Consider the following 288358-nt stretch of genomic DNA (forward strand, 5'->3'; position numbering starts at 1 on the left):
AGGATGGGCAGAAGGTTTGAGAAACACCACAAGCACTGGCTAGCCCAGCCAATGCTGCTGCATGGCATTGTAATTGTGGTTGGCATGGCATTCCTGCAAGTCCAGGAGTCTGCCCAGACATTTCCAGCCCACAGATGGAGAAATGCATCTCAGAGGAACAGCAAGGGAACTGAGCACAAATGTGGTAGCTCAGTTATGCGGCATAAAGGAAAGCTGTCAGTGTGCACACAGCAGGGGAAACTGTGCCATGGGTACAACTGTTAACACTTTAAACTTGTTTTATAAGCATCAGACAAATTTGAAACAGCTGCTCTATATGCTCTTCATTTCCAGTTGCAATGTATTTTTTTTTACTTGATGTAAAAGAAATTGGTGCTGCTGCTGTTTACAAAATTACCAGAGCTGCACTTATGACTTCTAACTTCTGATCTTGCTGTGATCACATGGATCCCATAAACGGCAGGATCAGGGCTTGCTCTGCTAACGTTGGTGCCACAGCCCTGAAAAAGCTAAATGTTGGATACATTATGGAGGGGAGCAGGCAGGGGCAGCAAGGGAGAACTGTTGGCTCTCATTTCAGGTTCTCTAAGACCTTTTGTCATTGAACTACCAAACACTTTCTCATGACGCCAAGCAATTAAGCCTCCCTGACACTGGAGTGTTTATGAGGGAATTATTGCTCATCTCAGCCGTGCTCAGAAACACCAGGTCAGAGGTCAGAGAATTAATAAACCTATTGAGGTGCCAATAAATATGTTCAGTTCCATGTCCCTGGGGCTGACATCTTCAGAGCAGCGGAGGAAAGAGCAGAAATAGCTTATATTCAAACAGATTACCAGGGGCAGGCACCTTCCAATCTAATGAAGGGTGAACTTTTTCATATTTATACAAGATGAGAGTTTTATAATGCTTCTTTATCTGTGTTGCAGTAGGACCCAGAAGACCTTGGTGCAGACAAGATCCTTTTGCACAAGGCATTATGTCCTGAAGACACGTAAAGAAAACAGAAGAAATATATAAATATTAATAATATTCTACCTTTCCATTTAACCATATTATTTCGGCCAAAGCTGCTTTTTCAAATAGAAAGACATGCATAGCACTTTATTAATTTTTATGCATGCAAATTATAAACCAAGTAGCTGTACAAAGATGATTTTGGGATACCACTGTTAAGCAAACCTGGACACTGTGACAGAGGAAACAGGTCCTGGGAAGTGCTTATAGGAGCACCCAAGGCATGAGTTCTGCAAGACAGCACAGACTCTGCATTGGTTGCTATATTGGGAGTTGAGCAATGTGGATGCTGTTACTAGATCTGCAGGTGCCTTCTTGTGTGACCCGAGGCAGCTTGTTTCACTTTCCAAAGCTGCTTTCCTCCTGGTAAAATTGCTGTCACAATGCTTACCTTTTTTTGTTGTTTTGTTTTGTTTTGAAGAAGTACTGGAGATCATTTGCTGAAAAGAGTATTCAAAGGCTAAGAATGGGCTTTGCTGAGTTTGCCATCCAGCACCAGGAAATGCCTAGCACAAATTCAGCATCATTACAGATTCATAACTCGCATGGTTTCTAATAAAAATGAAAGTCTCACTTATATAGAACAATTGTATCATTTAGGTTGGAAAAGACCTTTAAGATTGTTAATCCAGCACTGCTGCTAAGCCATGTCCTATGGTGCCACATCTACTTGTCTTTTAACATCTGCAGGTTTATTTTTGTGTGAATGATTTCAGTATTAGTCGCTGTCATCCCATTGTGTGAGGTCACTACTCACTTTTGTTTTCTAGGCATCCTCACTCCTTTTACTATATCATGTCTAATATTCTGATTCTTTATTTGAAATATATTATCTGGGATTTTTAGACTAGCCTAGAAAGTTTGTTTAATTCCACTCCAATTTTTCCATCTGTGCTTTTTTCAAAGTGCCCTGGATTACATAAGGGGCAGGAAGGGGAAGAAATACATGCGTGAAAAAAAGAGAAGTATTATTAATTGCCTCTGGGTTAGTCATAATAATGCAAATTGCAACTGGTTAAGAATTTTCTCTTTGACCTTGGACCCTCCATGCAGCCATTAATTGCAAAGAAATGGCAGTCTCTTAGTCACAGCAATAGCAACAACAGAAGTTTTTCATTTCTAAAAACTCCATCCAATAAAGACTCCTTTACTAGAGTGCCCATGAGATTATTGTTTCCATTTGAAAAAATGAAACTGAGGCACAGATAGACCTAAAATAACCAGAAGAATCTGAAGTCCGAACTCCAAATTCTGTGTTGTAACTATTTAAACTTGTCCTTTAGTTTTCAAGCTTATGTTTTAAAAAGACACAGCTACAAAAACCTTCTAACCTGCATGACTCATAAATTAATAATTCATGGCTTTTTTTTTTTTTTTTTTTTTTGCTTTGTCAACACAAGCAACGTTGAGAGCCAAGATGAGCTCAGTTTGCTTTCTTTAATCTGGAGGTTTCCATTGAGCAGCAAAGAAAACTGAGTTGGATTCATCGAGGCCAAGCCAGAGGCTAAGGTGCGGACACTTCTCTCTTCAGACAGCTTGCACTGACACCTCACTTAAACTAAATGAATAAGCAAATGCTGAGGCATTCAGCTGGATCACACCCTGCCAGGCCAGGTGCATACAAAACCCAAGGTATGTGTTTCAAATAGAAATTGAGGTGAGCTATCCAGTGAAGAGCAGGCACTTGCAAGCCTGGCAGCCTCAGTCCTGTCCCGATTCAGCCAGCCTTTGGCACAGTTCAGTCACCTTTTCCAGGGTCAGATCTATGTTGCTGACTCGCTGCAGGTTAATGCCTTCATGGTCTGCAGTCCGTGCCCTGGGCTCTAGTGAATCATCATAAGTGTTCACTTTTATTATTTACTATGGCTGGAGCTCAGACATGTCCTCTCCACTGCCCTTTCCCACACGCTCATTTTATTTCACAGCCTCGGTACAGGTTTTAACAAGAATGATCTTCCAAAAGAAAAGATTTCACTAAGAATATCTGCCTACTGGAGAGGAATTAAAAAGTGATTATTTCAATCAGTTCAAGAGTCTCTCAAACAGACTGGCATCACGAGTCACTTTTATAATTTCATGGTAATTTAGATCTCAAGATGGGAAGGAAGATGTACAATACTTGTGACATTCTCCACCTGCTCCACTTTATGGTTGTGCACATGTATTTCAGTCAGGCAATCATGTTTATACTAAAATAAACCACCCCCAAATGTTCTGATTATATACAGGTACAACCTTTTCTAGCATAGTGAGAAAAAAAAAAAGGCAGCTCTTGAGAAACAATGGTACTTAATGGATGTTTCTAAATTTGGTGGAGTTTTGCCTCCTGATTCTGTGAAGTTTATTACCTCATCTAATCCTGCAATGAGGTCCTGCTGAGAATGATCTAGAAGTGAATGTGAGTGAAAGGTTAAAATCAGACTTTACCATGAAAACACTTTCTGCATATGTCCTAAGCATTTATCTCCTTAGAGACATCTGTTTGTATTTTTTACTAAATTCTGTGTGTCCTGCTAGCAAATACATTCTATTTTTGGTGACAATTTTAAATAAGAAAGTATGGTTATAATCTCTCCCCAAGAAGCCAGACAGTAAACAATCGATTTTTCAAGTATTTCAGCATTTGCAGCCTGTATTTTGGCTGCTTTTCTCTGTATTTTCTGAATTGTCTGAAAAAATATGCCTGGAGAACAGCTGCAGGGTCACTCATTAAAAAGGATTAGCACCTTCCCCGTCTCTTTCATGCATTCAGATACACAGAACTAAAATTGCATGAGCTGTTTCTCTTGTTATGTACTTAAACTGTTGCTCACTATTCCAGGCATCACTCTTCTCCAAATTACCTTCCCATCACTCAGGTTCCCTCCCCACCAATGCATGTTTACAATTATATTTGTTTCCAAAGGCTGAAATATGCTTTGCTGTATCTGGGTCATTTAATAACTTTCTGCATATGAATCCTCCCAGCCCTGTCCAACTAATATGCTACCTATCCCTCCACATGTTTCCTAAGTGCTGTTTATCCATTTGCTGTGGATGCTTGTACATTGTTGAGAAAACATCCAGGGCCTGGACTCTGGATCAAAAAAGCCAGAGAAAATGTCAGTTAGCACTGAAACTCCTCAGGGGCCAGAGGCCTGGCTCAGGAGGAGATCTGTTGGAGGGAGAGCCTGCAGACTGAATGGAGGCTGCAATGCCCTGTTCATGACAGCATTAATTTTAGATCAGCTGAACCAGTTTTCTCCTGCCAGCCTCTTAAGAAGCGTCGCTCAGCTGTACTTCTTGCTGCCACATTTCAACACAAAAACAGATGTTCTGGTGGTTGCAAATGGATGGATGTGATTAGCAGACACATGACACAAATCAAAACATTAAAGGGTTTAGAAAAGCAGGTTCAGATTAACATACTGAATTTTCAAGAAATGCTGAACTGATACATCAGTAATTTTCTGTTGTCTAAACAAGTGGGAAATATGACAAATATACAAAACCAGTATTGCAAAGGTCATATCTAAAAAAAAAAGGCCAAATACATTTTTACAAACATGGCATGAAATCAAAGCACATTCTCCCCTCTTCTAGGTCCTACAGTATTCAACTGCACTATAATCCTGAACTCCATCACGTGTGTGTTCCTAAGATTACTCTTCACTAGGGTATTAGTAGTGGGCAGAGTTAGTTGTTCATGTATCTTCACTGGCAGCATGCTTAAATAAGTGTTTGCTTTGTGTAACAGCATTGTCCCTAAATTCATCCTTTTCTTGTGTTTTACTTTGGGGTGAAGCACCTGGCAGGGTTTATAAAAATCTGAACGACTTGCAAAACTGGAATTTTGACATTATCCCAACATCACTTTACAAAATTATAGAATGGCCTGGTTTGGAAGGGACTTAAAGAGAGGTCATCTAATTCCAACCCCTCTGCCACGGGCAGGGACACATTCCAGTAGACCAAATTGCTCAGATGCTCAGCCATCCAGGCCAGCCTCAAATACTCTCAGGGATGGAGCATCCACAGCTTCTCTAAGCAACCTGTTCCAGTGCCTCACCACTCTCAAATTTTTTTCCTATAATCTAATACAAACCTACTCTCTGTCAGTTTAAAGACATCCCCCCCTTGTCCTTGTATGCCCATGTAAGTAGACTCTCTCCATCTTTCTTCTAGACTCCCTCCAGGTGCTGAAAGCAGATTGACTGCTTCTCCACAGCACTTGTAACAGTTGAAAGCTAACTCAGTATGAGCTTACCTTAACAGCAATTATAGACATAAAGACTATTAAATCATCTTTAAGAAGGCACTCCTTATCCGAGGGGAGTTTACAGCCTCTGGTAGTAGTGAGGTAACCAGAACAAGAGACCATTTCAGTTTCCAGCTGACTTAGTGGCTTAAAGGGTTGAGTTAACAAGGCCAAGGCTATTTTTTTGCACTTACCCACTTCTCTTGCTACACTCAGCAGTGCTGCCTCAGCAGCTCAGCTTTGTCCTCAGAGAGCTTTTCCAGGGAACATCTTGGTGCTTCAGAGGGTGCTCTGCAGCCACAGACACTTCAGAGTTGCATCAGCTGGGAGTCAGGCAACCCCAGACTAGAACGGTTTGTTAAAATCACCACTATCAGTAACTGTCACAAACCTGCCCTTTCACAAGAAGTCTGTTTATATTATTTCAAATAATTTCCAACTTCTTATTAAACAGTTTTAAGCGTGTGTGTATATGTACTCTGTTACTGCTTTCTTTCTATAATAACTTGATAGTGGATCCTTCAGGAAGCTTAATCCTAAAGCCATAACATCTTTGTCAGAATTAGTTAGTTCACAAAAATTCACATACTCTCAACTTTTTTTAAAGAATTTTTATTATTTTCAAAGTTCAGTAACTTTGGTTTTAAGTGCAAAGCAAAAATCAAAGTATAAGACAGGCAACAACAGTCAGGAATAGATCAAAATTCCACGTTCATTAATGCCACACCAGTATCTTTTCCACACATTTTCCATTAAGATCTGAAATTTCTAGCGGGGAGCGTCAGCAGTATTTCCATTTCACAGACAAAACCAAAGTACAGGGAGTGCAAGGCTGTAACTTGCTCAATACTATTGGCTAAACCAGTGCCAGAAGTACAATCCCCATGACTCAGCCCTCAAGTCCAGGAGCTGGAAATTCCCCTCTGCTTTCCTGTCTGTCCAAGGGCGGCAGGCAGCAATGCCCGTGCCCGCTGTGCTCTTCCCTCTGTGCCATCCCTTACCTCCTGCACTGCCAGCAATGGGGCCGGCGCAGCCAGCCCACAGCTCCGTGTCCTCACGCAGCCACAGGGCTGCTTACCACAGGCCAGGAGAACCCCGACTACGTCAAACACCTACACGGCCTCATTTCGGTCTGAGGGAACCGAGGACCACCATCTACAGGATAAGAAGGCAATCAGAAGGCCAGACGTCGCCCTCGGGCCTCTCCGGACCTCCCTCCAAGCGGAGCCCAAAGGGACCAAGTCCCTGTCCTCACCCTGCACCGCACCGGAGAACCCCAGAGCCGCCCAGCCTCCGGGGAGAGCTCCCGAGCGCGCACAGCCGGCCCGGCTCGGGACACTGCGCTGGCAGCGCGAAGGACAAGTGACAGATAGTCAGAATCCCTGCCGGCACACCGGGAGCGGCAGCCCCGGGACGGGCCCGGCCCGGCCCCCCGGGACCCGCTCCCTCCAACAGACTTCCGCGTCGGGGGCCCGTCCGCGCATGTGCACGCGGCACCGGCACCCCCCCACTCCACCGGCCGTCCCTGGCCGTACCACTGTGCGCCCAACGGATGGGTAGAGGCGAAGGACGGCAACGGCTCCAGGCAGCTCCGCGCGCCTGAGCCCGCCCGAGACCCGTCATCGAGAATCCTGTTCTCTCCTCGAGCCTACGGGTGCCCTCCAAACTCGCTTCTCGCCCAGTAACCGCGCGCGATCTACCCCAACTTCCCCCGGGGATGTACCGTGGTACATGCCGCTCCCAGCTGATTCGGTGGCTTGACGAAACCATCGCGCTCAGGACGGGGGGAGCCGCGGTGCCGGAGGGGGGCACGCATTGTTGCGCGAGGGGCCGAGCGGTGCTCCGGGGAGGGCGGGCGCGCATCGCTGCAGCACCGGGGCGGTCACCGGCACCGGCGGGCGGGCGCCGCCGCCGCACGGAGCTCCGCGTCCCCGTGCCACAGCCCCTCCGCTCCCCTGCCCGCCCCATCGGCAGGGTGCGGCCGGGCCCCCCCGCGCCCTCCCCTCCGCCGCCTCCCCAGTGGTGCCGCCCGGCTCCAGCTGACCGGCCTGGAATCCCGGCCGGGAGCCGCGCGCCCCCCGCCCGCCGCCGCCCCGCGCCCCGGCCCCACCATGGGAGACGCCGGCAGCGAGCGCAGCAAGGCGCCCAGCCTGCCCCCGCGCTGCCCCTGCGGCTTCTGGGGGTGAGCCGGGCCCGGGGCTGGGCTGGGGCGGAGAGGGACGGAGGGGGGCGGGCGGGAGGCGAAGGGCGAGGCGGCGGGGGGCCGCGGCCGCTCGGGGGGGAAATAGACCAGGTCGTAACACCGGGCGCTGGCCTGTCGCGGGGGCCGAGCCCGCAGCTCGCCGCGGGGAGGGGGCGGCCTCGGGCCCCTGCCGGGCGGGCCGCGGCGTTCCCCCCCTCGGCAGAGGGATGTCTCCCTGCCGGTGGGTGCCGGGTCCCGGGGGTGCCCGGCCCGGTGTCGGCTCCTGGCTCGGAGGCAGCGGGTGCCCCGGGGGAAGGTGGCTGCGCTGCCCCCGGGCGCGGAGGGGGAGGGGGTGCCCGCGGCCCCCCCGCCCGGACACCGCGGCCTTCCCGGCAGCGCGGCGGGGGAGGCCCGGCCGCTTCCCCCGGCACGCAGGTTCCGAGAGAGAGAGGCCGCCCCTCCTCTGGGGCTGCGGGCTCGCTGCGGGGCCTGCCTCCAGCTCCTCATGGGCGCGGGTGAGCAATGCGGGCCCCTGGGTGCCCTGACGGGTGTCCTGACACATCCCTGCCCCGCGCCCGGGAACGGCGAGCTGTCGCTGCAATTGACGCTGGGCAGCATAACTAATGAGGCGAAAAGGCTAAGGACAAAAACATACTTCTTTCTCCGCCTTATGGAAGCGAAGTGGTTCATAATAGATAAGGCCCTTGCTAGCTGCTTGCTGATACCCTTTTAGGAAGAAGGAAGTAGGGGTCATTCCTGTTTGTCGAAGGTGAAAAGGAAAAGTAAATCTGTTCCTTCCTAAACTAACACCTCTAGGGTCATGTCTGTTGAAGATATTTCCGTTAGTGATTTTTTTTTTTTTAAATCAGATGTGCCAGAGGAGATGGTATTCTAGCAGAGACCCATCGTGATAAAATGTCTTTAGTGTCTGTTGCAGCAACATTAGTCCCTAATGTTCTTATTTATGGAAAATTCAAAGAATATGTGACTAAATAGACTTTTGAAGGCCCACCTGAGATTTACACTTGTCGGTGATTGTACCTTTGTGGGATTTATGTAATGCAATTTAAGGTACTCTGGGGAAGTGGAGGCTGAGAGAAAAGAGATGCAATAAGAGTGATTTAGTGATGTCACTGTACATTTGGTTGGTTTATTGAAGTGGCAGGATTTTAAAATGAAATCCCATTTTTGAGTTATGACAGAAGCCTGAATTGCAACAAATGCCATGGCCCTGTTGGGAGTCATCTTGCAGGACAGATTATAAATACATAGTAAATTATTTTGTTTATTTTTTTCTTGTTAGGCTTCCATATTTGGGTCTGATATTTTTTGTAAAGTAGTGGAGAACAAGTTTTTGCTATCTCTAATGCAGTGCACTGACTTCTGTAACGTGATACTTATGGGAGAATTGTCTAAAGTTGAAAGTGAACTTTTTCTTTGGGCTCAACTTCTTGGCTGGTTCAGCATGTTTTGATAATGAGAAGAAAATCTGGTGCTTTGTGTTCAAGGATCTGCTTAATGGTTACAGGAGGCTCTCAAGAAAACCCATTGCCTTTAAAACTGATTTTTTTTAAACATTCTTCCCTTACACAAGCAGATACCAATTGGTGTTTTTTTGCTCTCTCCTTTTCTTTCCCCTTCAGAGTGCCATCCGTGCAGGGGTGTTTTTGTATGATAATTTTGAAAGACAGCAGTGTGGAACAAAACCCTCACTTTTTCCACTGATACAGTGAATGAATTGGCCTGTTTTTCAGTCTCTTTAAGTGTCTGCCAGGTGCATTTCAATACACAGTGGCAAGCTAAATATCTATTTTTCCACTTTAAAAAAAGTCTGTACTGTCAGTTTCCAGAGTTGATTACTATACTTTTCAGTCCTGAAAAAGCTGAAGTGACCTTATTTGCCTAGGCCTTGCTAGTGGTTGGACAGGTTGTCTGGTAAATCAGTGCAGATGTGCCTTTCTATTGAAGTTGCATTGTCAGGAGTTCATAAGGGGTTACAGTTTTATGACAGCTTTCTGAAGAAAGTAAGTCATGATATTCTTCTGAAGTGGAAATTCTGCTGCTCTAGATGTCAGCTAGGGTTATGACCAGCAACATGTAAACATCTTACATTTAAGCATCTCTAACTTTCATGTCATCTTAATGTCTGTCAAGTCACGTTTTGGAACAGCAGGGCCAGGACATTTAAAGTCATGAAAAGTTCTGAAACTTGTAATTTGATGTGTTGGTTTCCATTGAATTTGTAAATAAGGTAGTGTAGAGGACCAGTACAGCTTTCAGTTTTCTAGTCTCTGTGAGTGCAGTGGCTGAGAACCCTTTCACAGTTCTTGAGTGAGCCCAAGCCAGGTAAGCAGCAGAGCAGTTCTTGTGTCTGGAGGTCAAACGGTAAGGTCTAGACTTTACCAAGTATAAAAGATGCCTTTTTTTTTTTTTTTTTTTTTTAATTGATTTTATGTAATGCTTATGGGACTGTTTGTAGTAAGGTGTATGCTGTCTGCAGTAAGCCACAATGACAGGAAACATTAAGGGAAGGACTGAAAGAAGTATTAAAATTGAAGTAGGCTGTGGGTTGCTGTGCTTGCCCATTGATTGAACAGGGGTAGAAGTAGCTCCAGAAACACGTGTTGATAGTGATGGCATGCAAAGAGATTACAGGAGCAGACTAGTATGTACTATTGCATTGAAGTTGGAGGGGTTCTTCTTTTAAAAGACTTGGGCTTATGTTAGAAATTCAGATCCTCTAGGTTTCAGGAATCTCTAGAGACTGGAAAACTACTAAACTCTTGATGTTTCAAGATCTAAGAGACTGAAAAATGAACAGCTGAAAGAAGATACTTTTGAGTGAGGCTGTTAAGAACTTCTGATACATCTGCTTAAGGTCAATAACTAACTTTTGCTTGCCTTTTGTTAAAGATTACGGAATCCATCCTTAAATCTGCAGACTTGCCCTTCTATTTAGAATCCCCAGTCTGCCATTTCTGCTCAAGTAAAGTTTAAATGAAGCACTGAGATGATCTTTATATTTTAAAAAATCATTTCACTTACCCAGATAATCTCAATTGGGAAACCTCATCAGTATTAATGTTTATGAAAAATTCATGCAACTTAGTGTTTGAAAATATTCTGCTCCCCTTTCTCCCTATTTTTATATCTTCAGCTTCGGTCATTAGCAGCTATCTCACAATTTATTGGAATGGTCTTAGTGTACAAAGATTGGAAAGGGTTCAGTATGCAAGTTTTTATTTTAGATTACTTCATCTAAAGTATGCTGTACTTAGCTTCTGATTCCTATGACCTGGAAAAATGCTTTCTTGTTTTCCTGGTTAACAGACCAAAGAATCATAGAATCATGTAATGTTTATTTGTTCTTGTTGGAAGCGTTTCCCTTATGGTGTGTATGAGCTCAAGGTTGAAGATTTTATAAATACATGAAAATATTACTGGGTGTATTATATTCCAATTGAGCCTTTTTGCTTATTAGAGATGAGGCTGATTATTTAATGACCTACATGTTGTCAATTTCCCTTTGGCTTTTAAAGATCTCCATGAAGGTTTCACTTGAGTGGAACCATCAGAGGGTTGGGGATATTACTGTTAAATGGTTATATGCATAGAAGGGACTTGTGAGCTGGTGGTAGCATATATTGTGAAAAGAGCATGTCACAGAGGGTTATGCTTTTACAATTCTATTTGTACTGTAGTGACTGCTGCTTATCTTTTTTACTGTCCAGACTGATACCATACCACTGCATTTAGTGCCTTAGAACCTGAAAAGAAGGAAATATGTTAATAGACATAAACCAAATGAATTCCATTCTTGAAATGGTGGTAACCAGCAGGAAGCTGATTGAAAACACAGTATGATTAGTTTCATCTCATCTTAGTTCTGGCAACTATAAGGTACTGTAGTCAGCTAAAACTGATAGCAATATTATTTGAGAACATGCCAGCAGGGCTTTTGCAGGATGTTGCCATTTGCTCTGCCTTTCTGTGACACTGCATGCATCATATGTGTGATGAGACACTGTGCCCCAAGCATTCTGTGCAGGCCCAATTCAGAGTTTTATTTCTGAGTCTGGATTTTCCAGTCACTTGTGTATCATCAGATCCTTTCCATGCCAATCTGGCTCTTTCCTCGGTTTTTGTTTGCTAAAATTAAACATTTGATCAAACGGTGAATCATTTAACATAAGCATAATGAGTTTGTCAGTGTATATCACCAAAGCATGCTTTTAGCTTCTAAACAAACAATGGTTATATGTATGTGCCATTTAGAAGCCTCTTTTCTGACTAGTCTTTTCTTCACTTTTTTGGGTGATTACAGCTGTTCATTCCGTAGGAACTCTGAGTGTTCCTTTTTAATAAACACTGCCTTTTTAATAAATGCTCACAGGCAGTGTAGGTCATTGTGAATGCATAATGCCTCCCTAAACCTAATTTTTCTTTAATCGTTGTTGCAACCTTACATAGATGTTCCTAAATGAGGCTTGAGTAAATGTTGATATATGTTTCCCCCTGAGAATCTATTTTCACTGGGCTTGGATCATGCAGTTCCTTAGCCAGGCTTTCACTGGCTGGCACTTTGGATCAGATGCTGGAGTAAGCAGTGAATTTGTCAGTTTGTGCGAGACAGTGCTATTTTAGGTTGAGACTAAAAATACTTTAATATTGTAATTTTTCAATATTATGCATGAACTTATACTCTGTTAAATTCTTAAGCAAAGGAACTTGAAGCAGTTTATATTTAAATCCAGCATTAATTGCTGTAATAATATATCTATTGATGTGTTGCACAAACAAGTGACAGATTATTTAACTGAAAAACAAAGAATCTGATGAGATACTAATTTATTTACAACTTTTGTATAAAGTGCTACAGGGATGTTGGAGAGACACTGAAATTATTTGCTTAGATCCTAATTTTAGACGATATTGAGAATTATGAGGTAGAGAAGCTTCTGTCTGATGAGAGAGTGGTGGTGAGGAATTGAGCTTTGTCATGTTAATTGTTTGAATAAAAATATGCAGGATAAAGAATGATGAATTGTGATTTCCCTCAATCATAATACAACTAGAAGAACATATCAAATAAAGTCAAAAGATAAAAAATTTATCCACTTTTTTGTACAGTGAGTACTTGCCTCTTGCAACTGCAGTTGCAAGGTACTACATTTTTGCTAAGTTTTCCATTTGCTGTAGAAGCTTACCTTGTGAAATGGGGTTTATTGGCATTTGAAGTAAAAGCAGATGAACTGGATTTAATTCTTTAACTGTAATAAGCTCTTTTCTAGGAATGTGAAAACAATGCTTTCTTTTGCAGTACTTAATAGAATAGACAAAACAGAAAGGAGATTTTGTTGTTTAATGAAAACCAGCTGTTCTGGATCAGACCAAAGATACATCCAGCCCTATTTCTGATTTGGGTGATAAGTGATGCTGAGGGAATAGGCATAAGGACAGAGCAAGCATGCAGTGATGCTTATCTTGGTATACCTCCTTTGCTTCTGGCAGTCTGACATAAGGTTGTCCTCTGTTTTATAGATTTACAGCTTAGTAGGTCTTACCTATTTTTCAATAAATTTGCATAATGAATTGGTGAGGCCATATGTACTCTTGACCCTTGCAATGTCCTCCAGGAATACATTCCACAATTTGACCATTCTCTCTGTGGGGGAAAAAAAATTGATTTTGTTTCCTTTAAACTTGCTGTGTGATAATTCTAAGGAGTGAATAAATTCAAACAGCTGGTATGAGGGTGTTTTATTTAAGGAGATCCAAAAATAGGCCTACTTGATTAAAAATGTCTGTTAACTTAGTGCAGCCAGAATTTGGGGAAAAAGCCCTCTTGCATAAACCATAAATTTATTCAAAATCTGTATAGAAAATGCTTTATATATATTTTCTAATTTTAAATGAGTGCTGTGTTAATTATAGACGGGCATATCCAGCACCTTTTAATCTAATTGTAACTTCCTCATCAGTGAGAATGAAATTCACTGTCGTAGCTGCTGTTCTTAGAAGTAGAACAAACAAGGAAGAAGTAGATTGTCCTCCTTTTTTAAGCTTGGAGGAGTTAAAAGTTACAATGTCTAGGTCACCTTCCTGGTTTCTGTCTTTCTTGTGCGACAGAACCTTCTTCTTGTCTTCTGTGAACTGTGGGTAGTCAAATATGCTACTGTTTGGGCAGTACTGACAATTATTCCACAGTTAAAGCTAGGAAATATCTGTCTTAATGCTAGTTAATAAAACATCCAAATGTTGTATGGTACCACAGATGAGCTTTGTATAATGCTTCATTTTGGTGAAGATGCTTTTGGTTCTCAAAAGTTTCTGATAATAAGCCTAGTCAGTCAGAGGGTTATAATATAGGTATCAGTTTTGGGGAAATACTGCTGCTGATTTTAATTCCATAAATTTCGAACAATTTACCACTTCTGTTGAAATTTGATGTTAATATTGTTGCTGCAAGTTGGACAGCTGTCGAAGGCTCAAATTGGTGGAAGCCTCACGACTCAGTATTTCTTTTTAGGTGTTGAAATCAGTGATGCAAAACATTAACTATCAGGAATGAGCCTTGATTGATGTATTTATTGTAGATGTCTAGTTTTGACTTGAGTGTTTTCAGTAATTTGCTATGCCATTACTGGATTTTAATTTCTTTTTAAATTAGAAGTTAGTGCAGATAAATAGACACAGGCTTTCTTTAGAGCCAGTGGGTAAAAATTATGAATGTGATATACTTTCTCAGCCAATTACTGCTTATATTCTTTGAAGTTAAATATGTAATTGTGTTCATGTAGCTCCTCACATATTCAGCCTTGACTGATATAGTTGACATTGTACTTCAGAAGTTAAGACAAATGTCTTGTGAGTGTTGTTGGACAGTATTTGGTCTTCATTATGTTGAAACCCTTATTTGGGTTAAGATAAAATTCATATTCACTTTAGGCTGGTAAATTCCATAATTATTTTCTCCCTTTTTTCCCCCTCCTTTTTAAACTGAAGTGTCAGAAGTATTTCCTGTCTATTTTAAATAGGCAGGGCTCACTAGGATGGAGTCCCTTCTTTGCTTTTGGAAGAATTGAAAATCAGGCAGTAGCTGCATCATGAATCAACTCCTCTCGATGATAGATCTGTGAAGAAACTTAGGACAGGTGTCTCTAGATATTAAAATGGCATCTCCCCTGGACACTGAGAAGGCCACATAACAAAATATTGTTGAGGACACCGTATGCATTGAATAAAAAATGTTTCTGACAACTGAAACATTTTTGTGAATGGCCACAGTGGTTTCAGGCTGTAGAGATGACATTAATGTACAGAAGTAGCAGGTTGGTATTTTTAGGTTCTGCAAAAATGCCCAGTCGTTATCTTCTAATTTCAGATTTTGATGTAAAGCTATTTTTGTAATAAAGATGAGTCTTTTGTTTGAAATGGTGGAAAATTTATATACTTAAAGAGTATGGGGTTAAACTTCTATTTTTGACACTTTTTTGAAATTTTGAATGTCAAACAGTGTATTGTAATGCATAGCTCTGTTAACTCTAAGTTATTCCTTACGTATACTCAGGAAAACATAGTAGTTGAGGAGTTGCAGTATCCCATGAGGATAAGGAAGATGTTTGCAGTTGTCTGTTCAGTTTCTGTTTATAGCATCTGAATAGTAGCATTGTGGTAAGTGCAGTACTTGCCTATACAGAAGAGTTGTATTTGAAATTTGCTGATGGGTTTTTAAACTTAATGTTTCATCTGGCATCTTCTATGCAGCAGGGAATGCTGCTCCATGTTATGTGTGAAAGACTTCTAGGTGTCCTGTTTGATTCCATCTGTTTAATCTGGCCACCATTTGCATGCTCTGAACTTGCACTATATAAGTCAATGCAAGGAAGATAAATTTCAGTTTCTAAATATGGTAATATTTTTATTAGTGTTTTAAGGAAATCTATTTCTAATATTACTTTTATCAGTGTTATGTCCTTTAATAAATGTACTTTGGCTAGTGTTGGATTTCCAATGTTTGCGTGTTGTAAATTAGAGACTAACTGGAAGTAATGAAAAATTTTGAGTGGAGATAAAAATCAGTTTTCCTGAAATAATTTTAATAAGCGGTCAGACAAACAGAGAAAAAGAGTTTGGTTGATGATTTCTGTCTAGTTTTTGGCTTTTTAGATCTAATGTTGGGTGAATTGTTTATTTGAAGGCCTGTCTTAGTAAAGTATATATTTAACTTCTGCTTGGTTGAATGGATGATTTAAGTTGAAAGTCCTATTTTAAGTCCTAAGCATCTAAGGAAAAGAGAGGAGGAAGGGGCACAATACTCGATTTGAATCAGTGTTCAAAAGAACAAAAACCAGAAAAAACAAGCTGGTTTCATGATAATCACCTAGTTGTACCCCTGGAAAAGCAGAATCCAAAGTCATGTCATCATTGACTTAATTGCTAAAACACAACTGTCTTTCACAATATAACTGTTACCAACATCAACTCTGTTGCCATAACTGCAGCATTTTTATCTCTAATTATTATATTCAGAAGTGTCTCAGAGGAAGCTGCATACATAAAATAGGTAAAATGCTGTCATTTAGCCAGAGTCCCTCAGAATTGGAAATTGTATTGTCCTCTAACTATTGATTAGATGTTATTTTGGTCCAAGATAATGTCAATAGTAAGGAGCCTGGCTTTCTGATAAATCAATTGAGTGTCTTTGAAACTTTTCTTTAACAAGTATCCACTATTACTGAGTGAAATGCATTTTTTACCTGAAGCATGAAGAGTTCTAGGTTGGGTATTACTGGTGCCAGTTTGCAGGATGAGGTGTTAGTAATGCTTGTTCATTGCTTAATGCCCTACCTTTTCCTTAGTAATCTCCTTCAATGAACTAATGGACAGTAATGGTTTCCAAAATTGTCTGGGTGTTAACAAATGCTTGCTTATTCACGCAAATAGGTTTCAAATGTTCCTCTGAATTGTTAACATCTTTATCAATTTAAAATCTATTCATTTCTATTTTTAGAATATACTTTTGACTGTGTATTTCCATGAAGAAATTAAAGCAATTCTCATGTAGCATGTTTCCATAATGAAGATTCTCTCCAATTTGAATTTGCATGCATGTTAGTATAATTACTCTGTTTTTAGTAGGAATAAAGCATTGTAATTTAAGTTTTTTAAATTCACAAAATTTTACAAAATTTAAGATACATTTCAAATTCCTTGAAGAAGCTGAAGTTTTGTTGTTTTTTTGTTTTTTATGTAGATGTGTGGATGACCATCTTTTTTGCTGTAACTTATAAAGGGCTTTTAGTATTAGTCCTTATATACTCAGTACCTTCCCTAGATGCTGACTCATTTTTGAACTTTTGAAAGAAAGCAATTAACAATAATATTTGTACACTTCAAATATATTTTTCTTGGCATTGACACTTTGTGATTAGTACTTCTTGGCAAAATAATTGAAATTAAACTTGCTTTGGAAATAATAATTAAGATGGAGCAGGTTGACTCCTTTTATTTAGGAAAGTAGACTAACTGCTGTTTGTTAACTCCTGGCATTGTCAAATACATGTAGTGTTTGTGATACTCCTAGCATATCTGTTTTGGAGTATAATTCTTTTTCAAATCTAACATCAAGCTAAATGTTAGAATGCCTTTGCATATAGTGTTGAATATCACTATGCATTCTTCTCTTACTTTGACTGTAGTTTATTAGAAGTTATTTTATTTTGGACAACTGGATGTGTTCCTGTTTAACTTTCTCTTGGGTACTGCTTTAGATGTTGAGCTCTAATGCTGATTTTTTTAAAGATATCTGTTTATTAAAATACTTTAGAGACAACCCAGAAAGATATGAGTAGTGGGATGTTCCATTTTTAATAAAAGTACCCTTCCTGACATTTAAGTTTTGAAAGGATTTATTGCTATTTCTGCTGCTGATACACTGTCTGACAGTCAGTCCATGTTGTTTTCTGCATGGACTCTGTTTTCATCTGTGAATCATATGCCCTTCTTCATTCAATTCCACAGTATTTTAGGAGTCCTGAATAAGAGATGTTGTAGCAAGGAGTATTTAGGAAGAAGGACTATTTTAATTTAGAAGCAGGTGTTTGTTTTAAATCAGAACTTGCTGTAGGACAGTATTGACCCGTTGACATGTTGTTTCCCAGGTGGTTCATCTGGAAGGAAGTGTTTGTGGTGGGTGGAGGAAATCTCTTTCAATCAGAAGAGTTGCTATGCAATTAGAAGAGCAAGAACTGCCTGCATTACACATCTGTGAGTCTCAGGTGGTTTTGCAGCACTCTCTTGATGAAGATAGGACCCCATTATTATCCATTATTCTGTGATGCAGTCTCTCCTTTGACTATTAAAGTTCTTGTGTGACTAATTCAGGAAAGACCAGAAATCTTTCTGGTGAATGATTAACACTTCCTGTTCTGCTCAAGTGACTTGCAGAGAGAGATTCAAAACCACAGTGATGTATATTATTATATAGCAAATTGATGCATTATATTATACTGAAAATGCCATCACTCAGTGGTATAACAAGAACTCCAGCATTACATTACAGTTTAAATTTTAGTTGCCTGAGCTGAAGCACAGCTGAAATTCAGATAACAGAAAGTACTGGTTGGTGTTGAAACTGCTGTAATTGCAATCCCAAAGTAAACAGAACTAGACCAGTGCTTTGAGAAACTTAAGTCTGCAGCTTTCAGAAATCTTCGTCTTTTTTTTTTTTTTTTTTTTTTTTTTTTTTTTTTTTTTTTTTTTTTTTTTTTTGTTACTTTCTGTGGTTTTTCCCCCCCCCCCTTTCAGTTCAAGTTTCCATCACATTCATAGGTGCCATTGAGACAGAAAGTGATTTAGCTGCTTTCTTATTAGCATTCTTTTTGACCTTATTATTTTAGTTTGCTGATTTAGAGTGGCTTTCTGACTTCTCCTAGCAAGGTGTTTTTTGCAAACTTGTATAAAGAAGAGATGTTATTTTTTTTAAATTATTATTTTTGAGGACTGTTTAAGGCCACTAAACAGCCAATGAGTATTTTAATGAGTTGATGGTCCAAATGCATTTATACTTCTAAGATTACCTAGTAAAATTCTGACACAAATGGAAACTTCAAGAACTTGTGTTCTTTGGGTGTCCATGAAGGCAGTTAGAGGAGAGGGCATGGAAAATGGTGAGCATGATCTTCATCTTAGAATTATTACCTTGTTAATCAGTGGTGCTTTCTGTGGCTTAGTTTTCTTGTCCCTCATCATTCTGCAGGACAAATTCTGAAGGTAAGTGTTACATTTTTAGTAGCACAGCTGACTACTTAATTTGGAGAAAGTAGACCAGTTTTTGGAGGCACAGGCATTTCTTCAGTGTATGGGAAAGTTAATCTACTTTTTCTAAGTATATACCTAGATATTACCTCTGTCCCCAAAATCATACCCTTAGGTCATCGTGGTTGCAGCAATGACATGAAAGACAAGTGTGTTCTACCAGCCAGGACAGGTGGCCTGATTTAACGTTTCTGTATTTTTTTCAGCTGTTTTCATGTATATGTTGTTCAGAAACCCCTGTTTCTGGCATGAAATGTGCAAACACTAAATGTGGTATTCTCCTTACCACAAAAGATTGAACTCTTCAATTTGTACCATCTAGAAAAAGCTAGAGATGTGTTGAAATGACTTGGAGTCTAGTTGAATTAGGCAAGTGTAAACATTTTCTTTGAGTGGGTATAGGAAGTATTTTGCTTTCTGAAAACAGAGCAAAATCATCTACGTGAATTGACTGGAGAAAAATGGTGCTTAGGTGAAAATCTGTCATCTGCCTGTACTGTTTGCACAGGGTCAGATGTTGAGTTAAAATTTTGGGAAGTAAGAGGTCAAGAAAACAATGCACATTAAATTAGTAATTTCATTAGTAATTTGCACGTTTGCTATTCATTAGTTTAACAGCTGAAGACACTTTTTTAAAAAATTTTTTTTTAGTTCTGTTACATGTCACTAAATTTCCCAGACTTCTGTCATGTGTTAGTGTAAAAAAGATTCTGTGAGCCCCTTTCATCAGAGGCCTTCCCTGTGTAAAGGATGCAGCTGAAGAAGGTGCACAGCTTTATGATTATAAACCTAAAGTCAGGCAGAATCATGGAAATGCCAGGTTTTCTTTTTTTATTTTACTTGAAGACTAGAGATGATTGAGGAATTATGGGCTGATAGACTGCTTGCTTAATTTTTAAAACTCATTTTAACTCCTGCTTCTGTTTAGGATTCAGCATTGATTTGACGTAGTTAATGAAGCAGTAGAGTTGCAGTTTGCAGCTGCAGCCTGGCACAGTGGCTAGGTGGTTCAAACTTGCTTGTTCTTGTGTACTGAGAAGGTTACACACAGCTTGGATGAGAGTTCAGGATGAGGTAAGGCTTTGGGGCTCATTTGTATTACTTGCTGTTAATGATCACTCTGCTTGCCTTTGCCTGAGATTGCCTTCTGAGATGCATAAAAAGCTGCTCTAACGAAAGAGCCTTTGCTGTTTGCACGCATGAGAATAAAATATTTAACTTGGCTCTGATTTCCCACTGTCAGAATTGGATGAAGTAAATGTACTGATTGTGATTTATTCCCTCAGTCCCCATTATTAGAGGAAAATAAGAAGTGAGGCTTGTTCCCACACTTTCTCCATGTTATTCTCAAATAGGAAAATGGTGAAACTAATAATGGTTTCTCTGAGTGATGTGATGCCCTTGTTTTCGTTCATGTAAATAATTCTAGGCTGTCTACTTTGAACACTTAGAAAATAGTAGGAACTACCTTGTGAAAATGACAGCTGTGAAGATTACAGTTTACATTAATCTGGATCACTGAAGATGGAAAAGCCAAAATATCACCCTGTGTAAAGTTTCCTTCTCCTGTCATGGGATGAAGGATGTAGGATGAAGGATTTTTTTTTTTCACTAGATGTTTAAAACCCTTGAACTTTAAAGCAAAATATGTATTCTGACTTCTTTTTACCTTGGTAATTGAAATGCAGTTGCCTGAGACCTTGGAAGTGTGCTGTGTGAAATAGGAGAAAGGCACAATACATTACATAGGGGGTCTCATCCCATCTTCACATCTGACTGAGTCCCTTTCTAGAAAAAGTGCTGTTCCCTGACCTGCCAGCCACTGAAGGGCACTTGGAGCAGCTCATTTCCTCCACTTCCTATGGAGAGATGACCAGTGCAAACCTTGTGGAGGAGACTTAGCTGCCCCTACAGCTGGTCCACTCTGTAGTAGCCTTCTGTAGTAGCTGTGGTCTATCTTAGGGGGCTTTTACCTGAACAGCACTGGAATAAGAGCTCCTGACTCAGCTTCCTAGGCACCGTGTGAGAAACAATGTCCACAAACATCTACACTCAAGAATAAATTTAGGCTGGCAAAACTTTAAAGGTGATAGGAAGGGGGAAGGGTAAAGCATGTTCACATTTTCATTATGCCTTTAGTTCCCTTGTTGCCTTTTCTTCTGAGTTCTCCAAGTACAAAAGAAAAACCTAGGTATTTTTATTTTTGTCAACAAAATAATATAATAGTTTTGGGTGACCTTGTTCTGTCTGTCCTCCAGCCATTAAATTTTAGTTCTGCTGCACTTGCATAAAGGCTTTAGTTGTAAATTTATAAGGAAAATGTCAAGTGACTAGTCAAAAAGTGTGATCTGTCTTATTATGTAGACACTGCAAACTTCTCCACATACTGCTTAAAACTCTTTAGAAAAACCTCACTGCTTATGTGCAATTGAATTATGACAGCAAGAAACACATTACAGAATGGTAAGCACCAATGCATTTTACAGTTTTGCTTTAGATCTTGATGGAGTCAGTAGGACATTGGAGGGTAAGGTTTAAGATGTTTGAGAGATCCCAATTATTTACTTAAAAGAGGCTGTTGATGGGTTTTATGTAGTTTTGAAATATACTTCAATTAATTGTATGAATTGACAGAACTTATACGTTTAAAATGCAAAAGCAGCCTGATGGAGATCCATCTATTTAAATTTGGGAGTTTAGATTTGTGGGTCACTGATTAGCTCAACAGATTAGGTGGTGTCAAAGTTGTTTCCAAACAAGACTTACTGCTGTTGATGGCACATTTGATGATTGACCTAAACACTTAACTAACCCCCTGTGATTTAGCATGCATAGTGTTTACTTAGTTGCATTTCTCATTAGCTAGATGCTGAGAGGAAATGAGATTAGCGGGTTTTGTTTATGGTTTGGCAGATTCTTGTATAACACTTTCATGTACTGCTGCATTGCTAAGATGATAAATAGGAAATGCTGGGCTTTTCAAAGTAGAAAAGCTTCTACTTGGTTTTTTTTGAGCTTTATGTGGTTGGTTACAATTTGGAAGTGATAGCCATGTACATCCCGCTTTTCAGAGCTGCCACAGAGAGACTGAAATGTAAGATAAATACATTTTTCATTAATACTTCGATTCTACTAAACCTAAACTTGGAACACCAATCACATGAAAATATTTATTTGTACTTTAGGGACACAGAGAGTTCTCTAAACTGGAAAAATAATTTGTCAAGTTGACATTATGCAGAATTGTCAAATGTTAATAAATCAGTGTGTTCTGCACTAGAGGAGTTCAAAATCCTAAAATGGAATTGCTTCCCAAAGCACGTAAAAGAAGTGTGATACAACATAGACTGGGAAATACCTGTGTCTAGTACAGATACAAATGAGCTCAGCTACAAAAGTATAATGTTGGGAAAAATGCAGAGGAGATTGAAAATGAAATTATTTGTTCTCCAACTTCAACAGAAAGGGAGATCTGTAAATCTGTGGAGATATGTATGAGGAATGCTGAATGATCTCTACAGGGTATATAATTTGCTACTTACAGGAACAAAATTTGAATGGTGATGAGGTAAGAGCAGAGGGCAGAGTTGCTTGCACACTGTACAACCTGTGAGGAATCATTTGAGCTCAATTTCAGAGGAAGCACAGTACAACTTTATGCTGCAGTTGGTGGGTATTACCAAACTCCATCTTTGGGAGACAAACAGTAAGAAAGAACTCGAGCTTTATTTTCCCTCTCTTATGTCATTAGGAGGAGTGAGAATAATTCTGAAAGGCATAAGGTTGAAAGATGTTTGTGAGAAAAACAGCTACAGTTTCTCACTACACCTTGGAGCATGAAAATGGAAAAATATTACTTTACATTGGTAGAAATCATGAATCAATGGGTATTTTCATTCTAGAGAATATTGCAGTCTCATCTTCTGTGTTTCTCTTGCTGAGCTTGTTTTTGTACGCTTTCAAATATTGAAAAGCTTACACTGATGTAAACACAACTGAATTCTGATATAGAATCATAGAGTCTGTTATATTTTTTTTTCATGCAACTTTATTTTTGAATGATTCCTGGAAGGGCCTTTTAGTTAGAGATGCCCTGAAAATAACATGATTGGGTTAAAACCAAAAGACCTCATTATCTTTCATGAGTAACAAAGCAAACACAGTTCTTGTAACTGAGTGTCCTTCACTGAAAATCTAAATATAATAAATGATTTCAAAGCATTTAAGTGACTTGTGCATTAAACCCTCTTGATGCTCAGGAGCCTTTGAAAATGTTGCATTATCATCCCTACTTGCATAATGTGATCAAACAGTGGTTGTAGGTTTGTAGGACTGAATCCAGAGCCAGAACTGTACTGAATATCTTAGTGGAGTGATTTACTTCAGTGGCAGAGTCAGCATTGGATAGTCTAATATATGACTTGACCTAAGTGCCTTTAAAATTTAGTTTGTCGTCCATTTCTTTTAGAAAACATGTATATGTTTAATATTGAACCAGCTTTTAACAATCCTGAAAGGAGTTGCATGTTAGAATAAATAATAGTTTTGCATCTGTTCCCCAACTGGCAATACAACAGAGTAAAAACTGTTGTATATGCAATCTGTAGTTCACATTCATTCTTGTACTAAAAATTCAGAACATTTTAAAGGAATATAATTAAATAAGATAACTAAGTGTGGTTCTAGTTTGCACATCTGAAAATAAGTAATAAATATATGGTGACATTAGTATTTTTGAATATCCATATTAAATGTTTTTCTCTGGAGTGCAGTTGCTTTCACTGTAGTTTCAGAATAATTATTTAACGATTTCATAAAGCAGGTTTTGGTTTTTTTTCTTCTTACTGGTTACTCTTTTATGTGTTTAATTGCTGGTAGAGATCATCCTGTGTGTGTACAAAAATGTAAATGTTTTCCCCATTAATAAGATGCATCACTCCATAGTAATCACTCCTACTATTGTTTCTGATCATAAACTGTTTTGGAAGAAATACTTTATCAGCATTATGGTCACATTTTATTTATGATTATTTTTTTGACAGACCCTTGTAGCAATATACCAAATTTTTGCATCATTTGCCTTATTTTCAGTTTCGAGTTGGGAATTCCTTCAGGTATTTGTTGTACTTCAAAAAGACACAGTAATTTTTCTTCACAAAACGTTGTGGATTTGTCATGTATGTTTACAGCTTGCAAAATGGTCTACAAGTTTGAGGGAAAAATTTGGAAATCCCAAATGTAGTGGGTCCATTCTGTCGCATTTTAACTCCTGTGTGAGTTTTGCTGCAGCCTCATTGTGCAGTATGTTTAAGTATCTCATGGAATCTGGCAGTGCTCGTAGTAGTAGGATTTTTCCTGAACAGAGCAATCAAATAAATTGTTTGAAGTAGGGGACAAGACAGGATTACTGAACACTGACTAATGTGAGGGGAGTAATTTAGATGATGGTAATGGGGAAAAAACGGTGTTTCAAATATACTTAATTTTGGGTATCCTGAATCAGCACGTTTTCAAGTTCCCATACTTCTTAAATTCAGGGGAGAGATGCAAAGGGGCAGGGACAAGAGGTGTCATTAGTATGCATGTTTAACATTCAATCCTCTGAACTTAAAAGGTGTTTGCAGTATTTTTGCCTTTACCAACAGTGCTTGCCATAATAAATGCACCCAAAAAGGCTCCTCTAGTTTCAATGAGATGTGGATAGCTATGCTGGGTAAGAAATATTCCATGAGGCCAGACAAGCTGTAAGCTCTGACGTTCCAGGGTGTGATGTTTGATTCAGTACAGTTTTAAAAGCCTCAGTAACTTGGGAGCTGAGTTAGTAGTGAAAAAACCGCATTACTCCATCCACACAAATTCTGCTTTTGTGATTATGTATGGTATCAACAGAAAGTAGAGCTTTTGTACAACACAGCTTTTATGGAGAAGTCTACTGTTTTTGGAGGTGTTCTTCCTTTCCCTAAGCAGCCTTTAGATTATTTGAGACACTTCTATAAAATCATACAACTTTTTTTTTTCTAGCTATACTATAAATGCCAGAAGGACAGCTGCAATCACTGACCTTCAGCTGTATGATAAGAGAAAAAATATCAAAACCTTTGAGCCTGATGTGTAAGTGCATTGCTTTGTACATCAGGGAAACATCACTGAAGAGTGAAGACCAGATTATTCAACTGAGTATTCCAATTCACAGGTTTTTTTTTATTTTTTTTTAAACCATAAATGTACTACTTCTGTTCAATATGAAAGTGATGATTCAAAATAAGACACTTTCCTTTAGGGAGCAAAAACCAGAAGAAGGAGAGACAGATATGGCAGTCTGTCCCATTGGCAGCTGCGAGGTAAGAAGCAGGTAGTTCAGAAACTTGTTCATTTTTTTTTTTTTTTAACTTTGGACCATTTTGTCACTGTTATTGAGGAGGCTTCTGGACCTTGTGCTCAGGGATGGAATGTTCACACTGTATTACAGGGAACAGATCTTGCCCACATTGTGTGACCTCTTTTAGTATAGGTGTTATAAAGAAAAAATGAAACTTGCAGTGTAGTTACGGTCTCTTGTACAGTACCAAAAACCACAAATCTGAATATAACTTTTATTCCTCTAAAACTACTTAGAGTTATGGTTCCTGTAGCTGATGGGTAAACTAGGAAAGGTGATTTAAATCACCTTTAATGCAAGCTTAAATGCAAGTTAAATGCAAGCTAGAATCCTTACTTGCATCTTGAAGATGCACTTTAGGAAAGTGTTGGTCACTGATTCACAAATAGTAAGAAAATTTAGCTTTAATAGCAAAAATAGTGTAAGATAACTGGGGAAATGGGAGGATTTGTGAGTTTTGTTGAGGTTTTTTTGGGTGGTTTTTTTCCCTTGTTTTTTTCCCCCTATAATGAGTATCGTAACAGGGAAGAACATAGTTTCATAATTTTAAAGGCATTTTATTTCAAGTCTGAGTATTGAATGTGTGTTTAGAAAGTTATCTAGAGAAAATGACTTCTAAGCATTATATCTTGATATTGCTTTGTACTCTTACATTAGGAAAGCCAAGAACTGACTGCTTGATCTTACAATTTCTAGTCAATTTCAGGTTTCCAGGCAGCACAGTTCACAAGCTATAAACTGTCTACATTAACAGTATACTAAAACAAATATACATATTTGTATCTATCTATAGATGTGTATTTCTGTCTTGGTTGGAGCATGTGTTAATAATTCCGAGCTGTTCACTTTAAGAGTTGAACTTGGTCATCCTTGTGGTCTCTTCCAATTCAGACTATTCTGTGATGTGTGTATATATATTTCTCAATATCTGTATATCTCACTTACATTGAAGCCATTGACCTTAGTGCTGTCATACTAAATTGAACATTTTGTCTGTTGCAGCTGACTTCAGCAAAGAAGCTGTGTTACCTTCTTTTAAACTTTAAGACGTAGGGATACAAAATTTCTTATGTGATGCATGGAAAAGCAAAAGCTTTATCAATGTTTAGTAAGTCCAGTAATTAGGATTCTCAGATGGCAGGGAATAAAAATCTGGAGTCTGAAGCTCCAGCCATTTGAAAATACTAAGTCATGTACCTTTTTAAAAAGCTACTACTGAAAGAAAGTGTCTCACTTACTTTTATTCTGTTGTTGTTTTAACCTTTATAGAGACACTTAAAACTGAAATTTTTCAGTAGACTAGTAGGCCTGTCAAACTACTTCTTTGCTTCTGTTGAAGTTACAAAAATCTCCAGAGCAGAAGTGGGAGTTCCTGCAAACCTTTACTGAGGGAGCAAGAAGTGAGTTGAAATTATGATTTTATTCACTTTGGCATTGCTCAAGCATTTTGTGAATGACTCTCAGTCTATTTAAATATAATAAATATTCATATTTTTATATAGATTCTTTCCTTGGTAGTAATACCTTCCAGTGTGTTCATTCTGATTTGCTAGTTTTATTGTGCTGAAAAGAAATGCAGGAAAAAATAGACCAGGATTCTTGTAATACAGTGTAAAAAGGAGGCAAACAGATACATGCTTGTGTAATTGCTCATGTTTTCTTTCCTATACTGGCTAAGTGTTCTGGGTCATTTTGTTTAAGTGATACTGAATCCTATAATATGCTAAGTTGTAATATTTGTCCCATTTCATTTAATACAGTATTCAGCATTAACCCTTCTAATAACACGAAAGACTACCACAACAATAAATGAATTTGATTCCTGAATGCTGGTTTTGGTGAGTGGTATTTCTTCCCTGTAGATTTACTTGCAGACATGAGCAAATAACATTTACAGTCTAAATTATCCTAAGTAGTGCCCACTGCAGAAGGCATTCACTGCAGCCTTGTAATGCAAGTGTAAGCAGGTTATGATTTAACTTGGATTTTGTGGAGCTGAGGGAAGATCTTCTGAACTTCCTGTAAGTGCTGTTGTGACTCACCCATTGGTACTGGAGTGTGGTAGCCTGCTTCTGTAATGCATTTCCTTTATACATTAAATTTTTTTTAGTGTTTCTAGTAGTTTAACTGATTCAGTGTTTACAACAGCGGAAACCCATGTGTGCTGATAGTTTGAGTTGTAAAATGTTTCACAGATGTTAGAGTACCTAGAGAATTTTAAATGTTCAGTGCAAACTAGCAGAGACCCAGATTACAGGTTTCATTAACACAGCAGACAGGCACTGTGTTAGTTCCTGCTTGTGTGGGTACTTTTCTGTGATGCCACATGATTTTAAGGGTGCTGGGTACACCTATGGATGTTAGACCAGTGGTATATTTGAAAGTATATTGAGTCATTAATAAATAAATAAAATAAGAATTTTCTGACCTTGGTTATGTGAAAGCTAAGGGGAAGTGACCACCATCTAATAAAGATGAGCAGTCTCTCCCCAACTTCCTTTGCTGATTTTGTATTGCCATATCTGATATTTTAAATATTTTTTAAAGTTCTCCAGACTTTTTAAGCCAAGAACTAAACTGAGGTTTGGAGTCCAGTCTACTTTCCCTTAGTAGGTCAGTTAGATACACTGGAACAATTTGCCAGTTCTTCACAGGATGTGCTTAAGAAAAAACAGGTGGAATATTTACTATTAAATATTCTCACTGGATTAGTACACTGTGGGACGCAACTGGTCTTTCTTAGAAGCACTTTTGATTTAATGCATACTGAGCTCATACCATAAACATCTCTCAGGAAAATAAGTGATTTTAAGAATTATATTTGCAAGGTATTTTCAAAGTTGGCTGTAGTTGCATACATATCATAACACCTGCATTATTTGTTTTGTGTCCAATTCACCCAAATACCTTCAAGAAAATAAAGATTAAACTTCTGATTATAAAGTATTGTTGTTGTAGATCTGTCTTCTCAGGTAGTAATCAAGTAAATAACAGAGTTTGATGTTCATGCCGGTGGTTCCAATTTAACAAATTGTAGGAGTTCCCAGGTATGATAGGTGGTAGCTGGAAGTTAGCCCATGTGTAAGTGATTAGAATATGCTTGTAGTAGATTGTGAGCAGTGTTGGTTGACAACATGATTTATTCTGTGTCAGGGATAACAGCAGCAGCATTTACAGTGGTGAATGTTAGTTAAAATTTCAAGCAGAGTCCTTTAAGCCTGAGATGACAGGCTGTATGGAGAAAGATACTTTAAATGTATCTGTGAATCTGTTCTCTACTTCTGTGGATACAGATGCTCATAGTAGAATATCAGGGATTGATTTTAAGGCGTGCTGCAGTTGAACATGCAGAGAGAACAGTTCTTGGTCACAGTCAGAAACAAAACAATTGATGACTCTGACAAGATCCCCAGCACTTGGATATTTTAAATAATTGTGTTTTGTTGGGATAGCTGTATTAACTACCAAATCTGAATATGTGGAAACAAATTGCTGTTGCTTCCTTTTAGAATTTTGAGAAAGGTAGTTTTAGGTCATATTTTGAAAAGGTATAGTGAGTTGAAAGATGCAGAAATAAGAAATGCAGAATAATGTAGCATAAAAATGCCAGTGTTCCATTAGGACATTGTGGTTCTTGTCTGATAGATTCAATTCAGCACTGCTGTCTGGGTTGTTTTCTGTGCACTGTGCTCATTCTATATCAGTTCTTGTGGAAGATACTTTATGCTGTTGAGTTCCTCATCAATGCCATGACAGTAGTAATGACCATTTGGCTCCAAAAGAGAATGGAAAGATATTTGTTTATTAAAAAAAGAAAAAAAAAGAAAAGCATATGTATAATTATTAACATTTACTTATTAAGACTCAAAATATTTTTATTTAATTGTATCATTTTGTTTCATTATTGACAGAGAAAGTTAAACATACAAACATTTATGCAGTAACCTTTCCCGTAAGGGAGAGTTCTTTTATCAGGTGTTTGTTTCAAGAGTTACATTTTTCTCTGTAGAAGAAATTAATAAACAGAGACTACTAATATCTTTGTTTTATTCAGTGAATCATGTGTGTGTTAGCTTGAATTAACCTGTGATAAAAGAAAATAGCAAAGACTGGAATACTGTCTACAAAAAGAATGCATAGGGTGTTCTTCATCAGTGTTTTGAAAAAGCTTTGCTACAGTAACTTAATGGACTTAGTTCTTCTGTAGTAGAACCAAATTATATGGCTACAATTACAGAAAGTTTATAGGTCTGGCTGCTAGTCTCACTGTAGCTAATGAGAAAATTTAATATAATAATAATTTAGTATTTGCTGTTATATCATTGATAGGCAGGTTTAAAATCTTCATTTAGCAAATAACTTTTTTTTCTCCCTCTAGAATTGTAGTAGGGTATTTAAAATACTTTTTCTTTCTGAATAAACTTGGGATGGTATTTCTGTTGTAATTACTCTTGGAGATCATGCATTTGCATTCAGAATGCTGGAAAGTGCAAAACATTGACACTGGTGCATTATTTATTTTAAAGTTTTTCCTATTTTTTCAACCACAAATTCTGGACATTATGGCTCAGAACATTTGGACTCAGGATGTTTATTGCAATCTATTTTTTAATGTGTAGTTCTTTAGCCCAGTTAAATTTATTGTAAGCATTTTTCTATTCAAAGGAAAATTGAGAAGCATTTTTAAATAACATAGCTGGATAAAGTAGAGTTGAGGCAGCTGTTCCTCCTGGGCACATGAATCATTAGGATTTGAGCAAAAGAGCACGTTTACTTGCAGTTCACTTACTGAACTCTACCACATTGTTTACTCATTAACTTGCCAAAATCCCTGGAAAAAAAGAATGGCATTGAGCAGCATTTCCTGGGTCAAGCTCAGGTCTTGGAAATTGTGTTGAAGATACAGGGAGGAGCTGAGATTTTCAGATATTAAAATATCTTTCATGTTTAATGTTTTAATCACAGCTTAAGAAAACCTCAAAACCACCCAAACAAAAAACCCAAAATAATGTTTCCCTCCCCCCTAAAAGAACTACTCGAGTCTTTCAAGCACTTCCATTTTGTTTTGGATTTCTTAATTGTGCAGATTTCCTACACCCCCCCCACTTTGGGATTTGTTTTTAGGCAGACTGATTTGGGATGTTTCATAGAGAATACCCCTTCAGTAGGTGAGGGATCTTGGGGCTGAAGACACTTGCCATGTCCAGCATCCACTGGGTTTTAGAAGCTCCTGGGAAAGCAACTTTGTACTGAGCAGTGCTGATAAGAGGATGGTGCTTTATATGAGCTATTACTGGAGCTGGAGGTCCCTGCCTCTCAAGTGTGGTGTTTCACTGAACTAATGGTGGTTAGTGTATAGCTGCTCTTGTATTTCTTTACCTGTGTTTGTGCTTGGTGCACATGTGGGAAAGAAAAAATTGCACCTTTTTCTGTGTTCTGATTCATGTCTTTCTTTTTATAAGCCTTTGTTATTATCAGCCTAATTCCTGCTTATAGTGTTTTGGGGGTTTTTTAAGGGCCTGTTTGCTTTTTGAAGTGGTGTTACCAAACATGATTGTCTTGATTTGTTCCTTAACTCTTTGTTCTAAATTTTACCTGTTTTATTTATTCTTTTTCAGATTCTTTAGAAGTTGAATGTTTAACACAGAAACATTGTGAAGAAATTATTTATAAACAGTTTTATGCTGGTTACAAATTCTGTGTTGGTTGGAATTATGCTCAACTGTTAGAGAACTTCAAAGTTACTTATGAGAAGATATCTCTTCTCAAGGTTAAACATTCAAAATTTTGTTCTGAGCCAAGATTTTGTGCAATGTGTTTGTGAAAACATTAATTCGTAACATTTCTGCAATATAGTAAGATAGTTACACTCTTTCTTTGTTGTGGGATGGTTCTTTAGAGGGTGAGAGCCTCTGTTCATTACCTGATTGATACAAAATCAGGGACAGGCATCCACCTGAGAGCTATTAGGAAATAGACCACAATTTTGGGTTGACCAAGATGAACATGTAAACCTGCTTTTGCTAAGAGTAAGGTAGTCTTGGGTAGTTTATTCCAGTTTTAAAAGTGACTTTTTATGTGGGTTTTTCCCCCTACTTTCTTTGTCTTATTTTTTTGCTGTTGTAACAGCAGGGGGGAGTTGTTTTCTGACAGTGTAGGTAGATCTGCTTCCAGGAATGTTTTGTTTAGTTAACTGGCAAATTGCTCCTAGTGTAGGCATAATCTTAATACAATTCAAATTCCTGAGGAGGAGCTGAAGTACTCTTGTTTTCTAGAATAGGATCATGAGACATAGCTGCATTTTCACACCTGAGAACTGGACATGTCTGTGTGTAGTCAGTCAGGTGTAGATGCACCAGTGACTAGAATAAGAGCCCCATTGCTTCTTGACTGTGCAATTGGGTGTAAGGCAGACTGGGATGGAAGAAAGTGAATTTCCCATGGTGAAACTTCCCATCCAGCTAAAGTTTTGGGGACTACTGAAACCTCTTTGAATGAGGAGGAGGAAGAATGCCTGCTGACTTCATACTAGTACTTTCTTTCAGTTGTGTTTATTAACAATGCAATAAGGTAGGATTGTCAAAATTCTTCAGCTGCTTTTCAAGAAGTGCCACAGTTCTACTGTGGTGTGCAGTTACAGAAAGACTTGATAACCAAGGAGTGCAGAAAACCTTAAAAGGGCGTTTTTCTCTCCTTCATTAAATGTCTCTCTTTGCTGCTTTTTGGGGTTGTCTAGGCAGGTGAGAGATCCTGCTGGACAACTTGCTCATTACTAAATAGGACATAGGTCCTTATCCATCTCAGAGTAGTAATGCTTTCTTGCTTTGTCCAAGGTCTACTCTTTCCTTTTGGTTTTGGCTGCTTTATTTCTGAGCCTGTGCTTTTTAACTCATAGAATAGCTAGGATTCTAACTCATCCTCTCAGATCTTTTGCATATAGTGCACCTTCAAGTGCTTTCTCTCTCCGTGTTGGGATGGTCAACACTTGAAACTCCTTTTTGTTCAATTAATGTTTGACTTGTTAGACACAAAATGCAGGGCTCTGCAACAAAGTATTTGTTCTATAATTTTGGGGTTCTGCTAGCTTTTGAGAGAATATACATGGCACAGTATTTTTTAGTATAATTTGTTAATACTAATGCAGCAACAGCATTTTAAAACCAGTTTACATACCTTGTCCTTTTAAACATTACTTGGCATAAACCCTGCAGTCTTGGAAATACTGTGCAAAGCTGTTCCCTTCTCCCCCCACCAAGAATTCAAATGTTCTAGCCACTCTAAGCCATCATAATGGCAGGCATTTTTAAGTATACTTGTGCCATACAAAAATAACTTCGATTAAAAAAATTAAATACTTCTCTATGCATTTGCATTGAGAAGAAACACATTTGGCCTAAAATCAGCAAGAATCAAACATTTTGCTACTTTCTATGTCAAACCTGGCAGTTCAGGTAAGGAAGTATTTTAGGAAGATTTCCTGGCAAAGTTTGATATACCTTTAAGTCTGAGGACAAAATGGTTTCTTTCTTGAGGTTTCTCCTAGCTGCCTTTTTTTTTTTTTTTTTTTTTTCTAAGAATGTTTTACTATTTAGTATCTATTTACTGATCCTGTGGTTAAAGGAATAACTGAAATGGAATAGATTTTTGAGTGGTGCTTATCAGCAGAGCATTTATTGGAGTATCTGATCTGAAGAAAAAGATAAAGTTAATATCTCATATTCTAAATCTCAGGAGGGTGATTGTGTTGTCATAGGGCAATGTTAGTTATTACCTGCAATACACAGCAAAATAATATCCTTGAGGAATTGGTGGAAGGTGGGTAGATCACAACTGTAAAATTTTATTCCTACTTCACTAAAGGCCTCTTCAGCTCCTAGAATTCCAACCTTTTAATTGTCCTTTGAATAGTAGACTACACACCTTCTTGAAAAAGATTTTGAAGAGTTATCAGAGGAATGTTTGTTGTATGATTTTTCTGCTGAGATTTTTTTTTTAAAGTGTAGAGTTGTGTATTCATGGGAATATGAACCATTTAGCTTTGACTGGAGGGCAACGACATTGTAAGTTCAGCTAGAAACCAGATGAATCAGATTGAGGTACTCACAACCTGTCTCAGCTAGTTTAAATGCACTGGATTCTTTTTGCAGTTTAAGAATTGTTGGAGAAGGTTTTCGGTGAAAACTCTCAGTGTTTTTATGTGTTTTGTAAGATTCAGCTACTTCACTGTGTATTTTGCACATTCTCCCCTCTTTCCACTGTGTTTGTGCTCTTTTCTGGACTAATTGCCAACTGAGCACTTCAGTGTCTTTATGTATTTAAAACGTAAAAAGTCTTTCAGTCATAGAGTTTTAAAAGGATGCTTCAGTGTACCCATTGGAAAAAACCATAAATTATGATCCAGCTACTTCATTGGGCTACATCAGCGTGTCTTTTGAGCATGGAAAGCTGCCAGAAGGGCTTTGCATTAGTACACTGTTCATAAAGTTTGCCCTCCATTTCATTTCAAATTCAGGTAAGAACATGTGGCTTCACTGACTGAAGCATCATTTTCAGCAGTGTACCAAAAATCTGTAGATGATAAGCAACATTAAAATTGTTTATGGTGAAAATGAGAAGTCCAGTGTCAGAATACTGATGCTTTTAAAGCACAACCCCCTATAATAGCTGTAATTATAAAAAAATGTTACTGGTAACGCTTTTCTAATTGAACTAGAGTTTTTAACCCTGAACATATAGGTATAGAACAGATTTTGAATGCATTTGTGGGATACTTAATTTCAGATCTCAGTTCACTTAAAAATCTGTTTCTGAATGCCTGTGACTTTCTTGTTGCCAAATTCTCTGTAGGTCCACCTGCATTTACCATGCTCCATTTCTGCTCTTTTATTTGAAAGGAATTTGGCATGCATCATTTATGAAGAATAATTGAACTACCTCAGTTAAAAATATGAATAATTGTTTAAACTGCTGCAAAGAACTTGCTTATATTCCCTTAACAAGATAATAAATTGCCTATAAATATCAAATATGCAGCATATATGAAATCAGTGAGGTGACTTCTGATTTAGAAAAGTAAAATTTTTCAGAAGGTAGTGTACAGAATATATAGAACTTTCAAAGGACAACTGAGGATCTTGTTAACAGCCTAATTAACCTCCTTCCTGTACAAGGTGAAGCATTAGATGCTCTGAATGAATGATGAAAAGTGTCAGGTAAATACAGAATTCAATCGATTTTCTTTTAATAATAAATAATCCTTCTAATTTATTTGGATGAAAGTAAATGTGTCTGCTATGGTTTTGCTTTTGCTGTGTGCCAGGATTCAGCTCAGAGTGAATTCTTAGCAGAGGTCTAAGGCTTTGAAAATTGCTTTCTAATGGAAATGGTGACAGATCATTAACTACAGTAGTATAAATGCATTGATTTAACATGTGTATAGTTGTCCTAAGTTACCAAATGCATGACATAGTGTGTGCTGAGCATATAGGAAGTGTCTTTGTGGTTTTAACTAATTAATGACATGATTCATACTATGTTAATCTTTCTCAAACATAGGGCTCCTGACAATGTTGGACAGGTATCATTCAGGGGCTGAGATACATTTGTACTGTAGTGACATTGTGATCCCACTGTAATTGCTGTGCTGGAAGGGGACCAAGAAGCATTTAATGTGCTGCATTTAATCACCAATGCAATTACTGGGACACTGAAGTAGGTATGTTTTCCTGCTACCAAATCACAGCAACTTCTGAATCATAACAAACCGTTACTAGACGTGCTGGAAGGCTTTGTTTCCAATAAAAAGGCAGAACCTGGGATTTTATAGTCATACTTAATTAGCATCTGTGGTTTTAATATCTTTAAAATTAAATGTGTAATGCACATATGCTACATGGAAGCATTTTTTATCCAAAATATTTTTCTTCTATCATCAAAAAGCAGGAGAACAAAAATTCAAGAATTGTGATTATTCTGGTGTTGTTTTTCAAGCATGGAGAATACATACCTGTATGTATTAGACTTTTTACTGTGAGGCAGCTGCACAATTCTTGTCATTGGTAAGCATCTGCACTAATACTTGTTTACCATTACCTTAAAAAGCCTAGGTGACATGCTAATACAGGTGAAAGTGAGCATTTTGTATTGCCCTTAGGTACTTGGGTAGAGTAAAGCTAGTATTAGTTTTTAGTGTTTCTGGTCTTCTTTTGTTTTTTTGTATTAAAGATGGGATGGGCAAGTTCTGAAGTGCCTGACCATCTGCTGCAAGATGGAGGATTCTGTTACCAAACCTTCACTATTTATTTGGTGTGCCTATCTAAGTTTCTTGGCAGAAGTTTGTTTTTGGAAACTGAGTATCTTGAGATCAGTCAAATTTTGGTATACTTCTTAGCTTTCTTCAACTGCACAAAATTTCCACATATAACTTGTTCTTGAATCTTCAGAATAATACTGTCTTTTGATTCTGTTCATTCCGATTAGCTGCTGTGCATCTAACAGTTGTGTCTTTGAGTTTTAAGGTTAGAATTCAATTGCATTTTCTAAATGTGGTTTTGTATTGGTGGTCATTTCCTGGAAGAGGGGGAAAGAAAACCAAACATCCAGTGAAGACAGAGTAGAGTGTGCATTGATTTGGATGGTACCTTGCAATGATATACTGTAAAATGGGAGGGATAAAAGGAATAATTGATAGTATAGAGCATAAAATTAAGTTTATAAGATCAAGAGCTCTTCTTGGAGCAGATAAGGCCACTTCACACCTTCATAAGAATGTAAGGGAAGTACCATAAGAAAATGGAATCAGAGAAGCAGTCTCTTCAGTTTTCATAATTAGTTACATATCAATTGAGGCACATGTTATGAGCATGAATAGGATTTGAACTATGTGATTTTAGCTATTTAATGCCTGTTGCTGTCTCTCAGTTTGCATTATGCATCTTTAACTGAAGGTGCTGATGTGCATCTCTCTGAGGTTGGGACCTCAGGTCTATCTGAATGCTCAAATAATTGCTTTGCTGTGACAAGTTGTAGGCACAACAGCACAAGTAATGGATGATGCTTTGGAGAGCCTCAAATAGGCATTTTATTTTTACCCTTGCATGCAATTTATTTCCTGCTTAAAGTATAAGCATGTTAGAAATTCCAGGATTTCCCATTTCTTTGAATTTCTTCCTCTTTCAAAGTCGCTTTGTCAGTGCTACTGCTTTTATGGCCATGTTGAGGGAGTGGGTTTTTTCTTTTGGCAGCAGAGGCAATTTTAATACTTCTTTCAGACCAAGCCCTGAAAACTGTTGCATGCAATCATTCTGTAGCCTCTGGGCTTGAAGTATCCTCTGCGTTTAACTTAGACTGCCACTTGACCTTCTGAGTTTGCTTCACCTTGTGGCTTCCAATCTACATAATAATTTTGTGTCACACTTGAGTTAAATGGTTTCTTTTTGACAGATGAAGTATCTTCAAAGAGATTTTAACAATATATTCTGCCTCAGTGATAAGGCCATTCTATTTGACTTGATTTATCTATAAATATGAATGTCTTTCTGAATACCAGCTTAAATTATGTAAAAGTGGAGATTATAAATTATCTGTATAAAAATTACTTTCTAGGGATATTGTACATATAAAATGTATACTGTGAGTAATTCTGGATTAGGTGCTGTTCAGCATGAAGCTGATGTTTTGTGAAGGAAATCCAGAAATTACTATAATATGTCCAGTTAAAAACCATGGTGATTTGATATCAGATTCAGAAGCATATCCTAAGCCAGCTGCATCAGAAGAGTGTAGAAGTATTGGGTGTCAGCCTAAAGACTTGCAGGCTAAAACACACAATTCTCACTGCCAGGACTTAGAATTCTAGCTTCGCCGTGCCTTATACACCACTACAGTCATGATTTTGCTATGTGTTCCTAGAAACAGAAATTGTATTGCCTTCCCTAAAAGTCATCCAGGATCATTTTTTTTTCCTATGAAGTGGAAACAGGAGGTTGTGTCATGATCAAGATTTTTGGTATTTCAGAACTTCAAGTGTTTCACATAAAATTGTCTTGAGAAGTAACAGATATTGAAGATGTATGATTTTTGAGAAGGTTGTTGGAAACAAAGAAATTTGACATTTTTGTGTTCCTCCCTGGCACTGTAAGCTTCTGGTGAATTCTGGAGTCACAGAGAAATAATTAAACTAGAGATGTGGTTAACATGTGATTTGCGAGAGTACAGCAATGTGCAGGTTTGCTCAGTTTTAATTCTGATGAGTGAATCCTTGCCTGCTGAAAAGAGCAGATCCTAGCAATGAGAGGAGGGATTTGCAGTGTAGTAAAAAGCTGTCAAACATTTTACTTGACAAACAGTAACCTACTAATTTTGATGTATATAAATTGCATAATGCATTTTCTTCGTAAAACCTTTGCTCTAATTGAATACTTCATTTTTACAAAGAAGCTGATTGATTGTTGATCAATTCCATTACTCTGTCTTTGCTGTTTTCTTAGTTCTAGTGTAGTGTTTCTTTCTGCTTTCACAGAAGTGACTGTGTAAAAGAATCTAATAGCAAAACCACTCAAGGTTCAGGTTCTCGTCATAGTAGTAGCTTCAGACTGACTTGGATGCCTTGAAAAGTCATGTACAAGGATCGAAGAGAAAGTGATCCTTGAAACTGTGTTACTTGGCTTACAAGGTCACTTGTCCAGTAGTGCTGTCCTTTCAGAAAATTTCAGGGGGTTTGGTGGGTTAGAAGAATGTGGCAGCCTTTTTTCTCTTTTTCACAGAGCTCTGTGTTATGTTTGCATCTGTGTTTTTCACTGTGGGTGTACTGATAAGTAAATATTATATGAGGCTTTGGATTGATATTTAACAGCTGAGATGGTTGATTATACCACTGAAAACATTTGTCATTGCCCATTCCAATGTCATCAGTATGAACCAGCTGAACTCTGCCTTTCTTTTTCTTTGCTGCCCCTGGGGTTTAATGGCTTTGCAGAGAAGGTCCTGCCTGGCATATTGAGCTGCTCCAGGAGGTCTAACCCATAAGCAGTGAGTACTGACCTGCAGCACACTAATGCTGCAGGTGTTGACTCACCATGCTGTTTTTAATTGCAGTTCTCTTGAAGGTAGATAATCTGTGCATACCCTGAACACATTAAATCTTTGGGTATCTACCAATCTGATGATAAATTTGTATGGCTGCAAATGCTGATCTGCTTTTCTTTTCTTGGGAATTAACTTTTCTTTTGTGCACATACCGTTTGCATTTAAAACTAGATTTCATGTGTCTGTGGCTCTTTCTATACCTGGCAAATGGTTGTCTCAAATCTCTGGTGACTGTTCTTACAGTATTTTTGAGCCTGATGTAAACCAGCTTTCAGATGTGCATGAACTGAAAAGCATCTGTAATGTTTTGATGTGAATGATACCAAGATATGATTGACCAAGACTGAAATTACTTTATGACTAGAAAGTCATTCCAAATAACCATCTGCAAATTTGGGCAGGGGGAGTCTATAATTCTGATATGTGTTTATTTTGTGATATAATTGCTTTGAAAAAATTGTCAATTTTTTTTTTTTTGTGTCAAGGTAACAAGCAGTTTTTTATAATTTATGTGTTACTAGACACAGATCTCCTCTCAAAATTCCATTCCTGTTTGGTTGGAGACTGGAAACAACTGTTTTGGTAATCTCAGTTGTTTCTTTGCATTCATTTTTCTGGAGGAAAAGATGCAGCTAATTTGGCTAAATGATATGTTCCAGCTGGAGTCTGCCCTGGGGAGGAAAAATGGTCTTATGAGCATGGACAGTTTTGGTACAACCTTGCCTGTTAATAGGTACTTTCAGACTTTCCCAGGATGGCATTAATGCCTGTAAATAGTGGCAGAGTTGATTCAGGAATGCTGAACAAATCAAATATTGGGCAGTGTGCACAGAAACCAGTTTGTTCTTACCTAAGGATACTCCAACACAGAGAGAACTTTTGAGAATATTCTCTGGGTCACTTTGTAAAGGAGATGTGATGTTAGAAGAGAACATTTTGTAAACTGGGGGAAATGTGGTGTATTGCTTTGGATATTTGCATGGGAGCCCTAGAGAGGTCTTATAACCTTAATTTTTTGGGGGGTTTTTTTGTTTGTTTTTTTTTTTTGTTTCATTTTTATTTTTTGTGCGGCTACTGACTTTGAGGTTTGACCACCTGTGTCATAATTGCAAATGCACTTTGTAGACATCTGGGAGGCTTAAGATATTGCTGTTCTCCTGCTGTTTTTCTCTTAGCTGAAAGTTTCTGTCCTCAAAGCTCAGCCACCCTAGTGGATCGTATGAACTATCCTAGTCCATGTCAGTGCAAAGTCAGCCAGGTTATTTTAAATTACTGCTGAATTCAGCTGAAGGTAGTAATGAACAGCTTGATATAATAACTACTTCAGCCATTCCAGCTAGACTTCCAAGAGCACATCTGTCTGTGTCCTTATAAGTACAATACTTTAATCTCTCCCATACTGTATTGTATTCAGGATTTGTCAGGACTGCAGAGCAGCTGCCAAGGGGAGTCTAATATTCAAGTGGAATGTATTGGTGCTTCCTGTCTATCATTATCATTACATTGCAATACGAAGATTAGAATGATGTATGTCCGACATATACATTTAATGGTAAAATAAGTTTGTTTTCATTTAAGAGGTAAATGTGTAGAAGTCATATTTTGGAAATCCCTTGGAAAGAAATTACCATCCAAAGTCTCTTTCCATACCCTAGTTTCTAGTTCAGCACTTCTAGCCACTCTCCTTTGATTCCTAGCCATTTAAGATTTTACCTTCTCTGTACCCTTGCTTCATTACCCCCAACACTTCCCTGTATTCATTAGAAATATAATGAATTTTTTAGCTCTATTTTTTTTTATTTTTTTGCCCCAGGTCCAGCAAGACTATGAATCTCTGTTCCAAATGCTTTGCTGGTAAGTGCAGTAAAAGGTTTTGTGTTTCCCTTAGATTATTGAAACCACATTCTTGGCATCTCCCTTAGGATTTGTGCATGGGTTTCTCTTCCTTCAGTGTGTATATGTAATCAGATTTTTCTCACTTTGGTGCTTCCTTTATTTGCTAATCAAAAACCCCTTGTGTAAATGTACCCATCAAACCTTGTTCTTGAACTTTAGGGAATTTAGGTACATCCTTGAAGCTCTGTTGCCAGCACAGCTCCTGTACCGATGGTGTGGTTTCCACAACACAAGTCTGAATTGTAATTTGGAACTTTGTAGGATTTATTTTGTAATAACCTCTGATATACAGAATGGTTAAAAAACTTAAAAGAAAAAGCTGGTATAGGACACCTCGTTCCATTTCCTTTAACCAGCAGCTTTTGAACATTAAATCATCAGTAAGTCGTTGGTAGGCTGTTCTAATTGCTTCATAATATTTTCTTATTGTAAGGTCATTGCTATTCTGTAAAATCTTAAGAATTGTTATTAACCTTTTCCTATTAACAGCTTCTAGCTTTGCCCTTCTGAATTAATTTTTTTATTATTTAGTATTGTAACCTTCCTTTTAATTGTAATTAAGATCCTCTCATAGCTCATGGTTTTTAACTGTCTTGGGCCAACTGATAAACTTTTAAAAGGTTCAGCTTTTTTTTTTTTTTAACTTTAAAGCTTTTTTAGCATTTTTTAAACAAAAAAAAGAATTTTGACTTACATTTCAGATCTTGGGTTCAGCATCACTTCACTAAAAAAACACATGGGAAATAAAGGTTGTTAAAAGGTTGTTCAGCAAAATGTATTTCTCTGGCTGTTTTCCAAAGGCATGGGTCTCTGGAAAGGGTATATTGAAGAAAGTAAGTAATTTCTTGTACTCTTTGCCTACTGACCACAGTCACAAACAAGTCTTTGATTTGACTCAGTAGGATTGTTATGTTTCATATTGGCACTGTAAATAACTTGTGTTTGTGTACTCAGCAGTGCAGGTGTTCTGATTGTGAGACATCAAAACAGCCCATCCCTCATTTGCTGAGTTTAGCAGAGTACCCAACACTTCACAGCCAGCAGACCAGGCATTAGGCAGAGCATTTCTTCTTTTGTTTTTTACCAATTTGGTTTTGTTTCTTTGTTTGTAATTTTGTTTCTTTTTAATAAGAAAAAAAGTTCTTGGCTTCTATTATGCAATTTTTTTTGAAATGCCATTACCTCTGATACAGTTCATTTTTCTCTGCTGTAAAATTGTAAGATGAGACCTTGTGTGATTGGCAGGGTGGGGGTGGGAGAGCTTATGTTTTTAAAATTTCAAGATGTTCCCTAGAGCCTGTTTATTTTAATGATATAAGTCTTTGGGAGAGTTTTAAGAATATAAAGAGCTACTAGTGGTTGGAATAAAGGTACTGTAGAAGATACTGTGGAAAAAAGACAAATTTACTTTATCTTATTTAGGTCTTTAATATAGTTCCTTCAGCAAGTAGTATTGAAATAACCATTTCTGTTGGAGTCATAACTCAGAACCTCTGAGTGTCATCATGCCAACATAAAAGTGGTTTTCTGTTTTTTTCTTTTTTTCACAGATGTTGCTAAAATATTTTTAGCATATTTTTATACTGGGTTTTTAGCCACATATTGATATAGAAAGATATGTACTCCTGTTTCTGTTTAACCACCACAGGTAGCAAGATTTTAGGCAATTAAGGTGTTGAAATATGTTTTTCAGTTTCAGGCACTCCTAAGAGAAAGAATGTGGAAAATAGTTCCTCTTTTTTTTTCTTTTAATATGGCAGATTATGTTGAAGCAGAGGGAATATTTCAAAATATTATTTCTCTTGACCATCATTTCCTTTTCCTTTTATTTCAGAAAAAAGAAATCCACACAACGAAAAAGGTTAGTAACTCTTTAATTTACTTTTTTTGTTAATTTATTTTTTTAGGCGAAAGAATCCAGTCTTCCTTTAAAAAAAAAATAATTTGAGACATAGCAGGAAAGACCCTTACATTTGTGTAAGCATTCCTTTTCTTATATGTATCAGGGGAGAAGAGCAGCAAGTCCTTCTAGGGATGAAACGTTCTGTTTACAGTGCAGTATGATTTATTTGTGCAACCTCCTTATCTTAGCAGGTTTTTCAGACTTTCTGAACTATCAACAAGTTTGTAAATACGTGATCACAAAGTCCTCTTTGCTTCTGCATTTCCTGGCTTCCCTGTTCTGGTTCTGCCAGGGCAGGGTTGATTTCTACAGTAGCCAGGAGGAAGCATGGCTAGGACAGGAGGTTATTCTGTACCACCTCCCCTCATTGCCAGGGGTGGGGGAAAGAGACATTACTCCAGGGAGAAGGTGCTGCATTCCAGTCAATAAAGTCTGGCAGAGGGAGTGGTTGGGTAATGCCAGTTCTGAGCATTTTGCATGTGAACCACTCTCCTCTCTCTGGTACATTTTTGTTAGTAATATTGTCACCATTAATGTTTGTTTTCTTATCTCATTGCTGTTTCCAGTAAATTGTTATCTCAGACTGCAGTCTTTACCTTTGTGCCTCCAATTCTCCTCTCCAGCCTGACATGAGGGAAGAGGGAAGTGAGGGAGCAGCTTGTGGTTTGGAGTTTCAGTGGGACACTAAATTTGGGAATGTCAGTCCTAAAACATGACACCCATCCCTTAGGGAAAAATGGTCAAGCTTGACATCCATCAGAGTAATTAGCCCAGAACTGGAGCAGAGGCTAATGTCAATTCGCCTTATTGTTTGACCAAATAGTTCTGTTTTCTAAATTTATTGTCAAAACGAATTCACTGAATTTTCAGTCACATTTCTCTGAAGATGAGACAAACTGCAAAAACAACCAGATGATATAACAGGGAGACTGGCATTCCTTGTTTTGGTTGTCTTTTGTACTTTTTCTTGCATTAAGTGGGGGAATACTGCTCACAAGTTATTACAGATATTGTTTTTCTGTTTTGTATGTCAAGAATGAGCTCCATATTGCACAGATAACTTGCAGCCCCTTGCCTGTAACTGTCCAGTGTTTTCATCTAGTTCAGAAAGTTCACTAAGCTCTTCTGTACAACCACAAAATTGCTGTTCATTTGCCACAGACCAGTTCTTAGATTTTATATAAGGATTGATAAATACTGCAGAAGAGCTTGAAGTTAGCTACCCTCTTCAGTTGTCTTTGCCTCCTCTTCACACCATCTGCCTGTTCCAGTAAAGAAAACCTGACTTGTTTTACTTAAACCCTGTAGAAGCAACAAACTCTGAAATGTTCAAGAGCTTCTCTAAAATAATTTCAAGTTAATTGTACTTCTGCAAAGTACTTCACAACATTCTGTCTCCAATTCAGTGCTGACCGTGTGTTATCAATGCCTCAGAGTCTCCAGATACAGAACAAGTGTAACCCTACATATTGAAGTGCTTCAAATAAATGCACTCTTTAGATGGTGAAGACAAAGTGGCTTCAGACTTCCCATGCATCTAGAATACAAATGCAGTAAAGTGGTGTCGGTTTCAGAAGTTTTTTTTTTGGTGGGGTTTTCTTGAGAGAATATAGACCGGTGAGAAAAAAAGAAGTTAATTATGGCCAGAGTATCTCTCTTCGTGACACTGCATTTTTCAAGAATGCTGCAACCTTTCTTCTTTCAATATGGTAAACTGTGTGTTCTGAGTGATTACATACAGGACAGTGATGAGTTAAAATTATGAAAAGTACTCTTTATTAACCTATCTTTGCTCCCATTAGGTTTATGGAAGTACTAGTATCAACTTCAGTTAGGGACATTGTTTGAGTACTTTTTGACATGCCACTTGATATAAAGTAAAATCTTTCAAGCAGGAATTCTGCATTTGTGGAAACAGCACCTGGTACCTCAAGAATTCAATTTTAATTGGAACCTCTGGGAACAGTCACAGAATGAACTATTACAGAGTACAAACAAAAACTTAAATAGAGAAAATGATAAAACTACACTTTCTACTTACATCACTCCCAAAAAATGCAGTCTATCTTTAATCCTTTTGATTGTGAGCCAAAAAGGCTTAATTTGTGTTATGTTCTATCAGCAATGGAAAGAGAGGTACAGGAAGTGGATTTCAGCTTGTTCAGTATTGTGCAAAGCTAAAGGTAAGTGCAGCAAAGGATGATGCAGTTGCAAAACTGGAAGAAGATAAAATATGATTTAGAGTATTCTTGGATTTGTGAATTAAAATCATAGGCATTCTATCTGAACATGTAATTGAAACTTCTGGAGGTGGGTATCCATACCTTTATCCAGCTGTGCAATATTTATATTAATGTATGTAAAGTGTCACTGAAATTGAAAGATAACACAGCCATATAACTCAAGAATTGTCTGAATTTTAGGGGCTTCAACTCATAGTTCAGTCTTAATTGTAGGTTGAAATAAAACACATATTTTTAATTACTGGATTCTTGTTGAGTAAAAAAACTAGAAATTTTTAATCTTGATTATACTAGCAGAAAGTATTGCTAGAACCAGATCTGTATTTTCAGTACATATGCTTAACTCTTTGCTAGGTTATGATGAAAATTTCAAACTTGGATAGTATTTTTTATGATCCTGAATTGAAAAGATCTAATAAGGAGTGAAAAAGAAAAATAGACATTAATATGTACTATATATTGTCTGAGTCTAGAAGTGTCAGATTGTTCATGTATTGCTTGAACTCAGATGTCTGACTATAGAGTTACTTCATATTTTTGAATATTTTAGCCTTCTTCCTTTGTTGAACAGATCTTTATTTTGTCGTGCTTAAATCACGCACAGTGTTTGGAGCTTACAAAATTGGCAGTTTTTTGTGTCTCAGACTTACTGAATAGTGCAATTTCCTTTTCTCTCAGTTTTTGTAAATCTTGGGAGCTCTTTAGAACTTGTCTGTTATTCCTGCCACGTCTGGCAGTAATGACTCCTATTGTAAGCATGAGCTGGCAAAAATCAGTGTTCCTGCCTAAATAGATTTTGCTGTTAATTAACTGCTGATTTGATTCTTAGTCAAGCTTACAGCTTGCTTACTGGAAACCTTTTCAGCAGATGCATCTTGCATGTTGCTAGTTCAAATTATGCTTTTTTTGATGTACCCTATTGTATGGTAATCACTAAATTATGCTTCATTCAGCATTGTGTTCATAAAGTTTTCAGTCCTAAATGAATGATACAAATCTGTTATGTTTGTATTTTTCACATGCTTGTAATTTCTGATGTGAATCCACTAGTTTTAGTACTTTGTTAGAAAAGCAGCAAGAAGTGTTTCCAGAAATTTGAAAACATCACTAAGAACTAGTTTTCTTTACCAGTACACATTTCTTTCTTCAGTATGGCATTCCCTTTGTTGGCTCCTAATAGAAGCCAGTGCTTCAATATGTTGCTTCATTAGACTAGAATTTGCTGCTGTATTCACATCTGTCTTTGTACATTGAAGTACATGGGCTGCCTGCTACAAAAAATGGCCTCACTGGCTAGAGTTTGAAAGTAGTCAAATTTCATCTTTAACTTCTATTAAGCAGTCAAGCTTGCAGCTAAATATTTCTTTGGAAAACTGTATAGCTGTTACAATGGCAACAAAAATGTTTCTTATTTCTCCAGTGCCTTCTAGTAAAGAATATAACATTTCAGATATAACCATAGATATTGTTTGGCATACACTCAATTTCCTTTACTCTGTACCCAAAGAACTTCTAAATGGGTAAACCTGGTAGGAAAAAGATGTTTTAGCATAATTAGTAAGCTTGAAATATGAGATGTGTGCTAAGCTTGAAAAAGGGAGTCACCATGAAATGGAATTAAGAAAAAGATTGGATAAACTGCTTCAGTTATTTATATGCTTGATTTGCACTGCTGACCCCAATCATTCATTTTACTCTGTTAGTATGTATTATCCTTTGGCAAAAAATGTAAAAAATCTGAGTAGTAGCTCTGTTTGGACTGCTAAAACAGAGCAATATTTTGTGGAAAGTTTGGGAAGGGATTTTTAGTTGACTCCTTTAACCCTAAGCTCTCTTTAAGGTTTGGAGGGGAAATACAAATCAGGAGAAAATTAATTTATTCAAATACAGTTGTATGATCTAAACTTATGGACTAATCATTTTGCATTTGTCAAAAGTAAACATAAACCAAATCATCATATTTATTTATACAGTAGTTTCCTAGGTCTCAGATTATAACTGGAGAATTGGAAATTCTGGAGAGATGGATACCTGACGTTTTCTGTCCTTGTTAAATACAGAGCACATGCTGAGTGACGTTAGTAAAACATTACTTTAGGGGTCCATATCTACATTGTCATGGCATGGAAGCTGCAGATTGCAGTGCTCCTGTGTTGCTTTGTTTCAATACTGATCTGATTTGGCTGTGCATTGTATAAAAAGATGGGGAGGATGCTGTGTGGAAGACACGACCCTTGCTGGCCTGGGACCAGGCTGTGTGAAGGCATCGTGTGCACAGCAGTGCAGTGAAGGGTGTCAATAGGGCCAGTGGCCAATGGCTCAGCTGCTGGTTTGGTGTGCTCACTTATTTTGTCCTTTTTCATCCTCCTTTAATTTCCCCTGGATGAAGTAGTAGGAAGGGCCATGCACTGATGGAGTTTCTGTGCAATTGTTAGTGGAAGAAAGAATTTCTTTCACAGCTGTCACTCAAACGTTGTGTATTGGGGTAAGATAGATTTTTCTTTTTCTCTTTTTTCTGGCTGATTTAAGTTAGTGGGGCATTATCCTGTCACATAAGTGTCTTTTCACCAACAGAGTCTAGAAGAATTGAATGCCTTTTAATTAATAAGTATTATAATTTTACAGTCAATCAATCCTATCAGCAAACTGTGCTTTAGGACATTAGTGGCTGTTGGATTGTGTTTTGCAAAATTCAATGTAGTGGACTGGGGCTAATTTATTAAAAAATAAATTACACTCCAGCAAAAATATGATCTTTTCTCAGTACTGGCTACTTGAAAAGACTACCAAAGACTACCAATTAAATCTTAATTTAATTTTTTGCTCTGTCTTGACAAGACATCACTGATGTTTTCCATGTGTTTTCTTCTCTCACGGTATTGCCAGTCCCATTGTACAGATAGATCTACAAGCCAAGAAAAGTGCTCAAGCCCTTCTTTTCCTCAGACTTAAATTATTTTTAGTTTTTCATAGCTTTGTTTTCTAGTATGTTTTTTTTTTATGGGAAATCCAGTTTCTTCATCTTTTCTTAATATCTTGTTCCCCTTCTAACTCATAACCTTTCCAAATGACTCGTTGAAGCACCAGCTGTAATTTAGTCTCTTGTGTATAGGTTCTGTGTTGATGTAAAAAAAAAATATTTAGAAACATGGCTTAATTGCCATGATGTTTGTACTTTGCCAGCATGAAAGTGGAGTTACCTATTGAGGATGTGCAACCCACGGTTTTAATTTATTTAACTTTTTTATGACTCCATTCTCTTATAAATGTGTGCATAAGATAGAAGGAGGAATGCTATTATTTTTTTTTCTAATATAGCAATTTGTTTGATTTATGGAAAGATCTGTGCTCTTTTTTGTGTATTTGCTCATTTGGAACCCTTCTATAGTTTATAGAGACACCAGTGATTTGTTCCTTAGCCTCCCTGTGGAGTTTGTTCCATATTACAATCTAATTCCATGTCCGTGTCGTGCACTCCTGAGCTGTTAATTTGTACATTTCGATGCAGTTTGTTTCATCGTGTTTTTGTAATCCAAACTGAATCTAACGAGCTATGTGCATTAGGGACCCAGCCTTGCCTTGCCAATTAGAAGAAGTGGTTACTGAGAGAGAGCATGTTTTAAATAAAACATGGCACCTCTGTGTGGGACCAGCAGCCTTCTGGGAATAAAAAGAAGATATTTAACCCTTTCTGCCTGAGAAGAGAGGGCATCAGAGTGCACATTTTAGAAACATTCTACTCGTTCCTTTAAAAAGTATTATGCAGATTCATAGTTTGTCTTTTAAATAAGATGTGGTTTGCCATTGGAAATGTGTTAGGCACTACTGCCTGCGGAGTCTTTAGGAATTCATAAGGATATCTGTCGAGCTGACTGCATGTTTTCTAGGATTCTGATTGCTAATGCCATATCATAATTGTACAGGACTAGCAGCTGCCTTTTTCTTTCCCCTTTTACTGCTACATAGGAGACTGAGAGAGAACAGGAGGAGTGACAGATGGTGAAAGAGCTGATTTCAGAAGGTATTTTAGAAGGGAAGATGTTTAGAAATGTCATTTGTTTATTTGGAGTGCTAAGGTTATGTGCTAAGTGACCAAGAGGAAGTTACCATTTTGAGGTAACTGGGAAGATGTGTGTTTATCCAGTGCTCTACTGATCTTCAAACTAACTAAACTTCCTGGTGAATTCAAGCAAGACAATAATGATTTAGGAAGTTAACTCCACTTTGCAGTTTTCTTGCATTCCACCCCCAGCATTTCCTTCCCTTTTTCATTTAATTACTATTAACTTGTACTTCTACACGCTTGAGCATCTCCAAATGGGGATAGTTAGGAATAGTTATTGTCCAACAAGTCTTAGCTAAGAGCAGTGAGAAAGAATTTAGGTGAACAGTCATGGCAGTTAGACAACATTTCAACAGTCCTTGGATACACAAGGCAGGCAAGACCAAGAAAGACCTCCCTTGTGAAAACCTTTTTTGTTGAGCAGCTAGCTGTGAGGGAAGTACAGCTGTTAGCTAAGGGGATTTAAGCTGTTGGGGAAAGCAGGTGTATGGGACAAATGTGATCTGGACAATAGAATGAAATGTAACTGATGACTTTTCCTTTCAGTACTTTAGCTGTTTCATATGAAAGAAATGTGATCTAGCAGCTAGACAGCTAGCTAGGATCCTGACTTGATTTCCTTTTCTTAGTCAAGGACGATTTTTTTGTGATACTGGACAAATTGCGGGTTTTTTTTCTTGCACTTCTGTTCCTCATCAGTTACTGAGAGATGGTACTATTTCCCAACTGATTTTGGACAACCTGGTTTTGGATTTGCCTTTCATACCCTTGAGGAATGTATGCAGTTAGGGACTTTTTGTTCCTTTATTTAGTCTTAGGCTTCAGAAATCTTAGGCAAAATTTTGGAATTTCAGTTCTTTTCTGTATGTATCTTTTCTGGAGTTGAATTTCTGTTCTTCATCTTGGCACTTCAGTCCAGTTTGTTTCTCCTCTTAATTTAGAGGAAATCATACTGCACTGCTACAATTAATGCATATCATTTCTTTTAAAACTTTTTATGCTTTTTCTTATGGAGCCTGCAAATACGCCAGTCATTGTTTATTCATGCCAGTCTTCTTAAATGTATTGCAAAACGTTCTCACAAAGTTAGTCACCAGAGGGCAAACTGCTCATGCAGATTTACTCAATACAGCTATAACTTCCTGCTTTTTTTAAAAAAGCCCAACAATCTATGAGTGAGTTTCCATGAAGTAATAATTAAACACTAAGTTTAATGACTGTTGTATTCAGAGATTAAGAAGTTACAATTTTACGCTGAATGAGATGGAATTTTTAAAAGATAAAATTTTAATTGTTGGACTAATTCATAAGCATTGGGTGGAAAATACCCCTTTAGATAATCTTTTTCCTTGTTATCACAATAAACAGCCCTTACTAAATAAGTGATTAAATATCACTTGACTATTAGTCAGGGAGAAAAAAGTAGCCTAAAACAGTTTTCAGTAGGAATGTCTTTATCCTTAGTTTTAAGTAGATGACTCTCTATTATGGGGGCAGGTGTGTGTGTGCATGTAATCCTATGCTGGAGATACAGATACGGCCTTTCTTGAAAACTCACCTGAAATAACTGCATCTCTAGTAGTTGAACCTGTTAGATTTTGTTCCTTTCCTTTGCAGAAAGCGTAGGCTGTTGATTGAATCTGGCAATGGAGATTTAGGAAATGATGAGACAGGTTATAGTGCTGTAATAATTAATCCAGTCTGTGTGTATGCATTGTAACTGTCTTTTAATTATGATAAAAGGATCAGAGTACAGGAAAGCACAAGATTACTGCCCTAATCTCCTGGATTAAATCACAAGTCATTAAATATCATCTAGGTAAGATCTGTTTGTTGAAAAATTCTCCTTTAAACAGCTACTCTGTCTTGATGTGAGGGTGCTGGGGATTCTAAATGCACCATGGTTGGTAGTATTTCTAATTAATAGGCCCCCTCACTATTAAGTAATATTAAGTTATGCCTTCTTAATTGCAACATTGTAGGGATGACATTTGCACATTGAGCTGAATAAAGAATAATTATTTTCTTTAGAGAATTTCTTTAAAGAACTCATTGGCCCCCTAGTGCTTCAAGAAAACAAGTAATTTACCATCTTGACATTTGTGTGAGTCAGAGGTGGTGATATTCTTGTTCACTATATAGACATAAATAAGAATCTAAAGCACAAATGTGAAACATCTACAGATATTGGTATCAAAGTATCAAGGTATTGGTCAAAGTATCAACTTTGAGAAGCCTTGGAACTGCAGTCCTTTCTTCATCTCTCTCCCCCAAGACATAAATTTTTTTGATGCTTTATGCATTAAAAGTACACCTCTCCCTAACTCTATGAACCTGCAAAGGTATTTAATGCTTCTGTTGCTGAACCTAAGAAGAACTTTGAACATCCTGAAAATAAATACTATAAATACATTACAAAAGTCTTGTCAAAATTCTGTAGCAGAGAAAGTTGGTAGAATTTGGTTCTCTTTAATTTTTCTTTGGAATCTTCCTTGGGGTTGAAATAAAGTCAAGGACAGAAGGGAGCTTTGCTTTGCCTTTGTTTTGCTTTTCTTTACTTTCTGTAAGATTCCAGTTGCATGTTCTGAATGTCTTTCATTCTATCCAGTAAGGAAGTTAAGGGTCCTCTAAAAGAGAAGTTCTGTGACTTGCATGCATTATGAAGTAATTTAAAATTAAATAAAGAGGTCAGATCACAAGTGTAAAAAATTGATTAGATCAGGCACTTCTTTATTTCAGACTGCTTGACTTTTCAGGCTCAGTGGAGGATTTTGCTATCCTGTAGTGGCACCCCCAATCTCCTGGTATAAATAAATGCAGTCATGTGGAACTGTTAACTGTTACTGGGCCAAAGCATTTAGAGTCCATGGATCAGGAGTGTTGATTCTGAGCTGTTGGGTTGCAGTGAGGTTGGACCCAAACACTCTGTCATGGATGATCAGAAGTGCTGAAGCTGAACAAGCAATCTGATTTGGGTCTTCTATAGAGTCCATCTTCTGAAATTGCTCTTTTCTTGCTGCGACACAAACAGCTCTAGTAATAGTCTTCAGAACATAATGTAGGGTTTTTTCTCTCTCTTATGTACTAAGGCTTCTGATCAGACAAATATTGAAGGAGGCTCTGGTTTGTATATTTTGTATATATTTTGCATATTTTAAGTATTAACCATATTGTAGCTGTTTATTACTTGAATAAGTGAACAGATGAATGTCATGATGTGCTAGGTTAATGATCCCATGTATAAGGAAGAACCTTGGAGCTTTCTAAACATTTATTTGGTATTTATGTAAATTTATTTACATGAATAGTTTGGCAGCATTGCTAGCATTTTCATTAGGTTTCAGCTTCTAAATAACTGGAGCTTTTATATTTTGGGTTTGGGACATTTCTGTCCAGCTCTGTGGAAAAGATCCCATGTAAGTGGAGAACAGATTATGTGCAGATAATAGATGTCTTGGGGGGTTAGTAAGCATTAGAAATGACCAAAAGTACACTTGTACATCTCAAATGCTTTAGGATTCTTGAAGTAGACATGGTGTTTACTGGAAGCTCAATCAGCAATAGAAGATTCATTTATTTTTTGGTAATTCTGTAAGTTATAGGCTTTGCTCTTTTAACAGAAGATGCTGGAGTTTTGCCTTCCATCTTGTTTTTTGCTTCAGAATAGGAAAAAAACCCAAAAAAACCAACAAAACTTTCAACGCTTTAGAGGGTGTTTGTGGAGGTAAATACCAGTCTGGCTCATTCCCAGGCTGAGAAGGAAATACACTGTGCTATTTACCTTTGTGTTCTAGCAATGTTTAGTATAGAATTACTGCTCTTCATAGACAAGCTTTCGTTCTCCTCTGTTGACATGTCTTGCCCTGCAATATGTGAAGAAATAGAAAGTTGATCCCAGTGTAGGTGAATGCAGTCTTTCACCATGACATTTATTGTGCCTCAGCAAAGTCAGTGCTTAGCTTCAAGTTGACAGCAGAACTGGCATCTGCCAAAACACTTTGAACAGCAATTTGAAAACTAGTTTGACAGTGCTGGTAATTTTTTTTTCTTCTTGAGATTCAATAATATTCAGAGAAAATTGTGATAGGCGTAAATAATCCCAAAAAATGCAAACACATATAATGAATGTTGACATCTACTAATTGACATAGATAAGTTAATGTTTAGAAATTGCTCAGGCATTATTCTTCATTCTGCACTGCTTCTGTTAGTGTCCATAATTATTATTTCAAAAGAGCTAAAATTGCTGTATAACTGAAAACTTTGGACCCTAAAGGTTTCATTTAAGATAGGCATAGCAGTGACTTGTTTTGCTACTCAGCACATGAAAATCATAGCTGATATGTGACTGCAGCTAGTTGGAGGTAATTGGGTGTGTTCCAATATGAATATTTTCTTTTTTTTTTTTTTTTTCTAAATTAGCTCTTAAATATATGCTCAACTGAATTGTAAAAAAAAAAAAAAAAAGTAACTCTGAATCCAAAAGCAAGACGGTTGGCAATATTCTCCAAATCAATGTATCTGTTAGCTGTGGGTAGCAGTAGGTCTCCAGTGCATTTCAGTGCTTTTTTTTTTTTCCCCTCTCTTTTTTTTCTTTCTCTTTCTTTGAAAGGGTCCTGGTGTGCTTTAGTTGAAGGAAAAATATGTAGGAATATTCATTTAATAGATTTAGAAATGCAGAGTGCTGAAAGCTTTTGTAACAGAACCAGTTTTTCTTGGTAGTAACTAAATGAGCTTTTCTTCATGTAAAGGTCAGATTTCATGTATTTGTTCCCATTTGAGTTCTTTTTTGACAGAAGGAAAGCTATTTTGCACTTGATTTATAAGATATTTATTGGGAGTTAGTACTGCATAAACATCTGACATTGTGAACAGCTGACACTGTGTACTGCTGACTATGCCTTGATGAAAGGAATTTTAAGATATTTATTCTGGTCTTTTCTGCAGGTACTGTAACAAAGTAGAGAATGTCCATTTACATGAAAGCAGGAGTAATTATTTTAGCTTGAAGCTGTTTTCTCTTTCATACTGCTAGCTGCAGTAACTCCCTTCAGATTGGATGGTCAGTTGTGACTCCATCCATGCACCTGGGCCTGAGAAATCAATTCTGACTTAACTTACAAGGAAGGGAAACTTAACAGCTCATTCACTTAAGACTTCTGAAGGTGATACTGTCAGTAGGACTTGAGAGTGTCTTCACTTAGGAGACTTCAGAAAATAATTAAAGTACTAAATCTTGTATTCTCTTATGGCAGCTTGTTCTTTACTTAGACTTAGCAAGGTGTTCAAATTAGAGTTTGGCTGCTTTATATTAAAAAAAAGCTAAGCAGATAATTGTGTTGATGTGATGACCTGTAATTTATAAAAAATCAAGTTGAAGATGATTTCTGTGAAATTTTTACTAACATTTTATTATCATAAAAGCACAAAGCGTTTGAGAAAACTTCTTATTCAACTAAATAATGCATTTTAATTTCCTATATTTGTCAATCTTCAGTGAAATTCCAGTTTGTTGTGTTCCTAAACCATGAATAGCCAAATGAACTAGAAGACAGTAAGTGTCCAACAAACAGGACAAACACTAAACTTCATTATTTTGTAAATGTGTGCAGGTAGTCCTCAGGGTTTTTTTTAGTTAACAAAAAGAAGTTCTAAATTTTGTTATTAAATGTGAACAGTCACTAAGAATCAGTCTTTAAACATGTTCACCAAATAATAAAACATTTTGGTTAAAATGAGTCCTTGTGAGCCAGAATTAGAATAACATTTTCTAAGTCTAAAATCTGAAAACTCTAGAGCTGCCAGGTTAGAACCTATTTCTTTGATTCCTCTTTTCTTAGCAAAACTCAAAGGAATTCAGGCCCTGAAAATTGAAGAAAATCCTAAGGTACTGTGAGGTTGTATTCTTGAGCAGGTGGAGAAATCACATGTTCTGTTGTGTGTTCTCCATCAGGTTTGAGGCTGTAGAACCTGTGTAAGCAACTAACTGCAAGGGTTGAGAGGTTTTCTGGTTTCTACCCAGCCTTCTTTTTTGCTTTGTCAGAAGGAGCTTTGGCTTCTAGACTCTCAGTGGAAGCCCTTTAGCTTGGCATATGTCTGGCCCACCTTCTTCCCTCTCGTTCCTCAGTCTCTGAATGACTCAGGGTTGGGTAGGTGGAGAAGTTAAAGTGACATGGCATTTACTGTGTCCAAATGAGACATTTTTCTCCCCTTCCTTGTGTTAGAAAACTCTTCTTTTCTTTTGTATTGTGTTTTATATTGCATTCAGCAGGGTAGTGTATTATAGTAAGGACAGGAGCACCTTTACAAGACACTCATGTAAAAATGAATTATTGAAGAGAAAGTTTCCTGAGTTTTGAGTGTACATGCAGGTTCCAGTTGGTTGGATGAAACTAGTAACAAATTATCATTATGGCTATTCTGTGCTGTTCTGACTCTCCAGGTGCACAGCTTTCTCCACTAGAACATGTCTATAGTAGTATTTAGTATCACTTCTTAAATAGAGGCTTAATATGAAGTTGCATTTCATGGTTAAGTGCAGCTCATTTTCTGCCCTTTGCTCAAGGGAAAGCAAGTGGGAGGCTTCCTACTTCTTTCCCCACTTTTACTGCTGATCAGGGAAACAGAGACTATAAAAGTTAGCTTCTCTTTCCATTATGTGAATTGTGCAACAAGGTATTAACAATTTTTCAGTTGTGCCTATTAGCAGGAATATACAGTGGTACAAGAATGAATTTGTTGAAAATTTTATTCCTTCATGACCTATTGAAGAGTGGTATTCTTCTGCAGTGTTATTAAGTCATTTTTCTTCTCCTCTTAAATTAATGTTGACATTCTGTTACTGGATTTATTCTTGTCTTCCAATTGGAACATAACAGAAAAAAATTTATTGCCGGTACATTAAAATCATTTGTTTAAATACTTTCCTTGAAGTAGAATTCAACTAGAAAGATTATAATGTAAATCAGTGTATGATTTAGTTTTGGTTTTGTGTATGAAGAAGTGCTTGTGGAGCAAGCATCAAAGCATCAGGAGAATGCAGAAGATAAGGATGAGTGGAAATCACAGCGAGAAAAGGGCAAGCTCCTGAGGAAGAGGAGATACTCTTGTCCATCTGTGTCACCAGAAAACAACTCTTCAGAGTTCTGCCTTCAGTGAGCATTATAATGCCTTTTCAATTACTGCCTTGTGACACTGGTGATGTGAATTTTGTACAATGTGGGGAAAAGTGGGAAAGCTGTTTGATATTAAAGTGTCAATCCTGGTGGTTTGGTTTTATTTGGTTTGAACAGAGCGTTTTTACAAAACTGGGTGCAGTTTTGGAGCTGGCATTTTGCAAATGCTTTAGCTATAGATTTTTGGTCCGATTCAGCTCAGGTCAGCCTTTAACTAGAAGTTATTGATAAGGGATTTCTGTTTGCCTATGGAAGATAAACAGGCTTTATAATCCTGTTTCTATTGAATACTTTGTAAAAATTTCAGAATACTCCAAATGAAGCATTTGTTTTGAACTTTAGCAAAGAGATAAATCCATATAGATGGAACTGGAGTGCTCAGCATAACCAATAAGCTGTTTATGATGTGGAAAGAAGTTACTTGTTTTGCTTATAAGATAATTGAATCATCCTACTCGAAGGCTTATAGCCTTGAGACAGAGCTGAGGTATAAGCGTAGGTGAGCTAGTTTTTAACAAGGGGTGGAGCACAGACTTGTGCCAAGAGGGGATATTGTGTACAAGAAAACCACTCAACAATTTTACAGCAACAAAAAAGGTGAACAGAAAATAATTCACCAGTTAATAGCCCTAGACAGAAACACTCAGTTTTTTGATAGTAAGTTGGGCATTTCAGAATGTGCTGCATTCCTTAGGCAGGTGGGCATTTACTCTTACAGTTTTGTATTTGTTGTGGCTCTTTTCTCCTAGTGGGATGGCACACAGCAGCTGATGAAAAAGAAAGTAGTCACCAGTTTGTTCTCTGGGACAATTGTGGTTTTCCAGGAGTTTTTCTAGTGTCCTCTAATCTGCTTGCACTCTTGTAGAGTGACAGCAGAATCATATAGGGTGTATTCTTTTAATGCACTTGGTTAATATCTTCAAATGATACTCAACTGGCTTAGTTATAAAATGAAATTTGCTTTACATTGGTTTTAGTAGTGTTGTGCCGAGACTTTTATAACAGGCACAAACCACTGGTTTTAACCAGGAATTAAAAGTGGAGTCATGCACTGGATGGATGAGGTGGGAAAGTTAGGATTAGAGTTAGTTTCTTTACATGGCTGATAGTGCTCAAATGTAAATCACAGAAGCAGTAGTTGGAAACGTTTTTCTGAAAGTTCAAGTTGTATACTCAGATGGTGGGACTGACTCTTGCTGTAAAGACATGAAGAGAGCTTCTAGAATAACCTAGTGGAGTAAAACCAGTTTGATCACCTAGTCCACCTGCAGATTATACGGGATTTCTGATACTCTTTTTTTGCATCTGTTGTGGGCTACAGAAATTGTTTTGAGAATCAAAGGCAAATAAATTCAAGGAATTGCTTCATCTTTTCAAAGAACTAAGGGAAAACTCTCATTTCACCGATGTCTACCAGATGAGATACTAAAAGGAGTGGAAATACATATGTTTGAAACCTGACAATTGCACTGCAAATACAAATAAAAAAATTAATGTTATCAAACACTGTTTTTGCTGCTGAGCTAGATTTGCTCCTAGAAGATTCTGTAGAGGTTTTAAAATAATAACATAAGTTTTGTCAATGTTGGCTTACCAATAAAGCACAAAACATAAGTGTGAGTTTTCTAGGGTTAAACTAAGTTATAGGTAGCACTGATATTAATTTTTTATATTTTTCCTTTTAATCATTCTCCTTCCTTCTGAGAAGTGAGACTTGTATTCACAGACTATCAAGTATAGCTTGGTGCCCAATAGGCATGAAGGATCTGAGACACTTACCTTACCTTGGACTTGTCTTCTTTCAAGAATTCTTATAATGCTATTAGTCTAACTTAGCCTCATAGGCTATGGCTTCTGCCTTAGGAAAGTACTCATGATTGATCTCAACTCAGAATGGATCATTATCTTTTTTTTTTTTTATAAAGGTTTGTATGAAAATATGTATTATTCAATTTGATCTACAGAAATGCACAAAAGAAAATGGGGAATCTGTTTGAACAGAAAAGCCTTCATCTAATGAGGGACTGAGCTTGGGATCTCTGTGTTACAGATGGCAATAGTTTGTGCTACTATGTCTGCAGGTGTCTGCTGGAAACAGTTCCCTTGTAGTAGACAGTTCTTTGTAATGCCCCTATCCCTCTACCTTTTTTGTTTCCTGGTTTAATTCAGAAGATGACACATCTGTCAGTGTGGAAATACCTTGCAGAGTGCAGTACAAAGTGGTTAAAAGAAAGCATCTGTATCTCTGATAGATTTCTGAGAAGCAGTTTTAATCCCTAGGATACAATACATTGCCTGTCTTGTATGATCAGTGGAAAGTATTCCTTTCAAATCAGCTGTTCTCTGGTAACCTTTTTAAATTCTTGAAATTGAACCCACAGTGTTCAAGAATTGTAAAAACGATATTAGGAAGGTTCTCTGAGAGGCAGATGTGCATTAACATGTTGAGCAGCGCACTCCTACTGTTTTTTCACTGAGAGACCTTAACAATTTTTATACTTTGTTCTTGTGGAAAGTAATTTCCTGTCATTTTTTTCCATGTAGATATAAATGGTAAATGTGAACTGCATTTTTGAAGGATTTTTCTGCATCTATGCTGTCTGGTGTTAAAATTGATTGGGCCTTTTCTTTAACTGTTATAATGAGATTTCAAAAATGTTTTCATTTCTGACTGAAGCTTTCAGATATGTTCACGCTTGAAATGTACTGGGCTATGAGTAGAGTAACTATTTTTTCCCTGTATGTATGCTTATTACTTTTCCAAAGAAACTGAAAATTAATCTTAACTCTAACCTGGCAATAGTGTATGTGATATGGGACTGCTCCATGATTAAAAATTCAGGGTACGGTTAATTTTCCAGTTACTGACAGACAAATTGTGAAAGATGTAGGAGCTAACTGGAACAGAATCTGTAGAGGAACTGTGCTCCCTTTTGAAAATCGTTAATATTTAATTTTAATTTTAGTTCAGTAGCTTGAATCTGTCTCCCCTGGACATTCCAGGGGAATTGCAGCTGTAGCTTGTCTTCTACCAGTATCCAGTGAAGTGAATATTCAAAGCTCTATCCACAGGGCTAAAAAGATGAGAGAATTGTGTAAAATAAAAATAAAAGTTTGAGAATTTATATTGAATCTTAGGATTCAGTTTAAACATATTGCCAGAAATTTGAGTTGCTGTTTATTTTCAACAGGCCAGTATTTCACGTCATTCATGTCAAATTTCTTGAAAACATTAAACAATGGTGCTGTATCCACTTATGTAGGCTAGGCATCTGGGTTGGAAAAATCACACTACTCTCTTGGAGCACAGCAAAGCTATTCAGTAATCAGTAAATTTAAAAACAGTTTAGTCTGCATAAATTGGTGATAGCATGATACCACTGGTGATGAAAAGTTATTAGGCAGCCTGCAAAAATTCTTTACTCCCTAGTGCTCTAGTCACCATAATAAATCTAGGCCATCTTCATTAAAACTGAAACAAACTGGTTGCTAATTTCAGTTTTGTTTTACCATGGCAATAGTGTTTATGGAATTTCATTGTGTGGATTTTCCACTATTTAGGCAGTAGGCAATGTAATTTCTGTGTGCTTCAGTCAAAGACAGAGCTGTGTACTGCACGAATAAAAGTGAGGCACAGAGTAACTTCCTTAAAATGAAAGGAGGAGAGGAGGACAGGTGCTTCATCCAGTTCTATCTAAGGAGTCACCCTGCTTGCACATTATGAACTATGTTCACACACTATGAACTATGCCTTTTATTGACATAGTTCAATGTACATTGATCTTGTCCAAGATTGTGATCCTGAGCAGGTAGCATGGGAAAAGGAAATACATAGCTGAATAGATTGTATGGAAAAAGGTGAAGATACCTTTGTGAAAGGATGAGTGCTGGTTCCTCTTCTCATTGTGGAGCTCATGTGGGCTTTTAAGGGGAGTTTCTTGCTTGTTGCAGGAGAGCGAGACATGTTTTGATGGCAAATGTATGTCCAGTCTGAAATACTGCCTTGCAGAGAACTGCCTCTTTATACCTGGATGTTGAATTTTCTCTCTTCCTTTTTAACTTCTGGTGTCATAGAGAGGAAGATTTTATGAAAAAATGTGAGTGCAAGTTAAAGCAGGATGCACAGAACTCATTGAAGTTTCTGGATGGATGCAGGCTTTTTACTCACAAGGTAAAATCTGGAATGTGGTGAAAAAAAGTGTTCAGGTAATGCTCCTGAAGTATGTAAGCATGTACACATCAGTTTTTTTTCTTGATCAGATGGCCCCATATATAACATATTTTGGATTAGTTGAGAGTGAGCTGCTTTAGGAAGAACTGTTCCTCTATTTTCTTTCTGAACAGAAGCTTCTCTAGTAAAAATTCAGATGTTCTTGCATTCACCAAAGTGAAGCAAGGAACTACCAGAGAGCTGGAAGTGCAGAACTCAGTCTAAGTGGCAGTGGGGAAGGGTTTTTTTTGCCTGAGGTTGTAAAAGGAATGCTTGTCCTGTAAAACCATGTAGGATGTAATAGCTTCTGGAAATACTGATGTTGGCAAAACATTGAAACTGTTGTTTTTTGTTTTGTTTTGTTTTGTTTTGTTTTTCTTAGAGCAAAATATATTAGTTTTTAACTCTGAGAGCAACTTCTTTCCAAAGATTGTTCATTTGTCATAATTTGATGGAATAGATTTTTTCTGGTTTCCAGATTCTGTTGTATGATTGTGGCTTTCTTAGGAGAAAGAGGAAGACTTGTGTATGTGCACAGCCCTTTATTTGTATTAGTTTCCCCTATAGTTATAGAAGTCTCTCAGATGCTGAGAGCCTTCTCTTTGGGCAGTTTCCATAGAAGTAAGTGACAACTATCCCAATCTCAGTAGAAGGAGGATGTATTCTCATTTCAAGTTTTATTCCTGGACTGAAGACACTCTCCTTTCTCAGAGTAACTATCTGGAGCATTTTATTCTTGTTACCAGATATTGTATGTAATGAGAATGTTTAATCAGTAAAATACCACTTCATCTACTTTCAAACTTATTTCTAACAAAATATATGAAACACTTGACAGCAAAACAAATGTGTTCTTCTCTAACTGGAGTTCTGGATGAACCTTTGCAAGAGGACATTCTCTACTTTATGCATATTCTGTCCATAATTTATTTTCTTCCCCTGGTAAAAGGCTCATTAAACATGTAAGGACATCATGCATCTGTTTAAAAAGGGAAGGGAAACATGTTCAGTGTGGCCTGAAGTGTGCCCTCTACTACCTCAAAAGTTCTAATTAGAAAATATCTCCTTTGCTAATAGTGAGATAAGACTTTATCAGTTGCATTGTTTTTGACAAAGAATGAATAGGAGGTTGAGAGGTGAAAACAAAAGAGGGAAGATGGGAGCAGCATAATACTGGAGACATTACTAAAATGTTGGATCTTCTGATGCACTATCCAGTGTCAGGGCCATAGTGGAAGCTATTGACTCTTGCAGAGATTCCTTTAACCAGTTTTTTCTCAACTTAGGAGGCTTCTTGGTAGAAATTAATTTTGTTAACCTGACACAGATCTTTTCTTTTCCTCTGTTGCATTGGTGTAGAAAAAATAATTTTTATCAGATGCTTTATTCTAAGTTTTAGTTCAAGTTCTTAAAAATAAATCTCTATTTCCGTAGTTCTAGGCAAATCAAACTAGAAATTTCATCAGTGATTTCTGTTTGGTGCTGTCTCTAGTATGCAGGTATTCTGCTGTGTGTGAATTAACAGCTGCCAACAGGTTTTCCCTTTTGGAAGGTGCAATTCAGATGTTGAATATAGAAAATGGACATCACAAAAGTGGTTAGTTAAACAGTAAAGGGAAGAAAAAAAACAACTCCCACTTGCATAAGAACATCAACATACAGTATTAAGTTGGACTTTCATTCTCTGTAAGAAAACCTCCCTTCTGAAGACATAAAAAGGCAGCTTTAAGTTTAAAGAAGTTTTTCCATTGATAATAGTAGTAAAAGTAAAACTTTACATTTTACTGTTTGCTTTTCAGCAGCAGATTACAATACATATTGCACTACTTTGGTAGCTTTTAAACTCATTTCCTAGTATTTAAATATTTACATATACATAGTGTCTATGTGGTTTTTTTGCATTCTGCTGTGAATTTCTCATTTAAATTACCAATAATTTTTTTCTTCATTTCATATATGGTACTTGTCTTTGTTGCATTGATCGCCCAATACAAAAATTTTAGCAGATCAGAATTTTTATGAGAAGTTAAGAATTGCCAGAACTATATGGTTATAAAATTCTGTTTCAAAAGCAAAATTTTCATTAGCTGAAAGATGAGAATAGTGATGGAAAAGAGAACATCAGTCACTGTCATCACAAATGCAATAAATCTCAAAGCTCTGGAGAATAATAATGGAGCTATACCTAACATTTACTGAACTAAACAAAATTAATATTTGGTTAATACTGATTATCCATTATTTTCTGTGTGAGAAGAAAGAAATGTTTTATAAATACACTTCTTTTAATTCATCAATTGCCATACCCTAGTTTTGAGTGTAGAATGTGGACTAGAATACATTTTGTCCCAAAGTGTAATCATGCACAAATATTTGCATTGGAGAAAAGCTTCAATCTTACATTTATACTCCATGTACTTTTAGTGCTTGTGATTATTACAAACAAACACAAGAGTTAGTTTTCAGTGTAATGGATATGAAACAAAAATCCCCATAAAAATAGTTTTAAAAGGAGAATGTTTGTAAACAAGAGAGGAACATGTTGAAATTCATGAGAGAAATATTGCATGGTGTCTTTTAGAAAAATCCAGAGATATTCTCCTTTAATAGTAAAGTCATCTTTATTGTGCAATGTTGTAAGGATTGCAAAAACCTATGCCCAGTGTGTTTGAAGTGTGTCTATTTGCATTTAAATATCTACAGAAGAAGGCTTCCAAGCTGTTGGTAGTCCTTCATGGTAATGTTTTACTCAGCAAGAGCACAGGCATTCTCTCAATTCTCCATGTTATGATGTAATCTTCTAGTGGGATTGTGTTCTAGCCTAGCTGCTCATCTGCCCTAAATACAGTGTTTTCACAGTGTCCTTGAATGCTGATTGTATTGGCTCAATTGTGACATTTTTAATGAATTTACCTTAGTGTGGGTTATTATTTCATACACAGTTCTCCTTATTGTAATGCCTGAAATCAAGCAAGCAATCTGATTAGCATCTGCTATGGGTGGTTTGTTCTTTCTTTCCCCAAGGTAAGTCCTGTAGGGTTGTTACTAAACACATTTCTTTATCCTCTGTTCTGTATTTATTAGTGAAAGCTACATCACCAGAGTATTCCTTGCCTTTAGAGAAGATACCTGTAATATTTGCAGTGGGTTTAGTTTCTGTAGGAATCCATCACAGAGACTTGAATTGACTGTGGGGAAATCTGTGCTATGCATGTGAGCTTCACCCTTGCTTTAGGCATTTTGTGGTGTGTTCTGCATGGTTCTCTTCAGATGCCTTCTAGTACCAAGTTGGCAGATAACGCTTATCATGAAGATAAGATCTGACATCTCACCTGGAATTTCTTTCCAAGAAGCCAGGATAAAGGTTTGGACAGGTTCCATGTGCTACTGGCAATATAATGATGGCTGCTATATTCAGCAGTAGCTGTAGTTCCCTGAGGGTTTGGATGATCAGCATTGCATTGTGGAGCATCCTGAGCATGACAAAGTTGAATGTAGTTCAGGCCAGATCATCACCATCAGCTGGGCTGCAGCCTCCCTTACAGTGGCCATTTCTTGGAGATCATATTTACCTGTAGGTTGTGAGTACTTATAGGTTGTTGTCTCCTGTGGTTTTCACATTAATTTGATGTTCCGTATGCTGTCCAAAGAGGTTTTTTTTTTGTTCCTGTTCTCAAACAGTAGCATCAGGAATACAGTTTCAGTACTGCAGGTAACTCTAACTGCAATTAATGAGAACTGCTTTATGTTGGAGAGGGATTCTTGTCATTGGCCAGACTGCTGCATATTTTACAGAATCATAGACTGCTTGAGGTCAGAAGGGACCTTTGGAGGTCATCTGATCCAAGCCCCCTGCTTAGGCAGAGCCACCTACAGCTGATTGCTCAGGACCATATTCAGATGCTTTTGAATAGATCCAAGGACTGCAACCTGCCTGGGCAACCTGTGTCAGTGCTCAGTTGCTCTCATAGTGAAAGGTATTCACAGGATCACAGAATATATGGATTTGGAAGAGACCTACAGGGATCATTGAGTCCAAGGATCATCCTCCTGGTTCTGCACAAGACCATCCCTGGCAATCACCTGTGCCCAAGAGCATTGTCCAAACGCTTTTTTGCAAACTGTTGGGGTGCTGCTGTGGCCACTTCCTGGGAAGCCTGTTCCAGTGCCCAGCCACACTCTGGGAGAAGAACCTTTTCCTGATACCAAACCTAACCCTCCCCTTACACAACTTCAGGCTGTTCCCTTGAGTCCTGTGTTTCTTCATATTTGGATAAAGGCTCACATGTTTCAGTTTGTGCCCATTGCCTGTATTTGAAGGAATGTGGTTGTCAGGGAAGGAGCAAGATGAGCGAGTAGTCTAAGTGCATACTCTTGGCATTCCAAAGTAAACATTTGTGAAGAAGGAAAGAAAATAGAATTAGATTTTTTATAATTCACATTGCTTCAAGGAATATTCATTGCTTCCTTGGGCTGTTGTGTGTTGAAGTCATTACATGGAAAGAATATTGTTTCGAAGTTCTGTTTGCTTTGACGCAGTCATTTGTCTAAATGCATAATGGTGTCACTAGCCAAATATATCTTTGAATTTCCATTCTATGCTGCATAGCAGTGTTCCATTTTCCTTAACTTTTGTGTCTTAGAAGTCAGTCAAGCACAAGTGTACTTCCTGAAAAGGATGAAAAGTTGTTTTTTCTTTACAGTCCAGGTGTCAGAGGTCACATGGCACGAAACAACAGGAGAATTTTTGCTTCATACCTGCCAAAATTTGAAGCAGGAATAGATTTACTTGAGGTTTTAATGGTAACAAACAACTATTCATCCTCTATGCTGTTTACAAGAATTGTAATACATTAAATAATTAGGTTAGCTATAATGAAGGATTTCAGAAAACAATTTACATACAATTACTGTGCTACACAAAGTAAAGAGTTTGTAGCTTGTCACATGACAAGCAGTTACTTTGGGTAAAATCAGTATTTGGCCAAGTTGTCACTATCTCAGTTTTTCCTGGCAGAGAATTAAAAGCAGTGTCCCAGTGTTATGTCTTGTCATTTCCAGGAGCTATTGAAGCAATTTTATAAGAACGGGCAAAAGTTGTTGTATAATTTGTTGTATAAGAGATGCCAGCCATGTGAAAGAGTACTTTTGTCTACTTGTCTCCCTCAAGGACTGACCAGGATTCTCAGTTCTGGGTGTTTCTCATAAAGGAGCAATAAGGTAGATGACTGACACTCTCTAGATTACCTACAAAAGATGTAACTCTAAACTGTGACACTGGAAAACAGCTAAGATAATTTTAGGTTTGTATTTAACTGACTTTGAGCAGCAATGTGTCATGCCCTAGAGAAAGGTCAGGTTAAGACTTTAGCATCATGCATACAAAGTACCGTGTTTCCAGTAGAAAAGAGTTTAATGAACTTTTAGGTAGTGTTTGGTAATGGAGAATGTAGGTTAAATTGACCAGCTGTTACTCATCTTTGCATTTGCTGCTGTGGCATGTGGGATCCTGGAGAAATTTCACACTCATTTTGTTTCAGATTGTTCTAATTGTTTCTTTTTCATGCAAAGCATGAGAAGGCTCTCACAATTAAGAGAATGCCCTCTCTAAATTAAATGTAAACCCAGAGATTTAATCAAACTAAGTCCCAAAATGCATTCACTAGTTTTCATTGGGGTGCCTTGAAGGGTTAGCATATTATTTCATAACTGAGTTGAAACAGGACTTCATTGCAAGTGGTACCTACTGAGTTGTCTTTGTCTCTTTCCTTGACTGATTTGCATTTGTTAGAAGTTTGCAGTTTGTCCTGGGTTGCCTGTCTTGGGATAGTTGAATAATAAGCTGCTTAAAAATCCGTTTAAAAATCTGGTAATTTGCCTTTACATATGAGGTGTTTGAGGTCACAAGGCTAACTAGAGATTCTCAGGAAGAAATTACAGCAAATAGTATTCAGAAAAAATTTGTCCATGTACAGGATACGGGGATGAAGGTGTTAATTTGAGAGGCTCTGTATAATTATGAAGTGGTACAGTCCCTTGGCAACTCTTATATTCTTCGATGGACAGCAGAAAGGCTGCACCATATGCTAACAGAATAAATAGCACTTCCTCATTATGGGAAGCTGTAGCATCTTGGTGTCAGCTAATTTGAAAAATGTCCAGAATGAAGTCATGCACCATAAATGAGAGCCCTCTTGAGAAGCCAATTGCTATCTCTTACACAAAAACACTTTCTAAAATCAAAGTTGCTTCAGGGATCAACGTGTTAGTTGAAAAATGCCCTGAAGCTGACATATATTGGAGGGAAAATCAATGTTTTAGCTACAAAGTCTCTTTGGAAGTGTTATAAGGAAAATACTGTTCACTTCTTCCCTGTACCTAGAATTAAAAGGAAACTTATCCTTAGAGGTGTGTGTTTGTGCAAGTGAACCATGTAAGGGACTGATAAATATAAAATCTAGCCTTGGCATAAATTTGTATTTAATTTTCAGTAGTTTTTTTTAAATTGTGTATGTAGTTTTAAGTGCTTTGTAATTGAGAAAGTAATTTTTATTAGGAACTGTTTATTTTCTGTTGTTCTGTATCAAGTAATTAAGACCAAGTAAAATAGCAGCAAAAACAGAGCCTATATTCTTGATAAGGTATTAAATAATTATTGAGAACTATTTTAAACTAGCGATTTTGATCAGGCTGTGTGAGATAGCAAACTAATCCTAAATTAATGAAATACTGTCTGTGTTTAGTTCAGAAACACTGAAGTTGCTACATGGAAAAGCATGTTACTGGTTTTGGGTGAAAAAAATAATACTGTCTTTCATTTAAAGATGTTAATTACTACATGTGTTTATCTAAACATATTTTTGTTGCTGTAGTCTCTTCCCTGACCCCCACAACGACATATCCACATGATCCATATGTGACTTGATACATAGCCTTAGAAATACTAAATTCTGGCCACTGTGCATTAGGTGTGGGAATGTACTCCAGCAGTGTGGGGTAGCTGTGCCACTTGGTAACCACTGTTCACGAAGTGTCACCCTTGTCTGATGCTAAAGGAGAGCTGGCATCACCCTGGCTCTTTTCCAGATGAGCTGATTGTTGTATTAGGCATCATTAAAGTATCTCCTTCCTGAAGGAGGAAGTGTTTCTGTGGGTTCAAGGTAATTGCAAGTTCTGTAGCTGGGGAAGACTGCATTTCTTAAGCTGGACCCTAATGGTGTAATTGTTCAATTACGTATTTCATCTTTTCACTGAACAGAATTTTAGTGCAAAAATATCTTGGATTTATTTGGCTTAAAAATTTAAAGAATAAAACTGCTTATCAAGAGCCTCAGATATGTCTGCCAGTCCTTTATTTTGAATTCTCTTTTGGTAGTCAGTGATAGAAACAAATTCTCAGGTATGTCTGCATTTTTTGTTCCCTGATAGAAGACATTTAAGTGCTTCAAGGTCTGCTTTCTAGGTGTTTCTGTAAGAATTAAGCATTCCTTACACTGCTTGTCAACCCATTAAGGCAAATTGCCATTGATTGTTTCTCACTTGTTATTCAAAGTTTCCTTTACTGTACATTACTGTAATAGAAATGAGGGGGAAAGCAGCTGCACCATGTGCCTTCCAACACAATGAAGAAACATCATGTGTTTATTTAATGTCTTTTTTGTCATGCAATGGGGGAAGTATTTGCTTATGTCCAGTGTGCAAATGACAGAAACAATGTCCTATATAATCATTATTGCACACACTAGTATTTGTTAGTTATAGATGCTATTTCACAATTGGTCTCTGTGGCGTGGTATCTCTTCCAAAACACAGCCATATATCTGCTGAGAACAGAACTTGTCTCCCAGCTCATCAAATGTAGTTGCTGATAACAGGTAAAACAGTATAACATTTTTAAATCTCTCTTTAACCTCTGTTGGTTTTGCAGCAGCCTGCCAAAGCAGGTTTCTGTGCTTTGATACCTGTGTTGAGGTCCTCTAAGTTCTTTATTCCACATAGGGAATGTCAGCTTCCTCATTACTAATGGCTTCCTATTACTAATGTGATAAATATTTGGATTAACAAAAGTTCGTATTGCTCTAATTACTTGAATTTTTAATTTTCAGTAATACTGGTTGCCAGTACATTTCACCAACTATGAAGAATAACAACTTCTAAAATTTCCGTCACTGGTAAAGAGAACTTCTATCCCAAAGTTTTTTTCCCAGGAGACAGAATTCCTAAATTGAGTGGCAGCCAGCACTGGACTTAGGGCTAGTGCAATAATGAATATGCATAGAGCTTATTCTGTTTTCACTACTGGATGCTAATTCTGTTGTTTTCTGTGTGTTTCCATTCTGTGTGTTTCCATGGCTTGGACAATGCAGGAGATTTTGGAGAGCAGAAATTACAGTTAAGGAACTGAGATGTTTATCTTAGGTTATGCTGTAAACTTCACAGCGTTGCCTCTCTAAATTTCCATCTCTTAATGGTTTGAAAATACCTTTTGTTGACTGTATCTGCTAGATTTTGCATTGATAGCTGGGACACACATTTTGGATCTTTACATTCTGACTTCCATCAGTGAACATAGGAATGTGTGTTGACCTCAGGTAAGTAAAATAGTTGTAGAAACTTAAGTACTGCATCATACCCAGTGAGAACATGCTTGGGTATCCCAGCCTGACAATTAAATGGGGATATATGTGGTTTATAACTCCTGTAGACATGGAAAAAAATAATAGGGAAGTCATTCTCACTGTTCTGGATATAAGGAGAGTAAAAGGCAAGTGCTCCTAAACCTAAAAAAATGTTTTATCCAGATTCATAATAGTTAAATAAGTCTGGCTTTATTTTCACAGTGAGTAACACTTTCTAACTCAGTCAAAACAACAGGGTACTTCTGAGATGTAAAACTCAAGCCATGAGTCTTGTACACAGAATAGTTCTGAAGTTCACTTACACAAGTCTGTGTATATTAGTTTTCAATATGTAAAATAAGTAGAGTGATAGACTCTATTTATTTTACTTATTAGTAAATATATAGTGAAGACTTACATTATGGGGTTTGTGGACAAGCAAGTAGGAGTAATGGAAAAAATAAGCTGGTTTTCCTGCTTGGCTTTTATTTGGTTTGGCTGTCTTTTCATTATAGAGCTCCTTCAGCTGGTGTTTGAAGTTCTTTATTAGTGTGCCCAGCCAGCCATGTATTCAGTGTTTTAAAAATACACTCTGAAAGCTTCATCTGCTTAGTTCCACTATATCAATGTTCCTGTTTCTGAAAGCACTTTACTGCCTCTCTTCGTTTCGTGCATACAGGGATTCAAGATAAATTCTAAAATGTGTATTTTTTTTCTTGAAGCTTTTTCTACTGTCTCCTGACAATGCAGAAGCAATAGGAGGAAAACAAAATTCCACATCTTTGTAAGAATTGCCTAACCTGAAAGCAAGGGCAGAAAATCATATAACCTCTCAGAAGCTGTGGAACTCACTGCTGAAATTTCTCCTAGTATTGTTCTTGTGGTTGAACAGATGACAGGATACAGGTTTCTCAGCAGACAGTGAAGTGACACTATGATGTGTTCAGTTTTTTTATATTGAAGATAAAACCATCCTCTGGAGACATCATGCCATGTTACAGGTTACTACTTTTTCTGTAAATCCCTTTTAGAAGACTTGTACTGTCTGCTGATTTAATAGCTGCTTTTATCTAGTATCTTTTGCACTCTAAACTGATTTTTTTCTGATTTTGTTTTGGACATCATAGGTCATACAGAATTATGTGGTGGTATAGGTTGCTTTATTAGACTTTATGTATTGCTTTCCTTCTTCTTGCCTCTCAAACGATAACCATGCCTCAAAGTGCTTCAGTTACTGAGTTGTCCAATTTGCTCTGTAGGTTTCTCAGCCATGTTTTCATTTTGTTAAGTTTGTTTATATTTGGACCAGTGTTACACCCCTCTCAGTGTCTGGTTCCTGGCTCACTGTTTGAAAGTTTCATCTGAAGCTGTAGTTGATCAAGCTTTCTATGTTTAGATTATTGAAGTCAAGTTAGCTCAAATGTAACTCACTATAGAGCTTCACTATCAATGTGGACTGGTTTAGGTAAACTGAATTGGAAAGCCTCATTTGATATTTCCCTCCGTGGGTGTGGTGGTTTTGGCCACACAACAGACTGAACTAGGGACAAGATATCCCATCAGAATGCAAACATCTGGATGAGTTCTGTATTTCAGTGGATTTCGCCACCTCACAAATAACTTTGAGACCACAAGGAGAAAGCAATTATACATGGGTTAGCATAGATGGGTACTGGAACTTAATCCACTAATTTCAAACTAAGGATATATTGTTAAACTGTCTGACAGTCAATTTAGGAATAAATAGAGATGTCTTGATTTTGTCATCTGCATCTTAGAATAAAGGAATCAGTACTAATGGTATGTTCCTACATATTTTTGACAGGGCAGTTCCTTCCAACCAGAGTAATACAGTAGTGAAAGCTGAAAGATAAAAATAAATTTATTAATTCCCTTCATTATTGCCAAGAGAGGTTCAGAATATCATGGAAATGACTCTTGAGTTGTATTACATTTAAAATCTTGTCTGGAGTGGGAGGTATCCAGGACTTTTACTAAGAAAAGTAGCAAAAAACTTACCTAGAACACAAAATACACAACTGTCTAGAAACTGATAACAAAGGAAGATTTATTTTTGACCCTTGTTGGCAACTGATTTGCCCTGAGTGGGAGGATTTAATTTACAATTAGTTTATTCTTTCAGATAAAAGCATTGTCTATCTTCCCTCTTCTAAATCTGTTTAAAATGTTGTCTCCCAAGATAGGTCTAGTAAATATTTGGCTGCAAAGAGGAAGAATTCTGTCCTTTAGCTGAAAAAAAAATGGAAGAAAGGGAAGTTGTGAAAGATGTGTGGTTGCATTTAGTATGTTTATTATAAATACTTGTGTCAGACAGACAGTAGTACTTGCATATGGTTTAGAGAGTTACTTCCAAAGGGGAATATATTGAGAATCTTATTTGAGATTGTAATACCAAAACATAAAAGGTATTTTAAAGGTTTGCTGTTAAGAAGTTGATGGAGCTGCATGGAGGGGAGGGGGAAAGGTCTAGGTTGTTGACATACTATCTCCAAGTGTGGAACCATTCATTGATATTAAAATATATATGCCTCTTTAGGTAGAGGGTATAATTTAAAGAATTTCCCACAAAGCTGCTGAAGTAACTACATTAGTTGATTTTGCAGCCAGTTTTCAGATACTGAGAACACAAGTGCTCTGAAAATTTATCACTGCTTACTCTAGAGATACATAAACTGCAGTCAGAGTTTCAAGTACGTTTCTTCTGCAATGGATACAGTTTCAAGGACTCTCTGTTGTTTGTTTCCTCATACACCCCCAGTTTTTGGTGTGGTTTGTCACACTGGTGTAGTACAGTTGCCTGAGGAGCACGCAGGGAAAGCTGCTTAAACTGGTGCAGCTGTTGGAAGAAATGCTTTCTGAACTTTGGCATGTTTATCTCTTCAAGATGAAATTTTTTAATGATGCAGTCATTTTGTTTTGGATACAGTTTGAGTGGAAAGTACTTAGGTTATTTTTGCATTGGACAGAATCTCAGACTTCTGGCTCATGCAGATAATAGGGTGGGATAGGTGTAGGACTTTTTTCCTGTTTGAGGGATAAAATCATCCTCAACTAGAGATTGGATGAACTGTATTAGAAAAATTACCTTTTAGAAGTGAATGAAGTTATGTTTTAGCTAAGGGGAAAACTTTTAAAATTTTTACATAGGAAGAGTGAGGATGGCAATGCTTACCATTAACCACATAATTGTAAAATGTAGGGAAATGCTGCCTAATTATCCTGTTATAATATTTGGGGATTTTGTTCTAGCTTTTGGTGTACAGATGGTTCAGAAAGAAGGTCTGGAGAAAGAAAGTAGTGGATATACAGGTCACTTCAGGGTTGTGCTGGGAAATGTCAGATGCTAGAAAACAAGACAGCCTGATATTTTCCTTATTTTTGTTATTGCAAGGGATTCATGCACTTGAAATTTCATTGTTCTGCAATAAGAAGTGCCACAGAATATTGCTTGAAAATATTAATGAAGAGGATGATTGCCCTTTATACTAGATCATAAAGTAGTTTCGTTTGATCTTTTAGTCACCAGAATGACAGAATCCCACAGAAATTTTACAGAAGACTGAATTTATGATTTCATTATGTTATTTGAAGTCCTCTGTAATATCACAGATACACTTCTCTGCAGTCTTGCCTTTGCCTGTTCTCTTTTGTTTACAGCTCACCTTGTGCAGTGGAATAGCAGCCCTGACTTGTTTGGGCAGCTGGTTACTACTCAGTATGGATAGATAAAGAATTGGCCCTTTTTTCTTATTTACCCATGTAGAAAGGTTTTGTGGTGTTTGGGAGTTTTTTATTTGTGTTTTGGGATTTTTGCAAATCATTTGTTTGTATGTTTCTGTTTTTATTTCCTAATGCCAGTAGTTGGTATAATTCAATATACTGGTTTGCTTTTCTTTCAGTAATTGCAAAAGGTCTGACAGTGGCTGAGGTTTGCATTTTGAAATGGTCACAGTGTGAGAGAGAGACCATGATTTCTATTACAGCCACGTTCTGAAGTGTCTGAAGAAAACATGATATGGTGGCAGTATTATTAGCATGAAAATCTCCTTTTAACTCGAGCAGTTCTGTGACATGCTCTGTCCAGAGAACTTAGATTTCTACAAAAGCATTTGCTTTGCAAAGCAGAGGCAGTGGTTTCTGCACTGAAGCAACAAGGCTAAATAAAATGACTTGTGAAATTAAAGACTGCCATCTCCTTGAAGAAATGCATCTAGTTTTCCTTCTTCCAACCTTTATACAGCCTTATTTTGTCCAGATTGCTTTGGGTCTCTTTGTTAAATGCGCTTTGCATCTCTCAGTTAATTTTGTGCCAGTATCACTTTAGAATGACGACTGTGGGTGTTTGTGGCTCCATTAAGCACACTGCCAGGACATGTCCACCACTTGCCACCTCTCCCATTAAATGGCTGTCAGCAGGTTTACAAAGCTGCTTTCTTGCTTTGCATTAATTTCTGCAACTCAGTAGATGCAGTGGAAAACACCTATAAACAGAGAGCACAGTTTGTCTTGAAATTTCTAAAGGTAAATAGAAATGCCATGAGCAGTTAAGTCATATTTCATATATAGTCATATCAATATGATTAGCAGGAAAGAAGTGTCACTTCTTTTTAAATTTTCTTTTTTCAACTAACCTTTCTCCTTGAGCTTTGACCTCCAAAAGGAAAAATACTGCAAATCTAAACAAGTGTATGTCAGCAGATTCTTGCATGACACTGTCATGTTGAAGTTGTATATAGTCCCATGCTCACATTTACAGTTAGTTCTGAAATGAAAATCTGTTAGGATTAGATCAAACATTACCCTACCTGAGATAGGCAGTGTGGGGAAGTTTAGTGATTTGTCCATGAAAGTCAGTATATAGATGAGTTGTTAGTATAAAACTTTACAATAAATGTACTAAAATGCAGCAGATGTGCTATCTTAATTTGATGGGCTACAGCTAGTTTGCTGCATATTAATGTGGTGTACTTTTTTTTTTTTTTCACTAGAAAAAAGCACTAAAAGCAATAGTAAATAATTAAGGAGTGAAGCACTGATTTTGTATATCCAAGCACTTATTTTAATAATACTTTGGAAATCTACTGCTGAATGTGTGTGGGAGGCCAGTGCAAGACATGAGAAAACTGAAATGTATGGACTGGAGGTGTGAAGTTGAATCTTAAACTTATTTCAGAGAAATTTATGTAAGACTTCATATTTCTCAGCCCTGTGCTCCGACTTTAATTCATTTTAATTTAACATTCTGGAGCATCCTCTGTAGATGAATTTTGAGAACAAATCATTGTGTTGATGAGTTTACGAGCTAATTTGACATGACCAGCATATGGAAAAAGCTGAAAGAAGTTGGTGACATCACCCAGAACAGCAGTGTTGGAGAGCTGGATAGCTCCCAAGTGCTGTGATGCAAGTAAGTATCCTCTGTGCTGGGTGGCCCAATCTTCTAAAAATTGCCAAGAGTTCTTCTACTCATTCAGCTTTCTGTGTCTTCTTAGACTGTGCAGGACTGAACTTTTCACCCAGTGATGTTCTCTTCAGAATCTTTGTGCTTTATACATTTGGCTAAATATGTTGAATTGGTCTTTTGAGGGTTGTTCAGTGCTGCTTTTCAGGCAGCCAGTGGTTCATCACACTCATTCTCCTACCAAACCTGCTAGTGGTAAGCTACCCACTTCCATTGGTCACAGCATATGGGTGAAATAAACATTTTTTAACAATGATCAGGATCTTCACTACATTCTCTCATAGAAATTTGTGTTCTCTCTTCTATCCCTATGTGGTATTTCTTTTTACCCAACATCTCTATGCTCTCTACAAATAGAGTTAGATAAACCTATTCCTGATACAGGAATAAAATCAAATTTATCACTAGATATGTTCTAATCCAAGTAGTTTCTAGGCCACTTGAAGATAGCACTATAAAATAATGGTCAACATCTGATTTAAATACTTTGAATTCCTTTCTGCTCTTTAGTAATCATTGTGTTGTTGCTGCTAAAATATTGATGGTTATGAAAATGTGAAAAACAAACCAACATCCAAAACAAAATACAAAAATATCCCTTCTAGAAATGTTTATATTCAACTGTCCTGTTTTGTGCTTCATATTTTCTTGTAAACCATAAACTTTTCTGTGATTTTTTTAATTGCCTCTCAAAATCTTTGGAGTGCCTACTGCTCCATCTTGCCCAGCATTAGTTAAAATTAAATCAGCTCTAAGGCATATCTGTTTAACATTTTACGCAGGATTCTTTACCACGTGTCAGTGTATGTTTTGATCATTTTCTGACAGTGCTGAAAACATATGATATGTTCATGCTGACAGTTCCCTTGTTCTTTTGCCAGGGGTAAAATCCTGCACAGGCAATGTAAGTGGGTTTTTTTTTCTTTTTAAAGATTTTGGGCAAGGGTTGGGACTGGGCAGGTAGATGTGTGTATAAGTATGTTACATGCTAGGAGGAATATATATATAGAAAAAACATACTTTGCATATGTAGTGAAATGAATTGAGCTGTTTGTGGTTCATTGTCCTGAGGGAGCTCATTGCAGGTTTTGTTGAATAGTTGTCCTCGTCCATTTCACCTATTTGGTTTCTTAATTAAAAAAATACTCTCTTACTCCAGGGATCTGTCAGCCACTATGTCAGTGCCATCTCTAGCAGGCCACCTTTAAGCCTGACCTTTTTGAATATGATTCCAACAGTTTTGGTAGCCATATCAAAAGTAAAGATCTGTTTAATCCTACAACACCCTCTGGGTTTTGAGCAGATATGCCTGTGTGTATCCACAGCTGTGTTTCAGTGTACACTTAGAAAACATACTCAAAATCAAAACCAGGATTATCTGCCACTGAGATGGGAAAAATTCCTGTAGCCAGAAGAAAATATCAGTAACTCTTTCTTTCCCATTAATGGAGTTCATTGGAAGTGAAAGCAGAGCTCTTTTAAGTGCAAATTGTCCGTTAGGAATCAAAAAATCACAATTTCAAAAGCGACTTTTAGGCAACTTCACATGGAAGATGTAGAACACAGCTTTTGAGGTCTATTAGGCATGTAGTCAGTTAGGGTCTCATATTTTTTATTGACTTATAATGTGGTGATAGATACAGATATATCTGTGCACCCACTAATTATCTAGGAAACTAAATCTATAAAGTAATGTTAAAAAGTAATAAGTTAAACTAGAAAAGAAAAGGATCTGAAGATGTGGGATAAGTTTGGAATTTCCCAGAAGTTACTTTTCTACCCTAAACAAAATTATTTAATTTTTTTTGCGATGTCTAATTTGTCAAATGTGTATTTATGAGGAATCAGTAGCATTTAAATATCTGAGATGAAAATTCAGGTCAGAGTATCATGTAAACAAAAACAGTGGTCCTTGCAATAAAAAATAAATCATCTCAGCAACCAGGAAAAAATAATTTTAATATTTTTCTTTATTCTAGACTTTTATCTCCACCCTGTAAACTGAGGCTTGATATATATTTAGGGCTATGTGGTGATTAGATTATAAGTTCAGAATTTCACTGGGGCTTGAGGGAAAAATTGAATTCTGGAAGATTTGAGCAAGAGAAATTTAGACTTTAACACTTAACATAGAAATAGCAAACCATAAAAATCACAAGTATGGTAATCAAAGATCTTTGAGACTTGTTCTGGAAAGCAAACTATTCATGAGTACAAGGATTTGTTCCATATTGAAAAGGTACTAATTCAGGTTAAGCCTTTCTTTGCTTAGATACTTGTAACTGAAATCTGATGAATGTTTAACTGATGTCTGACACAGATCCATTTATTTACTGCTTGCAACTTGAAAATTGGTTGTCAGATCTTAAAGTATGGACATCAAATGTCAGACATGTTCAGTAAGTTGTTTGCATGAAGAATTTTATCAGTAGAATCAAAATCCATGTGTCTTTTCCAGACTGCTTTCCTTCCCCTTTCCTCCTTTTTCATCAGAAAATAACTCAGCAAGTGCTGTGGACATGTTAGGGCTGTGTTAAATGTAAATGTCAAAAGAAGTTCTGAAGAGTTACACTGCTCTCAAATTCCAGAAATCTGCAGGTGAATTGTGTAAGTCATGAAACAGTGAATGACAGCTGGGATGTTCATTCTTTTGAGTCTGGTGCAGTAAAGAGAATAGAAATAAAATGCAATTTGGAGGCTTTGTTTTCATCAACATCTTAAAGTTCCATTGCAGAGTTCTTTGCCACACAATCTCCTAAAGCACACTTTTTGTATATAAAACACTTTGAAAGTATATATGTTAAAAATTCTTTTCATCAAATATATAAAATATTAATGGATATAAAAAGGATTAAAATAATGTTGGAATTCTGTAACTAACTCAATTTATATAATAATAGGTGAAGTCACAGAAAATCAATATGAAGTTTTGAAGAAAATGTTTCACAGCTTTCTGCCTTTGTAATATTTATATAAAAGACTGATGTTAGTGGAGACTATGCAACCAATAATAGATACTGAAGGGGAAGGTTTCTTAATCAGTAAAAATGATTTTTGCTGACTTCATGACATCTTATTAGAGTAGTATTAAAGTAGTGCATCAGGTTTCTGAAGCCTAATGCAGGTTGCTTCTCTTGCACATATTTGCTCTTCTTTTCATTTCTGAGAAAATTCAGGTTTTGCATTTGAGTATGGATTTGTATTTTAAAAAGGGCAGAGTAGCATCTCTTGTAATTCTAGCTCATGTATTTGTTAAGAATGTGGTTTGACAGTATGGTATGTATCAGAGTCTCTGATAATAACTGCCTGTCATGGTACTCGATTAAAATAACTTGATGTTTTTTGGTTTGCAGGATTTTTTTTGTCATTTTCTTTGTCTTGTCTTTTTACAACATGTTGATTAGAAGCAGCAGTGTTGTGCTGGCTAGAGAACACAGTAATTGTTACCTTCTTGCTCAGTAAAGTCCTAATTAGTGTGAATGAGCATGAAAAATGGATACTAAAATACAGTAGATAAAGGTAATACTGTGCCACAGGAGAAAAGCCTTCTTCATTGTGACCAAATTCTGGCATATTTAAAGTATTAAGAGGATTAAATGGGTGAATTAAATAGTTGTGCTCTCACATACCATTTGCATTTGAAAGGAGAGACTATGTGGTAGAGTTTAGAGGAGGAAATGGGTCCCAGCCTGCTTGAAGTCTCTACAGGGGCAGCAGAAATGATAATGGAACTACTGGGTCTCCTCACAAAAGTTTTTCTTACCAAATCATTTTTAGGAGAGCAGCCGAAATGCATAAATATCTTTAGATTTAAGGTAGATTTTCTTTTTAGTTGTATTTTGTTTGTAGATATTTGTGTTACAAAATTTTATTGCTAAATTACTTTTTAAAATAATTTAGTGAGTGCTTGGTGTATATGCCTGTATTTATTTGTCTAATGGTTTTGAATCTTGATTAACCTAGGTCTATTGAATGCTTTCTTAAAGATGAAAACTGTATTTTTAAAAAGCAGTGTACAAATGCTGTTATTGAAATATCTCTTGTTGGTTTTTATTTTCTGATCAAATTGCTTTCAGGTTCGTGATAGCTAAAGAGCATATTTTCTCTTGTGGTATAGCTAATCACTCTATTTATTCCCTTTTCTCTCATTATATTTAGTTGCTGAATAGAATCTCAAATAAATATATTATTTTGTTGCACTTACAGTTTAGTTGGAAAAAGTATATGAGGTTTTTATCATCTTGGCTGTTTTTTCATTTGCATCTACAGATTTCTAATCACTTCGTAATTCAAATATTCTTCAGTCTGGTGTATTTTCAAACAAACCTCATAAGTTGTTGTGATATACTCTGAACATCTGCAAGAAATAGCAATTGTTCTTATTTGGGTACATCTATAGCCTAGTTTTCTCTACTTTTTCTGATGTGAGTTCTATTTCTTTAGCTTAGATAGTATTTCAGAAATTGATAGTTGTGGACTTTCCACACCTGACTTCTTCTGAAAAACTGAGCAAGTGTTGTAGGTCCCAGGGAAATTCTAGGCATCAATGATAGATCCATGACATAACACATAAAATAGAGAGTTTGTCTCCTTATGAAAAAATGGTTAAACTTTGTAAGCAAGACAAAAAAGTTTGCAGAGTAGTTTTAGCTTGGCACTTCTGGCACTTTGATTTGAACTTCAATTAGACAGCAATTTTGTATTAACGTGGAGAAGCTGTGCTACCAACCTCTATTTTTAAAAGCAAATGTCTCTGAAGATATTTTAGTACTAATCAGGCATCCAGGTGGAAAGTTGCAGCTTTCTGTTCTTTACCACATGAGATTTGATGAAAGCCTTTCATTGTGCTGTCATTGAACAGGTAAAGAAGAGAACCGAAACTCTCCTTTCTCAGCATCAGAATAGCAGGTCAAGATATGTTTCCCTGAAGAAACTATGAAAACCAGTTAAGAATAGCAGAAGGACAGCTCTGTACCTTTACTGAATTTTCATGTCTTCTTAAATGTGATACTTCTGGCATGCTCTGCTTTGATGGGATTCAGCTGCCCTACGCCTACAATGCCTTTTCCTGGTGTTAGTGTGTTTTGCTCTCTCAGCAGGTTAAGAATAAAGTTGATCTAACCATGGTCTAGCCATGGTTGGTTTTTTTCCCCCTTGTTCTCGATAACAGAAGTAAGAGAAGGACCTAAAGAAAAAGAAAGTAGAATTATGCTCACGTGAGAAGACAATGCAAATACAATCTACAATGGTCTTTATTTCCCTTTTGTATAATGTCTTTTAAGATACCATTTGATTGAGGATGTTATCAAAAGGGAGGGGAAAGAAGTGTCCAGCAGTGTAACATCTGATACTGCTCCCTAAAAAGATAAGTGTTGAAAAGAAAAAGTGTATCACTAAGATAAAATACTTTTTACAGCACTGAGAGAAAGCTAGAAGACAGCTAATGCAGAAAATCACAAACACAAGTCTTGAATTTAGAAGCCAATGACAACATCATTTCTGGGCATGTACAATTACCACTCCCGACTGGCCAGTGTCTGCCTCGGTCTTTAGCATAAATAAAACAGAAAGGTTGAGAATCCAGCATGGCAATGATTTGATGGACAAGCCTGGTCCTAGCTGTCTTTGGGACTGTAATGCTTTTTAAAAAGTCATTGCTTTTCTGCTATCTAATTTTGATGTGAAAACTAGTCTGAAAATACTTAAGGTGAGTACCTTGTCTTCAACATGAGGGACTGCTGCACAGTTTCAGACTGATGCAGTTTTTTCTTGGCATTGCAAATCAATACGACTTGTAAAGCAAGTTTGATGGGAAATACTGACTGTGTAAATCATCTTTAAATTGATATGGGAGCATAAGTTCCACATTTCTAAAACTACTTTTTTGAAGGAGCATGGAGAAGGAAAGAGATTTCAGGTTTGATAAAGCAAGAATAAGAGAAAGTCACTCAACAATCAGACAGTGGTAATTTTCCCATACATTATAATGAGCTACTTCAGGGCTCTCTGGAAAAGGAGAGCAAAAGTCAGGGACTGAAAAGCTCTTTATGTCAGCTGTGCCATTACTTTGTTTCAAGTTTTGCTAGTCCCTTTGCTGTTAGCAAAATAACAACCTACTTAAGTATTGTGTAATGTTTATAAAGATGTTACAAGTAGTGTTTCTTTTCAGAAGGGCTGGGTGATCTCCTTTTCAAAAATAATTTTTAAAAACAGGTTTGTTTGTCTAGAAGGATTAATATAATTAAGCAAGATAAAAGTGGCAAGCCTACAATTTGCAAGCAAAATGGCTATTTTCAGAATTTTCAGATTAATTGATCTGTGACAATGAGTTCTTCACACAGTATACAGTTAAGTATTGTATTTTTTCTTTTCTGTTCTTTCCTCAACTCCATTTTTGCTACAAGACTGCTTGCTCTCTTCAAACTGTTTCCTGTGTACATGTGAGCAATTCCTAAATAATTCATTAATTTGAATAAAATAGTGTTTGTATAAGGCCAGCCAAAGCTATGACTCGTCAGCACCCTTTCATCAGTTGTGACCAAGGTGCCAGACTAAGCAAATAGGGCAAACTGCTCTCAAAATTTCTAAAAATACTCAACAAAGAAACCCTTCCTAAATTGGAAATGAATGTTAGCTTCCTGACTTTGTCATGCATCTCCAGTATGAAATTGGGCTAGCAGCTTAATTTTCCTTATGCATAGCTTTTCTCTTCCTCTAAAGACAGTGGGATACCTGTGGAAAATGGTTATGAAAATATAGCTAACTGAAAGTGTATTTAATAAAGATCACTCAGCAGTAAATACAACCTTCAGTCATATAGCTGGGGCATTTTTCACTCTAAATGGTGTGCAGTTCAATGTAAAGCAGCTTGAAATAATCCAGTTGAACGTACTACAAGCTTGGGTTTTGTCTGTCACCTCTGCCACCATGGTCTCTTCTGGGCTACTAATTTATTTGTCTCTGTTTTCAAAGAAATCTTTTAAATGTGCAAATTTGAGTCTGCTAATTTAAGTAGCATCATAACCAGAACTTGGTTTGTTGGTAATTTAATAGAGCAAAATTCAACTGACAGACCAGGCAAAACAGAAGTAGCACAGCTGTTACTGTAAATGTCTACCAAACATAAAAATGAGTGTTCTTGCTTAAATTAAATATGAGGTCTTGAAATCTTGTAATTGAAAGTTCAGCTTCTGTAATCATACTGTTTATCTCAGATGCAGCTGACACATTCTAGTATAGCCTGGGGATCTTGGAAATGAAGGAAGCAGGAAGCCAGACCAGTGTTGCAGTCAAGATTGAGTTATGTTCTGAACTGGAAACGGGAGGAGATTATAAATTGAAGTCCCAGAGTGAATTGTAGAGGTCACAAATTAATTAGCAGGGGAGTATGTTGATGGCATTGAATATATGGGTTTCATATCAGAGGGTTTGTAGTGCTAATGTGTTCTTAGTCATTGCTGAATTTGGCAGGAAAAAGATTAGGGCATAACCAGCAATTCTCTTGAGTCTGTGAAATCGAGTGTAGGAGATTTGCAGATGATTTGCCTTTATGAAACAAGATTTAAGATTCAGACTTTGAGTTCCTGTGGAGTATCAGTGTAGTTAGCATGCAGGTCTACAAATTAATTTCTTAATTAAAAGTCTTGGAGAAAGCATGCATCAACTCGGAATTTAGTTCTAGGAAAAGAAAAATGCAAATGTTGGGCTGTGGATTGATTTAATTACCTGAAATCCCTTCATTTTACTTCTGCTTTCAGTTGAGCTGCCAGTGTTATTTGCTGTGAATCTTAATGTGCTAGTGTTTACAGAAACCTTGGACAGCTAATAGAAGGACAGATGTTTCCTGATGTTGTGTTCCAGAATATCTAGTGCAGCTTATTTTTTTATTTGAATGAACATATAAGACATCTATTTGTGTGTGTAACCAGTGTTTCTAGAGATAACCCAAGTCTATATTATGAATAAAATTAATGGTTCCATTGCTCCTGTCCCATGTAGAAAAAAAAAAATCTTTCATTTTTACCTTTGCTAAATACATTTTTTTTTTTTGTTGAAGCTTATTTTATATATAGGCATTAAAATATATCTGGTCTTACATATGTCACTATGGTCCTAGTAGATGATTATGACAATAAAATCTCTACTTAAGATCAGTAACTTCAGAAGTTGTCTCAAATATTTTAATGTACAGACAATTAGTTAGGATTGAAATGTTACCTTACAGCATTAAATGAGGACAAACACTGGAACATCAGTCACAGAGCATTAGATTTACAGGTTAGATTTACTGTTTCCAAGCAAAATCCATTTAATGGGTAAAACTTTGCTCCCCTTTTTTTCTTAGATGTATTTCTGTTTCTCCAGCAAGATCAGATTTAACATTGGAGATTGTCCTGATAAAAGTTGCCATCTACTGTTAATATACTGAAGAACTTGCAGACTTTAATTAGAAATAGTCAGTGCAATGGATGGCAGATTTCTTCTCCTGAAGACTGGCATTTGGTGTATCCTGTATTTGAAGTGATACAGGAAATCCTTGTTCTCTGTTTTACTTCTGCATTTCTGTTTGCTGGTTTGAGTGTTGTAGTTCAGCTCTGTAGGAAACATACAACTCTTGTCTTTTTTTTTTTTTTCCCCAAGCAGGGGATTTGTTTTTATTACTTAGGCAGAACAGGAGAAATCATTGTAAAGCAAGATGGCAGGGTTGTGAGATAATTTTTTTTTTCCCCCCATGCATAGCTGAGTCGTTCACTGTAGTCAGTACAAGTGGGTATTTCAAGAGAGCCATTTAGACACTGTATCTTGTAGTACTTTTTTTGCTAGTTGTAGGAACTCTGAATATTTTTTGTTCTTCCAAAGGTGTCTGCCTCAGTCCTCTCGAACTTCTACCAGAGTTAAATTCTTGCAGTTAGGCATGTTGGTACCATTCCTTTGTTTCTTGGAAAACTATATTACTTATTTGTTACTACAGATTTATACAGCAGAATTTACCAAAGGTGAAATTACATCAGTCTTGCTTCTTCAACTCTCTCTCTTTTTCTCCTATTTTAAAATTTATTTTATTCTCCTAGCTTAATTTTTTTTTCAAGTTTGATAGTGTGCTGCACAGCAAGATGGTGTGACTCCAGTTTTTTTTTCTTTTTTTTTTTCCCCTCCCTCCTCATTGAATAAATAATTTCTGTTTTGGAAAAAAAATCTGTAATGGTCCCCAGTCATACAGAAGATGAGCATTTCTGCTGTCTTTGTTTTATGTGTCAGAAAGAGGATCAAGAGCAAGGTTTTTGTTGATTGGTTGAGATGGAAGGGATGAAGTTACCAAGTTGTTTCTGTTATTTATTATTTCTGTTATTGATTATTTATCAAATTTGCCATAGCAGTATTTATTCTAAAATTGATATACATAAAAAGAGACTCTGATTCAAAGTGTCTTTACAGAAACAAGAAGTTTTTTCTCTGCTGAAGATGATTAGAATAGAAATCAATGTGTCGGGAAGGAAGGTTTTGGAAAACGCAGCCTAATGGAACACCTCCCTCTGGTGGTCGCTATTGCAGTTCAGTCTGCTCTGTCACGCCGTGAACTGGAACTTCATGGCAGGGAATGCCACTGCTGCTGAAGAGCAAGGGGAACTTTTTAAAAAGATAATTGAATTGCATATATAGCTTCCTGCCCCTGTAGCAGGGGAGGTTAGGCTGCTTGACCCCCTTTACTCCTGAGTTTGTCAGGTAACCCATGCTTTTTTCCCCCTCCTCTCTTGCTGCTGGGATCAGTTGCATTTCACCATTTTTGCTGGGCTGTAGGAATAGGCTCTATGGATGTTGGTGCTTTAAGCAGGTAATCAGAACAGTATGCAAGAAACAGCTCATTGCTTCTAGCAGTCATTTGGCTTGTTCTGAAAATTTAATTAATCTCTAGTTTATTCATATTTGGCTGCTTGGTCTGAATTTCATGTGCCAGTCCTCAGTTAGTTTCCGAAGTAATGTCTGTAATTACTTGTACTTGAAACACAATTACCCACCCTAACTGGATGAGAAGGGTTGCTGTTAACAGGTTATCTTGTAGGGTGTTAATGCCAAGAAACAGATTATTTCAAAGATTTTATTTTTTTATAGGCTGTTCAGGAATGGGTTCAATCTATCAATCAGGCATGTGAGCTCCCAAAGAGGCTGTAAAGTTGTTATTTCTAGCTCTGTTTAGGCATAACAAGAATGCTTTAAAGTACTTCTTGAGGGCATATTTTAATTCCTTGCTTTTCATGCCCATTACACTTCAGAAATGTAGCAAACTAGCAGAATGTATGAGAATGACATTTTTGATCCTTGTTTTCCTTTTCCTGTTTTTCTTTCACAGCATAGTGAAAACTGCTCTTCCCCCCCCCCACCCCCCCATCCAGGCTGAACACTCAAAACTCTTTTAGCTTTGTTTTTTATATCATTAATAGAAGAACCAATGAAACCTTGAAAATCTTCTCCAAAGCTCCTGTTGAAAAACAAAAAATTTGGGATGTTTCCATGAGTAGGAGTCCTAATTCCATGACTGTGACACTGGTAAACTCAGAAAAATTAAAATTTGGGCATGGAGGACTAGCTACAGAAGCATGTTTTTATGTGCAGGATCCCAGTGTTGCCAGCATTTAATTAATGCATTGGTCAAGGTCAGCCTGTCAGTGCTCTGGTTTGCAGGTTTATGCTTTGCTACTGAAGACTTCCTTTTAAGAGATTCCACACCTGTTGTGCCAGATAACCATTTGCAAGCCAGAGCTCTGGAAATACCACTGGTGTAAGGCTACCTTTCCATTAATCTGCATTAACGTGGGAGTGACAGCACAGGAAGTCAGATCACACCAAATGACAAATCATGGCCATGAGAAGCAAAAGGATTGTTTTTTTTCTTGTACCTATTTTTATTGCATTTTGTTTTAATATGGACATATACACATAGACAAGAAATGTGTGTTTTAGGCAATCTCAGCAATGATCCTCCAGCACTGACGGGTAGAAGGATCACTTAATCTTCATAAAAGGTGCCTTAAGTTCTCATGTCTGTTAAGTAAAAATAAGGTGAATTGAGAAGTGTGTTTATCTGTGTTTTCTTTTGGGGGGACAGGAATGCAACATTCTGAGGAGAGCAGTTTTTCCATTCCTTTTTCTTTTCTACACTTCTCTGGTTTCTTTGCATTAAAAGAAGCATCAATATCAAAATAGTCAGCAATTGTAAGGGGAAAAAAAACACTGAAAAATCCATGAACTTCAGATATTAACTCAATAGGTGACTTTTTTGCAGCCATTTTATGCCAATTTCAAATGTTGAGACGTGTTCCAGCTTTTTTCTTTGGGAACAATTGGCTAATAATGAAAATGGATGTCTTTGACTTAGATTCAACACTTCAAATTCATTATTCTAAATTTTGATTAAAAATAAACTTTAATTAATTCAAAACTTTATCATGTTTTGTTGCTCACAGAGAGGCCTAAGCAATGTTTATTTTATGTAGGTGTTCAATGGCTGTGTCTGATATTTTTTTCCCTAAAGAACTGGAAAAGAAATACGTATATTTAAACTTCATTGAGAATAAGCATGGTGTGCTGAAGTACAGGTTTAGTTTCTGAGCCATAATGTTCCATAGTCAAAACTTAATGTAATGCCTTGGTTTGTGGCAAATGCAGCTAGGGAGAGTTCTCAGTGTTCGAGCTTTGGGATTTATTAACCTAAACCAACTTTTCTTTGTCCTTGAGCTCTTGCTTCTTTTGTTTGTTAGTTGGTTGGTTTTGTTGGTTTTGTTGATTTTGTTGGTTTTGTTGTTGCTGGCAGATGAACACTACTCTCCAGCATTTCTATGGGATTATAGAATGTGATGGAGGGATGGTAAGTGGGAGACTACAGCTGCTCCCTTAAGCTTCTGGATTCCTTCCATAGTTAATAAGCTCTGGAGCTTGAGGCTAAGGCAGGAAGGTGTCAGAGGAGACTTCAAAGAGTGTTCTCACTTGTATGATTAAAACATTACTTCAGTTCTCCTCATATTATTGTGTATTGCTGAAGTCACAGGTTGTTCATATAAACTCCTATAAAACCATTGCAGAGTTGTTGCCCCAACAGCTAAGGGCTGTCAGACTGGGAATTTCCTCTCTAGATTTCCTGTAGCTACTTCCTGTGAAAGGCAGATGTGTATTAGAAGAAGCATCAGGTTGCAGTAAGGTTGAGAAGAGTGGGAAGATTGCCCCTTATACTTGACCATGTATTGCTTTGGTGGTAAAACCAAAATAGTGAGAAAATACTGAACCTTCCTTACAGAAATACATTTCAAAGTGTTTGGTTGGCTCTGGGAAGTGAGGCCAGGAAATGAGACATGCTCTCCATTTTCTTCCAGAACAGCCTCTGGGCTGTTCAAAGGAAAATAATCTGACAAACAAGTGATGCTGGGAGATATTTTAAGAGTTTTGGTGTTGGTAGTTATTAAGGTGCCTTAACTGAAGATAAGGGGCAGGGAACTGACAGGGGCCTTTTGTCCCTTGTGAAAATCCTGTTAATTTATGGCATAGTGAAACATTTGGGAGTTCTTGAACCATAAATGTGACTATTATTGACAGAAAATGAGGCAAATATGCACGTTAATTGGAATCACATAAATTAGACTGGAGGAATTAATTAAAAACTAATAGACACGTGTCCTGAAATTGGAAGGTTCTTTCTAGATGTTGGAAAGGGCATGGTAAGATGATGAAAGATAGCTCCAGTATAAGGAAAGCTAATTGAAACATTTATTTTATTAAAATAATATTTCCTATATGTCCAGACTAAATAGGAGTTGTAATTAAATTGTCAGTTAACAATCCCATTTTCAAGATCTCTCATTTATTATAAACACACCTTGAGAAGTTCACTTCATTAGTTTGTTTCATAGGACTTGCTGCTGTTGCAAAGTTCTTGGTTTATGGGTTCATGGGTCAGTTTCCTCAGTCAGAATGAATGTTTCTCCCCCTTTAGGAGCATAAATTTTGATGTCTCATCACTCTGAATTTAGTTCAAACTTGTACATTTACTAGTCTGTTCAGTTGCATATAGGGATACTAATACTGAAAGAATTCTAGTGATAAACATACCAAAATTTAGGGGAATAATAGGAGGTGCATTTTTATGGGTTGTGTGCTGCTCCTAGCCAGTTTTATGCTTATACTTTTGAGCATTTTCTAGAATTGTCTCATCTGTTGTCATGTCACATGTTTTCCAAGTTGTCTTCAGAAGAAATTCTACAGATCACAGCTGCTTAGATGTTTTCCTCAGGTACTTTTAAAAATTTTCCCATATTTAATTGTTACATCTCCACTGTATTACCCTCAGATCATAAATGTTTGTTCTTCTTAAGTGCCAGATGTATCTTCAAATGGCTGCAGGATTTTACTTTTCCTGGCTGTTCCTTGTCTTGTGTCTTAGAGTTGGTAAAATTATTGTGATTCCCATCTTTAGCAGAGGAGCATGTAAGAGTCCTTGGCAGGCTGCCCACTCAGTGTCTTACTATTAGTCAACTCTGGTATACTCTCTTCCTAATGAATACCCACTCCACATACCATTGAAAAATAAATTATTTATTGCAGTCATGATGGAGTGGTCGCTTTGTCTTCCTCAGTTACCTTAAATGTCATGCTTTACACTTTCATTGGTCTATTACCAATATCTTTTGATACAACTCCAAGAATCCATAAAATGTCAATTAGTTGGTTATTAAATTGTCTTTATGTTCTAGTTTTACCAGATGTAGGAGCTGTATAAGCCAGCCCCTCACTGCTTTTAGGGTTTGCAGTGTAAACAGTACCTTCAAGTAGAGCTTTCTCACTGTGTGTGCTCCATAATAAATTAAAATATGTATGCTAACTGTGGACCTTAGGGATTCTCTGACAGGAAATTTAAAGTGGATTGTTAAAATAGGAGTTTGCTCTTCATGGCTTCAGCACTTTGGATCCTGTAACAGTCAATAATATTTATTCTTTTTTACGTTGGTGAGTTTTCTGGAATAGTGAAATTTTAGTTGAAATAATTGTAAGCCTGCTACTTTACATAAGAATGGGAAATGTGACACCAGGGTACAGAACTTTTCAGTGACCTTGTTCCTGGTCTGTACTGAAATAGCTACAGTAAGCAAACTGTCATTATCAGGCAGAGCAAGGAGTATTTGTTCTGTGGGGAAGCCACTCTCAGGGGATACTTTCTCGATTATAATGGAATTCCTATTTCATCAATTTAGGATTTCATAACTGCTTTTGAAATGGTGGGATCATATGCTGTAAAAATGGCCATTTTTTTCATATCTGTCATGCAGTGTGTTATAAGCCTGGTTAATACAGTTGCTGTAGACTCTCTTGTACAAACTTGCATTTTCCTTCCTTAAAAATAAGTCTTGCATATATAATAATGACCTAGATCTTAAGGTCATCTGTAACAATGTTATGCTTGTTGTCTTGGTAGTCTTTGCTTATTAGCTATTCATGAATTTCCTTGCTAAATAATAGGCAAAATCTGGTAGTCAAATCTAGAACTTTCTGTGTAGCTTTGGGGAAGAATCACTTTATTGAGCCAAGGGAAATAAGGTTTATTATGGAATGTCATCTTCAAGAAAGGAGTGTCTTTTTGGAGAGAAAACTCAGCTCAAAACACATCATCATCAGACTTCCTGGGGAGAGCCCTCCAACCTCCAACCCCTCAAAAACCCAACAATGAAAACAAACAAAAAACTCTACAGCACGACCCCCAGCGAGCTAAATCCCCCAAAAATATTGATGCATTGCATAAGCTTTACAAATAAGGCGGGGTTATATAACTTGATCCTTTTTCCTGAGTGATAAATACATAATTGTAGCTGTGTTGTCTCACTGTTTGCTGCCCTTGCAGATGTGTCTTTTTTATTTTGCCTTTGTAATACTTCTCTGCTTATTTGAAAAGACAATTAAATGCTTATGAAATCTCAATATATGCAACATGCAAAGCTCAGTGTTATTTGAAACTTATTAATAATGTGTTGTAATTTTAAAAAGTATAGCAATCATAAAGGATAACTTAGCATAAAGAACTCATTTCAGTTTTTCTTCATGAAGAAGAAAAGCTGAAAAAAAGAGAAAATGTTGTATTTATTAATAAAACCCTTAAGAGCTGAATACCTTTCCCGTATCATATGTGCTCATAACTCTAAGTAAAATTGTTTTACAGAAAATCACCTTTCTAGTATTTTTACTATTTAGTTCTTTCAGTACTTTGTACTGTGAAAGCAATGAGATCTGTTCATATAAGATATACTGTAATTGTAATTTTGTGCTTTCCAATCTAATATATTTTATTTATATATTTATAAATATCATTTACTATAATTAATACATACCTTTGATTCCTTTTTATGACTTTGTTTGTCACCTCTTAATGCAAATGCTTGTGCATATTCTATGGTGCATTCCCCTAATAGCTTGATATTTGTGTTTATTCTCCAAGTAAGCTAATGCATCTTTCTGTCTGCATGTTATTTAAAAAGAAAAAAGCTAAAACCTCTCTTTCCAAGTGTAGTTTTATTGCCCCACCATTACTGGAGCTCTAGATTGCATTCAAGTATGCACTGAAAGTGAAGTTTTTATCCATCTCACCTTAATTTATTAGTCAAAAAGTAGTTATATATGAATAATACTTGAAATGCCTAAGTCAGTGAAGAGTTCCCAATTAGTAAATAAAATCTTTAGGACTTTCAGTACTATTCCCTAGCTTTATGTGCGAACAGTTTCTCTGTTCTCAGTTCTGTGAACAAACACATGAAAAAAAAAAAAAAAGGCCACAACTTAAAGATTTCACAGTAACAGTTCTAATGTCATGACATTTGTGTTACTGCCCATAGAGTACTCTATGAAAGCAGTTTCCTTTAATTGTGGAACTGTTTTCTGAGTAGACTGCAGTAAGTCTCTTGTGTACTTTGGGATGCTAATGTACTGGAGACATTTGATGCTATACCAGCACATTAATTTATGCTCTGTAAAAGAACAAGTTGCTTTGGGAATAAAAAACCATGCAGATTATGCATTTAATGCAGTGTAAGAAGCTAACACTCTCCAAATCACCTTTTTGCTAGTTCACATTGCTATGTTATGGGAACTGTAAGATTGAAGAGTAAGGAAGTGTAATATTTCCTATCAGTTAAAATAATTACTTGAAAGACTCTGATTTTTCTCCTCTTAGCATGTTGATTACTCTGATACCTCTTCCATAATATATTTGAATAAACTGATTACTTTTTAATGAAAGATCTGTTGTAGGTCAGATAATAGGAATTGCTTGTAACTTAGACTCTTAACCCAAAAGGAGATTTTGGGAGATGGCATGATTTCTTACACCATAGCAGGAGTGGAAATGAGGAAGTAGCCTGGCTTAGTATTAAATAATTTCTTGTAATACTTTGGCATTTTGCCTGTCTTTTTCAGAAGAAATGCTTTGTGATATGCTGATAATGTTCATACTTACCTTTACCTTAAGTTTTAAGTAATTGTAATCACAGAAGTTGCCAGAAGCTGTGAAGGGTTATTTCCTGCTGAGTCACAGAGCCCTTTGTTAAGCAAAAGTTGAGAGCTCAAGATTTTCTTCAGATATTTTGTTGGATACTGATGGCTAAAGAAGGCTAGGTACTAGAATTGAGACTGATTTATTCTGTCAGAGAATCAGCTATTTTAGGTGGTGGAAGGGGTTTGATGCCCTAAATATTCTTGAGGCAGTGGGTGAAATGAACATGCTGGGAAGATGGGCTTTTGCAGGTTGCTTCACCTGGTAACAATAACTGGACAACTGAGCTTGAAAGTTTGTGGGCTGTGCAGAGGGTGTGATTTTGTATAGCAAAAGATTGTCCTGCTAAAGAACTTCTTACCTGAAGTCTGGAAGCAAATGCAGCTTCTTGCCTTCCTTTAGTCTAAGCTAATTCTTTGTATATATAGAATATGAAATGTTTGTATCATGTTGGTCTATTCACATAGTGGATGTTTTGTTTATAAAGAAACAAAAAACCCACTCTTAGTATTAATATTCAGTGTATGAGAGCTCTGTGATATTCTGTTCTTGCTCAACTATTTGAGATACTAGGTGTGTAACCCTTGAATTTAACAAAGCAAAAGGATTTTGGAGCTTGAAGACTGACAGCTGCTTATTCCTAACAGCTTCTCTACCATGCAGCAATAGTTTATTGAATGCATTTCATGCATATTTATTGATCTTTCCATCTACTATTTCCCCATATTTGCAGGAAAGAGCAAATTTGCATGTTTTATTTTGATTCTGACTCCACCATATAGTTAATAATGACATACTTTGCAATTTAACAAAAAAAAAAACAAAAACAAAAACCCACACTCACAGCCACCCCAAAAAGCCCCGAAAATCAAAACTACCAAACCCAAAGGCAGTGGAGAAAGGGAGAGAATGTCAAGAGGAAAAAGAAAACATCTTTTCTGACAAATAAGGAAGGTTTGTGTTAAAAATTACAGACACATTTCATTAACTAGGAAAGGGGTGTGCAGTTTTCATGGACTTTTGATCACCCTTGTGCATTTTGGCACAGATTTTACTAGTATAGTGAAAGTCTCAGAAAAAATTTAAGAAAAGTTAGTGTTTCTCATGCCTTTCCAATTAGATAGGAACTTCTGCAAATGGTGACTAATGTCTTGCCAACTCTTGTTCTGGTTTTTCCTTGTTGAGATTATTAGGCGAGGTCATTGTTCTGTCAACAGAATTGCATTCTGATTTTAATCAGAATAAAGCTTACCTTTCAAAACTTGCCAGGGTCTTGCCTGTTTCATGTGTGTATTTTTGTTTTATTTGTTAAGCAGTTAAGGCTTAACTGGATTTATTCAGGCTCAGCTCTCCTGGAAATACTGCCAGCTTTTATGGTGCTTGCAGGGAGAGCAGGGTGATCTGCAAGTTGTGTTAATGAGGGTCCTGGTTGGCAGAAGCCAAATGCCCCCCCCCCAATACATGGACAAAATACAAGGCAGCTTTAGCTACAGTTCTTGTGTTTTGAGTGCTTGGGATCATCAGTCTTAAGGCTTTTCTCAAGTACTCTTGTCTGTAATGAAGAAGGGGTTAGAACAGGGCCGGGAGATGTTCTTGGGTTCCACTCAACTGAGCAGGCTAAAACTTTTTTGAAAGTTAATTGATTTGCAGTCTGAGTAAAAGTTAGTTCTGAGCAGGAGATCAGGAGTTCAGGGAGGCAAAGAGCATTTCACTGCCATGGTGGATTTTGCTGCTGCGGCAGCTCTGAACTGTCACAATTGCCGCAGCTGCCTGATTGTAGCTGGTGCAAAAAAGTGTCTGAAGCCTTCTTGATTGGACAAACACACAAATCAAATTGAGAAGCCCAGTTTGGGTTAAACTTGTTGATAACTAGTGAGGCCTGAGTATAACATGTGCCTGAGTCCTGTAACTCAGGCCCAGACAAAAAGCTTCCCACTGGTGTTTCAGAGCTGTATTTTGGAGGTGGATGATTTCCTGTCTGCCACCTTCTCCCTTGTCCCCCTCCTCCTCCCTGGCTTTGAGCTTGCTCCTCTCCTATCTGGACTTCTGGCTGACTCTTCCATAGCAGAAGTTGAGGCTTAATTTTTCTGGCATATCTCTTAAATCCTAAATCAGCGTTTAGGGACTGTTTGACTGTAGTGCTTCTTAATCCCAGTGACTCATGTTGGCAACCTGCATTTGTAACACATCATCATCTGCAAATATTTGTAGATTGCTCTGTTTTCTTCTCTGTCATGACATAATAATGAGCAAACAAATATTGATTTATCTATGTATTTTTGTATTGAATAAATTCTACCCTTGTATGCAATTTAGAAAAAATGTACTTAGATACCAAGTGATGGTGCACTTCAGCTTTACAAGGAAGAGGTGAGAGACCTAGATGCTAAGCAAACCAAAATTCACTTGGTTGGCAGGTGTTCTTCCCAGAGGCAGAGTGTGCCAGACTGAAATGCAGTAGTGTAGCTGGTAGACTAATGCTATAATCAATCGTATATCAGGACTGCAGATTTGGGAAGAAGCTTTCAGTAGGGGATTTGCACTTCAAAATATTTCCCCTCAAGCCTGGATTTGGTTTGGAGGCAAGGTAAGCCAGAGGGTGACATTTGTCAAACACATGGGATTTGGACTATGGGAACAGTTTGGAGACAAGTGTTACTTGGCATTTGCTGATAAATAAAAGTTTGAAGCCACATCATTTGTATGCATCTTTAATGTATTTTAGTGATTTACCTTCCATACCTAACTCTCTGTTCTTAGATCAGTGCACAAATTTTAGTACCAGTGTTGGAGTAAGTGAAGGAAGGAGGAAACACCCCAACGTTCCCCCCTCCTTTTCCCACACATTCCCCCCTAAATACCCATTAAACCAATGATGCAGAGGGAATCCCTGACCAGCTCCCCATGCTAACCTGGCACCGTAGCTGTCCACACTGGCTTTGCCAAAACTGTTACTGATGGAATTTTATATAGTGGCAGTGAAAAGTGTAACTTTCCCGTAGTGCTGCATTACATGCCTTGGTTCTTCCCTCACAAGGTGTTTGCTCCCTTAATGTTTCTGTACATGCTTTGTGTAAACCCTTTTAAAAACAATACCATGTGCTGTGGTAAGCTTTAAGTGTTCTTGGATGGCTGGAGAAACAAGACCTTTGTGTAAATCTGAGAATATTTTTTCTGCAACAAATAACTTCTAAGATACTTTAAATCTGAAATAAAAATTGGAAGGTCACTGTTTGTGTTTATCAAAGTGATGATACCTCTGGCAGTGTTTTGGGCTTATTTTTGTTACATGGGGGTTTTGCATAAAATTAGACTGAGCAAGCGTGATGACATATGAAATCTTGGTTTTGACAGATTTCCAGAAGAAACAGCCAGACGATGACTCTACTCCCAGCACAAGCAACAGCCAGTCAGATTTGTTCTCTGGGGAAACGGACAGTGACAACAGCAATACCTCTCTAACCACGCAGGCCGCTAACTCCAACCAGCAACTTTTGACAGAACTGAATGTAACTTCACCGAGCAAAGAGGAATGTAAGTGCATGAGTCCTAAGTGACAGCAAAGCAAGCATAAACAGTTTGCTTTGTTCTCAGGTTTATGTTTCACTGACTCCCTCTGGGAGTTAATGGCTTGGCTTTTGGGGTGAAGGGAAGGAGTAGAAGCTATTCACAAAATAGACATTGATGGTTTTAACCATAGAACAAATAGGAGTTTTTAACTAACTTTACATTTGATGTATTGTATCTCATGCATATGTAAGCCATTTGATATGTGGGAAAGAATTTAGTTGTGAGAAACTCCTCCTCACATTAGTGGTAAATTTGTATGTATATTCTAGCATCAGCACCCTTATCTTGTGAAATTTGACTTTTAAACATGTTGGTTTTTAATTACTGTAGTTGCACATAATGCTGGCTGTAATGCGTGTTTGTCTAGACTGCTACTTGCATATGACTTGTTTCATGTGGTAATTTATCTATTCTTTCATGACCTATCTTTTGTCTTTGTTGAACTGTCAAGCAAAAATTCTCCCTGAAGGTAAGTTAGAATGCTTAGCAAACACAGTGAGATAAAATAGACTTTTAAATTATTCTAAATTATTCTCTGTATAAAGTTTATCTTGCATCTAATATATTGAGTTTTAAAATCTGCAATTTACAACCTAAGCACCAATGTGTAATTTGTAGCTTCATTTTTCCAGTTGTAGATTTATTTTAGAAGGTGCTCTATGGAGAGAAACCGCCTTGGGCTGAGATTACTTTAGTTGTGGCCAGTGAGTAGATCTACACATTGCAAGAAAATGCTTGTTTTTCAGTAGGAAATTTGCAAGAGCTACTCTTGTTTTTAAACATTTAGGCCACTGCTGGAAATAACAATGTTGACAAAGTACTAGGACTAAAATGTCTTCCTGTCAGTTGTGTTAACTATTTGCATAGAATGGTTTTGCTGAGTTGTCCAAGTATTTATTTTGGACAAAGCATAAAATATCAGCTTGGGATTGTGGTGGTTTATTAGACTAACTAAAGTAAAACTCTGATGTTGTTATCTAACTGTATTTGAGAATATTGTCAGAAATACAAGTGTTAAATGTGAATGTTCTGTGACGAGTTCTTGTCATAAGACTAAACTTGCCATGTAACTCTTGTCTCTGCTTGGTGTACATAGTTGCTGCTGACCACCTTTCCATCTCTTCCTTCTGTTCAGTGCTTCTTCAGTGGAAACCTGTAGCCTGCTGTAAAAACAAGGCCTTAAAACAAGTTTCCTGGAGAATTCAGGAAAACACATTATGCTTCAGCCACACAATTGGGCCTTCATAGTGCAGGGGACTTCAGCACCCTGCTTGCTTATTAACCAGTGTCCCAGGGTGCTTCTGTAGTGCTTACTGGGTCAGCTTTCCTGAAAATTTGTTCAGGTAGAAATGAAATTGTGTTACAACAAAGTGTTTCTGTTGTGACTGAGTAAGATTTGGTAAGTGGAAAGGCGATTACAGGTATGGGAAAGAAATGAAATAGTGTCCTTCATCCTGAATTGCTGTGAGCTTATGACCATACACTGAACGTAATGGATATCAGGCAGCACAGCCTGCAGAGGATTTGAAAATATTGCCTATTAAAAAAACTCTCTTCCTGCTGAGATGTTTTTAAGTGAAATACAGTGAAGAGATTTATTTACAGCTCTGCCTTGTCTTTCATCCCCACTATCTCTTTAATGAAGCTTAATATCATTTATCAGAAATAATTATATACAGATGGAGATTTTCTGATGGATAATGACCTCATTATGTAAAGTTCTTTCCTTTAATGAAGAATGCCCAGACTTAAATGTCTTTTTTATTTTATTTTGAGGGTGTCTTTTTTCTGTGCAATATTTATTTATTTTGCAGCATATTCTGTAAAGTATGCCCTGCTCTTAATACAGCTGTGTTCTTCAAAGACTGATAATTTTCACTGCCATGTGATGATGTACAGCTATGTTCTGTTCTGAATAGAATTGTGGTAATTCACCAGAAATCAATTGTATGGGATCACTGTGGTAATCCCTATCCAAGTGTGGGAAAATTGATCTGATTAATCAAGAAGAATCCTCATGTTTCATTCCACTCGCCTCTCTTTCCTTTCAAGATTTTGAGGAGAGTCTTGCATCAAGGCATTTGCTACAGTACTTGAGTCCACAGGGTAAATAGAGGGGACAAAATTACAGCAAGTCATGTAGGCAATTAAAGTCATTCATGCTGCAACATTTGGAGAAAACCATAGTGGTAAGATTCATACTCTCTATCAGAAAATTGAAAGGGTTTTTGTTTTAAAATAGCTATTTCCTTTCCTATCACAGATTGAATGATATATGAGAAAAGTTCCTTGAACTATATTTTGCAGGAGTTCAGTTTGACAATGTGCAAGTATTTATGTGGTTTTTGTTATGGTTTTTATTTTGTGTGGGAGTTGCATTTGCATTCCTGAGTGTCTTAAATATACAGCCAGGTTATATTGACTTTCCATCTCCCACGAGCTCAGTTCTGAAGAGTTACCTACCACAGTGGCTGCTGTACCTTCTAATATCTCTCCCCTTTATAGGTGAAAGGTAGTTCTCAATATTATATTTACAGTCAACAAAAATGTATTTAAAATTTATATCCAGAGACAGTAACATAACTTCAGTAATTTTTCCCCTCCTTTACATGTGTTTAAACTTTTATGAAATATTGCTAATCGTTGATATTTTTTAAATGCTGTTGAAATTGGTGAGGGGGTGTTCTATGGAATTTTTTCTTCCCCCTCCACATATACTTCTTGAGTTGCCTGTTTTTATCCAAAACCTGCAGGTCTCACCAGTTGCAGTAAATTTTCTGAACTAAACTTGCAGTCAAAGAGTAATATTGATATTAGTATAGCTCTAGTTAGTCTAGAGCTGCATGGATTTTACTGATCCATTTCTTAACTGGTAGTTAAATCAGTCTAACTTTAGTTCTGCTGCTGCTTTATGTGCAGATAAGTTTCATCTATTCTCATTTTTCCTTCCATCTCTTCCTTTCATTTAGGAGATAATAATGGTAGCTATTTCAGCATCAGTCACTATATCAGCCAGTTGCTTTGTCAAAGATTTCCTTTTCATATTGAGTGGGCAAGATTTTTGATTATTTTTAGCAGACAGGAAAAAATAGATTTGACAGTGGCCCTCACTTCCCTATGTCCTTACCTTCAGCCACCAACATTCTATTTTTTTTTTTAAGGCAGCTTATTAAGCAAGGTTCTATGTATTTTGGTAGAGAAAAGGTCACACTGCACATGGAATAATTTTGCTTTGTTTCAGGCCTTCAGTGCTTTCTTTGGGGCTGTCACATCATTTTTCTGTCACTGTGTGAGCAGAGCTAAAGCTGGTTCTGTGCAGGTTTGAAATTAACTGTGTTGTTATGTGACAGGAGAAATGTCAATGTGAAGAACACTGACTCTGGCAGCCTGATCAGATTTGGTATTTCAGTAGATTTTAGCTTCGGCTGACAGGATTTTATTTTAATTGTGTGCTTAACTTTTCTTGGCCTTCTTGAATAGCAAGAACAGTAATTGAACAAGAACAAAGGAATATCTGCTGTTTTAAAAACAGTTAAATGCTCTTCTTTCCTATGTTGAAGAATTTATAAGAAGATAAACAAAGATCTGAGCTACTGCTGTGAATGTCAGAAAATGCACTGGAGATCTCAGCCCAGAAAGATCATGATGATCACTGACCACCTCTCTGCGGGCTGAATTTTAGATGTCCAAATACAAAGACATTTCATGACTGTAAATTTTGGCTAGTTTGTGTGTGCCCTTCAGAATTTAGACCATTGAACATCAAAACTAAAACACCTTTGTCTTGAACATTTAAATTTGCAAGATAAGGTTAAAAAATGCTTTATAGCATCATTTATTTTATTAAGCATTTATGTTCAGTGGAAGCACTGAAATACCCCCAATTGTGGAGTAATTTTAGTGAAGTTGACGTACATTAAGTTTACCAGTCCTGAGACAAAGATGCAACAGGCTTGTATAAATGATATCTGGTAGAAAGGTGAGAGATTATTTTTTCTACTGCCCCTATTGGATGTTTATACTCTGAATTTTATTGCTTGTTGAAGCATGACTGTGTAAAAAGCCACATAGGCTATAGCACTCAAAAAGTAATGGTATTTTTTCTCTTTGGAATAAAATAAAAATATATGTCCTTTTTTCAACATAACTTTGTGAAAAATGGATAAACAAGTGAATTCTTTCTTTGCTTCTTTCTTGCTGAATGGCCTTTTCTCTGACACTATGCAAAAGGTTTCTGCCAATTTATAACAACTTCATGGTTTTTGTATTTTGCTTGGGTTTATGAGTAGAGTCCTAGATGACAACTTTTCTATGCATGCTCTGAAAATGCTTCATATTTTGAGTTATTATGATGACATCCTAACTTTAATTTGTGCTTTTTAAGGAGAGTGATTTTTAAAATGACAGTTGTTCTTGGATGTGATTCATTGTATACTTTTGTAAATGCCCTTGAGAATTCTGCTGCTTATTGCAGTAGGAGTCAGTTTTGTACATCCTGTCTTGATTTGTTTTGGGTTTTTTCACGTTTTTTTTTCCTGGGAAGTGGGGGTTTGTGTTTTGGGTTTGGTTTGGTTTGGTTTGATTTTTTCCTAATTCAGTCAATGGGGAACTTTGTTTCCTGGCTCATCTCCGACTGAAAGTTATGTGCATATCCACTTCTGTAAGTAGTAAATGTATAAACAGACCAAACTAGTTTTTGTGTTGCTTGTCACAAATGGTTGTAGAAAGCAATTTGTTTTGTTGCTAACCTGATTTATTCTCATACCAATTTCTATGCTTTTCTCTGATTCAAAAGAATGCAGTAACTGGTGAAAGTGTACTGGGCTACAGTGATGCCTACATGACCCACGTGACCCAGTATTAAATTAAACTTGTACCCAAATATAACTAAGAAACCTGTTGCTGGATGATGGTGGATATTTCCAATTTACTTTATCAACTCACAAGATTATAATGTGTTCTTTCTCACTGTAGTCAATTTTGTGTCTTGTATTAAAGCAAGAGGGGACACACCTCTAATACAGGATATTAACTGTACCTACCTGTTTTTTTGATGTTATAGGCATCTTTGGCATCTATGCTGCAGAACAATAACTAGCGATTTTCTCAGCCTTTTGCTTTTATTAAATTAGGTAATAGTAAAAGTTGTTTTACATTATCTGGGATTTTTTATTTTTAGCCTTGTTTTCATTGGAAGCTATTTACAAATAATCCTTTGGTACTGTTTGTCATGTTAAAATTAACTAACTCAATTTTTTAGTTTGATTATAATTCAGTCTGATTTTTTTAAATATTTATCACAAGATACATATATTTTAATATCAATGCAAGCACTTTTTCTCTGGGAATTTGTAAGAATGCTTTCAAATGTAAAACCATGTTGAGTTGTGGGCTATTTGAGTTGTCTTTTGAGAACTGCCACCAGTTTTAGGTGCCAATACAGGACACAAAGACAGAAATCTGAATGAGCAATGTCACCATCTTTTCTTGAGTGGTGATCTTTCTGTAAATTTCTATCTATTTCATACAGTCTCAGTTTCATATAAAGAACATATGTATTTTCTGACGAGCAAGGATCTGGCACAGAGATTCATGAAATGAGCACTTCTTTCCACGTCTGTGGCATGATAATATTGAAACATAATGAGGACCAGGGATGTTATACCACATTGCAGGGTAGACAGTGTATCCTAGGGTCCCATTTATTAGAGTGAAAGGATCACATGGAACACAAAACAGAAACACAGTTACATTGGAAAAATGTGGGTTAGAGCTGCACAGCTATTGAGGTTAAATAAAATTGTTTATAAAAATATTACTTAACTGCTGGTTTCAAAAGCATGTTTTACAGTTCAACTTACACCTACAAAGTAGGAGAATATAGCATCTATTACTGAGGAAAAATAGGTAATAAAGTGAGACAGTAGTAGGGAAGAAGGTGGAATCTGAATCCTGTCTCCCTTTACTTTGTTATAGTTGTTAAATTTACCATCCATTCAGCAAGAAGGAAGTCCAGATTTCATTTCCTTCTCCAAAAGCTTCATGCAGACAAAAATCCACAAAAGTACCTAAAGGCTGATTTGTAAAACTAGATTTTTAAAAGTAAGTATTTTTATGTGATGTAATCCTCTTATTTGTGTAGTAATGGCATCACTTAGATGATCATGCATCTTGCCCATTCTGCAGCAAATAAGCAGTTCTTAAGTGCCTTTTTTCCTTAAAGATAACATAATCTGTCTGTGCAGACTGAATTTAGAGATTTATGTTGCCGTTTGTTTATGTATTGGTGTTCGTAATCAATGACTGTCTTCAGGCTCAATTGTGTAGATTAATTAGATTATGTCTCTCCCAATTCAGGAAATGCACAGCTAGGTTTGGACAGGTTTCCCAAGGTGGGTGGGTATTGCAAATAGCCAGGAAATTGTTCCTGTCCTAGCTAGAATGCTGCTGTCCTAGGAAATTCTTACTTATTGCCCTCTTCCAGCCTGCTGCATTCAAGGGGTCAGTGTGGCTTATCTGGGAAGGAACCATCACAGTACCAAAAGCTCAAGTAGGAGTTCCTCTATCCTTATGTTACTGTGATCAAATGTTACTGAGCTTCAGGCTCCTTCACTTATTTTTCATGTTTGTTCATTATCTGGCTTGCAGTTTTTGTGGCACCTGAAATTGTTTCAATGAATTACAGTAACGTGAACTTTTTACTCATGTGCTTAGTTTTGCTCCATTCTGCATCTCTCTCTGCTCAATATGTGCTTCTGAGTGCTGTTCAAATCCCCCTGATATGTGTACTCTAGGCTCAAACTTAGTGCTTCTTCAAACAGCAAAAAGAGTGGGTTAAACACCCTAGTATTGAACTTTTTTCTTGGATAGGAGGCTCTGACTGAGTGGAGTCACTTCACTTTACAACTTCAGGAAGGGGAAACATCGAGTTGCCCTGACTCAGGGATGTCCTCAGGACAAATACTGCTTGGCAGTAGTTACCAGTTCAGGAAGAGAATGGAATGATGCAGAAGGGCATTCTAAAAGACAATTTAAACTTACAGAATTTAGAATAGTCTATAATAGTAAATAATAGCAATATTACTGTATCTATAGAAATATAAGCAATATATGAAATTTTACTACTTTGGCTAATTAAAGAAATTTGGTTTGAATCTGTTTCTCCAATCAATATATTTTGAGTACAGCTAACACTAAGTTACAGAAAGCTGTGGATATCAGAAGCCAAAAACATAACAACATTAACAAGACCCATTGTATTAATATATGATAAAGTTCGAGTTATCTTGCTTTGTTCTTTATTAATTCTATGTTTGAATTTGCAAACTTGAGGATTCTCAAAATTCACAAAATACTTCTGATTTCTTCAGTGGCTTTTAGTATTTTTTGCATTTATAATCATCTTCTCTTGGGAATACATTATCCCTGAGTAGTGGCTGCATTCGTTTGAAAGAGAAGTTGCAAATGTCAGAAACCATACACTGGAAAAAATAGGAGCAGAAGCTGTTGTATTATCTATTAATTGGATATAGAGTAGAAAGATATTTTGTTCTTTCATTTTAATGTCTTATTTGTGCTGAGCAAAAAGAGCTCTACAGCCTTGTGGGTTATGTTAGAAGTTAGACATGTGCAGCCTTTCACTGTACACTGAAGTGTTCTATGTAGCACAGTTAAATAACCTTGAAAAATTACTTTTTTTGCACTGAAGATGCAGATATGTCCTGAATCTTGCTAACTTATAAGTCTACCTTTGTGAATACCCAAGATGGACTGGTGTTCTATTGTTATGACTTTCCTTTTCTTTCTCACACACAGAATTTTTATCAAAGCTGTGAGAAATATACTGTCTTATTTCAAACAATACAAAGATGCCTGAATTAGAAGTTTTGTATACCAAAAGATTCCATATAGTGACTTCCACATAGAACTGCACAGTCAAGCCCACAGTACTGAATTATGCATGACATTGTTAATGGTGGAACAAAAGCAGTAGCAGAAGGAAATGCTGCAAAGTACGTGCTGCCTGCACTGGTTATTAGGCAATAGTGTACATGCATGCAAATCCCCAGATACTCTTTATTGAAACTCTGGTGCTGTGCTATACAAATCAAAGCTGTATGAAAGCCATACCTAATGAGGGAAGAATAAATAACAGGAAAACTCTGACAAAGGGAAGTGCAGCTTGCATGCCAACTTATTGTACTTTAGAGAGTGAGAAATAAAGTTTGTATATTTGGCTGGATACTGAAAGTATCAGCTAGTGTAAATATTTACTTTACAATAATTGAAAAGATTAGTCTTATTTGTTAGTCCACAGTGATGATGCCTCTCACTGTCTATTCAGTGAAAACTGGGAGAATGTAACTAAAATTATTTACAGAAAGGCTGCTGCATTTTAAGAGGCAGCTGCATCTGAAGTCAGTTCATTGAAATTCCGTACCCTTTTGAATTTATTGCTTACACATATTCTATATTAAAACCAAACACTTGGTGTCTAAAAGTAGAGACTGACTTAACAGGCTTGCTCTGTAGGTTTTTGAATATGTAGAAGGTTTCACTAGAAAACTTAGTAAAGATTCTGTTTGAGTATTTTCTTCCCAAATGCACCAAACCCTACATTAAGCCTTTTTTGAGCCTGTTGCAACAATAGTACTAACATAGATCAAGATAACTTTTTCTAGGCCAGAATATAAAAAAATCGAAAATACTATATTGTAAAAAATCATTTCTGCTTACTTGACCATTTCTGGTTGTTGAGAAGAGGTTGTTGGTTGCCAGTGCAGTCAGGCTTGAAGCCAACACTGCTTCAGTGATACCCAGATGCTTCATCCATCCATCTAGGATGCTGTATTCCCATGTCCTGATGCTGTGCTTAACCTCAGGCCAGGCCCTGATGAGTGCTCTCAGTGTTGGCCTGCAGGAAAACTGAGGGTGTAAAACTGTTCCCAAGTGAATTTCATTAAATTAAATGCACCAAAGTAAGTTCCTCACATCTTTCCCTCTCAATTGCAGAATTTTTTTTAAGTGTTACAATGCTATGAGTGTTTCAGGGTACACAAAGTTGCCTGAGACCTGAAACTTAGTGTAAAGGAGAAATGAAGGAAAGATTCAAGGGGAGCATCCCTGAGAGAAGCACAAAGAAACAGTTTACTCATAGGCCAGGCTTGAAAATACTTAAAAAGGTAAAAATATTGGCATAGTCACAGTGCTGCTTTCCAGATATGCAAAGACTGGGAAAAAAGGGGGGAAAAGTATTTTTTGGTAGTTTTCAGTGCATGAAGACCTAATGTTAAAGGTTATCCTGATATACTAAGCTGTGTTGTATTGCCAGCAAGCATTACTTTATCACCATCAGCTTAGTGCAGACTTAATTATTGGTATTTTGATAGCCAAACTCTAGTAGGTCTAACTCAATTTCAGGCTCTCTAGCATCTTCCCATTTATAATATCCAATTTTCAAAGCTATGATATGTTATTACCATTGGTAATGCTACTGTCAATTTGTCTTGGCTTCCCTGCATGGAGTTGATTTTTATTTATTTATTTTTACTGCAAGTCACTGTGTACACTCAATTGGTTGGTATTTTAACAAGATCTCTGGAGAACTCCTCAACGATGATGCATATTACAAAAAAAGGCAGAGAGCAATTTGCTACCAAGCAGATACCCGATGAGTGGGCAGGAGTCCAGAGCCAAAACACCTTAAACATGGAAAGAGCTTGTTAGCATATGCCTGTGCCACACTTAGAACACATAATGAGAACAAGATAAGAGGCAAAGTCATTATCTCACTGGAGTTGGTAGCAAGGTTTGATATCAGAGAAGTGATCACTTTGTCCCTTGTGTTACTTGTGGGTTACTTAAATACATTTCTAGCATTGCAATTATGGTGTATATTTCCTAAAAATGTCTCTTGAAATATTTATAAAGTATATTTTAAAAGTGTAACTTTGTCCCAACTTTTCATCTATTTTTTTTTGCCACATGACATTCAGATTCATGTGGGAGAGTACTGAGAGTAGAGCTACTTCCATATGCACTCTCCAAAAACAAGTGCTCCTTCTTCTTAAGTATAATCTTGATGTCGTTGTAAATGTTAAATGTAGGTGGTGTTTTGAGACATATAATCTTCTCTATTTCCAGGTGGGCCATGCACAGGTACAGCTCATGCCTCGTTAACCACACCAACCAAAAGATCTTGTGACTCAGGTATGTGTTTTGTGGGATCAAGGAATTAAGTTTTGCATTTTATTTAGCAGTTATAGTTTAATAGTAAAGGGTAATAACCATACCTGGCAAATGCCAAATGAAAATAAATGTTGTTGCTTTGCTGACAGAAATGTACATATAAAAGGATTAGTATGGCAGATAGTTCATCTGAGAATGCTGTTAAACATAATTCTGTAAGTACACTCTGTTTTCAGTTAATCTTTGTAAAAACAAGACATACAGGAGTAATCAGTTTAAGTCTAATGATTGTGACAGTGTTCTGGAAAACTTGCCCTTGAAATGCAAAGTATTGAGTTGAACACTGTTTGAGTACATTGACTTTCCCTGACTGAAGATGCAGTATAGACAACTGATCTTGACATTGAGACTAAATTTTACCTGCTTTGGGTCCTTTCGATGCCTTTATTTCTGTATTTAGGATGCACATGGATAATGTCCCACAGAGCTGGTATTAATAGTGACATGTTAGGCCAGGCTGAAGTCACTACTTCTGCATAAGATCTCTCCTGAGGAACTATGCATGCACTTATTCAGGCACCCAAGTTACCTGTGTGGGCTCAGGCCTTCTCCAGGCTTTGGTTTTGTGTGGATTAAGGAGAACTCATGTGCTCCTTTTCACCAGGACCGCTGCTGGGAGCCATAATCTCCTGGGGAGTGGTGGGTGTGTAGGTAATGGTCATGTTCTTGCAGTCTGTGTTTCCAAAATAATTTTTGCCTATATTTGCATTTCTGTGCAGAAAGGAAGGGTATTCCCATTTGAGTAAGGGGCCTTTCTCTTTAAGGAGTTCAAGGGAAATTTTCTCTGAAGTAATTCTTTCAAAAAATGTTTCAAGTTATTGTTTGTTGAGCTGAGCTGCAGTTATTCCGTAAGTGTTAACTTTCAGCAGATGTGTGATCATACAGGTTGGTTTGTTCTGCAGTGAAGGAAGGTTACAGAGAAGCTGCATTACCTTGCTTTTGGTGCAGGTGCAGACTTCTCAAGTAACACATGATAATCTGTGACAGTGAGTGTTGTTTGCCAAAGAACTGAGTTTGGAACTGGAAGCTACTTCTTCAGAACAGGGAGACTGGATTTTCTTTTCTGTGTAGCCATGGAGGTGTATCTAAACAAGAGGGAATGTTTGGCACTATATCCCTTGCAAAACTAATCTGCTTTGCTCATGCTATTACTAAACTGTATTTTCTTTATATAGTAGCTGTTGTAACGTTTAGCTGGTTTTTGTGGCAGAGTAATTTAAAAGCTTGCTGTGGTGCCGCAGAGACAGTAAACTTGAGAGTACTATTAGAAATTTTTTGTTTCTTTTGCTTAGCAAAAAGAAATGTAAGTTCATTATTTGGAATGTCAAATGGCACCAGTGAAAGCTCCTTGGAGTAAAGCAGGTGAAACCATGAGACGTATTGAAAAATGCCTTGGGTAACTTTGCTCAGTAGTTCTCTTATTTTCAGTTTATGCTATTGTTTGGTCTGTACATACTTGTATGTTTTTCATTTAGTGTGTTTTGCAAGAAAATGAGGAGATGACCCTAATTTGATACCACAATTTAATCTTCAGTCAACTAAATCTACTGTTTTTGTATTACATCAATTTCCCCTGAGGTTCTTACATTATTTACTCAGTAATGTAAATATTACCATTATAGTGTCTTACATGAATAAACCTGGTACTAGGAGTTAGTTTTCTTCTCGAGATCCTGAATTGTCAGCAAACTTTCATTTTTAAAATAAATTACTATGTTGCCATGGGAATTGACAAGAAAACACTGGCTACAAAATATTACCCAGAAGTGCTGTGACATCTTCAGGAATGAGCAGCATAGCATGTAGGTGAACATTTGTCAGGGTTTAACCACAAGGCCAAAACATAGCACCTCTATCTAATGTGAAAAAAATTAACTCTATCTCAGCCACACTAGAATCACTTCAGCTTCTTAGGAAGCTACTTAAATGATGCAAGCAGCATTTGTCAACACTGCACATTGTTTATAAGCCTATTTTCTGTAAGTATCCTATGCTGCTTCTATTTGGAAGAGCTTTGAAGAAAAAATGTTGTGTTGGATTTTATCTGTGTAATTCTGTTCACCCTTCAAGCATAGTTTTTCCCCAAAGTTTCCTAAATCAGCATTTGAGGCAGAAAATTAGAAATTTGACCTACTTATCTTATATCTAAGTTTCCATCAGAATATTAACGAAGGAGACAAACCTTTCATATTTTATCAGCATGAGTGTAACAATTGAAGAAAGATCAAAACAATAAATCTGCCAAGGTACAGGAAAATTTCTCATTGAGAAAAAAAGAGGTTTTACCTAATGCACTTGTCAACTTGCATGCTGTAGGAGCTTGTCTGATAAAAAATAGTACTATGACACCAGATACTAGAGTTTTTCCTTCTGTTCGCCAGAATCATCACTGTGGTAAAAGTATTTCTATTCCAGTGTACCCACAGGACAAGGATTATAATGAAAAGAATGAATAAAGCCTTGCAATCATTAGTGTGGATGATGCCTCAAAGGCTTCTGAGCACTAGCAGTCTGAAGATTTTGTAGGAAGAAACATGGGACTGTGTGGCCCAGTGTAGAGCTTCTTATGTATTTTGATTTGTTTCTTAATGGCTGGGTAATGTGATGATTGATGGCAGGTGCTAGGAGGCTTGCTCTAGTCTGTAGGGCATCCACATCCCATTTGTATCAGGTGCCTGTGTTGGGAAAGTGCAGTACCAACTAGCATATTACTCTTGTTTTCCTGCTGTACAATTTTAATGATGATTTACTACACACCTCTAACCAGACAGATTTTATAAGATTTTCATGCAGCTTAAAGAAACCTGGGAAAAAAAATTGATGGAACTGTGTGACTGTGCTCAGTTAATTTTTAATTGTGCAGTAGAGAAGGCAGTAGAAACAGGCAGATAAAATGTGGTAATGATACAATCAATTCATACATTATATCCATAAAGTTGGTGAGGTTTTAAGTATTTTATTTCTAAGTAGCAGTTTATGAAAAATGTGCATCTGTAATATTTTGTATAGGTATGTGTGTAGGTAGCTCACATTTTATGAGAATATCTGTTGTAGATTGATGTGGTGGTATTTATATTGTACAAGATGAGTATCTGTCTCTTTTCTCTGTGTGTTTTCTAGTTTAAAATTTGAGTCTAGAAGATGGGAATAATTATTTCACTGCTTGAGTAAAATGGTTAAACAGGGCAGTGGTCCTTTTTGAAGTTTTGAATTTATTGATGTTCTTGTACTAAGATATGTGCTTGCTTGTAATAGTGCCAGAAATCCAAATGCTTTGAGGTTGAACCTGAACAATTGAGAGAACAGCCTTTGAGGAGTTATAGGAAAGTCAAGTTGTAGAAATAAAAGTACACAGATTTTGAGCCTGAGCCAAAATCATGAAATCATTACATTGATATGATCATTTTTTAATCAATGTTTATGTGTTGAGTAAGGACAAAAGGACCTCATACACCACTAATTAGATTTTCTTTTTTAATTCCTATAAAGTGTTAAGCTCCTGAGCAAAAAATACACAAAAGATTACTGAAGGGGGCTTTATAGCACTAAACCAACTTTGAGGTCTGTTTTTCATTGGTGTTTCAAGGGACTATTAAGGTGTTCTTTAGTGTTTGATTTCTGGAGGGCATTGTGTTGAAATCCAGCCTTCTTGGAGCTCTCCCACCGACAGGAAAGTGATGCTAGAACAGCCTTTGAGCAGCATAGTAAATCACCCAGCCCTAGCAATGATAGTGCCCATTAGGGACGCACTTCCCCCTCCCTCTGCTCAGTTTCCAGCTGTACTAATAGAGCAGCACATCAAGCAAGGCTGTAAATAAAAGTTACAACCTAATAGGTGTGTGCTGAAGTGGAACGGAGGGGAGCTGAGGCATGGGGGCCTTATTGCTGCTCATCAGCAATTACAAACAGGATGAAGTGCCTGGGACTGGCACTGATGCACAGGAGCTGATAGAGGCTGGGAGATGACACCCTACCATGATCAGATGATGTATGGTGATGGCTTTTACTGCCTCAGCTTATTGCCTGGTTCTGTGGCATGCTGGATTATTTGTTCAGTGCTCCCATATCTGTCTGGATGGACAGATTGGTTTCCTCTCCTCCTGGTTGTCTAAGAGCCTTCTCAAAGTGTTATGATTATTGTAGATTAAAATTCTGCTAGTGATAAGGATTATAATAGTCATAGCAGTAAACAAAATTAAGGACTTGCTCTAATTGTATGATTTATTTCTACTATTACCTTTCTCACAAAGCTACCGTTTTTCACTAAAAATAGTGGGTATGGTTCACCTGAGCTTTCATTTACAGTGAGGTCATCTCATGACTGGTGAAGGCATCTCAATTGACTAATTGAGTTAGTTGGGGAATCCAAAGTGATAGGTTTGGGGTCAATACATCAAAAAGTTCAGAAGTCAGTTATAACTGTGATGATCCTTGCCTCTGAGTTTAAAAACTTCAGCTGTTCCTGGGAAGGTTTATAAGAACTTCCTAGCACAAAATAATTGGGAATATTTTTTTGTAAAATGTCCTTCTTGATTTTATCTACCACAGTCTAGCACATTTTTATGCTAGACATCTAAATCATTGCTTTGCTAAACTGCAGTGAAAAAACGTCTTGATTTTTAGTTCATGTTTGCTTTGATATAAAGAGAAGTTTTGCAAGCATCTTCATAGTTCATACATTAATCTCTCATGCTGTTTACTTTTGAAGAGAATTTCCTTTAAGTAGTGGAGAAAACACAGCATTCAGAAATGAAAAGGTGTGCAGCAGCACAACAGCATATGAAAACAGTGACTCCTGTCCCTGTCTATTCAGTACAGGCAGGATAAAATAAATAGATTATTTTTCTATCATCTTATGGTATTAGGACAGGAATACTTTTATCTGCATGTGTCAAAAGTACACAAAAATAAGATGAATGGAAACTTTTCCCGGTATTACTTTGAAATTAATTTTCACACTTAGTGGCTCCTAGGCGTACCTTTTCTTTGGATTGATCATCAGGTGAGGATGCTGGATAGTTGAGATGGCCAAAGGGATGAAAAATACCTCGTGGCTGTGACAGCCCTCTTTCACATGCTCTAAATTACAAATACAAAAGAAACATGTCAGTAATTTTTATTTAGGATTAACTTCTTTTTCTTACCAGTCTGTTGAAGTCATTTTTGAAAGGACTGTTGGCCTTAGGAAATAAAATTACTGTTGTGGAATAGGATAAATAGAGGAACACAATAACTTATATGCTTAATAATGTTTCCCATTTTATAAAATTATATTCCCCAAAACCACATTGACTCAGATCGATTCTCTTAAGAGCGTGTAAGGCAGCCGACCATGATCTCCAAGAAAGAAAACTCCTGGCTATAAGAACAGTTTAATGATTAAAATAATAATAACTTGTAAAAAAAAAAAAAGGAAAATAGCAAAAAGGAGAGAGAAATAATCAACTTTTGCCAGCCAGTTCCTGAGCAGCAGTCCCTGGCTAGCTTTTCCCCCAGTCTATATGCTGATCATGACACCATAAGGTATGGAATGTCCCTTTGGACAGTGGGGTCAGCTGTCCTGGGTGTGTCCCCTCCCAGCCTGTTGTGCCCACCAGCCCCACTCACTGGGGTGAGGTGAGAAGCTCAAAAGCCCTTTACTCTGTGCAAACACTGCTTAGCAACATCTAAAACATCAGTGTGCTATCAACGTTTCTCTCATCCCAAATCCAAAGCACAGCACTGTACCAGCTACTAGGAAGAAAATTCCAGGAAACCAGGACACTATATCATGCAGAAAGTGGGATTTGGTGTATGCTGGTGTGAGTGGAAGAAATATGCAGTGATTCAGGTGCATTTTGGTTATGCAGATGTTCATAGGTTATCAGCTATTTTTTCCCTTGTGGGTAGGGAAAACCCCAACCCAGTAAAACAGAAGTAAAAAGCAATAATCAAAATCTCTCTGTGGATGGCCTGTGTGACCTCCCAGCAGCTGCTGACACACACACCTCTCTGTACCTCATAGTACTCCCAGCTGTCTGAGGTCAGTTCAAGTTCAGCATCCTAACAGAAAATGTCCTCCAAGTACTTTAAACTGTTATTCCCACTATCTTTATTTATCCTCTCAAATCACCCAAATTCATCTTCTTTTATCCTTTGTGCAGTTCAGATAAGCTGTTTAAACTTTTTCATTCTACTCCAAATAACCCCTTTAAGACTTTCTGGTTTTGTGTAAGTCCATTGCTCAGCTTTCACTTGTCTTTAGCTCTTTTTGCTGCTTTTGTTTCCAGTTTTTCATCTGGTTTCATTTCCATATTCTGAATCACAAAAAAAAGGAACAACTTGGAAGAAAATGTACTTGGGTCAATAGGACAGGATGATCTCTTGAGAGGAGTTCACGTTGAATTGTCAGCCAATAAGAAAATTACTTTGAATGTCAAACTAGAAGTACCAGATGATAGGAATAAGCACTGTCTGGATTAACTGTGTTAGGAACAGCATAGCTGGCTGATTAAGGGCAGAGATTTTCCCCTCTTGTTGGCAGTGGAACAGGTACCCACAGAGGCTGTGAAGTCTTTGAAAATTTTTTTTAAATGGACCAGGCCAGAGCAACCTGATCCAGTTTCTTTGATGTTGTACTCTGCATCAAGCAGAAGACAGTAATGCAGAAATCCTTTCTAAAAAAAAACCTAAAAAAAAATCCTTTCTAAAAAAACCTAATTTTTGCAGTGACACTAATGGAAAACAAATACGATATGAGTATTCAGAGATACTTAGTCTAACTTCAGTAACATTCATAGCACTTAATGAGAACTGAGGTCTGGAAGTACAGGCAAGCATTTAGTGCCTCAAGCACTGTGGAGAAGAGCCAGGAGAGAGACTCTTGGAAAGGTGGGAGAGTTGGGATGGTCAATGCAAAGCAAAGAGCTGGGAGAGCAGTCCATGCAGCAGGTTCTGTTGGGCCATGAGCAGGATAAATGAGCTGTGCTTTCATAAATGACACTCTTCCTGTCCTGAAAACGTGTGCTGCTGCCCTCAACATTTTACCACCACCTTTTCTCTATGGGCTGATGTTTTTCAGTCTGGTTGGTGAAATTGTTGCCAAATATGAAACTATGCAATTAATATTATGACCTCTTTTTACCAAAGTCTTTGGAATTTAGGATGATGGATTTGTCTTCAGTTTATTGAAACTGAAGAACAAATACTTTGTTCTTCATGTATATTTTGGTTAAAATGAAACAGCTTTACCTTGATTATTTTTTAGTGACTTAATGCTTTGTTTAGTTTTCAGAGCTCTCAAGATCTCTATGGTCAATTAATTAAATGATCTCTAACAGTAGGTATATACTATGAAAGAATATGCATCTATTACCCTTACTTAATACTGTTCTCCCAACAGCTCTGAACTCTGTTTTATAACCAGAGACTGCTGGAAAAATTGCATCTCATAACTTTAAACAAAGCTCATCTCCATTAATTTCAAGGATAAAGAAATCAGGGTTGTACATCTTGCATTTTTCACCTGTACCCTGCACTGTACTGGAAGAGGATTTGGGGAGCCTCGGGTTTGCTTTAATTTTGACAATATGGAGAATGTCACAAAGAGTAGTTGAGATCATTAACTTAAAAGACCTGGCTCCTGTCAGGCTGAAGAATTGAATTGATTTTACCTCAGCAGTCAGCACCCTGATCTGATCTGTTCAGATCAGACACTTTCCTTACAGGTATGCTTTAGCAAATGAGACACATAATTTTAAATTTATAATTTTAAAATTGCTACTTTACTGCACTGGAAATTTTTAAAATGAAATTAAGCATTAAATAACTTACCTGAAATATATTTGAAACAAATAGCCACTTACATTTACTTTTTAACTCAAATTTATTTTTTTTTTACTACTTTAAAACATGTGTAACCTGCAGGGAGGAAATCCACAATCAGATTCCTTCTGTACTTTTTGAAGTAAGTCTCAAAGTTTTCACCCAACTCTTGGTGAAGTTCTCTATTCTGACTAATTAACTCAGTGAGCATCAGACAACTTCTAAGAGCAAGTTTCCAGAATTTTCATTTAGATGATAGCTTTCTTCAGGATGTCAAAACTCCATGAAGGTAATTTTAAAGCCTTTTGGAAGTATTCTTCAGTCTGTTGAACATGCACAGGGAAAGTGTATCTTCCTAGAAAGTGAGGGAGTTTTTTATGTGAAAGTTCCATAAACATAAAGGTGATGTCTTTCTCTTCCTATAATAATAATAATTTCCAAATTATTTCCATAGCATGAACTTTGAGGAATAACTAATAACTAGTGAGAGCAACATCTTGGAGCAAAAGAAGATTGAAAAATAGCTGGATATAAGATGCAAGACAGTGCATGTACTGTTGCATCTTCCAAGTTTCACTGACCTGTTCTTCCTGTCCCTGGTCTTTGGTTCAGGTTATCATTGAAGCTTCTCAAACATCTCCTTTCTAAACAGTAAGAACTGCCTGACAAACCAGCCTGACATCTGGTGGGCTCTGGACACCAATCAGAACAGCAATTGTGTCCTATGCCAGGGCTGGTTGTTCACCCCCACAAAAAAAAAAAAAAATGCTAGAAAAAGTAACACAGTCAAAATATAAACTGATAATTAAGCTTTATTTAAAGTAACAGGATTAAAACCAGGTGTACTTTGAAGATGGATTAGCTGTACATTTCAGAACCTTTTCACAATGTATTCAGGAAAATTCTTATCAAAATACAAGAGCTCTTAGGGTTTTTTTCCTTGGCATTAATCAGTTATGATCCTTGGAACTATAGTCTCTCAATGCAAGATTTCTGTTACTAATGACATCATTGAAGTTCTGCAGTTAAAAGACAAACCAGTTTTTTGAAAGATAAATATTGGTAAGTATTTTTTTTCACTGCTAGCAGGCAAGAGTTCTTTACTATTCCTCTTCTGAATATCTCTCTTAGCCTTGGAAAACTCTCATTATACCAATGGGGGAAGGGTCTGCTAAGGAGAACTCTGTGTATGACTGAAAAATAACAGAGCAAATATTTTCTATATAGAACTGGTTTTAGGCTATTAGTTTGAAGAATTACCTTCCTGAATACTGTATACCATCTGATTGATGAGGACATAGCTGGAGTATACCACTAGGATTTGGAAGCAGAGCAGCACCACTTATTTATGCATGCTGGAGCTGACTAGCAAATATGAAATATTTATAGCATTATCTATTCTTGCTAATCATATTTTGGAGAATTTCACAAAGCACAAGAAGGTTCTCATTAAAGTCAGCAAAACCAAAACCATAATATTGCTGAATGCTTTTAAATTTCCTATTTTATCAGAACCAATGTGAGCTTATTTGTGTGTATTTCTACATACATATTCAGATATGTAAATATGCATATTTGAGTACTACTTAGTAGTCTTCAGGTGCTGTGGAATGGCCAGAATGTTCGTGATTTGTCTTCATAGGTTCTTCATCATGTGTGTTACTGTTACGACGTTTTTCTTCCTACTTGTGTCTTGTTCTCCCATTTAGCTGTTTGTACATGTGCATTAGCCCTTCACTTAATAATCCTGTTCTGATTATTCAGGCTGCTTGGGATGTCATTTGTTCTCCAGCTGCAAGTGTCAGAATGGGCCTTTGTCCCTCTCCCAGCCCTGACCCTGTACTATGAAAGTACATAATTTAATAATGAGAAAAGAAGTTCCAGTTGACACCATAAAATATTTTTTGTGATGTTGTTTTAGTTTAGTGTTGTGGCCCTTTTTCTCTTCTGGCCTCTTCAAGGTTCATTGTTTGTAATAGTCTGAGTATGTGAAGATGAGGTGCTGCTTGAGAGCCATTACAAACCCCCCCCCCCCCCCCCAACAACCTAAACCCTTCCCTTAGCATCCTCAGAATAGTATCCAGCTTCTACCCTGCATCAATTGCCCCCAGTCATCGAGGCAGTGGGAATTCAGCCTCATGCCATACACACCAGCAGTCACTGTGTGTGTATGATGCTGCTGTCAGCAGCTGTTTTTAAACACATTCTCCAGGTGTTACCCTTGGAGCATGAGATGAACAGCATCCCAGGACTGTCCAACCTGTTCTCTCTTCACGAGCTCATCTGTTGTGGCTCTGGAGGTTTGCAGAATTCTCCCATGGGTGTAATTCAGGAAAGGAGCCCCACTCACCTGTTTTCTAAACAAACAAAATCCTTCTGTCAGCCAGCAGCAGTAGAGGTGGTCATTGCCTTAGGAAATGTTCTAACTAATTGAAATGCCCAAAGTTAATCCATCAAAGGAACTGTACAGTACAGGTGCCTGGATACATTAAAATATGTGCTTGTTTGAATCAATCTGGTGTGTAAGTAAAAATGTTTGAGAAATAAATTAAATTTCTATTAACTAAAGACATGGTGACATCAGAGAGTATGGGGGAACTAATGCAAAAACTTAAATATAGAACAGATGTAGTATAGGAGCCTAAATACACGATGAAAACTAATTAGCTTTTCATGTAATTTTGCAATTATGAATTTTATTGACAGGAAAGGATAGTAGCCATTTTCACACTTCTTCTAATTACAGCTTAGCTAAAATGCATGCAGGAGCCTATGTAGTTCACTATTTGTCATACATTTTCAACATGCACTAGATTAGTCTCTTCTGTTTCGTTACAGATGGTAGTTAACACCCTAAGTTACACTTAAGTTAGTACACAGTATAGTACACTTCTGTTTTTCCAGGTGATAATGCTGACAATACGGGTTTAAAGGAGAACAGAAAATGGGAATGGTGGGAAGGAATTAGAGTGTAATTTTAAATTTTATTTTTCTATTCATGAAGTAAGAAAGGCTGAGGATGGAAGAGAGCTCAGGAGACTGATCCAACCTCCCTACTCAGAACAGAGTCACCTAGAGCAGGCTGGGGCCTGTGTCCAGTCAGGTTTTGAGTCTCTTCAAGGATGGAGCTTCCACAAACCCACTTGGGGAAGTTGTGCCAGTGTCAGGCCTCCCCTACAGTAAGAAAGCATTTTCTTATCTGCAAGTGGAATGCTACCCAAACTGTACATATGGTTATGTCCTCACATTTGTCTGTTTTCCTGAAATCATAATTATTAATACTCATTGTCACATATATACATGTATAAATATATCCTCCTTTCTAGCAACACGTCATTTGTGCCAGCTAAGTTATTTTATTGGTTTTTGGGTTTTTTGAGGGTTTGTTTGTTTGTTTTGGGTTTTTTTTTTAAATTAGTCTAACACTTCAACTCTGTAATGAAATCCTTTTTCTTAGCTCTACTGCAAAGGGGGAAGGAGAATTTTTCTGTCAAGAGTTTGAAGTACATCAGTTATGTTTCACATTTGGAACATCTTGAAGCAATTCTTCCCCTTACATGTCTCCAACAGCTAGACTGAAAGTTGTGGGGGTTTTTTATTGGTTGTTTTTACTCATTAGAGCTGGAAACAACTACTGTTGCATGGTTGTGGTGATGGATGAGAAATAATAACTTATGTAATGCAACTTCTGGGTGTTATTTATAGTCTCCAGTGTGATTTAATGGAGAGCCTCCTGAGGCAAAGAAGCGACTGATGGGATGTGAGCTCTATAGAGACTGCTCCCATGTGGTCTCTCTATTCCACATTGTTTAGGGACATTGAGTTTTAGTGCAGTTTCTTTTAAACTCTATGGAGGGGAAAAAAATAAATCGGTGAAATAATGATGCTAAGGGCTCTGCAATGATACTAGAAAAGAGATTGTGTGGTTAAATATTACCAAAGGGCTTATGTAAGATATTTTTGAGATATCTGTCTGTAGTGTTTAAAAAAAAACCTGAAGTGAATTCACGAAAGACTTTTCTTACACGTGTGAGTAGTTCCAAAGAGGTGCACAGCCTTGAGATGCAGTCACAATTGTGTGAGAAGACAAGATAAGATGTTCATTTGAATTAAATATCAGAGTTTCAGAATTATGTTTTCCACAGCACTGTACAGCAACAGGGAGGGACTGAGGCAGTCACAGTTGTCAGACTTGGCTTATGAGGTATTAATCTTGAATTTCTGTTCTTGCATTAATAGTCAACAAGCAAAAGAGTTAGGAACAACTATGTTAATTTTAGATTCATTTGAACTAGAGAGATTATTTAAAATTATTATTCTGGTCAATGTGATAGGAAAGATTTGTATAGAGGCAGTTTTCTCTAGATGAAATCTTTAATGCATAATCAACATGCCAGGCAGTTAAGTAATCCATCATTTAAGAATAGAATAATGAATAAAAAGAAATAACAACTAGGAATGGGCAATAAACTCAAATTTTAGTTAATTTATGTTAGGTAGTTATTGTCTGCAGCTATGCAAGTTTCTCCATGGACAGAAGTTTTACCAGCTTAAGCTGCTTCCAAAATATTTTCAGGGGAGATGGCAGTAATATTAGAGGGTCCATTAAAGACTGCTTGTTCTGGTTTTTGCACAGGCAGCTGAGATCATAAATGCCAGTCTGTGTGATAGGTTCTTCCTGATAACAAAAAAAACTGATTGAGTGCCGTAAAAGCTGTCATGAAACTGGAGATTAAACAGATTCATCTTGAAGAAAGCAGCAGCAGAGATCCTCTTTTTCTTACTATTTTCCCATCTCTTCCATAATTCCTCCTTCCTTGTTTTGTTAGCCCACGTCTCTGTTGGGTCTAGAGCATCCCACCCTCTCCCCAAATGCCATGGAGGAGCCATCATGATTGCAACTGAAGCCACCTGCATGCAGCCTGCAAACTCCTCCAAGGCTGGAGACTAAGGGAGTGCAGTTCAGCTCAGGCACCAGTTTTTGGAAGGATTTTGAGGGGAGAACATGAGTAATGACGATGAGAACAGTGACAGTGAGGAACAAATGTCCCTGTCCATGACATAACAGTTTTAGGAACACTACTCTGCTTGTTGAAAGCCTCCAGTTTCAGCCTTGCCTAACTGAACTTCTTTGTTCTCTCATTTCAAATGGGAGATTGATACACAATTAGAAGGATCTCCACCATCAGATATCAGCTAGAAGAATCCTTGTCCCTTAACTCAGAATTAAAATTGCAATGGGAGTGTATCAATGACAATTACTCTGCTGAGCAGTTTCTTCCTGAAATTTTGGGGATTTCTCATCCTTATTGCTCATTTTTACAGAGAAGTTTTATGATTTTCAACATCTGTGAGTAAAAGAAGAGCATTCTGGTTTTCCTCTGGGTATTTGTTACTTAAGGTGCAATACTAAAATGCAAGTTGAGCATGGAAAATGTTTCTTAAAGCAAAGGAAGAAGTAACTGTTGTAGAATGAACCAACTGTCTAAGAAAAGCCATTGTTAGTCACTGACTGAGAGAATCCTCTTCTCTGTAGCCTTTTTTGGTTGTTTAAAGGTTCATACTGGGAATTTCCTCTTGATTCTAGTTGCAGCACTTCAGCCTGTATTCCTAGGGTTGTTTTTTTTCAGTTGCCCTCCAGATAATAAAGCTATGCATGACAATTTCATTTTGCTGTCAGATTTTTGAACTTTAGGGTTGCAAGATTCCAGGTGCTGGAAAATATATTTTGTGTTCTGTATTGCATGTGTCAGTGTCATGAAAAGCAATGTGATCTGGGAGAAATGCATGCAGGACTGACTCTAAAAGATCTAATTTTGCTCTGTGCTTTCTCCTTGCTCACTGTACTTGCCCATGGGAAGATGGAAGTGTGTGTGCTGTGGGTCTGGTTTGTGATGAGTATTGGCTTGTGTTCAAGGCCCTGAGTAAACAGTGATCAGAGAGATGGTGCTGTTCCTGAGAGCCAGCTTGAGTTTACCTTAGTGCTAAGTGCTTTATTAGTTTATGGCAGAAAAAATGAGATAAAATTGTAAAAAATGAGATATCCAAAATTTCTATGATAATGACCAACTCATGTTAATATTCAGTTAGTCATTACCAATTTTCAGAACGTGTGTGATTAAGTATTTTCATTTGTAGGACTACTAGCCTGACTTGAGGTAGCTATTTTTCTCATTAAGGCATATGGTTTCATTAACTTATTAGACACTGGTTGACTCATCCCATGAATCCCTTATTTGGACTCCAGGATCAGCAGACCACTATGCTTTTCATCAGCATAATTCAGAATACCAAATTGGCTTCTGAGAACTGCCAGAATGGCTTTTATTTCCAGAAGCAAAGATGTGTGGGAGGCAGCTGTTCCATAATGCCGGCCTGTCTGTTTCTTTGAGTAGTGAATAAATTACAAATGATGTAGATCTCCATCTGGGGCAGCAAGGTGGGCTGGAGCAGGTTTTACTGAATGCTGATTGAGCAAGGACACAGGACAGAATCTGCCTGCTGGGAGAGGGTGTTCTTATACACTCAAGGCCAGCCTGGTGTTCTAGACACTGTAAAGACAAGTATCCATGGGACAGGACTGTGGGCCTTGGAGTCAGGATCTCTGTTCAGGGAGTCAGCAGTCTGTTCAGAGGATCTTTCCCTTGAACTGTTTTCTCCAGAGATTTGAGACAGGACTAGTTATTCCATAGCTGTATTAATGCATTATGCACTGCTTTCTTTTCCTTGCCAAGGCTCCTGCACAGCCAGGCATCCAGAGGTGAGGTACATTATGTACTGAATGTTAGTTTTGGCCTAATATATGTATTTTGTAAGGTGTAAATTGTAATCTGTGACACTGATCAAAAAGGCGGCTGTCTTGAGGCACACATCAGATAAAATCATTGCAGGTTAATAAAAACTTATCACCTGTATGCAGTGCAGAAAGCAATTCTCTCTTCTATGAGGTGTGAGATATAGAGGCTTTGTATTTGTTGTAAAGCCAGGAACATTTTCAGCATATCTTGAGAGCAGTATGACAGAAATAAAATAGGCCTCAGTGAGGCAAGGTGTGTATTTGTTATGGCTGTAACAGTGGGATACAACAGCTGGAAAAGCATTGTATTGCATGTGAGAAACCAGGAGAAGTTAACAGTGTTCCAAGTGTTCCAAGTCTGACTCCTTTAGGTGTTTACTCAAGGGCAGTCATGATGTTGATAAGCAGTGGCTCAGGTAAGATAGCTGACATAACAAGGTTATGGACAGTGTTGTATCCATGGCAGTTACCTTTTCCTGCTTAATCCAGGACAGCACAAAGCAGACATAGGCAATGGAATCTTAGAATAATGGTACAGACAATAGGTTACCATCCTGCCAGAAAGATAGATTTAGCCTGTTATTCATTGGATTAAAGTTGGTTCAAAAGGGATTTAACTCAGCTAATGGCCTTTTTTTTTCCTTGCTCACCATCATACAGTAGAATACTGACTGATTGCAGTAGTGTCTTTCAGCAGCTGCTTGCAGCACTAGAACAAATAATTTAATTTTTAGTACAGTTGGGATTAGATTTATTTGCAGTTCTTTTTACAAAGAAGTACAGCACTGATTTCCTCTGCACAGATGTGGAAAAGGAAAATGTCTTTTTTGACCTGGCTTGGATTGCAGAGCAGCAGATCTACTGAAATGTCATGTCTCTGACATGCCACAAAAACAAGGCTTAGGCATCTCAGAGTTCAGTCAGGAGTGGGCATTCTGTGTGCTGCTCTAGAACCCTTGTCAGTACACTCTTCATAGTAAAAAAAAAAAAGACTGACTGAAAAAAAAAAAAGCATTGCACTACCTGAAGTAAGACTATTGTAAACTTTAACTTCCAAAGGCTTTCCTCACATCGTTTTCTTACAAGCTGAAATTTATGAAGTTATTAATGCAAATAGTATTCTGACTAATACTTTAGAAATGGCTGAGCATTTGGAATTGATAGGATGTATGTACAGATCATGCTTATTTTGGTTGGGGTTGTATTGTTGGTGTCTACTAATTTACATTTAAATTGTTATCCACGTGGAAAGAGAGGGAAGCACGGCATGGTGCTTTCATGTACCGCCTTCAGTCATGAGAGATACAATTTACATGCTGTGCTTGAAAAATCCCCCTCCTGCCCAGGGAGGAAATAGGTCAAACCTGTGCTCAGGTGTTTTTCATCACTTCAGTCCGTTTGTGTGGGGACACCAAAGGCAGCACACGGGAGAAAATAAATGAGACAATAGATGAAGCCTGCAATTGTTTAGGATGGTGTATGCTCCACGTGTGTCTGTGTGTGACCCAGCCAAGGCTGGAAGGAAACTAATCAGTTCATTTTATATTCAGTATTGACAGCGGGAATGGTTCTTATAGGGAACAAAGATAATTTGTCCTTTACTTGATGCTCATTTTGGTTGTTAAGAAAACATGCATATGCAATAGAGTGGGAGGTATCACACTGCTTGGTGGTGACCCCAGTTGAAAGCAATATACCTTCAGTCTGCCTAAAGGGTTGCCTCAGTGAGGAAATTCTAATATTTTTCCTAAAATATTTGTTGTGAATACAACAGATTCACAGTCGGAGAGTGAGGCTTCTCCTGTGAAGCGGCCACGGCTACTGGAAGACAGTAATGACAGGCCTGAAGAAACCAGTCGATCCAAACAGAAGAGCAGACGTCGATGCTTCCAGTGCCAAACGAAACTGGAGCTAGTACAGCAGGAGCTGGGATCGTGTCGCTGTGGTGAGTACTGTGTCAGCAGCGTCCGCCTTCCCAACGAGCCGTGCTCGGATCCGTGACACCCACGGAAAGAGAGAGCACTTGGGGTTTTCACCTTGCAAAGATGCTTTAAACAGAAGCTATAGCTTCCACTGGTAGCATAAAGTTATAATTAGTTCCTAATTTCCCTTTTAAAACTTTGGCCTTGATGTACTGCCTTGTCTCAAGAGATGCCATATATTAATGAATTTAGCTTCAGAAGTCCCTGTAAGGCAGGAAGGGCATCATAACCACTTGACAGAAGCACAAAGCACATCAGTAAATATGCAAAGAAAGTTTCTATATGGTGTAAAGGAACATAGGTCATTATCTGCTTCTGCATGTTATAATTACATTAATATTAAAAACTTAAATCCAAAAATCCCCTTGAACTGAAAATATTTTCATTGTCACACTTAGTTTGTGGGAGGAAGACTTATTGTTCACCGTACACTCAAAATCTAACTTGGCTTTTCCAAAGTTGATGACACTGTTCAGGTAGTTGAATTGAGGACGATAATCCTATGCAGGCAGCTAATTTGAGGTTTCATATTAAATGCAAATAATCTTTCTGAAACAGTAATTAATGTGACTAGATTCCAAAGGAGATGCTCTCTCCTTCATGGAACAATTGTGTTCTTAACTGGTTTAAATGTGCTCATTAGACCCAGTGATAATGCATATGGTAGTTTTACCTGCTAATTATTTTTTCATGTAATAACGTATTGAAGGTTGCATTGAACTCTCTGACAATGCTTGTATTGATACATTTGGAGAAGTTTGTTTTAATTACTCCAATGGGTTTCTGGCAGGGGATAATTTCCAAAGGATCTGCACAGTTGATAGATGCAATTCATCTGTGAAATATAACATTTTTTGTTAAAACCATTTTCTGGAGAGAAGGTATGTCCTGAGCAGCAGTGTGGAGAGGAAAGGTGTAGCTAAAGTAGCTACAAAGACAGTTAATCCTATCCTGAATACCAAATGCTAGGTGAAGAGAAGTGATGGAAAGCTGCAGACATTTTGTTATTTGTTCTCTTCTTCAGCAGCTGTCTTGTCTTCAGGCTGTAAAGATTACTGTTGTGTTGGGCTCTTCTGGACATCAGGCTTTGTTTTGATATTGGAGCACTGGCTCCAGAACTAAGATACATTGTCTATGAAGCCACCAAATATGAAATCAAAAGCTGTAATGTTGAAATTTTTGTTATGGAAATCATGTGTCAGGATACTTTGAAGTGTCTGGTAACATTTTTATCAAACTGAAGAAATTCAGGGCTATCAGTGACACATTTTGGTATGGCTCTTTCTGCTTAGCATGGTAGAGGCAGGAATTTCTGCTCTTGGTCTGATGTTGTTGTGTATACAACAACTCAGGCTGCTCACTGGTATCTGACTGAAATAGTGGAATGGGAGCAACAGAATTTGAATTTTGGGGTGGACTGGATAAATGATTGCTTAAACATTATGTAACATCATTAATCTTCCCTGCATTCTGCAATATTGGAGCTACATAAGAGCAATGAAGTTGAAAGCAACTTTAAAAAGCCCTTTTCTTAATCAGTAATGTTTTTAACATTACAAAATAAGACCTTTTTTTTTCCTGTAAGCTGGATTACAGATATATTTGGTTGATTCCTCTCAAATTTTCATGAAGTGTTTTCATAATTCAATACTGTTGCAATATAAATGTTGTAGGAATTATTCTTTAATTTTCTTCTACTGGATATATGTAGCTTTATGGAAATATTTCTGTTAAAGTTCATAAAATGCATTAATAAAACATGAATGTGAAAAAAAATCTGAATTCCTCAGTAATAAGTGAGGAGATGAAAATTTGCATTCCTCTATTACATCCTATGCAGTTTATAGTTTGTATTATAAACATTTGTGTTCCATACTTTTAATGAGAAAATACAAGGCAAGAGTCTATTTCCATGTGCACAACAGGGCTGAAAAAGTGGAGATCTTTGGTTTCTGTGCAGTTACAGTGTTTCATTAATACTGTGTGCAGCAGGGTTGTATTATCTGTGCTCTGATGTGATGTGAATGTGGGCATGCCCTGTGCACTTACATTTAATAGAGCAATAAGAAGCAAGCAAAATGCTGCCACTGAGCAACACAGAGCACCTCAGCTTCACATCACCCAAACTGCTTTACCAATAATCAGCAGTGTGTGGCTCTGGTCAGTTTAAAAGATACTGCCTGAGAAACCATTCTTGCTAGCTTGCCCTGCTGTCTCTAAAATTAGATTGCTTTAGGTCATGAGTGACAAGGCCATTCGAAAACCCCAGGAGGAGGTGATGGAAATGCAGTAAAACAAATCCGTAAAATTCTCATTTGTTTAAGGTATTACCTGAATCTACACATGACTGGGTTATCCTTCTCTGTCCTAATGTGAAGCACAGGTAATGAATGATGTGTGGTCAGGTGGAAGTGATGAGGTAGAATCAGCTGGTATAAAATAAGCACGTACACTCTTCAAAAGTAGTGGTCAAAATAGAATATGTTTTGAGCTGAGCTTTGAACAGCTGCTATTAAATTCTTGGTGTCTTAATCCTGAACTGAAGTCATGAGGAAAAAATGGGGGAAGCCCCTCCCAAATTTAAACAGTAAGAGTAAATCTGATATCAGGATCAATAAAAAGGCAGACGCCGTCTTCAGAATGATAAATGTATGGGTTTGCTTGGATAGAAGGAAAAAATTGCTGACCTATAGCTATGTCTGAAAGAGTCTTGTTAAAATCCAAATTAACTCCATCCACAGACCAACAATTTAATTGTTTGCAGTTGCACATCATCTTGTCCTAATGTTAAAAGTACTGGAAATCATATTACTTTTTGATTACTTGTCCTGGTGAGTCCTCCAGTGAGACTTTTAGTGAGACATAGTGAAAAGGAAAATATATGCATACTAAACAATGTTTTAATGTAGACATATCTGCAAATACTGATCCACTTAACTGGGATTTGTCCAACAAGGCACAGCTCTTTTAGAAAAGAGACAGAGAGAGTGACTGGTGCTTTACAGTGGCTCAGGGATTTTTGGGATGCTGCTGTATTGGCTCTCCTGTAAGCCCTGTCCAGAGAGAGGTGATGCTGCTGAGCTCAGTCCCTTGACACTGCATGGAATTTTAGACAGATTTGACAGTGCTGCAGGGCTTTGCTGTGAAGAACAGCAATTGACTACTGAGAAGGAAGTTCCAGCAATTCAAACACAACATTTTTTTAGATGTAGAAAGATTTGTTTGTTTTCATACACACATACTCTCAAGATCTTTTTTTTGCATTCTTCTTCCGCCCTGTTCAAGTTATTAACTGCTGACAAGAAATTCACATCTCATAAATAATGCTTAAGAGCCATTGCTATATAAATTGAATGTGTTATGAATTGTGATGGGCCTTTTTGTAGCATTCTATGCCTGGAGCAGGAAGAACAGAGGATGTCATTTTCATTAATTTCTAATGAGGTGCCAATTAAAGCTAAGGAAGGAACTCAGAAGGGAAGAGTCACAGAGCTCCCCTGAATCCTGTGCCCTGAGGCTGTCAAACGAGTGTGCTGCCAAGCCTCCTCTGAAAGTTCCAGTAAATTACAAACTCATCCAGAGCACATACAAGACAAATTCAGCTTCCCTTTGATCTTCAAAAGAGCAATTTGTAAGACGAGTTCTGAGCCTTTTCACACAGCAAACTGGGAAAAGTGATAGGAATTGTTAATTGCTGATGCACTTTGCAAGCTCCAGTGAGAAAGAGAAATTTTAAAATGAATTCTCATTTTGAGCTTATGACAGGATAACCTTTATATCAACACCACTAAAACAAAATCAGCTTTGTGTGCACTGTTTGTAGGTGACAGTAGGAGCAGGCAAGTCCTGCAGACAGCAATGTTCTCTAGTTTGGGCTGGATGGACCTTCCAATAGTTTAGTGTCTTACAATGGGTAATGATTGTATTGAAGTAATGTTTATTTAATACTAGATCTAAAAGTCAGTTTTATCATCATAGAATTGCAGGAATCATATTCTTCAAGTTACACTCTGTTACAGCATTTCTGCAAGCAATCTGAAATCATCTGCCTGTGATCCTTGGTCTGAAAAGGAAGTTGTTGTCTCAGTGGTGTCATAACTGGGTGGTTACCAGAGATTTGCTTCAAAACTAGGGAATGTGTAAGTGGAAGTAGCTATAAAGCACTGAGTTCTGGAAAACTATTGTAAAAAAGGCAGGTTGGTTAGTTGCAAATTACACTATAAATTTCTAGGCCTGCTCTTAATTGCTTGACTAGATGTATATTGCTACTAAACAAAGTCATATACAGTTTTAAAAGACACTGAGCTGTAAACTTTTAATAGAAATTATTTGCACAGAAAGCAAAACTTAATTTTACGGAAGAGGCTTATAATATTACAGTAAAAAGTAGTTCTGGTACCACTAGGTCTGTAAAGCCAACACACGGAAGTCTGCAATGATCTTGTTCTTGGAAAGGCATGAGAAATATGAGGATATTCTAGGATAATCAGTAAAGGAATTTCACATTTGTCATGTTAGATCAACTTCTAGCCAGCAGCTAAAGAAGAATTGGTGTAGTATGCCATCTCTGCAGCAGCTTTTGTGTGGAAGGGTTTGGTGTTTGTAGGCCACATCCTTATGGTGTGTCTGTACCTCAGACTCCACCTGTCTCTTGGCAGTCTGTGGGGTGGCTGAGATAATGGGCCCTGCAGAGCAAGCCAGGCTGTAGCTTCCAGTAGCAGTGCCATTTGTTTGTGTGCTTCTCAGATAGGAATTGTAATGTTTTTCATGTTCTTGGGCCAAAGGAGATATTTAAGAAAATGGGAAGATTTTGAAACCTTCCAGCTCGATGACACTTCAGAAGTAATTGCTCAGTCATGTTGCATTCTGATCAAACACTTGCTAGCCATATTTCTTGCCTGTGTGGACAAGAAAACTTTTCTTGGAATTTTACTGGCTTAGACTGTGTCGTAAGAAGCTACAATTTCCTGGAATGCATCTGACCTGACAGCTGTGCACTTGCTGCTGCTCTTGGAGGAGCCTGCTGTGAGCACTAACCTCAGGCAGAACGTGGTGGTCTGTAATTTTAATTTGTGAGATGTTGGCAAGTACTGATGTTTGTCTGCTTTTTGATTGGAAAGGATGCAGTTCACAAGTGGACTCTACAGCAGTAAGACTGAGCCAGGAAACAAGAGTCGAACTTTGCAACTCAGCCAGAGAGCCATCTCAGGTGCTGAGCACCTGGAATTGAAGGTGGAGCACATGGGCCACCACAGACCCTTCCTTTAGAAGGGCATACATTTCCTTCCTAGTTACTGTGCTTATTTTTCCACATCCCTGTTTTTAGTTTAGTTCGGTATAAATCTATAATGATCTGTTTAAGTTCTTTTCTTGGTGTTACTGTTGGTTTATTTTGTTTTGGTCTAAGCACAGGGATAAGAGGGAGGGAAAAACAGATTCCTGTGAAACATCAGCAGAAACAAAATACAGCATCCACATAGCAGAGACTGTACCTATTTTACAGATAAAATGGCAGCAAGTCTCACTGTCAGTAATCAAAAAAGTGGAAGAAAAGCAGCTGCAGATTCTTAACTTGGATAACAGAATTGCTGGTCCATAAACACAGGAGATGAAGCACTTGTTTGGATTGTGCCAAAATAAATTTGGAATTATTTGATTTACTCAGTTAATTTAGAAATAATCTTCAGGAAGACAGGAAAAAAGAAACACATTTCAATAGATAAGCTGCTCCATCTTTATACAAAGTTGTCAAACATGTATTGAAACTAATGTTTCTCTTAAAACTTGGTAAAATATTAAATCATAGTTCCATTTCCATGGAACGTGTTCCTGTGGAGGAGAATTTGTAATGGTACTGGTAAATTAACTTTCTAGATGGATAAGGTTTATCTGGTACAAACCAAAATGGCTTCAGGGCATGACTATGTCTTGGTATAACAGATGTACTCCCATTGATTAAGATGAAATATGCACAGTGCTTCTGGAGAGTATGAGTCAGCCAGTTCAGTAAGAAGTATTAAAATAAATCTTATTAGTGACTGGTTACGTACTACAGTTCTGGCAAGTCTTGCTGTCAGCCTGGAAGATGTACCACATTCAGCTGTCTTGTGCTGGCTGTTCTCCTAAGGGAGTTGTCCCAGAATAGTTCTTTTGCTTCAGCCATTTCAGAAATGTCCAGCATTTTACCTTATATTGTATTAAAAAAATACCCAACAAAACACAAAAGTCTATTTCTATTGAAGTTTGAATTTGAACTCGGTGGGGGGGGGGGGGGCTGTTTTATTCTTTTATTGTAATTTATGAAGATGTTATTCCAAGACTCAAATTTAATTGATAGGGAATAGGAGTTGTTAATTAATATTGGTATTTCTGACTATGCATTCTGAAAGTACTGGAAATGAAGTTGATTAATTGATGCATCATAGATTTCAAGTGTAGGACTCAGAAAAATGCTTTAGTGTCTAGGTTTCAGAAAAGCTGTCCATAGCTTTAAAAGTGTTAATGGAGTTCATGCTCCTTATAATTAGGAATGATGAAATACTGTTTGAAGAGGCTCCAGTGTATTTTTCAATAGTAGTTTGTTCAATTAACGTGGGTTTCTTACAGGATGTGCTGATTTTGATTTCTTCCATTGTGCTGCCAAAAGTTTGGCAGTGTTGATTTAGTCATGTGCATTGAGCCTGTTCCTTAGCTTCCTGCAGTCCCAATCAGTCCATGTAATTGAAATGGACTGCTCATCTCTTAAGTCCCCAGGTTCCCCTTAAGTAAAACAAGTTGGGGTGTTCCTTCTAAAAACAAAAAGTGGTTTTATTTTGACATTACTGATGGGGTCAGTCCTTCAGGATATAATCTTTTGTGGGTTTTCAAATTAAAACTGAAGTACTGGCTGAAAAATCAGCATTTTGTAGCTGTGCCACATGAACCCTACATACCTGTATTGTGGTTACAGAAGAAAGATGTGTATTCATAAAGTGAAAGATGATGCAGTTTTTAATTGTCTTGTATGCACAAGAGACACTAGTGAACTTGAACATAAAAATCTAAGACTACCTTACATCTCTTCCAGTACATTTAGGGAAGTATTTGCTCAGTTTCTGAGTCATTTTTTTAGGACAGAAGGACAGATAAATCCCCCTAGAAGTGATTCAGACATGTTTGTCCATATGTTAACAAACAGCTGTGCTCAGTACTGATTCTACTTGTATTTGATATTTGTGGTAGACACAGAAGGCCCAAAAATACGCCATAATAATCTGATAAATCCTGAAGGAATGTTTACCAGCTAGTTAACTGACCATGAGGTAAGGCTTCAGTAGGGAAGAATATGAATTTTGTTGATGAAAGTCTAAATTATTCACAGGAAGAAGTGGGGAAAGAACATAGCCAAAACTGCTGCAGAAGAACTTTGAGGAGAGAAAGAATATTGAAAGGAATTGTCTAAATTTGCTTGAAAAGTCAGGATTCTTTCCAGGAACTAGAGTATTTTCCTCTTCCAAACTAAATATATAAAATCTTATCTTAGAGGAAAATACCACTTGTGACCCTAAATTGCATAATTCAGTTATGAGAAGGTCTTAAAAGTAGGTACTGAGACTTGAGACTACTTGATGTAGATGTTCAAAGGAAATTGATGTCCTAAGGAAATGGCATTAAGATCAGTGTGCATCAGTTTTCACAAAAGTTAAAAGAATAGTATTAGTCTGTGTCGGGGCCTTTTAGTATTACTGGCCTTGGAGAAAAGTTTCAAGAGCTGAAAAACTGTATCAATCGATATTATAATCACTTTGGAGTGTTCAGTAAGTTTTTTAAAGTAATGTATTTACTGTATCTTTATACATATTGAAATGCAAATGGTTACAGAGTTGTTCAGAGCTGTTAAACATTCTTAAGTTGCTGAAAGTTTTGGAAGTTACAGGTGTAAGTCGTGTATGGGGGTCCTGCCATATTCTGAACAAGCAGGAGCCAGGAATGTTTTTTAAGTCTACACCAAAAGAAAAAAACTAAGGGAAGAGTAGAAGTATACATTGCTCTAAGCATTTATTTTTCTTTGGTATAAATGGGGCCTCTGAATGGAGCTCTATTTTCCTGTGATTAGGAGAAGAATTACTCTTGACATAGATTTCAAAAGGCTTTGGTGGAGCAGAAGGTGTAATCTAAGAGACCCTGGACATGAGGTGCAAACGTGGAATGAACACAAAGCACTTTTTATTTAGGTTTAAAATAAGTAGAGCTGCTTCTCTCTTGTATTACCAGCAAGCCTAGCTGCTGTCAGACTGTAGATCACTATGGTGCAACCTCTAGGAAGCTGCTGAAACCCAGGGCATAAATAATACAAGTCAGGAAATATACTGAGTCATACCTGGAATCATATTCAGCATGTGATGAAGTCAAAATACATGCAGGATCCAGGAGAACCGTTAGAATGAATGCAGCTCATACTGGATGTTAGTACAGACCCTTTCATTATTCATTCCAGTTCTTTATTAGTAGCCTTATCTTTCCTGCATTTTCATTGGGCTAAACAAAATTACACACATACATTATTGAATCACCAGATATTGCTTGCTATTTTAATTAACTTTCTGGGTACACTTCGGCTTTTAATTAAATCCTCAGCTTCTGGGAGAAGTGTATTAGCTCAGGTGGGTTTGGTGTAGAGAATTCTAGAAGTATTAAAGCTCATGCAGCTCTTTTTAAAGTGTTAAATACTGTACAAATCCCTGCTCTGACCTTAGGAGAGCTCTGTCATCCACCTGCCATTTCTCAGGACACTTTAATTGCAGTTTCACACCACCCAAATCTAGAGAGTCTACATTGTTCAAATATGTTGAGTAGGAAACAAATCCCTCTTGATAAACTGGTATAACCCATGGAAGATCTAATTTTATAGCAGTACTAACATTTGTGATAGTGTAACCTGTTGGTATGTTGGTACTTCATTAGCTGCCTTGGACACTTGGAGGCCTTTTGGCATCATTCTGCTTTTTTACTGTACATTCTGTTTGTTGGATTCATTTTCCCACATACTACAGGATATAACCTTGTGAAACTAGGACGGATTTGGGAGGTGCAGTATTATATCAGTGTGTTCTTGGTCGTGCAAATGGGGCAATGAATATTCCTTTTACAATTTCCTTTTGTAGCAGTGATGCATCATTGCAAAATCACACAATTATTCAAATAAGGAAACTTTTCACCTACCTAAAGTCTGAACTTTTAATTTTGAACCTTGCTTTTCCTCTCCTTAAAATAAGCTGAGCATTGATGTTTACTATTTGATACCTCACTTGATGCTGTAAGTTGTTGGGAGCAAAACTGTTTCTTCGAATATTCTCTTGTTAAATTAAAGTTTAACCTATTTTGGTTGTTTGGGGGAGTTTTCTGCCTTTGTGTTTCAACATTCGCACAAGCCTTTGGTGAAAAATGTTTCTTCCAGTTATACTGACAGATTAAATGACAAATTAAAATGCTAATTTCTGGGAAGTTGCATCCTTTATCACAGATGAACTGGGACCAGAGCCCAGTTCTGCAGAGATTTCACAAGAGCAGTAACCCAGCAGTCATGGTGTTTGGAGAGTGAGCTTGTGGTGTCACAGCTACTGCTTGTGCCTGACAGCTGTGAGTGAAAGCTGAGACCAAAAACCAGGGACAGTGTATGAGGTCAGGAGGGGAACTACAGATGCCATTGTCACCACTCTGTAAGTCAGTGACCTCTAAGATATGAAGTTTAGGAATGAGTATTGATTGCATGGTATATCTGTGAGAGTAATCCTGGACCTGAATTATAGCTAATAGCCTTAACTTACAAATCTATAGTGAGTGAAGAAGTTGTGATGTGGAAGTGTTTACTCTCAGATGCATGAGTTCTATACAGCAGGAAAAATATCTGGTCCAAATCAAATGTCTTCTTTTGGTATATGATGGAACTGAGACACAATTCTGACTGAGACCTGTGGTACTCAGTCAGTCAGACCTGACCCATTTTTTAATGACAGCTTACAATTACAAAGTAGATGTGCTGTATTTATGACTTTGATTCATTAGGGATTCTTTGAAATTCAGAAATAATTTCCTGAAAAACTCAGTTCTGTTGCTAAATATTTTCCCTACTTCTCTGGGGTTAGTGTTCACTACAGTGAAAGTAAGAATCAAGTCTAGAGTAGTGCCATATTTTAATTTTTCCCACTCCAAATACAGTGTCTTCAAAGAACCAGGAGGAAACTGTGAGTTGTTCTTCTTAGTTCCAGTGACAAGGAATAGTTGTCTTGTGTAGAACCTCCTTAAGAATTGTTGGTCAAAAAAATTCCCCTAAAAATCAGCACATCCTCAAGTGATATAAATTCTCTGTTCAAAGTTTGTGTCACATTTAACGTAGAAAAAAATCGTTTGACATATTTCTGTGCAAGTAGTCAGATAAACAGGAAAGTGTATTTGAAATTAGTATGAGTTGGGATAAAATGTAGTTTGTTTGCAGGGTCTCCACAGTGCCAATCTGCATCTCTTGTGTGCTCCCTACAGCAGCTTCCCAGACTGATGATCTTAAAGAAAGTAGACAGAAAACAACTTTGAAACACAGGTTATACGTGACCAAACTTGGAAATACAAAGTTTTTTCTTGCAGTTGAAAGAATTCTTGCAGAATCTTTAACCATACCTGTCCAGTGGCTGTTACAGTACTAAGATTATGTCCTCTCTCTTTTGTATACAACTTCTTCCATTCATTTATTGGGCAGTCCTTTCCACAAATGCTTTTTCTGTCTCTAATGCTGATACATACACATTGCTTTACCCTCTTTATGGCAGAGAGCAAAATAGAGGAAGAAGGGGGAAAAAATTCTTGTTCCCTTCTTTTCTCCTAAGCATAAAACCAGTAGTAGAAATACAAAATGAGTCTGTAGGATCTCATGAGCACTCTTATGTAGGCACCAGAGATATCACAGAGCTCTGTGTCATGAAACCTGAGATAATTGCTGACTGAGAGCAGGATGGAAGTCTCAGGGTGCCCATCCATTCCCAGGGATAGATTGGCAGAGTAAAAGAAAAATTCTAAGGTGTCTTACACCATTTCTTTACTTTTCCTCTCTTTGATTCAGCTGTTGATCATTTTGGTAGTCATGAGTAAGTAGTAACCATCTGTATGAAGAAGAAAATACTGAAAACTAAGTTGCAATGGTTGTAGCAAAAGGTTAGAAAAGTAAGTTAATGGGGAAAGTACAATTCATCCTACTGTATGTTTTGTTAACGTTTTGCAGCTGTGCTGTTTGTGAAGATTCATGGAATTGAAATGTCTCAAGAGAGCAATGCTTAAGGCAATGTGAATTGAAATTTAGAGACTTCCACCTTTGAGCACCTAGAGGTTAACATTCCCCATCCACTCAGTTTGGAGTGGAAATGATAGATGTATTTTTTAAAACTCTAAAAAACTGAAGCAGTCTTTCTATCTGGTTAAAAAGCTTCATCATACTGAGGCTTGCTCCCCTTTCCCCTTGGAAATGAATGACGAGATTCCCAACCAAGTTATTTTGGGGCACTTGCTACTTATTCAAAGTCCATGACAACTTGCAAAGCTGGGAAAGGGAAATAGCAGAGTTCACTTATTTCCAAAACCTCATTGTTTAGCTTGGTGGGATTTGGTTTGGTTTTATAGAAAATGTCAGTAAAACTGAAATTTCTTTGAGTTGTGTAATGAAAGTTGACAATGCTAGTGCAGAGCATTCCCACGGAAAAGAGAGGAGAGATAATTAGAGTATATACAAGAACAGAGCTGTCTAAAAAAGAATAATATCAGATACCAGGAAACTAGAGTATGTTTATACTGCCTAATGCAGTGCTTCAAGCTGCACTGGAAGCTTTGCCTAGCTGGACTATAGTGCATGCTCATAACCTCCTGGTACCACGTGTTCTTGCTAAACAACCTCCAGAACATGGGGAGGCAAGCTGGATCATACTGCTGTTCTCAGGTACTCAAGCCTTTAGGACCTTGCTTTGTATCTTGGTAGTTATTTGTTCTGCTCTTCGTTTATTACATATTTCATGTCTTTAAAAAACAAAACCAATATTTCCTTCCCACACTTACTTATATAGTCTTATTGTTAGTATAATTTGCAACATATTAAATCACCTTTCCAGTTGGAAAGGGTTGGGGGAGAGATGCCTAAATGTTATTTTGGAGGTGAATGGTGTGCAGTTGTTCTGAAGAGTGCTGCAGCAGCATGAGCTGATCTCTGCTGGCTCATCTGCCTGGTTTGGCTGGGATGTGTGATAGCCTGCAGATATGTCCATTGTTTAAAGAGATGTTAGGATCTGTTCTTGCACAGAAATCTGCTTGTAGACTCACACAATACTTTGTTAGATAATGCACCTTTGTTGTAGTTAGTCTGCTTCTAACCTTACACAGTTTACTTCTAACCTTTGGTAAAGAATTTTTGCAGCATCTTAAGTCACGAGGTATTTTAAAATTCTGTTTGAACATCTGTTGATTAGAATTTCAAATTTTCAAGAGAAGTAAATATCTTGTGAAGAATGTGAAGAAGCCAAAGCACATAGCACAGAGTTCTGCCCAGGATTATGTCTGTGTCATTACTAGGACTACTTTTGAATAGGCTTTTTATGGGGCTCTATACAAACACAGGTTGTTTATTAAATGAAATTTTGAATGGTGTAAGCTGCAAGTTCTGACAGTTATGAACTTCTGCCTGTTGACTTGGGAATGGAAATGATAAATACTGATCCTAGTGGGCAGGTAAGATGATTTTTAAGTATTAGGAGCTCAGGGTTTTATGGTAATGTTGACTTCACTTTCTTTTACCTACCAGTGGGAGTTTTTCTGAGCGTATCAAAAGGGGTCACTGTAGTGTAGAAGGCTAAACCTTCAGAGCAGTTGGTGCCTGCAGTGAAAGCATAAATGTCTAGAGTGAACAATTATGATGATTGATGGTACTTAGTAATGAAGGACTTTGCCTTTCCATGGCAGCAGTGATACTTGAATGGCTCAGCTTTCAGAAACTCAGAAATGTACCAGGGCTCTTGAGCATAGCAATGAAGAAAAGGCAGTTGTTTTTCATTTCCCACACATAGCATGCTGTAGGTCTGTGATATGGAATTCTATTTTGTTTTCTGTTCTCTCCAATATCCCTTTCCCATCAGGTTCCTCAGGCATGATGAAAGCAGCTTCATAGCTGCCGGTCTTGGGCTTCCTTTGAGGGACTCCTCTGTAAGGCAGGGATGGTACACTGCTTATGGCTTTAGCCCTTTTTTCTCTGCTGATGAAAAGGAAGTAAATTTTTTATGATGTATTGTCAAGAAGTTTCTGTGGTGCTCAGAGGAGCTCAAATGTTTTGAGGCACTCCATAATGTTTTTCCAAGATGTTTGCATTAGAGACCTGAGGAGTAGGTTATTCATAGTTTACTTCTAACATCAGAAAACAATTGCAGTGCTGTGAGATGTATTATTACATTTGCTAGATTGAAATCTTCCATGTTGGAAGTCTGGCATGTTTGAGGTTGATGACTTGGGCAAATGAACTTCAGCTGGCAGATGGATTCCCTCTTGCAATGCTCTTTCCACTAGCAGAAAAGTTATTTATTTTGTCTTTTAGTTATAGTGTGCTAAAAGAAGCATTTCTGCAGTAAATTCCCTTAAGAGACACAACCTGTATTTGATGCCATCCCATAATGAACTTAACAGCATATACACTGCAGGAGTTCATTTATCTAACTTACTTTATAACCATAAAAGCAGAGTTTTCATGAGAAAAGGTTTCACCTCTAAATATGGATTGGCATTATGGATCAAAATACAGATACATCTATTGGCCTTTTGCCCCAGCACACACAAGTTAATAATGGACTGCTAGAAAATCTGATGGCCTTGATGTGACACCAGGCACTTGAGCACATGCAGACCACAGAATGTCCATTCTGATTTTCAAACCACTGAAGAAGCAAGGAGTGAATACAGCAGTAGTAACTTAAGTGAATATACCCAGTGTGAACTAATGAAAAAATATTCAGAACTACTGTCACTCAGTTGCTGAATAACAGTGTTTTAAAGGCCTTTAAATTTTAAATCAAACCTACAAAAACAAGTTCCAATCTTTAAATCATTTGTAGCAATGAAACTAAAGATCTGAATTCTCCTTTTGGAAATGGATTTTCTAGGAGATCTGCATTAGTAATTCAACCAGAATAAGCCCCCTTCCATAAATCAGCCAATATATGAACTATTTTTGTAACATTTGAAATGAGCTTGGATATTCTTTCATTAGATACTATCTGTGCTAATTAGCAGTACATATTTAAATATATATATACATATATTAATAACAGGTTTAGATCATTTAGTTGCTGAAATTAGATATACTGTTCCCATACTCTGGGATAAATGAAAATCACCTGCATTCTTTTGTGGACATTTACTGAAACTTTGTTCAAGAATGCATAAAAAAATCCTTGATGAACAGAAAAAGATAAATAATGTGTCATGTGGAATAAATATAGGTTATAGTACAGGTTTTCCTGTGTGAAAATAGGTTCTTTTAGAGAAATAAAAGGTGTTCAAAAATGAAATAAAGAACAGGCAAAGCACAGGATAGGTTGTATTGGGGTGGCAGGGTAGAAAGAAACATCATGAAGCTGTGCTGGTCTGCATGAACTTTGTAGAAGGGGAAGAGATGGGGCAATTGAAAGGTCACGTTCAAAAGTGATAAATCATGTGCCATATGTACTTCCTTACTAGATCTGCAGAATTGTCAAAGGGTCTTGGTGAAGCAGTGCAGAAAATTGTATACATTTTCAAGATCTCTTTTCAGTAACATTAGGTGGCATTTTTACATATGCTTATTAAATATTTGGAAAGGATCAGTAAAACTGCCAGAATTTAAAACCAGTTTTATATAGAAGGGTCTGAGACACCTCCTGCCTAGTCTCTATCTTTGTGGTGTCTTGCATCTGCTTCTTAGACATTCATTGCAGATAAGATGATGAACTTGATTTTTGAGCTCATCCAGTCAGGTATTTATGATTCTTGTACCTGCAGTGGACATTGGTTCAGCAATTTGAAATCTTATTTCAAGAAATAAAGGGAGCCTTCAGACCCTGCTTTCTGTGAGAGAGCTGAGTGAAGTGCCTGTTCAGTATTGGCACTATAGTCCAGGGATATTTTCATTTTAACAATCAGACCTTGAATTTTTGGCACCTCGGGAAAAATACTTGTCGCATTTGAGTGTGGTGTGACCCAGATTGAGATTGAAGTGGAGGCAGTGATCAAGGGGTGAGATACATTTCATTTCAATCTGCACGTTTCTGTAGGCTGCTAGGAGCATTTCCATCCATATTTCTGAATTGTACATACCAATACAGAAAACTTGTATCTTTGGCTTTGTTCCTAGAACTGCATTTCAAAGCCAGCCACAGATAATAGGCATGTTTCTTCGTAGCCTGGTGCAACTGAAACAAAGAGCAAAGATAAATCAATTTTTCTTCACTTTTACAAATAATTCCATGTAGGACACTTTTTCCCCTCTCTGTTTTCTTAACAATCACTCTAATATAAAGATAGCATGTTGTGCTCTCCTGCAATTGATGTTTTATAGTCCAGGAACTTAAGTTACTTCACTTACATATTGTCATATATCTGTGTGTTTGTATATATGCACAAAACACTCTCCCAATCATTCACTCACTCATTTTTATCCTTTTCCATCTCTCAAATATCATAGTTTTGTGGGTTTAATATCTTTTGATCATATGAGGAGCAGCAGTAATGTAAAGCATTCAAGAAAGAGGCAGAGTGTTACTCTTTGCACCATCAGGTAGAAAAAAATATCCCAGCACAGGCTATATTATATGACCCATACTTGGTTTCATATACAGTGGACTGGTAAGCCCTGTAACTGTGTGACTTTTTCCTCCTGTAGCATCCTAATGCTACTTAGTGCTATTTAACATTCATTTTGGAAGTGGGAAATTCGAGGCAATTTCTTAATTGTTACAGAGTGTTAGGCACAGAGAAGAAAAAAGCTGATTTCCTGTGTAGACTAGAATGTGGTGGCTGTGGCAGATGCCCTCCTCACCTGCAGGGAAAAGTATTGGCATGTTTCTAAGTCAGGTGCTCCTGGAAAGCTGAGTAACATTGAGGAGCTTTAGACAGAGACAATAACCTCATCTTCTCAGCTACAGAGCAAAGTGATGTGGCGTGACGTCCCTGTGTCAAATGCCTGTTCCCCCCTGTGGTTAGTGTCAGAATGGTTCATGGGCAGAAGCTTCTGGAGACCGGGATAGCAAAGGAGCAGTGAACTCTCCTGCTGTCACTGCCAACGCTGGCAGTGAGGAGGAAGAAAGGTGCTTAAACTTAACACTTCTGACTTGAAAATCTGCTTGGGAGCTCACCTTAGAGTACCATAGGCATGAATTTCAGAAATGACCACACAGTCCATTTAAAAGTAGGAAAGATTTCAGCGAAGGTAGTTACAACCCAAAAAACATTAGCTTTGTTATTATGTAGACATATACATAGCCTGGATTATTCTGCAGGTTTCCTGTATAAGATGAGAGGATGGCAAAAAACCCCACAAATCTCATGTGACTTGAACTTTGATATTGTGTTGATAAATTCTCTGCAAAATGCAGTAAATGATCAAAAATATTGTTGTAAGAAAAGAAGTGAAAGCATTAAACTGGCATTAATTTTTGAGAACTGAGTGGCCCCTGGCAGGCAGGGTTCTTCACCTGTGGCCCAGGTGAGGTGGCAGCTGTGTAAGCAGTCCCTAACGGTGTCTCTGTCTCCCTCTGGCAGGTTACGTGTTCTGCATGTTGCACCGCCTGCCCGAACAGCACGACTGCACGTTCGACCACATGGGCCGCGGGCGCGAGGAGGCCATCATGAAAATGGTGAAACTGGATCGCAAAGTAGGGAGATCTTGCCAACGCATTGGCGAAGGATGTTCCTGAGTGCAAGACTGCAACCAAATGCTGTTCTCTTAGTTCACTAATGTTAGCCTTATTTAGGACAAAGTCAGCCAGACACCTTGTACTAGGCAAGTTTCAGACTACAGCCAATCAGTTTCCTTTCTTTAGCCAACCGTCCTGGTACTGTAGTTTAGGGATTGATGGTGGTTGAAATTGATCTCTGGCTGGTTACTGAGGTGCCTGCTAGCCACCGTATAAAAATAAAACATGAAGAAATATTATTTTTGAGTATGGCTAGTGGATTTAAACAAAGCAAGAAAAATCCAAAGGCTTCTGTTATTGCTGGAGTCACTCTAAAAGCCTTATGCTGGAAACATTCCAGCTGCAGAGTTAAAACAAATAGTTGTATAGAAGCTGGTGTAAAAGTTTGCTATGCACATGGCTTTCTGACAAACTGTTTAATGTGCAGCCTTTCACCTCTTCACTGCTACTGAATCCTGAGGAGGTGAAATACTACTTGGAGCAGCAACTGCAGCTGCTTAAGCCCAGAAGACCTGACTGGTCACTCGTGCCTTCATCGCGTGTGGCTTTTGAGTTAGGCAGTGTCACCAGCATCAGGGATTCTGTTGGGGTAGAAACACCTTTCTGGTTCTTCCCAGGAAGCCAAAAAGAAAGGGGGACAGAGATTCTTATGAAAAATTTTTATATGTATCTTACTATAAAGAACCTATCAGGGTTGGTTTTTTTTTCTTCTTTTTTTTTTTTAAATCTTTCTTCTCTGTTAAATTATGATCTCTCTTTAAAGCCAACTCCATCCTGGAGCAGTAAATGGTGCATAACTTTTTACATGGCATCCACAGAGATTCTACGTGTTACGTGAACAGATTCCACATACCTTGAGCAGTGCAGCCATTCCCACTGGCCGAAACCTGATTGGCTCTTGTTTGCCTTTTGCTAAGTGCAGGTATCTGATAATTGATCAAATAAGGCTAATTCACAGCACAGTAGCCATGGCTGGATTCTACAGACTGACTTTCTGTAGCTAGACTTACATATTGGGGAAAAAAGGACATTTTGTAGCAAACGGAATTCAGTAACAGTATTGGGGAACAACCTGTAAAACAAGCACCCTTTGTCAGAATGAGTTCGTGTTCCTCACGTTCAGAGTGTCAATGAGATAATCAAAGGGGCTCCACCAGCCCTCCTTCTATGCAGCTGAACGCGCCCACGAAAATCCCTGCCCGCAAAGTGAGTATAGCAAGTGGATGTGAAAAGCATTACCTGGATAGAACGTTCTGGATCTGGTTAGAGCCGTGGTTCTGTGTTACAGTGTGTCACGCTGAGCTGAGCCCAACCGCACCAGCTTTGCCACTTTGGAAACATAAAGCAAACATCATAACCGGGCTGTCTCCTGCTGCACACAGGGCTTACGCAGGTAAAAACGATTCGTGCCGATGAGTTTAACTTCTCAGTCGATCAGTAAGTTACTCACAAGTGGGTAAACCTGTAAGAAAATCTGAGGGAGGGATCGACTTTGTCTCATCTTCAAGTACTGGGCAGATCTGAAACACTGGGGGTGAAGTAGCCTGTCATTTGGAAGACCCCAGCTTGTACGAGTCATCCTCCATTCTACTTGTTACAGGTAATTAACTCCTTACAGGCCAAATTATACTGTTACTTTGGTAGCCAGTTAGGAACATTTAACAATGAGACAACTAATTAAAAATAAAGAATACACATATATATATATATATATATATATATATATACACACACATATATATATATATATGTCTCTCCACACACACACTCGGCATCTGACTGTATTAGCATTAACCATGAAGCAAATCAGAAGTGTCCCATCATTATAAACGCAAGCTGTCTGGAAGGCAAGCTGCTTTTTTTTCTTTTTGCTTGTTTTTTTTTTTTTTTTTCTTATTCAAGAATATGAACCAGCAGCAAAAGCTTCTGTAATGAGCTGCAATTTCAGGAAGTGGTCCTGGTGAGAGGGACTGTCCAAGGATATTATTTACATTTGCCGTGAGGATTTAAAAAAAAAGGATGTATTTTGGCGGCTGCTGTGATACGCACTTTCTTTTCCTACAAAATCCTACCCTAGCATTTGATGGGCATTCTGATTGATATACAAGACTTTTCTGCATTAATACTGAAGATGCTATTTTGTTCCTCCTTAATATTCTCTTTAATCTCGTTACAAGTGCACAGACGGTTTCAAGGTGGCTCTTGAGAGGACACTACTTAACGTTCATGTGAATTATGGACAATGTTCACTTTAAACAAAAAGTTGGGGAGGGGGTTGTTCCTTTGCAGTATCTGTTCTGTGAAGTTTGTAAAACGTAAAGAAAGCTTAAGTTCTTGTATCTTAAAAGAAGATCTTATTTAACCCTTTTGTGTTCTAGATTTACTTACACATGTAGCCTAGAGCTCAGTTTTAGTTTAACATTGTGAAAATATTAAAAGAATCTTGTAACTTTATTCTTTTTCCTCATGCTAAAAAAAAAAATTAAACCAATCAGATTAAAGTTTGAATTCCTTTCTGCCTATTCCAACAGGTCTTGCTATTTTTGCACCATTTCTACTGTAAATTCATGTAAGAAATATAAATGGGGAAAAGGTCAAGTTAAGGTCACTAACTTCAAGCTGAATTTACAATTGGTGAAGGGTGGACTTTTTGCAGGTTTGGAAGGGATGGATAGTATTTCTGCTGGGTTTGAGTTGAGGAATTTGTTTCATAAGCAAATCTACTGTAGCCAGTTTGGTCCATTTAATTTTAATGTTAGATACAGTAATCAAAGGAGTAAGTTATGCATGGTCTTCAAATGCATACTGTTATACTGTATCACTGGCATTGAAATGTCCTAAATGTTCATGCACTTTGATAGCTTAGCCTAGAATAGCTGTATTGCAAATGAGAACAGGATATATTCATAACTGATAAACAGAGGAATAACTATTGTTTGTTACTCACTTTGATGCTAAAAACACAAGGCTAATTAAAAACCCCTCAATTTACTGGATTAGAGGGAGAGAGAATGTAAAACTAATATTTTTTTTTAACGTTTAAAAAGTTTGCACTTGAAATTTGCTTGGTTCATGGGACATATGCACCCATTTTTTTCATCAAATTCTTACAGTATTTCAGTTATAAAACTTCATGATATTTGAACAAGATGGTTGTGTTCTAGTAAAGGTAAGTTACATAAAACAGCTCTACCTTTTCATCCAGTTTCAAACCTGTGAGTAGGTGTGAGCCAGGGCTTCTAGGGAAAATCAAGAATTGCCTAGGAATGTTGCAGTGCACCTGTTCTGTTTCGAAGCAGCTCTGTGTCTTGACTGAGCAGCACATCTGTAACGTGAGGTACCTGAGAACTTGAACTGCTCTTCAGTAGTGCACAGGCAACACCCTGAAAAGAGTCCTTGTGCAGTTCCAGCAGCAACTCAGAAGTTACATTATCTGTTTCATCAACTCAATGGCAGGAGATAAGTACATGCAAAACTTGAATTTTGCATGACTTTTCTTTTGGACAAATTGTAATCCTCTGGCCTAGTGAATACAATGTCCTCTTTATATTTGGCTTTGTACTCACTGTGGTGTTCAGTTCATTCTGTAATCAGCAATTCCTTCTGTGATTAAGCTACATCTTAGATATAAATCTCTAAGGGATAAAAGCACTTTTTTTTTTCTAATCTTACAATGATTATTTCAGTACAAAAACTCATCAGGAAACAAAACTGATATTAACTGTGTTATAAAAATACAGATTTTATAATAGACTCCAAGAACTATGCCAGTGTAATATCTGAGAGCACCTGTCTTCACAGTTGATATGTAGACAGTTAAATGCCCTGACAAACTGTAGCAACATTCTCTTTGTTGTATTGTAGTTACTGATATTGTCAGTCATCAGAGGAACAGCCAAGAGACGGTCTAAGCAAAGTAATCCCTTAATGTAACAAGGAGCTTGTAGCCAGTTCACACTGGAAATATATTCATATTCTCCTGGAAACTTTTATGCCTAGAAGAGCAATGGAAACATTTAAGACTGCACTTTTTAAAATTACCTATGGTTATTGACATCAGATGTTTATCTTGTTACTGAAATAAATACCTGATTAGAATACTGCATAAAGAACAAAAATAATACATGTGGTCCACCACAAAGGCTGCAGTGGCAGGGGCTGCTGTGTAATGATGTAGTTTTAGTATAACCAGTTCATAAGATTATGCTTCATTAAGTCTGCATCTGTACATAATTCACTGCACAAAGGACCACAGTGAAAGAAGAGTGCATAAGATTAAACTGCTCAAAAGTATTTAAAGTGCATATTTCACAGGGTGAACTGGTGCAATAATGGGCTTTATTTCTCACTATCAGCAGCTGTTTTGGGAGAACAAACTTCACTCCTGCTGCAAAGAGCCGCTCCTAAATAATGGTTGGCTCTGAAGTTGAAGAAGGGACAAAAGAAGGCATGAAAACAGGAGACAGAGGATGCAAAGTGACAAGTGCTTAGTAATCACATCCACCTTTCTCTTCAAGTCAGGTTGGATCATAGTATAGAAAAGAGGCAGCCAAACAGCACCAACTTTTTTGACTTGGTACTACAGGAAACCATTTTGCTTTATCTTTGTGACTATACCTGTGTAGAGTTTGTCTGAGTCAGTTCTCCCAGAGATGTTATATGCAAAGAAATGAAACAGGACCGTCATAATAAGAAAACATTTTTGATGGATTATTTAGTATTAACTACATATTTTGCTACTGGACCTTCCTATTTTGCAAATGCTGTTATTTTCTTTGGAAGAAAAACAAGCAGAACTTTATGAGACTTAACTATAAATTATCTCAAATTCAGTCCATGCATATGAAGCATTAGGAAGAGATTACTGAAGTTTATATATATATAGTTTTTAAAGATGGTGATGATAACTGCATCCTCTAGCAAAAGGGTTTTATTCTTCACATAGTAGCAAGTGTTGATGGCAATGGCTTAACCATAAGCAGAATGTTCCTTTCTGCTAGGTTTATTCAAAGCCAGTAATATGCAGTAGGATGCTCTGAGTTAACAACTTGTAGCACGGTGCAGTGACTGTGTAAGTACTGAGAATAAAATTCTAGAGACCTACTCCTGTGTGTGGCTCTCCCTTCACACGAAAGGACAGGTAACACCCACTGATTGCTTGTTGCTTGGTCCCCTTTATTTTTTTCTGAGTTGCAGAAGACATTTTCCTTCCCTCTACCAGCATGCTTGAGGAGGGTGGAAAATCAAATTATAACTAAAGGTTTTTTAGGAAAAAAAAAAAGTTGACATCTCTGAAGGCAAAGTATTGAAGTCATCCTCCATTTCAAAGATGCAGCTCCAGAAGGAGCTCTCTTTATGGTTCATGGAAGGAACACTTGAAAATTTTGGGGTGTCTTTACCATCGCAGATTGTTTAGGATCTTTTTGAAGCAAAGAGCTGATCCTTAAAAAAACATCTTAAAAAATAAAGGAAAGCACAGCATTGTGTCTTCCTTTGAAAGGGCCCTGCATGATCAGCACTGCTGCTTTAAACCAGCTCAATGAAAAGTTCATTGTTGACTCCTGAAATGCACAGTCTCATCTCTCCGCTTTTCAAAGGAGCAAATAAATACAAGACTCTTAGAGGAGGGAGGAAAGAGTATGAGCTAAAGCTAAGCTAAATTCATTCTTCATTCTAGGAATAATTTGTCTTTTTCTCCCCCCGCCTCCTCCTCGTGCAGTGTTTATACTACATTTGCTTTAGATTTCTGAATGTTTCAGCTACACTAGTTTCTGGAGAAATCTTTTAGCACACTGCATTTAGCAGCAGCACAAGGAAGATTATGAACTCCAGTAGGTGAAAATGAAAATTAATCACTGTTGGCCAGCAAAACTCTTGTCCACCCTAGAGTGTTAGAAAGATGGCTACCTAGAAATGTTTTAGCTCATCCTCCTGTATGAGCTTTGCACGAATCCTTCTCATTCTCATAGTCTGTCGTGCACAGCAGTCAGAGGTGTGACTGTTGGCCTGTCTGCAAGCAGACTTTGCATTCATTATACACACTGAACCCAGCTTTTCTGTAGATAGAAACGCTCACCAGGTAAGCAGCAGTTAGTTACAATTCTACAGCTACACACCTATTTTCAAGTGACTCTGTATGCCTCTTGTTTTCTCCTTTTGACTGTTTGGTCTCAGGTCTTCTCAAAAACAATAGTTTTCCAAAAACATGTATTTCCTGTACATGGACCTATATACACTGGAATCTTCTGGGACATCAAATGGCTGTAGCAGAATGATGGTGCTGGAATAAGTCAGCTTTCACTTTCTGCACACCCACGTGTATTATCAGTTCTTGTCTGCCTTGTCTTCTGGGGAGATGTAGCTTGTCCCCATATCTCAATTTGCCTGTTTAATAGTAGCTGTAGTTAAATTATTGTCAACTACTATAAATGGTCCTGGAACCGCCATCATGTTCATTTGCAATTCAAGTAAAAAGACTCCCCTCAAGCAGGTGTGAGCTCTAAGTGACTGCCAGCAGTTCTGATCTTTCTCCACAGTGTGTGTCCCACTGTCCCAGGGCACAGAGCTCTGAGGAATGACGGGAGTGTGCACATGTGCAGGATCAGCAAGGTGATGCTGATTTTATTCTAGCTGCCACCTTAACAGAAATACTTTGCCTCTGAGGCAGCAACTCCTGCTAAATTAGTGGGAGCAGGTAAATATGTGCTATTTGCAACTTACTATCCAATAAATATCTATTTAATGAGCCTGCATCAGCACCCCTGTTGGCATTCATTTCTTTATTTGCTGTGATTTCCATAAGCTTTTCTCTATCACCTCTTTTGCAAATTCTTCCTCATCGACTATGATGCCCACTCCTACATCAAATTGTCATGTTCAGAGACAGAGTCTGTATGAAGACAACAGGAGAGCTGAACACATATCTAAAGGTACTGGGGCTTGTATTTCCATCTGTAATGGAAACATTAATTTTTTAAATGTTATATGACTGCTGCTGTTCAGTATATGAAACTCCTAGAGCTGTTTTAACACATTAGCAAATAACATTAAGGCTGTGTTCCAATTCAGCCTCCTTCTTCCTTGCTCTTAACTCTGGACTTTCTCCATCCAAGAAACCTTAAGCTAGCTTGATAGAGCAGCCACTGGAGATACACATGCAGTGTTTAATACCACCTCTGCAAGTGCCAAATACCTAGCCTGACCAAGAATAAAAAATTGTCTCTTTGTTCTGCTTTAGTTCTTTCTTCCTCTTGTTAACCCGATGCTGTTATTCTGTGGATAAAATATAAAGCTATCACTCATTGCTAAGTAATGCTAAACGTTTATAAATCACAGTGACTGATTTAAGATTTTCAGCATGTGGTTAATACTACAGGTTTGGTTTCTTTACACCAAGCTTCATGAAGCCAAGTTCAAGTGTAAACTACTGAAACAGGCAGATCTGACTGACATAGAAACCATGCATCAGGCAGACCCAAGTCAAGACTTCTTAACATGAATCAAAAGCAGTTCCTTGCCTTTGTGTTCTCCATGTGGAGAATAAAGGTAAAGCCAACTCTGCTGCCTCAGCTGCATTGCCTGTGCTGTGTGCTGTGCCCCAGGCCCTGAAAGATCTCTGGAGTCATGGAACCATCATCCACTAGTCCCTGAAGGCAATCAAGCTGTACACTGTACCTCCTCTTTCTAAACATGCTTGTTCTGCAAAACAATGAAACTGTTTATGAAGAGATGTGATGTATTAAAAAGGACAGTGCTGACCTGTGATTGAATCATGCATTCTGGAGTGGCTTTCTCTTAGCAGCCTTTGGCTGGTCACAGTAAGGTGAGTAAGGAACAAGCCTATGGAACTTAGATCACTCCACAGGACCTGAAACAAATGGTAGGCCTGCATACATCCAGCGAGGCAGAAAGATTAATGCTTTTGTTTCACAACAGCCCCGATTCAGTCACTTAACATCAACACAGATCAGTTTCCCTCAGCCAACATTCAGCATCTTTCTAGAGTAAAGGCAAGGAGGATCAATCATTTTGAGAGCAGTCTGCAGATAAAACATATCAGAGTTAAATATCTACTATAAGGATTACAGAGTTTTGTGTAAAGCGTACCAAAATAGAATTCTAATACTGCAATGCATTTCAAATGCAACACTACATTTCTGATTTCTCAGAAAGCTCCATGGGAGCCAAGATTGGGGCATTAACAGCAGAAAAAACCAAAAGGCAATAGGCTTCCCACACCATGTAATTCTTCACGGTAAGACAGTCTGACCCTTGCTGGTCTTACTGTTTATGGATTTCTTGGTGTAATTTTCTATTTGGGAGAGCTTAACGGTGAACTACAGTTTGTGGATACTGTGTAATTCCATTGCTAGATAACTGCTACTCCAAAGTGTATGAGAAGAATGAAAGCATTAAGTGTTAGAATGCCTAGTTTTTATCCTTTATTTTCAGGCGCATGGCTAAGGGTTGATCCCCTAAATATAGAAAACACAGGCAAATTTAAAGTAGCAAATTTTCTCAAGGAGCCTGTGTAAACTTCCTGCCCAAATTTCATCAGCATGTTAATTGAGATCTGCCAGGTAAACAGTCCTCAGTTTAAAAAAAGCCTCAGTGATAAAGTCACTGGCTCACTCCAGCCAGAGGCACATTCTTCATGCCATGCTTCTGTTCCATACAAATTATCTGTGACTACTGGGGCCCTGCCTGTGCCAGCACAGCCACACAAATAGAAGTACAAGCTTTGCAGGCCAACTCTCACAGTCCATGGAGGCAGCTGAACTTCAAAGGTTTGCAACAGATAACGGGTTTACACAATGCTGCTCTAACCATCTTTTGTTTTACTTCTTATGGAGAAGCATAATAAATGCCTTTGTTTTGTGAGATGCCAAGCCAGCTAAGATTTAAACAGTGCACATAACCATCCCCAAAATAAAAAGCATCCTTCCTTCATGTGAATATGAAACCTGGTCACATTCCTCAAGTTGCAGCAGGCCTATGACACTCACAGGGCAGTCTCACACAATCATTATTTCTTCAGAGATGACAGATTTTGAAACCTTTACCTGCAGGCAGTTCAGCAACTAGTTCATGTAATATGGGAAGGAGAGAGTAGTACTGGGCTCTAAAGTATCCACTTGTCTCAAATTTATCTGAATGTGGTGGCCAGCTCTAATACTGAGTTACAGTTCACACCAACCCACATAAAAGAATCAAACTCCATTTCTGTGCTTGCCCCTACTGACTATGCCAAACTAGTACAAGAAATGCCACCTGTGGTGTGGTCATCACACAAATCCCTTGTCACTCCAAAGTCATAGGCAGCATCAAGGAGTTCAGATTGGCCAGGCTGAGACCTGTGCACCAGCCTCTGTGCAGAGAAAAGGGTACAATCCTCTGCTACTGTGGAGAGAAGTCACTGTGACATTCCAGCACTGACTTTGGTAGGCAGGACAGAAGGGCAGCCACATATAAGATACTGTCAGTACAGTGATTGAGCCATGCTGGAGCTCCCAAAGCACCTCCTGTGTGAGCTCCATGCTCTGCCCCTACATCACTTGGACATGACTTGCCTGTACTCTGCAAACCCTCTCCTCCAGCAGTAGAAAGAGCTTAAGAGCTCCTCTGCAACAACATCCACCCATGTTTTCTCCTCAGACAAGTGCCAGATCTACCCTGGCAAATGCTTGACCAAAAGTTGTCAAAGAGAAAGGAAAAAGAGTAGAACTCTCTGTGCTGCTTTGGACTGCTGAAGGCCATTTTGAAACCTTCCCTTTCCCCATTCTCCAAATCTTGTTTCGGGTCCTGAACATCTGTCAAGCAAAGGTCAGTGAAGGGATGCACATGCTCCACAGAAGCCTCCTTCCAACATCCCACCAACTCCTGTCCAAAGTTGCAGTGGTGGCTCGGTATTTGATGGTACTGGAAAATTTGTTGCAGATAGCACGGGATGCAAAACTGGGGTGGAATGTCCTCCTGACACACAAGAAAGGAAGTTGCTTTGCTATTTTTAAAAACTGGCAAGAACTAGTCTCTGTTTAGTGAGCTGACAGTGCCCATTTTATCATTTTGGACACAGAGCTTCCTGCAGAAGCGAGTTTTAGTCAGTGACCTGACCTCTGGGTACAAGACTGGTCCTCAGGAACAGCAACAGTAAATCTCTCTGCCACAGTTTCATTCTCTGCTCAAACTGAGCCCTGCATCAGTGACTGCACAATGTCGAGGTGCAACATAAAATATCTGGCTCCATGCTGATAATGCTTTGACTCAGTATTTCATTTTCACAAGAAATGAAAAACAAATGGACATGGAATATTACTGAAAGGACAGTTCACTAGCCAGGGTGACTGGGCTCTACATTACACTGACTTCTTACAAGCCATTCAAGTTCCCTAAGGTTAGCTGGAGTACTATTCTCCTCTTTCCCACACTAAGAGGGTGTTTGATTTTGCTTGCGATGTTGTAAATGTGTCAGATCCCTCCCAGAGGTATTTGCCCTTTGGGAAAAGGATCAAAGCGTGCAATCCAATTTGTAAAGCACAGAAATACTTGCAAAAAGTGCTGCATGCAGGCTACTAAGAGGCTGTCTGTCAGTATTCATTTCAGAATAACCTGTGTGTAGCAGAAAGTAAAATAAGTGTGTGACCCTAAAATATAAATAAAGCCAGTATGTGGCTCCTGAAGATGAACATGGACATTGTCGACCCAGAACCTGAAGGGCAGGGTTTAAAGGGCTTTCCATTCATTTTTGTTTTAACAGCCTTGAAAGTAGAAGTTCTCCCCAGCTCACATGGCTACCTCTCCCACAGATCAGGTCTTTGGTAGCACTCCAATTTCACATCTGTATTTATTAATAAGTGGAGAAAATGTATTGAATTGCCACATTTCGCAGCTGAGAATTAACAGACCATGTAACTGTGGAAACATCTGGTATCTGGCTGGAATGAAACTAGAGCCTAGATAAACCCAAAGTTCCAGATTATTATCCTGACCATTAAGATTCCTCCCAATTCCACTGGTATTTAAAGAAAACCTCTCTGGGAATGCTGCAGCATCACAGAAATTGCACCAGACTAACAGAACTTTTAAAAACCGCAACAAATGTCAATGTCATGAAAATGCACTTGCTGCCCTCTCTTCAGGCAGCAAGGACTAAGTGACACGATGTCACCTTTCATAAAGAGTATTAGCAGTTCTGTGGACTGAAATCAAATGCACAGCATTATGCAGCTGTGTTACAATGCCACAGTATACAGAATATAGCAAGTGCAGTGCTGAGATCTCCTGAGTGCAGATTTAATTAATATTCATACAGTGCTCAGCACCTCAGTATCAACACACTACTACCTCAATGCCACAAGGACAGCAGCAACACTGACCAGACTTCAGCAAAACCTGGGGCTGTTTCTTATATTTGGCAGAATTGCCATTTATCAGGTAAACCACACCCAGTCTTGCCCTGCTGAGCCTCATAGCCCTCCTCTGGGCCCAGCAGAGCCAGTGCTTTGGCATCAAGACCCTTTCCTGCTGAAAACTGGACAAAGTCTCTTCTGCTCTAAGATCACCAGGCCACACTGATTGCCAGCTGCTGAGCTCTGTTGTTATCTTTGCTTTTAATACACTCTGGACAACCACAATGCTGCACAAAACATACTCATTTATTTAGCCAAATTACATTAGCCCTGCCTATTACACTGATGCAGCCAAACTGACATTTTTATTGATCCAGGTAGCCTGTTCTATGTACCTTCTTCATTATTTTCCATTTGCCCAATTAAAGTAAAAGGAGAGAAGAAAAATAAGCAGTGACAGAACCCTGAAACAGCTTGAGTATTCATGTGGAACAACTCCCCACTTTTTCCTTTCAGATAAGCACATCAAAGTACACCAAAAAGCTCTCAATCTCTAAACCAGGAGATGTTTTAGTTTATTAGGCTCTAAAATAAGCCCTTTCTTCAAATAGATAAAAACCTGAGATTTGCTTGGTAAGGCAGTCAATAAAAGTTTCAGAGCACATTCTCCCTTTCTTCCCATCACCTTGTTCTTATGGAAAAAGAAAGGGACTCTATCTCTCTGTTAGGGTTTCCCTACTCACATTGCTGATCTCTCCTGCTGAAGATTTTCAAACTGAGAAGACTGGCTTCCCCCCCACCACCCCCAAGAGAAAGTACAAGTACTTCCAACAGCATTTCACTCTCGTGAGGCAGCTGCAAGACACACAGGCAGCTCTTCCTCACTGCTACCCCACAACAACACACCTCACGAGAAACAAAGGGATAAAATAAAGCAGCTGCACCTTTGCTGCAAAGGCCTGCATCTGGTATCACCTCCATCTGCTAAACAAATCAAAACACAAGAATTGTGTACAAGAGCTAGGACAGCTCAGCTGATGTGCCCAACCTGCATTACTCTACACCCTGGATAATGAATTTCCTGCAGCCAAGAAGAACTAAAAAGTAATTTAGAATAAACAGGGAAACTGGTAAAAATGAGCTTGGTAAATTTAATTCAGAGGATTAAACCTGGATTTTTGTTATCAGATTTTGTGGGCAACTTAAAAGTATGCTATGAAGCGCTATGAAGACAATATTCTTCCTTTTACAAAGAAAAATCCAGACAGAAGGCAGCTGCCAATAAGGTAGCATTTGTTTTAGTCACGTAAATAATATCTTCCATAACCTCCACGTCTTGATGTCAACAAATGACAGTAATAGAGAAATTGAGATAACAGCAGGTCTGCACGAGCACAGAGGTAACTCCAGGTCTCCAGTGATGGGCGGGTGAGCACAGATGGCCTGAAAACCTGAGCAGTGGCTCGGCTCATTCTGAACGGATGCTCTTTACTGTGGGATGCAAAGGGCACGTGTTGACAACACTGCGCAGGAATCAGAGGGACGTGGTTTGCATAACAGCTCTATTGTTATGTTTGTTTTTAAATGAGGTGTGGAAACATGAAATCCAAGGGGTTTTTTTTAAGTCCTCTCCCTTTTTACAGCTTCCTTTCTCAGCTGCCAACATATTTTATATCTACATGCTTTGAGAATTTCCGTAGCTGTTACATGCAACGGCTTCAGCAGCAGTTGTGGGGCTGTTCTGTGTTTTTAGACATATTCAGTTATTCAATTAACATGGAGAAGGCTTTGGTTCCTAATTTGTTTCATTTCTGTCTTCTCCAATACCTCTCCACTGAGATCAGAATTCCAGAAGTCTGGAGTCAAACTGTGCAAGTCAGTCAATGTCAGATGCTGAACCGAAGTGCTTTTTGAATAGCAAAAATAAATTTCTCTTTTCTCATCAATTACAGCATTGCAGCACCCCTTTATTGCTCTTATCTCCTCACCATCCAAAGAAGACAGCTGGGATGGCATGTGTTGGCTAAGCTCTTTTCTCTCATTTGGAATCATTTAATGGCATTGTAAAATAGGCACCCAGCAGGTAAAAAAAAAAAAAAAAAATTCAGAAGATTTTCCATTCAAACACAAGTTTGGTTACAATGGTTAATCTTGGGACCCTGCCCTCTGTCTCTCAAGCAATTCTGTCATTTAAGATGCAGGTGAAAAATCAGTGTAATTAGTGCCTATTTCTCAGTGGTAGATGAGCTGACCTACCTCATACATGCCATTTTTGCCTCCTTGATGCAAGAGCATCTTCAGTAGCATAAAGGGAAGGTCAAGTCAATTAGTGGCAAAAGGAAAAAAAATAGTAGTTCCTCTTATATGTAAGAAAGGGAGAGCAAGTACTGCACAGATTAGGTGACTCATTACATTCTTTTTCATCTTGGATTTTAAAAGGCAGCAAAAATGCTAATATATCATCAGAAGTATTTGCTAGGAGGTTCTGCAGTCAAGCCAAAGTCTAAATGCAACAAAGAAGTATTAGAAATCCCATGGAAAGCCTTGGTGCCAAACAATTCCTGATCAGAGCAGTGAAATGCTTAACGTGGCATTTAGAATGCCACAAGCATCAGAGATCTGCCCTTTGGAGATGATATAAGGCATCAGAACATCTCATTATCCCTTACACTAGAAAAATGCAAACGTTCACTCTACTACTGAAATTTTACTGCTAGATGTAGCCTCAATTGCAAAGAGCCACAGACAATTTGTTCTTTCAGGAAAGAAAACCTCTAATATGAAGAGCACTCTTCTCCTGCTGAGTTGCCTACACAACTTTGTTTAGGTAAAGAAAGCCCAGTTCTTTTCATACAGGAAAAAATCATCAAATGTGTGGATTAAAGAGAGATTCATCACTATCCCTCTGAGCATGCTGGCAACACTGCACATTTTTTTTGGCATGAAAAAACACAATCATCTTCAAATTAGATTGCTGTCTCCATCTTGAATGGAGCTGCAAGTGATTGAGTTACTGTGGTGTAGAGTGGATCAGAGCTCGTCCACTGAGCAGCAGCAGCCAAGGCCTTGGTGTGCCCTTAACCCATTGCAAATGCAAAGTAAAACCACTTCCACATGGCCTAGCTGAAAATCTTGTACTAAGTTACAATCTATCACCAGCACTTCAGCAATTCTTCACATGCATTCTCTTCCTCTTGCAAACACAGGCCTTCACACACAGTACCTCAAACATTTGTTATCATAGGAATGTAGATTTAGGGAGGCAGCACTGAAGTTGTTTACATGGAAATTTGAACAGGCCAGGCAGAATAAGATTCTCACTGCCTTGGGAAGTTTTTAAGTGCAGCATAAACCAGATGAAATTTTCATGTAGTGCATGAATGATGGCACTTCCAGAAGGACAACATCTCCTGTTATCACAGCAAAGTGCTGTCTGCCCTTGAAGAGAGAGGAATGCCAGCTCCTCCATCAAAGAACTACACTCCTTGCAGCACAAGCTTTTCCCTCAGCATTCTCCCACCTAAGAATTGACCAGATTTGAACCTGCATTATCTCACAAAATTTAGCAGAACCACAGCCTGTGGCAGACGACCAGCATGCCAATCAAAATGCTACTCTGATCTGTGCAGTCAGTGTCTTTTTTTCCAGCTTGACTGATTGCCTTTGAGATGGATCCTCAACTCCAGTGACATCTTTAAAGAGACCAGCTGCAAGATATTGCACTGCTCATGACAGCAGTCTGGCACTAAAATGGCTGTGAAATCCCACTGCATCAGAATGGGACACAGATATTGTAGCCCAACAAGGAGATGTGCACCAGAATGGGAAAACAAGACACACAAAAGGAATACTAGATCTACTGATGTTAAAGGGCGGTGACCCAAAGTGTCATCCCACTTTTCCTTCACCTCTGCAAGTCCCAGACAGATCAAATAGCTTTCTGGAAGGTCACTAGTAAGGAAGAGAAGGATTCAACAGCCAGTATTTCAAAGTCAGTCTGACTTGAAACATTCAAGACACAGCCTCATATTTATATCATGGTCCATTATCCCTGGCTTAGATGACACCTCTCTAGACCACCAACAGTCTTGGGATTCTCGGTTAAAGCCAGGGATAACATGGCAGAATGCAAGGAGCACTGACTTCACAAGAGGAGTTTCTCAAGCACACACATTTTACACAATAGAGGCAGAGATTTGCTGCCCAGGATTCAGGAACCCCAACCCTCTGACACAGCAGCCACCCCAGCCCACTGATGATGCAGAGGAACAGTACAAACAACTGTAGAAAGATTTCAGCAGGTTCATGTTGTGGCCACCTCACTGGCTGCAGACTCTGAGACAGATCAGCAGGAACACTGTGGGATGACAAATGGGCCCAGGCTAGCAAACCCTGGCTAATGACCTGTCCCTGGCACTGTGGAAGCATGAGCTTCAGCCAAGGTATGAAGGAATCCTGTGGGAGTCCTGGGTGACGTGGAGATGGGAGAAGCACTGTGTACCTAACAAGCACCTGGGATCCCACAGTCTGGTTGGCAGAAGCAGTGTGAGAACTCTGAGGCTTCTCCTGGTTTGTTGTTGGCAGGTGCTTATATTCTACAGAGAGTTGTCCTTTCAATGGTAGAGCTTTCTGCACATCTGTACTCTTACACCACGGATGACCTAGACCTGTTTGAACAGCTGAAAGGAGACAGACAGTAAAGACAATCCACTCAAAAAAAAGCAGACTGCTGTCTAGACTTGGACTGTGAAGCAAATTCTGCTTCAGCTTTCCCACAAACAGCCAGGTGATCAGGAAACAAAGGAGAAAAACAGAGGTGGGGTCACAGGGTGAAACTAAACAAGGAGAGGTCCAGTCCAACAGCAGCTGCCCACAGGAATCACAAACACTCTCCTCTCCCAGGTGTTTTCTGTACTCAACAGCTGGGAGCAGTCAGAGGTATGATCTATGCCCTTGATAAGAACTGGGCATAAGCATCTCTGAAGTGGGAGAACACATCTCAGAGTAAAATGAATCACTCTTCTGTAGATGCTTGTCAGACTCTCCATCTTGAGAGACCCAAGATGGAAAGTATAAAACCCCTGTTAGCTCTGTAATTTTGCTGCAGTAGAGGAGCTGTAAATTTACAGATGTTCAGCATATTTCTCATCAGCTTAGCAATAAACAAATCATGCTATAGATGGTTCAGATGCACTTCACCCCCTGCCTAAACTCCCCATATAGGGGGGTGCTCTGAGCTAAGCACTGCCCTTGCAGCCCAGGTGTTAACTGGCACTGGGGCTAGGAGGAAATCCCAGAAGGAAGTTCTTCCATCCCCCAAAACGCTAGTGAAAGCTCTAGATACACTACACAAAGAATGCAAGGGTGATCCTGAGTGACACAGAACCACTGCACACCCTCAGCATGTCAGACACTTCATCCTAAAACTGCTTCTGTAGTTGTAAAATCAATAGAAGAGTTCACTCCACACCTGCTGTGGTTTAATTGGTTTGGCCACAGTGACCAGGCTGTATATTACAATATTCTACATAACCTGGTACAGTCTTTGTGCTTTCCTCTTGCTGCTGCAAAGTCCTCATTAAGCATGTATGGAAACAAAAACGGCAAAGCTGAAACTACTGCAAGGCATTGGGGACAGTGAGGTCTATCCACATTCCATTTGTCACCTCTGTTAGGGCAAGAGGCTCACCACTATTTTCCTCTTTCCCTCAGCCTACTGGGTCCATTTACATTACTGCTTCACATACTGCAACAGCCTTTACTCCTTCACAGTTCAGTTACCTCCGTTCTGCAGATTTTTGTCCTAATGTTGAGGCAAACTTAATTGCTCATCAAGTCAAGTGTGCCTCAGGCTTGTTCCTGTGCTGCCCTTTAAATGCAAAAGTAGTCACAGAGTAAAATCTACAGTGTCACTGAGAAATTCTTCAGGTCTCATCTTCAGTGCACTTGCCCACAATATATGAGAATGGTTCCTTGGATCATGCTGTTCCAACACTGTTCACTCTCCAAGTTGCAATTTTCCCCCCTTTCTACTGTCCTGCATTACTCTGGCCCCTATCCCTCTATTTTTTAATAATTGTTCAAAGGTCCCTGGGACAGGGCTTAACTTTTCATTACATACATACAGAGTACCGTCCTGGTTCTGATGGGGCCCTTAGATGCAATGATACAAATAATAATAATAGCTGCAGAGAAGTGGTAATATTCGCCAGTTGTAAGGGCATGCGGAAAGATACTGATGTTTATAAAGCTTTTGCAGACTCTTAGATGAAAGTCAAGCTAGTGATGCACAGGATTTATTATTCTATTCAGCACTTCAGTATCCAAGGCTAGCATCTATTCTAGTTGAAAAAGATTTTTACTGTATTGTAAAATGGAAACAAAATGAAATATATACAGTGCACGGTGCTTTATATATAAGGCACAGGCAGCACAGGAACAGAATTTCATTATTGAAATGGATGTAGCTGAAGCTGTTACACACAGCAGGTAAATGCCCAGATTCAATGACCTCTTATTCCATTTAATCAAAATTGTTAGTATATGGTTTTCCAAAGGCCAAAGAAAATTTCTGATTTTTTTTTTCTTCTTTTCTTTATTACATATTTCATCACTTTGTAATAAACCTTTGTAGTTGCTTATGATGTGAATCTCAAGCAGACTTGACCAGCAAAGAAATGAAAATAAAGCACATGTAGGTTTAGCAAACAAAGCCACAGTTCTCCAGTAATACCCTGTGCATTTAACCACCAGTTCACAACCATCTGAGGCGGCTGCACTCCTGCTCCCTTCATCACAGTTTCTGCTCATTTCACTGCACCCCCCCACTGCTCTATTTAGATGTGAGCTCCCCCCTCCTCCCATTCTGCACTTGCTGAGCACAGAGGGAAGGCGATGCTGTTTTAATGGTGCTGGTTATGCTATATGTGGTCTTGCTGTTTCTAGGAATAGACATGCTCAGACATCAATTAACATCTAATTGCGGGAATTAATCTTGTTCCTCTGCCTCAGACACCACAGAGATCAAACCAAGCCCATTTGCAGCTCTATTTTTAATTCACTGGAATTATAGTTTTTCCCATCCAGTGAAAATTAAGTGACATGCTGTCCAGACAATACACACTTCAGGGATCTGGGTGTTTAGGAAGAAATGAACCAAGCAGGAAAAGATCGTAACTATTTGTGCCAAAGCATCTTTGTTACTGCAAGTCTTTCCTCTGTTCACACTTCTCACCAGTACTTCTCTTCACACCTTCCTGCTTGAGTGATCCTTAGAGAGACAGTGAGAATTACAAGAGGGGCTTGGGAAGGAGCTGGATTTACCACCCTAGCAGATAATCCCTAGTTCTCAGGGTCAGCCTGTGCATAAGGGCAAAACAAGAATGGAAAGATAAAACAAGGAAGCAGAGGGAAAAATGTTTAAAAACAACAACCACCCAAGGCCAAACGACCAAAATCAAGCAAAATTGTTTTGGCAGCTTTGCCTTAAAGCAGTCACCCTCGTTCTTTATTACTTCTGAGACAGACATTGCAGGCACAGACAAGGCTTTGTACTGTATTTTGCAATTTTCTGTACCAAATGGAGCAAAGCAAGCTTTCACAGACAACTCCAGGCTTAAGATCCTCCCCAGTTTCCTGTGCACATCAGCAAGGATGGCTCGAGTGTGGCCAGTTGAAGTTAGGGTGGAAACAAATTGGATTATTTAGCAAGAGAAGAACAGAATCCTACACAATAAGAGTGAACACTCCACTATTAGAAAGCTGAGCTGCAAAGAGCTGTGTGACATAACTCAGACACCGAGACTGCACTCTGGGACTGGGGTCACAACAACCTTCCATACCAGACCTAAAGCAGCTGAAGTAGGCATTGTGTCCATGGACAATGCAGACTGCTGATCTATATTTATAGAAAGTTCTTTGATTGTTCCTGTGGTTTTCAGAAAGAACTGAGCCACTCTTCCTCATTCCTAGGTTAAATTGGCAATGTCCTAGGTTAATTCCAAGCCAATTGGCATGATATGTAGCATCACTCATTTTTTACTGCCTGTGTCAGTCCAATTATTCTCTTAGCTTGTCAGCACCAGAGACCTGAGCTGATCTCACCTAAGGCCATCACCCCTTTCCTTCCTTTTTCTGTCATTTGCCAAATACAGCATGCCCAGCAATAAATAACATTGAACCCCTTCTCTTAGTGCCTCTCAATAGAGGACAATGTGGAACATTCCCACTTCATGCCAGCTCAAACTCTACCCAGAAATACAGTTTAAGAAAAAGGTGCATTTGTGAAGCTTTCTGGCATCTTTACTGTAGACTGTCTGTCCTGGTGTGAGGAGCTCATTTGGAGGGGATGAGCATCAGTCAGCCCCACACCCAGACACACTGAAGAATTTCTATCCTCCCACCAAAAAAAAAAAAAAAAAAAAAAAAAAAAAAAAAAAAAAAAAAAAAAAAGGTGTGGAGGAGCACCACCATTTCATTTGCTTTCACAGATTTTTCCAAAATCCCACTTTCTTCTTTGAAAAAGAATGGTTCCCAGAGGTTTGGCAACCAGACCCATCATTCCCACATTGCATTGTAGTCATAAGCATGACAAGTGCTGGTGGAGATCTGCCAAGTCACGCCTGACTGGAGAAGCTTCTGGTTCCTTTAGAAGGGGAAGATGCTCAAAAACAAGACTCAGTTTGGTGATCCTTTCCTAGGAAAAGGTCAAATTTACACATGCTTATGTGTGAGTGAAGGGCAGAGGCAGGCTGTGAGTAGCAATTTGTGCTAAGAAGTAAGACAAAAAAACCAAAGCTCATTTATTCAATGCACATCATTAGTTACTTAATTTACATTCCTACCAAGCAGCAATAAACATCCTTCTGCTGCTTCCCATTTCCCCTCCCCCCAGTATTTCCATTAGGAGCTCAGCTGGAGGCAAGGAAGAAATGGGAGAGAAGGGAAATAGAGAACCTAATTCCATCTATCTAGTTCTCAAAATACTGATACCTAATTCTGCCAATACACCTTACCTTGACTCATGACCTTTGTGTCCCCAGCAGTCCTTACTCACTGCTGACAGCAGAGCTCCCAACTACAAACACCACAGCTCAGCAACAATTTGACTCCCTTGACACTTCTTTCACTACCTTATTTCTGGAGTTTACCCCAATTCCTCCTAATTGCATTCCCTCAAACCTCCAATAATCCATACCACTGCAATCCTGTAACTTTATGCAGCAAGAAAAAGTAACACAGTGAGAGAGCTGAAAGAATCCATTCTCTACTGTCTCATCCTATCCTACAGTAAACAGTATTTTTTAGGAGATGGACATTGCAATGAAGCAATGCAAAGAAAAGCAAACCCTTCCCACCTTAAAGGTCTTCTGTCCAGGTGAAATCCCCACAAAACATAAAATCAGGACCATTCTATGTGGATGGTATTTACTTGACTTGCAAATCACAAAGAATTTTTTTTGGTGTGAAAAAGCACTGGGTATCAAGTACTAAATACATCCCAGGGTATGGAAGACAAAGAAAGTAACTTTAATGTAAACCCTTAGCACAGAACCAGTATTTTTAAAAGTGAGCTGTGCCAAACAAAAACATTTTCATATTCAGAGATTTTCTTTCTTTTGTTCTTCAAAGGCATAGACAGAGACTGATCCCAAAGCTATCAGGCTACTCCTTCAGAATAATGGATGCACACCTGAACTCAAGAGTAACAAACAGGCACAGTTAAAGTGGTGCAAACCTGAGAAAGGAAATCAAGTGGCTAAACATAACACTGTTTTGGGGAACATACCCCAGGCATGGATGTAATGCTGAAGCACACCAGCAAGTCAAAGTGTGACTTGTATTCCTACCTCAGTTTTCCATTTATATAATCAGGATACTAATATTCAGACACCTTTAAAAAATATTTTACTATCTTTGTTTGACAAATGCAACACTAATTAAGTTTATTCATGCTAGTCACTTCCATCATACTCATTAGCTCTACTTGAAGACATCACAGCTTTATTAGAGACACCAAAACTGCTTCATAAATTCCAATTACCTAGTACAAATCATTATTACTATTATTTTATTAACTCTTGTGTAATTGCCTGTTGTGCATACAATTACAAAGTTAATATATGCAAATCCAACTTTAGAAGTTCTTTCTGTAACTTTTATCTCCATATCAGGCACATGTCTATGCTTACATATTTTTTTCATTAGTTTCAAAATCTCTATCCTGAAATTTTCACTGTGCTCATACAATGGCATGATTTAGACATTAAAACATTACTTTTTTTACAATCTTATTATTTCCAAAGCAGCCATTTGTATCACCAAAAAAAAAAAAAAATCATCTTACCATTCAGATGTAGGCAGAAATATCCAAATTTACAGAAAATCTTGAAGAAGAGGATCTGATGACTATTTTTTTGATTATTTTTTAAGAGGAAAACAAAGCCACCTAGTTGGGCTCTAGGCATAAAGTATCAAGATCCCAAATTACTAAGCCACAACTTTCACTCAGCTGTTGCCTATTGATGACAATGATCTGCTTTTATAGAGCAGCTGAGGACTTACAACATGCACCTGAGAGAAAGCATCATTCAGTTTTGAGCACTACTCCAGGGACCACTATTAACTGTAAAATAACTATGTATTTTCTGAGGCAGGGAGCAGAACTCTGGACACCAAAGTAACAGAAGTACTTCATGTAGTTTCTTTTCTTGTGTATAATTTTCTGGATGATGACACAGGTAACAAGTACTGTACATCTCTCCCAGTAAGCTGCAGGCTTAGAATATTTCTGGGAGATGTGACTTTGAAAGTTGTTAGGTTGCAAAGAGAACACTCTCACTTTCTACACAGTTTCTCTGTGCTGCAAGACAACACCTGACAAGGTGTTGTACACCAAGATGATACCTTCATCTCATCTCCTACAATGAGCATGCATTAAGGAAGAAATTAAAGTTCTCTTCTCTTCTCTTTATAGTCATCTCTGCTCAGTAAAGAAGTCCAGACATATCCCAACTTTTTCCTAATTAAACACTTGAGCTCTAAAAAGAGACATGATGGATGATGAACCCTTTCCACTCACAATTTCCTACTGGTTAGATGTATCTTGTGGACTGCTGTTCTAGAAACACTATTCTGGAAGTAATTTCAAAGCATCTTTGAAATACTGTTCTGGAAGTCAAGTTGGTGTACCCAGCTTTTCCTACAGCCCATACAAGAAGCACAGGTGGGATTCCATACAGGTTTCAGATTCAGCTCCAAGGAGAAGTGATTAATAAATAAAACATTTTGGCATTTACAGCGCTGTATTTCATTGTGCTGAGCTGCTTTTGGTACCTAGCTCCTAGAAACTGACATAACGAAGCTGTACTAACCTGCTCTCCTACAGCTAAACGAGCACCTGAAGGTAAACACAGCAAGAGGTACAAAACTAGATTGATGGGAAGCTTAAAGCACCTCTCATTGTAGTATTACGATGAAATAAGAGATTTCAGGTAAGACTATAGTGGTTTTACTTAGGCAAGGACGAGCAGGTCCTGTACAGACCCAATCCCTTCTGGGGCACGGCACAAAGGAGAAACTGACACCCCGGGAGCCAAGATCTACAGGAAATCATGGAACCACGATTGGGAAAGGCAGGAAAACAACCGGCAGAAACCGAATGGATAACAGGGCACCTCTTGTAAATAAACGTAACAACGATGGAATTACTGCCAAATCAAATTATAGGAAGCACAGCTCGCAAGGTGCAGCTGCAGAGCACAGCTCGCCCAGCCCGGCGCGGCGAGCAGCCCTCCCCTCACGGGCCGCAGGCACAGCCCAGCCCCGCCGGGCCCAGCCCCGCTCTGCCGGCAGCCGAGGGGAAGCCGAGCCGCTCCTCCTGCCCACAGAGAGCACTCCCGGCCCCGGGAGCCCCAGCTCGGCTCGGCGGTCTCCTGCTCCCTCTGCCGGGGCCGCACCAGCGCTGCCATCGCGGCCCGGCACAGCTCCCCGTGTCCCTCCGTGAGGGGCTGCTCCGAGGGGCTGCACGGGGGAGACGCTGCTGGAGGAGGCGGCGTTGGAAGCTCGGAGCAGGGCAGGGAGCGCTGCTCTCCCGCTGTCTCCGCCGAGAGGGGCGGGCGCTGCTCCCGCCCGGCTCCCCCCGTGTGCCCGCAGTGCGGCCCTGTGCCCTCCCCGGGACACATAAACCACCTTGGCAGGAACAAGCGTTCTCCTTTCCAATTTGAATGGTCTCTTTCAATAGAATGAGTTGTTTTCATCGTTTATTCTGTCTGTACAAAACACACCAGATTTGTTGCTAGAGGAAAAGCTATAGCAAAGGAGAATGTTTAACAAAGATATCAAAGGGTTTCTCACAAAGCAATGCTCAATACACGCTTCACATTATTGATACTAAGGAAAGCAAGAGATGGCCATTGTAGATTATCCATCTCTACAGAGAAAAGAACTCCCCCCAGCAGTTTTTAATGCAAAATTACACCTGGCACCCAAAATGCCCAGATCGGTTCTTTCAGCTGCATTTCACTAAGGATCCTAGAACAAAATCGTAAACCCTTAAATACATGATTGCATTAAGCTCACAGTGTCAGCCTTAATATGTCACTATTGCCCTTCTGGCTGGTGGATATCAGCCAGCATTATGTGGATATCAAAACACATTAAGTAGTTTGTAGGTTGCTTTCCCTTCAATCTTTCCTTGCCCAGCAGTTAGGCACCGTTTGATTGGGATACTCTGCAAGAAATTATGTAAAAGGAACAAAACTAAATGTTGCCTCAGCTTCTATTACAGTGTGAAGCTCATTATGTAGCTCATGTAAATCTTCCTTTGAGGTTTTATCTCCACAAACTGTTGGTTAACTCACCTGTTTTTATTTTTTAATAAAATTGTCTTTAAAATGTATGTGAAATATTGGAGGGGACAAGGTATACAAGGACGGAGAGTGCACTGTCAGCCAAATAAGCAGCTAAATGCAGTAAATAAATAATGAGGGGAAGCAGAAGGCCCTGAAACATGGGGCCATAAAGATGTGGGAATGCCCAGGAGAGCAGTCTTGTGAAAGAGCAAATGCTACAGCTTTGCTTCCAGCCACCCAGCACAGGGCGTGTGGAAGAGAAAGCTGCCACCCATGAGGGGAGATGCAGTAAGGCTCCAAGTGCAGGCACAGGCACTTCCAGGGCTCGAAAAATTAATGCTTCACACAGGAGTCAGATGCTAATTGCAGGTACCAAGGGAAAGCAGAATCAGTTTCTGCTTGCAATGATGAGCTCTGTGCGACTGTCCTAGAAAGATCAGGGACTCTGCTGTTTCAGGTCACTAAAAATCTCTGATGTTGCTCAGGAATGACTGAAGCCAATTCAGGGAAATCAAAAATTGTCCCCTTTTCTTTCTTTCCTTTCCTTCAAGATGAGAAGGGCAATATTCACCTTTCCCTAATGCCATGTTGGCAAATTTCCAACATTTGTTGGAACAATGATGCTGCCAAGTTGATGCCACTATTCCCAAGAGTTTCATTGATTTGTTATATAGCAAGGTACATTATTAAGTGCGCAGATCACTGTGTGCCCTTGGCTTCACAGTTTTCCATTTAAATAGATGAGGACTCAGGGAGATATTTTCAAATGGAGGAGCTGTAAATTTAAGCACTGTTTGATTTTCAAAGGTGCTGATATTTCTTAACTACCACTGAAATTATTCAGAGGGGCATTTGCTCAGCACTGCTAAAAATCAGGGTGTTTTTGTTCAGGTATCACATCAATTTGAAAATAAAATCCACTTTGTGCACCCAGGTTGAAGATTTTTGCCATGTTTTTTAGCAAGTGTCAGTCTAAGGCCTAGGGCAAGATCCCTGTGGCATGTGGAAAAAATTCCTCATTTCATTCTTTGCAAATGTTAAGAACAGCATTTTGGACTCAGCTTTCCTCAGTAGCACACACTGTTCTAGAGATTACTGGGCCTGCTCTGCTCTGTTCATACTTAGATGCTCATTAATGGAATTGTCCCCTTTGGGGAGAGGGATGGGAGAGAGGCCTGAGGATTGATAGCTGGAATACTGATACTGGCTGTGAAAAGCTGTAAGAGGAATAAACCTATAAAAAGACGATTTTTTTTTTTTTTTACCATGAAGATGCAAAAGGGCCTGTGATACATTAATTTTTCATATGGAAAAGATAGAAACAGGTTGCAAGTTTAAATAATTTACTTAGAAGAGTTAACACACTCTCTTTTATCTCTAACTCATTCATTTTTCAAATACAGATATTTCTGAAGAGCAGACTACTGCTGGCTCCTGACCAAGTTTGTAGAGGGTGTGGTTTTACTGGCTCAGTGGAAACTCCAGGTGCTAAGCCAGCCCCTAATGCCAACTCATCCCACCACAGCAGGAGCAAGTGAACAGCAGGGTGAGGGAGAAGAAAGGTCCCATTTGTCAAGACTTCTCTAGGTCAATGCACAAGTGAAACTCAATAAAATTTCCCTTTAAAGCAGCTAAATCTTTACTGTGATATCCTTATGGATCTAGTCCCAAAGCATCTCAAATTGATGCTATTCCTGGACTCCCAACTGTAAGGATTTCTGGAAACACTTTCATGCTGTAGTTATTAGGTGAAGATCAAGCTTTGCTGTGCTTTAGTCATCCTGCTTCTTGCTGGGATTAATCTGTGTGCCAGAAAGAGGAACATCTCCCAAACTTTTTCTGGCTACATGGTACTGTTTAATTGGATAACTATAATTAATATATCTTTAATATAATATATTAATAATTAATACTGTGCAGAGGGTTAATGAATGCAACTGTGCTAAATAGAGAGTAAGAACAGAAGATGTTTCAAATGCACCAAAACATTCAAAATACTTTGCAATAGCAGAAAAATTGGACTGTCTATTGACAAACAGTCCCATCTTTCAGAAATCTCCGAGTATCAGTGTTGGAAGCCTTTCTTTTCCAAAAATTCACTCCAGTTAGAGATCAGATCAGAAAACAAAACCTCTAGTTGCTTTCAATATCTTTCCCTACAAGAAAGAGGATTATATGCATAACAATAAGGCATATTTTTTAAGGCACTACTATCATGCTAGGAAAACAGCTTTGGAAATGCCTCCACCTTGAGCCTTCTGCCATGTTGGGAACAGCATTAATGAAGAAGCTGGCAGAGAAAGAGTGTCTTAATCTCTGCTGAGCAGTATTGGGATGTAGCCACTCACAAAGGTTTTTCTACCATGCAAGATCTACTAATAAGGATTTATATTAATGTCTTTCATCTCTCACTACAGAACAGCCTTTTTAAAAGACAAGTGTAGAAAAATAATTGTTTTCAAAATTCCACATTACAAAACCACCTGACAGATGGCAGCTGACTGTGAGTGTGGCTGTTTTGATTAACTTTCACATCTGAAGACCAAAGGGTGTTCTGCATTTAGGATAAAGTTAAATCATGCTCATATTATTGGTTAATGATAAGTTTGTGAGACATAAATATATCAGACGTGATTTCCAAGATGTCCAAATTTTCCAACAGCTCTGTGACCTCATGGAACAAGCCTGTATCAATCTGATTTTCGATTGCAAACATTACAGTGCTGAACAGTGATGGCTATCAGTACAGTCCCTCTGTTAAAATTTCTTTACACAGTGAGTAGCTCTGGGTGAGGAACTTTTCTCTGTTCAGAAACAAAATTCAAACTCAGTGTAAATAGTTTGTTGCAGATAGCTTGGGCAGATCAACAGAGGCACTCTGTCATTGTTCTCTGTACCCATAAAAAAACATTTGTAAAGGTGCGTGCTGCAGATCAACATAAAGGACAAGCAGAACATCAAGCATTTTCTTCATGGAAAAATGGAACATGATGCTTTTGTCAGCTGCTTCCAGTAGACAACATGAAGCTGTGGGCAGGAAAGAGGAAGCTCTAATAGAACAAAGCTTTTCTAAAGGGCAAGTCAAGCAAGCTCTCTATGCAATTTCCAAAGAACAAGCACACTTTTTGCAGTCAAATCCGCTGTCCAACTGGATCTGTTTACCACCTGCCTTATCTCAGAGGCACAGCTGAAATAATAACAGGGATTTTGATGCTGGTGAATTGCTTAAATGTGGCTCATTAAAACCCAGAGCAACTTGTGAAGGTGAAGTATTTTCTATGAGACTGAATAATGTCAGCAACAGGGACTGACATGTAAGAATGCTCTCCTTGCTGGTGGCCAACAATGGGGGCTGTCTGCTCAAGGAGATTGGAATGTGGTTTGGTTTTACTCTGAGAAAGGGGCTTGAGTGAGATATGGGGGAAAAGGCAAGATGTATAAATCAGAGAAGCTGCAGATGGACAGCCTGGTCTACATTTGTATCAGTGTCACTATCACATTAGATGGTAGCCAAGATTTATTCTTCCAGAGCTTTTATATGGAGCTGAAGATTTCAGGCAGGCTGGAAAGAGAACTGCTATGGGACTGAGTGCTTTTCCTATTAAAGAAACATTATTAGCCTATTGCTTACAATACCTCTTAACCTTGGTGATTTGAAACCTGTTTTGTGCTGACCATGGCTGGCTAGGATCCCAGTGCACAGAACCTTGCTGTGAAGGCTCTTGGCTACCCAGGGGGGATGATTAGTGACTCCCCTCATCACCATCACACAGACTAGGAAAATAACATTTATCTGACCTCCCCAGAAAATCTGAAGCCTCAAAAAAGCCTTGGCAGCAAAGTGAGTGGATTCTGATCAGTAGGAGTTGTGCAACTAGTATCTCCGGTCCAGTCCTGCCAACCCTCACAACATACCTGACTTTTTCACCCTTCAAGGAATAGTCATACTTTTTATATCAGTTCCTGAGTCATCTTTTTGTTGCCATGACTATAACAAAGGAAATGGATATTCACTGAAGCTAGAGACTTCTAACCAGAACTTTTCTATTAACATTCATTCTGAATCCTTATCCACAAAAGTGAAATCTTGGGCTCATATTGGTTATTGCTTCATGTTAAGTACAACAATTGATTCTTCGTGGAAAGTACTGGCACAGAGGTATCAATCAAAATTCTAGTCCCTAAGCCTCAGCAGTGTTAGCACATGGGAACCAGAAGAACATGTCAGAAGAATCAATGTGCCTTTACCCTTCATTATATAGTAATACAGAAAAATTTCTGAATCTGTATCTGACTTGTTCTTCTCCTTTTTGTCTCCCCAAAACAGGGCAACAGAATATACATACACCAACTTATACAAATCAGTATTTAAGACAGCAGAAAAGTGATTATAATACTATCCTCTGTCAGCTCTCCAGAGATCTTATCACAGTTGATAATTGCCAATTCAGGCTCAGAAACCCCAGTGAGAAAGGCTAGAGCCAGTATTTTCATTTTCAAATATGAGTAAACAGAGACAGAGTGAGAGGTTATAGCTCATGGAGTATTGCTTCAGGAAGACATCTTAGAAGCATGGCAGTGCTGCCTGAAAGCAGACTGGTTAATGAAGGCTCATGCCCCATTCTCACAGAACTCCAGAACAGTGTGCCTACTGAGCTTAATGGTCTTGGTCACACGTGGGCAGTTACAGCACCAGATAAGTCAGAGGAAGATATAAAATTCCTTTGGCGTGAATTCACATAATTCCCAGGACATACATTAGTCATTTCTATTAAAAACATTGTCTCCCTCTTGCTTAATTGCACTAAAACCTTTGTGTCCTTTCTTCAGGATATCAAAGGGTTTAAAAAAGAATAAGTAACTCTGGGGGCAGGGACGCTGTTGTTTGGGTATCCCTTACCCATTAGAGAATCAGGATAATCTATTAATGCTGTCACAGTGAAAATACAACTCTCCTTCAAATGCTTTAGAATCACAAAGACAGCTGATTTTAGTGGTTGGTTACATATTCATTTTAATGGAATTTTCCTTTTTCCCTTGTTAGCCAAGAAAGGGGAATGTTTCAGATTACTGCTATCCCCCGCAGTTTTCCATTTTCTCCCAGGGAGTGGCTATATCCAGGAGGCATATGAAACCTGCTTTGGTTCTCTCTAAATATTTGAGTACCCGGGATTCCCTTCAAGGGCTTTTTCATTTAGCTGCCTCTCCTGCATATGCATTTCAGCTGATTTAAGAAGCTCATCCTACTTTTTTCCCTGAGAATACTCATAGTCAAGTATCTAATTTATCATGACAGTGTAGAAGACAAGCACTTTTCCAGACACCTTTGCAGTCTTTCTTCTCCTGCATCATCCCAGCCTTGCAGAGCTGTAATTTGAAGAAACTAAAAACTAAAGCCATGGACATGACTGTGCAGTCACCTCTCTGTTTTCTGGGATGAGATTATTCATATTGCAGTTTATCTCTGGTATGGCTGTGATACAATTCCTGTTATTGCTTAGGTGGAGAACAATGACATACCACTGAGAGGCTTGGAAATTACAGAGCTAATCTGTGTTGCATGGAGTCCCCACTGTAAACCTTGGATTCAAAGCCCCTCAGTGCTGGGGCTGGACCAGGTGGGCTGTCAGGAAGAGTGTGCAGGAACAACTTCCAGATTCTACTCTAGGATCTCTCTCCCATCTTTTATCCAATAGTATTAAAGTATATGGGAGAAACCAATGTGGCTGACATTTGCAAATTGCCAAACACTGCCACTGTAGCAGCTCAGCATCCACATTTCCATTCTTAGTAGAATACATTTTGCAAGAGGTTCTAAAGATGCCCAGGTACAACTTTATCAAGCACAGCTTCATTCGTGGGTCATTTGTTGCCTCTGATGTTTTACTTATTTACACACAGATAAGATCAACAGATTCAACCTAGAATAGCACCTGTCTTACATTTCCAAGAGGCTGGGGAATGGCCAGGCAGCATGCCAAGGCTGAGTATGCTGCTGAAGAGGCCACCTGACACGGAGGAAAATGGACTGGTTTCTCCAGCAGGGGTGCTAAATTAATTAACTGTAGTTTGTAATAAATCTGATATGCTTTGGACATTTAATGTTCAAGAAAAACAACACTTTGGAGGGAAATAACAGTGAATAATTGTTTGGACTGGCAGATTATGACTATCATTTTTCTACTTCTAGCTCTATTCCTAACTCCCTGGCTGTCATTATTGCACTATTGGTGTGTTTGATTTCCTTCAAGCTGATTTAATAGAAATCACATTTGCACATTTCTTTTCACTTCAGTTTCTCTAAAACTAAGCTTCTTTCAGGTTTTTGGCTTCCTGTACCTGGTTTTAGTCATAGCTTCTAATTTTTTTCTTTGTTTTGGCTGAGATGCAATTTGAAATCCTGAGTAACTTTGCTTATTGAGGTTCCATTTTTTGAAAGAACCACCAAATAACTCATTTTTTCTTAATGGAAACTTCTATTGGCTGTTTTCCTTTTTAATACCGCTTCTATTTTTTTCTTAAGAATCTGTACTGCCCTTTTTTTTGTTCTAGTTCTCTACATCTTTTCCCCTTCTATTTTTGCTTACTTTCTGCTCCTCTAACCTTTTATTTTCTCTTTCTTTCCAGCTTCTCTCTACTGTGGAGTTATGTTTCAATTTGACTGTTCTCTGCAGTGTTTCCTCTTTCTGCATGTCATTTTCCAGTACTGTCCTAAATTCCTGAACAAGCTGTGAGGACACATGTTTATTCAGAAGTTTCACTTCAGAGGTGAAGCAAATGTCATGGTTTGCCGAGGCTTATAGGAAGTTTTGAGATGGTTATTAGCTGATTAATAATCATAAATCACTGCCCTGCCAGTGGCATCTGACAGTTTGAGAAACCCATTTGAGTGCAGAGGTATGATTCACCAAAAAGGGCATTTCAGGAAGAGTGTTTGAAATGAAAACTCTGTTTTGGAAAATAAAATTTACATCAGAAAATGAAAGCCTGTAACTTTCAATCTGCAGTCAAATTACAGTCATACAAGATGCTCTACATGCCTGCAGGGACCTGTTTGGTAGTCAGAAATGCAAGTTTATTTTTTGTTTCACTCTTGCACTTATTAAAATGAGGCCCAGATTTACCATTTTTGAGCATGTATCCTACAGAGAATTTAACTGTCCTATAGCCATGGATTGTAAATCCTTGGTGATTCCTGTTTGCTCCTTCCCTGCTACAATCAATAAAGAAGTGCTTTCTTTTGATCAGAGGCCACAAAATGGATTCCTACAGATCTCAGGCTAGCCAGTGAGTCAGTTAGCCTGTTCTCTTTCTGTCATCAAAAGAACTGTATAGAGTGATTAAAAAGAGACCATGAACATGGAGAACAGTGCAATTATTTCAAATCCATATTTTTACCAGCTGTTAATCATGCCAGCAGTTTTCTCCCACTCTGCTTCATGTACTGAGCCTCCTCATTTCCTTTAATCATTAATTAGAGCACTTGTCAAGCAAAAAGATTCTCACAAACTCTAAGGCCCCTGTGAATTTAGTGATTGTCAGCCCTGTCAGCCTTTCAGTGAAGTTTACTGGTTAAGTTTTATCAACTCCATTCACAGTAAAACTGTTTGTCACTGTATTGATCCTTGCTGGTTATATTGCAGGATAGCCACTTTCCTGACACCTATTAGGGCCAAAGGGACACTTGCACCAAAGACATGCCATAAAGTGATTGCCCAAAAGAGCGATAGCAAGAACCAGAAAGGAGGAGACAAAAATGTGCAGAGCTTAGGATTTATTAATTTAGGATATCCTGTGTGACATATTGTTTTCTCCTCCCTCTCAGCAGTTTTTTCCCTTAACATAGATGTTCCTTCCTGTTAGTCTGATGTCCCAGTCTGAATTTAGTTGTGCTATTTTGTAGAAATACATCAAGTTGAGCATCAGTATAAATACAGTGACTTCTGTGTCTTGATTTTTTTTGCATAGTGAAGGCTTGAATCTTGTTTGGTAATCTAAATCCTGCTAAAGGGAAATTTAGACTAAACAGTAATTGAAACACAGATGTACCATGGTGAAATATGAAAGACAGATGTTACAATCTCTTTTGCCTCAAGGTATGAATGAAAAAAAAATCCTGACATCCCAAGTGAAATTTGTTATGTGGTAAGATACTTGCAGCAAATTTTGAGGAAAGGCCTCCTGGGACAGAATATACTAGCTGCTTTCTCTAAATATAAAACTACAATGAAAACAAAATCTCTCTTCTACAGAGACAGCACTATCCTGTGGTTTCTATTTTCATACAATGGTCATTTGGAAAAGTCTCTTTAAATCCCTTCACAGACCTCCTGTCACCCATATAAGTAAAGACAAATCTCCCCACCCAGCTAACTGATCAGGAGATGGTTTCACCACAGGCAACACTAAAGCCATTGGCTCAGGAAGGCTTTTTATAGTGTTTCTTGCTTATTTAAAGATCCCCTTTGTCTTGTGAAAATACCAGCTCTTTGGGGAAGAGGTTGCCTTCAAGCCATTTCTCTGACACCTAACTTTGCTGTTATTGGGACACTGATACCTCCTTCTCTTTTGCATGGGGCCTTTACATTCCAGGCTTTTTCTGAACTTCTACATTATCAAAACTCATATTGATTCAGTCACAGATTTTAATGTTACAATCTTAACTTTCCATGCCCATCTTAACTACCTAAGTGTGAGTGGTGCTCCTGGCTATGGTACCTGAGTGCCCAGGCAGACAACAACTCAACAACAATTTTACTGACTAGTAATAGAGTAAACCATATAATTGTGCAGTTTTGAGATCAGAAGTGTCTCTCAAATATGCCCAGAATCTGTACTGGCTGTGACATTATGTTGATTGTTCTTACCAGATTTCATTTTCCAGGTGACATGGGACAGGAAAGATGCAGAAAAATTGTTGCATTTTTGGTCTCTAGGCAAGGATGACAGAGGCACAAAGTGATCTTATCTATCACTGATGAACACTCCCCATAAACACAAGCAGTTCAGGAAAGCAGCTGATACTGCAGCTTCTTTGGTAAAACTCTGTGATTCAGTGGTGTAGCACACAGCACTTACTGTGTAACTTCACTACAGAACTCCTCCAGGATTTATAGAGGTTCAAACCACGTGAGAGTATTGCCAAACATTTGTGACTTGTGTGAGGCAGAATTGGAAGAGTAGAAACTGTGGATAAATATAAGACATTGTATTTACTTGGTTTAGCTACTCTATTGGAGCTTTGATATGTGTTTGCCAGTTAGCTGAGAGACTTGGGGAGCTGGATCAAAGAAAGCTCTTGTGTGTGTGTGTCTGTGTGCATCTGCATTTTTTTTGTACATACACATGTGTAGATTCACACAGACATAACCTTACCATTATAGAATAGTGGGTGAAGAGTCTTCCAGTCTAGACTGACATGGTGGAAATAGTTGTACAATCAATATCTATGACCAGTTCATTAATCTCAGAAAAATATACTAGAGTTTTTTTAAAAAAATGTTTTCTTATTACTCTACTGTTCCTATTTTTGTCATCTTAATGCTACTGAATACTTGAAGCTTTAGAGGTGTGAAGTACTAATAGAGTATAGGAAATACCTGTAAACAGTACATATGCCACAGACTTTAGACTATATCCTTCCTGATTTACAGCCTTTCAGTGCACACCATCTGCCTGATTTTGACTAGCAGGGGGAGAGAGAAAGGAAGAAGAGTGGACTTGGGGGTTGAAGGACAAAATACTATAATTGTTTACATATTTTCTGTTTTGAAAACAAAGGCAGCTAAAATTCTCACACTAATGTTGCTTGTTGCCATTAATTAATCTTGATGATATGCATGTACCTTACCTCTCAAAATCACAGTGACATCTTTCACAGTGCTGCTTTCCAGCATCTGATACCATTGTAATAAGATTATATGAAACTCCTTTATTACTATGGCTAAGGATATAAAAATCTAACAGATGTCTGAATGACAAACATGTAATTGAATAAATCATACTATGCTGTGCAATGATATGTCTACTGGGAACTGGAAAAAGGAGCATCTGCTTTGGTCTGTGTTTATTTTTCCACTGTGGTTCCAGCTGGAAACCACTGCATAGGAGCAGCATGTTGCTTGTATCCTGAAGGGTCCCACTGAGAGTGCATTTCTTTGGACTCTGTTTCAGGATTTTTTAGGATGGTTTTCTGACTTCACTGACTCATGTTGGCCTTTACAAGGTGAGTCTTAAGCAGGCTGATGCACTTGTTCTCTCCCAGAATCACTACTCACTACCGTGGACATGCCCCCAGTATGATGATGTGAAAAGTCATGGTCTTCAGGGTAAAGTGAAACAGCAGGAAAAGTGCTTTATGAGGAAGAACAAGGGTTTTATTTTTTATTGTCGTTTTATAAATACCTACTGAGCACCTAGATATATTTGATTTGCCAGTATCAACAAGATACTCTTATATTTTGATATTGCATGGGTGGAACTATGATGCACTCCTACATTACTATAATAGCTCAGCAAAGATCCTTGAGCATGTTGCATGTTTTGAACTTGCTGTAATGGAAGAAAATGTTTCTGGTCACTTCAGGAGGAGGGGATATCTCTTTACTGTGATTCCTCAAGCTTTGCCATGAAAATCAAGTCATAGTCAACTGTAGGCAGTAGGAAGTCAAAGCTGAGGGAACACTAATATATGATGCCTTCTGTTTGCTCTTCAGTGTTTCTACAGCTTTCAGTATTCAGATATTCAGCTTTAAAAGCCTTTCCCAATTTAACACAGAGTCCCTGATGCATCCCTAACAAGGGAGGATGATTAAATGAGCCAGGCACACAGTGCTGTTCTGCTAAGGACAGTGTCTGTGGCAAATCTTTGTAAAGCAAAAGATAAACTCCCACTGGACTACACAAAGAAGCAATAACCATATGGGGATTTTGAGGCTGAATATAACAGAGAAAGCAGAAAAAATATATCTCAGGATAAGTCACCATATGGCAGGCATCAGCAAGGCTTAGATATTCTCCTCAGTTTGGGTTGTTTTTTGCACAGGTCACAGATAAAACCCACTAATACCAGGAAAAATAAAAAGAAAGACCAAAGTCTGCACATGAGTTAAAAGCATCTCAACATGTGGGCACAGCATGTAATCCATGGAGCAAAATAAGCAGTGTAATATATTGGCAATATATTCCAAGAGCTGATTGCACACAGGGGCACAGGATATCAGTTTCTTCTGCCTGCAGCCTGGTCCTCTGACCACCACTATGGGAACCATGATGAAAAAAGGTAATCTGACCTCACACTGCAGGATGAACTGTCATCATGTGAGGAGATAATTAGAATTTCTCTTCACCTGAATCTTATACCATGCTGATTACCATAGTTTCTGAAAATGTACTTTAAATAAAAATTTAACTTATTTTTTCCTCTTTCTCCTACCCTGCATATTTGCTTAGGAATTGCTTTCTGTCTTCTGTCCAGGACCACTCAAATCATGTATGTTTTAGAGAATGTTTCCCTTCAGTTGAAGCATCAGACACCAGTCCTTGCCAACAGCAATGGAACTGATTTGACAGAGCAAAAGATCTGTGACAGCGTCTATGCTAGGAATAGTTTCCCTCCCTTTCTGGAGGCAGTTCATACATTCACAAACTGGTCAAATTTGTTTTGTAATGCACTGGTCTGTTGCTTTGGGAAAGTGAGTTAGCAATTTCCAAGGTAATTCCCCAATTTTCCTGCCAAGAGCTCTGACAGGATCCCCCAAGGAAAGAACCATTAAGCAAACATCTGCCTACTTCCTATCTGTCAACATCACAACAGCTTCAGAAGTGGGGACTGACATGAAGGACCTGCCAGCTTTAACTGAGCCCACATTCTGGGGCTGCTGAGATGAGCAGAAACTCAGTCTCAACAGTGATAAAGACCCAGAGAGATACTTAACTGCATAAAGTAGCAAATTGCTGTTTTCCTAAATGTATTTTGATTGCCTTGATACAATATATGTCAATTTTTACAATAAAAATCTCCCTTGAGAACATGCTGCAGGATTAGCATTGTCACCTGTCTAGTGATGATACATCGTACTGTCAGCTTGTCAAAATGATTAAGTGAACAGAAAGCCAGATTTTTAGCAGTTTCTTGATAAATTAAGAGCAGAAGGAGCTCTTTCTGTTTGTCAGCATCTGCTATGTTTTAGTAGTTTGGCTCTGAGGGTGGAGGGAAAAGGAAATATGATGGGGAGAAAGACAGGTAAGGAAACCCATTACTCTTGAGAAAAATAAGACTGGTTTGCCCATCAACCTTAAGATTAAAATCAAAACAATGGGCAATTTTATTTTCATTTATGAGGAAAATGTTAAAGCAACTTTCTACTTCACATTCTCAGAAGAACAATCTACAAAACACCTGTTACCTAATAGTTTCTAGAATATTTTCTGGGGAACAGAATATGTTAGTTATCTTCCTTGCCACAAAATGGGCCAGCCAACACTTCCAAACTACACCTGAAATAACATTTCTGCACAGCACCTAGCAGAGAATATTTTCATCAGTTAGATGACTACAAAATTGTGATCTTATGTCACCAGGGAGGTGCTGCAAGTGATACTAGAGACTACCACAGTTACCTTGACACAAACTTGTAATCAAGTTGAAAACATTTAATATTTTGGATGTAGATATTACAGAAGCATCTTAATGGAATAAAATTCAACCACTACATTTGACAAAGGACTGCTTCAGGCAACCATGAGCATTCTCTGTGGTGTCTTTGCAGAAGGCCCATAAATCTAAGTCTTGCTCAGCAGCATGGCTGATTTGGCCTGCCCACTACTGCAATCAATGGAGACAATTAAGAGATCATATTCAATATACCTAGTATAGGTATCTGCCAACTTTGAAGTTCAGTCTACTTTCAACTTCATAGTCAGGATTTTACAGCCTTGGAAAGCAGATGATCTAAATTATTTGGTCATCTTTTGACCTTAGAAAGTGTTACAGGTAGACACCAGCCTCACCTGTAGGTCAATTGGCTGTTGTGGCACTGAATATTCATGTTGTGCCAGCTCTCATCTCTGTCAGAGGGGAAAAAATCCTTGCAATGTTTACAAGAGCATCTCCTTGACTGTGGATCATATGACAGCCTAAAGTGAAGTGCCAGGCCCTTTCATGAGTTGCTTCATATACATAAATCTGGCTAAAGGATCATTTTCTGAAGATGAATAATAAGGCTGGCTTCCTGTTTTCTTATCCCACTGAGAAAATATCTGAAATGTATAACAGTGAAGCTTAGAAATCATAGCATTTAAGTTATTGGGACAGTCATTTCCCTAAACAGCTATCACTGGGAGCTGTTCAGAGTTAATACTTGGAAAACAAGAAAGAAAATGCCCTGGAGTATCAGTAAATTTGTAGCTTGTGTTTCTGAGCCTGCCAGTGCTAACAATGACATGAAGGGGAAACAGCATCCTCTTTGAGCAGATGTTTTATTCACCCTGGTCATGTACTAGAGCCACCCTGTGTTGGGCCATCACCCAAAGAGCTGTGTGCCACTGCAAGGGACAGTGGAAGTTCTTAAACACACCATCACTCAAGCCTGAATCTGGGCAATGCTAGAATATTACAGGATTTCTTGGTGTAAGTCATGGGGCCTAGTCTAGTTTGAAACAAAAAGAAAGGTTAGTTTAGTGGGGAATTCAGACCTCATAAAATATGCAGGATAATGTACATATGTTTATACTATTGGTCCTAGTTCCAGAAAAGTAGGAAGAATACTGGACTGCTGGCTGCTCTAATCAGGGGCTAACACTAAATCACAATTGTGCCAAAACTTTCCCCAGTTGGTTTTCAAGGCTTTTAAAGTACTAACCCTGTATTCAGTGTCCTCTGCTCAAATACTTCCCCAGGTCTGCAGCTAGGAGCAATGCTTTTGACAAAGGAGCTGCTGGCATTTTCCACCATTTAAATAAACATTTGAACCAAGCCTGTATGAGAACATGGACAAAGAAAATATCTATGTAGTAATTATATGCTTTATTCCTCTTTCAGTAGATTGAATTTGAGAGCTGGAGAACAGAACTGTCACTGGCAGGAAGCCCTCCCCACAGGAGGATGAAAGCTGCTGGGAGCAGGACAAGAAAGCAGGACCATTAAACATATGGGAAAAGAGTTAGCTGTACACATCAACTGGAAAGCTGTTGACTGGGAACATTTGAACACCCCTACTGTTACCTCCTGTGTTTGTGCAGAAAACCACATTACTTCTAACAGCCTCAACTGCAAAGCACAGGCAATTCCTTTCCTTGTTCCATTCACTTCCAAAAGTAGCCATTTCTATCTGGTATTACCATTAATAACCAGATAAATCAAAATATAACTATAATGTAAGTTTATATATTGGCAGCAAACTTCTACTAATACTATACAGCTTAGAACATGGCTAAAGTATCATTGTGACATATGTTCCATTTATATCCATTTATATCAATAAAGCCCCATTTATCTGACTATTAATTGTGAAACTTCAGCTTAGAAATACATTTATAAAAGAAAGCATCACCTCCATTATGTGACACTGAAGTCTGAGTAGTGTAAGCAGCAATAAAACCATACTGTCAGCACCTTGGCAAAAATATCTTTTCACCCAGGAGCTGATAACAAAATGTGATAATGTCACATCTGAATTAAAACAACAAGGATATTTATGCAGAGGTTTAGCACAGAGCATTCAGCACAAAGAATGCACCAGACAGAAACAGATCTATTTCTACCACATTCTCCTTTCTTAAAATACACATTGTAAGCGTTCATTTCATTAGACTGCTGGAAAGCAAAACCTTTTCAGATGTTTACAGCAGCATCAGTTTAACACATTGCAATGATGGATTGATAGCAATTTGCCTTCTAAACAGAATGCACTTATAGAACTGCACCAGGCAGCCTCAGCTGTGCCTGAAGCAAATTTCTAATACTCTTACCATGCCCTTCATTGATATGTGCAAGTACATTGCTTTGTGCATGATCTCTTAGTACATGTGCCTAATGAAACCATTAAATCAAGCTGCAAAATGGCTATTTATCAAAAAGTAAATACCTCTGAATAGAGCTCAGACTTGGTCTCATACATCTCCAAGGCAAGGGCAATTAGGAGCAATTGTTGCTAGAATCACTTTCACATGGTTTTTAAGCAGCAATCCTGAAACCTGTGACAAAGCTTACTACCTAAGGAGACAACAGCCCATATTTTCAGAGCTCACAAATTCTCTGTACGGAATTTGGAATCTCTCATTAGCAAAGCGTGTGCATGAGCACAGCTGATTTGCTGGTGGCCATTTGCATAGATGAGGTCTGCAGAAATATGTGAGCATGCACCACCTACAAGGCAAAGAGGTCTTTGTATTAAATAAGCACAGCTGTGTCTCAGTCTCTGCTCTTGCCCAGGGGTGAGCTCCAGGCAGTAGATCCAACTCTTTGAGAGCAGCCAAGGCACGAGGCAGTAGCTAAGGGTACATCAGGGAGGATGCATTGTAGAGCAGTCACACCTCCATGAGGATTTGAGCCTGGAGAAGAAGCTCAGGGGAGACCTTATCATTCTCTAAAACTCCCAAGAAGAGGCTGTAGCTGGGTGGGGTTGGCCTCTTCTCCTGGCAGCCAGTGCCAGGATGAGAAGACACAGCCTCAGGCTGCTCCAGGGGAAGTTTAGGTTGGACATCATGGGGAATTTCTCCACAGAAAGTTAATTCAGCATTGGAACGGACAACCCAGAGAGGTGGTGGAGTCACCACCCCTGAAGATTGAGAAATTACTGGAAATGGCATTTAATGTCATCATCTATTTAGAAGGTGGTGTTCAGTCAAACATTGGACTCGATTTCAAAGGTATTTTCCAATCTAATTGTGATTCTGAGGATGACCAAAGCCCTTGGTTATTCTATAGCTGTGGTTCCCTGGCTGGGGCAGGTTCATCCCCTACATACAGCACCTGCAGGTGCCCAGCAGCAGCTTGTGTCTTCTAAAAACCACACCACAAATGCTAGTGAAGGACTATGAATGAAACTGGGGACTGACAAGCAAGTCTCCTGTAAAAGCACACATATGACCTGGCAAATGTGAAAATGTAAAAGCTATTGCACAGTGCACAGAAGGGTGGGTCATCTTAATTTCCTTCTCAGTAGATACACAATGGGAACACTCAGGATGGCTTTTGTAGAGGAGATAATTAACTCATAAATACATTTAGTGCCTTGAAGAAGTCAATGAACACAAGGATACCAGTGATCAGAGTATATTTAGGTTTCCAAAAAGAGACTTGGTTGTTATAGGGTGTAGAATGTCCCCTCACAAAAGATAATGTTCAGATGATGGAAAACCAAATATACCTTTTATATTATAAAAACACCTCCTGCGTGCCAACTTGATTTTATTCCAGGGATGGTGATATTTCAGTGCTAAGAATACCACTATCTCCCTTACACACATGCTGTGAACATTCACATCTGAAAAACATGGAAGTGTTTGATCAAACACAGCTACAGATGCATTTCCATGAACACATGGAGAACAACCAGCGCGTGTTCTCTGCAAGCCAGAAGGGCTCCTGTGCAATCAGTTTGTTGCTGAGGGGGGTGAAGATTTGTGCATATTTGAAGATTTGTGAATATTTCAGTTTCTCCTTGAGTCATGCAGTCTTCAAGGAAAAATACCTAGCAACTTAAACATCAACCTTCAAGTTAATTTTTACCACCTTAAAAAGCAGACAAAGAGGAACAGTCTTTCATAAACAGAACTAAATGTGGCACTGCATAGACCAGGCACTTCCCAATGACTCAGCTGCAACAAGGAGTACTTTTGTGATGTGCCTACTCTTATTAAGAGGGATATGCTTTTATCTCTATACCTCAGTTCTTGCTTTTGAGACAAAACTTTTTCAGCTGCAGAAGGTCAGCATATTATTGGATGAGAAAAAGGGAAAGAGAATGGCAAAGCATGGAAATACAGACTCAAATAAGATTTTATACGATTACTTCTTTTTTTGCCTTGAGCTGCAAGGCAACCATTGACTACTTTCCAGGATGTTTAATTTAATTAACACAGCCTAAAAGGATATTTAGGCAGCAGATAATAGAAGGTAAAATACAAAATGAATAAGCAACAAAAACATCCCATTTATATGCATTTTGCTTTGTATTGTGAAGTTAAAATGATTGTGATTTGATCTGTATCTAGTCTTTCAAACTCTTGCTGAAATGATGTGTCATGGTGTTATAAGCTTCAATTGCCACTGCTCATTAACAAGTGAGCCCATCACTTAGAATTAGAAACAACTTTGAAATAAATCCTCAGGCTGTAGCAGTGACAGTGCTGACTGCACTCCCCGTCAGTATTTCCACTTCAGTCTGCACTCCCCTTCATGAGCCCTCCCTGATGATGATTTAACTAAAGCACAAAGATAAACTGGACCCTTACCAGAACAAGGAGAAAGAATATTTCTTCTTGGCTTTGGTCTCATCCTACCTCTTTTCCTGCTCCCTATGATTTTTAATATGTTTTTTCTTCTAGTCTAATAAATCCAGCACTCACTACAAATTGCATTATTTTGAACACAATCAAGATTTTGCTGAGGGCTGCAATAAAAATTCCCCAAAGGCCTCAAGGGGCTTCTGATTTGTCAAGACAGTAAAAATCATTGACTCTTTTTTTAACTTGGGCACATGGCATGGCAATGCAGATGGCTCCAGCATGAGCTTCTTCTCATTAACTAGATTAGACCATTTTCTGGCTTACTTTCAGCCTGTACCTGATTATGCACACATTTCTAAAGTAAGGCTTCCTCGCCTCAGTATTTCCACATGTCATAGTTTAGCAACTGAGCTGAGTGGCAGCTTATGCTTCAGAATCTACACATCTGCTTCTTAAAATGAACAGGAGGATCTGACACTTAAAAACCTCATTCTTATTCTCAAAATCTAATAATAACTGTCAAACATAACTATTGTATAACTAATCAAGGCACAAAAGAAATTAGATTTAATTACATTATGGCATTGTGTGGTTTGCTGTGGTACCTCAGCTTGATCTTACAACTTAATACCATCTTTTTTTTCAGTTTGACCTCTCCACTTTCTAGGTAACAAAGGTTATGTGCTTTTATGAAGGAAATAGCATGACATACAAATGTTTAGAAGATTAGAGGAATGTAGCATAGTTACAGAGAGGGACTGGAGAACAGTGACTGCTTTAGGGCATGAAGTTCTGAAAGATGGGCAAGGCATACAAAAGTTCTGTTCAATATGTGAGGTTGATAAGCCAGGAAGATAAAGGTCTAATATTCATGAATCAAACATTCAGTGCTCCTATATTTCATGGAAGTCTGATGGGCATCAAGGGGTTTATCAGTTACAAACCTCTGCAAAATCAAGTGGTTTTGGGTTTGATTTTAGGAAACAAAATCCCAAGCATCACAATATTTGTCCACTTTTTTTTTTTTTTTTTTTTTTTTTTTTTAATAAAGTGTAATGCTCATTCATATCCAGCACCTGTTGGTTCAAACATTTGCAGTAGCTTCGTGGATGCCTTGTGGCCTGGAAATCACAGTGAAAATCACCACCATTTTCAGTGTTGATATTAAGACTGTGTCATTTTGAGTTAATATATCAATGATGAGGTTATTAACTTCCTTGCTGTGATACCAATACAGTTCTGCCCAAAGTCTTCTATTCACACATGCAATATGTGAGCAGCATCAGATGAGTTCTAACATTATGTTAACAAAACTACAGACAAGCAGTTAAGCACAAAAGATCACTTTATTTTTCAAATCACACCTCTCTCATTCTTGAAAAGGTGTATTTCTAATTGTTACTATTTTAAATATACTCTATATTTTCCTGTGAAGTTAAATACTTTGAAGAAGAATCCCCAAAGAAATAAATACAAAGCACAACAGTTTCACTTTATGATTTGCTTTGAGCATTGTCTGGTCCTACATCCACTCTGGCACTCTGCTGCTCTTTGAAACTGTAAAACCCACAGCCAGCCTTCCTTGCTTGCCACAGCCCTCTGCTTATCAGGTGTTAATACCAACTGTTAATACAATGCCAGAGCATGCACAAAACAGCTTACAGCAGTTTAATAATTCTAAAATTTTCATTACAAATACACACATTGCTACTAAGAAAATAATTGGGATGCTTCTTTTTTCAGATGATCATAGAAAATTCCATGTTACAAAATGCTTGTTTGATGATGTGCATGTCTGCTGGTGAAAAGGAAATCAGTACTAATGAGGTTTGCTGGGTTGTTCAATGGATAACTTACAAAACCAGACAATTCCCAAAGTTATCAGCTGGGTCACTGCAGCACAATCTGCACCCACCATTTAACCTGAAATCTAATCAGCCCAAAGGGTTGGTAATGCACGTCTGCCATAGTATAAAATGACAATAAAATGACACCAAGGTTATCAGAACACATCATGTGGGGTTTATTCTCATATGATGAGCACAGTCCAATGCAATAGCATGGATCCTGCAGCCAGGGATGGAGGCCTGATGATGCAGCTTTATGATGCTTGTCACAATAATGGAGAGGTGGAAGTCATCCAGTGCAGGCAGCATCATGTCCCTTCAAAGAGAAAGTTGAAGTGCTTCCATACCAGAAGTTGCACTCCTGAAAAGCTTTTCTTGAAAGAGGTATCAGCAAGAGCCTGAACAGGTGTGGCTGTGAGGTCATCCCAATTACATGTCTCACCTGGGACAGTATTCCTGAAAATGCAATCAGGGTCTGGCAGGCTGGTTTTGCTACAAACACATGCACTTAAAGAACATTCAAGAACTATGATAAAGGCTAAAAACTGTAGCTGAAACTCGTACCTGTCCACAACAAAGTCTGAGGTAGTTTAGAACCACTCTATGAGAAAGAAGGAAAGGAATTTAATGCACAAAAATGTCAAGATACAACTATAATTGCTAGAGAGAAGGGGAGGGTAACATAGTGTAAAATGGATTTAAATCACTGTCTGTCAAGGAAGAGGAGCCACTAACAGAGAATGAGTGAAAAAGTTCACTAAAAGCTAAACTTCTCTTTAGCCTGGCTCTCAACATTAACATTCACTTAAAAAAGAAAACCAAAGACAATAGTGAAATTGAGCAAAGCAAAAAGGAAAGAACATTTTACGAGAGACTGGACAAGGTTAATAGACATGGGGTCCAAATTGTGAAGTAATGCAGTACTTCACAAAATGAGTCCATGTGCTCAGTGTGATGTTCAGATCCCTGGACAGCTGAAATACTTTTGCACAGGGACACTGAAAAGTTATGAATTCTTTCAAGGTTCAGTCTTGATGATGCAGTTTATATAGAAAAAACCAGTTATGTACAATTAATACCTTGGACAATGCACAACTAGAAAATTGAGCATATATCTGGTGTACCATGGTAATAAAGAAATATTAAAATTTAGATTGAAACTTCAGTTATGTAAGCCAGCATAAAACCTGGCCTACTTCCTAAGTCATCAGTAAACTTTTTACTTATTTTTGTCCTCAGGGTAACAGACTGTAAACAGATCATAGAAGTACAAGGCCCAAAAGAACTAGTAATTCACACATCCATAGAGAGCCAAATTCAAATGTTGCTCATTGCACAAATCTAGTGGTAGTTTAGAGTCTGATGTGAATGAAAGGGGATGATGATATTTTATTCAGCTTAGGATAAAGAGGTAAAAATAAATAATTTTTAAAAATTCCTTAATACATCGCAATATGGAGGAAAATTACAGGGAACACCCCAGCAACAGTGATATGATGCTATGTAGGGAGGAAAAGGAAAGGAGTAACAAGCAGGTTGGGGAAAGCATGTAGGAAAAAGTAACAGCTGGAAAGATTGGGGACAAACAGAACTAGCTCAGACCACAAGAACTGTATATTTGTGTTGCTCTTGCCATAAAAACTACTAAAGCCTCACTTCCTATGTTCTCCTTTAGCACACATTCAGATGAGTGATAGATTCCTTAACAAAATTCCATTTCTAACAAAAAAGGCCATATAGAAACACATCTTTGCAGATAGTCACTCAGCTTGCTTAGCACATACGTTTCCATCTCTATATATGCACAGATGCAGTCATTTAATTCCACACCAGTCTTTCTTTCCCCCAAACTGCTCTTTTTGCAACTCCAGCTCTTGCTTTAAGTGATATTTCTAATCTAACCATCCAAGCCTCATGAGCTTTGTACTACTGCATAAATACATTACCTCTCAAAATGAGCGACACAATTTCTGATACAGATCCAGATACACAACACTGACATCCTTGTTATTAAAAATGGAAAAACCAAACTCAGAGAATAACCCAAAAAGGATCCTGGTCCACAGAAGCAGAAGAAACCTGCCCCTGCTCTCCAGCAATGAACCTGCCATGACTGCTTCAAAAGCCATTTCTCAGCATGACAAATCTCTATGAGAAACTACTGAGAGGAATCTTTCCAACTGAAGATAACTCACAAATCCAACAGACAACTATAGAAGATGGAGAAAAGCCAATTCTGTGGCCTGACTACATTTCAAAAGCACAAGCTAAAAGTTTTGAGCAAAGACAAAAAAACTTATTAACATCTGTGGTTAAACACACTTATTGGATTCTAGGTATCAACCACAAAACTCACCACCTAGGAACTACAGCTCAGGAATACACAGACAACAGACAGGTGATGTAGACCATAAATTACATGAATGAAGGAAAGGCTGAACTGGGATGGCTCAGCCTGGAAAAGAGAAGGCTTTGGGATGACCTGACTGCAGCTGTCCTGTATTAAAGGGAGCCTACAAGAGAGATGGAGGGATGTTTTACAAGGACATGTAGTGGCAGAACAAGAAGGAATGGCTTCAAACTGACAGAGAGTAGATTTAGGTTAGATTTTAGGAAGATGTTCTTTACTGTGAGGGTGGTGAGGCACTGGAACAGGTTACCCAGAGATGTTGTGGATGCCCATCCCTGGAAGTGTTAAAGACCAGCTTGGATGGGTCTCTGAGCAACCTGGTCTGGTGAAATGTGCCCATGTCATGGAAGGGAGGCAGGAACTTGATGATCTTTGAGGTCCCTTCCAACCCAATCGTTCTGTGATTCCCTGATTCCTCTACAGAAAGATGCTTTGTGATAACTACTGTTCACTTGGACTACAGGACACATAGTTTAGATACCCTCATCTGAGTAGTAACACTGTCCAACTCACCTGGCATTTCAGGACTTGGCCAGTACTTTCTGGACACATAGAATTTAAAAGACCATATTAGATTCATTTTGTAAACTCCTCAGACCACTTAAAATAATTGACTGAAGTTGCTGTGTATCTGCCAGTTTTCAGGAGTCAGAGGATAATTCTGAAAATGATGAGAAACTTATTTAACTGAGCAGCTGCACAGAGAATAGATGTGCCAAGATGATAAGTACAGAAAGGATGAATAAAAGTTCATTTTATCAATAGTGCAGTTTTCCTCCCCTGTGATAGCTCAGGGACTAAAGCAGTAAGAGGCACTAGAGGGGCATGTTTACACCTGTGCAGGGTGATGCCACCACTCATGCATATATTTAGTAATCTGAACTCCAATTCCATTATGTTCATGTAAGGAATCTATTATAATTTTTTCAGCACATTGAGTTGTATTATTGTATTAGGCTGCAAGGAACATTATGAATAGCATTTCTCTAATGACTGACTGTGTGAAGATGGATAATGTCATGGGTGTGCAGAGCTCATTCTTCACTTCCACCATCTGGACATACTGTAGTAATTAAACACATCCAGTATGACAGGATGGGTGTGTGGTTGCACAGGCAGTCAGTACATGGCATATGACAGATACCTGTAGTTTCCTCATGCTATGCTGCACTTTTAAATTTGGGCTTTCTTTATCTAAAGAAAGTTGCAGAGTTATTTTAAAACTTTCCATGTAAGCATTCAAGCACAGACCCAGATTCCACTGTGGAAAACGAGTGGGACTTTGTCATTACCTCAGCCAAAGCTTTGCAACAAAAGCTTGGCAAGGGCCAAAAAGACTGCAGGGCTTTTTTCAGCAGGTAGCAGAAGCACTGTGAAGGTTCACTCTGTAAACACTGCAAGCCATGGCAGACAAGGTAGCTAGGAGGAGTATGTGTTCTTCAGACTGCACCCATCTTTGAGATGAGCATTTAATGTGCTTTATATTGTATACACCTCACTGCAGCCAGATCACCAATATTTAACAACTGGACAAAAACTTTGGACTGGTTTGCCTGTACCTTTTTTAGACATTTGCACTTTTAAAGCAACCAGCATCCTGCCATACCACAACAGCAGCATTTCACACCTGCCTACACAGATTTTGTTCTTCATTTTGGAGCTTTAGGACACATTCCAAATGCAAGTTAAATAATTGGCTATGACCTCAATTTAATGCACATATGCCACACACACATATACATACATACATATAAATCCATCCATATATATATATATATATATATATATGAGTATTTAAGCAGTCCTAAAACTTGACCCAGGACCTTTCCTTCTGTATCCTGAACACAGCTTTGTGGAGCTTCCACATATATATATATATATATATATATATATATATATATACAGACTAGTAAACTAATACAACTGACAACAATAACAATCAGTTCAGAGAGAACTGACAATTCTAACCTAAACAGAACCATTAACTGAGAGATGGGGATGGAAACCAGGCCTCAAGTATCCTCTGGGATCTACAACTATTTCTGAAGCATGGTTTAGTCCTCTGGCAACTGATATGATGACATACAAGCCGAAATTTTTATTCTTGGATACATTAACTCTTACTGGAACTATATTTGCTTACTACTCTAGCCACAACAACAAAATTACCAATGCACTGACTTGTTTATTTGACAGTAGACTAGCACTGTCAAAATATAAGCCAATTCTCTTCATAGAGAAATGCAATCTGTATCTTATTAAATCAAAGTTCTAGCTAATCTCTTATTAAGCATCTCTAAGTGGGCATCACTTTATAACCAGACACAACAATCAGACAAGAATGGCATTAACTTTGTCATCTAATTTTTGTACTGAAAATTTAATTAGACTGAAACAGTTACAGACTTCTTTTGCTTTCTTTCATAGAAACCAATTCTCATCAAGTCAGGTACTCAACTGAAAATTCTCTAATGTTGTCATTAGTAAAGATAAAGATGCATTAAACTGAATTTTTCAGCAATTCTGAAAAGCACTGAGCTCTTATATGAGTTATCATAATGAATAACTCAATGATTTTCATGGAGAAAAGAAGAAATGGAGCTCTGAAGGAAGGAAACTGCAATGAAGAAGAGTTTTTAGTCTAACAAAATTAGTGATTTCTCCTCTGTATTATCTTTTACATTAGACTTGCATTAACTTCTCTCATTGTAATTCCATTTAACAGCCATTTGAACTTGTTTTAAAGCTGATTGGAAATGGCTTGAAAAGCATCTTGAAAAATTGTAAGCTGCACAATGTTTGCTCACTTCAAAAATTAATTTCCTCGGATAATAATTTTACCCTACATTCTGTGAATAAAAAATCTTTTATTTTCATTTGGAAAAAAGTTAACTAAATAAAAAGATTTTAGAAAGGCCTTTGCTGAGCTCCACGTGAAATAAGTCTAAGTCTGAATTCAACCTATAGAAGTAAAAAAATTGAGAAAAGGAGGCCTGGAAAATTTAAATATACTGATGTACTAAACAGAATCAATGGCTCACTATTGTCAGTATAGTTATTTCCATTATACAGAACACTTACAACAGGTCTATTTTATAGTTTCTGATAAGAAAGCAATGAGTACCTGGTCAGTTCTGCTCTAACCTTGTTCTAAATAGAGTAAGACTAATTACACAGTTCTGAATAATTACAGCATTTCATCACTTTGATAAACCCTGATACTATGCTGCAACAGCACAACTTACTTTCACTGAAAGGAAAAGCAAAGATAAAAAAGAAAAGGAAAAAAACCACAACTTCAGAGGAGTATACAGGAAGTACATCTGAACTCAGGAGTCAATAAATACAGACAATAATTAGAAAGAATGAGAACATTCACACAAAATCACTAATCAGTTCTGTGTTGTATCCTCCTTTGCCACTACTAACACACTGTGACACAAATTTAAGTCAAGAGACTCTGCTAGGCAATACAGGTATTAGGGGTGTTTGTTGGTGGGCAGTATTAGAAGACCCAATGGAGTTCAGCTCTCTGTAAACATATCTTTAAATAAAAAGGATAAAACTTGAAAGTGTGAAGGGCTTGTGGCAGGATTTAGAAGTCTAATACTAAAAATTGCATTCACCTGCATGAAGGGACAATGAAAAGTGGTTTTTCTTTTTATAGATTTATGGGGGTGGGAAACTGAATGGTCAGTAGGACCTCAGAGTGTTTGCTTTGGGGATCTCAGATATGTTCATTCAGATTCTTGGCAGAGAGTGAATGTCATGGGAAATAAAGAGGCATTTCTGTTCCACAAAGAGTTACAGGACAAGATCCAACAGATGTTCCATACATTATAGCCTATAGGACTTATTTGTATCATAAAAATTAACTGTGCACATCAAAGATTACAAATGGAAAAATTCCATTCTTCCTATGAGAGCCTAGGTTCAGACCAGATGGCACAACCTTTTCTGGTTTTAGCTTTTTTAACATTCTCTTCAAAGGTGGCCACTAAATACTAACAGCTAGGAAGTTCTACCCTTTGCTTATCCAGTTTGAGAAAAGCAGACTTGTTTGATGGAACTGGAAAGAAATACCACCACTGCCACAAAAGGACTTATCTGTCAAAAGCAAGACATGCTCCAGGCATCTCAGTAGTTCCAGCATGGATTGCAACTGAAAAAGTTTGGTTTTAAAGGGAAAAAATTTCCAACTTTTTTGATTTATATATAAGCATAAGAGTGGTGACCTCAGTAGCTGGTCTCAATTCTTCCATGCTCCAAATGCTGTTAAGCCATAAGGTAATCAGCCCTGCAGACTGGGAGGTGGCTGGCACAAGCAGTATCCTGCCTTAGAACTCCACACTAAGGCAGCTGTGGCACATGAATTACAAGCTTTATACAGCACAGTGGGTATCCATCTCCACCAACAGTCAGTCAGAACACAACAGTGGGAAGGGAGAGAACTGTATGCAAATGTCAGAACTAAATTGTAATTTGGCAATGAAAAATACTATAATATTATTGATAAAGTCTAATCAATTTTATTTTAAAGAAAAGGGATGCTTTTCTTATTTGAAATATCCTCTGATTCATTGCTACCACTGATTATATTTCTTCTTGGATTTAGCACAACTAGTATCCAACAGGGAAATTATTTCAAATTAAGTAGTGTGATAAATTAACATACAATTTGCTATGCTGATATAACTCATTTTATCACTATGGTTATGTAAAGGAAAACCGTATTTATCCTGCACTAGCTTTGTTTTCTTCTGACAAGGTTATTTATCACCACAGGAAATTCCAAGTTCATAAAACTGGTTAGCTGACATTTCCAATATAATATACTTTGTGAGAAGGAACAAGCATCCTAATCAATTTTGCCAATTACATCAGCATTTGTCTTAATACAAAATCTCTTTATCCCATACTGAAAGACCAACATGGAGTTCTTCCTAAAAGTCATGCAGATCTGGAGAGTAAAGAGACTACATCAGCATCAGTGTGAAAACAGAACAAGCAAAGTAGCAGGCAATGTAATCCAGACAGATATGGATGGATAATGAATTCTGTGACTATAAAGTAAGAACCAGATCTTTTACAATATGGTGCAAAAGCCTCACATTTTATGAAGATCATGAGAAATGTTAATGCATACACGGCCTTTGAATTTTTATCTCCAGACTGTAAAACAACTCTTCTTGGAAAAATATACATTAGCTGCAAACTCTTCCTTTGGTATTTGAACAACTACTTGTCAGTGACCAGATGGAGTTCTACTTTCCTAAACCAAACATTTTTATGTTCTGTTGCAAGTTGTCTTAGGCAGGCAAAATTTAAATAATCATCTTCAGGAGTGAAAAAATGCCATTTTCTTCAAGACCGATATCTGATTTAGAAACTTCCTTTTGAGTATAGGAAACGACAATTTTGTACTTTGAAAAGTCAACTAAGGTCAAGATTAATATAGATACATTAATTAGTTTGTTGATATAATGAATGCTTTTCTTGTCATCCCACTGATGAATGAGAGAATTTGCATCTCAGCAGGTAAGCATGTCTGATACTTCCTTAATCTACTGTACAGCATTTGCTACAGCCAAAAATAAGAAACTAAATGGAATACAGAATCAAAATGATTTAGAAAACAAATTACTAGTTACAATGGAATATGGATGAAGAATCACTTTAAAAATAAAATATTTTCTGGACTGATGTGTTCCATAAACACTTTTTTTTGCTAATAAAAGCCTCCTGAAAACAAATGCTTATTTTATATGCTTTCCATTCTGCTTGAGTAATTTTAGATTTCCACTGTAGCTCTGCCTTTTATTTCCTTCTGTTTTCCTTGCCTGGGTTAGATTAGAGAGGTAGGGTGTTAATGGGGTACTTGATGAAGATCGAAGACCTATTTTCTCCCCCCTTGGAGACCAGCCTGATTTGAACATATTGAGGAGAGTGAAACAGTTTCTTCATGTCCTTGGGAGAAAGCCTTTTCCATTGCAATACTTCCAGCTTTCAGACATGGTCCCCTTCATTCACAAAGAAAGAGAAGGTGCCAGCACAAGAAGGTTCTGAATAACTTCATAGAATGTCAGAGGGGTTGCAAAAGCTCCCTTTCAACCTCCTTTATGGCTGATGAACATGAGGATGCAAGGTGGGTCCAGGAGGGGGATGCAGGGAAGCAGGTGCTTGCAGCTCCAGCAGGGCAAGAAACAAGCTACTGTCCACCAGTCCCCACCTCTGTTGTTGCTACTTCCTTACTACTCTCGTCCTTGTGGGTACTGTTTTGTGCTGGGCACTCAAAATGCACACAGTGAAACACCTGGAGAGAACAAAAAAAATGAAGATAAAGCAAAACAATTTAATGCTGGCAAAAGCATGACCAAAGTAAGGTGAAGTCTATATGGAAGTCTGCAGGCCAGATCAGTGACAAAGCCAAAACAGAATGTTTCACCATGAGATCAAAACATTTACTCATGGGCAATAAACATTAGACAGGGACAACACTGGAGCAAGAGAAGGCCATCAAATTATACCAACCTTTGCATATGGCACTAAAAATCAGAAAGATGGTTCCAAAGCAGACAGGGATATTTGTAAATTTTTTTTTTTTTTTGCTAACTAGCAAAAATACCTATGACATGCTATTGGATAATAACAACAATTATATTAATTGTCTTAAACACATTTTATGATCTAATCACTTCCTCAAGAGGCTGAATGTTCATGCACACTAGAAATGAAATTTAAATCATTACCAACATGATTCTATTTCAAGATTGCCCTCTGCTGTAATAACAATGGCAGCTCTACAGACATGTCCTGGAGTATGTAGAAAGGCATTCAGTGTCCAAGGTGGCTGCTGCTTCATCAGATGAAATTCCATTTGAAATAGTGATCATTTTCTGATGATTCAAACAATACCTGGGACCAGTGTACAGGTGACTGTATCTTAGAGTAAGAGGACCATGTGTTAAGCATTTTTTTCCAATTTATTTTCTACTTTACTTACTTCTACTTGTTCTTGAAGAGCCTGGGAGAAGAAGGGGGAGGAACTCTTTAAAATTGTTACAAAACCTCTTTCCACATGATTTCTTACTGCTATGAATTGTACAACTTTGCCACATACTAAACATAAATATTTTCTTACACTGCTTTAAATTTGCTATTTCCCCATGCATTGTAGTTTAAAAGTCAAAGCTTGATGAATATTAAATAATGAATTTTAAATTAATTTTCTTAACTTCGTATACTTCTATGACATCTTATATTATTCTTGTCTTTAAAGCTCTTCTCACAAACAAAGATAATCTCTTATAATCTTAACTGCCCTTTCCCAGACCCTTTCAAATTAATATATCATATAAAATCAAATATCATAAACAAGACATGGATACAGTAAATATTCATACAAGACTACTTGAATACAACAGGAATACTATATTTACTATCTTTTCTTCAATACAACCTGAAATCCTATTATTCTTTTTGACCATCCCTGCTCAAGTGAACATTGAGCAGACATCTGCACAGACATGTTTGCAGTAGCCTCAGGTCTTTTCTGAGGATGTAGCTAGCTAATTCAAATTCTGACAGCATACATAAAATGAACTTTAAAAATCTTCAGTCACTGCTTGGTTTTTTAAAAATCCCCATTATATTTTTTTTGTGCCCCTTAGTGTAAGTTTTCTATGCAGATACATTGCAATATGTGCTTACATTTCTATATATACACTCATGCTCACATAAAGATGAATTGCTATGTCTTATATATACACATATGAACAGATTACAAATCTGCACCAGCACCCACACATAGACGTGCACAAAATGGTTTTCCTCTGCATTTCTTCTGTTTTTTCCTAAAGCTGAACTAATTCCTATACTGGCATCCATTCTCTCCATCTGTTACAGTTCTTGAGAAGCCAATCTTTGTGTTTATCTCCACTTCTAGAGTAGTCCCTTTTGTACTCATCCCACTCCCATGTTTTTAAAGTAACAGCTATTGTAATTTTTCCAGCTGCCCTCTTCAGGATAAAGCCTCCCAGAAAAGAACATTCTCTCCTCAGTGCACCTCTGTAAGATGCTGCTTTCCTTGAGAGGAAGCACAGAATATGAGGGAGGTCTCTAAGCCAGAAGATTCTATATTTCTGCTGCATCCCACAATAATAGTGTTTCTCATATAAAACCTCACTTTACATAGTGATACAGCTTTTTTACACACAGTGTGGATAGCCCTGAAATTTAGCTAATACTAATCTAGAAAGTCAGAAGTACACCATCCTTTTATTGTAACTTTTGTCTTTACTGATTCTTTCATATTAAATTCTTAATGGTCAAAACGTGGCATATTGACAAGCCTGTGAATTTGGAACATTATTCTCAGTTACTCTGCCACCTCAGCATATAAAGAATACAGTGTGTGAGAGAAGCCTAAGCCTGAGAAGCATAGTTAAGCCCAGCTGATTCACCTGGTATCAGAATGAAGCATTTCAGAACAGTATCACTAAAACAAACAATCTTGCATGTGCATCTCTCAAAAGAAAAAGATGACAGTTCAGGATCATCCTGTGACCCACATCATGTTCGACTTCTTGTGGATATTTTAAGAGAGGTCGGACACACAAAGCAGGAGGGCCAAGTACAAATACAGTGGCACAGTAATTTGTAAGATAAAGCTCTGACATCAGCAACTAGGTGTCCTTTCCAGGTCAGTAACACTGGAGAGGAGAAACAAGAGAAAACTTACATAAAGTGTCAGGCGACCTGTCTGACAAATACATGATGACTAGGAAAAATAATTATTTTCTCTACAAAAGTAGGATGTGTGTAAGCTCAAGAAAACAGAAAATTACACTTCTATCATGTTCTAATATACCAAAAACTATTCAAACTCCAGTAAAAAAAAATGTGAACATCACGTCTTTCAAAACTTAGAAAACATGGCAAGGAAAAGATGAGTTTAAAGGAAGAAACAATTCACAAAATGGAGACATTTTATGGGATTTCTTTTAAATTCTAAAAATCAACTCTTCCCTTTGGGATGTACAGACTGTGTTTCAAAGTTCAAAGGTATATGTTGGTAGAACAAATAAGGAGTATTTTGTACCTCTTACTCCTTGATAATAATATACTGCTGAATATATTTTATTTAAAATTAAAATGGTTTGACATACAATCAGCTGTGGGCAAGTATTCTTACTGAAACAACTACTGAGACTGTAGAACAAACTAAGACTTTAGTTACACTTTTAGTATATAAATTGCAAATATGAAAAATATCTTGCTGGTTTATTTGGAAAATTAAAATCTATGACAAAATGTTACAGACCCCCTGTTAAATATGTATATAAAAGTAATTTAGCAATATGTGCACACTGACAATGTTCTTCCTCTATAGGCATTAGAAGAAATAATATAAAAATAAGAAACAAATTAGTGTTGGATGCAGATTTTACAGACAAAAGGGGAAAAGACAAAGGAAAACAGCATGTGTTTATAATTCAACTGAGACACTACATGAATAGCTGTAACCTCTATCCATACTTATCTTCACCATAGTTAATGCAATGTTCTATATAAATGATAACCCAGGATATTAAATTCCTTGGAAAGAGCAACCAATTTGAAATTCGAATTATGGTTAAAAGACCATTGCTCTTCAGGGCTTCTTAAAGCTACCTTTAAGAATTCAAAGTTGAAAGCAATGTTTCCTGGTTTGATAAGTTAATGCAATGCACCTCGTTTTTTTTACACAAAATAAAAATCTGTATTCCCAGTTTTGTTGGCTGGTCAGCTACTTTCCAGCAGTTGGCAGAGATGTTGAAATCTGGTGCTGCTTTTGTTTGCAAGAGTTGTGCTACAACTGGGCACAGATGATCCCAGTGCTAAGGGACCAGCAGCCCCAAATGCTAAATACAATCAGAAAACCTCACCTCTGGAGCTGACAAATTCTGATTAATCCAAATGTAATAGTGCTACCCCAAGTTCAGGGTAAAGTATGCAAATATCATGTTTGGTGGTGAGCTACATGTGTGAGGCAGACAGGCAGGTCTATACACAAAAACAGTGGCTTTTGGTGCCCCTTATAATGTTGTCATATAAAGTTCTAATCACAAAGACATACATATACTCCTAAATTCACATATTGTGAAGTGTTTCACATTAGTGAAACAAATGAAGTCAAGAGTAAAATCTGGACTTCATCTGAGACAATACACAATGATTACAAAATAGAGAAGCACAACTAAACAAAGATGGGATGATATTGCATTTGATGGGATAGGATAAAATATTTTTTTCTGTATAAAATGAAAACTCTTCTTTTGGCCACTATTATTCAACTGATTTAAAGGTATGAAAATTAATTATAAGTGAATCTTATGCAAATAAGATTTTCTTATGAATAATGAGATTTTTCTTATGTTTTATTAATTAAAAAGATAATATTACGAGTGATAAAACCCAAGTATATCAGAGACCATACACCTTTCTCTAGTGCACTAAATTGATATTTTAATTGTTCATCAAAATAAGAATTAATTTAAAACCAAACCAAATAGAAGTGTTTGATGGCAGCGTGAAAAGGTCAGAATGAGGAATAGATAATAACACTGTTCAAGTGTTTTGCTAGATTGCCAGAGCAAAAAGATGAAGTATGTACATTTGAGAAAGCCTTTTCAATTTCACTGCAAGATAGGAAAAACTGTGCTGTTGTATATTCATGAAGAACACAGGATCTTTTAGAAGCTCCTTACCTCATTAGCTGTGTTGCGAGTTCCAACTATTCTGATAAAAGATGCAGGCTGTTTATCAAAAGTGATTGTTTGCCAGGATCTACAAAGAAAATTCAGACAGACATGCAAATATTGAACACGGTCACAAAAGCTTGCAATAAAACATTCAGAATGCATTCAAGTGACAATATGTACTAATATCATTTAACAGGGCAAATGGAGAAATACTTTCATTGCCTGAATTTCCAGCACTACTTCCTCATTTTTAAGTGTCTTGACTTTGCTTATGCAATTTCATGCATACCTTACACCACTATAACTTGTATACAGGGACAACAATTATACTATTGCTGAAAGTTAAGAAAGTGGTCAAAGCAAAAAGGCCTAGAGCAAAGTCTAAAATCCTTCACTAATATTGACTGTATTAGATAAACAAAAGGTCAGATAAATAAAAGTAAATGCATTCTCCTATTAAGTTCTCATGAGGAATCACCAGAGCTCAGTTAAAGAAAATTACAACTTTAGGAGGAAAAAAACCCCAAACCAAACCACCTAAACCCTCCATCTTCTCACACCTAAGTGGAGCAGTAGAGCAAGAGGAGCCAAGCTTTCTTTGTGTGGGCCACGGTGCTTCCAGGGAGTTACAAATGTCCCAAAGCACCATCTGCAGTTGAGGCTGTGAGCATTTCCCCATCCTGACACAGCAGCAGTGAGAACAGAGCACTCTTCCAGAGCTGGTGCATCATTTTCAGGCTAGACTGAGAACACAGGGTACATAGGCACCACTATAATCTTTGTTCCTCATTCATACTCACCTGATCTGAGTGAGGTGCAACACCTCAAGCAGCCGAATACACAGGAGGAAAAGGACACCATAATTTTGTGCTCACAGTGAAACAGAACAAGAAGAACACCAGGAACAAGAGGCTTTAGTTGGACACCAGTTTTCTAGTAATTTAGTAGTTGAACACATTGAAATTTAAATTATTTTATATTCATAAAACATGAACAAATTCCAGAATTTAACTTCTCAGCAAAAAAAAAAAGAAAGCTTCAGAAATAAAATGAAGTTAAGTCTAACTTGATTAACTTATTATGGAAAAAAAAGCTAGATAGTTTTCCAGAAAGGGTTCTGAATACTTTCAGAAGTGTCCATGTAAAAAAAAGAGGACCAAAGCAAAACTGGACTAGAACATCACTCACTACCAGCAGACTACCCCAAAGCGTGGCAGTATGAACAGCTTAATTGTGACTATTTGTCTGACATTTGATTTTTCCCTTGTTGGGAAAACTCCTTTTGTCACAAACATAGGGTTTCTCAGCTTAATTTAGTTGGCTATTACTTTTATCACTGCTGTCTGGTTATATTTTCTTAAAGAAAATTACAAATCAAATCAAGTCCTAATTTCAAGTAGTTTACTGGTCTTACTCCATGACGTAATGGGTGTAATTAGAGTCATTCATGGTAACAGAAGATTGTTTATTATTTTAAAGCTCAGTCTGTTTCTTCATGCTCTAAATAAAATCTAAAATGGGAATAGACTATTTTGTTGATTGTTTCAAGACCTGAAAAAAATCCCAAAGATGAGATCATCACTAGGACAAAGAGATCATCACAGCACTACTTCTCAAAGCAAAGCATTGCCATGGTTTGCATTATGCATATGTTTTGATATTTACACACACAAATTTTATACAAGAAGAATGATGATGTAAAAACCAGTTTGCTTTCTAGTGATGTGGAAAATATTTTAAAGCTGCACTAAATAAAATAATTTAAAATCCTAAGGAAGCTATCAAAAGCCTGTGCCTCCCCAGACACTAATGTAGAGTTTGTATTCTGTGGTAAGAAAATACTTTAATTAGAGACCATAGAATAGAATATAAGTGGGTCTGTATTTCTATTATTTCTGAGCACAGCAGATGCACACTGCAAGAGTTCAGTGCAGAATTTCCAAGTATGGCAATAAATGCCATTGTCTGTCCCATGAGGTCATACCAGGGAAGCTAATGCATCTATTTGGGAACACAGCTGAAGAGCACAACAGATACTAAGAGGGACTGAGAAAAAGGTCTCTGAGGATTGTTTTGATGACATACTTCCAAATCAACTCCTCCAGGAAGTTCCTATGTTTGTTCACTTCCCACTGCATTGCAAGTCCTTACTTTCTACTACAATGCTATAATTAGGATTGCATTATAATTACTCCTTTAATAATATTAAAATATAATGGAAAAGAATATAAAATTTCTTGAGGGTGTGATAGATTACATTTTCAGTAAACTCAGTCCTAAGAATATTTTGGTATGTGTCCATTTTATTCTTTTCTCATTGGAAAAAGAAAGTCAAAATTACAGACAATTTGTAAAAGAGTTATTAAAATTCAAGAATATTGCCAATAGAGAATTAATACTTGATTGCATAATGAGAAAATAAGGTGTCTCATTTTATTTTCTTAGCAAAAAGGAAAAAAGTAAAATAGAAAACAAGCCAATTGGATTTGGAAAGAATTATTTTTGAAATAAACAAGGCAAACCTCCACTAGAAAGATGTGTGGATTTGACTGCAACACTACATTTGAGAATGTCGATATATGCAAGGCAATACCTCTACAGTATAGATATAATTATGAAGCAAAGAGATAATTTATGCATGCAACTATACCCCTACGAGAAAAGAGATTACTGAGAGAACATTATCAAGGCATATCTGACCCCTTTTTTGCATTTTTTGCTGATTCAACAAATTCACTTAGAATTCTATTAATGTACAGAGCCATAATTTTTCTGTGGTGTTCCTTAGTTAAAGACATCATAGGTAATCCTCAAGTTTCTTTTTAACTTTCCTTTTTAACTACTAGTTATCTCTGCTGGTACTATTTTAATAATTTGTTTCTCTGTAGAAATTATATATAAAATATATATAATTATATATAATTTGCAAAATATTTTGCAAATTATTTTGCAGTTGTGTAATTTATCTAGTCCTGCCATGCATATGTGCTTACTTTACACTTTCCTCACACAAGTTTGCCTTTCTATTCTCAAAATCACTTCTGATGGCCTTTACAAAATTTTCCTCCAAACTTTATACATTGCTCTCACATTGATTCACATGTAAGTCACCCTATACCAGGAACAGCAGCATTAAAGGAGATCAAAAGCACTTCATTTTTAGCTTGGGATTAGATAGTCCTATGTAATGGATGGTATTTCTTCACCTTTAGTCCCCATATGCCAAACAAACAAATCTTTCAAACTGGTGGCAATACTTTTACTGTCTTTACCTAGGACACAGTCATAAAGAAGCTATCAGAATTTACTTCTCTCATAAAATGACACTGCTGTCTTTTTGACTTTTTGTGTCTCTGCACACCTTATTAGTGACCCTATAAAAATATATTTTTCAGGGTTTAGCTTTATTGAATATTCAGGCAGTGCTGATATTTTTTATGCTTTGACACCTGTCTTGCTGGTTGATTTGTTTTAGATTTGCTGGCTCAGCCTGCAGCAGTTCTGGTCATTGCTTTCACAACAGAAATAATCACTGCGTCAAGCAGAGGTTTCCATCTCGAAGAGAGCACCCGGGACTAGCAGCCTCCTCAGATTTATACCAGGATCCTCAAGCTGAAATGCAGCACTACAAGTTGTTTGGCTAGGAGCTCCATTTTAAAACAGATATTAGCCTTGTTACAGTCCTACAGTGTTTAACACTCTACATCTCACCTCAGCCACATGACTTCTAACTCTCTTGTTCTGCCTGACTCCCCTAAGGAGTCGCAGTAATTGATGATTAGCATTCCAAAGCCATGCTTGCATCCTGTGAGCCTGTCATATTTAATTACATTTTAACTATATTCGTCTTCTATAATAGCCTGAACATAATTTAGATAATTATCTTTTGCTCTCTTATTCTCTGACTCTGCCTGTCTCACTTAGAGCTCCTAGCAATGAAAATCACTTTCTCTGTTTAAACACATAAACAGACTCTTGAGCCAAGAATTTTCACCTCTCCAACAGGAACAGCTGAAAACCTGATGGCTTTGTGCATCTCACAACCTCTTCACCATACTCTATTCAGAGAAAGGAAAAAGATCACTAGAAATCACCCCACTTTCATATTTCTTCTTGTCTTTTTCCTTATTAGGCTATTGCAAGAAGAATGCAAGAAATTCTGATGTCCAGGTCAACTAAATTAATACCTTGCTATTCCTTAAACTATCTATAGCTCCAAAATAGCAATTCACCTCCTAAAGAACATAATGGGTTTTTTCAGCATTTGGAATATTTTCCTAGTTATTTCTAAGAAAAGCTGCTATCTTTCTAAAGATTCATTACACACAATAGGACATAAATAGTGATTCTTCCCCATTATTTCCTTCTCTTTCAAAAAGAACAAATTAAGAAAGAAGTGGAAGCGGATATTTTATTGAGGTTTTCTAATGAGCCAGTGGCACTACAGAATACTACCCCACTGTGGGCTTATATCAGAGCAGCACTGACCAGAGCTGAAACCCAGTTCATGCCAAAGATATCAGACAAAGGAGAAAGCTGTTACACATAACTAACATTCATCAAGCTGTAATAACCATATCATTTTCATATCAAGCTTTGCTTTAGGCTAAGCATGTACATTTTCAATGTGCACATCATGCCTCCTCACTTTCCAAGACAATATACAATTTCAATTTTTCTGTTACTGATTCCAAGAATAAAAAAATAAAGAAAAGCAGACTGGGAAGCAAATGTAACCTACACTTTATTTTCTAGTATTTGTCTACATATGCCTTATTCTACAGTAATTGATGAAATACTTTTTAGCTCATTTGGATGTAGACTTTTTCAACTGTGACCATGTATTATTAAATGGAATTTGTAAAAGCAGGTAACAGGACAATGAAAGAAGAGTTGTGTCCTTTTTCTATATATTATTCTGATGACTTTACTGGTATAAAGAAGGCAGACTGTAACCAGCATGTAATGCTGCCAAATAAAAAAAATTGCGTGCACAGATAAGCAAGTTTACTGAGACTGCAGGAGAACCACAGTATGTTCTGCATGGTATGTTACACCCCCTGCTTTGTTAATGAATACCAACTAACCTCTCTTATGGAGTACCTATAAAATAAACACAGAAGCACACATCATAAATGCTATAAAAGTAATTGTTATACAGATACTTTTTGTTATAAAAAGATCTGTAGCTACCTTATAAATTGCCTATAAACCCCGTGTTTTCCACCATAACAGTACTAAACAATGAAGTGAAGTAACACTCCCTCTCCTGCTACAGCTGTAATTTCACACAGGAATTCAGAAAGAAAAATCCACAAAGAAATCAGACTGAGTAGCCAGCTCAGCCAACCCCTTGCCATCCAGCCTCCCAAGCCACTGAGGGAGGAAAACAAAGCATGAGGAAGAAAATATTGTTAGGAATCAAAGGTCATCAATGTTTTGGTTTATAAATTGAAGTCAATTAAGATAAATTCTACCACATGTCTACCTCAACTGAAACTGAGTTTCCATCTCAGTTGGCATGCAGTGCCCATGACAGCACTTTCTCAAAAGGTGGCCTATCACACAGGACTGCTAAGAGAGCAAGGAAGGTACAAGCAGGAAATAACAATTGATCTCTCAGAGATGGAGGCGAAACTGACCTAATTATGCATCTTGGCAAAAAAACCCAAAAGGACTTTAAGTGCTAACAGACAAATAAAATGCCAATAAAAATGGTTTGAATAAATAGTCTAGAATAAATGTGAGAACAATAAATACTAAAAGTCACCCATTGCAGTCAGTATTTGTTGCATAAGAGTTTTATATATTGACAAGTAAAAACATGCATTTTGGTAAACTTTCCCACTGAAGTTTTTATTGCAAACATACTTCCACTAAGGACTACACAATTCTGAAAGCATCTTAACTATATTTGTAGCTATTTATAGGATAATTTCTATTATTTGGTCCCTTGCACCAATTCAAACAAACTATCTGTCCTCTATAAGAATGCTTTACTAAGCTGCTATAAATGTTGTATTACATAGAATTTGTTGTAGAAACCAAGTGTAGGCTTGACAAAACAGACCTACTAGCAAAAAATTTTGATATAAAATAGATTTCATGAAGTCTATTCTGGCTTTCTGACATCTTTATAACACTTCTCACTTGAAAGACTCCATATAGTGACATCTGCTTTCAAAGCCTTAGTGCTGACATTTTTACTTTTTCTAAAAAGTATTGTAAGAGGAAAATGTTGAGATATAGCCAAATTGAACAATGGGAAAACTAAATGTAATAATTATCTACCTAAATGAAACAATCAATTTTCAAATATTTTCACATACCAATGCAGGTAACTGCTAGCATTTTTGTACTGCTTAAGCTCATATAATTTAGCTTGCTTACATCTTTTTTTCAGTTTCAATAGGTCGCCTTTCTGTATTCCCCAAAATATAGTTTATATTTTAAAATTTTACATAAAATAAAATAATTAGCGATTTGCTAGAAACTGGCAGAATGCCATGAGCCAAATTTCTATTTGTAGCAATTTCTATGTTGTAGCAAGAACTGTGCATGTAGTACCTACACACACACCCTTGGGACTGGCAGTGGCAGATGAAGCTGGCAGCAGACAAAGGCTGTGAACTGGAGTAACTTGAGAGCTCATCTTCCTTCTGTGTACATCAGAGCACACATGCACATGACAAGCCTGCATAATCCCACAGGCTGAATTGGGTTTTTGTGCTTACTTATTACCAATAATTATTGCTCCTGATGTTTACACTGGTAGCAAAGATATGAAAAGCCATCCAATACAATAACATACCCAATAACACAATGAATGGGGATGCTTTCAACTTTGAAGACTTCTCGTCCCCATATATCTACAACAGATTGTGGGCTACTTTTATTATATAACTTTTCATATCAATGGAAAAGTTGATTAAAAATATATATAAATAATTCTTTTAGAGATATGAGGCAGAAACATGCTCCCTATTAATCAGTTTCTTTGTAGTGTGTACACTAACGCTATTTATCGCACTTGTCTCTTACATTCTCCTGGGTGTAATTTCATGGCCCACTCATAAAAACTTCACATTCCCAGCAACTGTTCTTCTATTACTGTCGATAACATCTAATTGACATGTCAAACCTCCAAGGAATGCAGTAAATTGAACCACAGCCTCTAAGAAGAATAAAACAGTGAAAAAAGTAAATCAGCGTGTGCCTCCTCCCAACAGCAATACGAGCATAGTGAGGTTTGGTAATGGAAGGGAGGAAAACTGTTACCCTTTCTACTACCACACTGAATTATCTATTAACCTCAATGTCAGAAAGGAAAGCCTTGTGACCTCAGACTGAAACTCACCCACTAAAAACCCTGAACCTGAATCCATGACTGCAGTAATTTTAGACATGAGACTGAAGTGAACCAAGACAGACAAAAGTAACTAGTACAACTTTTCTTCTGTTACTTTTTGAACAGAAAAAGTGAAAATTCCTCAGAATAGTGTCTGGTAAATTGAATTTTAGTATTTAGTTGGGAATTTTCTGCTTTCAAAACTTATAGACAAAGAATTGGGTAAAAATTCACAAATACAATTTTAAAAAGAAAGGAAACGTGACTCATGATGAAAGAGCACAGAACAAAGTCAGGCATAGCAACCAAGGTATCAGGGAAAAAGGTAGAATGATTTTACAAATACGTGCATGAAATATATGAAATCCATTAAGAAAGAAAAATTAGTTTACAGGTATAGAAGACAAATAATGGAATTAAATTAGGAAATATGATGATGTTCTATACTGGTATTGAGAAATAAGAAATTCTTTCTATGGGAATTCAGTGTAATAGAAAAGCAAAGAGCAAAATGGAAGCATCATCTCTTTAAGTGTATGAAACAAAGTGACAAAGTATTATTTTAAAAAAATAGACCACATCCCACACAGTGCAGAAAACCTCAAAGGATGAACCTAAGGATATAATAATTCTTTGACTTTGTGTTTCATGGTTATAACCTGTCCTGGTAAAAACATTACAGTGAATAAATCAATAGCTTAATACTGCATGAATCTCAACACAAAATATTTGTAACCCTAAAGACATACCTGTTTTGACCAGCATAAACAAATGCCTACTTTTCAGAGTTTTGATGAAATTAGATCCTGAATATCAACAACCAAATTAGGGCAAATGTCTTGATTTGACATGTTAACACCTGACTGACCTCCTGACAGTAGAAGGAGATGTCAACAATTGCTTTATTATTTAATGATTTTCCCAGTAAGAATGGGCTACAGAAAAACAAAACAAAACAAAACAATTTCTATTCTAGATCATGACTATTTGGGTATTTCTTATTCATTAACTGAAGCAACAATGAATTTCAAAGTAAACAAATACAGCCACAAAACAAAAGTTCAGGTATTAGGCATTCCTTTCTTATCTCAGGCAGATAAATAGGCCAGTTTCATAGGAGGCATGTACAATTTGGATAATTTTTTGTGTAGTAATATTTATTTATAGAGGTGCTGAGAAGGTACATGTGTGGATACACCTACATGGATGTGGGTATATGAATGCACACATCTTCAAAAGAGATAATTTATGATTGTGAAGGCAATATAATGTACTGCCACAAGATAATAATTCTTGAAAGTAAATGAGTGCTGTTTTGATTTTTTTTATTTTGAATAGAAGACTATACTACAAATATTTTGCACATATTGATTTGCTTCTCTTTTAAAAGTATTTTTTTTCCTAGATGGTAATAGCAATACATATATCTATTTTTAATTTAACAATTTTTGCTGGTCTCTAAAGAGACATTCAAGTCTTTGCTGGCATGGGGGGAAAAAACCCAAATACTTAAAAGAAACAGGTAGGGATATTGTGGGTATTATTTGGTATTGCTTATTTTCTCTGAGGCAGAAATGAGCTAACATCCAAATTGATGTCAGAATTACTCTGGAGTTTTCACAACTCTTCTCATAGCAATGTGCATGAAGAGGAGCCAAGACCATGGCAGCCTCAGGGCAAAACAGAGCAGGCAAAACTTTAATGAATCTGGTACATGCAGAGATGTAGTGAACAAGTACATGGAAAAACATTTAAGGCAGAATAGGACACTGCAGGCTTGCTCAAAAGATCCATGTATATTTGTGGCTGAGAAGCAAGCACAAGGAACTGAAGGTAGAAGTGGAAAAATAGAAAAGGCAAATTAACAATTTGAAAACCTTGTGATCCTGAATTGCTTTTAAGAAATGTAACTTTAAAGAAGCCAGACCTTTCTTCAATCAAGCTAGAATCGCCTAAAATAGAAACTAGCAAATGAAATATTAGATGCAGAAATTATACACTGCTGAGAGGCTCCTAATGCTCTGAAATGAAAACTGGTTTCTCTCTGTGAAATCTTAATTCTTTGTGCTTAATAAGTACTGTGAAGCTGGAGTCTTTTTTTCTTTTGCCTTATTAGAATATTTAGAAAATGTGAGTATATAAACACAGGGAAAAATATGTACTTTGAAGCCTCTACCGTGCAGGGCTTAAAGGCTCAATAATTACACAAAATGACCCTTTATATCTGTCTGACTTGTTCCAGTATGCATTATTACCAAGATAACGAACAGACTAATGAGAACTCTTATTTTATTTTTGTGAAGTGAGACTTGAAATTGAGCTTAACAGTGTAGCAATTTCCCAGACATCTTGCTTGAATATATTTCATTTTGCATTATATGAATGTGGCCACATTGAATTTGGCAACCCCGGAGCAGGCATCTGGATTTCACAGAGCTGCTGTGAAATTTGCTTCATGTGAAATAAATAGGATGAACCATAGTTGAAATATACTCCATTTGACAGAAGAAGAGGTACAAGAGTAGTTCTGCTGTGAAATTAACTTCATGTAAAATAGGACAAAGTATGGCCAAAAAAATCTGCTTTCCTTTCATCCTGTTCCACCCCACCACTTGGGAGCTCAGGCATGAGACAGAATTAAGAACTACACAGAAATTAGGAAAAATATTGTTTTCTCATTCTAAATATGACAGGACAATAGGTGAATGCACAAGTGATGGGAAATGAGAAGAAATGTGATGCAGGCATACAGGCAGCTGGAAACAGAGCTGAGAAACATTTGAGACATTTTATTTTGAAAGGAAACAGTTCTGTGGAAGTTGTTAAGGAGAATAATAATGAATGAAAACTGATGCAAGGGAATTCTAGAAATGGGATAATACAGTGAAGTGCAGAAACTAGAAGAGGACAGGAATAAATAACTGCTGTGTTTGTGGTTAAATATAAGAAACTACAAATACAAGTACATAATGTGCCACGTGCAGTTACAAGGAAAGACATTCATACACTTCAAATATTATCTCCATAGCAGAAGAAATAATCCTATCATGATAGACATTAACCTGATTTCACAAAAATATACCTAAGAAAAAAAATTCCAGCTTGAGTTTTCCACTATTACTGTTTAGAGCAGAAGTATTTTCTCACTTGAAATTCTCAGACAACATGGAAAACACTTTTCTGTACATCTAGAAAGTGGTTTAGGACTGTTAAGCACATGGTCTAGATCTCTCTAGGTGATCATTACCTGTGAATTATTATGAAATAAAATACAGTACTGAATGAAAACTTGAAATTCACATAATATGTCATAAGGTAGAAATATGAAACACTGTACAAGAGCAAAAACCTCAAAGCTGAAAATTATTCTGATAAAATTAGTCAGAAAACAGTTAATAAATTTTGATAATGAGTCTTGCATCCACATCCCAAAGGTTGTTTTATCTGAAAGTATTGATTAGATTTATATATAAACTCCAGAAAAAAAATTTTGAGAGGAACTGAACTGAGAATTTGAAATAGCTATTATAAAATAAAAACTCAATAAGCAATGGAAACGTGAAATTAAGTTTGGCAGCTTTTAGACATTTATGACAGCAGAACATTCTGGATAACAAAGAATTAAAAATATATGTATAATGCAGTATGTTTTAAACTCCTGGAAATCAAGTAACACCTGCCACAAGAAAATCCCAACCAGCCATACAGACAGTTGATAAGAACTGCTTTAAAACTGTCCATCTATACACAATATTCATTGTCTCCTAAATTCTATCACAGTATTAGACAGAACATACTATGCTTGCTGCCAAGGGATTAAATCCATTTCACAATAACTACAAAGAAAAGAACTTTGAAGAATGATATTGAGTTGATGAGCACTGTGATAGCCTGCTTAGTATTTGTCTTTGCAGGGTTTATTTTATCAGAAGCATCATTAACTCTGAGGTCTGGTTCTCCTACTGGCCTTTGGTATCTTCTGTTTTTCATTTGACTTTCAGACTCTGTCAGCAAATTCTCCTAACAAGTGCAAGCCTCTATTGTTTGACACTAGCATGCTCAAATCCACTTATCATAAATGTTTTTAAAAACAGAAGGGAACATGACTGTTTTTCATTACTGCCATACTGTGTAGAGAAAAACAGCTTATTGTGGAAAAGGAAAAAAAATAGCCTCCACAGAGCATGTGAAAATTGTCATTTACACAACCAGTATGCATTAATTGGCTCCCACTTAGAAAAAGTACACAAGCTTCCCCTGTGAAGATAACAGGCATCCAGTTTTTCTTCAGCCTTTTAAAACTGGGAGAAGAGAAGGTTAGGAGTAGCCTGTCACTTCCTGCCTTTGAGCGCTGAATTATTAATTTACACAAAACACTACATTAAAAATGTCATTAAAACAACCCAAAGCAGCACACTGGTAGTTTAAAGGGGTTCAGTTTTTAGGAGTCTCCCAAAACCAATACATGCTCTTTAAACATAATTTAATTTTCTTTCTCATAGTTTTTTTGCCACTTCCCGATTATCAAAGGTGTCTGTCGAGGTCTGTGTTTGGCAGACAGTTCATCGTACCCTTTGTGCCAGCAATTGAGCAAAAATTATTTGGAGACCTCACATAACACTTGTAAGACAGCAGGCTAATGACTGCCACAAAAATCTAACTCCACTGCAAGAGCAGGTAGCCAGAAAGCCAGGCAGCAAACAGTGAAGGCAAAACATCTTATCCACAGAAAGAACTCTTACCCACACATCTTTGAAGACAGGAAAATTAATAGGGCATATTACTTGTAATGCAGATTTTCTCACTGAAGTATTCTGTCTCTTCAAATGCAGGCCCCTGTTAAATTCTCCCATGCTTTAACCACATACACTTTGATTTTCTACACTGGAAAGCAAGTGAGTTATTTTCTTCAGTCTACTGCAATAGATTAAACAAGAACTAATGCCAGAAAGGGTAACCTCAGAATTTTAAGACCCTATCAACCACTTACATTACACTCACAACTCCGGTATTTGTAAGATAAATAGATGCAAGTTAGAGCATCCTTTTCAAAAGAATTCATATTTTAATCTTACATGAATACATGTAAAAGTTGACTGTTCCTCTAAGACATACTTGTAGTCAAGCAGGCAATCACAGTCCCATTAATGGACATATCTACTTCTTATTTTCCTTAAAAAAAGACACAAGTCTAATGAAGACAATTTTTATACAGAGAACAAAGAGATGAGGATACTGGTGTTTCTATCCCTGTATTCTCTAGTCTGGTTAACGAAAATTATCAAATGTAGGCATTGTAACTGTCTGCCTAAACCTGATGGTGAGTCAAACCCAGGCACACTGCTTCAGTTTGATCCTTCATTTTCCTTGGGTAGCCTGTAAATCAGGAACAGAAGGCATTCAGAGGCAGACTAAAAATACCAATGTAATGCTAAGAGGAAGGATAGACATATAAAAAAGAAACCATTTCCATCCAGCAGGAGTATCTTTATGTTACACTGTGACAGTAAACCAGAAAAACTGCACCACCTCCGCTTTGCCAGCATCTGTTAATTTTGGTTAAAATCCAGCTCTGTCTTCTCTATTTGTTGTCACTGTTAAAATTATCTAAAGTGAAAACAAGTTATTTATGTTCATGGCAACTCTCCCCAGGTTTTCAATCTGAGCTTTTTTTTCCTTTTAATTACAGAAACTAACCCAAAAATTAGTTCTTCACATATTCCTGTCAATGACTGGTTCAGTTTTTCCCTCTTCATTAAGAAGTCTCTACTACTATATTGAAACTTTACCCAACAATTGTACGTGAGGGCCTTCATTCAGCATGAGCCACTGAATGCTAATGTCTCTTGCATTCTACATTCAACTGTTTTAAGCACTAAGAGTATGGCTTTTTTAGATCATATGTTTCAGTAATTTTCAGTATAAAAATTAGTCTTCCAATACTGTATGTAATTACACACTGTATGAAATTACAGTGCTCTGTACTTTACAGACTGATTTGTAGCATTTATAGCATTTTATATATTTATTTAACATATTTACTAGAGAGAAAATATTGATATTACAGATATTATTGTATATATTTATTTTTATATGATATATATGCTTAGTTATCAAACTGTCATTACAATTCAAGTAAATTTTGAGCTGAAGTAACTTCAGTATTTCTGCAAATCATACCTGAAAATAAAATGAAACATTTGACTGAAAAAAACTCCAGTCTATATTTCTGATCATAAAGGCAAGAGATAGAAATTGAACATAAAAAAATGCTATCAGATGCAAAGAAATCACCTGAAATTTGATGGCCAGTGAACTCTGGAAGCTTCATGACCCGATCTTTTTATTTGTTTAAAGCAGATAGTTACAGACAGTGCTAGGACACTCTGTCTGTAGATTTCAAGAATAAAGACTGTCATTATGCCAGCTGACTGATCATCTGTCAGAGCAAGAAGTTAGGCAAAATGCAGTTCTTTAATCCACATGAAAATTGTTCCTGCAGCCACAGCTTTGAGAACTTCCAGAGTACCTACGTTTTGAATCAAGATTTTGAAGTATACCCAAAGAAGGCAGCTATCTTTACTTTAGGGATGTACCTTTATTTACTCAAGGCTAAAGCTTTGAAAATAACAAAAAAAGCAAAAAAGTGTGGTTTGAACATGGTGAAAAGATATTTGAACTGGGCAGTCTATCAGCAATTTCAACAGCACTGTGCATACTTAAGCAAGTGCTCCTTTTGACTCATAAGGCTTTCAAAATCAAAATGTAAAAGGAAAAAGTGCACAAAGATTCCTGATATCTCTTTCTCTCTCTTTTGTGGTTTCAGCCTTTTAGTGCTCCCACTGCTGGAGGCAGACAAAAAAAATGAGTTTTATCTATTACGCTGAGATGTCTTTGAGAACGAGTAAAGATTTAATCATTCTCCAGACCTGCAGGCAGAACCCAGCTTTTCTGCTCATCAATACCCTGCCCTTTACAGGCACTGAAAGGACGTGTCAAGTTCTCCTTCACCAACACATCTTGAGTGCATTGTAAAGCATTTGAGTCACACTGTTTGTTAAGAGATTAAATATAAACTTTAGAAAAATGTGTGTCAGCAGTGCTGCCACGAAGGACTGAATAACTCTCTTACTTCATGTGACAAACTGAGAATTCAGAATGCCTCTGAATTTGTAAAATCGATTTTGTTTTGGTTGGCACAAATACAAGATGAGTGGGGGCTGACCCCATATAAGCTGATGACTTGAATTTTGTCCAAAGAAAGAAAGCACATCTTATGGAAAATTGACTCAGGGAAAATGAAAGGTGTAAGATTTTTATAATTCTGTGCTTCCTCAGGGCTTCATCAAGAAATCACATTCCATCAACATTCACTGAGCATACCTGGCTTCTGGATATATAATACATAAATTTGCAGATTGTCTTTTCAGTCTCACAACCAGTATCTAGGTCATTCTTTGCCAGGAATTAGAACCATCATCACATGGTTTAAGAAGGTTCTCAGCACTAAATTACTCTTCCATACTTGAGGAAGGGATTTCATCAGCAGAATCTGCAGTAAAGCCAACAGATAGTATACATGTGGAGAGTATTCATGCCCAATTTCTCCTGATTTAAGTATTCAAATGAAAATGGAAGTTTTTCTCTCTTCTTTATCTCTGCTTAAGGAGCACTCTTTTTCTCTGGAAGGGTGCTTTTCAAAAGCAGAGTGTTTGGTGCATAAGTCAGGTCCTCCACTTTTGAACAGAGACAAGGTCAAGCTTTGACAATTGTGTGGTCTATTTGGTTCCTGCCCTCACTCTCCCCACTCTCTTCAGATGTCAGAGAATAGATTCATGCATTTTGATAAGGGAGAAGGATATTTGATTAGCATAATCCTTTATCAAGTACACACACTCTTCCCTCTCCTACTGCATTTCTCAAGGCAGGGTTGTTTGATGCCAGGGGTCGTAATAAACATTTGACCTCCAGAAAAACACAGTTTAACTTTTAGTGATCACAAAACCAAGGGTAAGGTAGACAGACTTTTTATGAATGAGGAATCCAACTGTTTGTCTGAAAATCCAGTACCAGTCTTAAGAAATTTATTCTAGTTTGAATCTACTGCATAAATCTACAGGTTATGCAATGATCATTCTCTTCCAAGTAACATAAGCAAGTAGTGAACAAAAAACCCACCAAAAACACCCAGCTTCCAGTTCTTAATTTGTGCCAATGAGTGGAAAAGACTAAACTTACTTGCAGGAAATTTTTGTGCGATCCACCACCATGGTCCACTGCTGCTGATTTGTTGAAACCTCAATGTAGTAGCTGTAGCTTCGATCATCACAGTCCCAAAGTAGCAACCTACGTATGAAGAAGCTGTTGAGTGCTAAGTTAAACAAACATCAAACCAACCTTTAAATTTTTTCAGCCCTTTATTTTCTCCACTTAATCCTTTCTAAATGTAACTGTTTCTTTTGGAACTCTAATACTCAACAAAGTCTTTACTGTTTCTGCCATCTCAAACTATGTTGTCTCTATTCCTATTATCCTGAGGCCAGTAACAGACTTACAGGCTTATAATAATCAATTTATGAATATTAATCTATTACATTCATCCGATTACTTTTAATTTAATTGTCACGTGGCATTGCCTTCTTTAGACATGATGCAAAAACCTGTTTGAAAAAGTCAGTTTAGGAGAGGACAGAATAAAGAATTAGGTGATTAAAAGGATTATGCTGCCTTAATTGTATTTTCCTGGTTTTGGCAACTATATCAGAAATACATTAAAAAGAAGGAAATAAAGAAAATGGTCATTCTCAGTCCTGATTCATCAGAAGAAGAGGAAAAAAAGCTATAAATCATTAAACAATTTGCTAAAAAGGCAGAAGAAAAAGAAAGGCAATAGGTCTAACAAACAAGCATTCCTTCAGGAAGGACACTAAGTGATATTGAATAGCCTTTGATTGCCATACTTGTCTCACAGAGAGGAAGACCTAAAGCATCAAGGATGGCATTTAGCTGAAGTGTTATCAAAACCCACATCTGGCAAATGTATCTTCTTTACTTTTCTTTATATGGGCATTATCCCTCTGTTGTAAGAGATATTTGGCCCAGAACTGGACATGGTATGCAAGGTACAGCCTCCCAACACCAAGTACAGGGATAAACAACCTAGTTCAGCCCTTTCTCTTCAGTTTTTGAAAAAAAGTGGTAAAAAATGAAATTAGGTCTAGTGGCCAAGCAGATTCAAAATAAATTCCCTAGATGCTGAATCTCATTAATATTATCAGAAATAATATGTTCTCATAAGTAGTTTTAAGAAGCTAAATTAAAACACTTTCAAAAAAAGTCTTTTAGCATTTATGAATAGTCTATTTGCAAATTAAAAAATTCAGAGTTTACTTAGTGAAAAATAAAGAATTGTCTGTGGCATCATGAAAGACTTAAAAAGAAATCCCACACCCCAAAACATAACCACCATAACCATTCTCTCCTTTATCTGATTATCCCCATTCTGCTTTGCATCAGCTGAAAGGTCTCCAAAAACACTGAATGGAGGGCATTTTCTTAAAAAACTTTACTGATTACAATCCTCTATGTGGTAACTACTACTAATCAACAGGTCCTGAATTGATTTAACATTTATATTTAAACCAAGTATTATAAATAATAAAAAGAGGAAAAATCAAAAACATTCAAAAATTTGTTTTCCTTCAAAAAGTCTATCAAAATGTAGCTAATTATGCTTTTCAATAGAATCCTTTTTATCATGGTGACTCATTGCTGTTTCCTTGATCCATGTTTTCAAAGCTATGATCAAGAATTTGAATATCAGAAGCACACTGGTGACTGTAATTTCAACTAACAATACCAGAATTAAAACACAGCTGGCATGGTTTTAAAGCAAAAGGCTAACAGGACATATTTGTTCCTTTCAAAAATATATAATTGCTCTCTCCCAAATCAACCTAATCTCAATAAATTGGTTTTAAAATCATATGGTTTAGAATTATTACAAACCCAATAATGAGTGAATTAAACTCAGTGGCATCTTTCCCAAAGTGACTTTGCATGAATGCTAAATGGAGATTTCTGTTTCTTTGATATTTCTGAAGGAAAATAAAAAGTTATTTCTTCTCTAGTAGCTTTTTAGGAGAAGTTCAGGATGTAGACTGACAGTAGAACTTATTTGGAATTTGCCCTGTTTGAAATGCCTTTCTGGATAAGCAGTGAAAACTTCCAGGTGGCAACTAGAGTATTCACCAGTGCCCACTGAGCACAAAGGCCACTTTTTATGCCAGGTACAGCAATCTTTGCAACACATTACAGGCAAATTACCATGCTGAACTTTTTTAGCAAAGCTATGTTTTGCTAAGATGAATATTAAATGACAGGAAGGAAAACTTTCCACTTGAAAAGTCAGAACTATACCCATTGGAAATGCATCTGTTTATAGCAAAATTGCCCATGTTCTTAGGACTTTCCATATTGAAATAAAAAGCTAAATTAGCTCATTAGTGTATCTTGCCCTCAGGATTGAGAAAGAAAAATTGAGTGAAGATTTATCCAGCTTAAACCTTCCAACACTGTGAGATTTAGACATATTTCTTTTTTTGGGGTATCTGGAGTCTAAGCCTGTGAATCATTTAATACAACATTGCTGTTTACACCACATGTTCACAATGCCTCACTTTATAAAATAAAAGCTTTTCAAATATGAATAAAACTTCACATTGCAGGCATAGGAAAATGATCATATTAGCTACCTGTTACAAAAATAAAAATACTGCAGTATTTTTTTTAAACAGTATGTCTCAAAATGTCATGTGTTGCCCTGTGATTGATTGTTCTTCATTTCTAAAAACATTTTTGGCTGTTCTGTTTGGCTTACTTTCTGTTTTTAGATTTCTGTAAAAAAGGCTGTCAGTGTTTAGTTCAGACTGTAAGTACTGTAAGTCACTAGAGAGAACATACAGATAAATATTTGACAGTACTGTGTTCATAAATCACTTGCATACTTGTAGAAACCCAAATGACAGAAATTAAAACATAAGGTAGCAACACATATTGAAAGAAAAAGAAAAAGAAAGAAAACCCTCCCACATGGAAGGAGGCTTTTTATACATTTGTTGCTGCATTTTTGCCTCTGGTTGTCTATAAACCCCTTCAATTTTCTGCACATATTTATGTTCCAGTAGTTACCCTGCAAGAAACCAGACTTTCTTCCTACAAAGGAGACAAAATTTCTGCAAATTTTCTAAGTGTTCCCATGATCATTTATTGTGAGTCATAATTTTACTCTCAAGTCAGGCAAGCACAGAAAATAAGCAGCAAAGAAAGAAGAGCTTCATAAGTGGAATGGAAAATCAGAAAGCATAAGAGATGTGTATGATGATGGTATAAGCAAACAGAAAACACATTCAAGTTCATTGATGCTGTTTGTTAATTTAAGGATTACTCTGAATATGAAAAGCTATCATTTTCATACTAGCATTAAAGTCTTAAAAAACATTAAAGTTGCACAAGTAGTTAATGTACTTTTCTAAAGACAAAAAGTATTTCTATTTATTCTAACATGAAAATCACTATGACTTAGAATTTCACTCTGCCAAAGACTGTACCATAATAGCAGTAGATTTCTATTCCTGACAAATGCAGGGAGAATTAGACAAAGTTATTGTGATATGACAGCTGCTGCAATATTCACATTTTAGCCATTTAAAAATTAAATTGTATTTACTATGTTACATATACCAATTGCTGTCTTTTTGTTCCTAATTAAATAGTACAGTTATTCTGTCACTGATATGGGCCTTTTCAGGGACTAAAAGGAGAAAGATATCCAGACAGGCAACTCTCTGGAAAAACACACAAACTAACATTTACTCTATTCACTGTTCCAATATCTTGTAAGCTGTTCTGAGAACTAATAAAAGAATAAAACTCTTAGTTTTAAAAATTTCGTAATCTAAAAGACCACATTTAGTAACAATTAAAAAACCCAAACATAGTATCACAGAATAATTTGAATTGAAAGGGATGGGTTGAAATCTCCACTTTTTTTTCCCATGTCTTCTCTATTAGAAAATAGTATTAATCACTGACTTTCATTAGACCTCTTTCAGAATTTTGGAGTAAATTTTGATGTGGAAGTCAAAAGCTCCAAATGTATATACAAATACATGAAGAAGTATTCAACATTGATGAAGTTCCAATGTGTTCTCCCATGGAATTCCTGAGTCAAGTTGAACAGATGTGATTAGCTGTGAAGTGCTAGAAACACATGAGCTGGAAAAACAGGAACCGAGCCAGAAAACAATGGAAAGAGATTATTGTTCTTTAGATGACTTTTGTTAGATCATGCCTGGCATACTGAATCCCTTTTTGGATCCAAAACTGATACATCTGAGCAATTCCATCAAAATGTTCATGAGGTTGAAGGACACATGCTGTGCAAGAGACTAAGCTAGCTGGCTTGTTTACCCAAGGAGGCTTGGGCTGGGGAGGAACCTAACAGCACTTGTCAATATTCGAGAACAGGTCATCACAGGCTACCCAGAGAAGCTGTGGAATTTCCTGCCTTGGACATTTCCAAGACTAGAGTGCATAAAGACTTGATTGGGATGGTCTTTTTTCATAACTGACCCTCCTCTGAGAAGCAACCTGATGCTAGATGTCTTCTTCCTCAAGTCCCTTCCAACCTGAAGGATGCTAAGATTCTAAGACATTGGAATGACTTTGGCAGAAAGCATGCATACAATATATAGCCTTAAAACATTCAACTCTGCATTTGAACACCAATAGCTCTTCTGTTTTTGTCCTAGTCAGAATTTAGTTGCCATGGTAACATATTATGTCTTGGAGGCTCTCTACAGTGATATTCCCATTTCTATAGACTAAAAGCAGCTACTACCTTATTTCAAAGGTTTATACACTACACTTACCTTCTCTGAAATAAATATATTCAATTGCACATTTGTGTTTCTGAACTAGAAAGATACATACTTTAATTCCTAATTATTCACTTGAAATCCAAACCCATGGGTATAACGACTCAGTTTCTGAGGGTAGCTGAATTCATGTCATTCTGTAGTCATGGTGTACTGCCAGCCTAAAGCAAATGCTCCTAGAATTATTTTTGTATTAGGTGGGAGCATTAGATCAGGGGAGGTTTCAAACAAGCAAACAGGAAGTGAATATAGTTCCATCAGTTGTGGCAGACATTCTCTTAACAAAAAAATTCTCTTACTTCCATTAAGTTTAAATACTAAGACTTTTAGCTATCATCTATGTTTATATATGATTTGATTTCTGTACCAAACATAGATTTCCTGATGCTCAATAAAGAGACCATTATCACTATCTTTAGCACTGCATAATACAGAACAAGTTCCAGACCCTTGCCAAAGCTACTGCAAATGCCACAGAGCAAAACTTCCCTTCCTTGCTCCAAGGGGCAGCTTCCCTTCACTGCCTGTGACCTGCAATAGGCACGGCTGCAACTCAAAGCACTGTTCCTCTAGGCAGTACACAAAAAGGGAAAAATGACATGCTGCTAGCAGTTCTGTCTCTAGGCAATGCAGGTAGTCTCCTCTGTCAGAAGATACCCCAGACTATGATGTTTATTATTATTATTTTTGTAAAGTAAGCTATTAATCTTGTTTTTACTATACAAGCAGGGAAACTGACAAGGAAAGATGAGATTCTGAACCTGTAGCTATACAATTCAATACCACATAAATCACTAAATGTCTGTTAGTTATAAATTCTATAATGTCTGGGTTTTGGTTTTGAAATTTGCTCTACACACTTGCTGATTACACAGTTATCATTTCTTGGCAACCAGAAGTTTAATTCACCTGACACGCTATTTAATAAAGAGACTTATTAAAAATCTTCTTTAAAAGAATAAACAATACCATAGTATTTATTATAGAAAAGTCACGTTTTTTTCACTAAATGGAAAAGATAGTACAATGCATCAATTGAAGGATAACAGAGAGCAGTAAGATAGGAAGACAGAGAAACTGAGAAACTATGCATTTTAGTTAGTATATTCTTCTCTTAATCTTTTATATTTGCCAAAGTCTTAACTGCTACTTAAGTTTAAAGTGTCATGGAAATGATACAATTACATTTTCATTTACCTGTTTAAAGAAATCTCAGTACTGCTTGGTTTTCTATTAGAGATGCAATATTTAATAGAATATTAATAACACCCAAATCAAGTGAGTGTGGAAAGTTGCCAGCTGCACTTACTCAACTTGGTTCCCACAGTGAGAACAATGCTGGACTTGCATTATGCATAACAACTATGGCTTGCATACACACAAAACAGTACTTTTGTTGGGTTAGGGATTTGCCTGGATGTCTGATGTCAAACTTTATCTTCAAAGCTTCACAACCATCATAACAATGCCATAGGCCAAAACCAAACCACACAAAACAGAAATTGGCAGTTATAAAAGAGCTTTCAGGTCTCACTTGCAGCTCTTCACAGGGAGAAGGCACTAAGCTCCTAGAAATATGTATCTATGTACATGGCTCTGTTGCAAGCCAGTACTCACCTGAGATTTCAGCTTTTGGTCACTGGTACTCTGAACTTCAGAAATCTTTATTTCACTGTCACAGAGCATACTAATAAAGTCCCTGACTACATAGTTTAAATTTACAAAGACCACGATGCCATTAAGACAGGGTCTTGCATGCCTGATTTTATGAAACAAACAACCCAAACACTGTCAGAGAATCTGAAGTTGGCAAGAATATTTTACTTTTCACCTGTGAAAAATCCTGCTCTCCTGTTTCATAAGTCTCTACATCAGCCAAAATTTTGACCTTTGTATGTATACACACATTTACAGTAGAAACAGCCCAACGAACTTCAGTCCAAATCTAAATACTTTCATTAATCCATTCTTGTAAATCAATATTCAGGTTGCTGTACCTTAATTACACCCTCCATATTTAAGTAAGAAGTACCACTAATTGTACAGCAAAAAGGAAGCCTGGCTGACTTGACATGATGATTTTATTCAAGAAAATTGTTTTCAGAATGAAGTGGATAGGAGTTACTTAACCATAATGAGACTGCAATTAAATTCTATTTAAAAATAAGTTATAACTTTAATAGTATAATTTGACTGTTACTACTATTATGCCTCTGAAAAGTAATACTTTCTAGAATTGCACTCTGTATCTCAACATATAATTCACACATTTAATTTTTAACATGCCTGTTATACTGAAATAAGAAGCCAAATGACAACTACTGAACTAGCCCCCTAATTAATGTCATTGCCAAATGTCATGCAATCTAAAGAAAATAACTGCTCAGCTAAAGTTTCACTGTGGCCCCTTATTTAGAGAAAAACAAACCCTCTTACCGTATTGATCCAATCATGTAGGGCTGTGCCAGCTGCACTACAATAGCTCCACTCCCAAGCTGGTGGCATGTGTATCCAGAATCCCAATCATAGTTCTTTGTGTCTCCATTCAATAAGGCATTGCGACTGCGACTTACACCCTCAATCACACTGGCACAGTCTGCAATTGTTGCAACATTTTCAGTGGGAACTGTGAATTAAAAACACAAACATGACAGACATACAGTCAGAAAACAGTTCAGATGCTAATGGTTTTTATTTCTGGAGAACTAGAAAAAAAAAAAAGAAAGAAGATACGATCCACAGAAGGAAATTTAACTCACATAACATGAACTATGAACAAGTGATGAACAAGTGATACAGATAATTTTTATAGCACTGATTCCAGGATAGCTTGGTAAATTAGCAGATGGATTTCAGTATTGGTGATATGAAAGCACTCTTTTAACACAATTGAGAAAAAATATCTTGTCCAGCAAAACTTCAGAGATTTCAAAATAATTTCTTCCTCTTTTCATGATGAAACCTCTCTCTACTACAACATTTGAAAATGGCTGAAGTGTAACTCTAAGAAATTTCAGAGCTAAATGTATCAGTTTCCAGCATGCAAAAAAGATTATTTTCCATGAAGAGCTAGGATTCTGTGATTTCACTGTGCTACTGGTGTCAGAACCATAATCTTAAGAAAACCACTAACCAACCAAAACACTTTAAAAAACACAGGGGGAAAAACTGCAAGCTCATTGCCAAGTAGTAATCCAAGGCAGTTCGGAAAGCAACCAGTTCTGGAAAAGCTACTGTGTTATCAAATGCACTATCATCTCTGTCTGCTCATAAAAAATTACTAAAACCACCACTTTACTATTCTAGAAATCTCCTGATTCCCCTATTACTGAAAAGAGGCACTCAACAATTCCCAGATTCTTATGGGGGAGCAGGTGTTAGACATCAGAAGTTCATTGGGAACAATCTGAATAAAGCGAAGGCTAACAATGCAAACTAAGAGTAGTAGCACTGAATTAAAATTTGCCTTGACTTCCTTTTCTTCTTCTCCTCCCTGGGAATAAGGGAACTTACTTGTGTATTCATTTTCTAAAGGCTTTAAAGCATCTTCTACATAGAGCTGGTTTTTCTTTTTCATAGGAAGAGGAAGCTATTGCAATCTTTGTAAAAAACAAAATGAGTAGAAGATAGAGTCAAAATCAATGCTCATGTGGAGGCTAGATGGCACATTCTAGACATATTCCAAGCTAAGTGATTAATTGAATGTAATGCAGCTCAGTTCATAAAACACTTTGCCTGTGTGCCCTCTGACTATGGTCCTGCTCCTTCTCACATTTAGATTTCTGCACTAATCCATGACCCTGCTAAGCAGATGTTACCCTGATAACTCAAATTCCTTACAAACTGTACAGAAACTGCCTTGGTGTGTTTTTAATATAATTCTGTGGTCTTCCCTACAACAGCTAATTAGAAAGTGACTGACTAATTGAACTGCACAGAATGTGCCATCCTGTTCCTTTTCTCTAGGGGGTCTGCCACTCCCTGTTTTGAATGTTCATTATCATCTTTTATATACGCTTGATAAATTTATTAAAAGTACCATCTGGTGGGGACTCAGTTCTGTGCTGTATTTTCAAGTCTTTTGGTTGTCTTCCTTTTTCCCATTAGAATTTCTGCTTCAATTTAGGTCACTTATTTACAAATACAAACTGTCAAAACCAACAGTCTTGTTTCTATTTTTTTTTAATCCACCAGCTATCCAGCTCTTACAGTAACCAATATTGTCAGAGAAAAGAGAAGATTACAAGCACAATTTTTTTTTTTTTTCCTACTGTACATTTTTGGGCTGAAAAATCTGATTTGTTTTTATGGAATAGAAAAGATGTGTGTTAGCAAAGCAAACGCATTCCATAAGCACACAAAAGGAGAAGATGATTGAGGTTACAGGACAATGGCATCAAACATTTATTCAAACTTACTTTCTTGTCTCCTTGTCTTATGCTGCAGTATGGAGTGATGAAGAATGGGCAGTATATTTAATTCTAGCAATAGTATTTTTATAAAGGATTGCAATTTTCAAGAGATGGCCTAAGGGTCATCTATACTGACTATATTTTAAAGATAGCACAGATATGTTACTCAACTGTCCTTAGAGATCTTCCAAGAAAAAAGAAGTGTGTTATAGCCCAGTCATATTAGTTTATCACTCCCTAAGCTTGTTTCTCTTACTTTGTCTTTTTAGCATACTTGATTTTTCATAAGAATTTCCTTTTCCCCTGAAGGACTCTGAAAAAAAAAGTCAATGCTGCTGCAGCCAAGTGGCTTCCATATCTGAGTGCAGACTATTTCCTTTCATCTCTCATTCTGGACAGGTCAGCTTTTGCTTTCTGTCCATCCATTGTGACTTCACTACAATGCAGGTGGGTGGGAAAACAAAAGAAAATCCTCAAATAACTTTTTGTAACACAGGAAGGACCAGAACGAAGTGGGTGTTTGTACTGGTTCACAAAACCAGCCATTAATAAACCTTAAATAAATTATGAAAATAAGTATACAGGGAGACAGCAGATCTACTACGTAGTCTGGTTTTACAGGAAAGCAGCAATTTAAAGCATTATGGACTGTTGAATATATTTCTACTGCTCTCTAGGCAATAGTCAAAAGTTCTCAGCTTATGCATAATCATTGCAACTGTTCATTTGAGTGAATTCTCTTAAGGCACCACCATTGTGAAGAAACTATAAACAAGAAATTATACTAGAAGAAACAAATTTTTGTTTTAGTTAGTATAAAGGAGTGTTTTTCCTCTTATGATTGCATCTGTTAAATGTTCAGCTTCCAATCACTCAATTTTAACTATAAAATTGCATTCCTTCCCTACTTGAACATCTACTAAGCTGACAAAAATTTCCTTCCTAGCTGGTTGGAAAATAGAAAGCTGAGACTAAAGAAAAAGAGAATAAAGGATGCAAGAATTATTTCAGAGTTTGATTATATTGTATTAAAGAATTAGAAGTGTATTAGGCATTTTGCTTTCATTATTTTCCACATGACAAAAGATTTGTTAAGTTTAATCTTTACTCAATATACGAATTAGCCCTTGTTTATTTGCAACATGGTAGGAAAAAAATGAAATCTACAGACTTTTCAGTTAATTAAAAGTACAGCCACTCATCATGTCTTTGATTCCACACATTCTTTCTTATTTTCTTGAGTTGAAACTTGGTGATGAAATTATTACATTTAATTTAAATCTTCAGTCAAATTATTCAAAGAAATCAAGAGCTCAAAAAATATAAACTTCAAACAAATATCAACAGTATTTTCACCTGTTTCAGTGAAAAGCTTTCTGCAAGCCATATTTAGCTGGAAAAGAAAACCCCACTAATATGTGGTTTTGTCCAACTGTCAGAAATTGTGTTAGAAAAGCTTCAGAGAAGGCTGATTTTTCACTTCATACATGCTACAGCTCATGATTCCTAATCCAATAAATTAGAACAAAACCATTCAAGTCACTAGAACTGGCCATACTTTTCATTGCCAACTAATTGGCTGCTAGAGGGCTCTTTTCATTAAACATTATGTCTGCAGAAGGCTTTCAGAAATATCAGTTGTTTTAGAAAGTGTGCATCCTTCCTTATGGCACTGGAAACAGATAAAAGGATTTTAAAAAAAGTACTGGAACCATATGAACAGATCTCTCTCAAAATCAACAATGTGGCTGCCCTTTCCTGCAGAAAGGGGAAAAAAATTCCCTGCAGTATTTAGATTTTTCTTCAACTTTTCATAATTTCCTAAAGCTATGGCTGCAGCAGAGCTGACATATTGCTGGGTAAGCCTGTATTGTTTTGAAGAAATGTGAACCTTTTTAAAAGAGAAAAAATAAAATACGATAGCTTTGCATGGAGTCAACATTAAACTAGACAAAAACCAGCATCTCTCACTGCTTCCTTGGGGAGAGACAAAGCAATCTTTTACAAAGCTGAACCACACACTAGGAAACTGATATGACTGATTTCTCCCTGTAACACACTTGGTTTTGTTTGTTCTTTTTCTTTTTCTAAATAACTGCCAGAGTAAAAGACAAGTGAATATTTATTTGTATCATTTTATTCCTTTTAAAACAAGTTCTCCTAAGGCACTGAACAGCACACAAATGAAGGTTCACAATGATTCCTAATCACTGAACAGCATTCCCCAGAGGGTGACCAAGGACATTCCACTATTTTACATCCGTCTTCTGCTCTTTCAGTCATTATTCACTGTTCTCTCTTTCATGTGTAATGTACAAGTTACAAGACAGTCTGATAGACTGAGACAGACTACAGACTGACACTACTTTGTGGAAAAGCCATCCACATTGCACTCCCAATGACCTTCACCAGGCTCAAAATGAGACAGAAGGTTGGTCAAGCCCACTTAATCTTTGACTGACCCTCAGCACTGAGTAGTGGTTAAAGGACTGAGGTTATCAATTTTTTTCTTTTTTTCTCATTTGAGGCTGAAAAGAGGAATTTTTTCCTTTATTAAGGTGGGGGAAAAACTCCCAGCAACTTAAAGGGGCCTCACACAGAAGCAGTCCTTTAACTGCTGTTGTAACTTCTTGCCACTGGGCAGCCTAGAACATTTTACAACACATCACATGACAACAGGTACCTCTTTCAAAGGAGCATGTCTCTCATTTGTGAAAATATTCTTTTGTTTTGGATTCTAGATTAAATATTAATGGCTAAAGAACATTCAAAATTTCATAAGAAGTTCATTATGAGCAAGCAGTATGATTGTGAGATTAAAAATATTTGCATCCTTGTTAAATTGAAGAGTTATGTTAATATAATGGATTTAATATGCAAAACTATTAACTTACACATTTAGCGATAATACTATGCCAAAAAGAAAAATATATCTCAACCCTAACATATGCATTAGGGAAATAATTTCATATGATTATATTCATTTTTGTCACCTCATTTCACAAGACAACAAACTGCAAACCCACACTTAAACACCAAACAGTGCTATAAAGAGCATTTTCTGCTACTTTTGCTTCAAAATTGCTACTCAGATACCATTAGGTCATGTCAGTACCACATCCAGTATTGTAAAAGTAACTGTGTAAATAAACTTCCACATTAACTTTTAATTGTAATATGTCAAGTTAGTAATTTTTCATTAAAACCTTGTATGCAAAACCATGAGAACATAGAATTATTGTTATTGTGAAAGCACACTTCATTTTTATTACTTGCTTACCAGCCTTCTAATCTTCACTGTACAGTGACAGCCATTGCATAGATACTATGTATCATGAGTAAAATATATGATAAATTACATTCTTCACTTACACAGTGCTCTGATCAAGTTGAGTATCTTTCACAAAAATTAAACAAATAATTACTCAAGTCCCTATATAACATCTCTAACCAAATAGCTCAGAGGCCTCATTTCTTTGGAATGAGTTTTTAAATGACAAAGTCTTCACATCTTATTATCAGTGTTGTTTTGGTAGAAGTAGGGGTCACAAAGTCTTTTTTAAAGGACCTGCTAGCCTTCAAGGGCTGACCAATACTTCATTTTTTTAATAAAACAGGACATAGAAAGAGCAGCTGTGTTTGTTCTAACCTAATTTAAGATTGTGTTTAATATCATATAGGATAAGCAATGAACTCAATGAACTGCTTTTCAAGGTTTTAAGATGAAAGTTTCTCTACTCAGTCAAGCTTAAAAGCAACCTACTCTGATTACTGCACTTTGATATATTTAATTGATTTTTCCTAACTGCTTTCAATTCACTTTATCCTATCTGGTCACTTCAGAAACAGAAACAAACATTACAAATCCTCATCAGAGCAATAAAATAAATCTGTGCTGACCCATAGGTACTCATACTGAGTTTTCGCACAAGTAGACCTTGGACTGACAGTCTGCTTGATCAGAGGAGCAATACAATGTGGCACCTTATGGTAATCATCACACTGAAAAGAAGTATTAAATAGATAAAATATCTTCTTTCTGGATCAAAGATGCTAAGAATATTTTTGAATAGGCAATACTGATGGCCAAAAATTCTGATGGAACAGCCATAGGTGCCCCTGCTCCATTTCACAACTGGACTGGCATCAAGTAGTCCCCAAATCTTTCCATTTTTATCTTTCTCACCATAAACTCTGCAGGGTCATGTATGCAACTGCTGGTGCCTCATCAACAGTTGGAAGACTATCCACATCCACTTTCAATTAACTACTCCCCAAATTATTATTTTTATTTTTCTATCAATTGTATTGACTAACACCCCGAGACCTACAGGGCTCTCCTTACTGTTGATCACTTCAAATGAGTTACATATACAACAGCTTGGCTGATCCACACTGAACAACACCAAAGCTGCCCATGATCAAGAATCACCATTAACACCAGAAACCCTCATTATTATGCTGCCCAAACCCTATTCACCTGTAAGATTCTACAAAAATATTCTCTGAGAATTTTTAAGAAAGCCATATAAAGTCTCCATCCCCTAGATAACCTTTGAAACTTAAGAAATGTTAAAATAGATCATTTTGTCTCACCAGAATGATCACTCAACCAGAAAAAATGTCTATGAAAGATGAGTCACTTACAGTATAATTTCACTTACACAAACATGCACAGATTCACTGCCTTGCCTACTTATGATCAAACAATCTTTGTGTTAACACTTAAAAAAATTTAAGTCCCAAATGCAGCATTTATAAAATAAGCTTGATAATCTGAAATAAAATAAATACAAATATTTGTACACACTAACTGATTTTGTATTAAGTTTCTAAAAATTCATAGCTGGCAGTGTTAAATATGAAATTTAACTCAAAGGTCCTATCAAATCTGAAACACTTTGTTTCTCTGCCAACTCGCTTACTGAAGGGAGATGTTTTCTTTTAACACAGTTATTCCTTACTTCTTATTTTATTCTGTAGTCAATGGCAAATGCAATGCTACTTGCACACTACCTAAAACAAAGGGAAAGCTTTTGACTTGCTTTTGTATAGTGCACAGGGAACAGGCTGAAGGAACTGGGTCTTGGTTTTTCAAGGTTAAATAGTATAGTTTTCTCAGAAAAAAATTAAAAGTGAACGTTTCTTACTAAAAATTGTCCTCTCATCCTATTTTGAAGGTTTTTTTTTTTATTCCATCTGTCATGGGTAGATATTTAAAATTTAAATATTTGCTTGAAACCAGCATGAACTCTGAGAATTTTGCTGAAATTCTTTATTTTATGCCATAAGTAATAAACCTAGACAACTACTAAATACTCTCTCTCTCCAATGAACTTCAGGATCTGACTTTTGTGAGTTTATATGGAAGAAAGCACAGAAACCACCCCATTTGAACTATTAAAAAAAAAATCTATATTAGGTCTTTCTGTGACACATTTTATCATTCAGTACCATTGGTCTGTTGGGGATTTCTACCTTAAGTAACAAAAAGGTACTTAAATCAGTGTTATATAAGCTGCCCAGAGCTAAGAGAGCTCCATCAGCCTGGTGTTCTGAGAATAATAGCAGCATAGCCAATAAAATGTTCTGCCATGGCTAAGCATGTCTATGACTCTTTGGGGGGAAATCAACACATGAGAGTTTACTTTCAGCAGTTGTAACCAGGCTGTATAAAAGGCCCTAAATGTCCAAATCCATCACCACTACAATAAATAGCTGTGCTTAGTCCATTCTTGTAAGAGAATTCAGGCTAACCTATTGGGAGGTATGAGCAACCATATTGTGACATGCTAAGACAAATCACATTGCCACCACTGACTGACTCAGCTACCAGTGGCTTTGACAGCAGTGGCTGATTTGAATTTCAGCATTTCCCCAGCATCATTAATTAATCCACAGTACTGGAATTTCATCGAAGTTGTAAGGACTAGCCAAGTAATTCTATGCTTACAACACTGTTTAACTCAATTTAGTGATTTCTGGATGGAAACAGAAGTAGAGTGCCAGCTTTAAAAGACAAGTGTTTACAACAGTTCATAAAAAAGGAAAATGGTTTCATCTCTTACCTATCAGACCTTTCTCAAGAGTAAAGGATTTGTTCGTGAACATGCATTCAAATGCCACAATATGGAAAACTTTGTTCACTGTGTTGTGGGTCCCAACAATTCGAATATACCTATAGAGAAACAAAAAAAGGTAAACAGCATAAGTTAAACACAACCAACTTCTACACACTTAAATATAATTGATTCAGTTAGACTATAATGTGCAGACCCATAACAACAGAGTAACTGCTTAAAAAAAGGAGCAAAAAAGAGTATGAATTTCATAGCAGGTTTGCATCTAGTGAGGATGCTGGCTCCAGTGCAATTTAAGAAGGAAAAAATACCTTTAAACAGAAGTGGAATCTGTTAAAAATATTTCTGGATTAATTTGCCAAGACAAGCAAAATTAGGGATCTTCTATTTCAGAAATGGTCTGTTAGTGCAAACATGGCTCATGGAGGTTTCATATAATAATAGTAATAATAATAACAAGAACAACAGTAATAATCGTCATCCTTTTACCAACAAATTTTCAGCATTGTAAAAGATTTCATACAGCCAGGACAAACCCAAAAGATGAGTCAGGCTAAAGATGAGTCAGGCTTTTCTTCAAAAGTCAAAATTAATTCAATTTTATTAAGACTGTTTCTAATTCTAACACTGGATGTACAGGATATCAATCTCTGCTCGTGTATCTTTTATTAATAATAAAAAAACCCTCATTCAAATATTATGAAACAAAGCTACTCTGACTTTAATTCCTGGTGGTATAACTTGTATTTCTACACTCCAACTGCAAATCAAATAGAGCTGCTCTCAAACATTGTGACCTATTCATCTGCAGCATTACCCTGGAGGCTCCACCTTCCATAAACAACCACTAACCTTGATTCAGTCTGATTCTGCATTTTCTGAAGAGATCCAACAGTTCTTACCATAAATTCTGAAAAATCTCAAAAGGACTATTGTATACTTCTCAATAAATGCTGAATAAGCAACCAGAAAACTACTAAACCAAATACCAGTTACTTCACAAGATGGGTTACCCATGCCTGCAGAAAGCTTTGAATTAATTAAACTCATTTCAATTAACAACTATCAGAATGTATGAATCTTAAGCAATATCCTTGGTCTTTCATTTACATGGTATAATTATATTTCTAACTTAATGGCCATTCACCAACAGCATAATTTTGGCTTGTGTTCTTCATCAGATCAAGTTGAGAAGATACAGAGTATCTTTTCTGAGATTATTTTTTTAACAATAAAACAACCATCATAGCTATTTACTGTGCTAATACTCAACCTCCAAATTTCATTTGAAAATTATTTTAATAATCTTAACTTGGCACAAAGAATGATATTATATTAACTCACAGATCAATCAATTATCACAGTAGCAAATATCCTGAAGGTCATTCTATGTAGGAAAAATAAAGTTGCAAGAACGGAGAAGATATTTATTATTCATAAAGAAGATGAGCCTATGCTTTAAGAATAAAGCAGAACTTAGCCCTTACTCTGTAGCCATGTCAAGTGCCTGCAAGGAGCATCACAGGAATGACTCCTGCAAACAGGAGGTGCTTCCCCAGACCTGCCCATGTGAACCAGCTGAGTTTCTTTTTATGAACTCATGAACTTTGAACACTAAACACACAGGTAATGTCCAAAATTTGATGACAGTAACTGATCTTGTTCCCTCCAGCCTCAGAAGCACAGAATTCAATTAAATAAAGGAATAATTGTGGAATATTTTGAAGTGCACATGGAGGCTGGCTTGCGGTAGAGACTCCCTTGTCTCTCCCAGGCAAGGAAACTATTGATTGAGTTGTGCTGCTTGGACAAAATGCACCAGGCAAACCAACAGAGTGTTACTAATGGAGATGTTCTTTGACATTCTTCAGTTACACTTCCTTGCATTAAAGAGCTTAGAGAATAAACAAAGTAACAAGATTAATAGGAACACAAGAAACTGCTTCATAATTAGTTTTAAAAGCTAATTTACTTAGGTTTTTTGTGTTATAAAATTGTATCATTAGAACAAACTTCTTGATTGTTTGTTCAGAGCAACTAGAAGTTCAAATTCCTACCAGCAACAAAGCAGGTTCATATGACACAAAGTTATCTATGAATCTTTGTGTGATTGTGGAGTAAAATAGTCACAATCCAATGTCTAGACTAGCTCTGCTGTCGATGGACTTTAGACTCAACTGGTAAGACTGGAAGACAGAAAACAACCCTGAATAATTCTTTAAAGAAAAAACTTCATCAATTTGTGGGGTTTAAATGAACTTCTCTAGCAGGTAAACAGGAATGCAACAAGAAATTTTTGTCCCTTACTTTTATTTTCTGCCCCTTTTTGAGAATAATGGATACTGATAATATATAATACTCTATAAGAGTTTCTTTCACATGTCACAGACTTCTTTAGCCCCAGAGATCAAGCTACACATGACCCTAAAATTCTCACAACAGTAATATCAGAAAAATCTGACTGGTGGTGTTTTTTCCCCACTACCAAGGAAATTGCTTTGACTATAGGGGAACAGCATGTTATACTGGATCTTGGTAGAATTTTAAACTACTGACATTTGAATGGACTACCTGGGCTGATTAATTAGGCACCTGCATAGTAACCTCTTTCATTCATCCCCCAATTTTCCCAGAGCAATTCTTCTCATCTATATGAAATGATGATATTGGTACTCTGTTGTGACTACATATCTGAACAACTAAATTACATTTTACTTCTGCACTTTACATTTGTAAGGCTGACACATATAATTCGGATAACAGCTGCTGCAGATCACACCCCTGATTCTGCTGTGGATACCCTTGAGGACTACGAACACCAAAGCTCAGCTGCCTACATCATCTCAGCAGTGCTTAGGACATATGAGTCAAAGCAAGAAAATGTGCATACTCTAGGAGTCATTTTAATCCTTCCTTATAATAATAGCAGAAAGATACAGACAAATTCTAAAATATATTAAGCACAAATTCCAATCCCTTGAGAATATTGAGACAGAAGACTAAATAAAGGGAGGGAATGGAAATTAACAGGTATTATGCACTGATATCCACTCTTCAGTTACAATCAAAGCAACTTAGAATAGCAACAGCAAAATCAAAGAACTAAATCTAATACATACAAAATGCATTCTTATGAAATTGGCATTTCATTTTCCTTTGTGGAGCATTTGGTATGAGACACCAGTGCCAGAATTACTGCATACTTTATACCTCCTCTAACTGCTTAGAACCACTAACAGTCACATTCTAATCACTGTCACAAAGAAGCAGGAGGCACAGCTCAACACACAAGGGCATTAGAAGACTCTGTGTTTGTTTTTTAATGGAAAAGGAAACAGTGTTATTCAACACCATCTAAACTCCATTTATTGACAACTCCCTAAAACGAATAATCCTTCAGACTCACACAGCTGAATCAACAGACCTGTGGCAGGAAGATAGAAAAAACAAGGAAGAAAAATCTATTGCCAGCATTAAATTGTATGGGAGAATGGTGGACATAAATAAATACATAAAATAAAGAATTAAGCCAGAACAAACATGAAAAGCATATCTGTCTTTTGACAGAAGACAAGTTTTCCTGCACCTAGACAGGAAAGTCTAATCAAGTCTATTTTATACCAAAGGAAATCCCTGCTGCAAATATTGAAAACAATGGTGAAAAATCAAATAAAATACTTACAAAAGACAAAATCATTGAACTCCAATAGGAAAAGTACATCTAACACCACCAAAGCCTGGACAATAACAAACATTTTCACCTTGGAAATACAATCAACAGTGAAGCAGTTTGAAAACACAACATATTTCACTTTGTAATGTACCAGAATGTGTAGGCAGCTTTTTTATGAGGGTGCATCCAAGTGACTAAAAATATTGGTGTATAACACTTAAACAAAACAGGACATGCAATTGTTTGTGTGCCACATGTAAGCAGTATGTCAACCAATCAACCAATGTTTCTCAAAGGATATAACCAAATTAACACTGATGTGCTTTGGAACATAAGTAACACTTGCATAATATGATAATATGTTGTGTATTCCGTACATAATAATCTGTAAGAATAATAAGTTTACAAATGCTTTGTTCTTTTCTAATGGCTTCCAATTTTTATGTCTTTCAAACAGGAAAAGAACCCTATTTCAGATAAACTTGCTTTAATCTCCATCTTCACTCTGTACACATCTCTAGTTCCAATGAAATCCTCAAACCTGAACTTGGTTCACCTGGTTTTACTTCAGATCAGACCTCAACCCAAAACAGCTCAATTTCCTAGAACCTTTCTATGAGTAGAAATCTGCAATTTCACCTGATCTCATAATGGACTTCCACTATAAGAATACAAAATAAAACACGAGAAGATATCAAGATTTGGATGTCATGAAATCTGTACTTAAACTATATTCCTGATTTGACTTTGGGGACAAGCACAACTTAAACATCACCCTCACTTATCTTTATGCCATCTCTACCGAATACATTAAATGGGACTCCAATAAATTCAACTGTATATTAAAAAAAAAAAAAATAAAGTTTTAAAATAGAGAAGAAAGGATTGTTCTTCAGAAAGTCTAATTCTAGACTGGCCAGTGAGATTCAGAGAACAGACACTCTTTTCAAAGTGAACCCCATCTTAGGACTCATTTTCTTTGGATCTACCACACTACATCCTCATGTGGTTTTATGACTTAGGATCAATTTATCTTCAAAGTGCTGTTCAGTGAAATCCGAGAATGTTTTCCCTTTTCCTCAGCTTCTCATGCTCCACCAGTCTGTGAATTTAGCATGCAACACTTATTTCTTGCTCCAATGACACTTCAGTAAGTGCTATCTACATCTAGACTAAAATCAGACTATAAACAATATGACAAAGAAATACCTGAAAATTATTAGAAAAAAGTGAGGGATGATGGAAGAACAGAAGGAAGGAAGGAAAGAAAAGATAGATTGATTTCAATCTGCATCAAGGTTGCTCAACAAAGAAATAACTGAAGTTTTGACCTGTGCTTAAAAAAACAAGGAATTTTGAAATTCGTCCTATAAAACTGCAATGAAGATATACATAAAATTCTTTATTTAGCTCTTGCATCACAAAAATCTGATAGGCAGTGGTAAAGAAGGGTAGATTTTTTTCAAAAGTCCAAAAATTATTTTAAAAAAGGAGTCAATTATTGAAAAAATCTTTTTTATATAAGTTTTTTTTGGATGAATCATTACTAATCAGAAACACAGTAACTCCTGGTATTTAAGCTCACAGGCATAAGAGAATAAGAGAAGACCTCTATGGCTCTCAAAAGGGGATCATAAATACACATGAAGAATTAAATGTTATAAAAACATATAAAACCACCTAACAAACTGACCAGCCAGTAAATAAACTAAATGCTCAACAACTAAATAAACCACTACCCCTTACCAAAACAGTATAACACATTACTTACAGAAAAATACATCCAAGGATATATGCAAGAAACCTTACCATTCATTATGTTAAAATTATACTGGAAAATTACTAAACAACATTCAAATGAAATCATCTAAGTATTGGTAGCTTAATATAACAACATAATAAAAATGACTGATTATATATTTTACAACAATATTTTTATGATTTGAAAACTTGTACCTACAGATACAACTCCTTGTAGTTGCAGGTGGTTAGAAAATTGATGCAAAGTATTGATGGCTCAATTTCAAATTTGCAACTCAGTTCTGGAATGCTGAAATATGGGGTAATTCATTAATCAAAGTATGTCTCATACATCTGAAATATTTATGATATAGCATGTAGTGTGACTTTTCAAGTGCTGTCTGGATCTGGGACAAGAATGCCTTTGTTATCTGAACAAGCTTTGGTTCCTTAACTAAAGAGGTGATCATACAACTATTTAACCCCAGTGATATACAGATTTACAAACACCAGCCAACAGTAACTGTATCACAAGAAACATCAGCTTGAATTGTTCAACATTAGGAGTAATGTTTGTAGGAACAAAACCACTGAAATTAAAAAAATCACAAGTAATGTCCCACCAAAGCAGTGGAATGTCAGTTCTGACTGCTTTGGTGCTCCTTGCTAACATGAAGAATGCAACACCTGATAACACATATCAGGAATGCTCCTGATAACACATAGCTTAGCCAAACTTTTAAACTGTAATAATTCTTCAGATGAATTTTAGAAATTATTAATGAAGACTGAAAGTCACATGAAATACATATCAGATACTAAGAAAGGGAAGTCTCATTGGAAAGTACAAGACACGTTCTTCATGTTTGTAAAACAAAAGTCTGATGTGAGACAGAACAGTGAAAATATCAACCAGTTATTTCTAAATTCACCAGTTCTGTCTTTTATGAGAAAAACCTCACATGATATCCACTAGCACTATCATCTGCTCCATATATACCATCGCTACCTCAGTTTAACAGTGTCTCTAAACTTCCTTGTTTATACTTTCCAGCATATTCAAAACCCAGCTCTTAGCTACTGCAGACATGAACTAAGCTATAAAATAAAGGACAAAAGAAATATTATTTATGGGACTATTCATCAAACACAGACAGTGCAGCAGATTTAATCTCGTAAGCTTCATAGGTCTAGTTCTTTTAAAATCAAATTGTGTTTTACTGGAAATAATTGATGACACAGTGAAAGAAGATCATAAATTTGGATTACAAGTAGGTGGTCTATATTAACCTGCACAAACATTCCTACACAGCTCATCAGCAATGAGATGGCAAAAGAGAAGGGTAGTGACTTCCAATATATGCACACAAATAATAACATATCCAGAAACTCAAGTTCATGTGAGAATAGTTGAATATGGTTAAAGACAGAGCATTTAAGACAGACAACTATTGTAATGATTTCTTGTTCTCACTGCTTCTCTTTCTTCCACCATTTTTTGTGGTTTATTTTAGAGTAGAACCACATGTATCACACAACATTTGCCACATTTCTCTTGCTGATTTAATAAGCAGTAAGAATGGTTTAATTCACAGCAGCACTCTACAGTATTGTACCAATTAAACTGATTACAATGGAAATTTATTCACTGAAACATTGCCATCAGGCTGGAGTGGTACACTGAGTACCACAGCCCCAAGAAAATGTTATTATTTTGTAAAATGTAGTTATTGTTCTACAAAATGAAAATAACTTATGTTTGACATGTTTATGAAATACACTATTAAAACTTGTGAGCAGACCTGCAAAAAACAGGAATATATTGACTGACCTAGTGGATTCAGATCTCTTTCAATTGGTTCCTTAACCAAGGAACAATAACCATTCAAGAAGTTCTCTTCCTGTGGTTAAGCATAAAAATAGGAAACTGTTTTAAATCTAATTTGACAAATCTTAAAATCGCTTTAGGTGCAATGAAAGAAGAAAATAAATGGCAACTAGAAAAATATAGTGAGGCTTTTCTTCCAAACTTGATTTCTTTTAGAGTGCAATAAAAAGTAAAGTTCTCACCTGCCCAAAACTTCCCTAACACTGAGTGAGCTGCACATAGGTTACTTCTAGGTGATAGTAATCCAGTGGGAGATTGCAGCCACTGACCACCTCCTCAGAATGGACCCAAGACTCAAATGAAAGGAAGAACACTACATACAGACTAATTAATGTGGGAAGTGAGAAATATAACTAACAAACAGGGGTTTGGGTACTAATTAATGCAAAAGTTATGTAATTGCTAACCAATGAATGCTAATGTATTTGTTTGTCAAAATGTATAAACAGCATACAGTTTTGATTATTGGGGAGCTACCACTTAGTGCACACCCATCCAGATCCTTATCTGGAGCAAACTAGAACTAAAAAAAAAGAAATATCTCACCTCAGTGTGTGAATTGACCCTGCACAGGTAACAAGCTCATGTTTAAGACAACAATAATGCATATTTGTATCAGTAACAATAACAAATCTGCCTTGATCTTTCTTAGTAATGCCTTTCAAATACTTAATAACAGATTCTGCAGAGCTTTGAGAGGATATGAAGAAGTCAGTACTTGCCTGTGCATAAAAATTTTGAACAGGTGCAGGATGATTACTTCTGTAGTGAAGTAAGCTTTATGGCCATGGTAGAAAACACCAGAGTAATAACTTCCTTCACTATGAACAAAGAATCTCTTATCTGAGAATGAAACAGAGCTTTATCTGGATGCCTATGTAAAGACAGAATGCATTAAGCCATCATCCATTTGGCTATCTATATATTAAAAATTGCCAAAGAGCAGTTTCATAAACAGTTTCAAAAAGTAACAAACTGCACTGAAAATGCTGGGAGTTGCAAATCAATAGGCTTAGAGCCAAGTTCTGACAAAATAAAGGATTCTTAAATAATTTAATGATCTACCTAGGATCCTCTAATGTAACAAACTTATTTCTTTTTCATAAACCTCCTCCTTTTTCAATCCAGATGACATGTAGTACTTCTTTTCCAAGCTTAAAGATGCTTCTGAAATATTTTCATTACTCAAAAAGGTAATGTATTAGACCTCAAATCATATAAATCTTGGTATCTTTTCCCTCTACTTTTAAATTTGGAATTATGTTCAAAACCACTCAAATGTATCTCAAAAATTCATACATACAAATATATATACATAAAGAATATGTGAAGGAGATTTTTAAAGTGCTCTGATCCATCTAAACGTTTACCACAATATCCTTGCCACCACATTCTAAACCTATGTCATGCTTCTGTTTTCACCTTAATATTAGCTGGAAGAAGAATTTTGTCTATACTGCACATCTCTAACACTGACAGTGTTTCCAATATTTGGTTTGACAGAAACTTTTTTCTTTGACTTCTACTTCTGACTCTTGCTGAATTCACTCAGCTAAGACTTCAAATATGACTCCTCAAAGAAGAAATAAATCACTATACTTGAACCAAAAAGTCAGTAGAAAAAAATATAGGAGAAGACGAAAAAAGAAAAGTAAGTAAAAGTGATTTCCCTATACTGCACAGTAGGTAAGAAAGTGAGAATGAAATTAGTGATTTAGGATATTGGCTCTAACAATTGTACAGTCCATGAGAAACCTGCAGTTACACATTTGTGTTGGAATCCACTAAACTGGTCTATTTATGTGCTTGTTTCATCACAGCTACCCTCAGGATATTTGATAGCTCTCCATTGTTATTACCTTGTATGTGGCCTTCCCAAAGAGGCTATGAGCATACACAACTCTCTCCTATTCAAAATCCAATTAGATCATTACAACATTACATTGGAAAAACAGCCACTGAAAGGCATTAGATTGTATCTTCTTCAAGCAGATTTTTTCCTCTAAATAACACGATTCTTGCCTCAGTAGTGACAGAAATGCTCTGTGGAAGAGTATCTTTTAAATGAATCTACCATACAGTTACATGAATCTCAGTTCTGTAGACATAAACTCCATTAGCACATCAATTCAATTTTCCTGAATGTCCTGCATTACCTTTTAAACAATCTACTTCACTTTATTAAACTGATAATTAGAACCCAGAACTGCATTATTTTGGTATGTAACTAAAAGCTAAGTTAATGCATTTTATTCTTATATATGAATGCAGTGAAAACATGTTTCAGGAGGTAGCTCTTCATTACATTTCATTTCTTTATTCCTAGTTGTAACTGATGTCAGTTAGGTGGCTATTATCCATAATATATCCATAATATTATTATTATTCTCAGTATAATGACATAAATATCCATTTAGAAAAGGAGGCAATCAATATCATTTACTGCTATATTTTCATTAACTAGAAATTTACAGAGAATACAAGGCTGTGACTTCTTTCTGTCCTTCATGGAGCAGAACCTCTGAACTTCAGAACTAAGGTTCCCCCTCCTGAGTTTCCTCACCTGGCCTCTCTGACCTTCCTTACCTATAATGAAAGTCAATTTTTCACACTTAATTTTCAGATCTTTTACTCTCCACCTCTCCATTCATGCAATCTTTCCTTCACCTTGGCACCCCACCTCCCTACTATGTCAGGTATCCTAAAATAGAGAGTGTATTTGATATATTCAAAATGAATCTTGAGATACTTAGAATATGGTCTCCAGATTTTAGTGGAAATCAATAATTAACCTGTTCACTGTTAATCATGAAATGACATTTAAAAACCCTGCTGCCTCCATATTTAGTAGGTAAGTGTACTGTTGATCTATGTAACATACCTATTTTGATGTACACTCTAACCATTTATTACATCTCATCAGAGAGCTTTCTTGATGTCCTACAACTTATAATGACTCAACTGCATCAATCGTAAATGAAATTCAAACTTTCTAAAAATTTTCTTTATATTACATCATAGTATTAGCTCAAATATACACAGTTGACTCTAAATACTTCAGTTTTCAGATTCTAAACATCAATTTGGGGAAGAGATGCCAGCAGCACCAAAATGCTAACAAGAGTGGTTTATAGCCTGATTTCCAGGAAGGGAGTCCAGGACCACAGATAATCAGCAAAAATAACCAAAGCACAAGGAAACAAAGTTATGGTAATTTTTATGCTACCATTGGCTTCACACCTTACATTAAAACACATTACAAACCTTACAAATAACCCTCAGAATCTCAGTAGCTGAAACCTGCATCCCTACAACTCACCTGCTGTTATTATCCATGGTAGCCAGATTAAAGTTAAAACATGGATGCTTAACTCATGTTAGGATCATGCTTTCATTTTGCTGTACATATACATACACCATAGGATTTCTGTGTTATCAAACTGCATTTTAAGTGCTCTCTTATACTCAGAGATTCTACTGTATTTGCTAATTTTCCACAAATAAGTAAGTAAACCAGAAATACAGTGACTGGACATGAACAAATTTCAGCTTTAATAATTTTTTATAGCTGGAATACTAAAAATTATTTTCCCAATGTCTGATTCCATTCTATACATAAAGTCCATACATGAACTATTTGGTGAAAACATTACAACTCGATCCTATATAAGGATGTATGACTATACATGACAAGCAATTTGAGCAACAAACATCTAACAAAATGCATAATGCTAAGAGACGATCAACTAATCTAAGAGACCTGACATGTACTTGTGTTTCAGGAGAGATATTTAAACAAAAAAGAAAAACAAAACCATAACAAAATTCTCCACCACAATCAACCAAGCAACCCCCAAAACTAGGGAAAGAAGAGAAGCAGTAGGAAGAGTGGAAAAAAAAAAAAAAAGAGAAAATGCAGTGAAAATTAATAAATAGGGAGCTCCACATTATTCTGGACCTATCTCATTTCAACACACATTTTAAAGGAACTTGCTTTAAAGCATTAATTAACCTCATAATGAAAAGTTACGAACAAAATCTTTCCCCCGTAAAAATGAGGTATGATTTTAGTGTGACACTTCCTAACATATTTCATTTCAGTCTTCAAAATACCCACCATGCTTTGTGAAAGACAAAAACAAACCAAAGCAATGAGCAAGTACAGCATAATTTTGAAAATATCTTGCTAGGTGTGCATTGTCAATATTAAATAGTAAGAACTCAATGCTCATTTTTATTATCAATAATTCACTATTACTGCAGAATGTCAGCATTCTAGAAACTAAACCCTGGATATATGCTTTTCGTTCTGCACCTACAGCTTTGGTTTTCCACCTCTGTTTCAAAGCAATAATATTGCACATGCATAACCTAAAAAGGACATCTAGAATGAATAAATAAAATGCAGAAGACTGCTTTAGTGCACTGCAAATGGACAGCAGTGTAGGTGCACCATACTACTGGTATGCACCATGTCTGCTTTGCACTGGTGAAGTCTATGAATCTGCCTACTCCACACTAAAACACTGAGCCTCAAAATCACTCACATTCTCATAAATAGTGAAGCTAAAGGCCTGAGACACATTTAAATTAGAACTCCAAGTTAAACCTTCATGACTTTTGAAATATTCAACCATCATAAAATATAAATTTTTTGAGGTATTACTTATATTTTATCCTACAATGTCCCTTTTCAGAAAGAGATATTTCAGACTTGTAGTTTAATGAAAGGTCTGGACTAGAGACCAAACTTCATACAAATAAAAAGCTGGAAACATGGTCAACTTTGTGGCCTGGAAAAAACAGTCTTGTTTTGGCACAAAACCTGAAGTTTAAGCCACCCATTTTTGAGTGAGTTCATAGTTCATACACAGCTAACATATCCCTTCCCTTCTATAACAGATTACTTGAAATATTCTCCTACCAATTTTCTTCTATATTTATAAACATTATTGTGTGTTCACTATAATCACAGCTATGCTCTGCACCAGATCAGGATAAGCCAAGACCAATTTTTCTCACTATCCAGGGATGATTACTCTTTGGTTCTTCTTTTTTTAAAATTGTCTGTTGAACATCAGTATTCTCCATAGTACACAGAATTCACTTTTATTGATAACTGATACAGGCTTACACACAGTGTTCTTACTCTATAATAAATTCAGTATGAAAACTAACATTAAACCTGTCCCATGCCCTACGAGTATGCAATTAGCAAAAAAAAAAAGCCAAAACCACCTCAAAACTTGTCTGTATCAGATATATCCTAAAAAAGGATACATTTAGGACAGAAGTTATTAACAGCAGCCATCATTAGCACACTCCCCATGCTGAGGGCAGAAATGTACCAATCTAACAATGACCCCTGAAGTCCAAATGTGGACTTGATATTTTGTTTTAAAGTAGAGCATTTGCTCTGTAGTCAACATATTCAAATATAAAGTAAAAGAGTTTCTACAACTGTATCTGAAAACTAACTGGTGGAGACTGGAGTAGCACATTAGAAAGTAGCCTCATAAAAATTGCCATTCCTCCTACCCATTACAGAATACATACATGATCATATTAACTTTATGTCTATGTATATGCATTGCCACATGCATGTACACATATAGAAATATGCCTAAAAAGAAGTCAACAAAAAGTCAAAGTTAACAAATAGAATGAACATGACCTATTAGCTCAAAAACTTCAGATTTCAAATTAAGAAGTTGATTTAACATAATACCCATTACAAAGATCCAACAAAAATGCTTTAAAAGCTTGAAATAATAGGATTACACACCTCATCTGCTCAAGGGCAAACATGAACTAAAGGATGCTCATGTGAGGATGGTTAAAATGACAACATGCAGTTGATGATTAAAGGAACTTTATATACATTCATGATCTCTGATGTTTCTGAAATTGAAGGAAGTGAAGGTTACCCCTCTCTGCCCTGAGACACAGGTCAATCAAGTAAAATTAAGATTATCAGATGGAAAGATAAATCCTATTTTGGTATTATTGTTTTGATATTACACTTTTAATTTTTTTTTCCAAGATTTTTGGTTTGTCTAAAGGTTTTGTCTGGTTTATTTTACTTTTTTAACAGAAACATGTTAAAAATGTTATTCTGGACTCAGAATAGATGAACCTTACAAAACAACGCTTTAGCCTCTTCCAAAGAGGAAAGAGGTGCAGAAGAGAGATCCTGACATTTTATTTAACACCAATAATATTGCCAGTTAATATACACAGTCAATGAATCTGTGAATTACAATATGGAGCAGGGAACTAGCATTTCATATAAGTTAATTATATGAAATATATATTTATTTTGATAAGGCCAAAACTCTTACAGAAAACAAATAATTTCCTTTTAAGGGCATCCATACAAAGTAACAAGAGATTTAAATTAATATTGAAATCTTAAAATATATGAAATTTTTTCTAAACTTAAAACTTGATGAGAACTACAATTATTTACTAAGGATTTGAACTTTATTTTTATGCACCTCAGTTGGAATGTATCATTTTATGAGCATACCTAGCCTATGAGTTCAATAGTGCAGAACACAATAGAGAACAATGGGGAAAATTTTCAACTACCAATAAGAAATTCTGAAGAAATCTGCTTCCTCCAAATACATACACTGCATTGTTCTGATATTCCCAGTCACAGAAACAGGATTTAAAGGGCAAATGACAACTATGTTGGCATTCCCAATCTCACACAAAAGAGAACACGATAATGATTTAATTCTTTTTAACTGTGTTGGGTTGGGGTTTTTTGCCAGCTTTAAAATATCAATGTTGCTCTTACTCAATTCAGAGTTTCAAGCCCTTTCTTACTTTTTCCTTTATAATCCTTGGTCTGGTGAATTTAATTTTCTTGGCAGTACCAGAACATTGCCTGATCCTAACAGGTTAGCATTGATTGCTCTAAACCAATTGGTTCCTTCATTACAGAGAAAATGAGGTAAAGAGAAAAGGCAGGTGTGCTCTCTCACAGTCAGTTGGACTTCAGCACTTGCCCTTCTTCTCCCTCATTAACCAGCAACCAATCGATCAGGAACCTACCCAGAACCCACAAAAACTATTCATCACTTCTGACATGCAATGGTTTTAACAGGTCACTCAAAGAAAGAATATTTGAGGTATCTATCTTTAGAGCCTTTAAAGCTCATACAGCTTTTAAACTTCCATCCATGAGAAAGGAAAATAGAAATGTTACAATCCTATATAGTTCCAGCCTAAACCTTGAATCCAAAATAAAATCTGTTAGCTATTTGCCCAATACAACAATTGTGGTGTACCTGATTTTAAGTGTTCTTTATTGTGAAGAACTTTGATGGAGAAAAAGATAACAGCTGGGAGAAAGTACAGATGGGATCCACTCCCTGCTTAAAGCTCATTTTCTTCTGTACTTCCATGGTTGAACAATTTAAAAATGCCATTGAATGCTAATACTAAAGCTTAACACACCATTTTTACCTCCACCTTTTAAAATATTTGGACACTGCTTGTATTTCCAACCATTTCACATTACTTTTTCTAAACAGTCCCTTTACTGTCAAGCTCCATACTTCATTTGCCCATACAATTGCAAAAGACCTTGCTTGTCAAAATTACTAACTGTTCAAGTAACTTTTCAAGAGGAATCATTAAGAGAAGAATCTTTAAGAGTAATCTGTACTGGTTAGCTCTAATTTTGGTCAGTTATTCATGTTTGTTTTTCTTTCTCTGATTGGAAACTGCACAATACACCTTGTCCTTTGCTCATTAACAAAGATTTGCAACTTCACATTACTACCAGTTTGGAATATTGCTATCAAGTTGATTTCAGGAGTAAAAAAATCAAAGAGATACTGTAATGAACATTTAAGCAGGGAATAAGATGTTTTAAAAAGAACGACCAACACACCAACAAAATACCTCAAGAAGAGAACTAAAAAGAGAACAAGAGATGAAGAAAGGAAGAAGCAGAAAAAATTAAGGGTAGCATCATTTTGATTAGGAAAAAGAAAATTCCAATGAAAGATAAAGCATTACTACTAAAAGAACCAGAAAAGAGAAACATCTAACTACTATGTCAGTTTATGGAACACTGAATTGAAAAAAAAAAAAAAAAAAAAAGAAGGCTGCAGAAATATAGGTATAATCCTTTTATTTGCAAATCATTGTAAAAACCACTTCTCTCCCAGTCTCCTGTCTAACAAATGAAAAGAAAAGGTTAAGCTTATTATTTTGAACAAATCCACAGAAAATAATTGACTGAATCCACAGAACATCATAAAGAAAAGATCAGGTGTTTTACCTGTGTTCTTTATAATAGAAACATGACATGTGACCAGTCATATTGGAAACTAATTTCTGTTGAAGTTAGAGAAAAGTTTTAGCCATTACATCATATTCATCCCAGACTACAATTCTTAACTATACAGTAAAAAGGAATTTCAAAGTACAAATAAAGTAACTAATTCTTTTCCTAAAGGTTTCATCTGCTATGATGGCATACAGATTCAGCCTACTTTCTGCAACTGTTTTTTGCCCTTTTGAAACCTCTGAAGCAGCTGTGAAGTCCTGTGTATCACTTACAGGCCATTATTTCTGAAAAGATGATATTGATATGCAATCTCCTGTGAAACAAATCAATTTACTAATAGAGTACACTACGTAAAGGGCTATTCACAGGACCTAAGCTAGCAGTTTGGATTCTATCTGAACTCTGAATGATGATTTGAGTTGCTCAAGTCTGGCTGGGTTATCCTTTGTTATCAAATCCCACACAATTGCACATTTATGAGTAGGCAACTAACTCTGACAGAAACTGGATGATGAGCTTTGCTGTGACTATTCAGCAACACACAGACATTCATATGTCAGAAGTGAAGCATGAGCACATTCAGTAGCAATTTTAAAGACTGTATGATTGTCCAATAATTCAGAAATAATCTTCCAATGGTAAAAATACATTCCAGCAGATTTGTCACAATTCTGCTAGGAAAAAAAAAAAATTTACATATTACTGCAGAAAAAACTGCATTTAAAAAAACAGCTAAATCAAAGGTTCCCAAATTTTTTGGTCAGTGACCATTCCCCAAGTTTTCTATGAGTTTTGAACTTTTTGATAACTCCCTTCAGACCTCTCTTCTCTATACCAGTCAGTCACAAGTTTATCCATCTATTCTCATACATCAAACTATGCTGCTTCTTGGTGCTGTCTTCTGGACTCTTCACAAACTTTTTGAAGTGGAATTTTCTTTTTCTAATGATAAAATGAAAATTCCCTCAAGGGTCCAGAATTAGCAATTCGGATATGACTGAACTGAGTGAATGATGCTGATTCATATTACAATTTATACTGCTGTCTATATATTAAAATAATATTTTTTGCACCAGCAGGTGATACTGCAGTCCTATATCCAGTTTGTCATTCCCTAAAAATTGCAGAACTTTCTGATGCTCAAGTGCTATTCAGCCATTTGCTCCTTACCCTTATTCTCTAAATCATATTTCTCCACACATGTACAGATTTTTGCCCTTGTTTTTAGAAAACTACATTCTGTTTATATCAGACTGTCTCCCCACTTTGTCTAGACCCCTTTTAACTCAAATTGTCATTTTGCATAACTGCATCTTCTCTCACAGTTTCATGTTACCTTCAAATTTAAGAAAAATACAGCCCTAATATATGGAGCAGTGTGGACTGTGTGAAAGACCCCATAAAAATCCCACTTCACATTATCATTCCATTTTCAGTTTCTATTTAACTATGATTACAACAGGTGCTAGTCAAATTTTATATTCACTTTACAATATTTTCCTGTAGACCATGTTCCTCTTGTTCACATACAGAAATACCATTTTACCATAGGTTTTACTTACAACAAAATATAACATGTACTGATTTATTTCTTATCCATGCCCTACTTTTCTGCCTCAGAAGGAAACTAAAATGACTATCTGTTTTTGACAAATCCAGTTGAGCTGACAGTAATTCCTTTATCTTCAAGTGCCTACAAACAATTTGATTCAATTACTTGCTCTAATATTTTTCTGGAAACTGAAATTGTGCTATATGACACAGTTCCTCAGCTCCCTCTTTTTGCTTTTTTTAAGGATGGGAAAGAAACAAGTTTGGTACTCATAACATATTTTCCATGAATTCATAAAATCAATAAGTCTTCCAAGCTAACAGGTAAAAGCTATAACTACTAGTTCAAAAACTGTTTTCTAGGGAGTAAAAATCAAATTCTGTATTTCTGTAGAGAAATAAAATGGGAATTCAAATATAAATTTCAGGTACCAGCAGGACAACTTTCTTCCTGGTTCTACAATTTCTAATTGCTATTACTAATTGTTAATTGCAAGCATTAGTGTCAAGAAATTGGAAGATTACATACTGTAAATTTTCAAGGACAACAGCTGATACTTAGAGTTTAGCTTATTACTTATTTGTCCCAAAGTGCATTAGATTTTATTAAGAACTGCCTCTTCCCTAACATCACTATTGCTCCTTATAGCCTTGTAGTGAAATACATAAGGAACTCTGGAATTAACTTTTGCATATCATGAAATTATCTATAATAAAAGTAAAAAAGTCTTAAAATGGAAGAGGAAAATTACACCCTACTAAATAATATTCTCTAAGAGTACAAATCAAGAACATGTAGAAAGTTGTAAACATGATGACATGACTTTTTCATCCTTTTTTCATGAAAAACCAAAAAAGTAGTTTGGAAACACTTAGTTTAAATGAAATAAAATATTCAGTGTTAGTGTTAAGAGAGAATGTAATCCATAATGCCAAGAGCTCTATTCACTAATTTAATCAGATACAATAATGCCCTTAACAATACACCTGTGAGGGTTTCTCAGAGACCTCCACTGGAAGGCAGAAGAGGAGAAAAGACCTTAAGTGAGACTGTCATATTCTGGTGCAACCCCCCTACAGAAGAGAAAATATTGACACCATAATTCTCCTTTTCCCTGCCTGCTAATTGAAAGCTATAGGTCTTCCTGGGACGGACGGACGGACGGAAGGAAGGAAGGAAGGAAGGAAGGAAGGAAGGAAGGAAGGAAGGAAGGAAGGAAGGAAGGAAGGAAGGAAGGAAGGAAGGAAGGAAGGAAGGAAGGAAGGAAGGAAGGAAGGAAGGAAGGAAGGAAGGAAGGAAGGAAGGAAGGAAGGAAGGAAGGAAGGAAGGAAGGAAGGAAGGAAGGAAGGAAGGAAGGAATCCAACAGCTTTCCCAGTTCTTGAGAAGATCCCAGTCAAGAGGAAAACCTCTGCAGGTGAATGCTTCTCTTACTGGAAATGCACAGAAACTTCTGTTCAACACAGACCACGATAGCATGCTTATAGCTCTGAAAAACAAGTTCATCTTAATTTTTTTCAATTTACTGACTGAAATCACTAGAAGTGTGACATCTGATCTGCTGGTTTTTGCTAAGTGTTCGTAAGAATTATCTGCAGTTTTCTAGCTAAACTTAAGTGCCATAGAAAATTTTATTTCAAAGTCTGCTTTGTCATATCATATATGGAGGTTAAAATAGAATCAATAATAAAATTAGGCGGAGAACTATTTAAAAAACAATTTCTTTTTCTGAATGTAAATTGGGTGCTGGAAGGCACAAGAACCCCAAGGAAGACAATTACCTCTGTCTTGTTCTTCTGTACACAAAAAGCAATAACGTTGAGGTAAAATTATGCGGAGTTTTTATTTATTTGAAATAACTGTTTTATAATATGGCTAAATGGGAAGCAAGGAGGAATAATCTATTGCATTTGTTTGTTTCATGCAATACCTATACATTAATTTTACCATCATTTCAAAATTTGGAGACTTAAGTAGTAAAGAGAAAATCAGCCGTGTCAATAACAATGTCTTATGTGTTTTGCAACAAAACCCTGAGAGCTGCATTCCCACTTTACATAAGTGGTTGCCTGTTTAAAAATGTTTTACAATGTTTTGTACACTTTAGTAACATCAGCCTGCGGTGTTGGTAACATATCAGCATGTTTCATGTTGGTATTCTTGTATATTTTATGCAGTAATCATAGGGAAAAAGAACAAAACTCAGAAACCTATGAGACAAATCCTTACCTTAGTATCCCCAAAAATTTATACTCTGATTAGAGATACACTTAAAATCCCTCCAGAATAGCTGAAGTAACATAGATTTATTTAATACGCAAGTATAAAGAAAAAAAATGCTATGTTTGCTCCTTTAGACATTTTCTGATAAGAATAGCCTCAGAAATACCAAGGGGCAAGATAAAATCCAATAATACACCTTAGAAAAAAAGTTGAGTGCTTTAGTAAGCTTAATTTTCAAGCCTATTATAGTATCCTTTGATGAGTGTAATCAGGTAACAGATGAATAAGCACATATTCCACAAGAGAGATTAATTACCAGCTCTTCCTATTTAAAGCTCAGTCATTTTATATTCAATTTTTCTCCATGTGATACACAAATCTTAAAAGAAATCAAAAAACCATAACATGATTGTAAAATGTTATTTCAGAAATTGTCAGTCTTAGCACTGCAATTCTGGAATTGTGACCAGGAGAAACTTCAGTGTGGGAAGAGCAGTACTTCCATGCAGATTTAACTTAAATCCACAAAGACTGTTCAAACCACTTCCAAACTATGTCCTGCAGGGCTGCTGAAGCATTTCCCACCCAAGCCTGTCATACTGCAACAAACACAACACCAGTACACAGATTGTAAACAAAACCAGAAAGAGACTTCACAGCAGGAGTGGACAATGCAATGATCATCCTGATCATCAGGAGCGGAAAAGCAGAGGACAGAGGCTTAGGCAGGTTTGCAGAAAAGAAGGTGAGTCTGCACTGGGGCTGAGATGTTGCTGATAACCCACTCTGTTCCTCTGAGCAGCTTTTAAGTGCACATCTTGGAGATGTCCCTGCTGAGCTTTGCAGCAAAAGAGGATTAAAACCCAGGCACTAACCACTGGTTACTAAAAACTAGCTAACACTACTACTGGCCCTCCCATTTTCCCAGTTATAATTATTAGCTAAATTCAAACTCCCAAAGCAAAAGCTGATGTCTCCCTCTCTCTCTCTCTCTGTACTTGTATATTTTAATTCACTGTAAGAAATAGTCTGCACATTGTTAAATGTAACATCTTCCCTTTGATAAAAGGCTTTTCAAACTGTAAAGCTGCAGTGATAGTTTTCTAACTTCAAGGACTCATGTTCACTCATTTCAGATGGACTGTAATAAAGCTTAGTAGTAGAATTTCAAAGACTGAAAATACCTGTATCCTGCTGAGGAATTTATGTGATCTATTTCTTATGTCATTATGGAGAAGAATACTGGAAGTTAAGGCACTGTTCCATACTTATTTTCAGCCTGGGATCATGCTTTCTTTTATAGGAGATTTCTTCACTGTACATTCAACTAAAATAGTTATATGTATGCTTATCCTATTATTCCACTAATAGTTCGTTCTCTGTTTTTAATACAAACTTTTTTTCTACCTTTTTTTTTTCTACCAGTAGCTTGCTGTTTCTCTGTGAAATAACAATAAGTTCTTGCATTTCATCACAGTTAAGTGATGAAATCTTTAACTCAAGAGAGTTAAAGATGCAAAAGACTGTCCAGACTAAAGTGAAACTTTGAGACATGCAGTGCAGTCTGGACATTATAAAAGCACCCTGATCATCACAGCTTCAGTGACCCTGACACCTTTGCTGACCTTAGTAAAGCAAAAAACCCTACCAATATAAAGCTAACAGTACAAAAATTATAAGAATAAAAACCAATGTAAAAAGTCATTTATTTGCTGTTTTTTTCTATTTTGTTGATATTTTTGTTTAACAGATGAACAAAAGATAGCAATCAAACACTTCCAATTTTCAGAAAAGCATCTTTCATCTCAAAGTCAGCATTAGCTCCTTTTCAATTAATAGCTCAATCAAAACATGTAAATTACATCAACTAAAGTATATTTGAAAATGAAAAATATTGAATGACAAATTAATGCCTGAGAGCCATTTTCCTAGAAGTTGCTTGATGAAAAGAAGCTTCAATAACACTAGACCTGTAGCTTTGACACTTCGCAATTTCAAGTAACATCAACAAATTTTACTTTTGAAAAAATATTGTAAGCCTGCAAAATAAGAATTAGTTACATTTATTTTACCACTTTATTGAGCATATTTCTATGACTTTGCTGCTGTTCCTGTCACCCACCACCTTTAAAGGGTGGTAGAAACACCAGCAGCAGATTCAGTATTGCTTTGCTAGTTACAATACTGCCCTTTTGTTTTTAACACAAACTCTGATTTTGACATGATAAGAAACCACATAACAATCAGTTCAACTTTTGCATATCTCAAAGATTATTCTATTCTGCCCATTACAGTGCTATCTTACTGACAATATATTTCCAAGAATAAAATCACAGCAAAGAAAACTCAGTGTGCAGCTTTCAGACAGAGTACTTAATTTCAGAACCATAATTTCTAAATAGGATAATTATTTTTCTAAGACAGTAAGAAAGCAGCAGGTGGGCAGGCATTTTTTTTCCAGCTGAACTTGTCCACCTGTACTAAGATACTTGATACATTTAATATACTTTCAGACCAAACAAAACACAGTTTTCAAACTCATTCAATGGCACATTATCATTCCGACTTTCAGTATGTTTATTTTATCTCCCAGAGATAAGGCCCCAGAGCAATCACCTAGAATACATCACTTTCCTTATCAGACCTTCCTCAGCTGGTGGTCAATTCTGGTGACGACATAAAAGACGATGGTATAAGAGCCTCAGACACTATTGACTTAGCAGGAATGGCAATGCCTCAAATACATTGGCCTCTCAGAGAAAGAAGGCTAAAAAACAGGATGTAAGGAACACATCAGCACTACTAACAGAATCAGAGAAGGAAAATAGCTACAAAGCTTGTACATGAAATGTGAATGCCTAAACTTGGCAAATATATTTAAATCAGCTTTCTTTTAAGCTAGAATGGATACATTCTGGCAAGAGACAAAGTCTATTTTCAATTAAATTCTCATTCACTATGTTGTTTCTGAACCAGGAATATCACATGGAAAGAATATTTTTCATTCAATACATTCGATTCTCCAAGTATGTCAATTAAAAGTCCAAAAGAAAACTCCAGTCTCAGGTTGCAATGCAAAATGTAACCAGAAGTATGTATTCTAACACCATGTGCTGAAACCAGATGGAGCAGTGTTCCTTATCTCTTCCATGACCCATCCCTCAACTCTTGGGGGATATCTTCTGTTAGTGGACCAGCTCTTAAAACCAGGTGGGGCAATTTTCTTTATCCCTTCCTGGACCCATCCTTCCTCCAGGGAAATATCTTTTGTTAATAGGCCATTGAGTCTCACTGCATGACTAATAAAACTACAACATCCCATTGAGAGATGCTCCACCCAGGAGGAGGAGCCAAGCATTTCTTTCTTAGATAAAATCTGCAGTTTGGAACATTACAGCAGCCTTTTTCCACTGGATTCCTAGAGGAAGATCAGACCCATCTACACCACCACTAGACCTTTCAGAAGGAAACTGTACCCTTCTGCAGGGTCACTGCTTCAAAAGAACCACATCTGTCACTTCAGGAGAATTGTAGCCACCATCTAATCGGGCTGCTACCAACACCCTGACTGACAGGGTGTCAGGCTGTATTCTGACTTTGCAGTGTTATTTATACTACTGCATTTTATTTCAATTTTCCTATTAAGTTGTAGAGGTTTTGATAAATTATTATTTACACATACTAGTAAAGAACTGATATTACTATGCTCGTATCTTTGCCTGAGAACCCCTTAATTTCAAAATTATAATAATTCAGAGAGGGGGGTTTACACTTTACATTCCAAGGGAGGCTTCTGCCTTCCTTAGCAGACATGTGTCTTTCAAACCAAGACAACCCCTTAAATCTATCCTTTGGAAATAAGCCAAAACTTGATTAAACAGGTTTATCTTACTTTTCTGAATTTGATATTCCAGCAGATATAGCAATGGTCTGCAATGCACAAAAATCCCAGATTCACCATACCAAGGGAAAACTGTAGAACCAGTGTAACTCTATCACGAAAATCTTTTAGGGAATTAGTATAATATACCCATCCCTGGAGGTGTTCAAGGCCAGGTTGGATGAAGCTCTGAGCTCTGGTCTAGTGGAAGATATCCCTGTCATGGCAGGAGGATGGAACAAGATCTTTGAGGAATCTTCCAACCCAAACCACTCTATAATTCTACACAGAGCAAAAAAACAATGCTTTCTTTACAAAGGCTTGATGGTGGTATATTTATATTGTGGAGTATTAAAGACTGAAACAAGCCAATAAAATTTATTTGTAGGATTAAACAAAAGCAACTGAAGGCTATTCCATTCCTGTATGACAATCATCATGGTGATTTAAGATCCTTAACTAGTACATACCACTCTCTCACACATCTACTGATTCAACTCTGTAGTTGCCCAGGGCCATTCCCACGTGTGTGCATCCTGAGCAGGAATTCTTTTACATTCCCCCCATATTATACCATACCACATCCCACAAAGTGTACTGTGCTATAGCACATAAAATCTGTGCCAGAAAAAGCAAATGCTGCTTACAAGATATTCACTACAGTAGACAGGTAATGTCAAATTTCTACCAGTATAGAAATTTGGCTAGGTTCCTGAAAACCAATGTTTTCTTTCCTTGTTACATTTAATAGCAATAACTACCTGTCATGTAAAATTCTGTTGATTTTCCAGTGGACCTCTCTTCTCTCTTTCACAAAATTGTTGGCAATAGTGGAACCTTCTGTTTATAATATATTTCTCATATTTGTCTGTCATTCATGTTGAGAGTATAATGAAGACTACAAGTATTAGCAATGTTATGTCACTTTATTTGCAGTTTCTTCTCGCTTAACAGATGCACAGTGGTTCTTCCAATATGCAATGTTTTATGAAAGTTAGTTTAAGCCATAACAAATTATCAGTGAATATCTTTATTGTACAAACTGTGTATAGGCTTGGTCTATAACTGTGAAAAAGTAACTTCTGCTATCCCTAGTACCACCTTAATCTGCAAATAAAAGTGAACAAAAGCATTAAATCTCTGCATTGCACATAAAAATCCTGCAAGTCCTGCATCCTTACATGGACTCCTGTGCATCTGATGCCTACACACCTCAGTGTATCCAACTAAAGCCTTTCCGTATGTTCCATGATCCTGTGGCTATGTACACACCAGTTACCCACTCCTGCCCCACTGAGTTACTCATTCACCTTCCTCCATGCAGCTGGAAGTGCTTCCACTTCTCAATATTCCATTTCTTATGATACACTATCCACGTACTTCAACCATTTGCTTCTATGCTAAGACTGCTAATGCAGTACTCTCAAAGGCAGAGCTCCGAGTTCACAGAATCACAGAATCCATTAGGTTGGAAAAGACCTCTGAGATCCTCAAACTCAACTTATGACCAAACACCAACTTGTCAACATGGCACTAAGTGCCATGTCCAGATGTTTCTTGAAAAACTCCTGGGATGGTAACTCCATCAGACTGCTTCTCTGGGCAGTCTGTTCCAATGCTGCAAAACCCTTCGCATGAATAAATCCCATCAGCTTAATGTCCAACCTGAACCTCCCCTGGGACCACTTGAGGCTTGGTCTTCTTATCCTGTTGCTGGTTGCCTGGCCTCACCTTGAGTATTGTGTGCAGCTTTGGTCACTGTAATGTAAGCAAGATATTACAGAGTGTCCAAAAAAGAGCTGTGAAAAGAGTTAATGGCCTTGAGGTGAAACCATATGAGGAGTGGCTGAGGTCTTGGTCTGTTCAGCCTGGAGGAGACTGAGGGGAGATGCTACTACAGTTAGACCTTCCTTGTGAGGGGAAGAGGAGGGGCAGGCACTGATCTCTCCTCTGTGGTGGCCAGTGACAGGACCTGTGGGAAGGGACTGAAATTGTGTCAGGGGAGAGTTAGGGTGGATATCAGGAAAAGGTTCTTCACCTAGAGGGTGCCTGGGCACTGGAACAGGCTCCCCAGGGAAATGGTCATTGCACCAGCTTGACAGAGTTCAAGAAGCATTTGGACATTGCTCTCAGGCACATGGTGTGACTCTGGGGGGTCCTGTCCAAGAAGTTGGACTTGATGATCCTTGTGGGCCACTTCCAACTCAGCTTATTCTGTGATTCTGTAGGGACCCCTCCAAGCCTCTTTTTCTCCAGGCTAAACAACTCCCGCTGCCTCAGTTGCTCCTCATAGGACTTACCCTGGTGCCCTTCTCTGGGCACACGGCAGCACCCCAATGTCCTTTTCTAGAAAAGGGCTCAAAACACAGGATCCAAGATGTGGCCTCACCACTGCCAAGTATAGGGGAGCAATCACCACCCCAGTACTGCTGGCCACACTACTGCTGATACAAGCCAGGATTGGCCTTCCTGGCCACCTGGGCACATGCTGGTTCACGTTTAGCTGGCTGTCGACCAGCACAAGTTCTTCCCATCTTTTTCTCCTACATTTATTGATGTTTATTCTTCTTCGAAGCAGCAAGAGAGTGTGTGTCTACACATATATGAAACCTGGGCTCTTAAATGCCTAAGCCAGATGGAGGGAATGTTCTGTATTATCACCTAGAGGATAGGGGCTTAGCTGTTTTTTGAACATGTGTAGAAATTTTCACAGAAAACTCCAAGATGGAAATAAGAGTGACTCAAAATCCATAAAAACTCCAGTAGCATAACCAAAGCTAAGCTAATATCAGCATAAAACCAAACTAGTATGATTCAACTTCCCTTATATCCTGAAAGCATAGGTCTTCTGAAAAGCTTCTACTCAACAAGACCACCTAAAATGTCAGTGGACAAGAATTTGAAATCCACAGTGAAAAGACACTAAAGTCACATTTGGATAAATAGACATGAATAAGTTAAATTTATAAAGTAATAGATTTTATAAAATCCATAATAATCTCTAAAAAATTATATAATAATAGAATATATAAATTAATAGAAGTTAAATTTAGAAGTGCCTTCTGGGGCACAAAGGCAGTTGTACATCACTTGTAGGGTATAGAAACTTGCATAGCATCTACATAAGATAAAATACGTAACAAAATATTTTAAAAACCTAACAAAATCTTAAGGTTATAGTTTTAAATTAATGAATCCTGGAGCATTTAACTCTCTCTTAGTAACTAATTTCCTTTATATCTACTATTCATTTCATGTGTCAATATAATAGATTAAGCTTTGCAAAGCCATAATATTAGACATACCCCTGCACAAAATTCAGTAAATATCACATTCTCTATTATGCCTTAACTTCAACATATTTTTAAAATTGAATCCATTTAAAAAAAAAAATTAAGAATTGAATGTATTTAATGCTACAAAAAGCAGGATTTTGCCTTAGCTAGAAGAGATAATTTGGTGCTTGCAGTGTGATTTTGAACCTGCTAGGTTAACTAAGTTTATCCCAAGAAGAGAGCAATTCATTTGTCCAAATGTGATCTGTACTCCCTCGATTCTCAGAGGAAAATAAAATACAAGACAGCAAATAATGCACGTGCACAGTTGGAGCTGAGAAATCAGGCTGGTAAATTAAAAACAGTGTAAGACTGACTACAGAAAACCTGTTCCATTATTTCCAAGCATGAAACTACAGTGTAAAACATGAACAAGAGTCAAGGACATAACTGGGGAATGTTGCATGATTCAATGCTGCCCTGTTGAACTGGGCACTGTCCCTTTGCAGACTGCAGTTCTGAAGGGATGCCCAAAAACTGCTGGAACAGAGTTTTCTCAAGCACCTATCAAGTAGGACTCTCCAGTATCTGAAGCCCATGGCTTCACTTAGCATTCATAATTGTAAACTGAGATCAACCAGTGAAATGGTAATAAATGCAAGACTTTATTATAAACATAAACCTAAGGAGGCCAAGTAAGGTTATATATAACACCTTGATTTTGGCCTTTCTAAACATCCAATTATTGGATTTGCAACTGTGCAAAGACAATTCACAGAGAAAATTCAACCTTAACTTCTGATTTTTAAAGCCAATACGTCTGTCATATGGTGTAACACTTTTTGGTGTTACACATACATATGATGCATCAGATGATGAACATCATTCAGATGACCACAACATACATATTTGTAATGCAGAAAACATGTCTTTTGTTGACAATAAAAAACAACTTTTTGTCAACAAAAGTTAACCGAGAGCAAATAAGAACAACACTCATTCTCCACCATCAGCAGTACAGGTGAACGGGACATTCAACAAGTTTCACAGATACTTGCTGTCAGCAGGGGAAACCAACATTCAAGAATTTCTGGTGCTACTTTAAAATCAACTGGATGAAGGAGACAGCAGTTCAGTCAGATGCCTGCTGGGTCTACTCCCATCCAACCTTTTCCAAATCAGTGCCCTACTTGATTATTAAAATTCAAGACAACTGTATGTGATACTAGTTATAAATATAAAGGCAACAAAAATTAGCAGTCCTACTTTTAATTTTTCTTCTTAATTTATATATGCTCATACACACTTCAGATTTAGAAAGGTGATTTTTCTTAATTTCACTTTTAAATTTCTTTTGTGTTGAATATTATCTTGTATTTTAAATGAATACACATGCTTCTGAGGGCATCAATCATCAAGATATTTATCATTAAACCAATTAAGAATAAGGCACGCTATCTATATTGCTGACTATAAACTGCAAAACAAAGGTAGAAAAAAACCACCACCCTAAAATAAAAGTCTGCTGTTCCTTATATCAAAATTCTTGAGAAATACATTCTCAAATACATTTTGCACCAGTCCATTCTTCCCTGTTATCCATTAAAACATGTCATCCTGAGAAAAAGAAAGTAGATCCTCTAGTGCCATAATGCTTTGATATGAAAAAGTAGTCAGGTAGCTATTATTGAGGCAATAATCACAGCAAATAATCCTAGGAGGAAAGGAGTCAAAGAAAGAAAAGTATCTTTCAGGTTGAACCAAGTAACACAGAGTAAGCAGAATTTCTCTTGTTAACAATTACTCCGGTCACAAGAACACAAAATATTTTCTCTTTATGAAGTTGCGTGTCAACAGCAATTTCATGTTTCAATTAGAAACAAACAAACAAACAAAAAAAAAAAACAAAAAAAACCAAAAACCAAAAAAAACAACAAAAAAACCCCCAACCCAGAAAAATAAATGCTTCAATAGCCAGTGGCCATTTCATGCTATTTTAACAACAAAAGAAAAAAAAGAATTTATGTATAGTTCCTTGAAAAGGAAATTTCAGCTGTGGCTACTCTACTTTTTAGATACTTCTATAATATAAAAAAAGAAAAAGTAAAAGCTGTCATTTTTTCCAAGTCTTGTGTTTTTCACCTGTTAAATTTAAGAGCAAAGAGCTCTCTATCTCTCATCTTGGGGAAAGAAATTCAAAGACAGAATTAATACAGGAATCCAATAATCTGACAAACTGTCAAGTGATTTGACTGCTGTATTATGATGATCAAGCCTACAACTTCTCTACCATCTGAAGGGAGAGGTCTCACTTCATTTCCAATTTCATTATTTCAAGCTCACCACTTTTTAAATTTCTGGTCAAGGAGTTCCACCTCACAGTATTTCTGTACTTATCAGACAGAGCTTATTCACTTAAATCAACTTATTGGGAGGTAGAAAACTAACCTGTTGTGGGTCAGTGAATTGAAACTGTTTATGCAGAGGTCAGAGATGCACCAGAGCCAGCACAACAAAGCAAGGCAACTATGTTCACCCAAGAAAAAGATCTTCCATCCTTTTCAGCCTTCCTAATATCTTGCTACAGATTGTGCTTGCACATACAGCTAGCCCATCTTATGAACAACTAGTCCCCTAAATTGCTTCAAAGTAGTAGAAAACAAGTATTTCCCCACTGCTAAGAAGATTTTTTCTAACTGTGAGCATGTCAGGACATTAAGTGAGGGGACATGATTCATGTCACCAACTCTGCACTTCTCACAGCCTTGCTACGAAGCAGGGGATGACCAGAAGCCCTGTGGTGGAGCTGGCATATGTGGGCACCTGAATGATAAATGATTGAAATTTTGTCAGGCACCTCAAGAAAAGCACGGAATTGCACCCAAAACACTCAACTCCCATGTCAGTACTTCAAGGAGAATGACCTGGCATCTTCCCAATAAATATGAAGGCAAAGGGTCATCCACAGATGAACAGATGCAATGACATGGCTATCAGAAACAAGGCAGCTATGTTTCCAAAACCACCTTACTCAGGCCATCAGGTCATACCAAGCTGCAGAACAACTGACCTAGATGGAACATCACAAGCATGATACATGCTTTCCAGTATTTAATCTACCCAACTTTAAATTTGTACACATTCCTATGAAGTCAAACTCACATAACCCTAACTAAGGAAATTTAATATAATTATTTAAAACTGTAAAAATCTACATATCAAAATCCTATGCACAAGCATTGTTTTGCAGACATATTTACTCTGCTTTCCCTTTTTTATAAAAAAGAAAAAGTATGTATTTCTAAAATTGCTAAAATGTAAATGCATGACAAATTGCAACAGATAAGGATCTGAAGCAATGAAACACACACTAAAAAACATTAAAACTCATGGCTAAAGAGCTATTTAACTAAGAAAATTATCCTTTGCCAAAATCTAGTAGCAATACTGTTCAGTTTTTTCCACAAGACACAATTTTATTATTCATGCAATGCCATATCAGGTCTGATTAAAATATAAAATCTCTTTAGGAAATGTTAAGACTATATTACACCACAATTTACAGCTTATTTGTCAAACTGTGACAACACTGTATTTCTTATCAAACAACCTCTATTACTATGTATGAAAATTCACCCTAAAATAACTTCACAGTTGTCAGAGATGATTGTAAAATTAAAGCCCATGGTTCAGTAAGAAATGCATTCAATGCATAAGCATAATGGCTGTATTGAGCTTTATATCATGTACCTGCTCCTTTTGGGAAGACATATGGCAACATTCACTCTTACTTTCATTGCTCACTCTGTCTTAAGCTTTCTTAAATATTGTTTCTGGATGTGACAAGAAAAACAGAGGCCTGTTGAAGTGCTCTGAGCACCTGGAAAATTAGATCAGGTGGCTGTACCATCACTGCTATTCCTCACTGAGATTAAAGGTTATTAGTGAAGACTCTAAAGGGAGCTTCTCTAAAGGAAATTTGAAAGAATCTTGATTGCCATAACTTTGACAGTAATTAAACCAAAATAATAGACCTTATGCAAAGGTTTTGACCAACATTTTAATGAGGGTGGAAAAAAGCACTTTTTTCAACTGCTATAGCTATGGACTCCTGATAACAAAATACTGGACTATTGAGTGCTCACACAATGTAAGCTATTGAATTTCCAAACAAGAAAAGCAGCCAGGACTCTTACAGCTTTCTACCAGCTAATTTCAGTAAATTCAAACCTTTTAAAACTGCACAATAAAGTACTTTTGTACACCTTTTTTAGGTGAATCTGTATCAAAGAGCAAAAAAATTCTTGATGGGATGTCTGGGCTTGAATACTGAGGTTTTAACTTCAGTAGTGGGAGACAGGAATTAAAGTACTTCCACTGTCAGTTAAGTCCACATTTTAGTTCCCTGTTTGGCAATTACACTGATGTTATTATTTCCACGAACACAACATTCACTTCTGTTCAATTTATAGAATCATACAGATTTAAAAAGGTATAATTATGACTTCAAAATCAAGATTTTTTAGAAATAACACCTACATAGAATCAGCACTTGCTTCAAATACTGTCTGTAAGTCTACTAGAACAGAAACACAGGAGGAATGATAAAGAACTATTAAACTGAGCAGAAGGACAAAAATAATAGATAAATTGAGAAAATTCTACTTTTAAAAAATAAATATTTCAAAATTACATTTAACTTCAAACTTTCTTTCCATGCAAGAGCTGGACAACAAAATATGAATCAAAAAGACTTTTGGCTTTTTGTTTGGTTTTTTGGTTTGGTTTATTTTAACATATGCATTTAAATTAATGCTAAAAACAACATCAGCAGCATTTTGTTTTGATTCAGTCAAATAAGGAATTACATGACTTTGAGTAAATTATAACCTTAAAAGTTTAAATAACTTCCAATGAAACCATTACTGTCACTCAAACAATTTTCTCCAGTTAAAGCCTGCATGTTAAGTGTAAATTAATTTGCCATTTGAAGAATATCAATAATTTATCTGCTCAGTTTGAAGAAGGAAAGATGCAATTGGAGAATTTTTCTGGAAATATTTTAGTTATTGCATAGCACTCTCTAGTGGCATAAGGTATTCAAGTCAATTGGAACAATTCTGACTGAAGAATTTATGTTATAACACAATTTTGCATGACTTAATGCATACTTATGTTTCTTGGAGTTTGGGGAAAGTGCTTGTTTTGCAATGTTTTTTTGTTAGTTTTGCAGAATTTTGGTTTTTTTTAAACTACAATCTCCCATGTGCAACTTTTCTCATGGTAACACTTCAAATACAGTCTTTGTGAAGATCATTAATGCTAAATCTAATAACATTTCATCTTTCTCTATATCATGCCTTTTAATTTATATCTATGTAGGATATTCCATGAAACACAAAACAGAAAGCATTTGCATAACTCTCCACTGATGTTCTCTGACTTTGAGCATAGCCCACAAGTACAGATCACTTTGAACTGCTGGAAAGCAGCTTCTACAGTCTGCATGCATACTTCCTTCTAAAGTATATTTATATTTCCTTTGACTCAGTAGGTTACAAATGAAGATTTGGATACCACACATGTAACCAAATTGCATTCTGTATATTATAAATCATACCTAATGCATGTAACAACAAAGATCATCTATCTCCATCAATCTGCACAAAAAAGACATAATATATAATATTTTCTGTTGTATTTTTTAAAGTAAGGCATTTTAAGATTAATATTATCTTTGCATATGTTATCACAAATTCACTCATCCATCACCTGGGAACAAAGACAGAAGGCTGATTTCTGCAAGAAGTGCAGAGGAATTTACTGGTCTTTCAATAAGCTCACTCCCTATATCTCCTAACAGCAAATTTTCACTGGGATCCTTATGGTAGACAGTGAAGATTTTCTTTTGTATTTCTAATCTAAGAAAAAAAAAACCACCAAAAACCTTTACATTACTTTTCAAATACAGATAAACTTATTTCCATGTTCATAAAAATAAAAAGCTGAAATTCAGCTGTGAAATAGAACAAATCGTACCTTATTATTTAATAAGGTTCCTAAACTACCATTTTATGACTTTCAGGGAAATGGCATGTTTTCTGGCAGATTAATAAAATACTAACTTAATTCTAGCAATAGAACAAGCACCGGTAAGACTGGCTAATCCCTTTTCATGGCAAAATTGGAAATATTCTGTTAATAACTGTCTATGACAATTCTGAAGCATTAAAAGCGAAGTTGGATTGTATTAAAAGCCATTGTTAAAGATATAAATATTATGAGCACCTAACTTCCAATATACTTTGTCATAAAAGAAATGACAAAGCAAGATTAAAACCCTGAAGACAGATGGGTTTGTTTTTATTTTTTTTTTAATAAAATGTAAGGACTAGATTAGAAAAGATTAGAATTATAGTCAGAAGCTTGGAGACATTATATTTGTTGATTTCTTGTTGCTTAAATGGCTCATTCTTAAGCGTTAAATAGCACATACAGAATTATGCTTTCTAGGCAAGACTTCTACACAATAAAGTGAGTTTAAAACATTTGAATTACTTAACTACATTTCAGCCTAAACCTCCAAAGAGAGAACCAGAGATACACTGGGTGGTGTGACATGTCTCTGGACAGGCTCCCCAGGCAAGAGCAAACAGTGCATTCCAACAGCTGACAGCAAGAGCTGAGCAGGCTTTGATCAAAGCAAAATCAAGGACCAGGGATTCAAAAGGCTCTAGCAGGCAAAAAGAATTTATGTATCTAAATACTGAACTTGTTTCAAGAAGGTAAGCCAAAATGCTTAGATCCAAGGAACCACCTAGTGCTGGAGGAATATACAGCCCATTGGAAGGCCCTCAGATGGGTCAGTTTCTTTGCAGGTACCTAAAATGTACACATACAAGCTCTGAGTCATCACTGATTTCTGATACCTCTTACCAGCTGAGGTATGACCCAGGGACTAGAAAAAAAACTCCTAATAAACCAGAATTTTTCTTAACTTCTACTTCTTATTACTATTCCTATTATTTTAAGGTCTTCACGTTATCCAGAGGTAAGCTGCTCCTGTTGAGAATACAGAGTCTCTGAACACTCTTTAGAAGACTCTCATTGATTTTATTATCAGAGTCTGTTAGTTTTTTCTAAAGCTATTTACTGAAGGTAAATATTTGTTGTTCTGAAAAGTTACCCTGGCAATAAATAGGTCTTTCTGGTACATTAGTATCCCAGTTTCACAACTTCTGGAAAACACCACAGATGCAAAACCAGCTTTTGCCCATACCAGTCTCTGCCTGGTGTTCAGAATGCCAGAGAACTCTACGGAGCACAGAAGGATCTCTGTATGAAGTCATAGCTCAGAAAAGCTTTGGAAGTAAAGTTTACTCCTTTAAGGGTTGTACCATAAACGCACTGATGGCTTAAAAACTGCAGAATTCTTGGAACCCAATAAAAAAACCTTTACTGATCATTGTCATTATGCAAGTTTAAAACATGAACTGCATTCCCATAAAGAACTTTTACCACTATCTACTAGAACAGTTTGTAGCATTTAGCTTTCATTTTGAATATAGTAAAGACTAAATGCTGGAGAATCCTAATAAAAAAAAAAAAAGAAGCAAGATGGCTTTTTAAGATCATATAAATCCATGTTATTCCTTTTTAAAACTTGACAGAAAATATTGTTATTTCAGGTTGTCAAACACTTATTCTAAACTAAAAGACTTTCTGAAGCATTTTTGGTATTTGATTTAACTTTAAGGAGTCCATGACCATAGAGACTGTGGTTGTTTCCAGAACTGATAATTTAGGTAAGGAAATTTATCAGCACCTTATTCTAAATTTCTCATTTTATTTTATTTAACAAACAAGTTCTAGTTCTTATATGCATAGCTCTCTTGATAGAAAGAACAATTTTAAGAAATCTTTTATTATAAATAATCTTGTATCATTGTTTTAAAATATTACATATGGCATTTAGCTAGCTAGATTTTCAATACTCCCAGTTTGCTCTGATTTCAATGTAGCATTCTGAATTTTGAATGTTGCGTTCCCCATATAAACTGAGTATTATACCAACTTACAACAGGCAATTTAAACAATTATTCATTATATTTATAAAGGAACTGGAATTAATCTTCTTGAAAGTAGTCTTAGTACCCTTAGTATCCTTCATGTATATACACATAAATGTGTGTGTTCATGTGTGTAGAGGTGCATTATACAGCTGCTGAAAACACTATCAAATGCTGTGAAAACACTAAAGGCAAAATCAATTCTGCATTTGCTACACATTATTTTATAATGATACAACACCATAGAAAAATAGCATGGGAACCACTGCTAATATAAGAAAATCAGTTTTCTTGAACTCCTAATTTATTTTTCATCAGTAGGAATGTTTTAAATTAAAAATTCAGTACCCTACATGAGCTTAAATACATAAGACACACAGTTTTGTTTCCTAGTCAAAGAAAAAATCTAACTGTGTACATTTCATATTAAACCTTGAAATTACTGTAAGGATAGAATAAATAGGTTCTCACAGGCATACTGACTTTTGCTATGAAAATACACTGAATTTTTATGATAGTTCTTAAATGCTTACTGCTCCAATACAGTGTCTTGAACTACTGTGCAGACTAAAAAGCCCAGTCTCTTCTTGCAAGAGGTGTTTTTAAAGCATCTTCATGGGAATAAGAACTTGAAAAGTTAGCATGGTGCCTTAGAACTCTGACTAAATGAAGTGTTTTGTAGGTATCTTTCCTTACCATCAAACAAATGGACATTCTGCATATAAACTGTCACAACAAAAAATAAGTTGAGGTTTCCTGCTTACATTATTTTCTTAGAGCTGATCTGTCTCTGCATTGCAAATTTTAGTGTAACACTAGAGCCTAAAGAACAGCATTTTTTTAATCTCTTATCACCATTTTTAACAACAGACAAGCAATATAAATATAACAGTTTTCATCCTCTGGCCCTTGTATTTCGTTCCATGTGAGAATGCAAATGGCCTCAGTTCAGCAGACAACAGAAAAGTGTCCAACAGCAGAGACAGAAACCCCTTTTTGGGCTTCTAATGAGGTCTCCAGAGCCCAAGGCAAACCAATAACAAATTGTACTTTCCACACATTGGGATGTGGGGGTTGTAAGGGAGGACAAGAAGAAAACCCTGGAGCTTGTCATGTGAAATTAATAGAACTTAGCCATGCCAGGAAAACATTGGTAATAAACCCTCCCCAACTAAATAAAGCTTTTACACTAGGAAAAAAATAAAAATTTATGGCAGTAATTTCATCCTGGGTTTTTCAAGAAGAGCTTGCACTCAATAGAGAAATCCCAAAGGAGCAATGTAAGCAGCAATAAGGCAGACTTCTAAAAAGATACCACTTAATTTCTCACTCCTCCCTTGCACTATTGCTCCTCTTCCTCTTGTATTTAACTGAATATTAACTCTATCACTGAAATATGCTATCTCAAAGTTTCTCATTCTGTAGAGGTAGGAAGTCTTATGCTTCAGCATCCCCCTGAGAGAGTATTCGATCTCTGCAGGTTCATCACTCATTCCATCGTCCTAAAAGCAGTCCAAAGATGCTAGACAACTTGGTATTAACAAAATGCCACTAAAGATCAAAACATAAAAGATTTAAAGATAATAAATCTCAACTTGAGCCAGAGGACAAACATTCTATATAACAGTAACTGACACTGCACTTCTTATTCCCTACATGCCACAGAAACAAAGTGATCTTGGATTTGGCAATTGCTGAATACATGTTTTTCTTCACTCTTATGCATCTTACATCCAATTAAAAATCCAGCAACTAACGGTTATCAAATCTATTAACTATGCAGCATCTAAATCCTTCAAGCACTAAGAAAAAAAAAAAACAAACCTCTGCAATTTTCATTTGTTCCATAAGATTAGCCAATATTTTGTATTTTCTTCATTTTCAAAAGGACAACACAGCTCACACATATATCTATTGTGTCATAGAACAGCTTACACTGACATGCTTTTGATGGGTCAGAAAAATGAAAACCAAAGTTCTCTGAATTAATTATTTAACAAGTTGAACCTCATGCAAAGAGATTTCACACTCTGTAAAAGTCTGTTCAAGCAAACCAAATAGAAGTGATAGCCCCCATTTCAGGTCTGCTATCTCCAAGCTTTTCCCCCTGTTCTGCACAAAAGCACAGGAAAACCTCTCCCAGAACTCAGTCTCAAGATTATTCTGGCTACACTAACTGTTTTTGAGGTCATCTATAAATGGAAGCAGATATACTGCCCACACTGTTAACATAGTAGGCCTGTCCCTGGCATAATTCCAGCCTAGCCCAACTAGCACTCCCTTCACAAGCACTACTTCAGCACTACTTCCACATGGATCAGAAGCTATTCCACCCAAGGGCAAGCAGGACAGTCAATACATTCCAAAAGCTGAATGGAATTTGATAGGATGGACATGGCCAAAATGTAAAACTTTACAGGACTAAAGAATAGGCATTGGGACTATTTAGACCATTAATTTTTAGATACAATTATAGACTACTTGAAGCAGTTCCACAGGTTGAAAACAGTAGTTACTAAAAACAAACATACTTTCTAGGCCAAATGATAAATTCCATAAGTTTGTTCAGCTCTCCTAAGCATTCTCTGGCTTGTCTTGCATGGCCATGCTTCTGTGTTTTGCACATGACACTTGCTCCTAATCCTACCTTCCACATACATAGCTTACTTTGCCCTTTGATTCATATCCTCAGTTTAAAAGGTCTTCCTTACTTTAAAAGCTTATCCTCCTATTCTCATCTTCTGCCCAGGTTCTTCTGAGACTCACAAGCTACACAGTTCTTAAGAATTTATGTAATCTCCCTATCAGGCTTATACTGTATGTTTAAAGAAAGTCTAGAGAATGCCAGCTGCCTTTAAAGAGGATGAAATAGTTTTGGTTTTTTTTTATTTTAAGAGCTACAAAATTTGGATTAAGAAAAAAAATAGTGCAGCATTTGTTTCCCTTTAAATATAGTGATAATCAGGCTCTTTTTCTGATAGAAACTTCTGAGAATAAATCAGTTACATTGGCAGCTACTTTATTATGCTGCATTTATGTATCAATCCAATTATATTATCCAAATATACACAAAAAAAACTTTACAAATAATCTTGACTAACTGCCATATATATGCCATTTAATTTACTGAAACAGTTCCAAATCTCATCTAGCACAGATACCCCATCATTTTCAAATCAACAAAACATTCCTTCTAATTCTGTTGAAACCATTTGATCCATTTTACCTTAAAATAACACAGTATCTACAAGCTGTTGTATCATAGCAGACCATAGCATTCACCATGTCCAAATTTTTTTAAGTATCTTCCCAGTTCAGTTCAGGAAGATGCTGCCAGAATAAAACCAGCCAATTCCAGGAAGGAATTAAGGCCTTTCCCACACCAAGTATGAAACTTTTACTACTTATTCTTCCCCACCTTCTTCCTGCAATATGACCCAGATCTCAGTTTTACTGAGAGAAATTAATGATGAGCTCTGGTTGTCTTTATCATATCTGTCTACAGGTAAGAACATGTTTAAGGAATTAAGCCATGTAGGGTGAACTAAAAACAAACGAAAGGCACAAATGTGAGATAGCTTTAAACTTTACTACCTGGCACTACCTCAGCAAAGAATGAAGACCATAAAAAACACAGAAGAAAAAAGATTGATATAAGAAAATATAGAAACCCTATCAGAAACAGCAGAGAAAAGGGGAAGAGCAGCTCAGCAAAACTAAGGCTCAGCCTGCTCCAGAGACTGATTAGATGAGCAGTTTTCCACTTTACTGATGACTGGACTGCAGAGAGTCACTAGGGTACTGTGCTATGGGTGAAGAGCATATTCATGTTTAAACCTGGAGTGTATTTTCCTACTTAATAACAAGAACTATTCTTCACTCACAAACTAGATATCATCCTGCTTTCAAGAATAATTGCTTAATAAGATACCTAGAGATGCAAAAAATTTGATGACTTTTTGTATCTCCTATCACTGTAATGTGAGGGAATAAAACAAAGGAAGCTTCAAGCTTGATTCTTGGATATCCTGTCTACATCTAATTCAGCAAATTGTTTTTCTTTCCCTAAGAGGCTGGCAGAATTTCCCACACACTCTGGAGTCCCAACTTCCAGTTTAAGATTATAAGATTAAGCAGAGAGCTCCAGATGTTTTCCCTTTCAAGAGGAAAGTAAGAGTCAGCATCAAAAATCCCTGTCTCAGTGCTAACCTTGAGCTCAGGGCAGAGGCAGACCAGCAGAACCATTCCAACAAGGCCTTCTGAAAGAAGATGAAGCAGTGACAGCACAGCATATGGCAGCTGTGTGTTAGTCACTATGCCAAGAAACCAGCTGTCTTAACACCTGGTTTTCTGAACCAGAATAAACCACTTACAATTTAGACCTTGTCTGGAAAATAATTTAAAGGATTAAATAAGGAATTAACAGGTTTTTTTAACTATAAGGATCTCCAAAGCAATAGAGGAGGAATATGAGCATCAAGACATTGCTAATGTGCAAGTAAACTGCTGCATTTAACTTGCTCAACAGAAAATGGTGTAAAGAGGAAAGCAGAATCAAAAAGAAAGGCATCTTCTAGCATGCCAGAGAACAAGCACTTGTTCCATTTGTTCTTTTGGAAATTGTTAGAAACTGCATTCTAGGAAATAGGCCACAAAAATTACTCCAGTGAGTATTCATCATTAAAGTTCTAATGTTACAGTAACTATGAATGATAATTTTTCTAACACTGAAGTGTGGCCATAATTCTACAGAGAATAAAAATTTCAACATTATTTTTAAGGCTTGTACCTCCAAGCCTTGTGAAAAGCACAAGTGTACTTCAGAATAGCTGCATAAGAATTCTCCATTTTTATTCTCCACATTGGTGTTTACTACTTTATTTTATACTCATTGTATCTTCCAGACCTAATAACTCTGAAATAGAATGTTGAAACTATTTGCCTATAACTATTATGGAATAAGTTCACTCTAAAGCACCACATATGTACACCTACAACATCCTGCAAAGAAAACAAGCTACAAAAAAATCTAACTCTTCCCCTTGAGTGATGCTAATTTGTATATATATCTCTTCTCTTGCAAATTGTGCACTATTGAGATGAGATACATTAGTCTATTCCATCTTAGTGGAACTTTTGCTCATGCAGAGTAAGAGGATTTTAGCCAATTATCATGAAACTACTATATTAACTGGGCTAGATCTTATAGATAACTAAGAACTGACATATTAGAACATGACTTTCTTGACCCATAAATCAAGATTAACTACAAGGCCAATATAAAAATTCTTCTTAAAAGACCAGGAGAGTAGAAAAGCTCCATAGTTCTGTGAAGACATTTCTTCAAGCTAATCTGAAGCAGCAATGATGGATTCTGAAAGCTAGAAGTCAGAAGGAACAAACTGTGGAAAGAAGCAAACAAAAAAAAAGATGTTGATAGGACCCCAGAAACAACTCTTCTCCCCTTTAAAAAAGCCACTACAAATAGGAAAAAAACCTGCAGATATCACTAAAAATCTCAGTCCCTTTCTATCAGCATGATCCTATACACCTCACACAAAAGCACTCTCCATTCATTGTTTGTGACTCCACTGGTGACCTCTGTTTCCTTTAAAGTACAACTACTTCAAGTAATTTCCATGGTAACTGCACACAGTTTCTAATTTTAATAGCTAAACCAAATTCTTACCTGAGTGAAATAATACATATTTTAGCTCTTTATGCAGACATAATTCAAAGAAGCTAAAATGAACAAAGATATTCAAGTGCAGTTATGCCTGAAAAAGAAAAAAAGGTAATTTTCCAGTTTTACAGCTGCTTTCAGAATTCTGCCTGAAGGATTACACTCAGCAGTTACTCAGATGCAAAATATTACTTCTATTCCATAGATTTTGAACATGAACTATTAAATCTCTTAGATCAATAGCCATTCCTCCCACGTGCACTTAAGAAATTGATATAATGACTATAAAATTTTCATACTGAAACATTTCCATTTTAGGTAAAGGATTAGAGAACAAATATATTCAACTTTTAAAATTGCATCACAGCAGTTGCATACAATGCAAACCATAAAGCTACATAATAAAGATTAGATTATGAATTTCACCAAAATGGCAATTTTAAACAATGTACCACTGAGCTTCCCCTAAAATAAAATGGGATACTAGATGTTCTTCAGTGCCTAAATATATTTTTCCCTCCTGCAAATTTTTTTCAAATGAAGCTACTAAATTAATTTGGTCGTTTGTTTTTGAACAGCTCTGACACTGGTCATTCAAATATAAAATGAGAAAAAGTGCCGAGTAAGTTCAGAGTAGATAGAGAAGATATATTTAGAAATGAGCTAATTAAAAAAAAAATAAAAATCGAATCCTCCAAAAACTCAAGAGATTGCTCAAGAACAGTACTTTAAACAGGCTGTCCAGCAAAGTGGGTGTGTTATCAGCCCTGAAGTTACTGAAAAGACGTGTGGGTGTGGATTTGGCAGTGCTGGATTAATGGCTGGATGCCATCTAAGAGGTCTTTTTCAACCTAAATGATCCTGTGATTCTACTGCCTCTTACATGCTGCATCTTCCATAAAAAACATATCACAGAATCATCCCAAAACACATATTACATTTTTAACTGAGGTCCTGTATTTGCCAAAGTTAATACAAGAAACAGGCCAATCTGGGCAGAGAGTTTATATTCCATGCATTGCTTTATGCAATTTTCCTTAGCCTATGATTTGGAGGATTCCTCAGCAATAACTTTTAAAAGAAATCTGCACTAAATTAATTTAAAGAACAGAATAAAATGTTCCATCAACTCCCCAGTTGCTAAATGCCTTTTTAATTTTATGCACAATGTTATGTTGTATATAACTTGCATCTTTTGAGAATTCCAACTTAGAAACTGCTCCTTAATTCAAGAAGCCAAAAATTTTGTTAAAATGTTGCAGAAACAAAGTATTCTAAATATGCTGCTGACCTCAAATATTATTATATTTATTTGCATACACCTATGGGATAAACCACTTAGGTGTTAGATGTTATAGTGCCAACACATGTCCACATGCCAGAGGATGGTAAAGACCCTTGAGTTATCTTCCTAGGAATCAGGTGATGCATAGATGGTGCAGAAAAGGCATAGGTAACTACAAAGTTTCCATAATACAAAGAATAAAAAAAGTATTACAGAGTTTGAAAAAATAAATTTTCTAGCAGTGAACAGTAGCTTCTGTTTAAAAGATGGATTGCACTCTCTTCTGTGCAAATTACCTGTGAGTACAGTGAACCCCTTTTACTTTACTATAATTCAATACTCGTGAACATGTCTGACAACTGTTGATGATACAAGGAACATTTTCTTACTACTAATCTGCATTATGTCAATCCACACCAAGAGGATAAAATACATTTATAGTCTCTAGTTTCACCCAAGAGTGAACTATTTCAATTTCATTCATTTTCACTCCAAAGAAATAATATAGATTTGCTATATTGAAACAATTTGTTTCCCTTTCATTTACACACTTATCTATGAAGGCAAGAAGAAATATGACACAGGAAGTCATCTCTCTTTACAGCTGTTACATGTGTTTTATAATTTACTACAAGCTGGAATCATCAGCAATAATGTCTTCAAGCCCTTCATCCTATTTTGATCTACTGAAGTTTTAAAATCAGTTTTCATCTAAATATACATTAAATCATTCCCTTAAGAATAAAAGGGGATGAAATAATATCTGAATGAGAAGAGTGTCAATGCATATATATATATATACAGTGTTTCATACAGATTTAGTTTTCCTAGCAATTAAGTAAAAATCAAGAATTCTCTCGTAATAAAACAAAGCAAAAATAACCCCAAATAAAACATTAACATCATTAGCAAAACTGAAAAAAAATAATTGTCCTGCTATTAATATTACAATAAAAAATAATAATAATCCTAAAAAGCCAAGTGCAATAGAAATTAGAAGAAAATCCTGCAGATAAAAACCTTAGTAATATGCACTGAGGGAACACAACAGATATATGAAAACACCCTAAGGCACAGTTAAGATTGATTGTATGCCTCAATATTATGTACTCATAATTTAGTCTTACGTTTTTCAAATGTCCAAGTACGTGACACTTAAACCCATAATTTCTAGTCTAAAAAGCTTGTTACGTATTACTCTTTTCAGTTATTGCTTTTGTAACTGAAGTTATTTTTAAACTCTGTTATCCAAATTTTGGTGGTATAAAAAGAGCAGAGGTGTCAGACCAGTTAATGGGTAAATAAATATGTAATCTTAGATCACATGGAAAATTAGTGAAAATACTCCACTACAAATCCTACGCATCTGAAGAATCAAGTAAAGTAAACTGCAAAACAACTGAAAAAATTCCCCTTTCAAATCTTCATTGGAGGACATGAAAGAAAAAATGATTTTAACTTCAGAATGTCTCACTAATTTTTAAGAATACAGTTCTAGTCATGAACTTTAAAAAAAAAAGATTAAAAATCATGGCTTTTTTTTTCTCCATCAAAATAGATATTGTGTAACTTTAGAAAATTTCCTGGATCGGCTTAGAGAAAAAAAATTTTGGAGAAAATAAACAAATCAACACCCAAAAAGAAACAAACCAACTAATTAACCAAGCAGAAAAACCCATCTCCCTCCATTCGATTTCAGCTTCTAAAGTATATCAGAAAATTAATCTTTGCAAACCATGCATCGAATTAAAAGGAATACTACCAAATTTTACTTTTAAAACTGGAATTCTCATGTGACTCACCCAGTTACTTACATAACTGTGTGAAAGCCAAAGAAGTTTTCATTTGTGAAGTACTGTCAATATCAATAAAAACAGAAGTAGTGGAATCGATAATCTTGTTTTTAAGTAGCCTGGGAACTAAACAAGCCTAAGTTTTTGTTAGTCTCCAAGTCTGCAGATGAAAGTAAACTTTTTTGGCTGGTCAAATGGCAGGAGGGATCACTGAAATACTGCACAACATTGGGAAGGCTGCTGAGAACAAAACACCGCTGCTCTGTCACTCTGTTACAACTTGCTACACCCAAATCTCAAATGCTCACATACAGTTCTGGTCTCCATACCTCAAGGAGTACATACTAGGGTCACAGAAGGTACAGCCAACATCACCTAAAATCATAAAAGCAACTGAACAGATGGAATCAAAGAGTAATGGTTGAAGGGTCTACACCTGACATTCACAAAGGCTTAGCAAGAGTCAAACAAGTGAATGCAGTGTTCTCATTCACCAGATGCCACAATACTGGAATTAGAAGAAACAAAATAGCAAAAGAATTGTCAAAATGAATAAAACTTTTTTTTATGCAGTGGTTAATGAGTTTTTGGAAAGTGCTGCCACTAAAACCTACAAGAAGTTGATAGTACCCCAGTCAGAGAGGGACCTTAAATAAATGAACAGCCAAGCAAAGAATATGCATTAGCAGGCTCAGTGAGAATGAGGATGTCTGTGCTCACAGCCTCTCCCTGACCAGCATCTCCTGCTCTCGAGGTCACACTGGACACATGGAGAGTTGCCCACTGACCTTACTCAACAGGGCACTTACACTGTTAATGAAAGTGCAGCTTGATTAGCCAACTTTGCAATTTGCCTTTAACAGAGACAGGGTAATTAAATTGAACAGAATACAGATTTAGAAATCAATATTTAATACACCTTCCATCACAGCTGTTATTCCCCAATACAAATGAGAAAGACAATGGTATGAAGAAAAGTAATGAAACTACTACTTTATTGATCACTTAAGATGTTACTCTCAGTATCTAAAATTTCCAAGATCTTTATTACATCTGCTGTAAAGTAAATAAAAATTTGTCCCAGTCTTACAAATGAAAAACAAATTTGAAAGTGTAAAAGCCATTAAAGTTGCTTTGCAGTAAAAATCAAAACCCAAATGCAGAATCTGGTGTTTTAGAAAAAAACATTTTTTCTTTGTTTTAGGAAACATTACAAATAATAACTGCTTCTAGTACAATAGCAGTCTAAAAATCATAAATCCCACGTGGCTTTCCTATCATTAACCCTACCATAAAAAAACCTATCTTAAAACATTTTTCACTTGAAGAGATTTTCCCAAACATTGTATTTTTTCTGAGTAATAGATATTTCTTCCACTGTTTTCTTTCCTTCATTCACTAATTTCTGTCAGTTGAAGAGACTTATACACATGTTCATGCCTTATTTTCTACAAATTTGATTCTCTGTAGCACACAACTTGTTCAGTTTGATTCTTCATTTTCAACTGTTTGTATACTATCTTCTTTCATATTAAAGAGTGAATATTCTTTTTAAAAACTATTTAAAGCTGCATGAAATGGAACCATAAGCCCCATCCTCCCAATTGAAACTGAAATGAGAAAGAGCAAATACAAGTCAAGAATCTTAGCTTCAAGATGAGTTTCATGAGCTTCTTTTGAAGAGAAAAAGGACACTGAAGAGTAATTTACTTTAGGGCTTTTCTACTCATACACTTACCTTTCTGCTACACAGAAGATAACTTGATGTTTGTGAACAATGAACCAAGTTTAATTACTGACAAATTTTCTTTACTGTAAAATTTTTATCATCCAAATTATTCCACAGCTAAGACTGGCCTAATGTTGGTTGACAGATGGCTTTATAAATGTAAGTCCACAGAAGTGCGTTACTTGGTTCATGTAAACAATTTGAATATTTTTCATGTGTAGTTTTAAGTGTGGTACAGTGTTTCAGATACACACGGGCAAACCGTGCTCATTATCTGCTAAGAAATGGGAATACAGAGAAATGCTGTACACAATGGCATCCAACAACTTCAACAGATGCCCATCATGGATCAACAAACTAAAATAAACCAGAATTCTTACAAATTTGCCAAAACATTATTTCCTTTTGGAAAAGCCTGTCTTTGTAAACGTGTATGGCAAGTTTCCACAGTTAATTCTAGCCCTTGGAGTGCAACAGAAAACACAGAATAGAGTTTAAAGAAAAGAAGTGCTCAAGATGCCTTTTAAACACACTCGTCTTACGCAACATTAACTTTAAAGTACAGCTTGCTGTAGATTTATCATCAACAATTTGATAATTCAGCATTTAGATGTATCTTTATGTATCACTGTCAAGAGGAACAATTGCTGATAATTTTCACCTACATCAGATCTCATTTATGAGGTGAAACACTGAAAACAGACCTCAAGACAATTTAGAGTTTAAGAGACTCAAAATTAATACCTCAAAACTCAGACTAAAGAAATTCTAACCATGCTACAAAAAACCTACTTATTATTATGTCAAACATGAAAAATATGCAATCTAGGTCTCTAAAAAAGTTAATTGCTTCTTCTAAACCATAAAGCAAAAAGAAAATAATAAAATATATATTTTTTTATAATTCCTGTCCAACAAACTGGATTGGCAGGCTATCCCCATTTCTCAGGTATTTCTATACAAGGTATATTGACCCTCTACATACACTTTTTGAGACAAATACTCATTTTCAGATGATATGTTGTCTGGCAGGTTGTCATTGACAGCTTAAATGCACACTAGCTTTTTTACTTTTCCTCAAATCTGAGTTGGGCTGTTTAGGTTAGGATAATTGAAATTGCTATGACAGACAGGAGAAGGAATCTGAGAAGAAAAAAGCTGGTTTATCAAAGTTCTTGATGAAAAATATTATTGATTATTCCTGTAGAGAAATGAGCTTTTATATCACTAGGAGCACATTTGGAGCTGAATTTAGAAGTGTAAGCTCAAGATAAAAAGTATACATAACCTGAAATGAAGAATAAGATCTTTTAAATCAATAAACACTCTAACTCAGATGAGGCAATAGCTTTCTTGATCCTGTGTAGATGATCTACATTGTTTGAAAAATCCCCAACTATTACCTTTTCTTAGGAACAGAAAAAACACCAGAATGAAAACCTACTGGAACACAGAAAAGGATGTTTAAACACTGATAAACAGAAAACTAAGCAGCATCTATTCACTAAAATGGAGACTACAGGAAACTGTTTCCTCCTATTTCACACTTAAACGGCAAAGTATTGGAAACATGCCAATAAAGACTCCTAAATATGACCACATCTTACAAGAAATAATGATGAACTCTACTCTGCACCCCCAAAACACAAAAAACACCAAAAACTGCTGGCAATGAAAATTGATTTTTGGAAATAATGTCAGTGAAAAGCCTCAAAGTTCTGGAGTAACATTTCAAAACTGCTTATATTACTTATTACTATGCTTATGTAACAAAAATCAAGATAATTTTTACTTATTTTTTGATATTTATTATTAATGTTTTACTTATAGTATTAGATTCAGGAAAATATTTTAACATTTCAGTTATCCAGAAATAAGGAAAAGCTAATTTCAATTATGCAACAAGGTTGGAATGTCTTCCTAAACTCACAAACACCAGCATTATCTGCAGTTAGAAGTAAAATATTTGCACAAAAGTCAATGCTTCCCAAAGAACGGTACAAATAAGGTAACTAATCAACATGTTGCCTGTGCAACTATTTGTAGTTCTCAGATGCAGACTGAGGTAAAGATGGTTTCAGTTACCCAAGTTTAATCATTCTATTTGCAAGAAGTCCTTTTATAAGGATACTAAGGACATACTGATGAAAAAATTTTCACATATTTTTTAGACTGATGGAATGCCTTACCAAGCTCTTGCCAGCATCTCTTAGTCTATGTTTTCTAGTTAGATCAGTGATGCAGTAGGGCTCCCTTTTAAGTTAAAACAATATTCAAAAGCTTCTTTTGGATGTCTCCACACTTTTTCTGAACACCACCATTCCTTACTGGGAAAGGGGAAACAGCACATAAAAAGCACTCCCAGTGCTAAATTAGATCTGCAGACATTGCTTTCCCCTCAATTTAGTTCAAGTACATGGGACAATGCTTCAACTGCATTTTCCTTCAAGCATTGTCTCCTTACTTGTTTCAAAACCTTCTTAAATCAAACCACATTTGGAATGCCTTTTGGCAAGTTACTATCCACTAAGATTCCACCAAGCTCAGGAAAACTGCTAAATGGCTATCCATGACAGATAATGCCAGAGACCTGCTGGTCAGGCTGAAAGTGAGAGTAAGTGCTGCTTAATCAGCAGCGAATTTCAATGACTCTCCCAGAGACAAAGAAAAATAAAATTACTGCAGCACCACCAGTAGAAAGCATAGTTATCTGAGGCTGTCTGATTAAGACCAGAATTAAAGAAAAATGTTTTGTCTAGCCTACACTTGAAAAATCACAACTCCTCGCATATCATTTCATACAAAATAATTATGCACAACTACCAGCATTTCTGAGTTTAGAACTGCCTTAGTTCTGAAAAATTTACTCTTCTTGCATTTTTTTCAATGTTCAGGAGACACGTCTACGATTTAATTTGTCTTCACTCAGGCGGAGGATTACAAATGGTGTAATCATTAGTAGCAAAAACTGTTGAAGCGCTAAACAAAAAATCCACCCAGTATCATCAATGCTTAATAAAAGGGAAGGCTACTTTCTCTGCACCAACAAATACATTTAAAATAAAAATACACCTTCTAAAGTAAAATAATTCTAATGCCAATTTTCTATAGCAGACAAGTGCTTTAAGGGAAACCTAGATCCCTTATATTACTATTAATTCAACACCTCAAGATTTTTCATCTTAAAGCAGATTTAAAAAACAGGAAAAAGAATATGCTTAAATAATTTCCCACATTTACAGCATGAGTCTAAAGGCATCCATCAGTTCTCTTAATAGAAACATACTTCAGAACCAAATGTTTATGCAGTAATAATTAATATTTCCTTTTGATAAATCTCATTATTATAATCACAAAAAGAGCTAAGACAAAAATAACAAATACAGAGAAAAACTGATGCCTTTACCCTTCCAATGTATCTTTGAGAAAGTTGGTATTACTGTCAAAATAGCATTGATTTCAGACTACAAGTTGGTCTGGTTAGGGAAACACTTCCCCAACCAAAACACAGAATCATCCAGTGTCAGACTAAAGATGAAAAAAGAATTGAAGGTTTCCTTCTGATTTTATGTACTAACTCTATAGCATAAACAGCAAACCAGAATGATTTAAAAAATCTGGGAAGTTTAAAACAAAAAAAGCACACAGTAGATATAACACTTTAATCAAAGGAGTGTAAACACAAAGAAATTCTTTTAAACCTTTATTGGAGTGACACCTTGTGGCTACATTTGCCTTATTATGAAACCTCAAAATTTTTCAACTTCTTGCAATTCTCTTAATGCAGTTCTTAAAATACTGTGGTTGAAGACAAAGTAAAAAGATGAGGTCACAAAATAAAAATGAAAGGATGAAAAAATGAGAAGGATAAAGCAGAAAATAGCAATACCTGCTCAAAAACCTTTAGTGGCTTTAACATTCACTGCTACAAGAAGAAGATGGAATAACTGTGAACCTGACACTTGCTCTTAACTTCCACAGGAAGATGATTATATGAACATCTTCTATGTCCTGTCTTCCCTCTAAAGAGTTTTCAGCTCCACATGAAAGTGTAAACAAAGAAAACAGAACAAGACGAAATTCTAAAAAAAAGCACTACTGTATCGGGAAAAAAAATGCGGGAAAATCTACCCTGTAATCTCTTACTTGCTTTTTCTGCTTAGTATATGACTGTTCAATTTTCAAAGATGGTAGAATAAAGTATTCTAAAAGTATTTAAAGCAAAAATTAAAAGTCTTAAACAATTATGTCAAGAATCCCCCCCATATGTTACACTCCACATTTTCTTTTACTAAAGCCCTCTAAATACAGTAACACCCTCTTGTTATACTGAGCTTTGTACAAATTAGCCTGTTTATCTAAATCAGGAATTATATATTCTACAAATAAGTCATCTGATGTGAGTGAGAAAGCACAAACAATCTTCTTTTTATTCTAGAATTTCAGTCTTTGGTTATTACCCTTTCATTTTTTTCACCTATTAATCTAACAGAGGTTATGGCTGGCCTAAGTTACTCTGAACCTATTAAGACAGACTGGAGCACGTAAGTAACAGGAAGAAGCAAAGAGTGTAAATAATCTTATCACATTACTTGACTTTCCCTAATCAGTTTGAATGGTTTGATACGTGCTTTGCCAAGTACAAATTATCTTTCATGGGAATGTCCCTAACTCCAACACTACTGTGAGTATTCCAAACCACTCCATATATCAAAAAGATCAAATCATGATGGAGACTTTGACACACATGACAAATGACTCATTTAGGAGGCTGAATCGGTCTTAATTCACTGCAGTGTAAATGAATACTATGAATGTCAAATGAATGTTTTATTTAACAACTAATGGTGAGAAGGTTGTATTTTTTCATCCTTATGTGAAAAAGGCATTGATTTCAGAATTGAACATGGATAGATTTGCTTAAGAGGCAATTTACAGGTTTTCAAAAAGACAAAACCCTCAACCTGTATACATGCAAATAAAAATTTTTATGCCCATGGAAATATTTGAGTAGCTTCTTAAAACTTAGATGAACATATCAGTTCAGACATTGACAGCTCTCCCCCTTTACAACTAATATTTATGTGAAAGGTAACTCAAAAAGGCAACTAACCTTGCCTAATAATGCAGAGCTCATATCCTGTTTATGATTATGTTTGAACAATTGTTCTAGTGTATCAGACAACTGGCTGTCCTTCAACAATCTGTACAGAATCTGGCATGTTCTACTCCTCACTTTGGAAAAAGGCACACAAATAAAAATAACCCCAGTCAATAATACTACTCTTCAATTCTTTGTTGCACCTCAAAAGTACACCTTACACAGTGACCCAAATAAAGTACTTTGAGCTAAAATAATTTTTTTTAATAAAAAAAACAAACCACCACCTATCTGAAGTCTTTCCTGGTACAGCATTCAGTCCATGATTATCTACTAAAAATGCATTCAAATAGTAAGACAAAAAGAATAAAATGCTGAAACTAATGGCAAGAAGACAGAACATAACATGATGCTTCCATTCCTCTGTACTGTTGCCCATTAGCAAGAAAATTTTGGCACTGGGACTTGTGACACTAAAACAAGACTATACAACAGAAGCAGCATTGAGCAAAACTGAGCATATAAAATGCTTGAAACATATATGTCCCCTTGATAAGCATGTACAACATGCCTATGAAACAGAATATCAAATATTCAAAGAATACATTCTGACAATCTCATATTTAGTTCATATTTTAAATCTGTGCTCACAAGACTAGAGAGCATCTCATTTTTAGGTGACAAGAAAACATTACGTATATTAGAATTTCTGTTTCGTATATGTTAGTATACTAGAATAATTTAACTCATTTAAGTAAACTGAACTACTTTAAATACATTATCACAAAACACTGAAATTGGAGACAAAACAAAAGTTTAGTAGTCCTTGCTTACTTCTTTCTGAACAGAATATTGATTAAAAGACAGATAAATAAGTCTCTAATACTAATATCTATGTGCAGATAGCCTCCTCTGCTCAAAGCCCCTCTCCTGAGGGCAATTTGATGAAAGTTCCTGATCAAACAAGAGTCAACCTTCAAGTAATACCTAACTATTTACATTAATATAATTAAATAAAAAGTTGTTAATGTGGAACTCCTCAAAAATTTGTCAGCAATTTTACATCTCTAATTACATTTTAAATAGTCTTTTCTTCCTACAAACAGGGGAAAAATACAGTAAAAGAACAGTAAATTTGTAGCCATTTTTTATTAGAAAATGCTAGTCAAATGCTACATTCATACTGTAATTTAGGCTCCAATTCACTGATGTAAATAATGATTACAGAATAACCTTATCTAAACTGTCTTTATTTATTATGGTGACTCAGCTGAAAACTCATATTTTGCCTTGAGGTTACTGCTCTTTAACAATAAGTGGTCACAAACTTACATTGCTACATTACTTTCACTTTAGCTCTTCCAATAAGCTGCACCTCCAAGAAATTCCCTATCATTTTGTGGATATGATAATGAAGAACAGAGATTTATAGAAAAGAACAGGATTTCTTTGGGAAAAAGAAAGCACTTCTCTCCATGGGGATTCCAAGAGTTGCTGTGGCAATTAAAGTTAAAGTCTACAGAACAATTATTACAATACATGCCATTTCCTCTCAGGGTCAATGACCCAAAACCAAATGATGACAGCATCTTTGATATCTGCAGGTTGTATCCTCCCTATCAATGAGCTCAATTCAGGTTTTGAGTGAGGCTGCTTCAATGTGATCATAAACTTCTTGCAGAATTCCCAACACCTACAGTTAAAAAAAACATCATCGCTTTAACAACAATTAAACCCATCTAGTCATTTTCACAGAATAGCAGAATCTCAGAATATGCTGATGTGGAAGGGACCCACAAGGATCATCAAAGTCCCTGTCCTGGCTCTGCACAGCACCATCCCCAAGAGTGACATCATGTGCCCAGGAGCAATGTCCAAATGCTTCTTGAACTCTGTCGGGCTGGTGCTGTGATCACTTCCCTGGGGAGTCTGTTCCTTGGCCAAGGACACTGTCACACCAAAGCAGAAATCAGTGCCTGCCTCTCCTCTTCCCCTCACAAGGAAGGTGTAGCTGCAATGAGATCTCCCCTCATTCTCCTCTTCTCCAGGCTGAACAGACCAAGTGACCTCAGCTGCTCCTCATACAGCTTCCCCTCAAGGCTCTTCACCATCCTCATTGCCCTCCTTTGGATGTTCTCTAATTGCTTAATATCCTTCTTATATTGTGGCACTGAAAACAATATTGGAGACATTCCACAAAGCTCCTTAGTTCTAACTTTCTCCTTCCTTCCTTTCACAACTATTTAAAATAGTGCAACAGTAGAAAATATATAATACATAAAAATACATTTTCAAGTTCTATAGTAAGTATGTAAGTCCATTAGAAATGTTTAGGCAGTCAAGGAATGATGCTTACTACTGAATGAAAAAACTGCTGCATCAGCTGCAAAAAAGGTGGATATGACTCAACAACAACAAGGAAAAAAAAAAGGAAATACACAGCTATGGAAAAAGCAGTTTTCAAACCAGATGCCTACATTGTGTCAACTATATTAATATTAGAAAAGGATACGATAAACTATTACAAAACTATATAAACTAAGATAAGCTATTCTTTAGCATAGCTGATAAAAGTTGAGATATAACACATTTTCAGAAATACATAATGAAGTAGCAAAATCCAGCAAGTGATTCTGGTGCCTACATTCTTTACTGTCAGACACTGTATGTTACACTGATGAACCTACCTGCAGACACGGGCAGGGAAATAGAGGTTCTGCCAGGACCGACAGAGGTATTTCGAGTGATCAATAACCCGAATCCAGTCCAGCTCATCCATGGACACCTCAATGTAGTAGGAATAGGACCTACGGATTATCAAAAAACACTGGTTAGAATACAAGTCAACAAATTTTAGGTATTAAATTTTCCACTGTCTTCTGGATTTTCAGTTGTGTTGAAAACTGTTTGCTCTTACCCAGATCCCTATTTTCTAACTAGCTTTGAAAAGAAACTCTCACAGTTAAGATGTATTTCAAAATTATTTAAAACATCCAAACACTCACAATCTACAGTCATTAGATGAGACTACTATGCCTCAAAAAGTGAAATGGAGACTTTTGACTCTGTCATAAAAGTTATCATTTGTATTCACTCCTTGTGAAATAAAACTAAACTACCAGTGACACAGTACTATTTCTATTGCCAAATCAATAATGAAAAAATGAAAAACAATTACTAGATCAAAAATGCAAATTCAAACTCCTTGCTCAAAAAAGGCAAATTTACTTTATAACCGTTTTCACTTCTGACCCTTTCAATTCTTTATGATATATCATTGAGCCTGTCATTACTTCCTTACACACACAAATATTACCTCATGGAAAATAAAAAAGCCATTAACTGGCTTCTGTGTCTTCCTCTTGCTTCTTAATCTTTGTCTTCCTCTTACTTATCAGTTATGTTCACCTTATAGTTCGCTGTTAACAGAAAGCAAACCCAAACTAGAAGTTATAAGCCACAGCTAATTCCCTATTATATCCACGACTTTAACACTTAGAATAAAGTAGAAATTTCACTTGTGGAACTGCAAGTCGCTGAATATATGTTTCAGAGTATTTTCTTTCTCCTAAGGCACTAGTCTGACACATTCACAGGCATTTCAACAGCACCATGTCAGCACTTAAGCTTCCTTTCACACTGATTTCTAAAGAGGAGTTGTTCCTAAAGAGTTCTACACAAGCATTTCTTATTAAACATTAATGGCTTTGTTAATGCTTCCAATTTTCCTGAGGACTTAAAATAGTACTTAAACAATACTGTTTAAAAATCCTTAAAATGTTAGATAGTTGCTAATACCTTGAAAAAGTAAGACTGAGTCTTTAAATGTCAATTGCACAACCAGCTTTCCCATTCACACCTATCAGATGTGTAATATTCACAACCCACATTAATACAATGTATTTTAGCAACATTACTATTACTAACATATATGTACTTGATCAAACTAGGCCCCAAAGTTTTAGAGTTTGAGCAGTTTGCATACAAAAGTTACTGACAGTCCCCTGAGCCTTGAGCAATTAGAGGTTCTCACATCATCATTGTTAACTAACATATATTTGTAACCCATACACAACATGCTACTTTTTGGTTTCTGAAGATACCAAACAAAGAAATATTACCTCAAAAATGTAGTTCCACTATTTTACACAATTATATGCCTTTAAATTTTTTAAGACTGGATAGCATCTTATTTGAAGAGGCAGTTTGGAAGGCTACTCCCCTTGGCACTTTTACAACTAAGATTCAAGCTGTTAACACCTCTGAACTAGAGGTGTAAAACACCTGCTACTTTCCATCTGGTTCTGTTAAGAATATCCAATAGACCAGAGCTTCACACAGACAATTAAAATGAACAGAGTAGTTTAAAAAATTGTTGAATAAGAAGCAATCATGCTGTACAGATCTGTACATGTCTGTATAGGTGTTAAAAAAACCTTTTAGAAGACATAATTAATGTATCCCATGAGAAAGATGCAGTTTAGTGGCCAGCAATTGTTAGAGACTGTAGAAAGGAAAAGATCTCTACAAAAAGCAAGGACAATCTCAGAGCAAGTTCCTTAAGATCTTGGGTGGCAAATTTCTGCACACCTCTCTAACCAAACTCTTCCCAAGATCAACTACAAGGGAAAAAAGCTTGACAATTCATAGAACAGAGAATCACTGAATATTCTGAATTAGAAAAGAACACCTAAAACTATCAAAGTCCAACTCCTGGCCTTCCACAGGACAGATAGTGTTAATTCCACTACTATACCTGTTGGGAAACAAAAGAATGCCCAATAACAAACTTTCCACAGAAATCAGGATGATTTAAAAAAAATTAAAACTCGGCATGACACAGAAATTAGATCTTAAACTGAGCCCTATGTATTTCACAAAGACAAAAATCTCTAGAGATCCACCCTGTCAGATATTCTGCCAGCAATAACAGTTTGTTCTACAAATTTCAGGTGAAGCACACAGGACACCAAGGAACAGATAACTTTCTAAGAAGTTGTCCCAAGGAGAGTATTTTTGAACTGAGTTTCACCAGCTGCAAATTTATGCCCTGCAGATGAGGAACATTTTATGAGTTATATGAGTTCTCTAAAAAATGATAGAGAACTCATTATTAATGTATCTCTAATACTGTTTCAGATTTTATAAAGTTAGTTAATAATTGGTTCATAAATTTGGTTGATCTTCTGGCACAATTAGTATAATATTATATCAAGAAGTTGCTTATACCTTCAAAGATCCACTTTTCTATCTTTTCAAAAGAAATGGAAATGAAAACAAATTTCAGTGGAACTGAAGTAGGAGAACTCCCTTGAAACAGTTAAATAGCTACAATTAATAAAATTAGTTTTGAATAATTAGCAATTAACTCATATTCAAAAAATTGATTCAAATTTACAAAAAAACCCACCTAACTAAAACTTTCATATACACCCTGTTCTAGAATAACATGCCTTAGTGGAAAAAGCAAAATGCAACAATTCTGCAAGACTAAACAGTTAGTCTGGAAATAAAATAAAATTAATCTTTTCCCAGAAAGATAATAAGGTATATAATAAATGTATAAGTAGCTTGTTTTATTGTTTTTAACAGCTTATGATTATCTGCTGAGCTGTCTACTAAACTGTAAGATCTTTATCATGGCAAGTTACAAAATTAACATATTAAATTTGTCAGATAAAAAGAACCTTGCAAATGTTCTACTTCAGCAGCCACTCAATTGTTCAAATGAGCCTAATTTGAATTTTCATACATTGTATAATAATCTAAAGTAGCTCAGTAACAACTAGCTCTGGCATCTATGACAATTCATATTTCAGCAGTCTAACCATGAAGTGGCTTCTAATAACTACTGTAACCAGTTGGTAACTCACATTCTAAATGTATTTTATTACTTGTGAATTACAGAATCACAGAATCATTTAGGCTGGAAAAGACCTCCAAGATCAAGTCAATCTTAGTGCCAAAGTGTTTAATTTCTTCACAGTTATGATATATTTTAAAAATTGCAACAAAAGAATATTTTAATGTTTCAAATGCAAATATGTAAAAAATATTTAAGTACTTTAAGGTAGTTTAACATCTCTAAATATGATCTGGTGTGTAAGTAACCAAAATTACATTTAAACATCAGGTTGTTTTCAAATAAACCTTGAAATTGTCATCTCCAACACTATTATGCTGTTCCAATAAAATATTCAATTTACAGTTTGCAGTGCTACACTATCTCCAGTACAAAATGCATTACATTCCCTTTCTGTGTCACCTTGGCACCTACCGACTGTCTCTGTCCCACAGGAGGATTCGGATGTGGTTGATTATTGAGGGCTGGCCCAGTTTAATCTCAATCCCGGACCGGCAGTCGTCGTTGATCGGGTGTCGAGAGAATCCATGGTCCAGGTCATAGTTCTGAGTATCTCCATCCAACAGAGCAGACTTCAGCTCCCCTTTTACAACTTGTGCTCCATACTTCATTGTTGCTATATTCTCCCCTGGTACTAAGAGAAAAAGGAAATAATTGCTTAAATCTTACACTCTCATACTGCAAATTAGATGTTCTGAATATCAACTCTATTAGGTCAAACCAAAGATTTATTGCTAATATCCTTCCCTGGGTACAAACTTTCTAGGAGAAAAAAAAAAATTAGGAAAAAGAAAATAAGATAAAAAAAGAAGCATTAAAAAATTTAGCTTCTTCAATTTTATTTAGTATCTCCTACATGTTTTATGGTAATAAAGCTGTGATAATTTACTATTAGGCAGCAGCTATATTCTCAGTCCCCTTCATGATTTTACAGAATTCTGTTGCAACAAGCAAGTGTTGTTTGCTTTTTGTTTGGGTTCTATTATGGTTTTTGTTCCCCTAAATGGAAGAAACTGAAACATACAAGATGTGTATGCACATCTTGTTCAAGATGTATCCTGAATTTGCAGAGTGGTGTATACAGCAATAAAACCATATATCCTCCTTTGACAGCTATACAAGCTTCCAGTACCCTGCAAAGCTAAATGAACTCAAGTGAAATGGGAAAATTCTGGCTAATTGGGCTTTGAACTTACATGGAAAAGCAAATTTTTATGCCAGCATTTTAAAGTAAGAAGCCTGTGTCCTAGAAATATCTTCCTTCAAGCTAGCTGGGAAAAATGATCCCTAATTTCAACCGCTTATAGAACAATACTCCAAATTGTTCAAAAGACATTTTTCACAGTCCTGTTTGAGGAGAGATCCTAGAAAATATGATCTAAAAACTAAATGATGAAAAGTTACCCCAAACTTTTAAGGCAGGTAGGCAACAGAAGTATGAATTTTAACAGGGCGTTAAAAATTTCACACCTAAAGAACAGAATTTGAAGTCGTAAGTGGTCGTCAGCATTTCCACAAATAGAAAGTTTCAAGATCTTGAATGAGTACTAAAACAACAAAGAAATTCCACTCTCTAAAAAGCTGTAATTAGGAGAATTTTATTGTGGAGATAAATATCCAGGAAAAGAAGCCAGAAAAGACCATTTGACTTATTCAAATTAATCTACTGCAGTGTTAACAGAATGTCTCACATGACAAGAATCTTGCAATATACTAATATTAAACTCAGATGTTTAAATATTAATAACTATAACTTCTAAGGGAGAACAAAGAGAATATGCAATTTTAAGACAGCAGTAATTTTTAGGGCTCATCATGCATGACTGAGAATACAGCCCAGACTCCTAAAGAACATTTAACTTTTTTCTTTGCTGAGGGTCAAACTCACACATTAGACAGCTGTCTTTTTAAAGCTTGAGTGTTAGATACTCTCGTTGAATTAACAAAGAGCACAGAAAACAAGTCAAACACAAGGCTTCTTACACTTTTTAGGCTTCCATTAAAACGAATTCAGAGACCTGTTTAAACTATTTAGACAAGCATGTAAATAGTAAGAGAAAAGTCATAAGTAGTGGAGAAATTATGAAAATGTTTATGAAGTAGAAAACAAGTCACTATCAACATAAAACCATTTAAATATAATATATCTCATAGCAAATCCATTTTTATTTTCAATGATTTTGTAAATTTTTTTCTATTAAATTAGCACTTCCTCCAGGAAAAAGGTATTACATTCATGGTTCAACAATATCTTAGATATAAAGCAAGAAAATAAGTGACTAATATTGAGAAATAAAAATGGCGTGAACAGTTACATAACAAGATATTTCCTACTGCAAATCTTTTATAACACACAGTGGTAGATGAAAACTCAAAGCACAAATTAACCATATCCTCCAGACAACCAGTCACTAAATGAGAAGGAAAGAACAAAAAACCTGATGCTTACTTAACATGCCCCTGTAGTTGAGGTCCATATCCCGACTCTCAGAACGAATCTTAATGGCATCTAGGATGGCATCAGGTGACAACAATCCAGAAGGTCTTACAACATTCAGTAGTTCTGTTAGACTCATTAGTGGCAAACGTACTGCTTGCATGATTTCAGCATGGTTTTCCTTAGGGTTATGTTTACACCAGTTCATCAAAGCTTGGAAAATGTCCTTTTCAGGAGCTGCAAATGAGTCCCTCAGTACAATACTTAGAAGAGCAGCCTGGAAAAGAGAAATAAGAACAAAAAAAATACACCCCTAAATAAACAGAAATTAAATTGAATTTTATTTTTTTAATCAAGGGAAATTCAAATAACCCAGAAATTAATGGCTACTCTAACTTGTAGCTATCAAAAATAATTTCTAAAGGGGTGATTTCCTGAAATTCCAGTTTGTGTTAGTTATGCAAGAATTACAAAATCCATTACCAAAATAATAGGAAAAATTAGAAAATCACTAGAAGAAATGGAAATGTAGAGAACTAATCAAATTAATATAATACCATTCAGTAGTTCAAATTTGCTTTGGAATTTTTCAAGAGATTTGAGGACTTGTCAGTATAACTCAAAACATTCATTTAAACTTAGGTTGCTATAAGAGCAATGATGAGAAAAAAAAGTGCTGCTTGGAATCCCTTTTAAAAACCATTTCTAACTACTTGAGATTTCTGTCCTGTCACAATCTTTCTCTTTGTCTTTTGGTGCCAACAAAGAATCACCAGATAAAAATTCCAGTGGCTCTTATGTAGAAAACCCACTGGCTGCAAAAAGAGAACAAAAATAATCTAATAGCTTTTTGATATTCATTTAGCTAGAAAAAGGAAAAACCAGGATAAACCAGGACTGTCTATGTCAAAGACCTCAAAGTGTGCACTTCCTCATGAATGATGTTGCCTCATTTCTTTATTGATAATATGCTCTCACAGCTCAGATTTAACAAACTGCACATGACAAAGTACAGAGAGAGAGAAAAATAAAATATTTTTTCCTTATCCAATGAGTAACTTACACCAGGGTCATATACTCATTCAGGGAATAGACCCTTCACAGCTTTTCCCTTATGAAAAAATACTTTAAAAACCCCAATTAAAGCATAATTCATTCAAAGTTCTCTGATGTTTCCTGTGAACACCACTTGAAAGCACTCTCTCAGTATTACATCCAGCCCAAAGACCCCTTCAGATTAAGTGCAAAATTTCAACTTCATAGAACAGCCTATAGAACAGCTACAAATATTTATGCATCTAACAAAAAACACACAAAACCCCCAAACCACCCTACCACACCACCACATTCTGCAAATTCAGAACATGACAATCAACAATATAAATCACAGTAATCTCCAGAATGCTTTCATTTACCCAGCAGATGATCACTCATCACTGATGAAGGCTATATCAAGGAATTAACAGAACAAAGTATGTCCTGTCATACTCAAGTCTATATTTGACTTCTCCTCTGCAGCATTCATAAGCCAAATTATATTATACCAGGAACAGATGAAATAAAACAGATTAAAATTAGATTGCCTGCTGCCATCTTTTAGAGCACTCCATTAGATATACCATATTTAGCTATATTGACTGGTCAATACCTAAAAAATTCAGAACAGATTTTCAGTCCAGCTTGTCTTGAATATTTCCAACCATCACAGTTTCACAAATATAAAATAAGCATGAGCTAACACAAGTTTTCAATTGGTGCCCTCATTAGTATTTCATCACAAAATTCTTTTACCATTAAAATTAATAGTCCTGGGGAAAAAATGTGCAAACAAAAGATATACCTTGGAAAGTGACAGGAAGCCTTCACTGGAGAGCACCTCTTGGGCATTTCTATCCATGAACATACAGCACATAAAAGTTAATTTGGGAAGAGAATAAAGACTGGCAACATCAAAAGTCATACAGACATTCTGAATATTAAGTATTGTGCAAAGATACTCAGATGTGGAATCCTCCAGTTCTGGGAATCCATATTTATGTGCTAGGCTTAGGAAGTCAAGAAGAACCTCTTCTTTCTCATCTCGTAGCGTAGCACGACCAGTGTAAATATATTTCAACAGCATGGTAAATGCTTCTGCAGTGGTGTCCTGAAGAGGAATTTCTGCTTCAGGCTGAGATTCTCTCATTCCTCCATACAATAATGCCCTGTAAGGAAGAGAGTTTAGTTTAGTTAGTAGCTTATCCCTCTGACAAAATTCACTGAAATATTAAATGTAGTTCTATTGAAAAATCCCAAGCTCTTAAAAAAGTTGGATTAGTAGTACTCCTAGTTTTAAAATATTCTAGTCTGTGTCAGCCAAACTTCTTCTCAATTCCAATTTATCAAAATGAAACTTGCTATCTGAGTATATTCTATAGAAACACACCATTTATACTCTGAGAAATCAAAACAACTTTGCAGAGGTACTTTCCTGTTCTCAAGTTCTCTTTTCCTTGAATTTATGAAACTACCTTCAAAATCCAATTTAATGAAGGTCAAAAGAATAACACTGTGACATGGTATTTATCTTTTTCTATTGGAACACAATGATTTGATGTGCTGGGAAACATTCCCACAGAAAAGGTCACACTCAATGGACAGATGATTACACCCTGAAAAGTTCATAGAGAAACAATGTTTATCTCATCTACATAAACATTTCCTGTGAGCCTGACAAAAAGTCATCCTTCACCTGAAGTAATGGCACCTAGCAGCCAGGATGACTCTGTGTGCGGGAAAGCGCTTCTTTTCCACGATGAAGGTGACGTCACTGTACTCCTCGCCGTTCATCAGAGCGCCAATGTGCTCCGACAGGATGTGAACGTGGTCGATCTCCCCCACAGCCGTGTACGGGCGAAGTGCGTGGCTGTTACTCATCTTGGAGGGATGGTGATACTGGTAGCCTAAAGGACAGAGAAAACAAGCAGTGTTAAGATATTATGAATAACATAACTGCAATAACAAAAAAGTGTCTAATCTAAGTGATCGTATGATTATAAGAAAAATTAAACCAAGAGGTTTTCTATAAAAGTTCATTTTCAAACAGATGCGACACAGCTGGCACCAACAATTCTAGCTAAGTATTTCACAGAATTGTTACTTTGCTATTCAGTCAACATATTTACTTAAAATAAAAAGTTTCAAACAAAGGGAATGAAAAACTAAACTATTTTACATCATGTTACCATTAGAAAGCAATTTTATCTGAATTAAAATGCATACACACAAAATAGAAATAAGCAAGGTGACCAATCGAGTTTAGTCTTAACTCTCCAGTCTGTACTAGAATCAGTGAAAAATAAAACTTTTTTTTTGCAGGTTTCTAGTCAACTTTTCAGAAAAAGGGAGAAAATAAACAACCTGGATAACTTTTAATAAATAACCAAGTCTATCAGAGAGAAAAGCTTTACAATTAAATTTTCATATTCTTTACACTCAGTTTTCTTGATGACTTCTTGTTCCCTTGCATATATATATATCTACACACCACACACACAAAAACAAACTCCCTAATACCTCTCAGTCATACAATTAGGAGATTGCCCACCAAAGTACAATATAGATAAATGCATTAGTCATATCTTCTGTGGAATTATTTTGTTTCTTCTTCATTCACAACAGGTTTTAGCTTTTTATGGTTTTGGTTTGTTTTGGCAAGAAGCTCTGCAGTCTCAATGGCAAGAGCATCCAAAAGTGAATTTATGTCTTGCATTGGCTTCTACTGTTACACTTTGGATAACTTTTCTTTAAAAAGAGGTTGGTTGTTTTAGATGATGACCATCCATATCTTCAGAGACATCTTCCCTGCTCCAGTTAGTAGCCATTTTCAAAATGGGCAGATACCTAGCACTGAAAAAAGGTGGTGTACCACAAGAACCAAGAAAATTATAAGGCCATACCTTGCACACACCTAACACATAAATCTTTCAAGTCATATATTCATGACAGATATACACTTTTAGATTCTACTGTAAAAATACCATGAGAAAATACGTTAAAAAAACCCCAAACAGATGTACTTGGGTCTAATTATTATTTGCAGTTTAACACATGGAAATGCTTTACCCAAAATCAAGATACTGTGGAAACACAACTGCAAAGAACTTCAAATGAAAATTGGAAAAAAAAAAAAAAAAAAGGATAGAAATAGAAAATAAAATTTAAGAAAAATACAGTATATCATCAAAATCAACGATAGATCACAGCACAAATGGGAACAAACCCCCAGTTTTCCACTGGCTGTCTCTGCTACTTGAAGTAGAAGCTGTGTGCCTGTGTAGCCACTACAGCACAGGACCAGCAACATCAGCCAAGATACTGGAGGCAGCCTAACACAGAACACTGTACAGTCATTCTTCTGTCCTGACATGAAGGCAAATTAATTTTCAGGTTTTCATAATAACAGACTATTTCTTTCACTTGCACTGGTTAATTTATGAATAGTTAAGACAATTTAGATTTATGCTATATACACTTTCAGTAAGATTTGCTTTCTAACAAGCAAGATAAACTCACATCAGCCCAGCAAAACCACTTACCACAACATAATTGTTTGAGAGTTTATAGACAACGGTAAAATTGAAATGCCCTCAAAATAGAAAACTTTTTATTACACTAAAGGAGGATACAAAAAGATGTATTTGTTACTCAGCTGCAATCTCAGGTCTCCATACACCTTGAAGATTTTCATACCACACCCATAATTGCAGTTGTTG

The 288358-nt window shown here is 36.9% G+C and overlaps 2 protein-coding genes across 3 annotated transcripts in view; one reads left to right on the forward strand and one right to left on the reverse strand.

Annotated features, from left to right (window-relative positions):
• Positions 1–7105: 7105 nt before the first annotated feature.
• ZFAND3 (zinc finger AN1-type containing 3) lies at positions 7106–140202 on the forward strand. Its single transcript, XM_079298387.1, has 7 exons — positions 7106–7436; positions 40034–40074; positions 41951–41977; positions 93687–93866; positions 104046–104111; positions 120524–120694; positions 137526–140202. The coding sequence occupies exons 1-7, from the start codon at positions 7366–7368 to the stop codon at positions 137678–137680; spliced, it is 711 nt and encodes a 236-aa protein (XP_079154513.1). The 5' UTR covers positions 7106–7365; the 3' UTR covers positions 137681–140202.
• Positions 140203–180657: 40455 nt separating this feature from the next.
• BTBD9 (BTB domain containing 9) overlaps positions 180658–288358 on the reverse strand; it is a 112636-nt gene continuing 4935 nt past the window's right edge. Inside the window, exons 3-13 of one of the 2 annotated variants that reach the window (XM_079329331.1) lie at positions 286336–286546; positions 285445–285808; positions 283617–283881; positions 281582–281801; positions 277992–278111; positions 225096–225205; positions 217052–217241; positions 209916–210023; positions 194336–194414; positions 190591–190611; positions 189373–189900 (exon numbers count right to left, since the gene is read on the reverse strand). In XM_079329331.1, coding sequence (XP_079185457.1) covers positions 189796–189900; positions 190591–190611; positions 194336–194414; positions 209916–210023; positions 217052–217241; positions 225096–225205; positions 277992–278111; positions 281582–281801; positions 283617–283881; positions 285445–285808; positions 286336–286546 — 1793 coding nt within the window. In that variant the 3' untranslated portion in view covers positions 189373–189795. Of the gene's footprint in view, positions 189901–190590; positions 190612–194335; positions 194415–209915; positions 210024–217051; positions 217242–225095; positions 225206–277991; positions 278112–281581; positions 281802–283616; positions 283882–285444; positions 285809–286335; positions 286547–288358 lie in introns of both variants that reach the window. The other variant, XM_079329332.1, reaches the window with a different exon arrangement.

This window comes from Erithacus rubecula (genome assembly GCF_903797595.1).
Source record: "Erithacus rubecula genome assembly, chromosome: 2".
Lineage (NCBI taxonomy): Eukaryota > Metazoa > Chordata > Aves > Passeriformes > Muscicapidae > Erithacus > Erithacus rubecula.

What these genes read in the sequence shown, in the direction of transcription:
- ZFAND3 (XM_079298387.1), top strand. Translation starts at nt 7,366, where the DNA reads ATGGGAGACGCCGGCAGCGAGCGCAGCAAGGCGCCCAGCCTGCCCCCG. An exon ending in AAATCCACACAACGAAAAAG is followed by an intron (nt 41,978 to 93,686) that starts GTTAGTAACTCT and finishes TGGTTTTGACAG; the next exon opens with ATTTCCAGAAGAAACAGCCA. An exon ending in TTCACCGAGCAAAGAGGAAT is followed by an intron (nt 93,867 to 104,045) that starts GTAAGTGCATGA and finishes CTCTATTTCCAG; the next exon opens with GTGGGCCATGCACAGGTACA.